The following is a 283,753-nucleotide window of genomic DNA, read 5'->3' as shown; positions in this document are numbered from 1 at the left end:
ATCCCGGCTCTGTCCCGGCTCTGTCCCCGGCTCTGTCCCCGGCTCTGTCCCGGCGCTGTCCCGGCTCTGTCCCGGCTCTGTCCCCGGATCTGTCCCGGCTCTATCCCGGCTCTGTCCCGGCTCTGTCCCCGGCTCTGTCCCCGGCTCTGTCCCGGCTCTGTCCCCGGCTCTCTCCCGGCTCTCTCCCGGCTCTGTTCCCGTGGGATGGAGGCGCCGTCCTCAGCCTTCCCTGGGGACAGAGCCGCGGGGTGGGCGTGCAGCGGGGACGGGACTGGGACAGCGCCTGGGACAGAGCCGGGGACAGCTCAGCCCTGGGGCAGAGCTTGGGACCGATCCCGGGGCAGCTGGGGCCGTGCAGTTAATCCGGGAAGGGAAGGGAAGGGAAGGGAAGGGAAGGGAAGGGAAGGGAAGGGAAGGGAAGGGAAGGGAAGGGAAGGGAAGGGAAGGGGCACAGCAGCGGTCCCACGCTGGAAGGAAGGGCAGGTTTGGGGGCTCCGTCCTGCCGGGCAGCTCCTGAGAGCGCAGGGGAACGCAGAGCATCGCGGGGAGGAGGCGGCCGGGGCAGGGCCGGGACGGGCGCGGCGCCGGGGCGGGTCCAGTGCCAGTCCCGGGCCGCGCCGGGCCAGGGTAGTGTGGCCGAGCGGTCTAAGGCGCTGGATTAAGGCTCCAGTCCCTGCGGGGGCGTGGGTTCGAATCCCACCGCTGCCAGCTCTGTTTTGGCACCCCAGGGACCCGGGCCAGCTTCACCAGCGGCCCCGGGAATCTCGGGATGTCATCCAGGTGCTGGGGCTGCCCCTGGGCAGGGCAGGGAGGGGATCCACTCGGGATGGGAGCTTGCAAAGGAATTCCTGGCTGGGAGGGAGGTGAGGCCCTGGCACAGGTGCCCAGAGCAGCTGGGGCTGCCCCCGGATCCTGGCAGTGCCCAGGCCAGGCTGGACACTGGGGCTGGAGCTCCTGGGACAGTGGGAGGTGTCCCTGCCATGGCAGGGGTGCGATGGGTGGCTCTGAGGTCCCTCCCAATCCGAACCTGCCCATTTTATGAAAAGCCACAAACAAGTCGCTGATAATTCCCCCTGGGCTCAGGTGGGGTTGTCCCATGTGTGCCCCACTGGTGACTGTTCTGGGGGCTGAAACACAGCATTAATTCCCTAAAATCGGCTTTGCAGAGATGAGCAGGGCCGAGCTGGAGCTGCTGCTGCTCCTGACGGAGCTGTCTCTGCTAAGGCAGGGCTGCCCTGGGCACCAGCCAGGACGTGGTGGGAAGGGGCAGAGGTGAACAAAAGCAGCCTGGCCTAAAACCAGGAGGTCACGGCAAGAAAAGATTAATTTTGTGGTTTGAGAGGAGGAGGAGGAGGATGAACACATCTAACACTGAGCCCTGGGGCTGGAACTGGGCAGTTTTCATTGCATCATCTCCACAGGCCCTGCACATGAAAGGAAATTATTTGCAAATTATGGAATGGTTAGGGGAGGATCATCTTGTTCTTTAAGGTCCTCCCAACCCACACCATTCGGCGGCTTTACGGCATTCCATGGCTCCCTGTTATTTGCTGCTGGATCCGAACCAAAAAGGGAGTTTTGTTCTGAGTAACGGGGATCCTGTTTCACTGCCTGCTGCTGCTGCAACCAGAACCTGGGGTGGTTCTGCTCCAAACCCTGTCCTGGCCTCGGCAGCTGCTCCAAGGGCAGGGAAGGGGACCGAGGGCACAACCAGGGCTGAAAGTCCTTGTGCAGCCCCGGCCGAGCCCCTCTGCCGCGGGCAGGAATGCTGGATTCCCTGGATTTCATTCTGGGCGAGCACAGAGCTCCTTGCGGAGTAAACGGAACCCCTGACCTTCGGCGTGTCAAGGAGCGCTTTGTTAATGAGCCGTGCCCCGTTAATGAGCCGTGCCCCGTTAATGAGCCGTGCCCGGAGCTGCGGGAGGGCCACCAGCGCTGGTGTGACACGGTGTCCCCAGGACGGAGCTCTGGGAATGCCCCAGGAGGATGCACGTTTTATCCCGGGGTTTTATCGGCGCTTCCTCCTCATTCCCTCCTTGGCCCCGGCCCCAGGACCCCCAGGCCCCTCTCCTGCCCGGGCCGGGGGGCAGAGGAGCCGCTGGGTGCAGCCCCTGCCCTTCCTTCTCCCATCCCGTCCGTGCCCCCCGTGGGACCCTCCCAGCCCTGTGGGACCCAGCACCTCCCCGTGGGACCCAGCACCTCCCCGTGGGACCCAGCACCTCCCCGTGGGACCCAGCACAGCCCCGTGGGACCCTTCCAGCCCTGTGGGACCCTTCCAGCCCTGTGGGACCCAGCACAGCCCCGTGGGACCCTCCCAGCCCCGTGGGACCCTTCCAGCCCCGTGGGACCCTTCCAGCCCCGTGGGACCCAGCACAGCCCCGTGGGACCCAGCACATCCCTGTGGGACCCTCCCAGCCCTGTGGGACCCAGCACAGCCCCGTGGGACCCAGCACAGCCCCGTGGGACCCTCCCAGCCCTGTGGGACCCAGCACAGCCCCGTGGGACCCAGCACAGCCCCGTGGGACCCTTCCAGCCCTGTGGGACCCAGCACAGCCCCGTGGGACCCAGCACCTCCCTGTGGGACCCAGCACATCCCTCTGGCTGCCCTGGCTGCTCAGACCCTGCAGGGGCTCAGGGACCCTGGCACAAAGTCACAAACACCTGTGGCTGAGATTTTAGCCTGTGGAAAAAGCTGCCAACTCTGGATGAGGAATTACAAACTACAAGGGTTTGAGTGTTGTGGGAGTTGGATTAACATGGGGTGAAAAAGTAGAATTTTGGAGTTTTTAGAATGGGGTTCAAGGGGACAAGATGAAGAGATTTGGGTGTGTCCTGCCCTTCTTCTCCTTCTTGCCCTCCATGTCCTGCTGTGCTGGTGACACTTTTCTGTTGGTTTAAGGACAGACACACTGCCCAACAGAAATGACAGACATTGGCACGTTATTGCAAACATGGCACAGGCAGTTTTTGGTATAAAATGCAAACACCCCTGAGGGCAGACAGAAGCCATGGCCGAGCTGCTGGCCAGAGCTCAGCAGGGCAGAGAGAGAATGTTCTGGATAAAGGAAATAAACACCCTTGAGAAGCCGACCCTGCACATTCAGACTCCTTTGGCTGGGAAATGAGGATTTTACACTCCTGGGGTCACCCCAACACCCAGACCCTGAGGTTCCCCAGTGGGAGAAAACGCTGCTCCTTCTTTCCAGAGTCTCTGAAGAGCAAGAAGCTTATTTTTAGCCCAGCTCGCAGAAAAGATATTAAATATCAACATTAATGAGATCAGCCTGGCTCAGGGCAATATTGCTATTAATTGGATTTGGTCGAGTTGAAGAGGAAACCATGTTTAACTTAATGCCTGTAATAAATGAGGAGGAAGGGAGGGGAGGGAAGTTTTCCTCTGCTATTAAAAAAGCCAGAGCAGTTCATAAATAACATGTGAGAGATGCCATCGCAGGGGAGGGGCTGCAGGGACCTGCACGGGGACCTTTGAGGTCCCTTCCACCCAAACCACCCCTGATGCTGCCACATGTGGCCAGGAGGAAAGTGTCACCTTGTCCCAGCCACATCCACAGTGCCACAGCCCTGGCGCAGAGATCCCAGCAGGAATCGTGCTTGTTTGGGACCCGTGGCTTTTATTGACTCCTAGACTGCACTTAAAGAAAACTTTTTCATTTCAGTGGGATTTTTATGCCAGGTCAAGTCTGTGGTCTGAACAGAGAGATTTAATCCCTCAAATAAATGTGTAGGGCCACAACTAATGAGGCCATAATCATGTCCTGTTTAATGACATTATTATCTCATAATAGTGCAAACAGGATGTTCCTGCTCCCCTGGGCAGATTTGCGACAGGAGAATGATTTCACTCTGCTTTTCTGCATCTTTTCTCTGTCAAAAACCTCCCAGGGTAATTTATGCAAGTGTAATTGGAGCACCCTGGGCTGTGGAAGGCGGCCCTGGATGCCCACCTGGATGCCCAAACCCGTCCCTATGGGTGCCAAACCCGTCCATGTGGGTGCCAGACCTGTCCCTGTGGGTGCCCAAACCCGTCCCTGTGGGTGCCAAACCCGTCCCTGTGGGTGCCAGACCTGTCCCTGTGGGTGCCAAACCCGTCCCTGTGGGTGCCCAAACCCGTCCCTGTGGGTGCCAAACTCGTCCCTGTGGGTGCCAAACCTGCCCATGTGCTATTGGAAATGCAGGTGAACCCGGTGGGCAGAAATGCTGATTTCTGACTGCAGCTCAGAAGGCTGAATGATTTCTTTATTGTAACTATTCTGTAATACATTAATATACTGTTTAAAGGAGATACTAAATCGACAAACCTATTTTTTCTAACTACTCTAACTCACAGCTCATGACCTCCTCTGAGAGTCCCCAGGTGGGTTGGATTTGCCATAGGTTCAAACAATCCTCACCAGAACCCAACCAAGCATCACCCCAGGGAAACAATTCCCCACAGGAAAACAAGGAGCAGAAATAGAAATTGTTTTCTCTCCTCTCTGTGCTGCTCTATGAAAAATCCTGAGAGAGAGAAGAATGTCCCTGTGACAACGTGGGTCCCCAAACCTGCCCCAGATGGTCCCTGCTCTGCTGAGGTCCGGGTGGGATTTGGGATCACGGGTGTCCTGCTCTGCTTTCAGCAGGCTCGTTTGGGGGCAGAGGAGGAGCGGGGATGAGGCTCCTGACCACCCAAATCCACGGGGACCCAGCTGCCCAGGCAGCCGCCACGCTGAGCCGTGCTGGCAGCTCATTCCTCTGCTTTCCAACAGCAGCTCCCACCTCTGGGGGATCCTGGAGAGCAGAGAAGGATAAAAGAGGTGGAATGAGGGGAGAGAAATTCCTGCCGTGCCCCGAATAATTCCCCTGCTCCTCCTGCTGAAGGCCACGTGCATTTTCCTGCAGGCATTGCTGTTTGCCATGGAGCAAGAATGGAGAGAGAAAACACAGAAAACACATTGCTGTTTGCCATGGAGCAAGAATGGAGAGAGAAAACACAGAAAACACATTGCTGTTTGCCACGGAGCAAGAATGGAGACAGAAAACACATTTCTGTTTGCCACGGAGCAAGAATGGAGAGAGAAAACACAGAAAACACATTTCTGTTTGCCACGGAGCAAGAATGGAGAGAGAAAACACAGAAAACACATTGCTGTTTGCCACGGAGCAAGAATGGGTGTTTCTGGGCTGCCCACTTGTGCTCACGTCTTCCAGCCGAGATGACGCCGCCCGTTTGGGACGGCGTGTGCCCCAAAACCTGGGAAGAGCTCAGGAATTCTGGGCTCCCGGGGCCAACGAGGCAAAGCCATGGATCAAATCCCACCTTGGCTCGGGGGGAGGGATGAGAGGACGAGGTTTGAGGGGTCCCCTGCACTGGGGGATGCTGTGGCTCAGGCTGTTGTAGCACAGGCTCCTGGGGTGCCCTGATGGAAGGGACCCCCAGGACCCCTGACCCAACTCTGCCCTGCACAGACACCCCAGAGCCCCCCTGGGCCTGGCAGGGATTTGTGCCGTGTTTGTCCCGTTCCTCATCCCCCACTGCACCTCCCCTGGACAGGAAAGAATTTCCTCTACCCTGAATTCCTGCTGTTCCACTGCTCCAAGGAGCTGTTACTCATCAGATTCCCTGCTTATAATTTATATCATTTCCATTCCTCTGAAAAACACTCCTTAAAGCTCATCCCAATCCCCTTGGCAGGGACACCTCCCACTGCCCCAGGAGCTCCAGCCCCAGTGTCCAGCCTGGCCTTGGGCAGTGCCAGGGATCCAGGGGCAGCCACAGCTGCTCTGGGAATTCCATCCCAGGGAACAATTCCCAATTCCCAATCTCCCATCCATCCCTGCCTCTGGCAGTGAAGCCATTCCCTGTGTCCTGTCCCTCCATCCTTGTCCCCAGCCCCTCTCCAGCTCTCCTGGAGCCCCTCCAGGCCCTGCCAGGGGCTCTGAGCTCTCCCTGGATCCTTCTCCTCTCCAGGGGAACATTCCCAGGGGCTCTGAGCTCTCCCTGGATCCTTCTCCTCTCCAGGGGAACATTCCCAGGGGCTCTGAGCTCTCCCTGGATCCTTCTCCTCTCCAGGGGAACATTCCCAGGGGCTCTGAGCTCTCCCTGGATCCTTCTCCTCTCCAGGGGAACATTCCCAGGGGCTCTGAGCTCTCCCTGGATCCTTCTCCTCTCCAGGGGAACATTCCCAGGGGCTCTGAGCTCTCCCTGGATCCTTCTCCTCTCCAGAGGAACATTCCCAGGGGCTCTGAGCTCTCCTGGATCCTTCTCCTCTCCAGGGGAACATTCCCAGGGGCTCTGAGCTCTCCCTGGATCCTTCTCCTCTCCAGGGGAACATTCCCAGGGGCTCTGAGCTCTCCCTGGATCCTTCTCCTCTCCAGGGAGCCCCCCCAACTCTCCCAGCCTGGCTCCAGAGCCTCCTCTGGACTGATTTAGGAGGGTTTTTTAGAATTCAATCATGTCCACAAAGCACTCCCACTAAGGCACTGTCCACTTCAGGGTGTTTATTTTATCAATATTGCTGTGGGAATCGGGCTCTGGATCGGGTGCTGGCTGCTGGGAAGGGCTGGAGCTTGGGCTCACCTTGGCTTGCAAAATCCCAAACACCCCTGGGACCACAGGGCGAGGGGCAGGGGGACAACACAAAATCCAGGGGCCTTGGGAGTTCTCCAAACATCCCCCAGAGGAGGTGGCAGGAGTAGGACATACCCTGATGTTGGAACTCAAAATGTCCCTCAGACACTTTTGGAGGTTCCAGGCCTTGGTCAGAAGCATTTTAGACCCCGGCAGGCAGCTGGAAACAGCTGTGATTTTGGGTTTGAGCCATGGGATGAGTTACCAACTTTGAAGGTGGAACAAGTCACAAAGGGTTAGATAGTACAGTAAAAGTAGTTACAAAACAGAGGGGAATTTTTTTAGTATTGTACAGGGGGGTTTTAGCACCTGTCCAGGGGGTTTTCACTTTGTACATGGGGGTCAGTGTTCTAAGATGGAGGAAAGTGGGCTGATCCTGTTCTTCCTCCTTCTTCTTCCTTGCCTCCATGTCCTTGGTGATGTTGGCACTCACAGATTTGTTTAGAGTAGAAAATCACCATTTAATATAGGTAATAGGCATTGGGGAAAACTGTAAACATGTAACACGTAATGTACCATATAAAAGATAGAAAATCACCATTTAATATAGGTAATAGGCATTGGGGAGAAACTATAAACATGTAACACGTAATGTACCATATAAAAGATAGAAAATCACCATTTAATATAGGTAATAGGCATTGGGGAGAAACTATAAACATGTAATACATAATATATCATATAAAAGATAGCAGCCCTGGGCAGGGAGAGAAGAAGAAGAAGACACCAGACAGAGAGGGTGTCAGGGTGTGTGTGTGCCTCTGCCTGGGCTGCTGAGCAAACCACAGCAGCTCAAGGAGAAAATCTTTTAGGTAACTCACAAGAAACTGCCTTGAGACCAAACAGCAAGAGCCTGTGGAGTTTTTCTTTGGAATCACAGGTTGGAGGAGGAATTTCACCACCACATGGGACCCCAGAGCAAGGCCGGGGTTCCACACCCTGAGACCCTGGAGGGGGCTGCAGCTCCAGCCCCCCCAGCACTGGGAATGTTTTATCCCAGGATTTCTGACACTTCCCAGGGCTCCCACTCAGAGCTGCAGGCTGGACACGAGGGACACTGCTGTCCCCGTGCTTGGAGACCAGGCTGGGGAGGTCCTGGGCAGCCCAGAGCTCCCTGCTCACGGCGGCTGGAGGCCTCCTGAGGTCCCTTCCAGCACGGAAGAACCTGAACATCCAGGGTTTCAATTTTCCCTGAGGGTATTAAACTGTCTCTAATCCATCCTCAGTTCTTGGTTCCCAAAGGCGTCTTCTGCAGAATTTATGCTTCTCAGGATCTGGACTCAGGGGAGACGGAACAGCTGATTCATTAAAAATAAAAACAAAATTTAAAAAAGCTCTTTACGTGTGTCCTCTAATAAAAGTCAAAGTTGTTTTGAAAGCTTTCCTCTGTGAAATACAATGGCAGAGAGAAGTGACACATGGTAACAAATCCCTGTCTTTTTTATCTGGAAAACTTGTGCACATGGAAATTCCTTCTCCAGGCCCAGGGGTGTGTTTTTCCTCACTGGTCTGTGGTGAAGGGAATTCATCTCCGTGGCTGTCCCGGGTTTGGGAGCTGCAGGGGGATGGGGATGAGCTCAGCCTTGGCTGGAGATGTCACCTCAGCTGGGGACACTGTGGGGACGCTGGGGATGCCCAGGGACACTCCTGGGGATGTCCAGGTGTGGGAATCCAGGGAATCCCTCTGGCAGGTCTGGGACCCTGGCAGGGCTCAGGAACCCCCTGGACAGAGCCCCCAGAGACACTGGCTGTGATCTCTGGCCATGGAAAAGAGTTTTCAATCTTACAGGATCAATTACCAGCTCTGAGTGTTTGATATCAGTAATAATTAAGTGTGGCACAGGTGCAAAAGTAAAATTTTAGGATTCTAGATGAGGGGTCCAAAGGGGACAAGCTGGAGGAAATTGGGTGTGCCTTGTCCTTTTTCTCCTTCTTCATGCCCTCCATGTCTCACTGTGGTGTTGGCATTTTTCTGTTGGTTCAGGCTGGGGACACACTGTCCAACGTAGGTGACAGATATTGGCACGTTCTTGTAAATCCAGCCCAGGGAGTTTCTGGTATTTAATGTTTGTCACATCCCACTGAGGGCAGAGCCCCACACGCTGCCCTGCAGGACAGAGCTGGGCAGGGCAGCAGAACATGTGAGAGATCAACAGAATAAACAACCTGGAAACCAGCACAGACCAATGATGGCTTCTGCTTTGGCAGCTCAGAGACTTTGTACAACCTCGGGGACATTTAAATATCAGAGATTCCCACAGCAGGGACGCTCCTGGGTTGGGCAGCCACAGCTCCCCTCGTTCCTCAGCCTGGGCGAGTTCAGCCTTTCCTGGCTGCTGGGGGCTGCGGAGCTGCCTCAGTTTCCCCGTGCTGAGCCCCAGGAAAAGCCTCCCACCCTGCCAGCCCCGTTTGCCACCTGGTCCCTGCCACCAAGCTCAGCAAAACCCGTCCCCTTTCACTCCCAGGCTGGATTTGATGGTCCTGGAGGTTTTTCCAGCCTCACTCCCCGGCCTGGGGCTCCTCAGGGGCTCCTGTCCAGAGCAGCTTTGTGGGAGGACGTCGCATTTGCCCCCAACACGTTCAGCTTGAACCTCCTGGGTCTCATGTGCTGAACCCCCTGGAAGGAGCTGGGAATGGAAAATCTGCTGGAAAATCTGTGCCCTGCAGAGGAAAATTGGCACAGGGACTCCAGATGGGAGCTGCTAAATAAACGGAGTTACAGAAATAAACGGAGAGCAGCCAGGAGGGCTCGTGTCCCACCGCTGCTGTCCCCTGCCCTGGGGACCTCCAGCCCCTCTTGTGCCCTCCTGCTGGGGCCAGCGTGGGCAGGGAGGGCACGGGGACGTGCCAGGAGCCGGGCTGGTGTCCCCTCTGTGTGTGGGGACAGCCAAGCCTGGCTCCCCCGGTGTGCCAGGGGTGACCTGGGCTCCCCCGGTGTCCCAGGGGTGTCCCCGGCTCCCCCGGTGTGCCAGGGGTGACCTGGGCTCCCCCGGTGTCCCAGGGGTGTCCCCGGCTCCCCCGGTGTGCCAGGGGTGACCTGGGCTCCCCCGGTGTCCCAGGGGTGCCACTGGCACCTCAGAGCCCCCAGCCTCAATTCCTGCTCCCCCCAGGGCTGTGCCAGCCCCGTGCTCAGCCAGCACAGCCCCTCTGCACTGAGAATTGTCCTCAGGACAGGGCCAGGGCACAGCTGTGACACCTTCAGTGCCAGGGCTGAGGGGCAGGGGACAAAAGGAGACCCTGGCACAGGTGCCCAGAGCAGCCGGGGCTGCCCTGGATCCTGGCAGTGCCCAGGCCAGGCTGGACACTGGGGCTGGAGCTCCTGGGACATGGGAGGTGTTCCTGCCATGGCAGGGTGGCACTGGGTGGGATTTGAGGTCTCTCCCAACCCAACCATCATTCTATAATCCTAAAATAACTTGGGAAAGGGCTGCACCTGTTGCTAGGGATTGCTTGATTTATCTATTTGTTTATCTCTCTATTTTTTATTGCATTTCCAGCCAGCCTCTCGCTGAGCAGACCCAGCCCAGGCCCATCAGGATCCCTCGAGCTGGAACAGGAAAGGGCAGAGCTCCAAGGCTGGGAGCCCTGGGGCTGCCCTGGTGCCCTGCAGAGCCTGGCAGGGCTGCCCTGGTGCCCTGCAGAGCCTGGCAGGGCTGCCTGGGCAGGGCTGGGCTCTGAGCTCAGCCTGGCAGCAGCTCCCAGCCCCGGCTCTGTGCCGAGGGGCTGCTGCAGATCCAGCCCCAGATTCACCTTCTGCCTTCTCCCCGAGCTCCTGGCACTCTGCAGATGCTCCCAGGCTGTGCCCGGATCCCTGGAGCTCCCAGCCTGGCACAGGGGGAGGTGCCCCTGCCACGGGATGCTCTCCAATGCCCCTCCCAGTCCAAACCAGTCTGGGGTTCCCTGTTTCTGGGGAATCCCCTCTTTCTGAAAACTGCCAGAAGCTGTTGCCAGCTTTGCTGCTTCAGCTCCACTTGCAGCCCTGCTCCCTCCCCACTCTCCCAGCTCCCTGCCCGTGCCCCCGGCAGCCTGCAGCAGCTCCTGGCCCCGGATCCTGCCGGGCATCCCGGCCCTGGGCTGGCCCCACGCCGAGTGGATGGGAATAAAGGAGCTTCAAAAGGCAAATCCTGATCAGAAAGCAAAGAATGTCCCGTGGAGAGAAAATGGGAGAGAAACGGGACGGGGTTATGCAGTGAAGAGCCCTGAGCTGCTCTGCCATAATTGGCTTTGGGAGCCAGGGGAGAGCACTGGCACGGCTGGTGTTCAGTGCCACGGCTGCTGCCAGGGGATCGATAAAGAAAGAAATGCAGAGGAATAAACAGCAGCAAAGGCAGGATGTGGGGGAGCAGGGCCCGCTCCTGCTGTCCCAGGTTCGAGTGCTGCTGAGCAGAGAGAGGAATAAACTGCTGGGAGCCAAAGCGCAGCTGGGGCAGGGGGCTGGAATTGCCTCCATCTGTTTATTTTCCATCCCTGGCGGAGCTGCAGGGGTGGAGGCCAGGCTGGCACAGCCACAGCCCCCCTCAGCAGCTGCTTCTGGGGGTCAGCATTCCAAATTCTGAGCTTGCAGCCAGGAGCAGGAGCAGCCCCCGGCGCCACGAGTGCTGCCTGTCACCTCTGCTCCAGGAGCTTTCACTTCAGGGGGAAGGAAGTGGCCTGAGGGTTGTATTTATTCAAAGAACTGCGGCTATTTTGAATGGGGGAAGTTGTCCTGTTCGAAAGCACTCTGAGTCAGGGCTTTTTGCAAGAAAAAACGTAGTTTAAAGAATAAGTTAATGACAGACAAGCCACATGCTTCTCTTCTGGGAAAGCAAAACCAACCTCTACCCTCTTTTGATCTATTTTGGGGTGTGGATTAGAGGAACCCCAAAGGTCCCTTCCAACCCAAACTGTTCTGTGATTTTACAGCCCTGTGGAAGGTTAAAAAAAGCCTGACAGATGGAACATTGCTTTTTTTGTGTTGTTCTTTGAGGATGCTGCTGTGCATGCTCTGGTTTAACAATCCAGCCTGGGAGAAAACAGGAATTGCAGAATGACAGAATATCCCCAGCTGGAAAGGAGCCACAGGGAGCACCCAGCCCAGTCTTCAGTACTCACAGGGGAGTGTGGAAATGCACAGAAGTGTCACAGGTGAAATCCAGCTGGGAACAGCAATGGGGCACTGGCCGTGGCACTCAGGGAGGGGCTGGCTCAGAGGTTGGGTTTGGTGCTTTTCCAGCCTTATTAATTCTGTGAATTCACAGGTCCTTCCTTTCCTGTGGCTTGTTCTAAACACAATGAAGATTTCTCTGCTGCTCCCCATCTGCACCCCAGCTGCTGGGAAGAGAAATTGTCCTTTCAGAGCTGAATTCCTGCTGAGGGGGCACCAAGCCACCCGGAGCTCCCTGGAGGGGAGGCTCGAGGTCTCCTCCTTCTCTTGCTGCCCAGCTGTGAACCCAGCACAGGAACCCGGTGGGTTTGGGCTCTGGGAGGAGCCTGGCTGGGCTGAGCTCAGCCAGGGCTGCCCAACTTTAAACCCAGCACAATAACTGAGCGGGTTTGGGCTCTGGGAGGAGCCTGGCTGGGCTGAGCTCAGCCAGGGCTGCCCAGCTGTGAACCCAGCACAGGAACCAGGCAGGTTTGGGCTCAGCCAGGAGCTCTGGTCCTGGCGGAGGTGTGGGCTCAGCCCCGAGCTCAGGGGGTTTGTGGGGTCAGTCCCCACGTGGGGCTGACCCCAAGGAGTGGCTGTGTCCCCCTCAAAGCCAGGCTCCAGCAGCTCAGCCTCAGCAGAGGCACGAGGCCACCAAGGAAGGAGGATGTGAGGAGGCAGGAGAGCAGCTCCGGGCAAATCCGGCTGCTGGGGGGTGTTTCCATGCAGGGTCACTGCTCAGGGTCTGCTCCACTGCTCTGATTAATGCAGGGTTTCATTGAGGCCGTCAGAGCTCCCGTGGAGGCAGTTTGGTTCTGCCCCCACAGGAAATGAATTGATGTGCTTGGTAAAACATCCCGCAGTTAATATTTAATGCCATGGTTGAAAGGGAAAATGGAAACAAAAATAAATTACCTTTCCTCAGTGCTTACAGCAGTTTAATTTCACTCTGCAAACACTTAGAATAAAAGAAACACCTTTCAGACTCCAGCCAGTGGGATTATTAATGTTCTTCTGGGGGTGAATGCTGTTTGTGTTCCCCAGGCTGCAGGAAGCAGCCCATGGAATAATTCAGCGGAGCAGGGGCTGGGTTTCCCTTCCTGCTGGGAAATGGGAACATTCCAGCCCCTCTCCCCTCCGGGGCCGCCTGCCCTGGCTCCCGGAGCCGGGCCTGGAGGAGCAGGGACGGGTCCCGCGGGCCCAGCCCGGTGCCCGTGCCAGCGCGGGCGGGAGCGGGCACCAGCCGGGCTGCGGCTCCAGCGCTGCCCGGGACGGGCTTTTCCCAAAGGCCTGGCCAGAGATCCCTGGGGAGAAACCTCCGAGAAAGAGCAGGAGAACACGGGACAGACATCGAGTGTCAGTGACTGGGTCGTGCCCCAAGATCCAGGGAATGCTCGGATCCAGCACGGGAACCAAACCCAGCTGGAGATGAAACCCAACTGGAGATGAAACCCAACTGGAAATAAACCCAACTGGACACCAACCCAACTGGAAATAAACCCAACTGGAGATGAAACCCAACTGGAAATAAACCCAGCTGGAGATGAAACCCAAGTGGAAATAAACCCAACTGGAGATGAAACCCAACTGGAAATAAACCCAACTGGACACCAACCCAACTGGAGATGAAACCCAACTGGAGATGAAACCCAACTGGAAATAAACCCAACCGGAGATGAAACCCAACTGGAAACCAACCCCAACTGGTGATGAAACCTAATTGGAGATGAAACCCAACTGGAAACCAAAACCAACTGGAGATAAAACCCAACTGGAGATGAAACCCAACTGGAAACCAACCCCAACTGGAAATAAACCCAACTGGAATCCAAACCCAACTGGAGATGAAACCCAACTGGAGATAAAACCCAACTGGAGATAAAACCCAACTGGACACCAACCCCAACTGGAAACCAACCCCAACTGGAAACCAGCCTCAACTGGAGATAAAACCCAACTGGAAGCCAAACCCAGCTGGAATCCAAACCCCACAGGGTGTTGGGAAGAGGTGCTGGAGGGAGCACCTGCTTTCCAAGTGGGCAGGTGCTGAAGGCAAAGGCTGCAGTGGCCATTGCCATTGAATCACTGTGACATCACTGTGACATCACTGTGACATCACCGTGCCATCACTGTGACACCACCGAGATTCACCCTCTGCCATGGAATCTGGGTCACCCTCCTCTTCCCTGGAAAACGCCCCTCCAGGGATCAGTGATCCCCCTTTTCCCATGACTGGGTGGATTTAAAACTTGGAACTGGATGTAGGGTTGGAAGTTGGACAACGCTGTGACAGAAGTCCATTTTCTGCTTTTTTATATTTTATGTTTATTTTAAAAGCTTTTCCCCTCCTTTTTCAGGCTGGGCTCATCCTTCCTCCCCTCAGCTGAGCTCCGCAGCCGGCTGAGGTCCTGACACGAGGAGCCAGCCCTGATTTGGTGGCCCTGAGCCTCAGCCAGGTCAGGCTCTTCCCAAGGAACTTGAGCTGCCCTTTCATCGAGCCTCTGGAGCCGTGGCTTTGGGTGCTGTGGAAGGGAGGGAATTCTGCTGCTGCTCCCAGGGAATGGCTGCAGCTCCCAGCAGTGCCACGGGGAACAAGCTCGCCCAGCTCTCAGCAGCCACTTGAGACTGAGGGGAAAAAGGAAAAAACAGGTGAGACTGGGACAAAACCATCCTTTTGCAGAGTTTTTTTCAGCGTGGCCACAGAATATGGCAGGGAAGGGCATTTTGTGGCTGTTAATCCAGCTGGGAACCACTGGGCTGCTCGGCCTTGGAGAGCCTCACTGGGAGCTCAAGGAAATTAAATGCACGTGGGTATTGAGTAACATTAGAAAAGTTAATTAAAAACCCCCATAAATAGTGAGCAAAACAGAAATAAAATCTCTGCTGCCTCGGGCTCAGCCCTCGCGGGCTGGGTTCCCCTCTGCCTCCGGAGGGGGAGGATTTGCAGCGGGGATGTTTTGGAGGAGACATAAAAGCTTCCCAAAAAAGGAATAAATTGTGGCTCTTGTGCTTAATTTACAGTGCTCCATGATCCTGCTGGGCCAGGCAAGGTGCAGCCTGGGGCTGGGCTGTCCCCGTGTCCCTGCCAGGAGCAGCTTCCAGGACTCCCAGCTTGGGGAGGGCGCTGGAGCTGCACGAAAATGGGAATTGCTGCTGAAGTCACGCCTTAAAACGTGACAGGGACAGGCAGGGATTGCACCCTGCCCCCCCAGCCCATTCCCAGGGCACTTTCCGGGGTGTTGGGGTCCCCAGAGCTCAGTGGGGTCGGGACCAGGGGAAGCTGCCCAAGGGGGCTCTGGGGGCCCAGCCTCGCACCCTCCCTGCCCTGTGCATGGTCCTGCTCCAGCCCCAGAGATCCCAGAGATCCCGGTGATCCCAACCCTGCAAATCCATCACAAACCCCCACTCCAGAGCCAGCAGGGACCCCAGGCAGCCTCAGCCCCCCTCGGGACCCCAGCCATGGCAGGGGTGTGGAAACCCTGGGAATGAGAAGGGAAATCAAAGGGTGGAAGATCACGGAATCCCGGAATGCCAGCCTGGTTTGGGCTGGCTTGGGAGCACGTGGTGACAGCTGGGCACGGAAAAACCCAGAGGGTTCGGGAATGGAGCTGGGCTGTGCTGCTGCAGGGCAGTGACAGTGACAGTGACAGCCCCTGGCTGGGGCTTGGTGGCACCTCACTGCTGCCTGTGTCACACCAGCCCCTGGAGCAGCAGCCCTTGGAATGCCAGCCCCTGGAACACCAATCCTGGAATGCCAGCCCCTGGATCACCAACCCTTGGAATGCCAGCCCCTGGAACAGCAACCCTTGGAATGCCAGCCCTTGGAACATGAATCCTGGAATGCCAGCCCCTGGCACAGCAGCCCTTGGAATGCCAGCCCTTGGATCACCAACCCTTGGAATGCCAGCCCCTGGCACAGCAGCCCCTGGCACAGCAGCCTTTGCCCTCTCACCACCTTTCCCAACAGGGGCAGCTCCCATTCCGGGAAAGGTCCTGCCTGGGGTGGATCCAGGACGAGCCTCCTGAGAGGCAGTGCTGGGAACAGACTGGGAACGTCCCGTGGGCACCCCGTGTCTGCTGCCCCCGAGAAATCCAGGGTCATGCTTGCACAAACCCCTCTGATGTGGGGGAACAGCTTTCATTTTTGGGGTGGTGCTCACCCCGGGTGTTTTGGGAAGGAAAAGGCCACCAGGGTGCCAGGCGTTGCTAAATGCTTGTTTTGTCAGGAGAGAGCAGCTGGTGTTGCAGGGGCCGTGGAGCTCCTGCCGTGTTCTTCCCTCAAAGCCAACAGAGCTCTGAATTCCCAGCACTGAGGGGCAGCTCTGGCTGTGACCTGCCTGGGCACCCCAGGGACACCCCGAGACACCCCGGGACACCCCGAGACACCCAGGGACACCCCGAGACACCCCGGGGACGCTCCCTGGGGATCTCAGGTTGGGAGTTTAGGGACAGGAGAAGGCCACTGTAAATGCAGCTGAAGGCAGGTGACAGGGTGATGTCAAGACATTTATTTTAATATGCCAATTAAAATTCTCTGTGTACAAATGAGGGGGATTTGGTGCCTGGTGTTTCTAAACAGAACCGGAGAAGGTCACGGAGTCACAGCACGAGATCAGCCAGCAGCACTGGGTGATTTAATCCCAGACTTGCACTCCAGGGTGGCAGAAGGCAAGGATAACTGATGCCCAGGTGGGATGGGCGCCTTTGGATCAAATGGAAAATGGGAATTAAAATGCCCTCCTGGCTGGGGCGAGCCTGGTGGCTGCAGGGCCTGGCACAGAGCAGGGGGGACACGTGGGGACACCGACCCTTCCCGATGGGCACCTTGTGCCCAGCAGCAGGCAGTGCCACTGGGAAACTCCTGCCAGCATTCCCAGGGCACTGCCGAGCTTCCTGAGCTCACCTGCACCTGCCCTGAGCTGTGCCAGTGCCCAGCAGGCCCTGGGGACACCGGGGACACTGGGGACACTGGGGACAGCAGGGACAGAGGGGACACCAGGGAGACTGGGACACCGGGGACACCGGGGACACTGGGGACTGTAGGACACTGGAGACAGCAGGACAGAGGGGACACCGGGGGGACAGTGGGACAGCGGGACACTGGGAACAGTGGGGACACTGGGGATTGCAGGACACTGGAGACAGCGGGACACAGGGGACAGTGGGGACACAGGAGACAGTGGGGACACAGGGGACACTGGGGACACAGGGGACAGCGGGGACACTGGGGGGACAGCAGGGACACAGGGGACAGCGGGACACTGGGGACACAGTGGGGACAGCAGGGACACAGTGGGGACACTGGGGACACAGTGGGGACAGCAGGGACACAGTGGGGACACTGGGGACACAGGGGACAGCGGGACACTGGGGGGACAGCAGGGACACTGGGGACACAGTGGGGACAGCAGGGACACAGGGGACAGCAGGGACACAGGGGACAGTGGGGACACAGGGGACACTGGGGACACAGGGGACAGCGGGGACACTGGGGGGACAGCAGGGACACTGGGGACACAGGGGACAGCAGGGACACTGGGGACACACTGGGGACAGCAGGGACACAGGGGACAGCGGGACACCCCGCGACACGGCGCTGGCCCGGCTCGGCTCTGCCACAGAGCAGCGAGCGTGGACCGGCGGGAGGCACCGCACCGACACGGGTGTGCAGCCCTGGGAGACCTGGGAGACCCTGTTAAAAACCTGCTAAAAACCTTGTGAAACCCTGCTAAACCCTGTGAGACCCTGCGAGACCCTGCTAAACCCTGTGAGACCCTGTGAGACCTTGTGAAACCCTGCTAAACCCTGTGAGACCCTGCTAAACCCTGTGAGACCCTGTTAAAAACCCTGTGAGACCCTGTGAGACCTTGTGAAACCCTGCTAAACCCTGTGAGACCCTGCTAAACCCTGTGAGACCCTGTGAGACCCTGTTAAAAACCCTGTGAGAGCCTGTGAAACCCTGTTAAACCATGTTAAACCCTGTGAAACATTGGTAAACCCTGTTAAAAACCCTGTTAAACCTTGTGGAATCCTGTTAAAAACCCTGTCAAACCCTGTGGAACCCTGTCCTGCAGAGGTGTCCTGCAGAGAGTGGCCTTGCCCTGCCACTGGCAATGTGTGCCAGGGCTGGTGTGTGCCAGGGCTGGTGTGTGCCACAGCTGGTGTGTGCCAGGGCTGGTGTGTGCCAGGGCTGGTGTGTGCCACAGCTGGTGTGTGCCAGGGCTGGTGTGTGCCAGGGCTGGTGTGTGCCAGGGCTGGTGTGTGCCACGAGAGCCACAGAATCAGAGTTCTGGGCTGGAAAACAGCAGCAGCATCACCGAGCCCAGGCTTCGGCTGATCCCACCTTGTCCCCAGGCCCTTCCTTTGGTTTAATGTTTAAAGCTGTGCCATTTACAGGTACCCAAATCCTTCCTTTGGTTTTAGTGTTTAAAGTTGTGCCATTTACAGGTACCCAAATCCTTCCTTTGGTTTAATGTTTAAAGTTGTGCCATTTACAGGTACCCAAATCCTTCCTTTGGTTTTAGTGTTTAAAGTTGTGCCATTTACAGGTACCCAAATCCTTCCTTTGGTTTTAGTGTTTAAAGTTGTGCCATTTACAGGTCCCTAAACCCTTCCTTTGGTTTGCATGTTTAAAGCTGTGCCATTTACAGGTCCCCAGGCCCTTCCTTTGGTTTGAATGTTTAAAGGTGTGATATTTACAGGTCCCCATACACTTCCTTTGGTTTTAGTGTTTAAAGCTGTGCCATGTACAGGTCCCCATACACTTCCTTTGGTTTGAATGTTTAAAGTTGTGCCATGTACAGGTCCCCATACACTTCCTTTGGTTTTAGTGTTTAAAGCTGTGCCATGTACAGGTCCCCAGGCCCTTCCTTTGGTTTCAGTGTTTAAAGCTGTGCCATTTACAGGTACCCAAATCCTTCCTTTGGGTTGAATGTTTAAAGCTGTGCCATGTACAGGTCCCCAGACCCTTCCTTTGGTTTTAGTGTTTAAAGTTGTGCCATGTACAGGTCCCCAGGCCCTTCCTTTGGTTTCAGTGTTTAAAGCTGTGCCATGTACAGGTCCCCAGACCCTTCCTTTGGTTTTAGTATTTAAATCTGTGCCATGTACAGGTCCCCATACACTTCCTTTGGTTTTAGTGTTTAAAGCTGTGCCATGTACAGGTCCCCAGGCCCTTCCTTTGGTTTCAGTGTTTAAAGCTGTGGCCTTTAGAGGTTGCAGGTCTCTCCCAGTCCAGGAGCAGAGGCCCCATGCCTGAACCGGGCAGGGGTGGGAGGGAGGTGGCATCCAGGCAGGTTTGGGGCATTCCCCTCCCGGGGTGATGCCCGGGGCTGGCTGGGCTCTGTGCCAGGGCACTTCCAGCCCCAAGCCCTGCGGGAGCAGCCCCTGGCTCTGCGAGCTGTCTGGGCTGGGCTCAGCCCTGGGTGCCGGCGAGAGCTGCAGCTCCCCGGGGTGGGGCTGGCGCAGCTCTCTGGTGGCACTGCCAGGCTCTGAGCTGCCAAAGCCGTGCCCAAGTGTGGGCAGAGGGCTTCCAGGCCTGTGTCTGTCTCTGTTCCTTGAGGCCTGCTCAGAGCCAGGGAACCACAAACACACCAAGCAGTCCAGCCTGCCACGTAAACCACGAAGTGCTGGGGAGGAAGGACGGCCCCGCTGGAAGCCTCTCCAAGCAGGGATGGACAGTTCCTTTCCTCTGCTGCCCCGGGGCTGGCAGAAATGCTGAATTCACGTGTCCTGATGGGTGCCTGCAAGAGCTGTGGCTCCCTGAGCAAACAGCCTGTGTGGGGAGGGGGGCAAGCTCTGTCCAGCCAGTGTTTACAGAACCCAAAATAACTGGGGCTGCTATCCCCGGCCACGGCGGATTCTTCAAACAAAGCAGCCCCAAACATAAATACATTGTCTTTTACAAAATGCACTGGGGCATATTTGACACGTTTCCTATTGAGAGCAGCTCTTTCATGTTGTGCCTGGAGTGCAGGGGGGCTCAGCTCCTGCTCCCCCACTGCTGGGGCTGCTCGGTCTTGCTGGCAAGCCTGGCCGAGCCCAGATTAATTCTGCTTTTGGCTTCATCCCTGAAAAACCCGGAGTGCTCCGAGGGAAGGCAGAGCTGGGGGAGCCAGGGAGGGCTCAGATGGGCAGGGCTGGCTCGGGGGGAGCTGAGCTGGGGAGACCAGGGTGCTGGGAGGGGAGCAGGGTGCTCCTGGGGGACCCTGTAAAACCCTGTCAGCCCCTTTAAACCCTGCCAGCCCCTTTAAACCCTGCCAGCCCCATAAAACCCTCTCAGCCCCCTTTAAACCCTCTCACCCCTTTAAACCATGCCAGCCCCTGTTAAACCCTGCCAGTCCCCTTTAAACCCTGCCAGCCCCATTAAACCCTGCCAGCCCCATTAAACCCTGCCAGCCCCCTTTAAACCCTGCCTTCACAGCTCTCCTGTGTTCTGCTCATTTTCAAACCCGAATCCTGTGTTGCCTTTTGTTGCCTTTTTTTTTTTTTTTTTTTAAATGAGATCAAATTGATAAAGGGAAACTCAAACCCAGCAGTTCAGTGGGGGTTGGGCTGGCTCTGAGGTGTTCCTGCCATCACCTGGGAAATGTAATGTGGGATTCTGTGGAGTTCCCATCCCTGGAGGTGTCCAGGGAAGGTCTGGATGTGGCACTCGGTGCTCTGGGCTGGGGACAAGGTGGAGATTGGACACTGGTTGGACTCAGTGGTCTGGGAGGGCTTTTCCAAGCTCAGGGATCCCGGGATTTGCCTGTCTGGAACTCGTGTGTCAGTTCAGACCCCGTGCAACCAGGGATTTCCCACTCTGCTGGGCTGGCCTGGGCTGCCCATCCCAGTGCTGCTGCCCTGTGTCAGCCTGCCTGAGGAGCTCAGAAAGTTCCTGTTAAAAACCCAAAACACAAAAAACCAGTAAAATAATAGGAATAATGGGATAAAACCATGGGAGCAGCCTTGGCAGCAAGGGCTGCAGATGATTCACCTCTGCTGGGATACTGCAGAGCCTGGGCTGGTTTAGGGTTGGGGTGCAGGAGCTGTGCTCCCCAATGGATCCCTGGGCTGGTTTGGGATTGGGGTGCAGGAGCTGTGCCCCTAAATGGATCCCTGGGCTGGTTTGGGATTGGGGTGCAGGAGCTGTGCCCCTAAATGGATCCCTGGGCTGGTTTAGGGTTGGGGTGCAGGAGCTGTGCCCCTAAATGGATCCCTGGGCTGGTTTAGGGTTGGGGTGCAGGAGCTGTGCTCCCCAATGGATCCCTGGGCTGGTTTGGGATTGGGGTGCAGGAGCTGTGCCCCTAAATAGATCCCTGGACTGGTTTGGGATTGGGGTGCAGAAGCTGTGCTCCCCAATGGATCCCTGGGCTGGTTTGGGATTGGGGTGCAGGAGCTGTGCCCCTAAATAGATCCCTGGGCTGGTTTGGGATTGGGGTGCAGGAGCTGTGCTCCCCAATGGATCCCTGGGCTGGTTTGGGATTGGGGTGCAGGAGCTGTGCCCCTAAATAGATCCCTGGACTGGTTTGGGGTTGGGGTGCAGGAGCTGTGCTCCCCAATGGATCCCCGGGCTGGTTTGGGGTGCAGGAGCTGTGCCCCTAAATGGATCCCCGGGCTGGTTTGGGGTGCAGGAGCTGTGCTCCCCAGACATCCCCGGGCTGGAATTCCCAGCAGAGCAGCTCCCACAGTAGTTCCTGGATCAGCTGGCAGATAAGATCTGCTCTGGCCCCACCTCCAGCAGCTCCTGCAAACCCCAGCCAGGGTCACTCCGGCTTTTATTCTCACTGACCCAACACGCTCGGCTTTGGGACACACAGGAGCAGCTTTGGGACACACAGGAGTGGCTTTGGGACACACAGGAGTGGCTTTGGGACACACAGGAGTGGCTTTGGGACCCACAGGAGCAGCTTTGGGACACACAGGAGTGGCTTTGGGACACACAGGAGTGGCTTTGGGACACACAGGAGCAGCTTTGGGACACACAGGAGCAGCTTTGGGACACACAGGAGTGGCTTTGGGACACACAGGAGCAGCTTTGGGACACACAGGAGTGGCTTGCAGGCAAACCATCATCTCCAGGTGGATCTTCTGTAGGTGCCTCAGGCAGAGGAACAGCACAGAGAGAGCAGGCTGAAAAGACATCCTTACAGAAACGCCACCAACCCAGCTTCCCATGCCAGGAACCTGGGAATGGAAGCTCCCAGGTGCACTTCAGCTCCTGGGATCACGTTCAGGAAGGGCAGCCCCTCAAAAGCCATGGCTGGAGGGCAGAGCTCCCACTCCTCCTGTCCTGTAAGCAAACGGGGAGCTCCCATCCCTCCCCATTTGGGTAAAGCTCCCATCCCTTCCCATTTCTGTAAAGCTCCCATCCCTTCCCATTTGGATAAAGCTCCCATCCCTTCCCATTTGGATAAAGCTCCCATCCCTTCCCATTTCTGTAAAGCTTCCATCCCTTCCCATTTGGATAAAGCTTCCATCCCTTCCCATTTGGATAAAGCTCCCATCCCTTCCCATTTCTGTAAAGCTTCCATCCCTTTCCATTTGGACAAGGTTCCCATCCCTTCCCATTTTGATGAAATTCCCATCCCTTCCCATTTTGATGAAGTAGCTTCCTCATTTTACCCCAGCACCGAGGGACAGAAGTTCCCCTCCCAAACCCTGTGAATATTCATGACAAAAGGCATTGTTTTGTGTGAACTGGAGTGAAACCACCCCGATATTAAGAATCAGCTGCCCTGAATCTGCTGGAGGACCCTTCCAATGTCACATTCCTGGTTTTCCAAGGAGACACAGCGCCCTGCTGCTCCTATAAAGGAGCGGATCACAGGCGTGGATCCCTGTTCCTCCCAGAGCTCCTCTCCATCCCAGGCTGATCCCAACCATCCCGGAGCCAGGAATGTGCTGGCCAGGGCTGCTGCAGGCAGCTGAGGTCATCCTGACATATTTCACAAGTGAGCGGCTCTGCGGAGCCCTTTCCCAAAGGAAAAGTACACAGAGGGAACAACAGGGATCCTCTGCACACCACAGGCTTTTTCCACCCCAAATCATTCCAACAAAACAGCCTGACTCCAGCAAGGCACTTTTTTTAGGCAGAAAGAGTCCGAGTTTTCCCTCAAAGCACCACCCAGAAACTGAAGCACTGATGATCCCGCAGCTGTTACACCCAGGAGTAGCTCAGCACAGAGAAAGTCCAGCAACTCTAACTAAAAAAGACATTTAATCCATTGGTTTTAGGCTGGGTCTTCAATTAAAGCTAGACCTTGGCTTATAGACTGGACTCAGACATCACCCAGATAAAATCAGATTTACATGGACAAGAATCAGACAATGCAGAACAAAAGTGAAGGCACAGATTCTTTGCTGAGGAGTTACTTTCATAAACAAATTAAATAGAGTAAAAGTAAAGGTTTTATGCAAGAAATTCCTCACAGATGCAGGACTTCATTTGCCTGTAAGACCCCTGAATTCCACAGTACCTGGCACATGGAATATCAAGTATATTTTACTGTATTTGCATTTAACTTCACCCCGAAGGCCACAGAACAGGAGACACGGGAGGCTGTCAGCTCCAGAAGGGTGAAGAAAACGCGTTAAGACACAACTTTTTAAAAAACAAGCCTCAGATGTGGCACAAATGGACTGGAACTGCTAATCCTCCTCAAGCTCCCTTCAGCTACCACGTGGACGAGTGTTTATCAGGACACTCGCGCTGCCTCAGTTCTTGGAGGGGATGGGTGTTCCATCACTGCTGCAACCCTGCTCAGTTTTAAGACACTTAAATCCAATCAAATTTCTTTTTTTTTTCTCCCTTATTCCTGTGGTTTCTCTCCCTGTCTCCCCTTGCCCTTCCAGAAAAAAGGAGGAAGGGCTCTCTGAAGGAGACAAAGTTAGTATTAAACATTCTTAGGAGTGAGTCCCTTCAGTAATTCCATCTGTAGAATCTGCTGTAATTTTCTCCACCTTAAAGCAAAAGAAGCCCCTCAGGCTCTACTGCAGGCCCACAAGACCTCCCACTGTTCATCTCAGCCCCGAGTGGCAGTGACCATGGAACGTCCTCATCCCGTTCTGCAGTGACCATGGAACGTCCTCATCCCGTTCTGCAGTGACCATGGAATCTCCTCATCCCGTTCTGCAGTGACCATGGAATGTTCTTATTTCGTTCTGCAGCTCAGCCACGAGTGGCAGTGACCATGGAAAGTCCTCATCCCGTTCTGCAGTGACCATGGAATGTCCTTATCTCGTTCTGCAGGGACCATGAGTGCCCTCATGCCAGCTCGGCCACCGTGACCATGGAGTGTCCCATCCTGCTGGATCCCAGTGCTTCTGGCACCCTGCAGGGAGAATTTAGCACTCTGGGTCCAAGCAGTGACACCGTGAGGGGGTGCCAGCATGGAGCAGATTCCCAGCAGGGTTTCCAGGTGCTGGGAGCTGTGGGATGTCCCCTCAGGCCACTGTGGGATGTCCCCTCATGCCCATGGTGGATGTCCCTTCAGAGGCCATTGCGGATGTCCCTCCAGGCCATGGTGGCTGTCCCCTCAGGTGGTGGTGATGTTCCCTCAGGCCACGGTGGCTGTCCCCTCAGGCCATGGTGGATGTCCCCTCAGGCTTTGGTGGCTGTCCCCCAGGCCTTGGTGGCTGTCCCCTCAGGCCATGGTGATGTCCCCCAGGCCATGGTGGCTGTCCCTCAGGCCGTGGTGATGTCCCTCAGGCCATGGTGATGTCCCCCAGGCCTTGGTGGCTGTCCCCTCAGGCCATGGTGATGTCCCCCAGGCCATGGTGATGTCCCCCAGGCCATGGTGGCTGTCCCTCAGGCCGTGGTGATGTCCCTCAGGCCATGGTGATGTCCCCCAGGCCATGGTGGATATCCCTTCAGAGGCCACGGTGATGTCCCTCAGGCCATGGTGGCTGTCCCTCAGGCCATGGTGGTGTCCCCCAGGCCTTGGTGGTGTCCCCAGGCCTTGGTGGTGTCCCCCAGGCCCTGGTGGTGTCCCCTCACACCGCGGTGCGGCGGATCTCGTGGGACAGGCCGAGGGCAGCGTCGCCGTGGCCGCAGCCGGCGCTGGGGCAGCGGGACACGGCGCCGGCGGCCTGGCGGCAGCGGCGCAGCAGCATGCGGCGCAGCAGCAGGTACACCCAGGGGTCCAGGATCTGGTTGAGCGAGGCCAGGCGCACGGCCGCCAGCGGCAGGGTGCACTCCCGGCGCGGCGCCCAGCCCTGCCCGCCCCGGCAGCGCCCGCCCGCCGGCTGCCACGCCATCCTCAGCATGGTCACCTGCGGGGACACGGACACGGACACGGTCAGCGGCCGCCGCGGCCCAGCACGGTGTCCCCAGAGTGTCCCAGGCACGGCTGGGAGCAGCCGGCGGCGCTGGAAGGGCTCCTGCCCCTGGAACTGGATGGGTTTAGGGTTCCTCCCGACCCCAGCCTGGGTGGGATTCTGTGGGAGGGCTCCTCAACACCCCATTTTCCTCAACATCTCATTTTCCTGAACACCTCATTTTCCTGAACACCTCATTTTCCTCAACACCTCATTTTCCTGAACACCTCGTTTTCCTGAACACCTCATTTTCCTCAACACCTCATTTTCCTCAACACCTCGTTTTCCTGAACACCTTGTTTTCCTGAACGGGGATGCTGGAAGGGCTCCCTGCCACTGGAACTGGAAGGGTTTAAGGTTCCTCCCGACCCCAGCCTGTATGGGATTCTGTGGGAGGGCTCCTCAACACCCCATTTTCCTCAACATCTCATTTTCCTGAATACCTCATTTTCCTGAATACCTCATTTTCCTGAACACCTCCTTTTCCTGAACACCTCGTTTTCCTCAACACCTCGTTTTCCTCAACACCTCATTTTCCTGAACACCTCATTTTCCTCAACACCTCGTTTTCCTCAACACCTCATTTTCCTGAACACCTTGTTTTCCTGAACGGGGATGATGGAAGGGCTCCTGCCACTGGAACTGGAAGGGTTTAAGGTTCCTCCTGACCCCAGTCTGTATGGGATTCTGTGGGAGGGCTCCTCAACACCTCATTTTCCTCAACATCTCATTTTCCTGAATACCTCATTTTCCTGAACACCTCCTTTTCCTGAACACCTCGTTTTCCTCAACACCTCGTTTTCCTCAACACCTCATTTTCCTCAACACCTCATTTTCCTCAACATCTCGTTTTCCTGAGCAGCTCATTTTCCTCAACACCTTGTTTTCCTGAACATCTTGTTTTCCTGAACGGGGATGCTGGAAGGGGTCCCTGCCCCTGGAACTGGATGGGTTTAGGGTTCCTCCCGACCCCAGCCTGGGTGGGATTCTGTGGGAGGGCTCCTCAACACCCCATTTTCCTCAACATCTCATTTTCCTGAACACCTCATTTTCCTGAACACCTCATTTTCCTGAATGGGGATGCTGGAAGGGGTCCCTGCCCCTGGAACTGGAAGGGTTTAAGGTTCCTCCGACCCCAGCCTGTATGGGATTCTGTGGGAGGGCTCCTCAACACCCCATTTTCCTCAACACCTCCTTTTCCTGAACACCTCGTTTTCCTCAACACCTCGTTTTCCTCAACACCTCGTTTTCCTCAACACCTCCTTTTCCTGAACACCTCGTTTTCCTCAACACCTCGTTTTCCTCAGCACCTTGTTTTCCTGAACACCTGATCCTTCTCCTGCTCCCAGATCTTTCCTGGACAGATCCTTTTCCTGCTCTCAGATCTTTCATGCACAGACCCTTTTTCTTCTCTCAGATCTTTCCTGGACAGACCCTTTTCCTGCTCTCAGATCTTTCCTGGACAGACCCTTTTTCTTCTCTCAGATCTTTCCTGCACAGACCCTTCTCCTGCTCTCAGATATCTCCTAGGCATGGTTTGGAGGCCGCAGCTGTCCAAGCCTGGGACCCCTGTGGAACAGGCTGTCCATCATGCCATGTGTGCTCTGGTGCCACGGAGATGGAGGCACCCAGCGCTGCCCCGGGGCACCTCCAGCTCTGCCCAGCTCTGCCCAGCTTCCAGCCCCAGATAAACTGGCAGCCAGGCCCAGAAGGGCTGGGAACAGCCCCAGGAGCGGCCCCGGGAATCGCTGCCTGACCTGCAATCCCACGGGAAGCCTCCCCGGAGCTGTGTCACCCCAAAGGTCCCAGCTGGGCTCTGCTGTCCCCCCAGGCCAGGACAGCTGGAGCCACAGAGGCTCCAGGGAGCATTTTTCCACTCCAAGGGATATTCTGGGTGCCAGATCAATTAACCATTGTTGACCTTGGAAAGCCTGGGCTGAGGCTGGAGGGCAGGGCAGCATGGACAGCACAGGAGAACTGTTTTTGTTTCTTTAAACAGAAGCAGCTGAGGATTCCACCCACGACATTTCATTGACAGAAGTGGCCATGGATGGAGCCTTGGGAAAACGGGGATGCAGAGCTTTGTAAAAACATGGATACAGACCCAGAGCACATCAGGAGCCACTAGGGCACCACGATTCCAGAGCCTGACCACTTCCCTGGCTCTTCACACGCCGACCCTGTCCAGACTCTGCCATCTCTTTTTCAGATGGAGCTCCAAAACCACCAGGCTAATAAAAATACATTTCCCAAGCACAAAACTGCTGCTCATTTGTGGTTTTATTACGTAAGAGCCCTTTATGGGAGTAGTTGTTGGGCCAACAGATGCTCTACTGGAAATTTTGTTTGTTTGATATCATTAGAGATTGTTTATCATGGCCTGTATTGGTCTTCTAAATGGATTAAAAGCCTGCACAAGGCAGAGGAACAACATCAGGTGGAATAAAGTCAACATAATTCATGTCATTAAAAATCTGGCTCAAAATGCTGATGATTGGATTTATTCCACAAGAACGGCTAAAACTTTACAGTTATCATGAGTGTGGTTTTATACGTCTGTAATTTCTGTCTGCCAGGAGGGATAAGGAGCAGAAATATTTTAACAGGAAGAGCAGCAGAACTTCTGAGCATTTTGGCTTTAAATAACTTGGGAACAACTCTGGGAAGGAATAGCCTGGGACTCTGAAATTATTGTAATTCCAGGTTGTGCTGCAGCGGCGTTTCGGTGAAATCAAGGAACAGCTTGCTCCGTTTCACCTCAGCTTCATTTGTCTGCTTCCCTGCAGCTCAGGGGTTATCCCGGAATTCCAGACTGGTTTGGGACCTCAAATCCCACCCAGTGCCAGCCCTGCCCTGGCAGGGACACCTCCCAGTATCCCAGAAGGAAACAATTCCTGCACTGCTGTCTGCTCTCCTCCCTCCTTCCCAAGCCAGCACACAGCCAGACGTGCAGGACACTCCAAGGAGCCCTTCAGAGCACAGCCACAATGTCAGAGCTTTCCCTCTGCTGATAAATCACATTTGATTTTGTCGTTTACATCAACAGATCAGCCCTAAAAATACCGTGTGTGGCGAGGGCGTTGTTTACCTCACAGCAGCAGCTGCCAGGATCCATTAGCTCTGTTACAAAACTCAGATGTCTTTAAAAAAAACACAGAAACAAAAAAAAACTCCTCTATAAAGCAGCAGATTTCCATTGCAGCTCCGTTTCTTACAACTGCTGAGTGCTGCAGCTACGGGTTAAGTGATTGCTACGAGCTGGCTTTCACTGAAAAGGCATTTGCATTCTCTGTGGTCACTTCTCCAAAAATCTGGTCTCTAATTCCTGACCTGCACTTCAGAGGTGCACAGAACAAACTGGGGAGCGTGTCAATGGAGGTTTATGTATAAAAATGGAGGTGTATTTATAAAAAAATCCCTTCAGCCATGAGTCTGGTTTGTGAGAACTCCACAGAAGAACTTCCACACCTCCAAGTGTTGCTGGCACCGAGGGAAGGGAAGTGCTGCTGAATTCCCTTGTGCCTGTGGGAATTCACTGTGCTGAATTCACTCCTGCCTCTGGAACCACAGAAATGCCCAGGGCACCAAACCACCAAGCAGAATCCCTGCTTCCTTCCTCATTTACCTGGTTATGAGGGAGGAGGAAATGCTTCCCCATCTCAGGGCTCTCCTCTCATGCTGCAAGGCTGGTGGAACCCTCAGGGGTGACAGGACAAGAGGAAAACTCCTTCTCCAGCCAGCAAGAACCTTTCACACAACTTCAGCATGTCCTCAGCCAGCTTCAGCCCACCCTGCTCAGAGAGCCCAAGAACCAATTCTCCTAAAATCCTACTAAATTCTACTAAATCCTACTAATTCTACTAAAATCCTTGATAGAATAACCCAGCCTTTTGGGATTCCAGACCCGCGGGTGTGCCCCGGTCCCACAGAGCAAAGATGTGGATTCTGCCTCCCCCCCTCCAGCACAGGAGGAGCGGTTCTCAAGGAAGGAATAATAAAATAGTGAAAGCAATGCAAAGATCCTTAAGGAGCCGGCTGGCCAAGCCCGGAACTGCTGTAAATCAAGCACAGCCGGCTGCCAGCCACCCGGCACTCAGAGTCACGGCCTGTGCGTTTTCTCAAAAAACACTGTTTGAAGTTTTGCTGCAAGGTGGGAGCAAAGAAAAGCCCCTAAACCCCACCTGGCTGCAGCGTCCTGCTCCCAGAGCCTCCCCTGACATCCCCCTTTTCTCCTCTAACGAGAACCTTTAACCTCCGGTTCCCGCAGCTCCTTTCCCTGCACTCGGCTCTGCTCTGGGAGCTCTCCCAGCTCCTCTCCTGCCCCCGTCCCACCCTCTGCACCCCCGGCTGTGTCCTTGTCCCTGTCCCATCCCTGTCCCTGTCCCCGTCCCTGTCCCCATCCCTGTCCCCATCCCTGTCCCTGTCCCTGTCCCTATCCCTCTCCCCATCCCTGTCCCTGTCCCCGTCCCGAGGGCTGTCCATGGACGTCCCAGGACCCGACCCGTGGCCCTGCAGCTTCCCCCGTCCCACCCCCTACACTCCCGGTTCTGTCCCTGTCCCGCTGTCCTCCCAAGGGATGTCCCTGGATGTCCCCAGAAGCGGTGAGACCTGGAGCTTCCCCCGTCCCACCCTCCACACCCCCGGCTGTGTCCCCATCCCTGTCCCTGTCCCCGTCCCTGTCTCTGTCCCTGTCCCCATCCCTGTCCCTGTCCCTGTCCCCATCCCTGTCCCCGTCCCTGGATGCCCCTGTCTCTTTCCCCATCCCTGTCCCTGTCCCTGTCCCTGTCCCCGTCCCTGGATGTCCCTGTCCCTGTCCCCATCCCTGTCCCTGTCCCCATCCCTGTCCCTGGATGTTCCTGTCCCTGTCCCTGTCCCTGTCCCCATCCCTGTCCCTGTCCCCATCCCTGTCCCTGGATGTTCCTGTCCCTGTCCCTGTCCCTGTCCCTGTCCCTGTCCCTGTCCCTGTCCCCATTCCTGTCCCCGTCCCTGTCCCTGTCCCCGTCCCTGTCCCCATCCCTGTCCCCGGATGTCCCTGTCTCTGTCCCCATCCCTGTCCCTGCCCCTGTTCCCTGTCCCTGTCTATGTCCCCATCCCCGTCCCCGTCCCTGTCCCCATCCCTGTCCCCGGATGTCCCCGGAGCGGTGGCCCCGCAGCCTCCCCCGTCCCACTCCCTGCAGCCCCGGCTGTGTCCCTGTCCCTGTCCCCGTCCCTGTCCCTGGATGTCCCTGTCTCTGTCCCCATCCCTGTCCCCGGATGTCCCCGGAGCGGTGGCCCCGCAGCCTCCCCCGTCCCACTCCCTGCAGCCCCGGCTGTGTCCCTGTCCCTGTCCCCGTCCCTGTCCCTGTCCCTGTCCCCGTCCCTGTCCCCGTCCCCGTCCCTGTCCCCGTCCCTGTCCCTGTCCCTGTCCCTGTCCCTGTCCCCGTCCCTGTCCCTGTCCCATCCCTGTCCCTGTCCCATCCCTGTCCCCGTCCCCATCCCTGTCCCCGGATGCCCCCGGAGCGGTGTCCCCGCAGCCTCCCCGCCGGCTCTGTGCCCCGGAGGCTGCGGGCAGCCCGGCGGGCCGCACCTACCAGCAGCGGAGCCCAGCAGGCGGCCAGCACGCACATGATGCCCAGCAGCTGCAGCAGCGTCTCGGTGGCGATGCGGCCCCAGCGGGAGCCGGGCCGCGGCGCGCCGGGCCGGGCGCGGCAGCGGGACAGCAGCGCCCCGATGGTGGCCAGGTTCCCGGCGGCGGTGGCCGCCAGCGACAGCAGCCCCAGCGCGGCGAAGGCGGCGGCGAAGGCGCTGCCGCCGGCCGCGCTGATGAAGCACCAGGTGCCGGGCCACTGCAGCGCGTAGCGGCCCAGCCCGGCCAGCGGCAGCAGCGCGAAGGCGGCGCCGGCCGCCCAGATGGCCGCCAGCCCGCGCCGGGCGGCCCGCGGGCTCATGTGGCTCGCGTACCAGTGCGGGGCGCGGATGGCCAGCGCCCGCTCCACCGCCATGGCGCTGGCGATCAGCAGCGGGCACAGCCCGAACAGCGTCATGCTGAAGCCGAAGAAGTCGCAGAGGCGGCCCGAGGGGTCCATGGCCGCCCAGGGCCGGCCCGACAGGTACACGGAGATGACGACGGGGCTGGTGAGCAGCTGGCCCAGCATGTCGGTGAGCGCCAGGGAGCCGATGCACAGCAGGAACGAGCGCTTCCTGCGGCTGCCCTTGGCGCGGTAGCTGCGCGACACGAGCACCATGGCCAGGGCATTGCCCGCCACGCCCGTCAGCATCATGGTCAGCGGGATGGCCACGGACACGGCGCCGCCGCGCTCCGCCGCCCGGCCCGTGCCGTTCCCCCGCGGGCCCGGCCCGGCCGCGCTGCCGTTGGGCGGCCGCTGCTGCCAGGGGCTCATCCCGGAGCGGCGGGTCCCGCAGCAGCGGGCACGGAGCGGGCACGGAGCGGGCACGGAGCCGGCAGCAGCGCGGCCGCTTTATGCGAGCGACGGGCGGGACCGCCCCGGGGCCGGGAGAGGCGGAGCGGGAGCGGGCAGAGCGAGGGAACGGAGCGGGGACCGGGCTGGGGAGGGAACGGGGCAGCGGAGGGGGCCGGAGAATCCCTGAGGAGCTGAGGGGGCTCAGCCTGGAGCAAAGGAGGCTCAGGGCCCTTGTGGCTCTCACAGCTCCTGCCAGGAGGGGACAGCCGGGGGGTCGGGCTCTGCTCCAGGAACAGGGACAGGAGCAGAGCCAGCAATGTGCTTTGGTGGCCAGGAAGGCCAATGGCTCCTGGCCTGGATCAGGAGTGGTGCAGCCAGCCGGAGCAGGGAGTTCATTCCTCCCCTGTACTCAGCGCTGGTGAGGGCACACCTCGAGGGCTGTGTCCAGCTCTGGCCCCCCAGTTTGGGAAGGACATTGAGACACTCGAGAGCATCCAGAGGAGGCAACGAGGCTGGAGAGGGGCTGGGAACACAAACCCTGTGAGGAGCATCTGAAGGAGCTGGGGCTGTTCAGCCTGTTCAGCCCTGTGAGCAGTTTGAAGGAGCTGGGGCTGTTCAGGCTGGAGGAGGCTCAGAGGTGCCCTCATTGCTCTCCACAGCTCCTAAAGGGAGTTGCAGACAGGTCGGTCTCTTCCACCTGCAGCACTGACAGAGCCAGAGGACACAGCCTCAGCTACAGCAGGGAAGGTAGAGGTTGGAGATTAGGAAATTTTTTTCACTGAAAGAATAATAAAGTGCTGGAATTGTCTCCCCAGGGAGGTGGTGGAATCACCATCCCTGGATGTGTTTAGAGACTGGCCATGGCACTCGGTGCTGCAGTCTGGTGAGGTGTCAGGGCATGGGCTGGATTGATGACCTTGGAGGTCTCTTCCAGCCTCATCATTCTGGGATTCTGTGAGAGGAGCAGCCCCAGGCTGGGCCAGGGGGGTTTGGGTTGGATTTTGGGACAGGCTCTTCCCCAGAGGGTGCTGGCACTGCCCAGATCCCCAGGGAACAGGCACAGTGGCTGCCAGAGCTCTGAAGAGTTTGGATGCTGCCAGGGATGCCCAGGGTAGGATTTTGGGGTATCTGCATCAATGATCCCTGTGGGTCACATCCAGCCCAAGATATTCCATGAGTCTGTGGGAACACCTGGAAGTTGTAAAAGCTCATTTGCTGCTGAAATTAAAAATAATTTTTAAGACTTAAAGGACTGCAACGATGTGAACACGGAAGAGCCATGGGCCAGGCGAGCTGATGAGGATCTGGGTCAGCACAGGTGACAGGGTGGGTGTAGGTGACAGGGATCAGGGTGGGTGCAGGTGACAGGGAATCTGAGTGTCCCCAGGACAAAGCACTCAAGCACAGCTGGCTGACAGGTTTTATTTACACTTGTCTACAGCATCATTTTGCCTTACACGTTCTCTAAGCCAAACGGACCATCCTCCTCCTCCTCTGCCTGTGGCCTATCAGTTGCTAAATTTAAAACCTCCCATCTGTTAAGTACAGCAACAATTGGAATACAAAGCACAAGAAAACCCAAGGCTAACAACAGAGCGTCTACTTGATCTGGTTTTACAGTTTAGTTGAAGTCAGAGGCACAGTTACAGACTAACCTGCTCTTGTGCAACCTACACACATTTAGCATGGAAATTAGAGAGAAAAGAAAGCATTAAAGAAGGAACTGCATTTTTTCTGCAAAGAGATTTATCAAAATACCTCTACACCAAAAACATTTTGCTTCTAGACCAGTCCATAAGACGTGGCTCAAAAAAAAGAAGAAAAAAAAGAGAAAAAAAAAGCCAAATGGAGTTTTTCATTTTTGCTCCGTTTGTTTCTGTGCAGTTTATCAAAACAAGCAGCAAATCTGGCAGTTTTATTACTGAAATAAATGAAGGTATATTGCTCTTTGCTTGCTTACAAATAAGTTTTCCTTACCATACTTACCTTGTGATGGCACTGAAGAAACTTAAACCTTTCTTAACCAAACGGAGCTCAAGAGAGACCAAGTTTTATATTCAAAATGGATTCCATAAAGCATTTTAAGCCATAAATTATGTTGAAGGGAAAAAGAATGATGGATGAAGAAGACGTTGAAGATGCCAGGACCTTCTACACAGTTTATTCATTCTCATTTTTAAAGAAAAATAAGATTAAGATACCTTGCAAATTTTAGTCAGCCCCAAAGGGAATTTTACAGGCGGCCTGCGGAAGCTTGCCTTGATTCCAAGGAGCAGTTCCACACTGCTCCGGCCCGAGCAGATCCCACCTGATCCGTGTGGCAGGAGGGAACCCGGAGTCCGGGCTCTGGAAAGCACCACAGCCACAGCACTGTCCTCCCTCGCCAGGAACGAGGCCAATTCCCTCTGCAATCATGATGGGCTGGGGGTTTGCTGCTAGAGAGGGGCGTCCATCTGCTCTGGCACTGCTACGTGGCAAAACAAAAACTGCTCAGCCCACGGCCCCGCTGCTGGCCCCGGGTGCCCCCAGCCCTGCCCTGCTGTGGTCCCACGGGAGCTCCGTCCTGCTCTGGAAAACCCACGGCTTCTTCCTTGCACAAAGAGCTGTGCCAGGACATTCCCAACCTGCTCCTCCAGCTGAGGGAGCCAGGAGTGGGGGAACTGATCTGGAAAAATAATAACCCCCCCCCCCACACCACAGAACTTCCCCCTGTGCCGGGGAGTTTATGGCTTAAAATGCTACTGCGGGTTTGGGTGATGGATGAACAAAGCTGCAGTTTGCCAGAAAGCCAGGACAGACATGCACCTCTACTAGCAGATTGAGCACTTCTGACCAAGTAAGACACCAACTTCTTAAAAATGTCTCATGCACTGACTGGAATTTTGGTGGGTTTTTGTAAGTGTGAGCTTTTACACATTATTTCTTTTTAGAACTCGTACGGGAACCAGAATGGGAGGATCCGGAGGAAGATCTGCGGCGTCTGCAAGATACAAATGGAGAAAGCATGCACAGAAATGAGCTCAGATTCATCCTGGCACCCACTTTGAGCAGCATCCTACCATAGCTGGAAGCCAAGTATATCTCATGGGGGCCTTACAAGAATATACAAGTAATTCTAAGCCACTAAATAAACACTAAAAGTCTAAGTTTAATAGTGAGAGTGGAATACAGTTTCTATTTCAATGCACTATTTACTAAGGAAAATAATTCAATAATGAACACATTAACACTGTCACAAACTGAAAGAAGGGTGAGCCAGGTCTTTATACAGAACGTGCTCCTACCAGAAGGAATTTCATTGGAGTGGGGGGGGGAAATTATTTAAAAAAAGCAATTACAGAGGGGTTAACAAAAGTAAGAGTAGGGCAAGTGAGGAAACTGCTTTTACTATGAGAATAACTGCTCAGATTGAATTGCTTCCCAGTGAATCTCATCCTTGGATAACTACAGTAAACCATCACACATGTCAATACAGCCATTCTTATGCTACATAAACCCAAACCTTTCGGGCGACCGTGATCTCGAGCGCCTTTTTTTGCGATCACCAGAGGAAGAGGATCTAGAGCGGCTTCGCTTCTTGCCTCTCTCCGGGGAAGATGAGGAGCGAGAGCTGGAGCAAGATCTTTTCCTTGGGGTGGAAGACCCCCTGTAGGACCTGGAGCTGGATCTTTATTGATTGAGAAATAAACCACATTTAATTCTGGGATCATGGAGAAGGCACAAAGACACAACAAGCAGAGACAGTTTTCATCAGCATTCACTACTCTGTTTTCTCCAGGGGTGTGGAAAACAAACACGAGGGGCTTCCATACTTACTCTGCCAAGAACCCTGCTGCTGCCAGGGCAGCTTGCCTAAGAAATTCTGCTCAGCAGTGTTTCCTGATAAATGGACCACCAGTGGTTTGGAAAGCTCTCCCCAGCATTCACCAAAATGAGCCGTTTTGGCAAAAAGCACTGGGCGACTGCTGGGAAGCTGCCTCTGTAAGGACCTTCCTCAGCAGTTAAATTCCCACATCAGAATAACCTGGAAACCAGAGATCTGAAGCTGATTTACCATGGTGCACTTTACCCTGAAGGACATTTCACACTGCATGGTCAACAGGAACAAATACAGCTGTTGCATTTACAGATCTCAAACTACATTTGTGACGAGACTAAAAAACCACCTTCAACCAAAATACTGCAAAAAGCCTCTCAGAACGGAGTCAGAAGATTTAAAAATGTCTCTTGGAACACAGTGCCCCTCTGGTGGGGCACAGGGGCACCTCTCCTCTTCCCAAAAGCATGGATTCCATCCTGTGCTGACCCTCACGGGATAATCCACAGCACGTGCCTGCCCCCAGGGGGTGGTGGCAGCATTTGTGAGTGTTCTTCCCAACCCAAGCTTCCTCATTTGGAAGTTTGGGATTCTCTGAATGCACGGAGAAGGGACAGCCCTTCATTCCACCACAGAGGGAATGTTCTGCCAATGGAATGCCTGTGCAAGGACACCTCAAATGTGCTTTTGTTCCTGTGCCCTGCCCAGCTCAGTGATGCTCTACACAAATCACTCTGACTGCTCTCAGCCTCTCCCACCATCTCCTGCCAACATTTCCCTACGCTCCCCCAGGTCTGTACAGGAATGGCTGCCCCGTCTCGTGGGAGACACAGAATTCTCACTGAACACAAAACCAGAAGGGCAGCGGCATTCCTAACGTTCCTCCAGCTCAAGCAGCCCCAGTGGAAACAGGAAAAGCACCCAAATGCCTGCAGCAGGGAACCATGCACTCAAATCCTTCTTCCTCCACTGCAGCTCGGTGGCGTCCGCTCGTCCGGCTTAGGCCAGACTTAGCTCTTGCACCAAAACTCTGCTTCTCAGTGAACACAGCTGTGGTGGAACACCCGGTGCAGAGCCAGCAAGTCTGACTTCCAAGATAAAAAGCAGTTAATGTTTGTCTGAGCAGCACAGCCTCGGTGGCAGCAGAGCAGCTGCAGCCTGTGCCCTGTGTCTGTGCAGGGACAGGCTGGTACCTCATTCACCTGGATTTGGACCCACGGGACCGCGACTGTTCCCTGGAGCTGGAGCGGGACCTCGATCTGGAGCTGGAAGAACTCCTGGAATGGGACCTGCAACAACACGGGAGATCTTTTCCAGTGCCTGACTGGCCCGTAGCAGTCACTGCTCCTGAGAGCAGCAGGCAGGAGGCAGCAGCACCGTGTGAGTGCTAAACCACCACTGCCCTCCTGCCCCAGCATCACCACGGCACGCTTTAACCAGACACTTCTACACAGCAACATCACAAAGTCAGCTCTAGCTTATGGTTCCTAAAACAAAGCACAACAATTAAACAGGATTGCAGTCCCCTGCCAAAAAGAAATAACTTCCTATCTACTCATTATTTCATGAAATCAATGCTTTAATTTGTGCCTTAACTGGAAACCCATCAGCTTTCTTGAAAGGCAGAGCAGATGAGAGCATCAGGGTTGGTCTGCTAAATTTCCCCCAGCCACTTCTCACGAGCACTTTGTCATCACCTTCAAACTTTCATAAAGATTTCCCCCTGCATTATAAATTAAGTGGTTAATTTGGGGCTAAAATACTGCCATATCCAACACAACTTGCAAGTGGCCACAATTATTTCCCAATTTTTCACTGATGGATTTTCTCTAAAGCACAAACCACATGAGAAATTTATAACGGCAGCAGGTTTCAGCAACCCCTGGAAACAGAAGCATTTTAAACAAATTCTAATAATATTTTCAGGTAAAATGTATTCTACTTGCTCTCAAACCTCTGAGTTTATACTGTTACCACAACTTTCTCATTTTACTGGGCAGGACACATTAGTGTGAACATTTCCTAGCTAAGAATACATTTAAACATTTTTAAAACCCACAAAAAAAGCATCCAGAAATGCTAACTGGTATTTCAAATGATCTGTAGCTAAAAGCAAAGAGTTCCAAGAGAAAGTTGAAATCTCAGTTAGGACAAGTTACTTTTTACTTCACTGATAATATTTGTGAATGTCAATATTTATCACTGTTAATGACCGAAGTTATGGGCAGGTGAGGTTTTGAGTGTCCTTGGAGCCCCCCAGGCAAGCACTGCACTCCAAGTGCTCCGAGCAGTGGGAAGCAGGGGAGGCTGAGGAACAGAAGAGGCAGCAGGAGCAAGAGCCAACCTGGGGAGAAGCCAAGCCAGAGGCTGGGGCCTGCCCCTGGTCACAAGGGGCTGCAGAATCTGGGCAGTGACAGCACTGAGAGCACAGAGGGGCAATGATGAAGCTGGGAAGATCAGAAGAAACTTGAACTTTCACTGTTTATTCACAGATGTGAAATAACTGACCCTGGGAGCTGGTTCTGAATTATCAGGATCCTCCTTGCATGAGCTGTAAGGCAGCTCAGAAGCTCCAATACTGACATCACCCAATTTCAAAGCACTGACTGAATCGTTCATTTATTACTGAATTGGAATGGCAATGAGAAAGCTTAAGCCTGCCCAGCAGATCTTTGTGAGGTCCCCTACAAACCTTCAGTGTTATTAGAGAATTCCAGAGTGGTTTGGGTTGGGAGGGAGCTTAAAGCTCATCTCATTTCACTGTTCCATGGGCAGGGACACCTTCCACCAGATCAGGCTGTTCCAAGTCCTGTCCAGCCTGGCCTTGGACAGTTCCAGGGATGGCAAGGTGCTGACAGCACTGGCACTGCATTTAGAGCTTTGTCACTTGCCATTAACCTGAGTTCAAGTTTCTTGTCTTTATTCCCAGGATATTCCCCCTGTGTCCTTTCCCTGAATCTGCCCGGGCTGCATTGCCGCTGCCTCTTCTGCCACCTCCTCCCACTGCAGCAGTGCCACCCTCTGTCCAACAACAGAACCATGCACGGCCGACGAGCCTGAAAACCTGAAAATAAATTACATTATTCCATTTCTTGGGAGGATTTCACCAAACATCAACTGAAATCACTACAACAAGGCACAAGCCCCACGGAGCCTCCCCGCTGCACTCAGGCAGAGCATCAGCACCTCTGTAAATGGAGAGTTATTCACACATCACACAAGTGTAAGGCAATCAATAGAGTAAAGAAGGAAGTCAGATACTGACATTTTGCCTGGCGTTACCCTGGACCTGTACCCGTTTACCTGGACCTAGACCTCGAGCTCGAGTGAGAGGATGAGCGCGAGGACGAGCGGGAGGAGCGGGACTTGGAGCGGCTGCGCCTCGGCGGCTTCTTCTTCTTGTTGGTGTCCTCCTCCTCGCTGGCATCCAGGTTGTACTTGGACAGGTCAGCATCATCTTCATCCTCATCCTGCCACAGGCACAGCACAGCAAACTCAGGCACTGCTTTCAGCTTCCCTGCAGTTTTTACTGGTTCCAGCCCTTACCTCCTGCTCTTTCCCGGCCTTTGAAAACTGAACGGAATTTAACCAGACCCCACAATTTTAAGCGGTGAACAGTGACTGAAAATTGGTTTTGAACCAAAGTAATAAAAACCCTGCAACAACCCCCTGCCTCCCCGTTATTTAATGAAGTTAATGACCACACAGACACCTTTTTACCACTTACTTTAAATGAATCTTCACCCTCAGAATCTCTAAGCAAAGCCCAACTCTGCAGAGACAGATCTCATATGCAAAGTTGGGTGACTGCTGTGTAAAACACGACCACCTGCACTTGTCTCTGCAGGGCTGCTGCCCAAAGATGTGGAAAATCCAATAAGTGATACTCATATCTCAGAAAAGATGGGAAAAACCCTCAGAATATTTTATTTTGTTTTATAAAAAATAAATCTGATGTGGTTTTAAAAGGCTAGGAAGAAAACTCAAGAGCACTGGCTATACATGGTAACCACACATCCGGGTTCCAAATAAAGATCTTGGAGTTCTGGGTTCTCATCTCTTGTCATTTCTGCTTTCAGAAACTGCCCATTTTTAAGTGCAGGTGTTCAGAACAAAGCAGAGCTTGTGCACATCTCCTCCAGCAGCTCTGGGCACCGTTATTGCCACAGCTCTGCTCTAAAGGCAGCTGAAAACACTGACCAGCCCCTCCCCTGCTCCTGGGCAGCACTGAAATCACGATTAAAAACTGCTTCAAGACAGCAAACCATCCTACCTCATCCAATTTATACTTGGAGAGATCTTCATCCTCATCCTCCTCATCCTCCCCCTCAGATTCCTTATCTTCCACTTCCTTCAGGATGGAGGCAGGACCCACCGGCTTCCCCCGGTACTTTTTCTTTTTGCGCCCAAACTGAGGAATTTCATGCCAGGGTTAGAACAGGATTTAACCAAAAACAATCACCAACTGTATTTTTGATAACACTTCTATAGGAAAATAAACAATCATCGATTTAAAGAGCTTGCCCCAAGGGAAAATGGAGCACTGTGGAACACCAATTAGCAACAAGGAACTTTCAAAGAGACGCTCGTCTTGGGCACAGTGAGACTCCAGAGAGGTGAACGGGAATCTGAGCATTTTGTATTTCAATTTTATGGGATATCCTTAAAAAACACAACAAGAGTCTCCCCAGAGCAGAGCAATCCCTGCCCCTCCTTACCTCATCATACTCCCCATCAGACTCCTCCCGCTCTATGTATTCCACGTTCTCCCGTTCATTGAAGCCTCCTCCGTAGCCTTGGAAAAGGGGCAAAACAACACAAAGCCTTCAGCTGCTGCAGCACAGAAACCCCACAGGGGCTCTGGAAACCCTCATGGAATTACAAATCTGCCACAAGGACGGAACAGGATCTCAGGAGGAACATGAATTGTTCCCACGCATGTTTATTAAATGCAGTTTCTCACAAATCCAATTAAAATAATGGATTAGGACCACTAAAAGTATTTATCAACTTAATTAAGTACTTACTTAATAAAGTAGAGTACTTCAATAAGTTATTTAAATAATAAATACATGGATATATTATTTGCAATTATAATAATTATATGAAATATGATTGTATTATTTAATTTCCTTTACTATATCCACAATACTCAATACTGAAATATTGTTTTTCCTTTCAAATAATGAGCTCTGTGCTCTTCTCTAGGCTCCTTTATTTCTGTGCCTTTGTGCCTGGGCTCTAAGTTCCTTGCCCTGCTCCATCCCTGCGGTGAATTCCCTGGCTGATCCCAGGTACAGAGGGGAGTGTGCAGGAGCTGTAAGGAGATCCTGCCCCAGTTCCCTCAGGAGAGCTGAAACTGAGCCCCAGCCCTCCTGAGCAGATAACAGCCTTATCTGCTCGTGGCCAGCCCACAGGAGGCCTCTGCAGATTAATTAAACATTGCCTCCAAAGCCCTGACATCAAAATCCAACTCGGGGGCAGCTCAGGCAGAATGTTCCCCACCAAAATCCAACTCGGAGCCAGCACTTCCCACAGCACCGAAACTCCTGCACCTTGTAGGAACCAGGAAAAGAAGGAATGCCCCCTCTGACCCCCAAGCCCTTCTGGCAGCAGGGCCAGCAGCCAGGACCCCCAGCTCACCCGTCCTCTCCTCCAGCTTGGCGTACTTGGGGGTGTTGCACATGTTGCACTCCGAGCGCCGCGCCCAGTTCACGTTCCCACAGCTGCAGGGAGACAGGGGGATGGGAATGAAACTCAGCCTTCAGTGGGAATGGAACCTTAGCATTCCCATGGGAATAAAGCATCCTTCAGTGGAGAAAAAACACCCTTCAGTGGGAATGCAACCTTAGCATTCCCATGGGAATAAAGCATCCTTCAGTGGAGAAAAAACACCCTTCAATGGGAATGAAACACCCTCCAACGGGAATGAAACATACTTCAGATGGGAATGAAACCTTATCTTTATGGGAATAAAACATACTTCAATGGGAATAAAACATCCTTCAGTGGGAATGAAACATCCTTCAGTGGGAATGAAACATCCTTCAGATGGGAATGAAACCTTATCCTTCAATGGGAATAAAACATCCTTCAGTGGGAATGAAACATCTTTCACATAGGAATGAAGCCTTATCCTTGAAATGGGAATAAAACCTTATCCTTCGGATAGGAATAAAACCTTTTCCTTCAAATGGCAATAAAACATCCTCCAGATTGAGAGTAAAACTTTATCTTCCCAGATGGAAATGAAACCTTATCCTCCAGATGAGAACAGAAGCTTATCCTTCGCATGGGAATAAAACATCCTCCAGATTGAGGATAAACCTTATCCTTCAGATGGGAACAAACCTCCCCTGCAGCCCGGGAACACAAGGGTGGGGACAGAGCACTGGGGAAGGTGTCAGCCCTGCACAGTCTGGGGAAGGTGTCAGCTCCAGGGGCAGGAGCAGGGAGAGGAGCACAGAAGGGCTCTTCCCCAGCTTCCCCAGCCTCTCCTGGGGCTCCAGCCCCTTCCCAGCTCCGTTCCTGCCCTGCCAGGGCTCACTGCAACTGCCACTGCCACATCCAAGAACCTCAGAGTCACAGCTGGTCAGGGTGTGAAAGGACACTAAATCCCACCCAGTGCCACCCTGCCCTGGCAGGGACACCTCCCTCTGCCCCAGGCTGCTCCAGCACTGTCCAGCCTGGCCTTGGCACTGCCAGGGATCAGGGGCAGCCCCAGCTGCTCTGGGAATTCCATCCCAGGGCCCGGAGGGATCGCTGCTGCCCCAGCCTCAGGGAATTCCGGGGAGGAGCAGCCGCGTGTCCCAGCCTACGTTTTGCACTGCCAGTCGTTGGCGCTGAACAGCCCCCGGCTCTTCTCCGCCAGCGTCTTCCCGATCTCCGTGCCCCCAGCCTTCATCATCTTGGCCTCCGTCGTCTTCTCTGCGGGGACAGACAGAGAGCGATGGAACAGCGGCCGCGGGACGCGCCCGAGCCACTTCGGGGTGCTTTAAACAGAACCACAGGGATTCCCCAACTCCCTGGGGCTGCACGGCGATTTCGGGGTGTTTTAAAGAGAACCACAGGGATTCCCCAACTCCCTGGGGCTGCACGGCGATTTCGGGGTGTTTTAAAGAGAACCACAGGGATTCCCCAACTCCCTGGGGCTGCACGGCGATTTCACACCGGGATTCCCCAACTCCCTGGGGGTGCACAGCGATTTCGGGGTGTTTTAAACAACCCCACAGGAGCTCCCGAGCAGCCCAGGGCTGCACAGTGGTTTCGGGGTGTTTTAAACAACCCCACAGGGATTCCCGAACTCCCTGGGGCTGCACAGCGATTTCGGGGTGTTTTAAACAACCCCACAGGAGCTCCCGAGCAGCCCAGGGCTGCACAGTGTTTTCACGCAGGGATTCCCGAAGACCCTGAGGGTGCACAGCGATTTCAGAGTGTTTTAAACAACCCCACAGGAGCTCCCGAACACCCTGGGGCTGCACGGCGGTTTCAGCGCTGGTCAGGGGCAGAGCCGCGGTGCAGGGCGCGTGTGGGATCTCTCACCTCTGCCGCATCGGTTGCAGCTCGTCCTCCTGGCGAAGTTCACGTTGCCGCACCTGGGCACGGAGCAGAGCACAGGGCCGCGGGTGAGGGAGGCGGAACCCGCGGGGCTCCCCCGCCGTTCACCCGCGGCACCAGCCGCCTCCCCGCGCAGCCCCCCGCGCCCCGCCGCGCCCCGCGGCCCCGCTGCCCTCACTTCTTGTCGGGGCAGATCCAATCGCCGTCGCTGACGCGGAAGTTCTTGGCCGCCATCTCGGGCCGGGCCGGGCCGCGCCGCCACGCGCAGGACCCGGGCCCTGCGCCGCGCGGGCTGCCCCGCGCCGCGCCTGAGCGCCGCCCCGCCGCCGCGCCCGCCGCGCTCAGGCAGCGCCGCGGACGCCTCAGCCCGGGGAGGGAGGGGGAGGGAGCGCCCCCTGGCGGCGGGGAGGGCGGCGTGAGGGGAGCGCGGGGCGGGAAAGGGAAAAGGGGAAAAGGAAAAAGGGAAAAAGGGGAACAAAAGGGAAAAGAGGGAAAAGGGGAAAGGGAAAAAGGGAAAAGGGAAAAAAGGGGAACAAAAGGGAAAAAAGGGAAAAAAGGGAAAGGGAAAAAGGGGAACAAAAGAGAAAGGGAAAAAGGGGTAAAAAGAGAAAAAGGGGAACAAAAGCAAAAAGGGAAAAGGAAAAAGGGAAAAAAGGGAAAAGAGGGAACAAAAGGGAAAGGGAAAAAGGGGAAAAGAGGGAACAAAAGGGAAAGGGAAAAAGGAAAAAGGGAAATAAAGGAAAGGAAAAAAAGGGGTAAAAAAGGGAAAGTGAAAGGGAAAGGGAAAAAATGGAAACGGAACAGGAATGGGAAAAAAGGGAGAGGGAAAAGGGAAAAAAGGGAGAGGGAAAGGGGAAAAAGGCAAATGGGAATGGGAAAAGGGAAATGAGAATGGGAAAAGGGAAAAATGGGAAGGGAAAAAGAGAAAGGGAAAAGGGAAATGGAAGAAGTGAAAAACGCCAGTCACTTGTTTTAAATTTTTTAAAAGTTTAATAGCATAAAAACAGTAATAAAAATTAGAGCAATAAGAATTTGGACAATCAGAGTTAGGATCATAAAGGACAATAAAACAAAGAACGATGGACGTCCATTGCTCTGACACTAAGTCACGAAAACCAGGCCTTGTGAACAAAGGAATAACTTTAAAAGCAACAGCCTGTTTGTATATTCATACATTCATACATGATGCATAAATTCCTTGCAAATTAGGAATTTTTCTGGTTTTTGTCAACTTCTTCCCCTTAATCCTGGTGGTTCCATAAAGACGGAGAGAAGGTGGAGGAATGTTTGTCTTTTCTGATAAGGAGGCTGTAACTCTTCAGGTTTCATGTAGCTTTATCTCTGTGTGAAGAATTTATTGATTATCTTATCACTTTCTTGAGCTAGTAAAAAATATCTTACATTGCAGAGTTTCTATTTTAACATTATGTTGTAACCCAAAACTACTTATATTTAACACACTACTTTAAAAGGATTAACACAGTATTCCAAAATAACCCTCAATAATACATATAGCATTCAGTTTAATATTTGCAAAGAGCCAATGACAAAATACACATTTTCACACCACTTTTTTGGGGGGGCTAGAAAAGGGAAATCTGCCAAGATCTGCAGTGCTTAGGTGGCCCAGCATTCCCAAAGCACATCCATGCTACGTGTTTGTCCACAGCAAATGTTCCCGTCCTGGCATTTTCTGTTCTCTCTCCTTCCTGTGGCCACATCCCGTGGCAAAATCACCTGGGATTGCTTCTGGAGCAAAATCACCTGGGATTGCTTCTGGAGGAAAATCATCTGGGATCTGCTCCCGGAGCAAAATCATCTGGGATTGCTTCTGGAGCAAAATCATCTGGAATCCTCCTCCTGGAGCAAAATCATCTGGGATCTGTTCATGGAGCAAAATCACCTGGGATTGCTTCTGGAGCAAAATCATCTGGGATCTGGTCATGGAAGAAAATCATCTGGGATTGCTTCTGGAGCAACATCTGAGATCTCCTCCTGGAACAAAATCATCTGGGGTCTGCTCCTGGAGCAAAAGCATCTGGGGTCTGCTCATGGAGCAATATCATCTGAGATTGCTTCTGGAGCAAAACCATCTGGGATCTGCTCCCGGAGCAAAATCATCTGGGATGTGCTCCTGGAACAAAACCATCTGGGGTTGCTCCTGGTTTTTATCCCTCCCTCTCAGGTGATGGGGAGGTGGCAGTGCCATTGCTGTTTATTTCCAGAAGCTAAAGCAGCGCAGGGGTGCCTGCTCTGCGCAGGGGCTGTGCAAATTCCCACTTCGGGAATGTCCCCAGCAATCAGGAAGGACAAAGCTGCGTTTTCCTGCTGCCGGGAAGGGCTGGGCTGGAATTTGGAATTTGGCAGTGAGAGGCTCCTGGAAGGATTCCCCGCTGCCGTGTCCTGCTGCGGTCGGTGCAGCAGGTGGCACTTGAGGAACGCGTGTTTTCCATGGAAAACCACCCGCTTTTCCATGGGATGTTTTAAATATCAGCGTCAAAATAAGAAACAGCACCAGTGTCACCGTGTGGGACTGAGCATGGATTCACTTCGGCTGCTCCTGGCACAGGACACGGATCTGTGAGCAGCAAAACTATTAATTTTATTCTGCAAAAGTATTGGTTTTATTCTACAAAATGATTAATTTTGCTCATGCAATGCAGCTGAAAATCCTAAGTAATTAAAAAAGAGTCTACAGAAGAGGAGCTGCCTCACAGTTGGCTAAAATCCGTCTCAGTTCAAGCCAACTAGACAAACTGGGTTTTTTACCACACCATTGATCCATTTTAATCACCTCTTCTTATTTAAAGCTCTTTCCCATGAAAGAAACGTGACAAAATGTCACCTCCAGCCGGTGGGATATTCCCTGTATTCCCTGCCTGCTCCTGACCAGCAGGCACCACCCAGCAGCTCCTGAGGCTTCCAGGGAGGAACAGCCTGGACCTGATCCATTCCCGGGTGCCTTTAGGGAAAAACCTTCCATAAAAGTGGGAATATCCACCAGGAAGTGCCGTGCCAGGGAGAGCAAACCAGCGGGGCCGGGGAGTAAATGAATGAGGGATGGAAGGGATTCTTCTGCTGCTGTGCCCTTCTCTGTATCAAAAAATGTCTGAGCAGGAACGTCGGAAGGAAATCTGTGTGCTAAACTCTGCTCATCTAATATTTAGGAAATGGAATGGAATTCCAGAGCAGTCCGGGTTGGGAAGGACATTAAATCCCACCCAGTGCCACCCCTGCCCTGGCAGGGACACCTCCCACTGTCCCAGGAGCTCCAGCCCCAGTGCCCAACCTGGCCTGGGGCACTCCAGGGATCCAGGGGCAGCCCCAGCTCTGATTAAAAACTCAAAAGCCAACTGAGAACTGAAAAACCCTTTTAATTTATGACTAAAGCAAAGCCCAGGTGGGCAAGGGGGGACCTGGAGCTCCCAGGCACAGTCCAGCACCCACTCCTGTGGCTGTCCAGGACATTCCCTTTGCTGAATGAGCAGCTTTGCTCTCGGATTTCTGTTGTGCTGCTCCTCTTTCCCCGTGTTCCTCCCACAGAGCTCCATTTAAATAATCTTCCCCCCGTATCCCAATAGCTTGTGAACACTTTTATTGGATTCCTGTTTCTATCACAGCACATTTGGCCTTCAGACGAGGCCGAGGAATTGATAATAACCCGGTAAATGAGAAATACATCAGCCATCATTTTACCATAATGAAAGCGAGCAGTGGAGAATGAATCAATGTGCAGAAAACTGTTTAATTGGCCCAGCTCTAGACAGCCAATTCCTACCAAGGAGCCCTGAAAATCAGTTTCCCGAAGAAAAACTGAATGGTACAAAGGCCAGGAAGATCAAAGGCAGGTAATGAAAGGAAGGCTGTGCCTGCAGCCCTGCCCAGCCCTTCCCGGGCTGCTGCCTTCGTGCCACGCTCTTCACTCAGCAGCTCAGGGCTCCCGGGATTTTAAGCATCACTTTAAAGCACTTAATACGTTGTTGGTGCCTTCCAAGACACAATAACAACAATCATTTCAGCCGTGGGAGGTGAAGCAGCGCAGTGCTTCCAGCAGGGCGAGCTGCCTGCTCTGAGCTGCTGGAATTGCACCGGGCAGGGGCTCGCTGCTCCTGGGGTAACGGGGCTGTGGGGTGTGGGGCTGTGCCACCAACCCCCGAGACACATCCACGGCTCTAGGGTGCCCACTGTGAAAAACGCCAGTCGCTTGTTTGAAATTTTTTAAAAGTTTAATAGCATAAAAATAGGAATAAAAATTACAGCAATAAGAATTTGGACAGAGTTAGGACCGTAAAGGACAATAAAACAAAGAGTTATGGATGTCTGGATGCTCTCTAAGGCACGAAAAGCACGCCTTGTGAACAAAGAATTAACCCTTAAAAGCAGTAGTCTGTTGCACATTCATATATCTCATACATGATGCATAAATTCTGTCGAAACAAAGAACTCTGATCAGTGGCAATGTCTACTTCTTAATCCTGTGGCATCCTCAGGGCCGAGTGAGGCAGGGAGAAGTTCGTTTCTTCTGGTAAGGGAGCCATAAGTTCTTTTTCTCTGGAAGATTTCGGTGTCCTGTGGCTGCTATCTCGATGCAAGTACCTCATTTCTTTCTTCCCACGTAGACAGTTTCTACAAAAGCTCCATTGTAACTACAAAACTACATTTACTGTGCTATTAAAATGTTAATACAGCACTTTGGATCAATATAACATAATACATATAGTAAATATCTGTGTAGAGCCATAAAATAAGCACTTTTACACCATGGGCAGTTGGTCAGCTATGGTTTGTTCCAGTGCCACGTTTGGTTCTGGAGCTGTTCAAGCAAGTGAGAGGTCTAGATTTAGAGCAGAGACTGGGCAGGAATTGTTCCCTGGCTGGGTGGGATGGGACACTGGGAATTAGGAATTGTTCCCTGGCAGGGTGGGATGGGGTATTGGGCAGGAATTGTTCCCTGGCAGGTTGGGATGGGATATTGGGAATTAGGAATTGTTCCCTGGCAGGGTGGGATGGGACACTGGGAATTAGGAATTGCTCCCTGGCAGGGTGGGATGGGGTATTGGGCAGGAATTGTTCCCTGGCAGGTTGGGATGGGATATTGGGAATTAGGAATTGCTCCCTGGCAGGGTGGGATGGGATATTAGGAATTAGGAATTGTTCCCTGGCAGGGTGGGATGGGATATTGGGAATTAGGAATTGCTCCCTGGCAGGGTGGGATGGGATATTGGGGATTAGGAATTGTTCCCTGGCAGGGTGGGATGGGACACTGGGAATTAGGAATTGCTCCCTGGCAGGGTGGGATGGGATATTGGGGATTAGGAATTGTTCCCTGGCAGGGTGGGATGGGGTATTGGGCAGGAATTTTTCCCTGGCAGGGTGGGATGGGACATTGGGGATTAGGAATTGTTCCCTGGCAGGGTGGGATGGGGTATTGGGCAGGAATTGTTCCCTGGCAGGGTGGTTAACGGGATTTCAGCGGGAAGGGATCACCTCTCATCAAATCCCTGCTCCCAAGCAGCAGCAGCACGTCCTCCTCCTGCCTCCATCCCTGCCAGAGCCTTTCCTGCAGCCTCAGCTGGGTGGAGGTGTGGGATTTTCCCCAGCAAACCCCTCGTGGCAGGGGCTGCTGCAGGGCTCAGGGCTCTCAGGATGCTCCTTCTCCTCTGACAGGGGCATCCAAACCGGGCTTGGCCCCAATTCCCTCGCTGCTGGCAGCTCAGCCTGGGAGTCTCTTGGAGCCACAGGTACTGGACATGCAGGTGAACCCAGTGGGAAGAAATGATGATGTTTTACTTTAATTCAGAAGGTTGAATGATTTCTTTATTGTAACTATGCTATAATACATTAATACACTATTTAAAGGAGATACTAAAACTACAGGCCCATTTTTTCTAACTCCCATATCTAACTCCTCACAACTGGTGACCCTCTCTGAGAGTCCCCAGGTAGGTTGGATTTGCCATAGGCTCAAACAATCCTCACCAGAACCCAACCAAGCATCACCCCAGGGAAACAATTCTCCAAACACATTCCACCTGGGAAAACAAGGAGCAGAAATAGAAGTTGTTTTCTCTTTCTTTCTTTCTTTTGTGCTCCTCTATGAAAAATCCTGAGAGAGAGAAGAATGTGCCTGCCCCAACAGGGTTTAGGTTTTTAAGCTCAGTGTTCAAAGCAGGTGTGAAATGAAGGCAAGTTTTCCTCAGGCCTCCCCTGACCAGCCTGTGCACCCCAGCTCCCTCGGGAGCTGCTCCTCGCTGCCTTCCACCTGTCCTGCTCCCCTCCTCTGGGATGCCTGTCAGGAAGGGACTGCAGGATCCCCCTCTGGAGCCAGAGGAGGCTGTCAGACAGCAGAAACACCACAAAGCCTCGTCACTTGTTCCTTTTGCAGCACGGTGCAGGTCATTCCGTGAGGACAGCAAAGCCTGCTCCCGTATTCCAGGGTCCCTGGAGAGCTCCAGGGGCTTTCCCAGCATCGCAGCCCGGCGGTGCAGCTGAGCAGGGACCAGCTCCAGCACCTGAGGGATGCTGGGGTGGTGCTGATGGGCTCTGTGCTCTCGAGTCACTGCAGGAAAAGCAGGAAAAGCAGGAATCCTCTTCCCTGAACCTGCTCCTTGAAGGGAGGTGGTGTGTTCCAGAAAAACAGACAGAAAAGCCAATATTTACACATTTCAAAGGTGTGTTTGGACCCCAGAGGTGAGATGAGAATAAATAATGCCCCCACTAACAGCATTAATTACTGTGCTTCAAAAACCTGATTTTGATCACAAGTTTCTTGGAGCAAAATCATTTAGTGGGCAAGTGCAGGTGAGGCAGGTAAAGAGATCTAATCTATATATCTGAAAGGCAGGCTGGAACAGGTTCATCACTTAGGAAGTGGTTGTCAAGGAAAACAAGCATGATTAACCTCTGCTGGGTTGACCAGAGCAGGGCTCCTCACACCACCACAAGCAGGATTTCCTGGAATTCCTGCCCCAGGAATGCCCATCCCGGGCAGCTGAGCACGCGGTGCCCCTCGCTGGAGGCTGCAGCCCTTCCCGGGAGGATTTTGTGTTTTCCTTCCTCACCTTTGGCTTTCTTCTCCTGCCATGGCAGCACCAGCAGCGCTCCCCGCAAGGCTCTGCAGATCCAGTCACTCTGCAAAGTTCAAGTTCACTCCTTGGAATTTGGTGCCAAGTGACCGAAGCCTAACCCGGGCTGAGGAATCATAAACCCGATTTGACCACAGTTTTCTGCTTTGTTCTTGTAACTGCGGTGTGTTTGCCAAAGCATCTCTTCCTCTGGCAGTCTGCCTGCACAAACAAGCGCTGCGCTCTGTTCACGGCATCCCGGCCCACGGGAATGTGCCAGCGAGCGTTTAAAGGCTGAGGAGCAATCCCAGGAGGAACTGCACCCACACGTTTTGCACTAATTTTAACTGAAATATTATTGCTCTGAGCCCTGTTCTCGTCGGAGGCTCTGAACTGCACCAAACTCCGGGCTCAGGATTTGGCTCCTGTGGGCGCTGAAGTGACTCCTCACCCCTGGAGGAGTCTGCTCTCTGCTTTTTGCATCTCGCCGACGGGAAATATTTGGCTTCTCCTCCAAATTGTGTTCTAACAAAACAAAACAACCACCAGCCAGCCGAGGAGGAGTTTGGCTGAAGGAGCTGAACAGCCCCGAGGGGGGAACGGCCCCCAGGGCCACTGCTGGGGCTGCATCCGCCCCTCTGGGTGTCCGAGGGGATCCCGAGTGTTCCCGGGAATTCGGGAATTTGGGAATGCCACCAAGGCTGTTTGCCACCAGCAGCAGAGCCAGAGCCTGCTCTGGGGAGCCTCAGCTCAGGGGGGTTTGGGGGCAGCTCCGAATTCTCCCCAAACCCTCCTGAGATGGGCCAGAGGCTGGGCCAGACCCCGAGCCCAGCCTGGGGCAAGGGGACAGTGCGGACACGGGAGGTGCCAGTGGGACAGAGGGATCCCAGGTGGGACAGAGGGATCCCAGGAGGTGCCAGGTGGGGCAGAGCGATCCTGGGAGGTGCCAGGGGGGACAGAGGGATGCCAAAGGTGCCAGGTGGAACAGAGGGATCCCAGAGGTGCCAGGTGGGACAGAAGGATCCCAGGTGGGACAGAGGGATCCCAGGAGAGCCCAGGTGGGACAGAGGGATCCCAGAGGTGCCAGTGGGACAGAGGGATCCCAGGAGGTGCCAGGGGGGACAGAGGGATCCCAGAGGTGCCAGTGGGGCAGAGGGATCCCAGGTGGAACAGAGGGATCCCGGAGGTGCCAGGTGGGACAGAGCGATCCCGGGAGGTGCCAGTGGGGCAGAGAGATCCCAAAGGTGCCAGGAGCTCTGTCCCAGTGCGGGGTCAGTCACCACGGCTCTGTCTGACCCCACCCAGGTCCCTCCCAGCCCGGCAGGGTGATGCTGCCTCCTCCCGGTGCCGCAGCTCCGCTTTCGGCGCCAGCAGGGATCGGAGCACGCTCTCCTCGTTGCCATGGTTATGGCAGAGCCCCTGCAGCAGGAGGCGAGCCCAGGGACAACCGGAGCATCCCCAGGAGCAGGGCGGTCCGCAGGGAAGGGAAACGCTGGCAGCAGGGAGCTCCTCCAGCCAAACCAGCTCCCGGCAGGGCTCCAGCCCCGCAGGCTCCGGCACTGCTCCCCATCGGGCTGGAGCTGTCCACGGAGCAGGGATCGTGGGCTGGTTGGGCTGCAAGGGACCTTAAAGCTCCTCTGGTTCCATGGCAGGGACACCTGCCCCAGCCCAGGGCGCTGCCAGCCCCACCCAGCCTTCCTCTCCTCTCCTCTCCTCTCCTCTCCTCTCCTCTCCTCTCCTCTCCTCTCCTCTCCTCTCCTCTCCTCTCCTCTCCTCTCCTCTCCTCTCCTCTCCTCTCCTCTCCTCTCCTCTCCTCTCCTCTCCTCTCCTCTCCTCTCCTCTCCTCTCCTCTCCTCTCCTCTCCTCTCCTCTCCTCTCCTCTCCTCTCCTCTCCTCTCCTCTCCTCTCCTCTCCTCTCCTCTCCTCTCCTCTCCTCTCCTCTCCTCTCCTCTCCTCTCCTCTCCTCTCCTCTCCTCTCCTCTCCTCTCCTCTCCTCTCCTCTCCTCTCCTCTCCTCTCCTCTCCTCTCACTAATTGCTGTGCAGATGATGCAGAGTGACAATTCCATCTCCCAGCCCCGTCAGGTGTCACAGGGACATGACAACCCTTGTCAGAGAAGCAGCAGAGCCCTGACAGCCTCTCCATTGAACCCTCACCCAGCACTCCAGCACTAGCACTGCCTTAAAAAACTCCATTCATTATTCACCAAAGGGAAAAAAAAACCACCAAAAAAACCCCAGTGAGATTCTGACAAAATATATCATTATTTTGAATCCTAAAAATCCACCTGATTTTGCTTCTCCCGTGCCTTCAGAACAACCTGTCTGGGCTCATTAAGCACTGCTTTATTTGTTGTCAGTGAAAAGCCAAGCTTGGGTCATTCTGCCAACTAGTGGGAGTCACTTGTTGGCCATGAATGATTCATAGCTCTGATTTTTAATAAAACACTTGTGTTAAAATTCTACATATGCTCAGAAGGAAGAAATAAAACCTCCTGTCTCTGTTTGCATTAGAATTTGTAATAAATGACCACGTGGAGATTTATTCTTGTGTCAGGCTCCCAGCAGAGGCAGCACTCCTGGACAGGGCTGGCCCAGGGTCCCTGGATCCTTTGGGTCCCTGGATCCTTTGGGTCCCTGGATCCTCTGGGTCATTGGATCCCTCTGAATCCCTGGATCCTCTGAATCCCTGAATCCCTTTGGGTCCCTGGATCCTTTGGGTCCCTGAATCTCTCTGGGTCCCTGAATCCCTCTGAATCAGTCCCTGGATTCTGTGTCTCCCTGGATTCTCTGGGTCCCTGAAACTCTCTGGGTCCCTGAGGCCCTCTGAGTCCCTGGATCCTCTGGGTTCCTGGATTCTGTGTCTCCCTGGATCCTCTGGGTCCCTGAATCTCTCTGGGTTCCTGGATCCTCTGAGTCCCTGGATCCTCTGGGTCATTGGATCCTGTGTCTCCCTGGATTCTGTGTCTCCCTAGGTCCCTCAGGCTTCCTGGATCCCTCAGAAGAATTCCAAGTGAAGGCCAAGGAGGTGGAGTTCATAAAATCAGAGTCACAGCTGGTTTGGGTGTGAAGGATCCCAAATCCCACCCAGTGCCACCCTGCCCTGGCAGGGACACCTCCCATGTCCCAGGAGCTCCAGCCCCAGTGTCCAGCCTGGCCTGGGCACTGCCAGGATCCAGGGCAGCCCCGGCTGCTCTGGGAATTCTGTTCCAGGGCCTCTCCTGCCCCAGGGAGGGATTCCCCTCTGCTGGCCATGGCCCCTGGGGCTGAGCGGTGGGAGCAGCCGGGGCTGGGTGGGATGGGGGGAGCCCAGCCTGGGACACCCCCCAGCCCCTCCTCCAGGCTGCACCATGAATATTCAGAGTACAAAGCAGCAGGTGCAGCCAGGCTCTGCTGAGGACCTGTTCAATGGGAGAGGGACTCAAACAACTCCCCATGAAAACTCCATCTGTAGCTTTTCGTGGGGCGTTGAGGGGTTTTTTAAATTAAAAGCACTATTTGTTTTAAAAAGTACAGATACTCTTGTAAAGGATAGCTTTATACAATTAAATGGCAAAGTGTATTAAGGCCACTGATAAAACTGTAAAGGTTTGAGTAATTTTAGGTTTCATCTCTTGTTCAGAACAAAAACCTTGTCCTGCGCAGTTCTTGGTGTTCCATTTCCGACGGGAATATTCTCACTCACAATTACCCTCTTTCTTTTGGCCTGTTCTTCCTCTGTTCCACCTCCCCTCTCTCTTCCCCCAGCTCCTCCCTGTGCTCCCCCAGCAGCTCCTGGAGTTCCAGGGACTCACTGCCCACCTGCCCAGAGCCATGGGCACAGCCTGAGCCCCAGCAGGGCAGGCCACTGGAAAGCAATGCCTGCTATTTCCATTTATTTCCCCAAAATGCCTTTACAACCCCCCCGTGCTCATCTTGTCTTTCATTAATTGCTGTTTGTAGAGTCCTGACATTTACATAGGAAAATCCCAATATTTGGATCAATTTGTACTCCACAGATCTGATTCATTTACTGAGGAAATCAATGCATGTCCTGACTTGTGCCAGACACTTCCAGCTGACCAGAGCTTCCTCCAAAGGAATCTTCCATGGGAGCTGGGGCTGCCCCGGGACCCCAGGGCCAGGCTGGACACGGGCTGGAGCAGCTGGGACATGGGAGGTGTCCCTGCCAGGGCAGGGGTGGCACTGGGTGGCTTTGAGGTCCTTCCCAACCCAAACCAGACTGGGAATCTGATTCCATGGGGTAAGCTGGCCTGTACTTAGGAATTATTTTAGTAGCAGTGGTGTTACACTCACTTCCATCAATAACTAGAGTATGTCCCTGTTGTGGAAGCAACAAATTCCTCCCAACGTGTCCCAGGCTGTCCTTCAGAAAGGACAAGGAGCGTGTCCAGGGAAGGGAATGGAGCTGAGAAGGGGCTGGAGAATCCCCGAGGAGCTGAGGGGGCTGGAGAATCCCTGAAGGAGCCGGGAAGGGTCTGGAGAATCCCTGAGGAGCTGAGGGGGCTCAGCCTGGAGCAAAGGAGGCTCAGGGCCCTTGTGGCTCTCACAGCTCCTGCCAGGAGGGGACAGCCGGGGGGTCGGGCTCTGCTCCAGGAACAGGGACAGGAGCAGAGGGAATGGCCAGGGATGCACAACCCTTTCCAGGAAGGAATTTTCCCAAATTCCCTGGCACAGCTGCCCTGGCAGGGCTGGCTCCCCATCCCTGGAAGGATTTAGAGCCCTGGGGATGTGGCACCGGGGGACACGGGGCAGGGGTGGCCTTGGCAGTGCTGAGGATGGTCGGGCTGGATGGGCTCAGGGAATTTTCCAGCCTGGATGGTTCTGTGATTCTGTAAGGATCAGCTGATCTCCAATCCAGGAGCTGTGGGGCTGAAGTTCCTTGCTGCAGCAGAAGTTTTGCCCCACACTCCGTAATTAGCAGTTGTTCCATACACTAACACACACTGCTAATTACTCTTTAGGATGAGCTCACAATCAAAGCCTTGATTTAAACCCACATCTCCTTCTCCCTGACCTCTGATCCTCCAAAGCATGAAGATATTGATGTTCCAGTAATTAGCTGTTCCTGCCCTGCTAATCCATTAACTCCGTGATTCTGGGCAGGACAGGGATGGGCTGAGTCAGGGCTGGGAACAGGGAAATAAATTCCATGTACTAAAGCAGAAGGGTTGAACTCTGCCTCCTCACTTACAGCTGGTGGCGTTAACTTTGGGAAATGTTATATTGCCGAGAAACTGCTAGAAAATGAAAATAAATGTTGTTTCCAGGAGGTCCCCAGCATCACTGGTGGGAATGAATAAAGAAATAAATAAATGGTGAGGTTTATGGGCTGTGTGGCTGATGAAGGATCCGTGGGGAGAGCTGTAGCACCGTGTGTGTGGGAATGCACAGAGCAGCAGAGACGCGCACAGCTGAGGCTCCTGCATTCCCTAAACCTGGCAAATCCCTCGTGCCCAGCCCTGCCCCAGCACAGCCCAGAGAATTCCCTTTTTCTGTGTGAGCTGCTGGCACCAGGCTTTGTGCTGTGGGTGAGCTCCAGTGCAAGCAAACTGCACCTGCACAGGGAGAGCAGCCCAGGAACTCAGGAATTCCTGGCTGGCAGGGTGGGCAGGGCTGGGATGGAATTCCCAGAGCAGCTGGGGCTGCCCCTGGATCCCTGGCAGTGCCCAGGACCAGGATGGGCACTGGGGCTGGAGCTCCTGGGGCAGTGGAGGTGTCCCTGCCAGGGAAGGAGTGGGATGGGATGGGATTTATGGTCCCTCCCAGCTCACACTGCTCTGGGATTCTGGGTTTCTGAGATCTCACCAGCTGAACCAGCTCTGGAGCAAACAATCAGCCCTAAATCTGCTCTCCAGACTGAACCCTGTGCTTTGGGTGTGCCTCAGAATGTCCATTAACTCCCTTTACATGCACTGTATTCCTGCTGTTTGATTTTATCTGTGCTTGCCCATTGAAATGCACACATCCACATCCCCTCCACTCCAGGATCAGCTGTTTTTATTTCCCCTGCCCAGGGGATGGGTGTCAGCTGCATTTCAGCAGCTCCAGCCAGGCTGCACTGTCCACACAGCTGCCTGGCTATCTGGGGAGTGAAACAGGAATGTTTTCCAGTGAAACCCAGAGATTTCTGCTGGGCAGAAATCCGTGAGAATGGTTTTCTGGGGACTTTTCTGGCACTTCTCCATGAGAAAGGTTTTCTGGGAAGTGCTTCATGTTCTTCGCACAAAATATTGAAGTTAAAAATCATTTCTCCTCGAGAAACTGTAGGTATTATTCTTCAGGTCTTAGTTAAACTCACATAAATCCTGTTCTGAAGAAATCGCTGTATTTCAAGCTTCATTCTCAGCGACGTCAGGAGAGTGAATCTGAAAACTGGAGATCCAGAGGAAACAAAAAAATCCTGCTCAGAGGCAGGAACGCCTTAAGCAGCTCAGAGCTGGGAGAGCAGGGATGGATGAGAGGAAAAAGGGATTATTGTCAGTGTGTTTTGATTTCTGAGCCACTGCTCTGTGTTAGGGCTGATACCTGCAGGTGATGGACTCTGTGTGGAGACTCCTGGAGATTAATATCCACGTCAGCTGGAACAGGAAAGGCTCAGTGATTTCTCTTTTCCTGGAAGAGATGGAGCTTGGGTAGAAATCTGTGCAAAGCAGCACAAAATCCTCCTCTGAAAGCCTCAGCGAGGGGATGAGCCCCGGCAGCCCCGGGGAAATGGTGACAAACAGGGCTGGAGGTGGCCAGCTGGGACCCTAAAGGGCTCAGGCTGGGCCAGGGAGGGTCAGGCTGGATTTGGGGAAATTCCTTCTGGAAAGGGCTGCCCAGGGCAGGGCTGGAGTCCTCGGCCCTGGGAAGATTTAAAGGCTCTGTGGATGGGGCCTGGGGACACGGGGCAGCGCTGGGGGTGACTGGACTGGTGTGAGAGGGTTTTCCCACCACATGCTGCGCTCTGTGATCCCGTGGTTCATCTGAGGGCTGCCAGCAGAAGGAAAGGGAAACTGAGTCTGCAACGTTTGACCTGCCCAGCCTGTGAGCCAGCAGCCCTCAGAGGCCACCGAGTCCTGTCCTGAGTGTGACACGTCACTACTGGACACCAAATGAGCACACAGAAGCTTGGTTCAAAAGAGAAAAAGAGCAAATTTTATTGCTGACCTCGCAATATATAAAGTTCCAAAAGTGACCGTGGACTGGAGGATGGAATTGTTACTTTTCCAACCACACTGGTCAAACCAGCAGCCCATCAATTCTCTCCTCCCACAATGAAAAATGCAAAACAATCATTATTTACATGAACAGTGAGTGAGAACTCCAGTAGGTATATGTAAACATCAGAACACATAGGAAACTTTCAAAGGAACTTTAAAACTTTCAAAAGAACTACCAAAGAAAACTTAACACTTTTAAAAATCAGGGCAACATTGCACCAGGGAGCTGCCACCACCCCCCAGGCTGGCTCCAAAGCAGGACGGGTTTGAAGATCCTAGACAGACAATTCCAAGTCAGGAGGTGCCTCGGTCTGAACAGCCAGGTGTCTGCTGAGGAGGGCAGGAGCCTCCCCTGAAATGGAAAATGGAAACCCCTCCCTCTGAATTGTTATAATTTTGAAATTAAGGGTCTCTCAGGCAAAGATATGGGAGCAGGAATAACAGTTCCTTACTAGGGAAAAAATAAAAATAAAATAAAATAAAATAAAAATGCAGTAATACAAAACCCCACTACCAGGGTCAGAGCAGCCCTGTCCCCTGTGGGTCAGGGAGTGGCTCAGCCCCATCCCAGGGGGCTCAGCCCTCCTGCAGTGCCAGCTGTGCTTCTGCTGGAGCAGGATCTGCACAAGGGGGGAGTTTTCCTTGGAGCTCCAGGGCTGGGGGAGATGGGCCTGGGCTCCTCTGGGAATGCAGGGGGAAGGAAGCTGCTCCTCTGGGAATGCAGGGGGAAGGAAGCTGCTCCTCTGGGAATGCAGGGGGAAGGAAGCTGCTCCTCTGGGAATGCAGGGGGAAGGAAGCTGCTCCTCTGGGAATGCAGGGGGATAAAGCTGCTCCTCTGGGAATGCAGGGGAAGAAAGCTGCTCCTCTGGGAATGCAGTGGGCAAAGGCTGCTGTGATATCCCAAAATCTCAGATTGTATCCAGGTAGGAATGTTTGCCTCCTCCCCTGGGCAGAGCATCTCCCCATGGGATGCTGGAATTTTCTCAGCCATGCAGGGACACTCACTGGGCACGAACAGAAGATAATTAATAATTAATGGCCCATGAACAGAAGATAATTAATAATTAATGGCCCATGAACAGCAGAGATCTCCTGGAGGGAGGATTGGCTGTGGCAGAGATCAAGAAAACTGCCCAATGAACAGGAGATAACTGCCCCAGCTCTGACAGGGGTGACAGAACACACAGCCCAGCCACATCCTGCATTTCCAGCCTCAGGCAGGACGTGTGGGTTTAATCCCAAAGCGAGCAGGATGTGCTGAGCCCACGTTGTTCCCACTGGGAGCGTGTGGATCCGCTGCTCTGGTGCTGCTGGAGCCTCCCGGGAGGATTTGGGTCACAAACAGAGCTGCCAGCTCTCAGCCCATTGATGTTTAACCCATGGAACGGATTTCCAGCCAGGCAGGAGCTGTGGGAAAGCGCTGGCATCAATGCAGTGCTTGTGTGTTGCCAAGGCTTCAAAGCTGAGTGCGGAGAATAAAAATCTCCTTAGGCCAGTCAGCTCCCAAAATATTCCCAGCCAAGTGGGCAGGCTGGCGTTTCTATAGACACTGGGATGGGCCAGGACAATTATGCCTGTTTGATTGGCATTCCCAGCCATCCCAGGAAGGGACATCTCCCTCCCTGCTTCCCTGTGTGGCAGGGACATCCTTCTCTCTCTCTGGATTTTTCATAGAGCAGCACAGAGAGAAGAAAGAGAAAACAATTTCTATTCCTGCTCCTTGTTTTCCCATGTGGAATGTGTTTGGAGAATTGTTTCCCTGGGGTGTTGCTTGGTTGGGTTCTGGTGAGGATTGTTTGAGCCTGGTGGCCAATCCAATGCAATCCAATCCAATCCAATCCAATCCAATCCAATCCAATCCAATCCAATCCAATCCAATCCAATCCAATCCAACCCACCTGGGGCTGGGCTCTCAGAGAGGGTCATGAGCTGTGAGGAGTTAGATATGGGGGTTAGGAAAGTAGGTTTGCAGTTTTAGTATCTCCTTAAATAGCATATGCATGTATTACAGTGTAGTTACAATAAAGAAATCATTCAGCCTTCTGAGCTGAGTCAGACATCATTTCTGCCCGTGGGTTCACCTGATTTCCAATATCCCTGGCTGAGGGAATCCCTGCCCAGTGCCCTGCAGCCTCCCCACGCCATTCCCTGAGCTCCTGCTCCAGGGATGCCAGTGCAGGGGGGCACCCATGGGACCCCGGCGTGCTGCCAGGGCTCAGGGGAGGCTCTGCTCCCTCTCCCAGCAGCAGGGATGGACATCCCAGAGCCACCCACACCACGTGTGCCACACAGCCACCAGGCCTCCTGGTGGGGCTCCAGGGCTCAGGGCTCCGCTGCTCTCTCCACATATTTGGGCTACATTGTGATTCTTAAATAATTCCCTTTATAATCCGGTGAGTGGGTTGGAATTGAAGACAATCTTACGCCATTCCCCCTCGCTTCTGTTTAGTTCTAACTATTCGAGGCCATTCCCAAATATTTCATTAATTAATTTAGTCTCAGGAGTTGCTGTTTTTCAGCATCCAAATCCAATTGTTCGGTGGGTTTCAGTAAATCATCCCTGAAAGCTTTTTTTTTCCCTACTTAGATACTGGTTTTGCACAGCATCAATCATTCTGCCCGTTGACAGGAAAAAATGTTTTCTAAATCTGGCCTGCTTTATTGTTCTCCCTTACATAAACAAAATGATTTATGAAGTAAGAGAAGGCAAGGAGGAAAAGTTGGATGATCTTTTTAGCACTATTTCTTCTTCATCTGCAGTTTCATGCTTTTATTTTTTTCTCCTGGGCTCACGTTGCTGCTGGAGAATTTCCACTTTGCAGTGACCTCTGTGCTGCTGCTCCTGCCCTGTGCCCGGAGATGGGGAAAACCTGAACTGTGAGGCTGCTCCAGGAGCTGCTGGTGGCTTTTACTGGGGCACTTTGGGCTCCTCAGGATGAGAGATCTGGAGGGGCTGGAGCGAGCCCAGGGCAGGGAACGGAGATGGAAGGGGCTGGAGAATCCCTGAGGGGGCTGAGGGGGCTGGAGAATCCCTGAGGGAGCCGGGAAGGGGCTGGAGAATCCCTGAGGAGCTGAGGGGGCTGGAGAATCCCTGAGGAGCTGAGGGGGCTGGAGAATCCCTGAGGAGCCGGGAAGGGGCTGGAGAATCCCTGAGGGAGCTGAAGGGGCTGGAGAATCCCTGAGGGAGCTGGGAAGGGGCTGGAGAATCCCTGAGGAGCTGAGGGGGCTCAGCCTGGAGCAAAGGAGGCTCAGGGCCCTTGTGGCTCTCACAGCTCCTGCCAGGAGGGGACAGCCGGGGGGTCGGGCTCTGCTCCAGGAACAGGGACAGGAGGAGAGGGAACGGCCCCGGGCTGGGCCAGGGCAGCTCAGGGGGACTCCAGCAGGAATTTCCCCATGGAAAGGGGCTCAGGGGTTGGCACTGCCCAGGGAGGTTGGATGCCCATCCTGGAGGTGGCACTTGGAGCTGGGCTGGGCACAGGGGGGTCAGGCCCAGCTGGGCTTGGTGACCCTGGAGGATTTTCCAGCCCCGATGGTTTGGTGCCCCTGGGGCTCTGCCCGGGGTGGGCAGGACAGGGCTGCAGCCTCTCCCCAGGGACAGGAGATCCTCTCCCTGCTGCTGCCAGGGACGGGCACCAGCACCAGGCAACGCCAGCCCTGGAACCAAAATTCACCTCCGGCTCCTAATCCTGAATTGTGTTTCGAAGCTGGGATGGCACAAAGGGCAGAAGCCACAGCTCTTATTTCCAGCTGCCTTCTGTGTTCCTTTGGAGATGGAAGAGTTCAACCTTTAAGCTTCCCCACACCTCTGTGGTTCCGTCTCCTTCTCTAAGGATTGTTCAATAGTAACAAATCCGATTTCTCCTCGGCAGCCGGCGACGTTCTGCTTCTCAGAAATACTTAAGAAGAAAGGAATGGTAAAATATTGAACATATCACACAAGAGCTGCATGTAGGACTCCAGTCACTCTGAAATAGACTTAATTTTTTTTCTCCTGAACAGAAGCTCATAGTAAGGAACAAGAACATAAAAGGAGCAATAACAGATAACACAGAGCTGAAAAATTGTTTCTCTGAATATTAGAGGGATGTACTTATGATAAATTATCCTTCCCTGGTATTGTCTGGCCCAGAAAAATCTGCCAAGGGCTGGTAAGTTAAATCCCAGCGTTTTCTGGCCCAGCTTTTGGTGTGGAGCAGAGCTGGCTGGGGGCACTGGGCAGGGGCTCTGGGCGCTGCTGGTGCCTCCGGGGCAGAGGCTGGATGGGAATGCAGCACCAGGAGCTGTGTGACCCCAGAGCCGGGCACAGCCACAGGACAGCTGGGAGGGTGTGACAGTGACACCTGTGCCAGGCAGGGCAGGACAGCACAGGGACACCCAGCAATGCACGGAATCCAGGAGTGCAACACACAGAACACGGAATTGTTGGGGTTGGAGGAGCCCTCCAGGATTACTGAGCCCAGCCATCCCCAGCACTGCCCAGGCCACCCCTGACCGTGTCCCCCGGTGCCACATCCACAGGGATTTGAAATCCCTCCAGGGATGGGGACTCCGCCCTGTCCTGGGCAGCTCTGCCAGGGCTGGAGAACCTTTCCATGAAGGAATTTTCCCAAATATCAACCCTGAGCTGCCCTGGCCCAGCCTGGGGCCGTTCCCTCTCCTCCTGTCCCTGTTCCTGGAGCAGAGCCCGACCCCCCGGCTGTCCCCTCCTGGCAGGAGCTGTGAGAGCCACAAGGGCCCTGAGCCTCCTTTGCTCCAGGCTGAGCCCCCTCAGCTCCTCAGGGATTCTCCAGCCCCCTCAGCTCCTCAGGGATTCTCCGGCTCCCTCAGGGATTCTCCAGCCCCTTCCCGGCTCCCTCGGGGATTCTCCAGCTCCTTCCCAACTCCGTACCCTGCCCTGGACTCACTCCAGCCCCTCAGGGTCCCCCTTTTCCTGGGATCCCAACCCTGCCCAGCCCTGGGGCTCTCAGCTGTGCCAGCAGTGCCAGCAGTGCCCTGCTCAGGGAATCCCTCAGCAGTGGATAAACCCATGGATCACCCAGCTCCAGTGGCTCCTCTGAAGCCAGCCCTCCCAAGTTTTGGAAGAAGTTCCCCGCTCCGTCCCCAGCCCGAGGCAGCCCAGGAGGGTCCCGTCCCCTCTCCCAGGGCAGATGATGTGGCTGGGAGAGTGACGGGAGGGCTCCCATCCCCTGGAACCTTTTGGCATCTCAGGAAAACAATCACTGATGGGAATTCCCAGCCTGGCAGCTGAGGCACCACGAGATGCAGGGCATTGAAACCAGGGGGAGTTTTATTAGGGCTCAGCAGGGACAATAACGAGGGGCAGAAAGTGCCAGTGAGCGACTGGGCACCTGAGATAAATGCCACAGAGCCAGCCTGGAATTCATTTGCTCCTGGCTTGTCCTGACACGTCACATTCTGGATGCAATGTGCCTTCCGTGGCATTTCCAGCTCCAGCCCCAGCCTGGGAATCCTCGGAGCCTCTCCTGGCTCTTTATAATATTTTTGACTGGAAGCTGCATTTGTTTAGCTTTAAGCACTACACCACAGGTCCCCTGCAATTTGCATTTCAAACTTGGCAGAAAGTGAAGAATAAAACTCCAGAAGGCAAATTTTGCCATTATCTCCGGGTTTCCGTGGGTTTATCGCTTCCACTCCGAACCCAGCACGTCTCAGCAAGGCTGCCTTGGACTGATAAAAATAGGAGTTTCACATTGCCAAAGCAATCCAGCCTGAAATTCGGGAAAACCGCCTGGATCCTACAAAAATGACAACGGGGGAGAGGCAGGGGAGCTGCCTGCGCCCAGAAATTACAGAGAGGTGTTCAGGGAGCTCCTGGAGGGACTCCTGGAGGGTTTGGACAAGGCTCCCAGCACAGGCTGGGATCGCTGGGGTCTGTGCAGGGCCAGGAGATGGATCCATGGTCCCCGTGGGTCCCTCCAGCTCGGGAAGGCAGCGGGGATCCCGGGAACAGCAGAACCATTCCCACCCGGTGCTGCCTTTGCCCCGCTCCCCTGGGATCCATCCTGTATTTATGGCTGCAAGCAGTGACGCCCCAGTGCCATAAAGAGCTCTGCATCCACAAGTGGGACTTTGTTTTATGGATTAAATGATTAAATCACATTTCCCTGGATATAACTTTCACAGGGGAGGGACACGCTCATGGAGAAAGAGCTGCCTGGGTGACCTTGGCTTCAGCTTTGGGCTTTGGGCAAAAAAGGCTTTATGAAAGGTAAGGAAGAGCATAAAGGAAGTTCAGGGAGGGTAGGAGACGGTTGCAGCCAACATGAGGATGCATTTCCTTCTTCTGTGTGTTTACAGAGGCATGGAATGGTTCTGGGCTCCCCCAGCACTCCAAATGTCACTGGCTTTTCCTTTTCCTATGCAAAAGGCAGCAAATAAAGATAAAGGTTTGGGGTTTTTTTGTTTGGTTTTTTTTTTTTTTTTTTTTTTTTTTTTTGTGTGTGTGTGTTGTTTTGGTCCCTTTTCTTAAAGTGTAGAAAACAATCTCTGCTCAGAACCTTGGAAAAAATGATCCTCTCTGCCAACAAAAGGAGGGTGGGGAGCGTGAGGCAGCGGCAGCAGCGATTTCATTCTGGGAAGAAAGGCCAGGAAAGCGGCGTGGCAGCAAGATTTGTGCTTATTAAAGACAGCACAGGCCTCCAGGCAACATTTATTAGACACAGTCACAAAAGTCTGGTGTGGGATTTACCACTGCCTATCGCCGGGAAAAATAACAACTAATGAAGGCTGCATTTGTTCAAGCAAGTCAAATATCCCATTAAAATTCCTGTCGGCATTTGCAGGTGGGAAAAGCGAGGAAATGCATTTTCCAGAGGGGCTGTTTGTCAGCAGCAAAGGGAAGCTGGGCCCTGTGGCCCAGCCAGGAGGGGCTGGGGTGTGAAGGACCCCCCGGCTGTCCCCTCCTGGAGGAGCTGTGAGAGCCACAAGGGCCCTGAGCCTCCTTTGCTCCAGGCTGAGCCCCCTCAGCTCCTCAGGGATTCTCCAGCCCCCTCAGCTCCCTCAGGGATTCTCCAGACCCTTCCCGGCTCCCTCAGGGATTCTCCAGCCCCCTCAGCTCCTCAGGGATTCTCCAGCCCCTTCCCAGCTCCATTCCCCACTCTCTGCAAGGGAAGAGCTGCTGGTGCTCGCTGGAATTGCCATATGCAAGAAGCAAAAACGCCTAGAAGAACATATCTTGCAGCAAAATTCTATTTAAAATATTATATATATATGTGCACAATATTTATATATGATCCCCGTTAAACTCCCTCCAGACCAAGCTACTCAAACATTTTCCACATCCCCACTGAGACCCTCAGAGCAGCCAACCCCACCCGTCTCCTTTTGAATTCCATTTGCAAAGATCTATGGCGGGAGAAATTGGGCAATAAATTTAATTCTGGGTCTGTTTAACCCTAAGTAAGTATTTAAATCTGAGTAAGAATAATTACTAGAGAGGATCCTCTGGTAAAGGTGGTGATTAAAGCGTTCTCGGGCACTTTGCACACACATTCAGAATTTAATGTGCAAAGTGCCTTTTTCTTGGGGTGCACGAACTCACAGTTGAAGATCCTGTATGGGAGGCAGATGGTTAAACGTGTGTGGGACAGAAAAATGAATTTTAAAAAAAATAACCACAAGGAATTCTTTAATCTCTCTTTAAGGCAGCGTTCTTTGCTCTCCATGTATTAATTAAAGCGTGACCCGTCTGCTGAGCTTATCTGTACAAAGTCAGAACTGTTCATATTCTTCTTTTCCGTGCTCCCTTTTATTGGCTTTGCAGCCCGGGCACAGCGGCACCGCTGAACCAATTAAGTGGCCGGAGTACCGGGGTTATTTCACATGCTCAGAAATTAAATTCCCCAACACGCACTAATGAGGCACCTTGCAGTGCAAGAGAGTGGGCAGGCGCCATCCATCAGGAGAAGTCCAGTGGTGCTCTCTGGTTTAGGGGAGCCGTACAGCCGGAGCGCAGCAGCGGTGATCAGAACACAAACCTCTGATCAAAACCCACCCGGCCCTCCCCGGCGGGCAGGGGAGGCAATTCGGGCTGCACCCCGGGAAAGCAAAGGGACATTCCTGGGGTATTCCCGGGATAGTCACAGCCCAACACCCCCTCCAGCAGTGCAGGGAACGGGATATTCCCGGGGATTCCCGATCCCAGCTCCTGCTCCAGCAGCGCAGGCACCAGGATATTCCCAGGATATTCCCAGGGTATCCTCAAGATATTCCCGATCCCAGATCCCGCTCCAACAGTGCAGGTACCAGGATATTCCTGGGATATTCCCAGGATATTCCCGGGATATTCCCAGGATATCCTCAAGATATTCCCGATCCCAGCTCCCACTGGGAGTACCACTGCAGGTACTGAGATATTCCTGGGATATTCCCGGGGTATTCCCGATCCCAGATCCCGCTCCAACAGTGCAGGTACCAGGATATTCCTGGGATATTCCCAGGATATTCCCAGGATATTCCCAGGATATCCTCAAGATATTCCCGATCCCAGCTCCCACACTGCAGGTACTGAGATATTCCTGGGATATTCCCGGGACATTCCCAATCCCAGCTCCTGCTCCAACAGTGCAGGTACCAGGATATTCCTGGGATATTCCCGGGATATTCCTGGGATATCCTCAGGATATTCCCGATCCCAGCTCCCGCTCCAGCACTGCAGGTACCGGGCTATTCCCAGGCTAATCTTGGGATATTCCCGGGCTAATCTCAGGCTATTCCCGGGCTAATCTCGGGCTATTCCCGGGCTAATCTCGGGCTATTCCCGGGCTAATCTCAGGCTATTCCCGGGCTAATCTCGGGCTATTCCCGGGCTAATCTCAGGCTATTCCCGGGCTAATCTCAGGCTATTCCCGGGCTAATCTCGGGCTATTCCCGGGCTAATCTCAGGCTATTCCCGGGCTAATCTCGGGCTATTCCCAGGCTGTTCCCAATCCCGGCTCCCAGCCGCAGGCAGCCGTGGTTCAGCGGCCGGCCCGGCGGTTCGGGAGCGGGCAAATGTCCCGAGGTGTTTGCAGGCCCCTTGGAGGTGGAAGGGCTTTCCGAGCCCCGTTTTCCCGTCATGGCTCTCCTGGCACAGGAACGCTCCGGGCCGAGCTTTGTCCCGGCGGAGTTGCCGTGGAAACGCGGCGGATGCTGCGGGTGCTGCGGGTACCGCGGATACCGCGGATGCTGCGGGTGCTGTGGGTGCTGCGGGTGCTGTGGGTGCTGTGGGTGCTGTGGGTGCCGCGGGTGCTGCGGGTACCGCAGATGCTGTGGGTGCTGTGGGTGCTGCGGGTACCGCGGATGCTGTGGGTGCTGTGGGTGCTGCGGGTACCGCGGATGCTGTGGGTGCTGTGGGTGCTGCGGGTACCGCGGATGCTGTGGGTACCGCAGATGCTGTGGGTGCTGTGGGTGCTGCAGGTGCTGCGGGTGCTGTGGGTGCTGCGGGTGCTGTGGGTGCTGTGGGTGCTGCGGGTGCTGTGGGTGCCGTGGATGCTGTGGGTGCTGTGGGTGCTGTGGGTGCTGTGGGTGCTGCGGGTGCTGCGGGTGCTGCGGATGTCGAGGATGCCACAGATGCTGCCCAGGGCGGCTCTGTGCCAGCTCTGGGCCCGGGCAGAGCCCTCAGCAGCTCGGTGTCCTTCCACAGCGGCTCCGTCCTGCCGGGAGTGCCTTCCCCGCCTCCCGGAGCCGTCCTCCTGGGATTTCTGGGTTTCTGGATGACCAGGACACCCCGGGGCAGCTGCGTTTCCTCGGAGCTTTTCCAGGCCAGGTTTGCTCGTGCCACATCCTGTGCCAGCAGAACTGCTGGGCTCGGGAGGGTCCCAGAACCCCAGACTGGGCTGGGCTGGGCTGGGAGGGACCTCAAATCCCACCCAGAGCCACCTCCCACCATCCAGGCTGCTCCCAGCCCCAGGGTCCAGCCTGGCCTTGGGCACGGCCAGGGATCCAGGGGCAGCCACAGCTGCCCTGGGAATTCCATCCCAGACCCTTCCCACCTTGCCAGGGAACAAATCCTGCCCAATATCCCATCCATCATCCATCCATCATCCATCCATCCATCCATCCATCCATCCATCCATCCATCCATCCATCATCCATCCATCCATCCATCCATCCATCCATCCATCATCCATCCATCATCCATCCATCCATCATCCATCCATCATCCATCCATCCATCCATCCATCCATCCCTCCATCATCCATCCATCCCTCCATCATCCATCCATCCATCCATCCGTCCATCCATCCATCCATCCATCCATCATCCATCCACCATCCATCCATCCATCCATCATCCATCCATCCATCCATCCATCCATGCATCATCCATCCATCCATCCATCCATCCATCCATCCATCCATCCATCATCCATCCATCCATCCATCCATCCATATCCATCCATCCATCCATCATCCATCCATCCATATCCATCCATCCATCCATCCATCCATCCATCCATCATCCATCCATCCATCCAATATCCCAGTTCCCAGTGGGAATTGTCTCCCATTTGTCCTCAGGCTGAAATGCCACCATCCCCGGGGATGTCACCGCTCAGCCCCGCAGGGTTCCCCTCTCAGAGCCCTCCAGGATCTCCCCGAGCCCTGCCTGAGCTGAAGAATTGTTCTTTTCCCACCCAGGAATTCACTGTAGGAGCTGCCACGTTTGCTCAGGGCAGCTGGTAATTCACTGTGGAAAATTTGGTCATTCTTCTTTCGCTTTCCCCGAACAAAGTCAATTACTGTGAAATAAATACACTTCCCCCCTTAAAAAGGAAAGGTAAGAGTTAGGAACAATACAGCCAAAATGTTTTATTTGGGCAATACAAATACAATCAAATCAAAAATATCACAGATTTTCATACATTAGTAAGAAGTTACTGTACACTTGAACAGTTGCCATTTTTTACAGCTAAACAAAGCTTTACCTTTATTAAAATGTAATTTCCTCTCACATAAAATATACACTTTGCACTGACGTATTTTACATGGGACACCTCTCTGGGGAAGAACAGCTCACGAACAACACGACAGGGCCACCTTCTCTACCCCACACAAGAGCACATCGAAGCGACACGCGGCTGCTGCCAGGGCCGTGCCCGCGGGGCGGCTGCAGCCTCGGCCGGGCTGCTGGGCTCCCTCATCTCTGGGGCGGGTTGAATTCTGGGGTCACTGCATTTTGGGGGGCGTTGGTGGATTTCTGGGCCTGGCGGATTCTAGGGTTGGTGCATTTTGGGGGCTGGTGGAATTTTGGAGTTGGTGGATTATTGTGGTCGGTGGATTTTAGGGATGGTTGATTTTTGGAGTTGGTGGATTATTGTGGTCGGTGGATTTTAGGGATGGTTGATTTTTGGAGTTGGTGGATTTTTGGAGTTGGTTGAATTTTGGAGTTGGTGGATTTTTGGAGTTGGTGGATTTTAGGGTTGGTGGATTTTTGGAGTTGGTGGATTTTTGGAGTTGGTGGATTTTAGGGTCGGTTGATTTTTGGAGTTGGTGGATTTTTGGAGTTGGTGGATTTTAGGGTTGGTTGATTTTTGGAGTTGGTGGATTTTTGGGTCAGTGGCTTTTTTGGGGCTGGTGGATTTTTGGGTCAGTGGTTTTTGGGGCTGGTGGCTTTTTGGGCCGGGCGGATTTTAGGGTTGGTGCATTTTGGGGGCTGGATTTTTGGGGTCAGTGGATTTTTGAGGCTGGTCAATTTTTGGGGTCAGTGCATTTTTGGGGTCGGTGGATTTCAGGCTTGGTGGATTTTTGGGATCGGTGGATTTTTGGAGTTGCTGGATTTTTAATGTTGGTGGATTTTTAGGGTTAGTGCATTTTGCGGTCAGTGAATTTTTGGGGTTGGTAGATTTTTAGGTCAGAAGAAGGGACATTGGGGCAGGGTTGAGCATGGCTCTGGCAGCTCTTCCTGGGGTTCAGCTGCCAGGAAATCCCTCCCAGGATATTCCTTGTCACCCTGTTCTTTTAAAAGTTTTAAAGTTCTTTTAAAAGTTTTAAAGTTCTTTTAAAAGTTTTCATGCCTTCTGATAATGTTTACATATCTCTACTGGAGTTCTCACGCATTGTCATGTAAATAATGATTGTTTTGCATTCTCCTCTGTGGGAGGAGAGAATTGATGGGCTGCTGGTTTGACCAGGATGGTTGGAGAGGTGGCAATCCCATCCTCCAATCCACTGCCACTTTTGGAACTCTATATTGCAAGATCAGAAATAAAAGTTACTTCCTTTTGCTCTTTTAAGCTCGGTGTGAGTGCGTGAGTTATTTTGTGCAGCAGTACAACAGTTCCTGGTGCCAGGGCAGGGTTTGGGGTCCCTCCAAACACCCAATCCGGGTGGGATTCTGCATCCACGGAGCCAGGGGAACTCCTGGCAGCAGAGCAGGGGGAGCCCTGCCGTGGTGCTGGACAAAGGCCAGGAGGGGTGAAAGGGGTGTGGGAACAACTCTGGGTCACGGGAGGCTCCGTGGGAGCCCCACAGGAACCGCTGGATGGTTTTGGGACTGGATTTGGAGAAGAGCTGCAGCAAGAAATGCACTCATCCCTACGGGCTGGAGTGAAACCTGGGGTGAACTCGGGGCTCTGCCAACCTCAGGTGAAACGGATTAAAGAAAGGGGGAAAGGAAATGTCACCGTGGTTTAATCCTGGAGAGGAGAAGTTCTGCTCTTAGCCAAAGGAAAAACTTCTGGAAAAGGGATTCTCCTCCCTGCCCCTTGTACAGCAGTGAGGGGAGGGGAAGTCAGCGAGTGGCTTTGGAAAAATCTCCGTGTATTTTAAAGAGGATTTTGATGGAATTGCAGGGAGGGAGATCTGTGGGGCGTGGACACAGATGCTCTGTGTGCTGCAGCATTGGGCCTGCAGGGATCTGCCTGGGCTTGAGACCCCCACAAAGGCACCAGCCACTTCCGAGGGCTTGGAGGGCTCAGGCAGCCCTGGATCTGGGAATGGCAGCCCCAGCCTGGGGTCTCAAGGCTCCTCTCAGACCCAGCTCCTCCTCCTGCTCCCATCCTGCTGCCCTGTTGCCTTTCCACAGAAACCCTTGCTGCCTCAGGCATCCCTGCCTGCCAGGACCTGGGAACAGGGGCTTGCTCCTCTTCCAAAAACTCCTGCCATCTTCAGGAATAAGGCATCTGTTGAGTTTAGTTACTGTAAACCACTTGTGAAAAATGAAAATCCTCACCGTGTCCTGGCACCCCCAGGGGTTTTATTTAGACATGAATAAAAAAGAGTAAAATATATATTTATATATATATATATAATTATCCTTTGCTAATCGTAACACAATGTACAATCTGAACCTGATTTGGGAATAAAATACAATCCTGGACAGAAGCAGAGGGGATGGAGGGAAAAGGGACTCACCACCTCCTGTTCTTTGTGCATTTTCTGGGTTCAATGGCTTTGTCCTTTCTGGGGCTCGGGGTCCCTCAGGGACCTCAGGGCAGCTCAGGGGTTCTGCACCCCCAGGTTCCTCCCACAGAGCCAAATCCTTACTGGGAGTGAGGATCAAATCCTCACTGGGAGCAAGGTCAGACCCTCACTGGGAGTGAGGATCAAATCCTCCCTGTGAGCAAGGATGAGATCCTCACTGGGAGCAAGGTCAGATCCTTACTGGGAGTGAGGATCAAATCCTCACTGTGAGCAAGGATCAGATCCTCACTGGGAATGAGAATTAATCCCTCCCTGGAACGAGGGTGAATCCCTCCCTGGAATGAGGCTGCAGCCCCCTGGCACAAGGGAGCCCCAGTGCTGGCTTGCCGGGCTGACAGAGGGATGGGCACCCACGGAAGGAGCTCCTGGCCCGGCTGGATGAGGAATTCCCGGCGCCGGGCGCCTCTGGAGCCCGGTGGGAGCTGGCCCTGCTCCGCCAGCCCTGCCAGGAGCTCCGGGGATGTTTCTGCACGGCTGCTGCCGACTGATGGGGTTCAAGTGGGACTTGATGCCCTTGGAGCAGCCCCAGCCGAGGGAAAGGATTTCGGAGCAGGGCAGGGGTGAGCGGGGCACTGCCAGGGTTTGATTTCCTTGGATCCGCTCGGCTGCTGCTGCTGTCAGCTGGAAACAAGCCAGGAGACAAATACAGGAGCTGACCCCTCCAAACAGACGCTGCACGTCGGGCTGGAAGAGGGATTTTGGCAGGTGAAATGATGGCTCTGGAATTGTGAGAGTTGCACATTTTACAGAAACACTTCCAGGCTGATTATCCAGAGCAGCTGGGGCTGCCCCTGGATCCCTGGCAGTGCCCAAGGCCAGGCTGGATGAGGCTGGGAGCACCTGGGATGGTGGGAGGAGCAGGGAAGAGGAACTGGCTGGTATCAGGTCCCTCCCAGTCCAAAACATTCCATGATTTTATGCTTTCTCTTGGATTTATTATGAATTCACCACGAGGAAGCTGCCCAGGGCTGGGACTCGGCTTTGCTGCTCCCTGGTGCTGTGGGGTTGCCTGGGACAAAGGCAGGGCTGTTTGTGGCTCCCCCCGTAGCTCCTTCAGAGTCGGCTCTCGTGGCCGAGTTCCTTCAGCCCCATCATTCATAAAATCAGAATTAATTTACTTAACTAAGCTGAGGTTTGGGAAATCCAATAAAAATGGTTTTCTTTACAGTTAAGGTGCGTGTGTGGGATATTCCTCAGAATATCTGAAGTTTTTTATATTTGGGACTGAGTATTCCACATGTCTCTCCTTTCCTTGGATCACTGGTGTGGCTCTGGCTCAGCTTTGGAGACATTCTGGAATTGTTGAGGATTACCTGGCTTTTTTCACTGTGGATTCCAGTGAAACCCCTCCATTTGCAGGTTGATTTTATTCTTTCCCATATTTCATTTAATGGTTCTGCCTCACTTTCTGTAGGAAATGAGAAGGGAAGGCCAATATTTGCCATGAATGAAAATGGAAATTCTTAAGTCAACAGCCAGGGCCAGCCCTCCCTCTCTGTTACACAAACCCAGCGGGGTTTGCTTTGTTTAAACCCGAGGTCTGACCCTCCCTGGTTCTGTGCTTATTTTAATAAGAGCATTTGGTGGCTGTGGGAGGCTGCTTCTCACAGCACACGGGTCAGACCTGGCACGTTTGTTTTCCAGAGAGCTCCTCTGGGCTGGATTCACCTCAGCCCTTCATTCTGCAGGAAAAGGAGCGCTGGGCTTCTGCCAGAGGGCTTTTTTGGCACTAAGGGATGGAAGCGAATGGGAAATGTGGGTTTTCATTCAGCAGCTGCTGCGGAATGGGCCCCGAGGAGCTTTCCCAGGGCAGCACCGTGCAATGGTTGGGGCTGCTGGTACTGGAGGCCCTTGCCAGCATTTTTGGTTCTGATTCTTTGTGGTTCTGTGGATCACAGGAAAGCCCCGGGGCCAGGCTGAGCTGTCCCACAGGGAATGCTCGCTCTTCTTCTAGGCTGCTTTTCCAAACCAACCCTGCTTAAATGCCATTTGGCACGCCCTGGCCTGGGAAGCTCCAGGCTGTGCTGCACTCAGGGATGTGGAGAGGAGATTCCCTGTCAGGAACTGGCCCTTGCCTGCAGGGAGCACTGGGGACAGGGGCGACCCTGGGGGCTGCCTGGGTGGGCTCCTTAAAAACGAATTCTTCACTTTCTCTTCCACCAGATGCACCATTTGTCTGACTACAAATCCAGTTTTCAAGTGAGGTTGATTTTTCCCCTAGATGCTTTGGATTTTGGGAAGGAGGAGGGCTGGCAAGGCTTCCTCAGGGTGCCACAGGAATTCCACAGAGCCCCAGAAACCTGAATCCTTCAGGGGGGCAGCTGCTGCAGCCCCCTGGAAGGTCACTGGCATGGTCACATTTTGCTGGGCAGCCCTCCTCTGTCTTGGAGGGAGAGATTTCTAAAGTTAATTACCAAATCTTTGCCATTAAATATTCAACAACACTTATTTTTGAGTACCTCAGGTTTAATTTAGGTTCCTTGAAAATTTAATATCCGACTTTAATATTTAATACTGCCCTGAGATGGGTGTAAGAATTTAAAGTCTATGCTTTGAAGGAAAGGGATCCTGGATTTCTTTATGGAAAAGGCTGAGGTGGAGGGCTGAGGAAAGGGTCTGCCTTGAAAGGATCCAACTCTTCCTTTTTCCATCCTGCACAAGTGTCTTTTATGTGCAGGGCACTGTAGGGCTCACTCTACTCTAATTAAGGCCTCTAATTTATTAAAATATCTTTAACATGTTTGCAGCACAGCACCAAAAATGGGAAGCATTATGATAATTTTTAAGGTTGTTTTCTTCTTTCTGGGAGGGGGATCAGCTGCCCAATTAACACACACCATTAATTTGTGAGCTGCACTTGAAGTGAAATGAGCAGCACAGGGTTTGTGGAATTGTTTAAGAATCAGAATTCGAGTCAGAAAGCACAAAAGCACTTGGAAAAGTCCTGTGAGCCTGGATTAGAAGGGTTCCTGGTAAGGATGGGCTGTGAGGCTTGCCTGGAGAGCTCTGCCTCCAGCAGGGGGAAAGGAAAAGCCCCACTCAGGAAAAACCCCACTGCAGCGTGTGGGGCAAAGATCTGCTCAGGAAAAACCCCATAAGAGAGTGAGGGGCAAAGATCTGCTCAGGAAAAACCCCACTGCAGGGTGTGGGGCCAGGCTGGTGCCAAAGAGGCAGAGGATGAGGGTGAACATGGAACAGCAGCAGGACAGGGATGTGTTGCCCTGATTTTTAAGTGTTATGTTTTCTTTTATAGCTCTTTTGAAAGTTTTAAAGTTCTCATAAAACTCCTTCAGCCTTCTGCTGATGGTTACAGATTTCTACTGAAGTTCTCAGGCACTGTTGATGTAAATAATGATTGTTTTGCATTCTTGTCTGTGAGAGGAGAATTGATGGGCTGTTGATTTGACCAGTGTGCATGGAGAGGTGGCAATCCCATCCTCCAGTCCACTGCCACTTTTGGAACTCTTTATATTGCGAGGTCAGAAATAAAATTTGCTCTTTTTCTCTCTTCAGCTCACCGAGCTCCTGTGTGCTCATTTCGTGCCCAAGAGCGACAGGCATGGGCACAGAGGCTGTGGGATGAAGGCTGGGAAGAGCAGCTTGGGCCAGTCCTGCTGCTTTGGCACTTTCCTGGTGCCAGAGCTCCTCCTGGCCACGTTTGGTGCCCTCAGATGTTCCCTGCAGCTGCTGCTGCCCCAGGGGTGTCCCTCCCTCGTGGCTCGGCCAGGGAGGTTCATTGTCAGAGCTGGGAATCGCTGGGGCCCTCGCAAAGCCCTGCCAGAGGCTGCAGCAGCACCCAGAGGGGCCCTGGGGCTGGAGAGGGTGGGAATGGGGCTCTGGGGGATGGAGAGGGTGGGAATGGGGCTCTGGGGGATGGAGAGAGTGGAAATGGGGCTCTGGGGGATGGAGAGGGTGGAAATGGGGCTCTGGGTGGGAATGGGGATCTGGGGGGCTGGAGAGGGTGGGAATGGGGATCTGGGGGGCTGGAGCTGGGTGGGAATGGGGCTCTGCTCCCAGGGATCGGGAGCAGGACAGGAGCCATTGGCTGAGGCTGTGCCAGGGAAGTTCTCATGGAAAATGAGAGTGCTGGAGCAGCTCCCAGGGCAGGGCTGAGCCCCCACCCCGGGGGTTTACCAGCCCTGGGCATGTGGCACTTGGGGGCACAGGGCAGTGCTGGGCATGGCTGGATTTGGGACTCTCAGAGGGCTTTTCCAACCCGAATGATTCCAGCATTCCATGGGATTGTCCCATGCTTTGCAAAGGAGAGGAGGCTGCTTCCCAGCTCTGATGGCAGTGGTGCTGCTTAAGTCCTGCAGCTCTTGTAGATCCCTTCCAGGGAAATATCCTGTTCCATCCCATCCCATCCCATCCCATCCCATCCCATCCCACCCCATCCCATCCCATCCCATCCCATCCCATCCCGAGGATGCCCATCCTGCATTCTCTCCATCTTGCTGCTCTCCAGGGGTTGTGGATGCTCCTGCACAGCAGGCTCGAGGGGGGAGAAGGGCGAGCCTGGCTTTGAAAGCTCAGAAAATGTGATTTTGTGGCAGAACTGGAGGCAAATCCTGCCCTTTCCCCTGTCCAGCCCTGCCCAATCTCCGGGGATTGTCCCTGTGGGAAGTGCAGCTCGGAGGGGAAGCTGGGGAGTGGGAGCAATCCAGGCTTGAGGAGGTGACAAAGCAGGGAAGAGTGCGAGGTCTGGGAGGGAAATTCATCAGCTCCCGGCTGAACAAGGAGCTGTGAATCTCTTTGAGTGCAACAGCTCTGCCAGCTTGCAAAGGAGCAGATGTGCTCACAAGATGGATAGTTGCAAATAGTCAAAATACTGTTTTTTGGGCGTTTTTGTGCTTTAGTGATTATCTTTTTTCATCTAAAATAAATCCAGATTGTGCATAGGCTGGAAAACAAAATAACAATATTTGGAGAGTGGGAGTGTTTATTTAACAGGTGGCCTATTTAGCAAATGGTTTACTCCTACAGAAATAATATTCCTGCAGGATCCTGCAGCAGTGATTGGGAACATCTGAGAGCAGGAAGGCGTTCTGGGGGGTGATTGCTTCGTGTGGGCTCGGGGTGGGCTGGTTTAATTAAGAACATCTGCAGGAGCGCTTTGCTGAGTGCATTTGCATCTCTAATTGACCGGGGGGGTGCTGGGCCGTGGAGCCCCCCTTTCCCTGGGACCCCAAGGACGGGTTTGTAAGGGACGTAGGGAAATTCCTAAAATTCCCAGGAGTTTATCCCGTGGAGGGAACAAGCAGGAAGCTGCTCTGGCAGAAAAGGACAAGGGCGGGCGCTGAGCTGATCCCAGCATTTTCCCTCAGGCTGCTTTTTGGTGCCACTTGCTCTTTGCCCTTCAGTCACCAACTCCAGCCTTGGAGCTTGCCGAAAATGTTGAGGGATTTTGGGAACTGGAGGATGATGGTGTCCCATGTGGGGCCAGGTACCTGCCCAGCTCCCCCCAGAGCACAGCTGTGTTTGGCTGTTCCCTGCACGGCTGTGATCCCTGCGCTGGAGCCGGGGCTGGGAGCTGTTCAGGAATGGGATTTTGGGTGGCCAGGGCGTGATTACACACAGGCTGGCTCCCTGCAAGGCCTGCCTTTTGTTTTCAGCTGGTGCCTCTTGACTTCAGCAAATGCTGGTGGCTCCATGCTGTGGGGTTTTCTCACCGAAGCCATAAATAACCCCTCCAGAGGCACTGTCCATCCCCACTGGATGATCCCAAAGGCCCCTTCCAGCCCAAACCACTCCGTGACTCCATGATAAAGTCGCCGGTACTGAGCAGCGCCTGCTTTGGTGGGCTGTGCCTTGGTTTTGCTTTCCTGCCTCAGCTTGAGGAAAGAATTCTTTCCCAAAATATTTGTAATCTTTTGGAATATTAAAGCACTTGTCTGAATTCCTAGGTTTTTCCAGGGGCCTGAACATTAAATTCAGGTAAAGTGCCTTTGATGACAGACGTAATGAACACAATGAAGTGATTATTAAATTAGAGCAGCCCTAATTCTTGACATTCATTTGAGGTCTCCCCCAGTGTTTATCTGATTTGTCGTTTACAGCAGTGATGCCATGATTTTGGGTGGGGGAGGATTAGAAATGGAGGCAGTTTTGAACTGGGGAAAGGAAAGGCTGGGCTGTTTTCTGCTGGCTTGGCCAGCCCTTCTGGAGGAGATCCTGGGGAAGACCTGGCAGCAATCCTGGCACCTTCCCCCACGTGGCAAAAGGATCCTTTGCCCCAGCACCAGCCGGATGAGGAAGCAAGGACAGGAATTGAATTCAAGGAAAGGAATTAAATTAAATTCAAGATCGCGGCTCTCAGAGAGAGGAACACACTGGGAACGCTCAGAGCGAGGTCCGTGTGCTCCGTGGGGATCTCAGCTGAGAACAAAGGCAGGCCTGCAGTGAATCCCTGCTCCTCCATCCTCTGGGGAATCCTCCTCTCCCTTCTCTCCTCTCCTGGGAGGCTGTGCTGGCGGCCTGGGAGCAGCTCCTGCTGCCGGAGCAGCCCTGGGCTGAGCATCCCTCTCCGAAGCCTTCCGTGCAAAACGCTGCCTGCTCGTGCTCATTAACCTTTCCTGGAGTGCTGATTCCGTTCTCCAGCGGAAGGTCAAAGCCCTCAGCAGCGTTTTTCTGGGAATGAAGTGTGTGATCTGCATCTCCTGGAGAGAAATGGCACAGCAGGAGCGCTCTCAGGGCTGCCTGGCTCTCAGCCCTGCTCTGCTCTCAGCCCTGCTCTGCTCCCACAGAGTGCGAGAGGAGAGAGCCCGGGTGATTAATGCTGGGAAATTAATTAATTCCCAAATGGCTCACACAGCCAGTGAGGCCTCGGCAGGGGCTGCAGAGAGCGAGGCTCAGTACCCAGCACTCACTGAGCGCTCACTCAGCACTCAGCACTCACTCAGCACTCTGCACTCACTCAGCACTCACTCAGCACTCACTCAGCACTCTGCACTCACTCAGAGCTCACTCAGCACTCACTCAGAGCTCACTCAGCACTCACTCAGCACTCACTCAGCACTCTGCACTCACTCAGCACTCACTCAGAGCTCACTCTGCACTCAGCACTCACTCAGCACTCACTCAACACTCACTCAGCACTCTCAGCACTCACTCAGCACTCAACACTCACTCAGCACTCACTCTGCACTCACTCTGCACTCACTCTGCACTCACTCTGCACTCACTCAGCACTCACTCAGCACTCAACACTCACTCAACACTCACTCAGAGCTCACTGTCAGCCTGGGGAGGGAAGCTGGGCTGAGCCCAGGGGACACCCTGGAGCTCTGGGGTCTGTTCGGGCTGAGCTGGGAGCCAGGGAAGGTGGGAGCCCCCCGAGCACCAGGGGGCCTCTGCCAGTGTCTTGGTCCGATGCCTTTTGTAGGGTCCAGGGAATGGGGTGGGAGCTGAGCCTGGGCTGCAGCCTCCTCCTGCTCCTGCTCCTGCTCCCTGCCTGCCCCTTCTGCCCTCGGGGAGAGATGGGGACCAAGAGATGGGGAAGGAGAGAAGGGGACCAAGAGATGGGGACAAAGAGATGGGGAAGGAGAGAAGGGAGACAATGGGGACAAAGAGATGGGGACCAAGAGATGGGGACAAAGAGATGGGGACCAGGAAATGGGAGTGGAGAGACAGGGCCCAACAAATAGGGACCAAGAGATGGGAGCCAAGAGATGGGGACCAAGAGATGGGGAAGGAGAGAAGGGGACCAAGAGATGGGGACAAAGAGATGGGGAAGGAGAGAAGGGGACCAAGAATAGGAGGACCAAGAGATGGGAACCAAGGGACAGGGATCAAAACCACAGGGACCAAGACCCAGAGTCCAAGGCTGCAGGAGCAGCACACAGGAGCGTGTCCCATCCTTTGTCTTTCAAAGTACAGGGGAGGTTCCGTGCACCTGTCCTGCTAAAAGTCATTTCTAAATGAGTCACAGGGATTTAGGATCCATACATTTTGGCAAACAGACATTAAATCCTCTTTATACAGAAAGCAGTGGCAACTGAGAGCCATTGCCTCCATCCCAGCCTCCCAGGCTCTGTTTTTAAACGTTTTTGGGGAGGGATTTGCAGTAATTTACTCCAAAGTTAATTTCTTTCCCACTTACGGTAAGAAAAAATGTGAAAAGGTCAAAGATAATGAAAAAGCAGTGAATTTGAAATCCTGTGGAAGAACAACTCGATGCTTTTAGCAGCTCACTTAAAGGGGGAGGAAAAGCAGCTCCTTCAAGGTTTGAAAGCTTTGCCAGCCTAATGAGCCTGGTGCCTCCTGCAGAGCCCAAATTCCTGCCAGGACCGGGCTCATTCCTGGGGTGGAGCAGCTCCTGCCCGGCCCCAGCTGAAGGGACACATCACAAACGCTGGGCTCCTCTCAAAGGCTGCCCCTCCATGCACAGCTCCGAAGAGGAGAGGCAGTTTTATATTAAAAAAGCTACAACACAGAGGGAGGGCAGCCTGGCCCTGCCATCCCACCCTCAGGCACCCACTGGAAAATGAGGCTGCTGCTGCTCCATCTCGGCCTGGAGGGTTGTTCTCACCTGGGGCTCAAGTGGGGATTAATGGGACCCGTGTGCCTCTGACTCTAATGGGGCTGGAAGGGGGACAAGCTGATGGTGCTGCACAGAAATCCCACAGAAATGCCAGCTGGCTTTGGGCTGAGAAATCCGAAAAGAGAGAGCCGATTTCCCCCTCTGGATACCGACTGGAATAAATCATCGCTGCAGGCAGCTCGTGAGCTGGGGAAGAGGAGGATGGGGATAATGGGTACCCCAGCAGCTGGCTGTGCTTCCCCTGGGGCTGCTGCAGAAGGGGCATTCCTGCTGTCCCTGCTGTCCCTGCACTGCCTGGGGTCACTCTGGGCTGGGCTGGCTGTCCCTGCTGCTCCTGGAGGGCTCCAGTTCCCTGTGGGACAGCCCAGGCCCTGCTCTGCCCAGCTCTGTGCAGGGAGGGAGGGAGCCGAGGTGCCACCCCCGGGGTGGCCGTGGGACAAACTGGGGATGCCCTGGGGATGGCTCTGGCAGCGGGGCTGATGGAGCAGCACCTGGCACTGAGCTGCACCCCCTGAACGCCCAGGCAGAGACCCCAGGGCCTCTCCCAGCTGATCCCAGCCAAGGGCAGAGCAGCTGGGGCGGGTGGGAGCTGCTCCTCCCCATCCCATAATGCGGATTTTCATCCTGCCGACGACGGGAGCGCCTCGTACGCCCTGAAATGTGAATGACTGAGAGCTCAGCTGATGAGAGGTGGCAAATGTGCTGATCCCCGCATTTTTTAACATGAGAATTTTCTAATAAAAAGGAGCCTTGGAGCTCCTCATGAATTAGGCATCGGGAGCCGGAACAAACAGCACTGAAGGTGCCCCAGTAAAGCCCTTGCTCACACACAGCGCCAAGAGCAGGATTTGCTGAGAATCCCTTCCCCATCAGCCCGAGACCTCGGTGCCACTGGCCTGCCCTGCCTGTTTCCAGGTGGATTATGGAATTTCCTGGCTGCAGAACAAATCCCTGCCCTGCCCTCGGAGCCCAGGGGAGGAACACAACCAAGGAACCAAGCCCAGCACAGCCCAGTACGGCCAAGTCCCTGCCCCACCACATCCCCCTTGTTCTTGGCCAAATCCAGAGCCAGCTCCTCCCTGCCCTGCCAGCACCGATTCCTCTGCTCTCAACTAAGGCAGAACGGAGCATTTTTAATTCCAGTTTTCTAAATTCCCTTTTTTTTGTCAACACTTCCTCATTTCCCAGGATCTTGCAGCATGGCAGGAGGCTGTGGGTCGGTGGCCCCATTCCCACAGCCCTGTGGGGCTGAGGAACACCAGACCCCTCGCTGTGCCCCAGCTCCAAGGAGTTTGGGTGTGTGGGGGGACATGGGAGAGGATGTGGCGGTTTTTGGTGGTACCACAGCACTGCCAGCTCCACAGCGAACCCCACACCGCCTGTGCTGGAGTGCCAGGCCCAACTTCATCCTCTCCCCACTCCTTCTCACACATGGCAGTTCATGCAAGGATTTTAAAACTATTGAGGATTCTTTTAAAAGAAATGCTTCCCCCCACTCCCCCCCCTTGTTTTTTCCTCCAAAGAAACACCCCCCTCCATGGCAGCTGTGAAATATGGATTATTTACCTCCAGACTGGGCACGAGGCTGATCCAGCCTTAGAAGTAAATGCATATTTAGTCTTTAAGGCATATTTATCCATGTAAATACATATTTTGGTATACACATTCTTCACAACACAGTTCTGTGGGCTCTGTGGAGGTTTTGGTAGCAGAACATTTGCCATTGTCTGTTTTGAACACTTGCTCAGAAAATGTGCAAAAAAAGCAGCTGTCACCGGGATGGGTTTAACACTCCTGGATCTTAAAAACAGCATCGACTCTAAAAAAAGCCTATTGAAAAGTTTAAAAAAAGCTGTCTGGCTCTGAAGGATCCTGCCAAGATACAAACCCTCGAGAAGCTGCATTTGTTGCTGAGCTGTGAGACGTGTCTCAGCTGAGCGTCAGCTCCAGGGCAGCAGCGTGTGCCAGCAGTGTCACCTCTGTGTGGGGACACAGCCCTGAGCTCCTGCCCAGCAGCCCCTCCCAGGCTGGCGGCTCCAGCAGGGGCTGGAAATACTCACTGAACCTTTTCTGTTCCTCCTGGGAAGTGGGAACCCACAGAGCCAGACCGGCCCGGCAGCCACCAACAGGGAACCCAGAACAAACCTTCCAACAGCTGCCCCAGAAATGAAGGGCTGGAACCAGCCCCAAACCCCCCCCGTCCTGCAGCCCCGGGAGTGGCTGTGCTCAGCCTGGTGCTCTGGGGGCACAGAGCCTGTCCCAGCCCAGCTCCCCAAGCCAGGAGTCCCCGCTGCCCCCCAGCCCTGCCCAAACCCGGCTGCAGAGCCCCGAGCCCCTCGGCCCCTGCCCCTCGCACACTCCTGCTCCCAAAAACACCCCTGGCACCCACACACGGCTCCCACTCCTGCTGCTCTTGTGGGTTTGGGGTTTTCTTTCTGGGTGTCCCCCAGGTGAAAGCAAACGCGGGGCAGGACCTCTCCTCCGTGCCACCCAGCGGGGTTGGCAGTGCAGACATTCAACGCTTCGCTGTATATTCCTTTTTGCATGTCTAATAAAGCTGCTGTTCATTCTATCCTGTTGCTGGAAAGATCAGGTTCCAAATGTCAGGAGTCACTGGAATGCAATGTATCACTGGAATGCAGGGTTGGATCCAGCCACAGCATAGAACCCTCTCCCAGTCTTACGTGCGTGGGTTGGGTCATCCATATCCTCATTTTTCCCTTCATAAAACTGCACTGACACAAGACTTCCTGCAGCACCACTGTTTCTAGTGAATGGATTATAAAATAGAGCACTTTAAAGCTGCAATACAAGAGAGATTGGGATATCAGGACTGATAAACTCATTTGAGACGAGTTTGTGCCCTTTCCTTCCAGAATGGGTTTGTTCATGTTATTCCAGGTTTTAAAAAATGCCACATTTCTGAAAGCAGCACCTGCTTGGCACATGGCAGTAAAAAATAGGAGAAGTAATCCAGTCTGTCACTGACCACGTGCAGAGTGACCCAGGAGGTTTTATTGCCAGCTTTTGGAGTGAACATCTCTGTTTTCTCAGCAGGGACGGCAGAGGCACTGCACCTCCTGGCTGGGACAGCTCAGACCAAGCCCAGGAAACTCCGAGTCCTCCTTGCTGAAAAAACAGGATTTGGGGACTGCTGAGCATTCCCAGGGCTCGGCTGGGGCTGCTCACTGCAGCCATGAGGACAAAAAGTGGGGACCTGGGCAATTGGTGTCACCTCCTGGAGCTCACACAGGACCTGGCAGTGATCACAGTGGAAGTGCTGCTGTCCCACCCAAGGCCAGGCTGGACGGGGCTTGGAGCAGCCTGGGCTGCTGGAGGTGTCCCTGTCCCTGTCCCTGTCCCTGTCCCTGTCCCTGTCCCTGTCCCTGTCCCTGTCCCCCTGTCCCTGTCCCTGTCCCTGTCCCTGTCCCCCTGTCCCCCTGTCCCCCTGTCCCTGTCCTTATCCCTGTCCCTGTCCCCCTGTCCCTGTCCCTGTCCCTGTCCCTGTCCCTGTCCCCCTGTCCCTGTCCTCCTGTCCCTGTCCCTGTCCCTGTCCCTGTCCCTGTCCCTGGCAGGGGTGGGATGCTCTGGGCTCTGAGGTCCCTCCCAGCCCGGGATTCTGTTATTCAGGATTTTGTTATTCCTGCTGTCAGTGGCTGTTGGTGAGCAGGTCAGGAGCTCTTGGGGCCACCAGGGGATGTGGTGGCCCAGGGCTGCTGGCCAGGGCCACCGCAGCGAGTGACACGGGTGGCAGTTCCCAGCCAGGTGGGAGCTGTGAGCAGCGCTGCGCGCCAGCAGCGGCCAGGCTGCGAAGGACACAGCACCATTACCCACGAGTTTGGTTTCTGGGCTGGTCCTGCAGCGTGTGCCAGCAGGGTCCCCTCTTCAGGGGCTGCAGCAGGGCTGGGGGGACAGCCTGCCCAGGGCAGCAGGTCCCCCAAGCCCAGGTGGCTCTCCCAAGCACGGCCACGTGCCCTCAGCAGGAGCAGCCTCGCTGCTGCCACGGGGACATGTGGAGATAGAAAATTCTGCTTGATACTCCAGGGATTTGCAGGTGTCTCATGGTTCAAAGCATCCTTTATCATTGCTAAATCAGCCAAACCAGTACAAAATTGAGTGCAAGAAAAATACCAATTCGAGTCGGCTTTGCCAGCGATACAAAAGGGAGGGTCCTGACCTTTACAGCCAGGTGGGAATTTGGCTTCAGGGGAACATTCCGACATTCAAAAGGTGCCACAAAATCATTTGAGTTCTGCTTTCTAGAGGGAAATGTCGTTTTTACAGAGGTCGCCTACTGCTCAGTGGTGGTGGAGGGAGGGACAAAAAGGGTTGTGCTGCCCTTGAGCTGAGCCCTGCCCCGGGGAGCTCCCCTTTCCTGGCAGCCCGTGGCACCTCTGGCTCTCCCAGAGATCCCCTACGCTCCAAAGGATGCTCCAGTATTTCCCAGAACACATTCCAGACCGCTTGGAGAGGAAGAGGAAAGTCGTGTTTCATGAAGGCACAACCATGCTGAATTGGCAGGAAAGAGGGAAGAGAACAAAAGCAGTACTGCACAACGCAGTTATAGTACAAGGCTCATTCTTGAAACCTGAATATCATGCTAGAAGAAAATCTAGATATGTGTAATATTTTGAAGAAATATTTTGAAGGCAATATTATTTGATTTTTTTTTTTGACTCAAAAAGAACAAATGTTTTTCGTGTAAGTTTGGAGAGAATGCTAGTTGAGAAGGGAACTGAATGTTTGTATTGCAGCCTTAAAGAAGCACATTTTTACTGCAATATCCTTGTTTTGTAAACTACAGTCTGCGACTCAGCAGACCATGACTGAATGCTTCTGAAAACTTGTCGATTACAAACATGAAATCACAATTAATATCCTCTAAAAGTAATTTCAGAGTTCTCACGTCTTAAAAAAGGACAATGTGTACTGCTCCACAAGGTAATGCAGCTAATCAAAAAAAAGGAGTCGAATTAAAGTATTTACATAATGAGCAATTCTACAGAAGGCGATCATCCCCATGTAAGCACTGATTATATCCCACGCCGCTTTTAACAAACTCTACCAGATTGGATCCAGTCATCAGCACTTCCAGAGAATCCTTAAAAGCCTTTTATGGTCTTTGCATTTAGTGCAGAAGGATGTTCTTCAGGTAGAATATGCTGCTGAGCGAGGACAGCGTCAGCACCAGGGACCAGCAGGAGAAGAGCACCTCGGCGTGCCCGGTGATCCCGTACTGGGCTGTGCTGGGAGCTGCAAGGCAAGGACAGGGGTCAGTGGCAGTCCCCCCTCATCCCCACCTCCTCCTTCTCCAGTCCTTCCCAGCAGGGTTCCCCTGGGGAGCAGAGAGCCAGCACAGCCAGCCCGCAGCCCGGGACAGCCCCTGCTCCAGCAGCAGAAATCCGTGTCCAGGCCAGCACTCAGCAACGGAGCGCTCCATTTTTAACCAGCTGAATAATCGATGCATTCCTGACTTACTGAGCGTGAAGAGCTGCAGTGCAATCAATGACAGGGGACTGGATTAAGCCCTGCTGGAAAACAGCTCATTTTCTGCCCAGCTCCAGAAGCCAGAGTTTGACAATTGTGCTCAGCTAAAGACATTAATATTTATTTTGAAGTAATTTTATTTATTTGTTTACCACGAAGCCTTTCTCGAATTCCTGGGTAAATGCACACAAAGTGCAAAGAGGGGAAATACAAGAAATCGGTGCTGAGGAGCAAGGGAGGAGCTGGTCCCTGGGATGGGGATGTCCCAGCTGTGCCTCAGGGATGGACCCGGCAGAAATTTGTCCTTGACAGGGACGGGGAACGGCCTGAAGCTGGATGAGAGTTGATTTAGATGGGAGACTGGGCAGGAATTGTTCCCTGGCAGGGTGGGCAGGGCTGGGCTGGAATTCCCAGAGCAGCTGGAGCTGCCCTGGATCCCTGGCAGTGCCCAGGCCAGGCTGGACACTGGGGCTGGAGCAGCCTGGGACAGTGGGAGGTGTCCCTGCCATGGCAGGGTGGCACTGGGTGGGATTTAAGGTCCTTCCAACCCAAACCATGCCAGGATTCTATGAAAGCCATGGGTTTGCTCTGGAGCTGAAGGAGCTGTTCCCTCACCCCACACCAAATCCTGCCTGCTTTCCCCGTCCCAAGGCTTCTTCAGCCCAAATCCTGATCAAATCCGAATCACCAGCACCCTTTGGTTTCCCTACAGACCCCTGCAGCTCCGCTGGCAGCCTGTGACATTTTACTTGGCGCAGAAATTGTGACACAACCCAAAATCCTCTGCTTTCCCCCCGTGCAGAAAGGCTCAGGTAATAACCCAAAACACAACGAGATTTAACTTGGTTGTGAAGCTTGGTTTAGTGACTGATGACTGTGACTAACTGCAGGCCAGGGCACTTCCTTTCCTCTCATTAAAAAAGGGCTTTCTGTGCTAAGTTAGGATGACAAATCAACCTTTAATTTATCACGGGGGCCGGGCGAGGAAGCTGAAGCATAACACAGGTGCTGTTTCATTTTATGGTATGAAGAGAGCTTCCCCAACTTAAGGATAATTTGAACTGCAGCAGCTATAAAAGCGAGTGGAAAATTATGTAAATCTGATTTCCTGCATATGAACCAGCTCTGTCTTTCCAAGGCTTATTAAATCATACCTGGATTGTTTCTGCACAAAGGCAAGAGGGAGTTAATGGGGGGAAAATGCTCTGACTTGGGAGATGATAGAAAAGTTAAAGTTCCCAGAGCTGCCTAAGCAGGAGAATTGGATGGAAAAGAAACCTGAAGGAGAAGCAAACCCGGAGAAGCTTAATTATCAATTATGATGTCACACGAGGCCTACTGCATGACACATAGTTTAAAATATTGGGCTAGACTCTTAAAAGTTCTTAAAAATTAATAATCTCCTGCAGACTTTTTCTTCCCCCCCCCCCCCCCCCCTCAGAATTTTGATTAAATTTTCCTGTGGCTCCCTGAATTCTTTGCTGGCCAAGCAAAACGCTGTTGCTGGATATTAATAAAATTCCATAGCTTTGTGCTGATATATACACTTTAAAAATAAACACACCTTTAAAATTTAAAGACTCTTAGCATGGTCTGCTCAGCCCTTGATCTACTCTGAGTAATTATTTTGGTAAGGACTGAGCAGTCCTTGCTTTCCTGTGCAAGGCCATGCAAGGTCACGTTGTTCTTGGACTTGGTAATTTCAAAGCACTTTTGGATGGTTCTCTGTGTCAGACTAAGCCCTCAGTTTAGGGAAAAATGAAAAGGTTTAAATTCTTGAGAGCAGCATAAACCAGCTGCCTTGCTTTCCCCCACTGAAATATTACCATTCCATTGTTTCACACACACACACACACACACGAGCTCCCAGTCTTAATATTTATGCAGGGAGGTAATGGTGGGGGAATGTGTGATTAGGCTTTAAATAAAAGCTGGAATTATTGGAGTCTGTGATTACACCTGCAGCCATCCTGGGCATTTCCCTGAGCCCCATCCCCAGCATGACACAGAGCTGAATTTAGAGGGTTTGGCAGAGCTTTGGCTGCCTGGAGGGGGGAAGAGCTGTGTCAGGATGGACTGCAGGAGTTTCTCCACGGGAAGGGCTGCCCAGCCCTGGCACAGCTGCCCAGGGAGGTTGGCTCCCCATCCCCAGGGGGATCCCAAAGCCCTGGGGATGTGGCACTCGGGGACGTGGCTCAGGGGTGGCCCTGGCAGTGCTGGGGATGGTTGGACGCCGTGGTCTGGGAGGGTTTTTCCAACCTAAACGATTCCATGACTTTATGATCTGGTGCTGCAAATTCACTTCAGAGCCCGGGGAGTGATACCTTGAAATGGCTGAAAAGAAAGTGAATTTCCATCTAGAAGAAGATTAAAAGGAGCTCCACGCACAGCCTGATGTCTGAAATAGCAAATGACCCAGGATTTAGAAGACACAGGGAGTTTAAAATGTCAGCTCCAGCCACTGAGGAGTAATAATTTACTTTCATGTTCCTCGGTAAGTCAAATTTTGCTCAGAGCCAGAGTGGCTGCATCATTCTGGGAAAGGGAAAGGGAAAGGGACACACACACACACAGAGCATCAGCAGGGGCTGGGAAGGGACCCACAGGGGCTGGGGGTGGAAACTGAGGTTGTAGGGGACCTTAAATGTCCCCTCGGGGCAAGGAGAAATCCCTGCCTGGGCCACAGCACCACCCCGGTGTGGGGTGCCTTTGTAAACTCGCCTTTCTTCCAATTTAGGGATTATTGGACCTAATCCTAATGTTTTACACCAGCCAGCACTTGTGGAAATATTTAAGACACCCTTAGCACAGATAGGATTATATTCAGACATCTCTCCTGGTGCTGAATAGAAAGGAACAAAGTAATATTATATCAGTATCTCTAATTAATACAAGAGATTAGGGGAAGTGCTATGCTGGAACACACAAACCAGCATTTCCTAGCACCAAGGGCTGCATTAACCAGAAATAATTATAAGCTTTAATGCTGATGCTGTGTAGACAAAAGCACAGACCCCTTTAGGTTGTCTGAATAAGCAAGACTAATTCTGTTAAATGGATTATGCAGGGAGATGTTAATAAGCATTTCATTTAACCATATTCAGGTTAATAATTTACTAAAGGAAAGCCTTAATAAATTGGATTTTTTGGTGCAACGTTTAAAACATACAGAGAAGGAAGGAATAAACTAACTCAAGGTCAGAGCACTAAGTCGAAAAAGAAGGATGAAAAAGGCTGGGCTGTCAAATAACATTCTTTTAAAAGAAAAGATGGGGAGATAATGGGCCTCAGAAGGCTTGGGCGAGGCCCAGGGATAACATCTCTAAATTTTGTTCCACTTGAAGCTGCTGGAGGATTTATGGCTGTGAGGAGGAGGTCAGCACTCTATAAAAGCCTCTGCTAGGGAGCAGCAGTGGTGATGGGTGCCTGCAGAGCTCTGAACCAGCTCCTCTGGCCAGGAGAAGAGGAGGAACCTCCTTGGAGGCCAGGGAGGGCTGGGCGAAGCTTGGCCTTGGGAGAACAAAACCCGAAAGTCCTGTCTGAAAAGGAACCCGTGAGGAAGGGATTGTCTGGGCTGAAGCAAATGCAATCCTGCTGAAGGCTGAGCGGGCCAGGAGCTGCTCTGTGAGCGAGAGGCAGGAGGGAGGCACATGGAGCACCCCGAAGGGGCTGCCAGGGGAGGCTGTGACTAAACAGCTTTGGCCTCGATGGCAGCACCTGGAGAAGCAATTTCAGAAACGTGGAAATGCCTTTGGAGCATTTCCTGGAGGTTCTCTCCAGCCCTGGGTTCCTCTGTCCCTGGCCTGGCTCACAGCATCCCTCCCGTGCTGGGGCACCCTGGGGTCAGCTCTGGTTTAGTTCTGGGTCAGCTCTGGGTCAGTTCTGAGACCAGTTCTGGGTCAGTGCTGGGACCAGTTCTGGGTCAGTGCTGGGACCAGTTCTGGGTCAGTGCTGGGATCAGTTCTGGTTTAGTTCTGCCTCAGTTCTGGGTCACTTCTGGATCAGTTCTGGATCAATTCTGAGTCAGCTCTGCATCAGTTCTGGGTCAGTTCTGGATCAGTTCTGGATCAATTCTGGGATCAGTTCTGGTTTAGTTCTGGGGTTAATTCTGGGGTCAGTTCTGGGTCAGTGCTGGGGTCAGTTCTGGCTTAGTTTTGGGGTCAGTTCTGGGACCCTCAGGACAAGAAGGACATTGAGGGCCTGGAGCACGTCCAGGGCAGGGAATGGAGCTGGGAAGGCTCTGGAGCCCCAGGAGAGGCTGAGGGAGCCGGGAAGGGGCTGGAGAATCCCTGAGGGAGCCGGGAAGGGGCTGGAGAATCCCTGAGGGAGCCGGGAAGGGGCTGGAGAATCCCTGAGGGAGCTGAGGGGGCTGGAGAATCCCTGAGGGAGCTGAGGGGGCTCAGCCTGGAGCAAAGGAGGCTCAGGGCCCTTGTGGCTCTCACAGCTCCTGCCAGGAGGGGACAGCCGGGGGGTCGGGCTCTGCTCCAGGAACAGGGACAGGAGGAGAGGGAATGGCCCCAGGCTGGGCCAGGGCAGCCCAGGGTGGATATTTGGGAAAATTCCTTCCTGGAAAGGTTCTCCAGCCCTGGCACAGCTGCCCAGGGCAGGGCTGGGAGCTGCAGGGACGAGGACAGGGCATGTCCTGTGAGCCTGCCCCTCTCCAGGACTGTCCCAGCTCTGGCCCAGCCCATCCCTGGCTCGTGGGGCTCCAGGCTGGATCTTGCTGTCGTGAATTATCTGTCAAGAAGAGCTCAGCACTGCTCAGACAAATCTCTGAGAAAATCCTTGAGGAAGGACACGGAATATTGCAGGAGCTGTCCAAGAGCTGACTCTGCCCGTGGATAAGCCAGAGCTGGGAGGATAAAGCTGGGAAGTGCCAGGTGCTTAACAGAGGGCCTTTATCATCCTCTGGGATGGGAGTGCTGGCAGGAAGATTCAGGAGATGAGCCCCAGAAGAGTGATGGGGCTGATAAGAGAGGGGTGTTATCAGGTCCTGTCCATCAGCACTCACACAGGGCTGCTGGCAGGGCAGGAACTAGGAAATGAAATGCTGATTTGTCCTTATTTAGAATTTAAATGAATAAAAAAGCATTTTATGAGTCTTAAAATGGGAAAACAGGGACTAAAATATGATTGTTAGAACTGGAGAAGCAAAAAATCAGCTGTTTGTTGTGCTAAAATCTGAAAGTTTAGTATTTTAAACACTTGAGACATGCCACCAGCAATGTCTTAAGCAAAATATTATCCCAGCCTGTGTTTGTGCACGCACAGAAAATGAGACAGAAGCATTTCTTGTTCCAGTCATGAAGACCCCAATTGGGATGTGCCCTGTGTTTAATGCAAAACTGATCCCGATGCTGCTTTTGACTGAGGTAAAATATAAAATATGATATTTACAGGTTGCAAAGAGAGTCAAGCGATGAACACACGGTAACCATGGCCACCAGCTGTGCAATCCTGAATTGTGGGGATCTCTGCCTGGGCTCTGGGGCCCAAGGAGGCAGGAGGAGACATTTTACATTTTACACCTTCCCTGCCTGCCCTCCACAGCAGTCACCTTTCCCTGACAAATAACTCATGCTAAATACTGTAAACAGCCACAGACTCATTTCACACTGCTAAAAATACACCCATTGCTGGGGATTTAAAGTCGGATCACTTTGCTTTGTGGCTCAAAGCAGAGCTGCTCCCCCAGGGCTGCCAGCCCGGCTCAGCGGGCACAGAGGGACAGAGGGGTTGGGGCTCAGGGGGCAAAGGGGGCTCCCAAAGAACCCTGGAACAAAGCATTTCCCATGTCAGCAACTGCTCAAGAGCACTGAGTGGTTCCTTATCCATGGTATCTAAAAATCCCTGCAGTTCCTGTGGGTCCTGCTGGGGTTCCTGCTCTGCCATGGGGAGGAGAAGGATCCAGGGTGAGCTCAGAGCCCCTGGCAGGGGCTGGAGAGGGACTGGGGACAAGGCAGGGAGGGACAGGACACAGGGAATGGCTGGGAGCTGAAAGAAGGTAAATTTAGATGGGAGATTGGGAACTGGGAATTGTTCCCTGGGATGGAATTCCCAGAGCAGCTGTGGCTGCCCCTGGATCCCTGGCAGTGCCCAGGCCAGGCTGGACACTGGGGCTGGAGCTCCTGGGGCAGTGGGAGGTGTCCCTGCCAGGGCAGGGGTGGCACTGGGTGATGTCCACAGCCCAGCCCAGCCCAAACCATTCTGGGATCCTGTGGAGGTCCCTGGGTGTCCCAGGATCAGAGCAGTGACAAGCTTTAGTGGCAGCTCCAGGAACTAAACAGCTCCAGCCCCCGTTTTCAGCCTTCTCGCACTGCTCAGGTGTGGCTTCAGTGCAGTTTCATTCACACAGGGATAAACCTGGAGGTATCTAACACAAGCACCTTCCCTGAAATCCTGCAGGGGAACAGAGGCCCTGTGATGCCTGGGTGGGATGAATGAGGCACGGAGAGCTCCATTGAACAGGATGAAATAGCACAGTCCCGATGGACTCGGACTCTGCTGCAAGCAACACTTCACAATCCCAAGAAGTATTTATGAGGAAAATGACTGTGAGGGAACAGAATGAAATTTGGCTTTATATATCATCCTTTATCTTGGAGTCGTGTCCCCTTTCTTTGTGCGGCTGAGGAGTGCGGTCGTGTTGGAAAATCGAAACATCTCTGAGCAGCTCTGGAGTGACAGCTCTGGATGGGAACAGCCCTGAGCACTGGGCTGGGTGGGACACGCAGAGGAGATCCGGGCCCCAGCCCTGGGGTGGACGGGACCACCACCTCACCCCCTCAGCCAGCAAAGGAGACGGCAGGAATCAGCCAAGGGAGCAGGGACTCGATGGCTCTGGCAGCAGGAGCCACCCACGGTCCCAAACCGTGGCCCCTGGGCCCTCCAGCACTGTCCAAACGCTCCTGGAGCAGCTCTGGAGGTTTGGGAATGAGCCCGTTCCCTGGGAGGCCGGGCAGTGCCAGCCCCTCTGGGGGAAGCACCCCTCCTGCCCTGCAGCCCTGAGGGATGAGGTGCTGAGCAGGGCTCAGCCCCTCCCTGCCCTTGCAGGGATCCTCCAGATTTCCTGCGCTAAGAATCCTCCACATTCACTGCTCCTGGCACACCCAGGGCAAACCACACCATGCCACACATCCAGCTGGGATTGCTGAGTCTAACCCCGTGGTCTTGTCTGGAAGAAGTGGAATTGCAACAACTGTTGAGGGGAACAGCCCCTGGAAGGGATCCTGGAAGGGAACAGGCCAGTCCTGTGTTATTTCAGGGATCCTGGAAGGGAACAGGCCAGTCCTGTGTTATTTCAGGGATCCTGGAAGGGAACAGGCCAGTCCTGTGTCATTTCAGGGATCCTGGAAGGGAACAGGCCAGTCCTGTGTCATTTCAGGGATCCTGGAAGGGAACAGGCCAGTCCTGTGTCATTTCAGGGATCCTGGAAGGGAACAGGCCAGTCCTGTGTCATTTCAGGGATCCTGGAAGGGAACAGGCCAGTCCTGTGTCATTTCAGGGATCCTGGAAGGGAACAGGCCAGTCCTGTGTTATTTCAGGGCTCTGGAAAGGATCCTGGAAGGGAACAGGCCAGTCCTGTGTCATTTCAGGGCTCTGTGCAGCCCTTTGGTCACACAACTGGCTTGGGATGGGATGTGCTCAAGGCTGGGACTCCATCCTCCCTCACATCTGCCCTGATTTTGGGTTCATCTACAACAAACCCAACCTTGTTTAGCCTGAAGTTAAAGAGAAACCAAGCCTGACGCTGGGTCCTGCCTGGGAATCCAAAATTAAACAGGAGAATGGCCCAGGATCCTCCACTGGACATGGCAAACACAGCTTTGGTTAAGGGGACATTGGAAATAAACCATGAAAGGGCCAGAGAAAGCACTGGGAGAAGCAAACTGCTCATCCCCATCCCCATCCCCATTCCCATTCCCAATCCCAATCCCATTCCCCCATCCCTGTGTGCCGGACCAGGAGGTCTGGAGAGGTTCCTCAGGGAAGGAGAACCAGGAAGAGCCAAGCACTGAGGCCTTCCATGAGGGACATTCCCACACCAAGGGATGGGGAAACTTTGGAGCCACCTGCTCCTGGAATCCAGGATTCCAGCTGGATGAATTCCCCACTCCCACGTGGGGTGAGCAGGGAAAACATCGACTGCTGGGAAGCTCAGGCTCCTCAGGCATCATTCTGGCAGCCTACAATAACTGCTTCCGTGACAATGTGGCTCTTATTTGTAAGTGTCACACTGGAGACAAGGAAAAGCATTTTAATGTGACAGAAAAATTTGACTTGGGAGCTAATTACTTTAATTTGAGAGAATTTTTGGCTCATCTGCATACTTGACAATTATTTACAGCTTACATTGGTAATTAGAGGTTGGGTCTCGTGCTGAAATATTGCAAATGGCTTTGGAGACATTTGCTGATCCTCCTAACTTTGAGAGGAAATGAATTTATTAGTAGTTAATATGTAAAATATTTGTACTTCTGACCTTTTGTTAAACATTCTTCCTATATTTTAAATGATTGGTTGTCAGAGCCATTTTTCTCCAAGTGACGTGTGACATTGTAAATAAGCTCTTGAATTAAGCAGCACATTAAATCTCCGTGTTCAGTGGCAATCTTTGATAGTTCTCATATATCAGGAAGACTTTGTTGGTTCTGCTGTGTTGAGGCAATGTCATACAGCAGCGTGAATGATAATTTTTTACACTGAGCTTTCCAGTTTCTGCACGGTTTCCACATCATTCTTGTGCTCTTGACAAAGGATGTGGAGCGGAGCAGGTTGGAACATGATTTCTCTCCTTTTTTGGGTGTATTAGGAAGGAGTTTTTCAGCTGGAAGTGCTGGTAGCCTTTCAGCAAACCTTCCACTGAGGTGGCTGGCAGATGATTTCTAAAATGTAGGGATTATTCAGATTTCTGTTGATTTTCTTAAGCATTTCTGCTGGGCTCCTCTTGGTCACATTTCTGCATAGTGCATGTATTCCTCTCTTTTTATAGGAATCTTAAAAACCCCATAAGCCAGGGAAATTTACTCCCAAACTGCCAATATAGCCAAGGAATTAATCACCAATAGAGTTTTGATTAGAAGAAGCTGGTGGACAAAATAAACAACCAAGCCCAACTGTTTGCTAATTCCAGAAGCAACAGTGGCACCTTGCACCTAACAGCCCCGGGGGGACAGCAGCAGGAATTTCCCCGTGGAGAGGGGGGTCAGGGGATGCCCAGGGGGGTTGGAGTGCCCATCCCTGGAGGTGGCACTCAGAGCCGGGCAGTGCCCACCCTCCTGGCTGCAGCTGAGCCCCTCGTGAGGGACGATTGCCATTTCCACGGGCTGTGTGCGCCAGGAACCAACATAGCTCACGGCAGCCGGAGCCATTTGCTCTCCGGAGCCAGCAGCGTTCGTCTGCAGCCCCTGACGTGCCATGAACTATTCATGGAGCTCCAGAGTGTTCAAACACTGCCCCGCTGAAATTGCTGCTACTTTTCAACTTGATGGACATCTTCCCCCGACTGGGCTGCAGCCAGCACCGGCCTCGCCTGACGTGTGCATCAGGAGAGTGCAGGAATGCAGGGGTGTGCAGGAATTCAGGGGTGTGCAGGAATGCAGGGGTGTGCAGGGATGCAGGGGTGTGCTGTGAGAACCCCAGCCTTGCTCTGGGGTCTCATATGGTGGTGAAATTCCTCCTCCAACCCGTGCTTCCAAATTTGAGTTCCCACAGTGTGCAGGAATGCAGGGGTGTGCAGGAATGCAGGGGTGTGCAGGAATGCAGGGGTGTGCAGGGATGCAGGGGTGTGCAGGAATGCAGGGGTGTGCAGGAATGCAGGGGTGTGCAGGGATGCAGGGGTGTGCAAGAATGCAGGGGTGTGCAGGAATGCAGGGGTGTGCAGGAATGCAGGGGTGTGCAGAGGCTCAGCAGTGCAGGGGTGTTCAGCAGTGCAGGGGTGTTCAGCAGTGCAGGGGTGTGCAGCAGTGCAGGGGTGTGCAGCAGTGCAGGGGTGTGCAGGGAGGACTCTGAGCTCTTGCAGCCACCTGTGGGTGAGAGGGAATGATCCCCCCACTTCCAGAGCCATTTGGGGTGGGATTTCTGCTGGGGGTCCCATTCCAGAGCCCCTCACCCTTTCCTGCCTGCTGCTGCTCTGCAGCTTTTCCTGCTGCTGGAGGATTTTGCATCAGGAAGCTTTCCATGCCCCAGCCTTCCCCACTCGCTTTTCAGCTTAATCCTGAGGATTTTGAAGACATTATGGCTCAGCTTTGCATATGTTTTGCACAGAAGAGAGGAAAAAAACCCAGCAGCTGAGATTTTTCAAAGCTGACTGGGAGCTTTAGGCATGCAGGTTCTGCTAAGATCCATGCCATTGAAAACCCCTAGTAATTAGTACAGTATTTTGGTGCTTTTGGGACAGAGATAGATGCCTTAAAACTGACTCTGAGACACATGCAGAACGACATATTCTGCCTGAAAACCAATCTAAACCAATCTTTTTTTCCTAGTTTGTACCATGTATAGCCCCTAAGCACTGAAATCCTTTGGGTTTCTCCAGCACCTGACTGGGAATTGGACAGTGATGACCTGCATCGAGCAGGGTGGGATTTCCACCTCTTTGTAAACCACAGCTCCTTCTGTTGGGAGCTGGACTGGGCCCTTCTGGGTCCCTTCCAGCTCAGGATATTCTGTGGTTCTGGGAAAATGGAGCACAAAGTGGGGCTGTGCAGCGTGGGAGGGCAGGGCACAGCAGGCTGCAGGTTTGGGATCCTCACAGCAGCACGGCAGGCACTGCTCATTCCTGCTGGGGCTCTCTGAGCAGAGCTCTCTGCCCTGGCAGTTTCCTGGGGGTTATTCACATCACTCCCTGCTTGCCCAGTCCAAAATCCACGGCCTGTTTGTTTGTGAGCATCCTTGGAGCTTCCCAGAGCCAGCTGTCCTCCGAGCTGCCTGGCTGTGCAGAGAGCTCACCCCAGGGGGACACAAACCCTGCAGAGCCACCAGGGCAGAGGAAGGTGATGACAATCCTCCTGCACAAACAGGCGGCACCTGGGGATGATGGGGAGGCACGCAGAGCTGAGCCCGTGCCCCGAAGCGAGGGGGCCCAAAGGGGCCCAGGTCCATCATTCCACCCCAGTGTCTGCAGTGGCAGGCGCTGCTGGTGTCACCCAGCATCACCCCAGGCCCTGCCTCGCTGGGGAGCAGGCTGCCACCCACCCCCTGGGCTCATCTTCCACTGCCTCCTGCCAACAGCGTTTTCTTAGGGAGCTGTCTGACTCAGCAGCTGAAAACGGGAAGGCATTTTGCACATCTTCCATCTTAATGAAAAGCATCTTTAAAATTTTAATCAGATGGCTCCACGCTGTTCCGTGGATTCAGAGGCTCGGTTAAAATCTGGCTTCCTGAAAACCATGAACAGGAGCAGGTGCCAGTGCTAAAAGAGCACAATTCAATTTATTTAATTGTTCAGAGCTGCTGCTTGAGCCTGTTACCACCCTGTTCCTGGAAGGATGCAGCCTGGCTCAGCTGTCATGTTCCTGCCTACAAATTTTGGTGCTGCTTTCTTTAACCCAGAAGGCCTCTTAGAAAAACCCACACTCAGCCTTTCAGGGGTTGCCTGCATGTTAAGAGCTCATCTGGAAAGTTTAAAGGAGGACAAAACCCAGCTTAAAATCCACCTCAGTGGACTGGGCCTTGCACCTGTTTGTCGTGAGGGAAAGGAAAAGATGCAGCGATGCAGCTTTTATGCATCAGGTTCAGAGTGAGGAAATGGCTGATCCTGTGTCATCCTGGGATGTTGTTTTCCATCCTGGCTGGAAATATTGTTGGCAACTCCATCAAAATGTCCATGTTGCACAGATACTCTAAATGCAGCTGGCATGGAACTGAAATTTCCATTTGGTGCGAAATTCAGACAGGGAAAAGACAAAAAAAGAAGTGTTGCCTGGAATGAGATGGGGAGCCTGGAAGGAAGCCAACATATTTTTTTTCCCACTCAAAACTCAACAGGCCTTTATTTGAATTTCTTTAAAACTGACATATTCATGGAGTTTTCAAACAGGCTTTTTCTGACAAATCCCCTAATCCCCCAAGCCTTCCCTCCCTCCACATCCCAAGTTTGTCAGATCCTTCCCTGCCAGCTGTAGCTGCAGGCTCCTCGTATTCCACGCAGAGCTGGGCCCTCCCTGAAGCTCTGGATACACAGCTCTATATACATTTTAAATCTCTGCACATGGGCACCCATCTCATCTAGATGGATATATGCATATTTATTCCTGTACAATTCCTCTAGTCAGCCAGTTCTGGCTGATCAAACCTTCACTTAAAACATATCCTTCTGTGATAAATAAAAACACGGACTGCTCTCTTCCTGCTGGTGAATCACATTCTGGAATCTCCTGCTTGTCTTCTCTCAGTCAGAACTGGGACTTGTCTCAGGGAAGGGGTAAATAGGTTGTGTAAAGAGGAAGGGAACAGCTGGAGCTGGCCCAGGAGGGGTTCAGGTTGGATTTTGGGATGGGCTCTTCCCCCATAGGGTGCAGGCACTGCCCATATCCCCAGGGAATGGGCACGGCCCCAAGGCTGCAGAGCTCCAGGAGGGTTTGGATGCTGCCAGGTATGCCCAGGGTGGGATTTTGGGGGGTCTGGGCAGGGCCTGGGGCTGGATCAATGATCCTTGGGCCCCTTCTAGCTCAGGATATTCCCTGATTCTGTGAGTATCTGTGTTCTAAACCCCACTAACTGTGGGAAGTTAGAGCTGCACTGGAAGAGCCCTCCCCGTGTTCCCAGGTTCCCACGCTGGAGTTCTACACAAGGCACACACCTGACAAACACTGAGCCCATCTACAAAAACACAAACTGACCTGGCACTGATGCACACCAGGGAACACAAACTGACCTGGCACTGATGCACACCCAGCCAGGGAACACAAACTGACCTGGCACTGATGCACACCCAGCACCAGGGAACACAAACTGACCTGGCACTGATGCACACCCAGGGAACACAAACTGACCTGGCACTGATGCACACCCAGCACCAGGGAACACAAACTGACCTGGCACTGATGCACACCCAGGGAACACAAACTGACCTGGCACTGATGCACACCCAGCACCAGGGAACACAAACTGACCTGACACTGATGCACACCCAGAGAACACAAACTGACCTGGCACTGATGCACACCCAGCCAGGGAACACAAACTGACCTGGCACTGATGCACACCCAGCACTGGGGAACACAAACTGACCTGGCACTGATGCACACCAGGGAACACAAACTGACCTGGCACTGATGCACACCCAGCCAGGGAACACAAACTGACCTGGCACTGATGCACACCCAGCACTGGGGAACACAAACTGACCTGGCACTGATGCACACCCAGCCAGGGACAGAGATCCCTGGCTGCTGAGAACCTCCCTCAGAGATGGGAGGAACCTCCTGGCTCACCCCCTCTGAATTTTCGGGCCCCAAGCTGGGCAACACCCTGGGGCTCCCCTGACAGGGGAGACCCTCCTGGAGCAGTTCTGTGTCAGGAGAGGCAGACACACATTGGACTTTTTCAGTCTTCAGCCTCTGTTTATTGTTACCTGATCAAAACTTCAGCACACTGCACCCAGACCTTGCAGGTGTGAAAACAGCACAAAAATATCCAACAACCTCGTGCTGCAAGGCCTTTTTAGCCTAATCAAAAACTAACTGCCCAATTAAGAAGTGACACCTAGATTATTTTCTTTCTAACCCAATAACTGACCCCTAAAGACAAGCAATGCAGATTTTCCCACCTAATTACAAGATACCACCCAAACCCAAGAAGAAAGATGAAGAAGAAGAAAGAAGGGAACTTGAGACAACACCCTGTACTCTCCATCTTGAACCCATCTCTAACACTCCAAAAATCCTAAATTTCTCACCCATGTGACATACTCCACTACTTTCTACAATCTATTTCACACTTTTGTGGTTTCTAGTTTACCTTGAGTCTTTGGGAGTTTTCTCCATGACTGAGGGTCAAGGTCAGAGCTGCCCTGGGGGTCAGGACACCCCAGAGCAGACACAGAAATATCCCCGGTGCCCTGCGTTCCCACAGCCCCCGGCATCAGCCACACACGGGCTGGAGAAAGCAGCAACAGGAGGTTGAGCATCTCCCCACCCTCCACATCCTCCACCCTTCTCACAGCCTCCAGAAGCCATTTCACACCTGGCCCTGCTCTGCTTTCCTGGCATCTCTCAAAAGCACTCCTTGGTTAAAATGTGAAATTCCAGCCAACTGATCGATGTGTGATATTGTAAAATATTCAGGATTCTCAGAGCAGCTTCTTCTCCTAAGTGGGCTTCTCATATTCGTGGGAAAACTCATTAATATTGAAATCCCCACTGACAGAAGGCTTGTAGGCAATACAGTATCAGGAAAAAAACATCCTTGTATTTTACATGCCGGCTTAGAGAGTGGGAATCAATGGACTAAAAACGACCTAGTTCTAGTCCTATTTTTCAGCTGATAGAAAGCAGCTCTCTTGATATTAAATAATGCATCTCTTCAGCAAGCAGTGAATAATATGATTTAGTGTGTTCAAACATTCTCTGGAATGGTGATGCAGGCTCTGAACACGCTGAATGTCACTGAGCACGCCCTGAGACGCTCGTTCAGCTCAAGCAGGAATGTTTGCCTGATTCCACACGCTCACTCGGAGGGTGTGCCTTCACGGCATGATTTACCAGCACAGAGTCCACCTGCCTGAAGCAGCAGGTGACTGCAGCACTGGAAGCAGCAATTTCCCCCAGGATATAATTCCCAGCGTGGCTCGGCCGCGGGTTCCCACAGAAACAAACCCAGAATTAGCGGTGCAGGTGCAGGGAGCTGGCTGCACACAGGCACCAGCTTTTCCTGGAGCCACGCTGGAATTTCACCCCTGCCCGGGCTCTGGAACGCAGCAGCAGTGCCCTCCATGTGCCCGGAACATAAAGCTCCTAGCTGATTAACAAGGAGCTTTAATACATTGATATTCTCGAGATGTTCACCTGTTTGATGCCAACGTACCCACAGCAAGCCGTGAAGCCCTGTACCTGTGCTGGGACAGAAGAAGCTCGGGTGTTCTGGGGCTGGGTGCTGGAGGGTGATTCCCACCAGCTGATGGAGCTGGGAGACTCTGCCTTCCCTTCCAGGTGGGGGATTTGGGAGGCAACAAAGCAGCCAAAGACTCTTGGAACAAACACACATCTGCTCCCAACAGGATGTAGAAGCTAAATTTGCCGTGATCCAGGATCGGCTACTGAAATCTGGATCACCTTTTCACAGCCCTTTAGAGTTCTGGCAGGAATTGCAGAAGGAAGAGCTGCTGGGCTTTGGCTGGAGGAGCACAGCTGGCCCTGCCTCTTGCCCCAGGGCTCTTCCCTGCTCCAGGGCTGCTGCACCAGCCTCTCCTGCTGCCAAGCAGAGTCCCCAGCTGCAGGAACACGCTGCTTTCCTCACCAACAGACAGAACTAATGGCAAGAAAGACCACTGTAAATCCCAAAATTCAGAGTCCAGCCCTGCAGACTTTCCTTACACAAAATCACTGATTGATTTAAATGGGATTTGCAACTGCATTAAGAGGAGAAAACTGGAGGGGTTGGCAGGTTTCCCATGAAACAAACAGAGCCTGCTTGAAATTAGGTATTATTGAGTATTCTGGCATATTAAATTTGTTAGATATGCAGAAAGGCAGAGCAGGGAGAAGCAACTGGAGTTCAAGGAGTTGTCCAACCTGCCCAAGTGCTCATTTAAACACATGCTTTTGTTCCTGAGAAAATTAAATAACTTAAGGTCCTTCTCTCTCCCACTCCAATTTTTATAAAAGTGCCTCATAAGATGTGAAATCATTAATTAAAAAAGATTCCTCAATTATTCTCTCTGACCTGTCACAGTTACTTGTTTAGTCAGCGTTAAGAATTCAGCAACATCTTCAAAGGCTTTCCAAGACACCACCTGTGAACTAATTATGCTGAAGGAGGAAAGATTTGTAAGGAGCTCCAGCTCCTGGCGCTGGCTGACAACACAGATACCAACCGTGGCCCCAATTTTGTAACTTTCTGCAGCTAATTCTACATGCTTGAAGCAGTGTCACTTCAAATTAGGAGAGCAAATCCCCAAATGTGGGAAAAGGGCTCCGGCAGAGAAATGCACAAATGTGCCACCAGGGCTCTCGAACACGGCGTTGCTTTGCATGAATTAAAAATGTCCTAAAAGCTTTGTCTCCTGTTGGGAACCGGGGCGGATCCTGAAAGTTCTCCAGGCTGCTACAGACTCCTCACGTCCTACAGAGAATCACTTCCAAGCCTGGTCTTTTGTCGGAGTCCAGCACATCCCTCTGGCTGCCCTGGCTGCTCCAGACCCTGGCAGGGGCTCAGAGACCCTGGCACGAAGTCACAAACACCTGTGGCCAAGATTTTAGCCAGTGGAAAAAGCTGCCAGCTCTGGATGAGGAATTACAAACCACAAGGGTTTGAGTGGTGTGGGAGCTGGATTAACACAGGTGAAAAAGTAGAATTTTGGGCTTTTGGAATGAGGTTCAGGGCATGAAGATGGAGGTTGGGCATGCCCTGGCCTTCTTCTCCTTTGTCTTGCCCTCCATGTCTTGGTGTGATGGTGGCACTTTTCTATTGGTTTAAGGTAGAGATTCACAGTCTAACATGGGTGATGGGAATTGGTGAAGAAATTGTAAACATAGACGTGTAGTTTTGGGTATATAATGTGGGAGCTGCCCAAGGCTCGGGCCAGAGTGCCACGGGCTCCTTGCTAGGCAGAGCTTGGCAGGTCAGAGAAAGAATGTTTAGATAAGAAGAAATAAACAGCCTGGAGAACACAATTGGAGACATTCCAGGCTCCTTCTCTGGCTGCCGGGCCAGGGAAGCAAAGACTCTTTTTGATCTCTCGGGGTCATCCTGACCCCCAGAACCCCAAGAGAAACTGAGAGTCTTTGAGGAAGACCCTCGGGTCTTTGGGATGACCCGGGTCCCTTGAGGAAGACTGGGAAGACCCTTCCCAGTCCTTGGGAAGACCGAGCAGTGGTGATGGGACTCCGACCATGCTGTCAGGCGTTTCCCTGCATTTCTGGGGAGCCTGGCCCCAGCTCCCTCAGCCAGCTGCAGGCAGTGTCGGCCTCCCTCTGGGGAGTTCTCACACCTCTGGCTCAGCGCTGAAACCCTGCCAAGGATCTGTGTCCTCCCAGCAGCAAAACCTTCTCGGGGAGCAGAACACGCCCCCCGAAGCTGCGCTGAAGCGCTGAAGGATGGCGGTAATTAGCTAATTAGCTGCAGAGCCTTGATTGAGCAGGAAGGAGGCCGATGCTCTGTTTTCTGACTGATGTGAGACACGAGGCCAAAATGAGCTCCTAGAGATTATCCATGCTTTGTATTCCTGCACGAGGGAAGCGGGGCAGGCAGGCAGACCCAAAGGACTCTTGGCCAGAACCTCCTGGGAGGACCTGAACAAAGCCAGAAACGTTGGCCCTGCTCCTGGCAGGGGGTGAACGAGATGATTTTAAGGCCCCTTCCAGCCCAAACCATCCTGTGGTTTATGATAAATTTTACTGTCATAAGCAGCTGTGGACAGATAACCCAGCTTCTCTGCCACCATCAGCCCAACCTGCTGCCTTCACTGCTGCTGCTGCAGCACACCGGGGACTCAGTTCCCAGCACTCTGGGAAGGTTTTCATTGCCTCTGCAGCTGAATGACTTGGTAACAATAGTGCTGGCATTTCCCAGCTATTTACCAGGCTAAAATTAGCCAAGTAGAGGGACTATCACAGTGTTATTTAATTATGGAAGGCAAACAGAACAGTTCATTGCAATGTCACTGCTGGTACCAGGGCTCATTTCCAGGAGGAAAGACTCAATAATAAATTTTCAACCATTTTGAGAACTGTCTTTAAACCCTCCTCCCCTTTTCTGTTGTCTTTCAGCAGAACAGATGTTGGTTTTCAACTGCAAACTGAGCTCAGTGCTTTCCTTGGTAATTTAAAGTTGGATTTGCTCACGTAGTTTCATAACTATTGCAACTTTAATGACTCCCAAATTTTTCTACTATTGTGTTCAGAGGTTTTCATGTTCTCAATTTCATGTTTGGAAAAATCCCTCTCTATTTAGCACCGTGCTTTCAGAATTAAGAGAGGGATCATTATTAAAGGACTCTATTGCTTTCTACTCCCCCATCTCCATGCTGCTCCCAAAAATACACATAATTTTGCTCATTTGGTGCAAATCTCTGCAGACAAGAATGCAAACACATCTCAAAGCTGCGTTACTTGAAGAGCAGTTTTTGAAAGTGAGGAACCACCGTGACTCTGTTGGAGCACTCACTTCTGGGGATTGAACCCAGAAATGTTACTGGAGTCCACTCCAGCTGCAACCACCCGGCATTTCCCTCCTTCCCTGGGCAGAGCTTGGAAGAGGACCAGGCTGAGGGCACTTTTTCAGGAATTCCAAACCCCAGTGTTCAACACCACCAGGGTGAGGTTCTCCCATCGCTGCTTTGCACGACCGACACAGCAGCGACCCGACCCTTCTTCTCAGCTTCTCTTAATCCAAAAATAATTCCCCAGCTTATGTCCAACTGCTTGCTAGTCCAAAGCAACTGTGGAAAATCCCCAGGATGGGGACTTTCACTGCAGGCACCATCAGCTTTTTGCAGTCCAGTCCCCCCTCCCATGCCGTGGCTTTGGATGGAGGCATCATGCAGAGGTTTTGCTGCAGCTCTGGCTGCAGGCACAGGACAATCTCTGTCCTAGAGGAGATGGAGACAGGGACAGTCTCTGCCCTAGAGGAGATGGAGACAGGGACAGACTCTGCCCTAGAGGAGATGGAGAGCTTTGGGATGCTCCCTGGAGCCCGGGGAAAGCAGGGAGGCAGCACCTCTGCCCCCTGAGTGACACCAGAGCTGCCCTCCCTAAGCTCTTTAATTAAAGCACTGCAGATTTAAACACTCAGCTTGCTGCTCCTGTAGGTCTGGGGTGTTGGAATCACCTGTGCCTGCTTTTCCTTCTGCAGCCCTTGGTTTAACCTGCCTCACTTGGTTTAATCACCTCAATTTCTGTGGCTTTCTGGTGCAGTCCTTCCAATCTTTAGTTAGGAAATAAAAGTACTCATCTGGTGAAGGCTTTGCCAGAGGAAAATTCTGCCTGCTATCCTGGATGGGATATTGGGAAAGAATTATTCTCTGTGAGAGAGGCATGGTCCTGGCACTGGTGCCCAGAGCAGCTGTGGCTGCCTCTGGATCCTTGGCAGTGCCCAAGGTTGGACGCTGGGGCTGGAGCACCTGGGACAGTGGGAGGTGTCCCTGCCATGGCGCTGGAGGGGCTTTGAGGTTCCTCCCAACCCAAACCATTCCAAGATTCTGTGAGCAGCCCCACTGAGGGGTCCTGCTGGGGAGCAGTAACAGGAATCCCCAAGAAAAGGGGGATGCAGCAGGAGCACCAGGAGCTGTGGGTGCCCTCCAGGCCCACGGAGAAGCGTTCAGCCCCCACCAAGCCCTCCCAACAGCTCCTGCTCCATCCCACAGGCAGCCAGAGACGAGGCAGCGAGAGATCTGCACATCCTCCAACCAAGACCCACATTTGCAACAACACCAGCAAGGGTTCGGAGGGGGAGGTGGTTCCAGAGCAGGGAGGTGCCCGCAGGGAGCAGTGCCCTGCACAGCCCCACCGCAGAGACCCGTGGCAGGGAGGGGATGGGGGACAGGCTGCTCGAAACAGGGAGAAAGAGGACGAGACACGAAGCCTGCAGGGAAGACACACCAATGGAAGCACAAAGACAGGGACAGTCCAGCACTACCACGACACAGCAGCCCGGGTCAGCCCCGGGCACGGATGGCAATGAGGCCCGGCAGGCACCGACCTCCTGCGGGGGATACTGACCTGGGCTCGAGACACGACTAGAGGTAGTAGGCTCAATAATTTCTACAAAAAGGGAAAAGGAAAAAAAAAAAAAAAAAAGAAAAAGAGAACATTTGGGAGTTAATCACACATGGAAGACAAGTACAGAATGAGACAGCAAACAGTCATGCAAGAGACAGCACAGTTCAATCTCGAGTGGGGCTGGGCAGAGCTCTGTGCTGGAGCTCACCCAGCACTGCTCTTACCCACACTTTGTGCACACCATCAGCACCATCACACCCCCTCCGGGCCGGGCTTTTTGCCCCTGGGGTTCTGGAGCTCCAAGGCTTTTCTCCCGGGAGCCACTGAAACCTGGCTAAGGGAAGGGCTTTGTTCTCTCCATTGAAGGCAATTTCCTCCCATGAAGATCAGTCAAGGTAACAGTTTTGAACAAAGAATGTTTTAAAGCAATTGTTTTGTGCTTCGGTGAACTTTTAAGAAGGCACATCTTTTTAATTATTGAAGTCTTTCCAGAAGAGAACATTTCTCAGAAACATCAAACCCATTTGGAAGTTGTTTACTTCCCCCAGGGCAACCAATACAAACAGGCAAAGTTAAGAGAAGACACAGTTCTCCTGCATCCAGCCTAATGAAACAATCACCTGTGGCTTTTCATTATAATTTGACTTTAAAATTCATTATTCTGGGCCTTTTTATTAGCTTTGAATAGTGCTATGCAAAATGAAATACCGGTCCCAATTAATCTTGCACGGAAGCAAGCTCCCGTCTCAATGCAGCAATTCAATACTGCTCATAAAAAAGGTTTAACAAAATTACCAAGCTCAAAAGATCATTGACCATATCTTGACTATAACAAGAAACTAATGAAAAAAAATGGGAGCGAGTTGACAAGCAGGGATGTGCAGGGAATGGCTGAGCACACACCAGCTCCTGGCCAATTTTGAGGGTTTTTTTCCTCCTACAATTGCTTTTCAGGTTAATACTGTGCAAACACGAGTTCAAGAGAAATAGCAGACAAATATTTCCCCAAATAAAAAGTTATGAAGGTTCTTTACCCAACTGCTAAACTTCTGCTAATGCAGATGAATGTTTCCAACCTTAAAACCAATTATTCAACACCTTGACAAACACACTGTGGGTGCTGATGAACCCAAATCACGTTTTGAAAGCGAAATGGAATTTGAGCTGTGTTAAACTTTTAATTGGCATTAAAATCCATGAAGTTGGTGACACCTTCAGCATAAAAAGGGTTTTGGGTACGAGGTTTCCCAGCCCTGTGCAGGGGCAGGGGCAGATGGGTCTGTCCCTGGTACCCCACCTCACTCCCCAGCATGGCATGGCAAGGGAGAGGGGGAGATGCTGCTCTCCATGCAGGAGCATCCCAGGCACGTGCAGCTGGCTCCAGCGAGGAAGAGGAGGGATGGGGAGGGTGCTCATTGTGCCTTAAAACTCTGCTCAGCCAGCCAGGGCACAAACAGGGCTTTTCCCCAGAATATTTAACTGAGAGAAAGCAAAATTGCCCAGAAATGCAGAAATCTGTGAGATGCCAAATTCATGGCAGCGATGCCCAAGTTTCAAGAAACTGAAGAAACTTGGACTTTGTGACACAGGTGTGGATGGGGAAAGGGGGAAAGAGCCACAAAGGTGCATTTGTGGGGTTTGGATCTGAAAATCCCAAAGGTGCTTTCTCAGGCAGGGGCACAGGGAGGGCCTGGGTGCCACTGCACCACGCAGGGGACATCAGGGACAGCCCCAGCAAGAGCAGCTGCTGGAGCTCCAGGCGAGGAAAAGGGAAATTCAGCCTGAAGGAAGGGGAATTCAGCATGAGGGAAAGGGAAATTCAGCATGAGGGAAGGGGAAATTCAATTCAAGGGAAAGGGAAATTCAGCCTGAGGGAAGGGGAATTCAGCATGAGGGAAAGGGAAATTCAGCATGGGGGAAGGGGAAATTCAGCATGAGGGAAGGGGAAATTCAGCATGAGGGAAAGGGAAATTCAGCATGAGGGAAAGGGAAATTCAACCTGAGAGAAGGGGAAATTCAGCATGAGGGAAAGGGAAATTCAACCTGAGAGAAGGGGAAATTCAGCATGGGGGAAAGGAAAATTCAGCCTGAGGGAAAAAGGAAAATTCAACATGAAGAAAAGAAAAACAACACAAGGAAGAAAAGGAAACTCAACCCAAAAGAAAAAGGGAAATTCAACATGAGGGAAAAGGGAAATTCAACATAAGGGAAAAGGGAAACTCAACATGAGGGAAAAGGGAAATTCAACATGAGGGAAAAGGGAAACTCAACATAAGGGAAAAGGGAAACTCAACATGAGGGAAAAGGGAAACTCAGCACAGGGAAATAGGGAAACTCAGCACAGCAAATGCTCCCACCCCAAAATGTTCCCCTGGCAAAGGAGGCTGTGCCCCTGCACGGAGCAACCCTGACTTCAGCAGGAGAAACAGGAGCTGGGGTCCAACAAGAGGCTCAGACAAAACAAAAGCCTATCAAGATTTCCTGGGTTTTGTATTTTAAAGGCTGTTTTAAAAGTGTGACAATAATTTGATTTAGTGTTCCTTAACTTCTCCCAAGCCTTAATGTTCTGAGCAATTACAGCCTTCTCCTCATGGATAATTCTCAAACTGGCTCAAATGTGTTGTGCAATGATGACAAACGTTATTTTTCTGGCTACCTTAAGTTAACAGCATCTTTTTCTTGGGAATTTAGGACTCAATCCTCGTGACTGTGGCTTCCTGGGAAAGTTCCTCTTGCTGCAGATGAACACCATTCTCTCCAACAATCAGGCAAATTAACACACTCAGTCAGTACAATATTTCATTAAAAAGCAAAATACCCTACCCAAACCAGCAGGGGTTGTGCTGGGATCGTGTCTCCCTGGGAAACATCATATCTAGACTTAATTATAGGTGCTTAAGGTAGCATAAAGTCACAGATTCCTGGCAGCATTGAGGCTGGAAGCGAGGGCGGTGATTTAATGTATTATTCTTGCAAAAAATCTCATTTTTAAATACATTATTAGACCAAGGCATTGGAGAGACGGATCTATTTCTAGTTTCAAGTTCTGAAACTCTTTGCAAATCTTTATTCATGAAAATGTTCAGGTCTGTAGAGAGAAAACAAAACCAGCTGGTTCTGGAGAAGCACGCTAGGCTGGTTCATTCAAATTAAAATTTGTTAATGACTCCTTAGGAGCCCTGGGAGGCAGGGAAGCGTGGGCAAGAGTGGCACGATCTGCACTGCACCTCCCTGGGACCCAGTCCTGCACTATCAGGGCTGCTCACATTTCCAAGGGTGCTTGTGGAAAAGGAATCTGCAAGTCTAATGGAAACCCACCGTGTCTAGGGCTGCAGTGGGGAATTCTCCCCAGCTGGACCGTGGGGCTTTGGAAGAGCAGGGAGTGCCCAGCAGCTGCTGCTGTGCCCGTGGCAGAGCTGGGCTGCGTGTGCAGGACCTGTGTGAGGTCCCTGCAGAGCCACCTCCTCGGGGACACCAAACCCGGCTCGCTGGTTTAAAGCAGAGCTTGGCGTCAGGCTGGGCTCAAAAACATAAACCAGGAATGTTCTGGGCATGGGGATACTGGCACAACATCCTGGCTGCCAAACGCACCTGGAGAAGTGGGGATGCAGTTCCTGCCCAGCTCTAAATGCCCCAAGCCCCAAGCCCCTGACTGACTCACCAGGGAAGGAATTTTCCCTCCTATCCAAACCAGACCTGCCCTGGTGCACCAGGAAAGGCTCAGGCAGTGCTGGTGTGGCAGCCCAGCTCTGCTGGGATATGTGGGCACAGGAATCCCCAGCAGGTTGTCATGGGAAGAGGTAAATCCTGCTGTTCTCCTCAAAATCAGTTCTGGCTGGGGGTGGTGAGCCGCATCTAACGCTGGAAATGACCCAGACAGTCAGCAGCTGAGAGGGTTCAAATGGAGTGGGAGAATAAACCCCAGGGATTTGTAGCTGCAGCTCTAATCCTCAAAAGGGAAACCTCTGCAGAATGTAAGCACTAAAGGCAGCTGGGCCAAGGAGGTGAGGTTAAATGCCAAGGACGTTTAGTAGCTGCCTTTTACCAAAAGCACAGAGATTGTATCTAGAAATTCCTTTCTGATCCCAGCAGAAAAGAGCTGGCAGAGAAAACCTCTTATCAGAATGGGAAAGCATCCCATGAAAGGGGAGCACAAGGAGGCAAATTACAGGGAGCAAAAGGAATTGGCTGCAAAAAGGCCCTGGCTGGGAAAGCCAGAACAGGAAGGGAACCGCCAAAGCAAAGCTGACCCCAGAGACTGCAGAATCATTAAGGCTGGAAGAGACCTCAGAGATCATCAAGTCCAAGTTAAACCCCACCATTTCCACTCAAGAACACAGTGAAGGAATGAGGCACCCTGAGCAAAACGAGAGCCCCTCTGCTCACACAGAAATTCAGCACGGACCCAAACCTATTTTTGTCTCAGTTTTATCACAAGCAGAAACCCTGGCATTCTGCATAAAAACATGAAAATGGAAATTGCCAGACCAAAGTTAAAACAAAATTCAATCAGCTCAGGAGGCTGAGGTCAGAGGGATTTAAATATGTTTGCACATAAAATTGTCAAAACAACAGTCAATTCCCAGGCAGGGGAGGACAGCGGGGCTGAGAATTACAGACGTGCTCGAGGAGGGCAGGACCCACAGCTGCAGCTTCCTGACATCCAAGGCTTGGGAAAAATATGAGCTGGAAGGAGCTATTAGAGGATACAGGCAGGTGAAAACAAGCAAGTAAATAAACCCTGACTTTTAGTTTACCAGAGGCCAATTACTGGTAATTATTTGCCTAGCAAATCTCCTGCATGTGGTTAGGAAGGCAGCGATTCATCAGCCCCTGTTTGCCTGAGCAAAGGGAACAAACTGGGGGCAGATTCCTCCAGAGTTCCAGGGGGACGTGCACCTCTCCAGCCTGCCTGTGCTCACGCTGCTCCTCCTCGGAGCTCCCCAAACAAACCAGGCTCCTGTGAGGAGGAAACTCGGGTGATTTGGGCAGGGATGACCCGAGGGAGCAGAGCACCGACCCTGGCTCCTGTCCACGGCAAAGCCCAAACTTCATCCCCCAGAGAGCAGGGGGAGCTCAGCAGAGGGCAGAGCAGTGATCTCAGCCCGTGCCCCCAGAGACATCCATCCCAGGAGCAGCTCCGGCAGAGCCAGCCGCAGCCTGGGCACTGCCCAGGGCGTCCCAGCTCTTCCCATCCCATTCCTGTCTGGCCGTTCCTGTTCCATTCCATTGTATTCCTGTTCCATTCCATTGTATTCCATTCCATTGTATTCCATTCCTGTTCCATTCCATTGTATTCCATTCCATTGTATTCCATTCCATTCCATTCCATTCCATTCCATTCCATCCCATCCCATCCCATCCCATCCCATCCTATTCCCATTCCAAAGGCCAGTGCCCTTTTCCAGTCCTCCGGAGCCCCCTCCCTGCACAAGCTCAGCACCAGCCCATCCCTGGGACCAGGTCTAGAGTTGAAGCTACCAATCCCACTTTTTGTTACAGTGGTACTTGGATATTCTCGTTCAGTCAGAGAGAGGAGAGAGGTTTCTGCCAGGCTAAGCCTGGGAAGAAGTCCAGGAGGAATGTAAACAATCGATTATCTCTCTTTCTGTTCATTTTGTTCATAGATATGTGATATGTTCTGCCACACTGACCTGAGTCCAGTGCACCGACCAGGTGAAATGGTTTTACTCTAATGGAATTCATGTTCACAATGTTCTCTATTAAAAAAAAAGTGTTTTTATATAAGCACTCAGTCTACCTTCTAAAATGGTATGACCCATTTTGCCCGTCCCTGGCTCAGCAGCGTCAGTGGTACCTGATTTTATTGCTCTGCAGCTGGTCCAAAAGCAAACGGTTGTGCTGGAGCAATTACAGCTGCGAGGGGGATACCAGGCTTTAAAAGTGAAAAATGTGCTTTGCTGTGAGTAAAGCCACGCCTAATTTCTGGTTTGGGGAATAAAAAAGCAATGCTATAATGAATTCGCAGTGTCCTTCACTGTTCCAGTGGCAGAAAACCCAACCTGTTTTCAAGGAACACAAACTCTGGAATGTTCCATTGCTTTCTGCAGCCCCTCACTCGTGACGTTGGTGGCTGCCACCCCTCAGGAATTCCTCAGGGCAGGTTTAGGGTGGATCTCAGGAGAGGTTCTTCTCCATGGGGTGCTCCCCAGGGAACGGGCACGTTCCCAAACCTGCCAGAGCTCTCAGGGATGCACAGGGTGGGATGGCTGGGATGGTCCCAAGGAGAACATTCCCAGCTGGAGAATGCAAAAAGCTCCTTTCAGTTCCATCTGCACCAGTACGATTGTTTGACTTTGATATTTCAACGCGGAGGAATCAATAACTGGACCAAAACACAACTGGCAGTTAAATACCATCTCATTAGTTAATTAAAAAAATGCTCATAACTGCTTCAATTTATGACCTTTGATAATTAACTGGGTTTATTTAAGCTAATCTCCCCCAGGCTTCATCAGCTTTGTTAAAGATTAATGATTTATTGTGAAATCGAGGTCTTTAAGCCTAGGGAAGCTAGAGCCTGTTTCAGTACCAGGAAAAATGGAAAAACACTTCATAATAAATCTTTTGGATGGAAACTCTGAGTGGATGGGGCAGAGACGTGACCTTAATTTATTCCGTGTCTTTCTCTCACCCTTAATATTTTGCAATTACAATTAGAGCTTTTCTGCAGGTTTGAGTTATTACACCTTAATTGCCTCGTAATGGTTTATTTTATTTAAATGGTTTATTCTTTTATTACAGGATGATAAATATTTAATAGCTCTACACCGGTGAGACGTTAAAAAAATAATAATTGTGAACTTGAAGTCTGAGGCCTGAAATTGCCAAGGAGTTTTCTCACTCCATCCTCCGGCAGCTCTACACCTCCAGCTGATTGCTTTGCTTGATAACAAGGGCTTCTCAATAAATATTCAAATGTTTTTAAGGCGGTAGAAAACCACATTATTGACAGCTTTTCGTGCCCTGTTGTACAAGAAGTCCAACAAAAGGTAATTTTTAAGAGCCTCCAGGTTTGTGCCAGAACCTCCAGCCCCGGGTCCCAGACTTGTTCTCAGCTGGCAGCACAATGGGATGAATTTCAAATTTTACTTAAATTCAGATGGAATTTGCTTTCCAAATGGAAAGGCAGAGAAAGGTACTAAACACATTGCTTTACTGCCCCGGTCTACTAAAAGCTTTTTTATTTATTTATTTTTTAATAAGCTCCAGAGTGAGCCATCATGTTTTATGCAGGATTAACAATTTCATAGTGTGAAAAAAATTAATTTAATTTAATTTAATTTAGTTAAATTCAATTTAATTTAATTTAAATGTGAGGGGCCGTGTTGTGTGTGTGTGTGAACCAGCAACAGACAAATTTATATTTTAATTAAAAACATTCAAAATAATGTATTAATTAAAGGTCACACATTTGATTCTCTTGGCAGTAAAAATATGCATTTTCCATCCTCACTCTCACAACAATTTCACATCTATAAGACACTGTATATGCTCAAGGCTTTACCTTTCGCAGGACTGCCTGTATTTTGCATAAATGAATAAATCAGGGAACTTTGTCCCCAGCAAATGGGTGTTGGCAAAAGCAGCCATTCATTTGCAGGCCACTTTTTGAGGATCATGAAATTATATACCCACTAACGTGAGGGCACGTCTTTGCATCGGCATTTGCAGCACCAAACCATTCAAAATGGAAAGGTGCAACACAGGAAGAAAAAAATCGACTAAATTAATCATGGATTTGATCAGATTTGAGAAATAAATGTGAGCACTGACATCCTCACAGGTTTCAGAAGGACCCCCAGCACTTGCACCCCACCGAGGTGTGCCTGGAGAAGCTCCTGCCAAGAAAACTCAGAGGAAAACCCAAACCAGAGCAGGCCAGGAAGGGAGAAAGCCACAAATTTCACACACTGGGATATGTCCAGGTCACCAAAGGGACATGAAAGCTTTGATTTAGTTATTCATGCTTTGATTTAGTTATTCAAAGTACACTGTTCTAAAGGACAAACAATATTTGCTCACGAGTCCTCATCCCCCATTTCGGATTTTTCCAGGGAAAACTGCTGCTTTAATAGTTTTTACAGCTGTTGACACCGCAACAAAATGAAGAAAAAGTGCCAGAGTTGGCTGTGTCCTTTGAGCTTGGTCTTCCATTCATATGGATAAATGGGAGCTCATGAATAATGCAGAGCTGGAAATCTGTTAGCATTTTGCTGCTCAGAAACATATGATTAGCACTGCCCTGGCTCCCAGCATCGATATTCCTGTTCTCACAGGTCACTTTTTAAATCTGCACAACTGTCAGTGCACTTCTGGGGATAAACATGGCCCAACAGCCCCTGGAGATGCTGGCCAGTGCCCAGCCTGGCCTTGGACATTCCAGGGATCAGGGGCAGCCCAGCTGCTCTGGGCACCTGTGCCAGGGCTGCCCACCCTGCCAGGGAATAATTCTGTCAAAAGTGGGGAAACTGAAACTGAGAAACTGAAAACCTTGGGGTTTATGTTGTTCTGCTCCGTATTGGTGTGCAGCTTTTAGCTTTATATTATTCAGTGTTACTGGGATCTTTTCCCAGCGTGGGGAGGACAAAACAATCCTGCTCTAGCTGGAGACTCAAGGACAATCTCTTCAAACCTCAGGCCCAAAGCACAAACAACGTGACAAGGGAGAGAGGGAAAGCAAGCAAGGAGGATGAAACTTTATCATTTGAAGCTGTTAATTAGGCAGTTATCTCCTGTATGCAAATGGAGCAGAACTTATAGAAATGTCAGATCTCCTGACCAAGCCCTCTTTTGCTCCCATCTTGGAGCCCTCCCGGCAGAGCCAGGGCTGTGGCTCCAGGGTGTGGCCTTTGAAGGCCCTGCCATAAATATTCTCTTTCTTGCTCTTAACTACACCTAGCTTCTGCTCCAGCTCCTCAAGGCACCACTTCCAATGTCCCACCCAGCCCTGCCCGCTGCAGGGGCAGCCCGTCACCACATTTCCCAGGAAACCAGCAGAAGGAACCTGAGGGATCTGCCTGCGTCGCACGGGAGCAGCAGCCCGGACATGGGAGCTGATGGGGAGGGTCCACACGGATCCAGGCGCCCACACGGATCCAGGTGTCCACATGGATCCAGGTGCCCACACTTCCCAGCATTTGGGGTCCACTTGTGGTCCGAGAGATGGTCCCTGTAGGACTGGCCTCATTGTGCCCTGGATTCCAGCAGCTCTCCCTCATGCTCCATGGATTCCAGCAGCCCCTGTCCCTCACACTCCATGGATTCCAGCCCCTGTCCCTCATGCTCCATGGATTCCAGCAGCTCTCCCTCATGCTCCATGGATTCCAGCAGCCCCTGTCCCTCATGCTCCATGGATTCCAGCAGCTCTCCCTCATACTCCATGGATTCCAGTCCCTGTCCCTCATCCTCCATGGATTCCAGCAGCTCTCCCTCATACTCCATGGATTCCAGCCCTTTTCCCTCATCCTCCATGGATTCCAGCAGCTCTCCCTCATGCTCCATGGATTCCCAGCCCCGCACTCCCCACACGGGTCGAACACGTGCCCAGAACTGGAAACTCTTCAAGTGCTCTGCTATTTGCTTTCACTGGCATAGCAATTTGTGAATAACTTATTTAGTAATTACAGTGTAATTATAGCTCTGCTGATCCCTGACGAGCCGAAATCCACAGACAATGCCTATCAAATGAATCATTACAATCTCTATAAATTACACAGGAGATGTGCCCATGTCATGATGAGATTCCTGAAATGACTACAATTTCTGTGAAAGGAGATTAATTAAGATGGAGGTAAAGTTAAGAAGGAGCAGATTATCCTGCCCCTGTGCCCGGCCCTGGAGTGCTGTGTCCAGCTGTGGCTCCTCAGCACAGCAGGGCCAGGAGCTCCTGGAGCTGAGAAGGGCCTGGAGCATCTCGGTGCCCAGGAGGGGCTGAGGGAGCTGGGGCTGCTCAGCCTGGAGAGAGCCCAGTGAGAGCGCTCAGCCCTGGGTATCTCTAAGTGTGTCCCTGTGTGTCCCTGGCTCTCCCTGTCCCTGTCTGTCTGTCCCTGGGTGTCTCTGTCCATCCCAGTCTGTCCCTGTCTGTCCCTGGGTATCTCTGTCTGTCCCTGGGTATCTCTGTCTGTCCCTGTGTGTCCCTGCCTGTCCCTGTCTGTCCCTGGGTATCTCTGTCTGTCCCTGCCTGTTCCTGGGTGTCCCCTGTGTCCCTGCCTGTTCCTGTCTGTCCCTGGGTATCTCTGTCTGTCCCTGGGTATCTCTGTCTGTCCCTGTGTGTCCCTGTGTGTCCCTGCCTGTCCCTGTCTGTCCCTGGGTGTCCCTGTGTGTCCCTGCCTGTTCCCATCTGTCCCTGGGTATCTCTGTCTGTCCCTGTGTGTCCCTGTGTGTCCCTGTCTGTCCCTGGGTATCTCTGTCTGTCCCTGTCTGTCCCTGTGTGTCCCTGCCTGTTCCCATCTGTCCCTGGGTATCTCTGTCTGTCCCTGGGTGTCCCTGTCCCTGTCTGTCTGTCCCTGGGTATCTCTGTCTGTCCCTGGGTATCTCTGTCTGTCCCTGTGTGTCCCTGTGTGTCCCTGCCTGTCCCTGTCTGTCCCTGTCTGTCCCTGTGTGTCCCTGCCTGTCCCAGTCTGTCCCTGGGTGTCAGAGCAGCCCCAGGCTCTGCTCCAGGCCCAGCGATGGCCCCAGAGCCACGGGCAGGGACTGAGCCCAGCAATTCCCCCTGCACAGGAGGCCCTTCTGCCCCGGGCAGTGCCAGCCCTGAGCAGATTGTGCAGAGAGGCTGTGGGCTCTCCCCTCTGGGGATATTCCAGAACCATTGGGACACAATCCTGTGCTCTGGGATGTCCCTGCTGGAGCAGGGAGGTGGCTCCAGAGGAGCCGCTGTGGTCCCTTCAGCCTGGGCCAGTCTGGGAGTGAAGAGTGAATCTGAAATTTGCAGGTGCAGCAGGGCAGGGAGAAAGGAGAGGAGCAGATGAATAAACCCTGGTGTGATCATGGCAGGGAGAAAGGAGCAGGTGAATAAACCCTGGTGTGATCATGGCAGGGAGAAAGGAGCAGGTGAATAAACCCTGGTGTGATCATGGCAGGGAGAAAGGAGCAGGTGAATAAACCCTGGTGTGATCATGGCAGGGAGAAAGGAGCAGGTGAACAAACCCTGGTGTGATCATTGCAGGGAGAAAGGAGAGGAGCAGGTGAATAAACCCTGGTGTGATCATTGCAGGCCAGGCCAGGGAAGCACAGCTGCCTCCTTTGTGCAGCTGTGCCCTGGAAAACACAGCAGGGATGGGCAGCACTGCCTCAGAACCAGGCTGGGGACAGCCCGGAGCAGGGCAGTGCTTCTGCAAAAGCACTTTCAAAAGCACTTTTTGGAACCACACATCCTGCATGCAACATTCTGGGACCAGCAGGAGCTGATTTTTCAAAGTCTGCGCTTGATTAAGATGAATAAATTGAATTAACTTGATGGAGAAGCTGAATAAATGCACAGAACTACCACTGGCTGTAAAATTACATTTAAAAAAAAAAAAAACTAAAACCCCCCAAACCTAACAAAACCCACATTTTTGTGGTTTGATTTTTATCCACATTTTTATCCTTTGAGCCAGATAAGCCCCAGTTCTATTCTGACTCTGATTTCCCATTCCTGCAGGCATTTCCTGAGTATTTGCAGCCCCCTGGACAGCTCAGCACCAGCCTCAGAAAAAGGGCTGGCAAAAGATGGACGATTTATTGACTAAATTAAAGCTGCTACATCGTCAGAGCGTGCAGCCCCTCCATGAGATTTGCTCCTTCCTTCCTCACATCCTCAGCCTTTAAAAATCTCTCTTCTTTTCCTTGGAATATAATTTTAACTGAATAAATTAACAGAATTTAAATGATTCAGCTCTCATGCCTGTGTTTTATTTTTGAATATAGTTAGTAAATCTAAATATTGCCAAGCCTAAAATTCTGAATATCAATTTAAAGAAATGGTCTCTAAAGGAACAGCGCTTTCCCCCACAGTAAAATTCAGGTTATTTCTCCAGGTGCTTCATGGCAGGACATTTAAAAGTCAAGAAATCAGCTTTGTTACTTTAGATATGTGGGGGAAAAAAGGAAGTTTCTGAAAAATTCATTACAGGCCCTTTTCTGTGAATAGTTCTGATATCACAAATCAAAGCCTCTGATGCCAGAGTGTTGCACCCGAGGCTTGGAAGAGCCCTGAGAAGAGAAAAGCTTTTATGCTCAATTTATTATTGCAAATCCAGTCCAAATCTCCACACAGAAACCTGGAGGGGGAATTAAGGGTAGCAGTAATTGAGCTCTTGATTTTCGAGGCTCGTTGAGGCACCTCAGCATTTTGTTACCTCTGTGGTTCAGCACAGAGGTTAATTAGTGCTTCCGGTGTGGGCTCACTGAAAACCTCTTGTTTCTGAATCTCTGAAGTTATTTTTAGCTTTCTTGCAGAAAGAAAAAAAAAAAAAAAAGATTAATTTTTTCCCCTTCCTCTTTTCCTTCAGCTCACTGGGGCCCAGACACTCAGGAACTCAGAGCAGGAAGATGCAGTGAAGCTGTGGAATCACCAAGTCTCTATTTTCTGGCAATCCCTAAATTACAAACACTTGACTCGGTAGAAGCACACAAACTTTGCAGGTAAATGTTTGGGTTTAAGCAAATGCTTTTGTCAATTAACCCAGAATTTGTCTGGGAAATTATTTCAGTTTTGGCATTTTCCAGCCTGTTAGACTATTTGCTTAAATACCAAAGTCTTGGGTTTGAAATCTATTTTCTGATCTCTCTGAAAACTCAGGATATCCTCGATCAATATCTAATTCCTTTGTAAAGCCCCCTGAGCTTTGCTCAACAACTCGATATGAAAATGAGTTCTGCACTTAATAACCTTCTAATGAAGAAGTGCTTTGCATTGGGTTTAGAATTGGTCACTGATCAGCCTAAGTGACTCTCTCCTGGGCCTGTGTTATGAGAAAACTTCCTAATGCACCTTTGCCAATATTCCAATAACCCACTTTTCCTGCCCAGGAGAGACAGTAATTGTCTCCAGTCCCTTCACCTGGGGATTGTTCCATCCTCTGCTTCCTTTCTGAGCCTCCTCCCTCCCTCCCTCCCTCCCCAAGTTTTGAGGCCAGGCTGAAGTTTGTGTTCCAGCCTGAGCTGTAAAATAAATCTAAATCATTATTTATGGGGCTATTCATAGCACTTTGTGTCTTCATCCCATTTGTATTCTTTGGATTTTCCATTTTTTTAAATTTACTTGGAGGTTTTTGTACTCTGAGAAGAAACTCGAGGTACAGTGAGCTCTGCCCATGGGTGCTGCTCCCCCTGAGGGGGCACAGACAGGGAATTTAATATTCCATGGAATGTTTTAATTAGTGTTTGGACACAATCAGGGGCAGGGGGGATTGAGGGGTGTCTGCAGGGCCAGGAGCTGGATCAGTGATCACTGTGGGCCCCTCCCCACCCAGGACATTCCAGGATTTTATGATAATTGGTACCTAAAATGAAGATTTGGCCTCGCTTCAACCCCTCTGATTTAATCAGGTGGGAAAGAAGAGGAGTCTGAACCCCGTGGGTAACTGCAAAATTTCTGCACATAAACACAAATGGAACAAACCAGAGCATTGGGGCAACTCAGCAAGAACCCACAGAAAGACCCCGGGGCTTTTGTTTGATTTCTGCTTGATTTTTCCCTGAGCCACTCTCAGGCCTTTACATTTCTGCTAAATGTCAAGGAGAAACTTGTGTTCCTGGCCTTGCACAAACGGGTTATTTCTGCCTCATCCCATCTCAGTCACTTATTGTCACATAATTCATAATAAAGCTCAAGCTGGAAAATGGATTTAGAGAAAATTCCTTCATAACTCTCGGTAATTGTTACCTGGAGCAGCAGTTGGCATCCATATGGAAGGAGCTCAAACCCAACATTTAACAGAATTATTATGGCTTAGGCAAATGGGGGATTTGGCCATTTATCCATTCTCTGCAGCGGATGAATCCGGGGTGCCGAGCTCCCAGCGATGAGCTCTGGGAGGGCTCCCCAGCCCTGCCAGGGCACAGGGCAGGGCAGGAAGGGATTCCCTGGCTGGAGTGCCCTGGGCTCCGGGGAGCTCTCTGAGCTGTTTGCCCTGGGGAGCAGCATCTCTGTGCATTTGCAGCCCTGCTGCTGCCAGCTCTCCCCAGCCCTGAGCAGCTGGGACCTGCTGCACCCCAAGAGCATCCACCCATGGGATGGATGCCCTCAGAAAGGCAGGGGACAGAAATCTCCACAAACATCCACCTGGAGGGCACTGGGGGCAGGTCCAGCAGCTGCAGCTGGACCTGGGACACTCCTGGTGGAAGCTGCAGGAACCAGGGACACCAAGGGAGCTGTAGGAACCAGGGACACCAAGTGAGCTGTGGGAACAGGGGACACCAAGGGAGCTGTAGGAACCACAGACACCAAGTGAGCTGCAGGAACCGGGGACACCAAGTGAGCTGTGGGAACAGGGGACACCAAGTGAGCTGTAGGAACTACAGTCACCAAGTGAGCTGCAGGAACCACAGACACCAAGTGAGCTGTAGGAACCACAGACACCAAGTGAGCTGTAGGAAGCAGGGACACCAAGGGAGCTGTAGGAACCAGGGACACCAAGGGAGCTGTAGGAACCACAGACACCAAGTCAGCTGTAGGAAGCAGAGAGATCAGCCACGGTCACCAAGAAGCACCCAGAACACCCAGGAGCAGAAATAAAAACCCCCAAACTGTGGATTTGTGCTCAGTCCTGCTCTGAGTTGCAGGAGCTGGGTCCGTGTCCAGGATGGACCATTCCCAGGCTGGACCAGACTTCTCCTGCAGCAGCCGGTGCTGTGTGCCCAAGGGGCTGGATCCAAGCCTTGCTGAATCAATAACTGTCCTCTGACTCATGCTGCAGCCTTCCAGCAGGCTGCTAATGAGAACAGCAATTTTCATTTAAGCTTATAAATAAATATATATACCTGCAGACACTTTTTCTGTTCATTTTCTGATGCAGACCAGCCCGCCTGGCTGAGACAGAACTATGCAAATTGAAATTTGATTTGCTTTCCAGGCCGGTATTTGAGAGATAAAATAGCAAAATCTTTCTCAGGTAATTGGACAACAGCAGAAACTGTGGACACAAAGGGAATTTCCCTGGAGAATGTATTTCTTTCCAGAAATGTCAGGTTTGGTGGGCCAGGCAAAGCTGTGGAGCTAAACCTGAGCAGAAACCTGACACAGGCCCAAAAATGTTATTGGACATGAAATGAGTATACAGAAGTTTGGTAAGCTTAGAAGACAAAAGGAGTACATTTTACTTTTGACTTCATAATATATAGAGTTCTAAAAATGACGGGAATTGGAGGATGAAATTGTTGCTTTTCTAACTACACTGGTTAAACTAACAGTCTATTAATTTTTTTCTTCTTAGAAAGAAGAATGTAGAACGATTATTATTTACATGAACAGTGTATGAGAACTCTAGTGGAAATATGTAAACATTATCAAAAGGTTAAAGAAGTTTTATGAGAACTTTAAAACTTTTAAAAGAATTATAAAAGAAAACACTTTTAAAAACTAGGGTAACACAAAGGCACTGAGATGTGATTTCTCAGTCAGTAAAATGGAACTGCTGCGTGTGAGGATGAACTTTGTGGTGCCAGTTAATTAATGAAGGTGCCAGTTAATGAATGAAGTCAGGGTAAACTCCTGACGAGCCTGGCACGCCTGTGGCACTACAACACGAAATAACTCACACATGCAGGCTAGATGCAAAAGAGGGGAAAAAGAGGAAGTTTATTTCTGATTCTGCAATATACAGAAGTCTAAAGGTGACAGTGGATTGGAGGGTGAAATTGCTACTTCTCTAACTGCATTGGTTAAAATAACTAATTAATTCTCTCCTCTCACGAAGGAGAATGTAAAGCAATCATTGTTTATACGAACAGTATGTGAGAAACTGCAGCAGAAATAGGTAAACATCAGAAGGCATAGAAAACTTTCAGAAGAAGTTTAAACTTCTGAAAGAACAGGGTGGACACGCCCAGCCCGGGATGCAGGGCCAGATCCCAGATGAGGGGTGGGGTCGGGGCTGGCAGAGGAGCCCACCCTGCTGCAGCAGGGCCAGCTCAGGGCACTGCCCTGCCCTTCCCCGTGCCCCTGGGATGGGGACCCCAGGCTCCCCAGGCCATGGGACAGGGTCACACTGGGATTTGGGAACCCCCCGTGTCCCTGCACAGCCTGGGGGCTTCCCATGGGATGGGGATCCCAGGTCACAGCACAGGGTCACACTGGGGATTTGGGATTACCCCCGTGTCCCTGCATTCCTCAGGGGTTTCCCATGGGATGGGGATCCCAGGTCACAGCACAGGGTCACACTGGGGATTTGGGATCCCCCCGTGTCCCTGCATTCCTCAGGGGCTTCCCATGGGATGGAGATCCCAGGTCACAGAACAGGGTCACACTGGGGATTTGGTATCCCCCTCCATGTCCCTGCATTCCTCAGGGGTTTCCCATGGGATGGGGATCCCAGGTCACAGCACAGGGTCACACTGGGATTTGGGATACCCCCGTGTCCCTGCACTCCCCAGGGTTTCCCTGGGATGGAGGATCCCAAACTCCCCCAGGTCACAGCACAGGGTCACACTGGGGATTTGGGATTCCCCCCTGTCCCTGCATTCCCCAGGGGTTTCCCATGGGATGGGGATCCCAGGTCACAGAACAGGGTCACACTGGGATTTGGGAACCCCCTGTGTCCCTGCATTCCTCAGGGGCTTCCCATGGGATGGGGATCCCAGGTCACAGCACGGGGTCACACTGGGGATTTGGGATCCCCCCGTGTCCCTGCATTCCCCAGGGTTCCCTGGGATGGAGGATCCCAGGTCACAGCACAGGGTCACACTGGGGATTTGGGATTACCCCCGTGTCCCTGCATTCCTCAGGGGTTTCCCATGGGATGGAGGATCCCAGGTCACAGCACAGGGTCACACTGGGGATTTGGGATCCCCCCGTGTCCCTGCACTCCCCAGGGTTCCCTGGGCTGGAGCTCCCGAGTCGCCGCCGTCCCTCCGCCCGTGTCTCCCCGTGCAGCCCCAGCCTGCCCGCCCTGGAAGAAGTGGAAGAAGGCAGCAGCTCCATTCCAGCTCTGCTCAGTCACGGAGGGGCTCTGCCGAGCTCTGCCTTTGGCTTCTGAGCTGCAGGCAGGCAGAGCCCGCAGCCCTCACACACACCTGAGCCAGCACACACCTGAGCCAGCACACACCTGAACCAGCACACACCTGAACCAGCACACGTGGGCCACTCACTGCCAGCAAAACTAAAGGCAAGAGCTCCACAGGAGGAGATTCTTGCTGAAGGATTAAGGACTCCACACTTAACGAGTTGCTACCCTGAGAATTATTGTTACTTTTTAGTTTGTTTGGTTTTTTTAAAGGGATAATGCTTCTAGATAATATTAATGTAAATTATAAGCGAAGGAAAAGCTTCACCAAATGATCCTCACACCCAACCAAAATCCAGATCACCACCTTTAGGGCAGCTGTCTTGTTTGGAGAGCTGGATTCAAAAAATCACAGTATAAAATAAGACATTTCATCTTGGTCTTTGAGTTAAACCTCTGAGCCAACATCCCCCATTTCCCTCCTGAGGTCAGGAGCAGACCCAGATTTCCATATTTTGTCTCAGACCACTCTGCTTCCCACCTCCCCTTTCCTTCATGGTGGAGAACATCTATTTTTATGGTTTGTACCAATGCACTTGGTACTTCTATGACATTTTCAACCTCTGCCTCTCAAAGTGCTTTCAAGGGTGGCTACAAGGCACCGCACAATTTAAGATGGAAAAAATCCTGGCAGCAGCTCAGAGACAGGTTCAGCTCTGCTCTGTTCAAATGAAGCCAGACCTTCCTTCTACCTGCTCTGAATTGCAAATACACCAAATTCCAGCTCCTTCTGGCTTAATATTCCCTTGTTTTCACTTGCATTTTCTGTTTAAAATAAGTGTAACGTCGTTCCCGCTTTGGTAATGATCCCTCAAATATTAAATAAATGGCAGCAAAGGCTCTCTGTTATTTTGTGCCTGTTCCATCGCTCCTTCAGGAATTTAGAACCTCCTGACAACACTCATCATATGGGGAGTACGTTCGGGAGGAAATTTCACAGAAGGAAGGTAACAGTTGTGGGATTCAAGCAACAGAAACTCGGCATTTCCAGGCAGTGAGGAATATCTTTACGTGTAGGGTACACCCGGAGTTTTGTCTCTCTTTCATCACCATCAGAACAGAGCAGCACCAAAGCTCACCACGAACGCCTGTGGATCCCCCAGCACACAGCTGAACAGCCCAGAGCAGTGAGAGCCACCAAGGCACAGCTAGAAACTCCTCCCCAGCAGCTCCTGGGTCCCTTTTGGGAGGCTCCACGCTGAGCACCCACACTTGCTCCTCGAGTGTCCTGCAGGAGATTCCCCTGCTCTGCACGGCAAGGGGCAGCCCCAGCTGGGACGGAGCCGTGGCACATCCCAGGTCTGCAGCTCAGGCTGCTCCTGGGACTGTGCTGGGCATCTCTGCCAGGCTGGCAGTGCCCCGGGCAGGGAGCTGGGACTGCCCTGGAGCAGGGAGCTGGGGCTGCCCTGGGAAAAGGGAGCTGGGACTGCCCTGGGAACAGGGAGATGGGACTGCCCTGGAGCAGGGAGATGGGGCTGCCCTGGGAAAAGGGAGATGGGGCTGCCCTGGAGCAGGGAGCTGGGACTGCCCTGGGAAAAGGGAGCTGGGACTGCCCTGGGAACAGGGAGATGGGACTGCCCTGGGGCAGGGAGCTGGGACTGCCCTGGAGCAGGGAGCTGGGACTGCCCTGGAACAGGGAGATGGGACTGCCCTGGAGCAGGGAGATGGGACTGCCCTGGAGCAGGGAGATGGGGCTGCCCTGGAACAGGGAGCTGGGACTGCCCTGGAACAGGGAGATGGGACTGCCCTGGAACAAGGAGATGGGGCTGCCCTGGAGCAGGGAGATGGGGCTGCCCTGGAACAGGGAGATGGGGCTGCCCTGGGAACAGGGAGCTGGGACTGCCCTGGGAAAAGGGAGATGGGACTGCCCTGGAGCAGGGAGATGGGGCTGCCCTGGGAAAAGGGAGATGGGACTGCCCTGGGAAAAGGGAGATGGGACTGCCCTGGGGCAGGGAGATGGGGCTGCCCTGGAACAGGGAGATGGGACTGCCCTGGGGCAGGGAGATGGGACTGCCCTGGGGCAGGGAGATGGGGCTGTCCTGGGAAAAGGGAGATGGGGCTGTGCACGTTGTGCCTCCATACCAGGGTGGGGTCAGCTGGCATTTCTGGCAGAGCCACAGCCCCTGGTCCCCCTAGAACACAGCACAGAGCCCAAATCAGAGCCCAGCTCAGAGCCCAGCTCAGAGCCCAGCTCAGAGCCCAATTCAGAGCCCAGCTCAGAGCCCAGCTCGGAGCCCAATTCAGAGCCCAGCTCAGAGCCCAGCTCAGAGCCCAAATCAGAGCCCAGCTCGGAGCCCAGCTCGGAGCCCAAATCAGAGCCCAGCTCGGAGCCCAAATCAGAGCCCAATTCAGAGCCCAACTCAGAGCCCAATTCAGAGCCCAAATCAGAGCCCAACTCAGAGTCCAAATCAGAGCCCAATTCAGAGCCCAGCTCAGAGCCCAAATCAGAGCCCAATTCAGAGCCCAACTCGGAGCCCAGCTCAGAGCCCAACTCAGAGCCCAACTCAGAGCCCAGCTCAGAGCCCAACTCAGAGCCCAGCTCAGAGCCCAGCTCAGAGCCCAACTCAGAGCCCAGCTCGGAGCCCAAATCAGAGCCCAACTCAGAGTCCAAATCAGAGCCCAATTCAGAGCCCAGCTCAGAGCCCAAATCAGAGCCCAACTCAGAGCCCAACTCAGAGCCCAGCTCAGAGCCCAAATCAGAGCCCAGCTCAGAGCCCAGCTCAGAGCCCAGCTCAGAGCCCAACTCAGAGTCCAAATCAGAGCCCAATTCAGAGCCCAGCTCAGAGCCCAAATCAGAGCCCAATTCAGAGCCCAGCTCGGAGCCCAAACCCTTCCCAGCTCGGAGCAGCCCCGGCGGGCACGAGGGCACCTCCAGGGGTTCAGGGGCACGGGCACGCTGCCCCTCTGGGGCCGTGCCCCCCTCGGGGCTGCAGGAACCCCCTGGGCACGGCCACACGTCCCCGTACTTACGGTTGAGAGGCAGGCTGGCATTGGTCGTCCCTAGCCTGTTGGCAGCGACACAAGTATAGTTGCCAAAGTGCTCTTCTGTCACATTGGTAACAGTAAGAAGGGATCTTGTACTATAATTTTTAATAGTGATTCCTTGTTGCCCATTGATCAGTCTAGAAAGCAAAAAGAAAATGTCTATAACTCATATACCACAACCAAGGTTTGTATTTATTTATTTTTCCCACAGCTCTCTTTTGTTTCCTGGCTGTACAGACAGCCCCGGGAGCACGGCGAGCTCTTTGCAAGGTGCCAGTCCTGTGCTGAGCACAATTCCTGGCACTGAGCAGGGCACGGGCAGCCCTGGGGCTGGGGGTGATGGTGCTGCCTGCGTGTCCCGCAGCTGAGAGAGAAGGAGCACCCACAGCCCTGCCTGCCTGGAGGAGAAACTCCTGGGTGCAGAGCTCGGATTTTAAACTGGGCAAAGCCAGCTGGGAATTGAAACTCCCTCCCTGCAGCAGGAAGGGGTCCTGGCAAGCCTTTCTAAGAGGGTTTTTTCAGCCCCGGGAGTTTGTTGTGTGCTCTCACAGCTCTGGCTGGTGGCAGGTGAGGATTAGGAGCCAGGACTGTGACCATGGTTTCATTTATGGGGCTCTACAGCCGCAAATGAGCATTGCAATTAGGGACAAAATGCTCCAGCAGCACTGCTGAGGCAGCAGCCTGGGCAGGATCAGGTAATGAAGCACAGAAAAAAGCAAATCAGGACTCCTCTCACCCAGCTTTGAGCTTCCCACCCCAGATTCATAGGAAAAGTGCAGGTGTGTGGATACTGCTCCCAGAGCCATGCCAGGAGCATTGCTGGGCTCCAGGACAAAGCAGGAGAACCAACTTTAATGATGTTGTCGTAGGCAAACCACGTCTGATCAAACAAGGAGACGAGAAGGGGAACCGGGTTATTAAAAACTCGCTAGAGTTATTACTCATAATTCCTTCTATTTCCCATAAGGAGCAGAGTTTTGGATTAAGAATGCAATTTTTGTCTGCTATATTGAAGGATGGAATCATCTGTCCTGGGAATTGATGCCATCTCGCAGCGTTGTGTGTGAAAACCTTGGCAGATCCGTCATGACTGCAGGTTGTGGACCGAGCATTGCTCGCTGCCAGGGGCTGCCTCTCTTCCCACCAGGGCCCTGCAGGTGCTGCCCACACGGGGATTTCTCCTCCCTGGGCAGGCTGTGCTGCTGCAAAGGACTCTGCTCTTCCAGCCCAGGGCTGGGGAGGGGACGTGTAACACCCCATGGGCATGAAAACGTGGGAAAGAGGGATTGGGGTGAGCGCTGCTCTTGGGAGATCCACCTTTTGTCCAGAAAGAGAAAATTTCTGTGCCGGGTGGAAATTTGTCCCTTCAGCCTTTGCACGTGGATTGTCTCCTCTAAACCCACCAAGGGCTGTCCCTCCGCTGCAGAATTCCAAAGGAATTCTTCACTCCCAAACCTCCCCTGCTGTGCTGCTCCCGTGCACGGGTGCCCAGAGCAGCTGGGGCTGTCCCTGGATCCTGGCAGTGCCCAGGCCAGGCTGGACACTGGGATGGAGCTCCTGGGGCAGTGGAGGTGTCCCTGCCATGCAGGGTGGCACTGGGTGGGATTTGAGGTCCTCTCCACCCCAACCCAGCCTGGGATCCCGTGGTCTGCCCCAGCTGTTCGCCAGCCCGTGACCAAGGTGTGAGCTCCACCATCTCCATCTCAGCTGTAAGTTCAGCTGGTTTTCCCCAAAGAAAAGGAGTGCTGGGATCTTTGCTGTCACCTTGCCCCGTCCCAGGTGCCATCTCTCACGTGAGAGTGCCCTGCCCGTGTGCCCGCTGCCCCAGGCTGCCAGGGCTGCCTCTCGGGGCCCTGCCTCCCTCTGCCCTGCTGGGAGGGGCTGGCACGGAGCTGGGGCTGGGGTCTGCGGCAGACGGGGCTGCCAGGGGCACAGCTGGGTGGGCACCATTGCCAGGGCAGCAGCTGGGCACAGCTGGGTGGGCACCATTGCCAGGGCAGCATCTGGGCACAGCTGAGTGGGCACCATTGCCAGGGCAGCAGCTGGGCACAGCTGGCAGGGCTGGCTGTGTGCAGCTGAGGAGGGCAGCTCCTCCTGGGGCATTGCTGCCCTGTGCACGGCCCGGCGGGTGCAGCTCTGAGCTGGCATTTAGCATTTATTATAGAGTGGTTTATTGTGTGATTTTTTAATTGTGTAATCGTTTATTGTATAGTTGTTTATTATATAATCATTTATTGTATAACCATTTATCGTATAATAGTTTCTTGTATAATTGTTTATTGTATAATCGTTTATTGTATAATCGTTTATTGTATAATAATTTATTGTATAATCATTCATTGTATAATTGTTTATTGTATAATCGTTTATTGTATAATCGTTTATTGCTGGGCCTCACCCAGTGACTGCCAGGCTGCAACAGAGTTCTGGGTGTGCACAGCAGGGTCTGGGTGTGCACAGCAGGGTCTGGGTGTGCACAGCAGAGTTCTGGGTGTGTACAGCAGCACTCTGGGTGTGCAACAGCACTGTGGGTGTGCACAGCAGGGTCTGGGTGTGCAAACATCGCTCTGGGTGTGCCCAGCTGCCCTGGGTGTGTACAGCACACTCTGGGTGTGCAGAGCATACTCGGGGTGTGCAAACATCACTCTGGGTGTGCCCAGCACACTCTGGGTGTGCCCAGCAGTGCTGTGGGTGTGCAAACATCACTCTGGGTGTGCCCAGCACACTCTGGGTGTGCCCAGCAGTGCTGTGGGTGTGCAAACATCGCTCTGGGTGTGCCCAGCTGCCCTGGGTGTGCCCAGCACACTCTGGGTGTGCAGAGCATACTCTGGGTGTGTAACATCACTCCGGGTGTGCCCAGCACACTCCGGGTGTGCCCAGCTGCCCTGCACGCCCTCCCCTTGGCCCTGTGCGTGTCCCACAGGCTGAAGGAGCTGCTCCTGTCTCGGGTGCCTCCCTGGCATCCCCAGCCCGGTGCCAGCCCGGTGCCAGCCTGGTGCCAGCCGCCCTCATCCTGCCCCCTGCTAGAATGGATGAAGCCATGACAATGAGCTTTGTCATTTCAAACGTAAGTCTCGTTTGCTTTGGGAAGGAAAAGGCAATTAATACTTCAATATTTCATTTAGGTGACCTTTGGGCTTCTTGCCTGTGGCTGTTTCATGTCTGAGCTCGAATTTGTGCATGCCCAGAACCCAGCCTGAGAGCAGGCTGGCTTCAGAGCTGGCACAGCCCTGCCCTGCTCAGGGAATGCCAACAGCCCTCCCGGGCACAGATTCCTGCCACGCCATCCCTGGGTGCCCCTGGATCCTGGGCAGCCTTGGAGCAGCCTGGTGCCCCTGCCCGTGGCAGGGCGATGGAGCGGGGTCAACTCTCAGATCCCTTCCAGGCCAGCCCTGTGCTGTTTCCAGGACAATTGTGAGATGCTTTTAGTAACTCGCCCCCAGATTTTCTCCAGCTCTCCCCAGGCTGTGCAGCAGCAGCTGGGGGAGTTCCTGAGCAGTGACCAGCAGAGCCTCTGCCCAAGGAGCAATGGCTTTGCCTCCGTGCAGCCTGCTGCTGCCTCCGTGCTCAGCTTTAATGGGGATTTTATGATGAGCTGGTCCCTGGAGGCTGGCAGCGGTGTGCTTGGGTTTACAGCAATCTCAGCAACAACGAGGCCGTTTCCAGCCCAAAAGTCTTGTTTCACACACTGCTCACACAGGTGTGAGAATTTATTGAATTTATTGAACAGCCCATCCCGATTTCTGAGAAAGAGAGTCCCAGCCCAAGAGTATCTGACAAACATGAGATCCTCTCAGTTGGGTTAGCCCAGAGTCCAGCAGGGTGTGCGCACCCAGGGAGCAAATTCAGCCGTGGAGCACGGCTGCAAATTATCTGCAGGGTAGTGGGGATGCTCCTGTGAGAGGGCTGAACCTGCTCAGCTCTGCACCAGAGCAGTGCCTGAGCTGACAGGGACCATCCTGAGCTGGCCAAGGACCATCCTGAGCTGGCCAAGGACCATCCTGAGCTGACAGGGACCATCCTGAGCTGACCAAGGACCATCCTGAGCTGGCCAGGGACCATCCTGAGCTGGCCAGGGACCATCCTGAGCTGACCAAGGACCATCCTGAGCTGGCCAGGGACCATCCTGAGCTGACAGGGACCATCCTGAGCTGACAGGGACCATCCTGAGCTGACCAAGGACCATCCTGAGCTGGCCAAGGACCATCCTGAGCTGACAGGGACCATCCTGAGCTGACAGGGCTCATCCTGAGCTGACAGGGCTCATCCTGAGCTGACAGGGACCATCCTGAGCTGGCCAAGGACCATCCTGAGCTGACCAAGGACCATCCTGAGCTGGCCAAGGACCATCCTGAGCTGGCCAGGGACCATCCTGAGCTGACCAAGGACCATCCTGAGCTGGCTGCCCATCATCCAGAGGCAGAGGGGAGACACTGGGTCCAAAACCAGCCCAAAAAAAAACCAAAAAAACCCTCTGGGTACTTTCCCCTTTCCTGCAAGGGTTGGAGCTCAGAGATCCCCAGCACCAGCAAGGCTCACAGGATCCCCTGAGCTGGAAGGGACCCCCAAGGATCAGCAGAGCCCAGCTCCTGAAAGGATGGAGCATTAGATTTAACCCAATATTTGAGCTTCAAGACCCAGCAGGACAGAGTTTTTCCTGCTGAGGCCCAGCAGAGCAGGAGCAGGAGCACACTTGGGTGTCCTGAGCTGCTCTGCTTCACCTCTCCTGCTGCTGCCCCAGCACTGAACCTGCTCAGCAGGGAGGGCTTTGGGCAGAGTTACAAGCAGAAAGGTGATCAGCGTGCTGGGAGCTGCTAATTGATCCCGGAGTGCCAAAACCTGCTCTGAACCATCCCCACAGAAAGGCTGTGCTGCAGTGGCCCCAGGATGGGCACCACACGACCCAGCAGCCAGGGAAATGGGATGCAGATGGGTTTCGCCATCAGGGGAAATATTCCTGGTCCACAGAGGCAAGATGAGTGGAAGAGAAGCTCTAGGAGATGGTGGAGGCCACGGCTCAGCAAAGAGGGAGGAGGCCAGCAGCTCGTGCTGCAGCAGGGGAGCAGCTGAGGAAGGAGCTGCCAGATGGCTTTCTGTGAAAAAGGGCCATTAATATTCTCCTGCCAGCTCCCAGGTTTAATGGGACGTGGGAGCTGACAAACCCAGCACTTGGAAGCCGGGAAATTCCCAAAGCTTCCCAGCCCCAGGGGACAGCTCCACCTGCTCGTGCAGCAGCGTGAGAGCCCAGGAGAAAGGAGCTCCTGCAAGGGCCCAGAGCTGGAACCCAAAATGTCCTGTCAAAGGCAAAGCCCCTGCTGTCTGCTGAGCTGCTTTGGAACAGGGGACTCCGAGAGAAGCTGCTGCTGACCAGGAGAGCCCACACAGGGCCAGAACACAGGGCCAGCTGCCAGGGCTCAGCGCTGCCCCGGCCCCTTCTCACCCAGGGAGCAGAACCACCCACAGGGCCCCAAGCCCCACTCTCAAGGGCGAGGGAGACAAATTCAACAGAAATCCTTCCTGCAGGCTTTTCCCAGCGCCTTGCTGGCTGTCTCCCTCCAAGGGCTGCAGCTCCTCGGGTGCCAGGCGTTGGCATCTCCTCTCTGGCAGGGCAGGAGGCGCGGGCAGCCCCAGCCTGGCAGCAGCCCTGGCACTCGAGGGTGGGCGGGCAGCGCTACTTACTTCCTCTCTCCTCTGTACCACTCAAAGACCGGGGCAGGCACTCCTGCACCTTCGCAGCGGATCAGGCCGTTCCCTCCGAGCATCACGCCGCTGGATTTGAGCTCCTGAATTGTGGGGACGACTGCAAAACAAGAATCGTGAAACAAAGGCACGTTGGCATCTGGACAGGCAGTCACCCAGCGCCGCCGCTCCTCTCGGCCCCGCCGAGGGCTCGTCTCAGCTGGGGCTCCAGCAGGGGAAAACGTCCCACCCTGCCCATCCTGCCGTGGGCCTGCTCTGGAAACCCAGCTGGGACGTGGGGACAGCAGTGCAGCCCTGGAGAAAGCTGCTTTCACTGCCCAGCACAGGCAGGGCTGGCACATTCCCGAATTAGCGATCCGAGTTCAAGCCCTGAGCACTGGAAAGGCGCAGGAGCCCCAGCACGGGGGACCCTGGCACTGAGGGGGTCCTTATCCCCTGCACTTATCTCCTTCCCCCAAACCTCTGACACCTCACACTAACACTGCAAACCTCCGGAACGATGAGCCAGCCACAAATCCCAGGGAAAAGTGGCTTTCCCACCGTTCCACCGCATATGGAGTTGTTTCAGTAAGTGCATTTTGTCTTTTTAAATAGTAAACATTGTAAATAGTAATAAACTTTTTGAGCTTAGAACTACAGACACCAATAAAGATGAAAAGCAATTGTCAGGTTTTCCAGTTGCCAGCAGAAGGAACCGCCAGCTGAAAATAAAACACAGCAAATTCCTCAGGAAGGAGATTATCAAAGGCAGCAACTGCCTCCTCCTGCAACTTTTTACGCTCTCTATTTTAAACAATAATTTATGTGCATCATCAAAACGCTGTAAAACCAAACCACATAACTTATAAATAAAAATCTGTTTGTTTTTTCCCCAGCAGCTCTCCAGATGTTGCTTTAAGGTGTTTATGGGCAGGGGGAGCTCAGCCTGCCTCGCTCTGCTCCCCCAGCCCAGCCCCAGGAGCCGCTCAGGAGCCCCGGCTGCAGCACCCCACTGCTGGAGGGTCCTGGGACCAGCCCAGCCGAGCCTGGCCATGCCAGCAGCTCTGGAAAAGCTGGGAAGAAAGCACAGAGCTGCTGGCTTGGGCTGTGGCCGGGATGGGAGCTGGTGGTGGCCCCGGGAGCATCTCCAGCCCCAGAGCAGCAGCGCCGAGTGAGCCCCGGCCGTGTCCGGGTGCAAACCCCTCCCTGGGGGAAGGCAGAGGGATGGATGGATGGGAATATCTCACCGAAGCACAGGGAGCCTTGCACAGCCCATTTCCACACCTGGAAACGGGGGCACGCGTGGTTTTAGCTGGGTGTGAGTCGATCGTGGCTGGGCGCAGCTATCTCAGCTCTGTGGCTGAGCCTTGCTGCAATTACAGTCAAACCCCAGCAAATGGCTTTGTAAATGTGAAATTCTCCACGGCTGAGCACTGCCAAACCTTGTGCAGCCTTCTCTCTGCCTCCCTGTCCTTTGCTCTGCCTCTTGCACGCCCCTGCCCTGTGTGGATCATCCCAGACCCTTCCCTTGTGTGCTTGGCCCGGCAGCGCCCCAGACCAGCTCTGCGAAGCCCCACATCCCCAGCCCCAGCACCCGCTGCCTCTGCCAGCCCTGGGAGGTGTTTCCTTGGCAAAACCCTCCCTGTGGCACAGGCTGGCATGTTTTCTGGGAGCTGCAGGCAGTGGCAGCCTCATCCCAGGCGCAGGCAGGGAATGTGCCGTGCCAGGGCCAGCCAGCAGCCCCAGCACGAGCCTGGTGTGGCTGCACTGGGACAGGAGTTCCACCTTCTCCCTGTGCCATCAGCCCGGCAGGCTCAGCCCCTGCCTCCAGCCTCCTCATCCAATGAGTACAGCAAAAAAAAATCCATAATTCCATTCACATTACCGACCAAAGGGCAGAATACACATACAAGCAATTTGCATGGCTTCCCCACTGCTATGTGTAGTAAATATAATGTGTGCCATCCCTTGTATGAAATATGTAATATTAGATACTTGTTAGATTATGCCTGTTGTATTAGTCCCCCCCACCCCTTGCAGGCGAGACTGGATGTATATTAGAAACTGATTTACAAGTAAAAGGATGTGGCTTGGCCAGGAGATGGGCCATGGCTGGGCTCCAGGTGTTGATCATCACTATCATCAGTGCTGATCGTCCAAGATGGATATCATGGAAATCCTCAGACAGATCCATGTGAATGCAGCCTTCCCGTAAACTCTCATCAAGAATTCAACTACTCCGGACATTGAATTATTTCTCCTCATCACCAAAAAAGAAATTCTTACTAACCTATAGACTCCGAATAGAAGAAAGGACTGATTGCTGAAATCTTGGCCTCAGGAGGAATTTTCCCTATAAAAACCGCTCGTGCCAGGATGGAGGTGTGTGGGCATAGGAGAAAACCTCTGCTGAGGCTGACTCCTTGTTGCACACTAAGGGCTGACTCAAGGCTCGGCTCTGTCCTTTCCGTGTGGCTGGTTAGATAGAATTTGACCACTAATAAAATGATTTTTATTTTTAATCTGGCTGAATAAATTCTCATTTATAACACCCACCATCTGCGTAAGAGAACGTACAGATTGTTTCTGCTCCTCCCTGAAAACCACGGGGACACTGGAACATTCCCCTCCTTCCCCCAGGCTCTGTGAGAGGTGCAGCACTGGAAGAGCTCAGCCCAAGCTGCTGTTCCTAAGAGGCACCAGCCTGCTGCTTCCCCCTGGGCCTGCCCACCTTTCCCGGCTGTTTTGGGGGGATTTTTGTCTTGCCTGGCTGGCTGTTTTTCACACAAAAGCAGAACATCCCTGACACTGGGGATGAGCTGGTGCATAAAATCCTGCGGCTTCCTGCTGCTCCTGGGCCAGCTGGGGAGGGGCTGCCAGCTGCACCCCAGCTCCAAGTAACAATCCCAGGCCCTGCTGCTGGCTTGGGCACCGCTGGAAAACTTCTGAGGAGGGAATCTCCTCAGATGTCCCTTTGAGCAGGATTTCAGCTGCTGCTTGTTCGGAGCAAGCACTGAAACCAATGTTCCCTGCTCCAGGAAATCCCTGGTTACTCCAGGCGTGGAAACACAAAGCAGAGAGAGCTGGAGCCACCCCCAGCACCCTCCCAGGTGCCACCCAGGGCTTGGTGTCACCACCAGGACCCTCTCAGGTGTTACCCAGGGCTCAGTGACACCCCCAGGACCCTCCCAGGTGCCACCCAAAGCTCAGTGACACCCCCAGGACCCTCCCAGGTGCCACCCAGACCTCAGTGCCACCCCCAGAACCCTCCCATGTGCCATCCAGGGCTCGGTGTCACCACCAGGACCCTCCCATGTATTACCCAGACCTCAGTGCCACCACCAGGACCCTCCCAGGTGCCACCCAGGGCTTGGTGTCACCACCAGGACCCTCCCAGGTGTCACCCAGGGCTCGGTGTCACCACCAGGACCCTCCCAGGTGCCACCCAGGGCTTGGTGTCACCACCAGGACCCTCCCAGGTGTCACCCAGGGCTCGGTGTCACCACCAGGACCCTCCCATGTATTACCCAGACCTCAGTGCCACCACCAGGACCCTCCCAGGTGTCACCCAGGGCTCAGTGACACCCCCAGGACCTTCCCAGGTGCCACCCAAAGCTCAGTGACACCCCCAGGACCCTCCCAGGTGCCACCCAGACCTCGGTGCCACCCCAGCACCCTCCCAGGTGTCACCAGACCTCGGTGCCACCCCAGCACCCTCCCAGGTGTCACCAGACCTCGGTGCCACCCCAGGACCCTCCCAGGTGCCACCACGGGCTCAGTGACACCCTCAGCACCCTCCCAGGTGTCACCAGACCTCGGTGCCACCCCAGCACCCTCCCAGGTGCCACCCAGACCTCGGTGCCACCCCAGCACCCTCCCAGGTGTCCAGAGGCAGAGCCAGACCCGAGGCATTCCCAGCACCAGGAGTGCTCAGCCCAGCCCCAGCTCTGCTCCAGCCCTTTCCTCCTTCAACATTTTAATGAGCTTCGGGACTTTTAGGCACATTAGTTATGTTGCCCTAATTACTCATTATAATTCTAATGTGCATTTTATATTTAATTACAATGCTTATAAAGATTTGGTATGGACAGTAAATTATTATAACTAGCATGTGCATAATGATTACGAACTGAATTTATTAACTTTTACACGAGCATTCAGGGCTGGAAACTTCCAATTTCACCTTTGTGAGCCCCCATATTGTCTGATTAAACCAACATTTCTGTGGCATTAATTGTAAATGTCAAGGAAAAAAAAAGATCTTTTATTTTCCCTGTTTTCATCAGCTTTTCATTTGGCATCCTAATGCCACCTTTTGTTAGTGAAATTGCTTTCCAGGGCGTTAAGATAAAAAATTCCAGGTAGGAGAACGGGTTTTCTGAGATGTGTTTTGTGCTCAGAGGAACAGATATCAGCGATATTCAAATATATTCTTTTCTGTGTATGCACCCTCCGAGTGTTTTACCAACGCACTAACGAGTCAGACAGTGCTACTTGTACTTTAAATAATTAAGATGGGCTTTCGACACTCTGGATTATTTAATTTCTCTAATTTATTCAGCGCGGCGGCCCTCCTCTCCCCGGATGGATGGAGGGGTTTAAGAATGGCTCCTCGTGTCAGAGCCTTCTCTGCCGGGAGGAACTCCTGAGAGAGCCTGGAACAGCCCCGGGGCTCGGCCAGGAGCAGCTGATTTATCCCAGCCTTTCCCCAGGACTCCCAGCCTTTCCCCAGGACTCCCAGCACCCTGGGCTCACCGCCACCCCGACACGCACGTTTCCATGAATTCCACAGGCAAGCTCAGGAGATGTGGCAGGAATTCAGCTCTGGATGGAGCACAGCTCTCCTTGGAGCTTTCCACTGAATCCAGACTGGTTTGGGCTGGGGGGGCCCCAAAGCCCACCCAGTGCCACCCTGCCCCGGCAGGGACGCTCCACTGTGCCAGGAGCTCCAGCCCCAGTGCCCAGCCTTGGGCACTGCCAGGGAATTCCAGCTGCCCAGGGAATTCCAGCTGCCCTGGGAATTCCAGCCCAGCCAGGATTCCCTTCCCAATGTCCCGTCTGGAGGAGTCTCCCTTCAGCCTCCCCTTTCCCAGCGCGGTGCTTCAAGGCGGAGGAAGGTGCCAGCCCCCCAGGCATTCCCTGCCTGGCATCTGGGGTGCCACGGGGCCCCCAAACCCTGCTCCTCCCGGGCTCCAGCCCACGGATTGCCCTGGATCCCCAGAGCCCTGCCCGCTGTGCCCTCAGGGGTTTGGGCAGAGCCCTCCCTGTGCTGAGCACAAAGCTCCTAACCCACGGGGGATGGGGATGTGGGGGCAAAACACCAAAATCAGCAGCACAGAATGACACTTAATCAATAGTGGGCCACCAGACAAAAAGCTGGACAATCTGTTTCACAGGTAGCCCAGGGATTAAAAAAACCCAAAAACAAACAAGAGGAAAAAGTTAATGAAGGCTCCCCAAAAGCAGCAGAGCAAAGAAGGAGCTGGAGGAGCTGCAGAAGGAGAGGCAGGTTGGAAGCACGGCTTTGTTTCTCTGCCCATGGGGCTTATCTCTGCTGCAGCTCTCTGATCCCTTTCCTTTCCAGCAAAGCTTTTCCAGCTGCTCCTGGGGACACAGACCCTTCCCTGAGCAGCACCCAGGGGTGCAGCCACAGGGATGCCCTGAATCCCACCCAGGAGGGGCCTGGCTGTGCCCCCACTCAGCGTGACCCCGTCATGGGTAATACAGGCAATTCCTGCCTATAAAGTGATATAACAATGAGATATGTCATATTGCCAAGAAATATTTGTATACAGGTTGAAGCAAATGAATGAAAGCCAAGGGGCTCAGTTAATTTGTACCTGTGACACCCCAAAGCCAGCACAGCCACCCCCTAACACACCCCCTAACCCTGAGCCCTGCCTCACCCTGCAGCTCTCGGGTGAATTCGCTGCCCCACTGGGATCTCGGGAGCTCCCAGAGGTGCTGCTCACCCACAGCAGAGCCCTGCACAGGGCCAGGCACCCTGGAGCACCCCAGGCTCAGGGACAGGAGGAACTCGGGCCAGCAGGGCTGCAGGAGGGGATTTTTGGGGTGCACTGCAGCAGGGAGGAGGAACCAGCTCCAGCCCGGCTCTGTCACGGGCCAGGCTGGCAATAATCAGCCAGACCTGCAGCAGCAGATTTGGGGATGGTGAGGCAGGGCTGGAAGCCTTTTCCTGAGGGACATGTCAAGGTGCTCCTGCTCTTTTTTCATTTGAAATTTTGGCAGTGTGAGCGCTGACACCGGGACAGCAGCAGCCTGAGCCCTCAGTCCTTCCCGCCCCGGATGGGAGCTCTGTGCTCTCGAGCTGCTGGGATAATTAAGCACCAGCCCAAACTCCTGCAGTCATTTCTGTGGATAAACTCCTTTGGTGTGTTTAAACCGAAATCCATTATTCACCAGAAAGGGAAAATCAGAGCTGACGCTCTCCCTGGCTCCCAGCAGCCCTGAAATCCCAGCTCAGAGCGATGGAAGCGAGCGGAGGCTGGCACTGGAGCTGGGAGCAGAGCTCAGAAGGAGAGAGAACCTTCCTGCAGCGAGGGACCCCACCCAGCTCAGGTGTGACCCGCTGTCCTGGCAGCCAGGTGAGCTGAAAGTGCTGCCCTGGCACCCAGGTGAGCCCAAACCACTGTCCTGGCAGCCAGGTGAGCCCAAACCTCTGCCCAGCAGCCAGGTGAGCCCAAACCAATGTCCTGGCAGCCAGGTGAGCCCAAAGTGCTGCCCTGGCACCCAGGTGAGCCCAAACCTCTGCCCAGCAGCCAGGTGAGCCCAAAGTGCTGCCCTGGCAGCCAGGTGAGCCCAAACCTCTGTCCTGGCAGCCAGGTGAGCCCAACCTCTGCCCTGCCCTGCCCTGCCCTGATTGCTGCTGCACAATCAGTGCGAGCACGGGCGCAGCTCGCAGCCAGCAGATTGTTTGGGGTTGCAGACAGCAGCTGTCAGGCTCTGACAGCTTTCCTGGGAGTCAATCAGCTTTCCTGACAGGCTCTTTGACTGAGAGGCCTGTTCCCTGGCAGCGTGTCGGAGCTGGTGCAGCTCCTGAAGGGTGAGGGAGCCACGCACGGGCTCGGAGCCCTCGCCCTGAGCTAGAGAAGGGCACTTTGCACAAGGGGAGGGCGTGTGGCTCTCCCCAGGGCCTGGCAGCTCTGGGAGATGGGAAGGGCTCAGCCTGGCTGGGCACGCCAGTGGCACACCAGAGCCACGGAAATGCCAGCTGCGCTCCCGGAGGAGCCCGGGCTGTGGAAACAAAGCTGCAGTTAAAAAGGGCACTGAGCAGCTCCCGGGCTGGCTCTGGCAGGGCTTGCCCAGGTCCCCAGCCCAGAGCAGGGGCCGTGCCGGGCACTGCCAGGCTGGATTCCTGTCCGGGGACACGCCGTCCCTGCCAGGGCTGTCCCACGCTCAGAAGGGATGGCAGATCCCGGGCAGCGCCTGGCACACCCCGGCTGCACCTGGAGCTGCCCTCAGCAGCTGCTGCCCCGACACAATTCCTGACCTGTCCCCCTCCCTCGGCCACTGGCCCCAGCGGCTGCAGGGGCAGCGCACACGTGGGTGGGGACACGTCTGAATTTTCACAGGATTTGTTCCAAGGGCACTGGAGACGGAGCATTTGGAGGGAGTTTTTCCTAGTGAACTGAACTCCCAGGCACGGGCTCTGTCCCTGGGGCAGCACCTCCCAGCACGGAGCCCCCGCTCGCCCCACGGCTCCGAGGTGCACAGAGGGTCCCTCCAGCCTCACACCAGCTGGGTTTCATTCCAGGAGGGCAAAAAGAAGCAGCTTCACGGATTCTGATGCCCGAGGAGTGCTGCTGGAAGCTTTTCCTCTCTTTGGCACCCACAGCACAGCTTTGTTTGAAACCATGGAAGCAAAAGAGGACTTCCCAAAGCTCCTGTAGCTGCCACCTGCCACCTCCAGCACACCTTTGCCACCACAGCAGGTAAAAATCAGGTTGTAATAATATCCTTACAGCACATCCCTAGTGCAGAACCGTTTCAAACTGCAATTACTGGCATAAAAAACATGGGGAAAAAGAGAAATCAAGGGGTGGAGAGTTGCACGAGGCTGACACTGCTCAGCCCTGGCTTTTTGTGGCTCCAGCTGCTGTCGGCAGCTGCACTCAGGCCCCTCTGGCCATCAGCTCAAAGGCTCTGCAAGGGACAGGGAGGGCTCAGCCCCGGCCCCGCAGCAGCACGAGCGATGCAATTACAGGGAGAAATATTGCTTTGAGGTCTCTTGGCTATTAGGAAATATTTTAAGTAATTGTTTTTTGCTGAAGAGTGATCTGGGCAGGGGAACACTCCTGGAAGCTCGAGAGCTCTCCATTAATTTTGGCTCTAGCCCGGAGTCCAACACAGCTCTGCTCCAAATTGCTGCTTGAAAGGCAGCAGCCCTTTAGGGGAACCCGTTCCCATCACAGCTCCATCTCCCCATTCTCTCCATCTCCCCAGCTGTGTTTCCACTGGAGTTTAAGGTGGCATCACCTGGAGCCGGGGGGGTCACCCTGTCCTGGCAGAGCACAATGACAGCAGAGCAGAGCCCTGGATAAAACCCCCTGGAAACCCTTCCATGGAAAACCTTTCCATGGATTTTCCTGCCCGCAGACCCAGGGGCCGGTGCCACACCTTCAGCAGCAGCAGCCTGAAAGCTTCTCAGGGTGGCTGTAAAAACCAGCAGCAATACAGCAATTCCTGCACTTCCCACCAATTCTGGGCCTGCCTGCTGCATCCTCCCACAGAACCAGGCTGGGAAAGGTCCCCAGAGCCATGGAGTGCCAGAGCATCCCTGTGGGACCCAGCACCTCCCTGTGGGACCCAGCACAGCCCCGTGGGACCCAGCACCTCCCTGTGGGACCCAGCACCTCCCTGTGGGACCCAGCACAGCCCCGTGGGACCCAGCACAGCCCCGTGGGACCCAGCACAGCCCCGTGGGACCCAGCACATCCCTGTGGGACCCAGCACCTCCCTGTGGGACCCAGCACAGCCCCGTGGGACCCAGCACAGCCCCGTGGGACCCAGCACCTCCCTGTGGGACCCAGCACAGCCCTGTGGGACCCTCCCAGCCCCGTGGGACCCTCCCCATCCCTGTGGGACCCTCCCAGCCCTGTGGGACCCAGCACCTCCCTGTGGGACCCAGCACAGCCCTGTGGGACCCTCCCAGCCCCGTGGGACCCTCCCCATCCCTGTGGGACCCAGCACATCCCCGTGAGACCCAGCACATCCCTGTGGGACCCAGCACCTCCCTGTGGGACCCAGCACAGCCCCGTGGGACCCAGCACATCCCTCTGGCTGCCCTGGCTGCTCAGACCCTGCAGGGGCTCAGGGACCCTGGCACAAAGTCACAAACACCTGTGGCTGAGATTTTAGCCTGTGGAAAAAGCTGCCAACTCTGTGTGAGGAGTTACAAACCACAAGGGTTTGAGTGGTGTGATATTTGAATTAACACAGGGCGAAAAAGTAGAATTTTGGAGTTTTTAGAATGGGTTTCAAGGTGGTACAAGATGGAGGGATTTGGGTGTGTCCTGCCCTTCTCCTTCTTCTTGCCCTCCATGTCCTGCTGCGATGGTGGCACTTTTCTGTTTGTTTAAGGTACAGACACACTGTCCAACACAGACGTTAGATATTGGTGCATTGTTATAAACAGACTATAGGTAACTTTTGATATAAAAGGAAAATACCACCCTGAGGGCAGACAGAACACCGTGGGCTCCTTGCTAGGCAAGCAGAACTCACTGTCCTGGCACCCTGGGGACAGCAGCACTTGCTGTCCTGGCACACCTGCCCCACCCTGGCACCGCTGGCTCCTGACCAACACGTCCTGGCAGACCGAGCAGAGGTTTCTCTGGAAGGTGCAGACCATCTCCTCATGTCTGGGAGGTGGGGAGCTGACGCTGCAGCTCCCTGGGCACTGCCCAGCCGGTGAGGAGCTGGCACACCGTGCCACCCCCTGAGCAGGGCTGGCAGCAGCCACGCTCCCACAGGAGCCAGCTGGGCAGGGATCTGCAGGGATCAGCTCCCAGGAGCTCTGCACAAAGCATCCCCCCAAGGAAATCCACAGGAACCCACGAGCCAAACTGCACTCGAGTCTCCAACGCCAGCCACATTGTTTAATCTGCACCTGAATGTTAATAAAAGCACCTGAAGGACATCAAGTGAGAACCACTGCTCCACAGGAGGTTCCCTTCCCCAGCAGAGAAGGGAAATATTTCCTTCAGAGCAGCAGCATCCTTCCCTCACCGAGCAGCTGAGGTGGCTCTAATTGCCCGAGCAGCTCCTATGGAAGGGTGGAAGCTGGTTCTCACTGTGTTGCTATGAGATAGCACAGCACATCACTCACATGGGCTCTCAGCGATGAGAGCAGCTTGCAAATCAGCTAAATAACAACTTGGTCCTCATGGAGACCAAAAATAGCCAGACAAAACCCAAAAAGCAAAAAAAAAAAAACCCAACTGATGCCATTGTGCATGAACAAAACCTCCCATCTATAGGATTACAGGAATTCCCCAAAGACCTTTATCTTATGTATAAAAAAAAAAAAAAAAAACAAAAACCAAAAACCAAAAACCAAAAAAAACCAACCCAAAGCTGTTATTTGCACTGGTTTCATCTGTAATGTTTTGCTGGCAGCTCCAAACCCAGCACTGACTGAAAGCACCACCCAAATCTCCAGCAGGGCTGTGCTGCCCCTCACCTGCCTCAGCCCAGTGGCAGCTCTGTTCCCTCTCACTCCTGGCCATTCTCTGCTGCCAGCTGGGTGGGACGTGCTGCAGGAAACGTGTCCCTGCACCCCTGCCCTCCCAGCCTGGCCATGGCACTGCTGGCCCGGGCAGCACTGACAGAGCCAGAGGACACAGCCTCAGCTACAGCAGGGAAGGTAGAGGTTGGAGATTAGGAATAAAATTTCACCAAAAGAATAATAAAGCTCTGGAATTGTCTCCCCAGGGAGGTGGTGGAATCACCATCTCTGGATGTGTTTAGAGACTGGCCATGGCACTCGGTGCTGGAGTCTGGTGAGGTGTCAGGGCATGGGCTGGGTTGATGACCTTGGAGGTCTCTTCCAGCCTCATCATTCCGGGATCCTGTGATCCTGAGCCTGTCCCCAGCAGGGTGTCAGGGCCACTGTCCCCACTCGAGCAGCAGCAGAGCTCCAGCTGTGCCCTCTTGCAGATGTTTTTGGGTGGGAAGGTGAAGGGAGGATGCTGCGGCAGCGGGGAGGAATCCCAGACCAAGGGGAGCAGGGCAGGGCACAGGGCACAGGGCAGGCTGCAGCCTGAGCAAGCAGCAAAACCCCTGGCAGCGAAGCTTGGCACCTAAAGCCAACGCTGACCTGAACCCCAAACCCCAAACTTAGGGATAAAAAGATGGAGCTGCAAATCAGGAGCTATTAAAAACAGAAAAAAAAAAGAATCAGAGTTCTTGATTTCTACTTCGAGATAAACCCCCTCCTACCCTCTCTTTTATTAGAGGAAATTAGAATTAAATTGCTCTGAGCAATTTTTCACTTGGTGCCAAAGCAGAGGAGGACTGAGACCTCCAGAAAATATGTGTGCTTTGCCTTCATATTTAATAATTTAACCGAGGCAACTTTCCTTCTTGAACCCGAACTCAAAAGCTTGCCAAGGAAATGCTGATCCCGGGTGGGGAACGGGTGACAATTCCCGGGCAGAGTCTCGGTGACAGGTCCCAGGGACTGGCAGCCCCAAGCCCCGGAGCCCCGCGGCTTCTCCCCAGGAGAATTGAGGTTACAGATTTAATTAGGCCGGCGTGGCTTGTACAGGATGTCTGATTTCAAAGTAAAATCGCAGCGTTATCCATAATGTTATGCAAAGCACCATAGCAACAGCGAGGAGCCTTCGAAGAAATGCTAATGAGGGGAGAAATGCTAATGAGGGGAGAAATGCTAATGAGGGGAGCTGTTCTGCACAGCCCGGCCTGGCCAAGCGAAAACAAACACCCCACTTAAAATTCCTAGCAAGAACTCACACATTCCTGCACCAGAAAAACCCCACTGCCAAAAATTCCTGATTGAAGCATCTTGGAGAAATTCCTGATGGAAGCATCCCGGAGAAATTCCTGATCGAAGCATCCCAGAGAAATTCCTGTTCAAAGCATCCCAGAGAAATTCGTGATGGAAGCATCCCAAGGAAATTCCTGATCAAGGAATCCCGGAGAAATTCCTGCTGGAAGCATCCTGGAGAAATTCCTGCTGGAAGCATCCTGGAGAAATTCCTGATCAAGGAATCCCAGAGAAATTCCTGATTGAAGCATCCCAGAGAAATTCCTGATGGAAGCATCCCGGAGAAATTCCTGATCGAGGCATCCCAGAGAAATTCCTGGTCAAAGCATCCTGGAGAAATTCCTGATCAAGGAATCTGGAGAAATTTGTGATCGAAGCATCCCAGAGAAATTCGTGATTGAAGCATCCCAGAGAAATTCCTGATCAAGGAATCCTGGAGAAATTCCTGATTGAAGCATCCTGGAGAAATTCCTGTTCAAAGCATCCCAGAGAAATTCCTGATGGAAGCATCCCGAAGAAATTCCTGATCAAGGCATCCCAGAGAAATTCCTGATCACAGAATCCCAGAGAAATTACTTATCAAGGCATCCTAGAGAAATTCCTGATTGAAGCATCCCGGAGAAATTCCTGATGGAAGCATCATGGAGAAATTCCTGATTGAAGCATCCCAGAGAAATTCCTGATTGAAGCATCCCAGAGAAATTCCTGATCGAGGCATCCCGGAGAAATTACTGATGGAAGCATCCTGGAGAAATTCCTGATTGAAGCATCCCGGAGAAATTCCTGATGGAAGCATCATGGAGAAATTCCTGTTCAAAGCATCCCAGAGAAATTCCTGATTGAAGAATCCCAGAGAAATTCCTGATTGAAGAATCCCAGAGAAATTCCTGATCGAGGCATCCCGGAGAAATTACTGATGGAAGCATCCTGGAGAAATTCCTGATTGAAGCATCCCGGAGAAATTCCTGATGGAAGCATCATGGAGAAATTCCTGATTGAAGCATCCCAGAGAAATTCCTGATTGAAGAATCCCAGAGAAATTCCTGATTGAAGCATCCTGGAGAAATTCCTGATGGAAGCATCCCGGAGAAATTCCTGATCGAGGCATCCCAGAGAAATTCCTGGTCAAAGCATCCTGGAGAAATTCCTGTTCAAAGCATCCCAGAGAAATTCCTGATCAAGGAATCCAGAGAAATTTGTGATCGAAGCATGCCAGAGAAATTCCTGATCAAGGAATCCTGGAGAAATTACTTATCAAGGCATCCTGGAGAAATTCCTGATTGAAGCATCCCGGAGAAATTCCTGATGGAAGCATCATGGAGAAATTCCTGATTGAAGCATCCCAGAGAAATTCCTGATGGAAGCATCCTGGAGAAATTCCTGATGGATGCATCCCAGGGAAGGGCACAGCCTGCCCTGGGGACCCTCCCCAGCCCCCCCGGGCTGGCTGAGGAGCCCTGGAGGGGCCGGGGTGTCCCCCAGGTCCCAGGGAATGTGGAACTGCTCCCAGCACTCACCCCAGGCTCCAGAGGCACAGGAAAACCTGAGGAAGTTGGGAATCAGCCCCAAGCCCAGACTGAGGGATGGGCGAAGGACACAAAGCGGGGCCGTGAAGAGGAAAGGGTTAGAGCCCGGAATCTGCTGAGCTGGGGGGCTCCGTGGGGATCGGGGGCTGCAAAGGGAGCCCTGCTCAGGACACCCCCGGGTGCCCCTCGTCCTGAGAGCGTTTCCAGGCTCTGGAGCCCTCAGCTTTGGGCAGAACCATTCCACAGGCAGGATTCCACAGCTCACAGAGCCCAGTCCTTCGCTTCGCATCCCGGGGTGCGACAGGGAGAGAGCGGTGCAGCGAACAAACTTGGATAAACCAAAGTGATTGGAACCGAATCAGCCTAATGAGCTGAGAAGCTCATTAAAAGGCTGAATTAGGCAGCCCTGAGCGGGCAGCACAGGCGGGAGCAGCGTGCCCCGGCAGCAGTGCCTGTGCCAGCCTCCAGGAGCACAAATAATCACAGGATATCCTCATCTTCAGCGCTTTTATTGAGAGCTCTGGGATCAGGCTACAGACCCAAATCTGACCCCAGCACGGCTCTCGAGCTGAACGTATTTTATATTCTCTCTTATATAACTTACATATTCATTATTGAACTTATATTGTTCTATTGTATACATTGACTTTATTCAAGCATGAGTTTCTCGTGATCTTTCTCAGGCCCCTGACCACAGTTTCTTGTGATTATTCTTATGATTAAACAGTAATTATATTTAATTACTAAACAATCATCACATCTAACAATTATATCATTTATCATGCACTAGATACACAGGTGCAGTTCTAGCAAGGTGCAAGGCCTACATGTACCCAAGGTATTTTTTTTTTTCAGGGCCTACTAAGATTAATTTTCCTTTTAACCCTAAATCCCCATGATTTTAAAACCCTTTTACTCTAATCTGCCCTCGGGGGGCACAGGGTTCTGCCAACCCTGCTCACCTGGACACCACTCCCGGGCTGCTGCTGGGGAGTGACACAAAACCAGGGCCGAGCACCCCGAAATCACCCAGGGAAATGGAAGAAGCAGCCTGAAAACTGGGCAAAACCACCCAGGAGCGAGTTCAAAAATGTCTTTTCCCTCCCCAAAGCCGCCAGATCTTGATTCAGTCACGTCTGAAAGCTCCAGCTGTAGCAGAGCTGTCCAAGGTACAATTACAGGCAAACTGACCCTTAGCATGGATTATCCTCAGGAAAGGGAATTCCGCAATGCCACTCCACTTTAAATCCACGCTTTCTATTTATTTAGACAGCTGACACTTTGAAATAAAAGCAAATAAATTCCAGTTTCCTAAGGCACACATCCCATTCCTCATCCTCTCGCCATGGCCTCAGCTCTACTGGAAATTCCAGGATTTAGCAGCTGCCTTTAATATTTTCCAGGCACGGCAGTAATGGAGCAGGAGAGAAGGAGCAAAGTGACAGTAGCACCTGGAGAGCTTCAGACCAGCTTCCAGATGACACATTAAATCCAGACACTGGTTCATTCAAAGCAGGGTTCAATATTATAATCTATCAATCTGTATTTGCTTTGCAAAATGTAATGGAAAATGCTAATAGGATTTACTTGTGAAATGAAATTGGATTACATCTTATCTATTTTAACTTGATTTGGTGGAGCATTCCTTCAGCACCAGCCAGCAGCTTCAGTGGCTCCTCTCCCTCCGTGTCCCCACATCCTTTTGGAGCCCAGGCAGCTTCTCAGGCCACCCTTTTCCACAGGGAAACGAGGGAGGACAGACATAAATTAAGTAGAGCCAGGGAATGGCACCAGGAATGGAGTCACGGAATGGCACCAGGAATACAATCATGGAATGGCACCGGGAATGGAGTCAGGGAATGGCACCGGGAATGGAGTCAGGGAATGGCACAGGAATACAGCCAGGGAATGGCACCAGGAATACAATCATGGAATGGCACTGGGAGTGGAGTCAGGGAATGGCACCGGGAATGGAGTCAGGGAATGGCACAGGAATACAGCCAGGGAATGGCACCAGGAATACAATCATGGAATGGCACTGGGAGTGGAGTCAGGGAATGGCACCGGGAATGGAGTCAGGGAATGGCACCAGGAATGGTGCCAGGAAATGGCACAGGAGAGGAGCCAGGGAATGGCACCAGGAATACAATCATGGAATGGCACCAGGAGAGGAGTACAGGGAATGGCACCAGGAACATCATCATGGAATAGCACAGGAATACAGCCAGGGAATGGCACAGGAGAGGAGTCAGGGAATGGCACCAGGAATACAAGAATGGAATGGCACTGGGAGTGGAGTCAGGGAATGGCACCAGGAATGGAATCAGAGAATCAGAGAATGGCACCAGGAGTGGGGTACAGGGAATGGCACCAGGAGCACAGCCAGGGAATAGCACCAGGAATACAGGCAGGGAATGGCACCGGGAATTGAGTCAGGGAATGGCACCAGGAGCACAGCCAGGGAATGGCACCAGGAATACAATAATGGAATGGCACCAGGAGCACAGCCAGGGAATGGCACTAGGAAAACACCCAGGAGAACAGCAGCAAAGGAAAAGAACTCACAGAAACATTCAGGTTGGAAAAGCCCCCCAGGACACCAAGTCCAGCCTTCCCCCAGCACTGCCAAAGCCACCACCGAGCCAGGTCCACAGGCACCAAGCGAAAGGATGGAATTTCTGGGGAGGAAGCCTTGCTCTTGTCAGTTTGGAATGGAAATGGAGTGCCACTGCACTGTCCCTGTGCCCTGGTGCCCCTGAAGAGAGCAGCCTGGGCAGGGAATGCCCAGCGGCCCCAAGGGGCTCTGCTGCCCACTCACTGGGACAGGGCCTCTGGGGGAGACACAACACTGCCATCCCATATTTGTGACCACTAAAGCTGCCACAGCAACTCCAAAACCAGGAACAAATCACACGCTGGGTAACTGAGCTTACATAAAGAAAACTTAGCATGAACAAGAGAAATTATTCACATTGTCCTGCCTGTGTTTTCTCACATGTTGGAGGGAAAAAGAACATTTCGCATCACACTGAGTGCTAAATCAGGCTCAGACCCAAGCTGAGAGCACTTCCTGGGTGTGGAGATCCCAGCACGTCAGAGCTGCTGGTGCCACCAGCACCCAGCAGGTCCCACAGCAGCAGCGGGGCTGCAGGAGCACCCAGCTGCTCCTCTGGGAGCAGCTCACACTCCCATGGGGTCAGGCCCTGTCCAAGGACCCAGGCAGACGTTCTCATCTCCTCACATAATTTCCAGCACCACCATGATCAGAGAAACCAGGGAGGGCTCAGCCCAGCAGCCGCCAGAACCTGCTCAGACCATCACCCAAAAACGAGAGCCCGCACCCCGAGCTCGCTGTGGCCGCCTTGGTGCCAGCCAGGTGCCACCCTGAGCACAGCACCCCCAGCCACTGAGACAAAGCCAGCAGCTGCTCTTTGCTGCTCCAGACTCCTTCTGCAAACCAGGACAGGAGGGAAGAGCAAATGAGAGCACTCACAGTTTACTGTGACTTTGACTTTTTTAACGTCTGGGACCGAGACGTCGTTCTCTGCGCTGCACTCGTACTCCCCAGCCTGGTCTCTGGTGATCCCGTAGATGTCCAGGTACTGCCCGCTCTCGAAGGGCTTGGCTGAAATGAAACCATCAGAACAGAAATTACTGCTGAGCACACAGCTCCTGAAATCCACACCTGCAGCAGCCAGAGTTCAACAGCTCAGCCTCGGCAGCTCCCGGAGCAACCCCAGCTCCACGGGGAGCTGAAACCCCAAATTCCCAGAGCAACCCCAGCTCCACAGGGAGCTGAAACCCCAAAAACTCCCAGGGCAACCCCAGCTCCACGGGGAGCTGAAACCCCAAAAACTCCCAGAGCAACCCCAGCTCCACAGGGAGCTGAAACCCCAAATTCCCAGAGCAACCCCAGCTCCACAGGGAGCTGAAACCCCAAAAACTCCCAGAGCAACCCCAGCTCCATGGGGAGCTGAAACCCCAAAAACTCCCAGGGCTGACCAGAAGGTCTCACCTGATCCAGCTCCACACAGAAACTCAACAGCCCCGAGACACAGCAGCCTAATTTGTCCCCGATGGGTGTCACAGAACACAGCAGTGCCCCTGGCAGTGCCCCTGGCAGTGCCCAGGGCCAGGCTGGGCAGGGCTGGGAGCAGCCTGGGCTAGGGGAATTTGTCCCTGCCATGGCACGGTGGACAAGACGAGCTTCAGATCCCCTCCAAGCCAGCCCAGCCCAGCCCTGCAGTGTTGCTGCCTCAGAGCTGCTGCATCCCCCAGTGCTGATGGTTTTTGGGCAGGCTGAGCCCAGCCTGCCACTACTGGACACCAAATGAGCACACAGGAGTTTGCTGAGCTCAAGAGAGAAAGACTCAATTTTCTTTTTGACCTCGCAATATAGAGAATTCCAGGATGGAATTGCCACCTCTCCATGCACACTGGTCAAACCAGCAGCCCATCAATTCTCTCCTCCCACAGAGAAGAAAGAAAAACAATCATTATTTACATCAACAGTGCATGAGAACTCTGGTAGAAATATGTTACCATTATCAGAAGGCTGAAGGAGTTTTATGAGAACTTTAAAACTTTCAAAAGAACTATAAAAGAAACTTAACACTTCTAAAAATCAAGGTAACACCAGCCTGCCCTGCAGGATGGAGCAAAGCCAGCTCAGAGCCAGCTACAGGGACCAAAGCAGCAGATCCCAGCCAGCTGATCCAATAATTAACATTTCTCTTTGGCCACAGGACCGGGAGGAATGGGAATCTGGGTTTCACAGGAACAAGGACAGTCTGTGAGAGATTCCCAGGACAGGCAGAGATCTCCTGCTGGGAAACGACAGAGAACCAAACAGAAACATTGGTGTCCGTGCTGCTCTGTGCCCTGGAACCCATCAGGAATTGTTCCAGAACACTGACCCAGCTCTGTTGGAACACATCAGGCATTCTCACAGCCAAGAACAGCTGGAACCCATCAGGAATTGTTCCGGAACACTGACCCAGCTCTGTTGGAACACATCAGGCATTCTCACAGCCAAGAACAGCTGGAACCCATCAGGAATTGTTCCAGAACACTGACCCAGCTCTGTTGGAACACATCAGGAATTCTCACAGCCAAGAACAGCTGGAACCCATCAGGAATTGTTCCAGGAACACTGACCCAGCTCTGTTGGAACACATCAGGAATTGTCTCAGCTGGAACCCATCAATCAGGAATTCTCACAGCCCAGGAACACGATTTTGATTATTCCCCCCCTGACACGGGGCACAGACGCTTCCCCAGCTCCCAAAATCCCAGCCCCTGCCAGCCCTCCCCTCCTGTCCCACCTGGCAGGGGGTGTTTGGTGTCCCTCACCTGGAGCTGCTCCCTGCTCCCAGCTCTGCTCCCAGCCTCTCCAGGGCCAGCTTACAGCTCTGGGTTCCTCACAAGACACCGCAGCACAAACCCCAAAGAGTTCAGTGCATTATTTCTGCAGCACAGCCTCCCACAGCAGCCCCCACCACAGATGCTGGAAATTAGACATCTGAGGGTTTAACAGCCTTGCTGGAAGTGTTTCCCCAGCCTGAAAGCCTTGAATTGGCTGTTAATAACTGTGGCTGTGGGCAGGGGGGACACTGCCGTGTCTGGCCATCAAGGGGTGAATGAATTATTGGTGTATAATAAGTGACCAGGGCTTGGCTGGCTCTGCAAAGAGGAGGAAACGTTGGTTCTGAACACTGAGGCTCTGACATATCTCCTGGGAGCCACACACTGCTCATTCACACCGCAACGCTTCTCAGGTAAAAATGATAGCTGGTGTCTGTGGGAATAAGCTCAGCCTGCGTTAAAACTCTCATTTTCATTGCATTCTACGAGTTATTAATGAGTTCATCTACTTTCATTGAAAAGCAAGAAATGTTTCCCATTTATCATAGAATTGTCAAAAAGGAAAAGACCCTGCTCATTTCTGTGCCACGCTTTTGGGCAGTTTTAGTTTGTATCTCTCTAAGATTTTGATCTCACTCTTGTTCCTCAGTTCCTTCACAAAGCCCCAGTTATTTGACCATCTTAGCTGGAGTATTCTTCTCCTGACAAGTGTATTTTAAAGGGAATTTTTTAAAGGATTTTAGAAGGCCTGAAGGTTTCTAGGAATGCCTTTAATTGTTCCTGAAGGGATGCTGAACCTCCTGGAATGGCCCTGATAGCAATGGCCCTTTCCTGAGGAGTGTCCCTGGGAGGGCCGGGCTGCAGGGCAGTGTCACCTCACCCAGCAGCGGCTCCTGGCACGGAATGTCCTTAACTGGAGCCAGCAGCAAACCTCCCTGCAAATCCTGGTAAAAAGAAAAGGCCAAAATCCCCGTGAGTGAGCCCAGAGGCTCTGGGACAGCTGCTGGCCAGGAGGGATGGATGCAAAACCCTGAGAACAAGGAAATAGAACAGGGAGGAGCTGGAAAACATGAAACTGGAAGTAACCAGAGTCCTGGAATGGTTTGGGTTGGAAGTAATCTTAAATCCCATCTCACTCCTCTGTTCCAAGGGCAGGGACACCTCCCACTGTCCCAGGAGCTCCAGCCCCAGTGTCCAGCCTGGCCCTGGGCACTGCCAGGGCTCCAGGGCAGCCCCAGCTGCTCTGGGCACTCAGGGCCTTGCAGGGAAGAATTCCATCCCAAAGTGACCCTCCTTCACCTGTGTTGTCCCTGCCTCCTGGGCATCCTCTTCCTTCCCCTGGGGAAGCTCCCTTGGGGAACTTCTGCCAAAAGCAAAGCGGAAAGGGTTTTGGTGCACGGCACCTGGATTTTGGTGAAGAGGAAGCTTTATCGGGAGATTTCTGAGTGCAGAGCTTTGCCCAGGCATTGGTGGGACACGGCGAAGCTGAAGCTGGAGCGGGGTCCCCGGCAGAACTTCATCCTTTAACATTCCGCCTTCATTCCCAAATATCGATGCTGAGCTTTGCCGGGAAATGTCAGAACAAAATAAGTAATACCTGCAATTTATTCGGGTGACATTTCAACAATACAGATTTGGAGATTACAGCCCGCAGCCCGACGCTGTTACGCTGAGTGGGGAGATTTGCTGGATTTACATAATGGGGCTGCGTAATGAATATTTATAGAACGCGAGCATTTACATAATGACTGCAAGTTAAACATGCACAATAAAGATTCCAGGCCAATAATTTACGGACTAAGTTTAAAAATCACCTTGAAATGCATTTTATTTTTATTCCTACGAAAGGTTCAATTTATCTCTTGTTCAGAAAAATTGAATCCGACCTCATGCGAGTCGAGGCTGTGTTGATGTAAATCATGATCATATCCTGGAATTAGTCTACATTGAGTCATTTGTATTCAGAGATTTCAGTTCCTTATCTTTTAGCAGCAGCTTTGACAAACAATTTGAGAATATTCTAAATATGCTTGGTTAATATAATTTAGTGCTGGATGGGAGATGCGCTGCCTGCCTGGGAGGCTCATTAGTGCCGCTGGGAATTACAGCGGGAGCGGGCAGGAATTAGCGAGTGCGGCTGAAGCTGAGCGGGAGGAGGCGAGGTGCTGCAGACAGAATGCCAACCACGAGGAGCTGGTGGAGCCAGGCTGGGACTGCTGGCAGGGCTGGGGTACCCTGGGCACGGAGCTGCTGCCCTGGCACGGAGCATCCGCTGCTCCTGGGGCACAGAAATGGGGCACAGAACTGGGGTTCAGAACTGGGGTTCAGAACTGCCCCTGGGGCACAGAACTGGGGTACAGAACTGGGGTACAGAACTGCCCCTGGGACACAGAACTTCCCCTGGGGCACAGAACTGGGGCACAGAACTGGGGTACAGAACTGCCCCTGGGGCACAGAACTGGGGAACAGAACTGCCTCTGGGGCACAGAACTGGGGAACAGAACTGCCCCTGGGGCACAGAACTGGGGTACAGAACTGCCCCTGGGGCACAGAACTGGGGTACAGAACTGGGGAACAGAACTGCCCCTGGGGCACAGAACTGGGGCACAAACTGCCCCTGGGGCACAGAACTGGGGAACAGAACTGCCCCTGGGGAACAGAACTGGGGAACAGAACTGCCCCTGGGGAACAGAACTGGGGAACAGAACTGCCCCTGGGGCACAGAACTGCCCCTGCCCTCCTGGGCTTGCTCCCACCACATCTGACAGCATTCCTGAGCAAGGAGGAGGCTGAGCTCTGCCTCTGCAGACCCAGCTGTGCCTGTGAACCCCAGATCCCTGGGGATGGGAGTGTCCAAGGTGGGCTCGGAGCAAGGAGCACATCCAGGGGGGCACTGCAAGCCCCTCTGCATTAATTTCCACAGATTCATTTGGGTCGGAAAGTCCCTCTGGGCCCCTGGGGACAGCCCTGACCACGTCCCCAGGTGCCTGAGCTCCAGAGGAGGATGCTCTGCCTCCCCCCCAGCCCCTGCTGCTGCCTGAGTGCAATAATTCTCCTTTTCTCCCTCTCCAGAAACATCACCCCAGCTCCTTTCTGCAGCCACTCAAACACTTTAAGCCATTAATCCAAAGTATCACCAGGGCTTCCAATAAAATTTTATTTGACATTTAGTTAAAATCCATTTTCTGCTACAACTGAATTTTTCCTCCAGTCCCTTGATGGACACTTCATCGTCATTGTTTTAAAGGTCAAAAGTGAGGGTTTTTTCCCAGATCTTGCTTTGTAAAGCCAACTGTTCCTCAGGATGATGAGAGGCTGTGGCAGCCCACGGAGCCCTTCTTGCCTGAAATTACAGGGATTTTGTGCAGGCTGGGGGAGCAGAGCAATCCCTCCCTGCAGAGCCCCAAGGCAGAGGCAGCTCCAGTCCTGCCTGGGACACAGCTGGGGAGCACAAAATCCTCATTTCCAGAGCAGGCATCTCCCCAGAGCCCTGCTTTGCTCACAGGGAGCAGCTCCAGTGGCCCCGACACAAAACCTTTCCTCTCAACGTGCTGCGAGGAACCACGGGGGTACATGCAAATACCAAACAGCATTCCTTCCCTCGCCCTTCTGCTCACAGTTTTTCATACACATCATTTAATTCATTCAGCAAAACCGTTCTGATAAGCTGTACCACGGAATAATGGTTCAGTATCCTGGAATATCCTGAGGGACCCACCAGGAGTGTAAGTCCCAACCCTGACACCCCAAAAATCCCACCCTGTAGCAGTAGATGACAGTAAACTGAACCTACTGCATGACCCCTTCCTGTGTTTAACTCTCACGTTTCCCAGTTCCAGAGAGCCCCTGTGCTCCTCATCTCATCCTAACTTGGGTTTTTACTGGAATTGTTTGATCCACGACTGGGATTACAACACATGTAAGGACATATATTCATTTTTAGGTGCTCTGTCCTCATTCCTGTGTTACGGTGATGCCTGACGTTTGAGCTTCCCTATTTTCCAGACTCTGCATTGGTGTGTGACTCTGAACTCAAGTGCCAGCAGCTCTCCCCACAGCTCAGCCAGACAGAGCAATCCTTTTCCAGCCCAGAGCCAAGGACACCACGGCAGCTTTGGAGCTGCTGAGCCAGGGACAGCAAAACGACTTGTACAGTTTCAGAAGGCAAATGAGCATTTATCCAAAAGCACCTCTCTCTTTTATAGAGAACATTGTGAACATGAATTCCATTGGTCTTAGAGTAAAACCATTTCACCTGGTCGTTGCACTGGACTCAGGTCAGTGTGGCAGAACATATCACATCTCTATGAACAATATGAATGGAAAGAGAGATAATCGATTGTTTACATTCCTCCTGGACTTTTCCCCAGGCTTAGCCTGGCTGAAATCTTTCTCTTTTTCTCACTGACTGAACTGAGGATATCCACACAGCTTCAGCCCCAAAAAGTGCAAACAGCAGGGAATGGAGGAGAGCAGGCTGGCAGGATGGGGCTGCATCACCTGGAGCTGGAATTGAACAGTTGACCCAAATAAATGGACCAAAACTTATAAAAGTGTGAAACTCCTGACTCAGAGTCCATCTGTAAATATTCATAAATATTCCTGTAGCTCTGCCCAGCCCCTGCTCCAGGCAGCCTCCCAAGGTGTCACCTGCCAGCTCTGACCCTGTTGTGTTGTTATTGGGCACAAAATGAGTACACAGAAGTTTGGTGAGTTCAAAAGAGAAAAAGACCCGGTTTTATTCAACCACCTGGTATTTATAGAATTCCAGAGGTGACCGTGGACTGGAGGATGGCATTGCCACCTCTCCGACCACACTGGTCAAAGATCAATCAATCATTTCTCTCCACCCACAGAGAAATACGTAAACTATTCTATTTATACACGAAATTGTGGGGGAACTCTGGCTCTCAAATACATAACCGTTATCAGCAGGCTGAAGGAGTTTTATGAGAACCTTAAAACTTTCAGAAGAACTATCAAAGAAACCTCACACCATTAACAGTCAGGGCAGCGGCCGCTGGTTGCCCAGGCTGAGGGTGGCACAGGGCGGACACGCGTGCCCGGGCACTCACCCGAGGGGGAGATGTGTCTCCAGGAGATGGAGGGCTCTGGCTTCCCCGTGGCCAGGCACACCAGGGTGACGTTGCTGCCCTCGTTCACCACGATGTCGCCGGAGATGCGGAATATCTTGGGAGCGACTGCAACGAGACAGGGACAGGGCTCAGGGCGGCCGGGGTCACCCAGCAGACACAATCCACGCCATTCCCAGTATGGTGTCTGGGACATTGAATATCTGCTGGGATATTGAATATCACACGTTTGCTTTAGGAGTCCCCCCACCCTCGCAGGCGAAACCTGGTGTGTGTTGGAATCCAATTTACAAGTAAAAGGATGTGGCTCTCCGGAGGCATCTGAAGGGATACGGGGCCTGATCTGAGCTGGATGTCATGGACATCCTTGGGCAGATACATGTGAATGCAGCGTTCCCTTAGATTTCATCAGGGGATTCACCTGTCCCTCCCTGCCTTGTCCCCAGCCCCTCTCCAGCTCTCCTGGAGCCCCTCCAGGCCCTGCCAGGGGCTCTGAGCTCTCCCTGGATCCTTCTCCTCTCCAGGGGAACATTCCCAGGGGCTCTGAGCTCTCCCTGGATCCTTCTCCTCTCCAGGGGAACATTCCCAGGGGCTCTGAGCTCTCCCTGGATCCTTCTCCTCTCCAGGGGAACATTCCCAGGGGCTCTGAGCTCTCCCTGGATCCTTCTCCTCTCCAGGAGAACATTCCCAGGGGCTCTGAGCTCTCCCTGGATCCTTCTCCTCTCCAGGGGAACATTCCCAGGGGCTCTGAGCTCTCCCTGGATCCTTCTCCTCTCCAGGAGAGCCCCCCAGCTCTCCCAGCCTGGCTCCAGAGGGGCTCCAGCCCAGCCCAGGCTGCCAGACAGGCACAAACCCTCCCCAGGTTTGGCTGAAGCCACCAAGATCTGACCCACGAGAAATGTGCAGGCTTTTGTGGCATCTTGGGACTTCCCAGCAGGAACTTTCCAGTCTTTCTGAGGCAAGATTGGAGCTGTGACATGGTAGAAGGTGGAGAATTTTCCAGACTTAGAGGGTGCAGATTAAGTGATTTCCTTTTAAGTACGAGCTTTGTTCCATTCCTAATTGACTGGGCTCTTCTTTAATCTGGGCTTTACAGTGAGGAAATTAAATCAAACCTCGTTGAGGATGTCTGTAAGCCTCGTTACAATGACACTGAGCAGGTCACACCATTGATGCGTTTCCAAAATAGAATTAGAAAAGAAATGAATCGGAGAGGTCCATTAATTAAAATAACCCCCAAATAAGCAGAGAGCCGCAGCCCAGGCTGCTCTGGGGCTGATGGCACGCCGTGGACGTTATTACTGCCACTGATTTCCCAGGAACATCCCGGGACAGAAATTGGCTCCCACAGCATTTCTGGAGCCTGGCAGCCTGAGACAAATCAGGATTTCTGCCCTATCAGTCTGCTGCTAATTCTTCTCCTATTTACTGCCTGATAGGGATCATTGCATTCAGATCACTAAAATCTGTGGAATTTATTAATTAGGTCTTGAGTATACGTGCAGCATCACAATGGAATGTTAATATTTATTAGGAATTAAAAAATGTTTGTTTTGCATCCGTATTTCTTCCCACACCTCTGAAGAGACTGATCTCGGAGCAGATTTGGCATTTAAAATCTGCTCTGCTGAGCTTGGAGCCCACATTAAACCCATCACTGAGCTGCTCCCCACTTCAGCAGCTCCTGCCTCCCACCCAGACCACGTGGAGCTGTGAAGGTCAGGGAAAAAAATTAAATACAGCAGCAAATAAACATTTATTCAGAAAACGGATTAACGGAAGGCCAAGGAAATGAGATAATAAACAAGGATGAAAGAGGAATTAAACTCCCAAGTAAATTTGGTGCGGGGGTCCAACATGGAAAGCGCTTTGCAGTCATCTGGCTTTTTCTTTTTTAAGTTAATTTAAACCATTAATTTAATGTTAATGTTTTAACGTAAACCCTTCCCTTTTTGCACAATGCCTTTAATTTAAACTTTCCTTTTTGGAGAGGGTGTGTGCCCAAAGCCTGGGAGCTGCTGCAGGAGGAGCAGAGAGAGCCAGGGGTGCTGAGGGTGGGGGAAGAGGCTCAGGGGAGGCCAGAGCTCCCCTTGTGCCAGGATTTACAGGATGAAGCAGGAGGGACCCCGGCCTGGAGCCAGGGAAGGGACCGGGGAGGGCCTGGCGGGCTGGCAGCCCCCACGAGTCCACAAGCAATTCCACAATCAATTCTGCAATTCCACAATTCCACAATCAATTCTGCAATTCCAAATTCCACAATCAATTCTGCAATTCCACAATTCCACAATCAATTCTGCAATTCCACAAGCAATTCTGCAATTCTGCAATTCCACAATTCCACAATCAATTCTGCAATTCCACAATCAATTCTGCAATTCCACAATTCCACAATTCCATGATTCCACAATCAATTCTGCAATTCCACAATCAATTTTGCAATTCCACAATTCCACAATTCCACAATCAATTCTGCAATTCTGCAATTCCACAATCAATTCTACAATTCCACAGGTTCACATTTCCACAATGAATTCCACAATTCCACAATCAATTCCACAATTCCACAAACAATTCCACAATTTAACAATTCTACAATGAATTCCACAATCAATTCCAGAATGAATACCACAATTCCACAATGAATTCCACAATGAACTCCACAATGAATTCCACAATTCCACAATGAATTCTGCAATTCCACAATTAATTTCACAATTCCACAATGAATTCCACAATGAATTCCATAATGAATTCCACAATGAATTCCACAATGAATTCCACAATGAATTCCACAATTCTACAATTAATTCAGAATTCCACAACGAATTCCACAATGAATTCCACAATGAATTCTGCAATTCCACAATTAATTTCACAATTGCACAATGAATTCCACAATGAATTCCACAATGAATTCCACAATGAATTCCACAATTCTACAATTAATTCAGAATTCCACAACAAATTCCACAATGAATTCCACAATGAATTCAACAAAGAATTCCACAAAGAATTCCACAATTTCACAATGAATTCCACAGTGATCTCCCCAGTTCCCTCCAGCAGTGCACCCGTGGCAGCAGCAGGAGCTGCCCAGGCCTGGGGTGGCTGTCCCCTCCCTGGCTGTCCCCTCCTCTGAGGGACAGCATCAAATTGATTTCATCAGCATGGGGAATAGCTGGAAATCACTGCCAGGCACAGGAAACTGATTCTTGCTCTTCTTTTTATGGCTTGGGCGTAATAATTGGTTTTAATGAGAAATCCATAGAAAAATTAAAACGTGCTTATGAGGGTGATTAAGCTCCATTCCCACTAACTGAGAATCCTCAGTCTTCCCTGCCACACACCCCCTCCCTGCCTCATGGGCTCGGGAATTTCAGCGTGGCAGGAAATCCCTAAATTCCCTTCTTTCCTTCTCCTGTTCTTTCCTTCTCCTGTTCTTTCCTTCTCCTGTTCTTCCCGCTGTAAGCAGAAGGACAAAGCAGCTTGTACCTGGAAAACCACACACAGCCAGAAGAGTCAAATCATGGAATGCTGGAACCCTTCAGGCTGGAAAGGAGCTCTAAGAACATCCTGTCTGACCATCACTTTCAGGGGGAAAATGGGGGAAACACAATAGGGAATTAAAGGAAAGGTTCAAGGAAAAAACAACAAACCTGATGCAGGTTGCAATGGAATAGTTCAATATTGCTAAAATGGTTCAAATGTCAGGAGTGCAGAGAACCCCCCCAAAGCAGGACTGTGCAATGCCCACTCTGCCAGGTGAAAGTTCTGTGCTGCAAAACCCAGAATTGCCATCCAGGAGCTGCTTGGGAGGCTCCCAGAAACGGGGGGGAAACTGCCTGGATTTCACCAAGGTTCCCAAATTATTTGTGTGATGAAATCCCAGAATTCTGGAATGGTTTGGGTTCACAGGGACCTCAAATCCCATCCTGCCCTGGCAGGGACACCTCCCACTGCCCCAGGAGCTCCAGCCCCAGTGTCCAGCCTGGCCTTGGGCACTGCCAGGATCCAGGGGCAGCCCCAGCTGCTCTGGGAATTCCATCCCAGGGAGCAATTCCCAATTCCCAATGTCCCATCCATCCCTGCCCTCTGTCAGTGAAGCCATTCCCTTGTCCTGTCCCTCCATCCCTGGTAAAATAAATCCTCCACCTCCCTGGCAAGCCCAGGCACCGTTTTCCTCCTCAGCCCTGGAAACAACACTGATCCCTAAACACTGGCTGCCACACCCCAAATCCCTGACTTTAAACTAAAACCAACCCTAAGCCTCTCCAAGGATTATTTCCAACAAACTCCTCTGTGTAGTTGAACATCTTGCATCCTAAGTATCAATCATAAAAAAAGATAACTGTGCTTTTTTGGCGTAGTAAAATTTTTTATCAATGCTCACTGAAAATTGCTCTGTTTTTTATAGTTCTTACATTTCTTCATTTCATACTCAGATGAGCTCAATATTTACAGAGCAGTGAAATGCCCCCAGCACAAGCACCATTTCCAGAGAGTCTTGAGCCCAGATTTTAAATGAGGAGAGCTTTTCCAGCAGAGCCCCAGCCCTCCCCTCTGACAGCCAGCCAGCAGCCCTTTGCTTTTGCATGCCCATGATTAGTTCCTCCAGGCACTTTGATTGAAGAGCCTTGCCTAAAGGTCTCCACCCCCTCCTAATTAAACACAATTTGTCTCAAACACAGCAGCTTTGGCAAAGTGGGGCTGAGGACACGAATGATGGGTGGGCTGGGAAGAGAAATGCTTGGATCTCGAGCCTTCATTTATTTCCCATTCCTGTCAGCGCCGAGGCGTGACAAAGTGGCACCAGAGTGGCCCTTCCCTAAGTTTGGGATGGATCTTTTCCCTCTTTGATATCCATGGATCTCTGCAAATTCGTGATGTTCAGAACTCTATCTTCACCTGCTTTGTGTGCTCAGCTTTTCTGAGACCAGTCTGAGGGCAGTGCCAGGGCAGGGGTGGAAAAGGAACGCTCCTGTTGGGAATTCTGTGCCCCGGGCCAGATCTGTGCCTGTGGCTGTGCCTCTCCACCCTTCCTCCTGCCAGGGCAGCTCAGCTGGCCCAGCGGGACACTCCTGGCCCCCAGACACGGGGAGCAGGAGGTGCAGCTCATTCCCCACGCCCTGGAAAAGCTTTGGGACGCTCCACAAGCTCCTTTCAGCGAGCAGCACTCTGCAATCAAAGCTCTGTCAACTGTTTCATCATGGAAATGGAGCCAAAAAGTTGTAAAGGGCAAAAATAACGATAAAAAAATCAAGCTCCTGGAGGCTGGAGCCAAAGGCCTCCCAGCTGGGCGCTGATTCTGGCTGAGCAGGGCCCACATTAACAGCAGGGCTCTGGAAAAGCAGGGATGCTTTCCATCAGCACCAGGGGACAGGGGAGCCCGTGAATTCTTCCCTGGGCACTGGCACAGGCTGCCCGGAGAAGCTGTGGCTGCCCCTGGAATGCCCACGGCCAGGCTGGATGGGGCTGAAGAAGAATGATTGTAACTATGAAAGTAGTCAAAGGTTGAAATAACACAAGTTTTTATCTGGTTAAACCAGTGCTCCCCTGGAGTCTTTTATAAGTCAAGAAGACTTCTAAAGCAAGACCAGAAGAGTTTACCCAGGGGAAGAAAAGGACAACTGGGTGGGACAGGATGAACATTTGTCAGCCTAACAGAGCCTGGATAAATCTGAATAAACCAGTCTGAACATCCCTAGAAGCTCCTGGTCCCGGGAAGCTCCTGAAGGTCTCTGTGATTGAGAAGCTGCAGAGTGAAGGAGGCCAATGAAACACAGCAAAGCCCCATCAATATCCCAGCACATGGATCCCAAAAACACCTCCACCTTCCTCAAAAGCAGCCCCATCCTCCCCTCCTCCTGGGCCATCACCCATGGGCTCCTCTGCTGCTCCAGAGGTGTCAGAAAGCTGCTGCTGCTACCTAAGGACACACACATTATCCCCTTAAAACCCCACTGCTCCCCTTTCCAGACCACAGCCTAAATCCTACAAGGCTCGAGTTCCAACCAGCAGCCAGAGCACCATTGTTTGCTCAGCCAGAAAAGCAATAAAATGTAATAATTCAAAATAAACTCGGATTTCCTTTCTTTATCCTCGCAGACAAAGGAAGAGTTGCACCCAGGGGGTGCAGGCTGCTGGGAAAGCCACGGAATTTTGGAATATCCTGGGTTGGAGGGGCCCCCAGCATCACCAGTCCCACCCCTGGCCCTGCACAGACAGCCCAACAATCCCACCCTGTGCTCCTGGAGCTCTGGCAGTGCCCAGCACCCTCTGGGGGAAGAACCTTTCCCTAAAATCCAACCTCAACCTCCCCTGGCCCAGCCCCAGCCACCCCCGTCCCTGTCCCCAAGGTTGGAATTTGTGCACTCAAACAGGGATATCCATCTTTTAAACACAAATTCCAACGTGCTCGGGCAAAGGGATGTTCACTGAAGGATTCCTGCCACACAAGAAGTGCCAAGAAGAGAGTTCTAGATTGGAAAATTAGAGGTAAAACCTCATCACTGCTCCTTACAGGCAAAATGAGAATATTAGAGGGTTGTGACAGGTAAACAGTGATATACCTGTTGCTGCTCATGCTGTCACAGGAACTAAATAAAAGAGCTGTAATGATTTGAGATGATTTCTTGTAACTCTGCATTTTTCCTTTTGGAGAATTGTACAGGTTCAGTCTCTCTTCAGCAAGCCTGAATGACAGATTTACATCGTATTCCCAAGATAGTTATTAAAATAATTTCCCTTGACAGTTCTCTGGCTGCATCACTCCCCCTTCCCTGTATCCCAACCATATGGCTCTGCTTAGTTCCCATTTTAAGCGTTTTGCTCTGATGTGAAAAGCAATTCCTGGTCCTTTCCTCTCAGCCCCAGCTCTCTCCCACCCATGCTAGAGCACAGCCCCACAGGATACTGGGGGCTGGAAGGGACCCCCAAGGACCACTGACTCCAGGGAATTCCACCCCGAGCTGCTGCAGGGCTGGAGCCCCTCTGGAGCCAGGCTGGGAGAGCTGGGGGGGCTCCCTGGAGAGGAGAAGGATCCAGGGAGAGCTCAGAGCCCCTGGGAATGTTCCCCTGGAGAGGAGAAGGATCCAGGGAGAGCTCAGAGCCCCTGGGAATGTTCCCCTGGAGAGGAGAAGGATCCAGGGAGAGCTCAGAGCCCCTGGGAATGTTCCCCTGGAGAGGAGAAGGATCCAGGGAGAGCTCAGAGCCCCTGGGAATGTTCCCCTGGAGAGGAGAAGGATCCAGGGAGAGCTCAGAGCCCCTGGGAATGTTCCCCTGGAGAGGAGAAGGATCCAGGGAGAGCTCAGAGCCCCTGGCAGGGCCTGGAGGGGCTCCAGGAGAGCTGGAGAGGGGCTGGGGACAAGGATGGAGGGACAGGACAAGGGAATGGCTTCACTGCCAGAGGGCAGGGATGGATGGGAGATTGGGAATTGGGAATTGTTCCCTGGCAGGGTGGGCAGGGCTGGGATGGGAAGGTTTAGGAGATTATGGTCTCTGCTCGTCCTGAACACAAATTTATCCTGAGCAAGTTTCCAGTGCTTCCACTCAGTCCAAGGGAGGACAGGCTTCTTCCCTGGATTAACTCAGTGACTACAAATTTATTCAGTATTTATTTTTGTTCTCACCACAAAGCCTAGAAATTAGTAGTGATTATCTAACACTGAAACCTGGAATTGCTTTCCACATTATTAATTCCTCCTCTTGAGCTGCTGCAGAGCTGCCCCCATCCCACGGAAATGCGTGGGGAGTGGTGTGATTTAATCTTCCTGACATTCCAATGGCATGGGGACTGCTGGGATTAATGGGGATTAATGGCGTAATTAATATTCATATTCTACAGACAGTTAGCACCCAATTAACATCGGGCCGTTGCCTGCCCAGCACTTTGGGATGCCTGGCCAGAGGCAGCACAGAATTCTGCCCTGGTTTCCCTGCAGGAAAACGAGGTGGGCTCCGGGTTCTCCCCCAAGGGGCCCAGCCCAGCCCTGAGATGCGAATCACACAGGATCACAGAATCCCAGAATGATGAGGCTGGAAGAGACCTCCAAGGTCATCAATCCAGCCCATGCCCTGACACCTCACCAGACTCCAGCACCGAGTGCCATGGCCAGTCTCTAAACACATCCAGGGATGGTGATTCCACCACCTCCCTGGGGAGACAATTCCAGAGCTTTATTATTCTTTCGGTGAAAATTTTTCCCTAATCTCCAACCTCTACCTTCCCTGCCGTAGCTGAGGCTGTGTCCTCTGGCTCTGCCAGTGCTGCAGGTGGAAGACACCGACCCCACCTGTCTGCAACTCCCTTCAGGAGCTGTGGAGAGCAATGAGGGCACCTCTGAGCCTCCTCCAGCCTGAACAGCCCCAGCTCCTTCAAACTGCTCACAGGGCTGAACAGGCTGAACAGCCCAGCCTGAACAGCCCCAGCTCCTTCAGATGCTCCTCACAGGGTTTGTGTTCCCAGCCCCTCTCCAGCCTCGTTGCCTCCTCTGGATGCACTCGAGCATCTCAATGTCCTTCCCGAACTGAGCCACCAGAGCTGGACACAGCCCTCGAGGTGTGCCCTCACCAGCGATGGGATGCTCTGCCCTTCACAGGGGAAGTGGTGCTGTGCAGGGATCGTGCCGGTGAATCCCGCTCAGGCAGGATTGTGCCGGTGAATCCCGTTCAGTTGGGATTGTGCCGGTGAATCCCATTCGGTTGGGATTGTGCCCGTTCTGTCGGAATCATGCCCGTTCTGTCAGGATCGTGCCGGTGAATCCCGTTCTGTCGGGATCGTGCCGGTGAATCCCGTTCGTTTGGGATCGTGCCGGTGAATCCCGTTCAGTCGGGATTGTGCCGGTAAATCCCGTTCAATTGGGATTGTGCTGGTGAATCCCGTTCAGTCGGGATTGTGCCAGTGAATCCCATTCGGTTGGGATTGTGCCCATAAATCCCGTTCTGTCGGGATCGTGCCGGTGAATCCCGTTCTGTCGGGATCGTGCCGGTGAATCCCATTCGGTTGGGATTGTGCCCATAAATCCCGTATGGTCGGGATCGTGCCGGTGAATCCCGTTCTGTCGGGATCGTGCCGGTGAATCCCGTTCTGTCGGGATCGCAGAGCCGCCGCTGGCACGGGGCAGCTGGAGAGCACCCAGAGCCCCGTGCAGGGCGCTCCGCTGGGCCAGCGCTGCCCAGGAAAGTCACCCTGCTTACACCGGAGCTGCAGCGTGGGCTGCGGCTCCTCTGCCCGGTCCGGTGCAGATCCGGCCCCACGGGCCCCGGGAACGGCCCCACTGGGATCGGCGCGGGCAGAACGGGCACGAGCCCGCGTGCCACCCTGGGAGTCACCGGTACGGGAACTGTGCCACCGAGAAACCGGAGCTGCGGGACCTGCACCGGCAGCCCGGGCAGCAGGGCTGAGCCCCCAAACCCTGCTTAATTGGGGCAGCTAATCACCCTGCTTAATTGGGGCAGCTAATGACCCTGCTCAACTGGGGGCTAGGTGCCCGGATAATAACCCTGCTTAATTAGGGGCTCGGTGCCCAGCTAACGACCCTGCCTTGGTCCTGCAGTGCAGCTCTGTCCATCGGAGGGGAGAGCCACACCAGGGGCTTCTGTGTGCCAGGGCACCACGGCCTGGGCACCCAGAAATTAATAAATGAATAGAAAAGTAAATAAATAAAATATCAATTATCTGTGCCGGGGCACCCAGAAATTGAGAAATGAATAAATAAATAAATAAATAAATAAATAAATAAATAAATCTCAATTCTCTGTGCCAGGGCACCATAGCCTGGGCACCCAGAAGCTAATAAATGAATAAATGAACAAATAAATAAATAAATAAATAAATAAATAAATAAATAAAATATCAATTGTCTGTGCTGGGACAACATGGCCTTGGCACCCAGAAATGAATGAATAAATAAATAAATAGATAAAGAAATAAATCTCAGTTCTCCCTGCCAGGGCATCACAGCCTGGGCACTGAAAAACTAATAAATAAATAAATAAATAGAATCTCTATTCTCTGTGCTGGGACATCACAGCCTCAGCACCCAGAAATGAATAAATGAATGAAAAAATAAATAAAATCTCAGTTCTCTGTGCTGGGGCATCATGGCCTGGGCACCGAAAAACTAATAAATAAATAAATAAATAAATAAATAAATAGAGTCTCTATTCTCTGTGCTGGGACATCACAGCCTCAGCACCCAGAAATGGATAAATGAATGAATAAATAAATAAAATCTCAGTTCTCTGTGCTGGGACATCACAGCCTCAGCACCCAGAAATGGATAAATGAATGAATAAATAAATAAAATCTCAGTTCTCTGTGCTGGGACATCGCAGCCTCAGCACCCAGAAAGGCATAAGTGAATAAATGAACAAATAAGATCTCCATCAGCTGATGGTAACTGGCGGTTCAAAGCCCCCAGCACACCCTGTTGGCACAGCAGTGGGGCCAGGATGGCCCGGGACACAGCAGGGGACTGGCAGAGCCCCAGAGGAGCTGGTTCATCTGTGCCTGGTGCCCTGTCCCCTCTGCTCACGGCTCCGGAGGGACCTCGCTGTGACCCGCGGGGCAGAGCCACAGCCCCCAGAGCCCCCGGCGTGCCCAAAGGGAGCTCCAGCTCCCTGGGAATCCCAGGATCACGGGATTCAGACTGGTTTGGGCTGGGAGGGAGCTTAAATCCCACCCAGTGCCACCCTGCCCTGGCAGGAACACCTCCCACTGTCCCAGGAGCTCCAGCCCCAGTGTCCAACCTGGCCCTGGGCACTGCCAGGGATCCAGGGGCAGCCACAGCTGCTCTGGGAATTCCATCCCAGCCCTGCCCACCCTGCCAGGGAAGGGGTGTCACCACCACATTCCTCCCAAAAAATCCCCCAGATACAAGAAAGGCAGTGAAACAGGCCTGTGAGGAAGTGACATCCACGCAGCACAGAAATAATCACCTGCCCGGGATCCCAGGGTGCCAGGATGTGTGCTGGGCATTGTTTGTGGGTGGGCACGAGCGCTTGTTGCCATAAATCCAAGGCAGCTTAGCACCAGGAGCGATTTCCTGCTCCTAAAGGGCTCTGGGTATCTGTGCTGAGCAGAGTTTTGACAGAAATGATTTGCCATAGCTTTCAAACCCCAAAGCTGGGCTGGGGAAAGTTCACTCGGAGATTGCTGCCATCACATCCAGCGATTTGGGAATATTTATGGGCAAAATATTTGGGCGTGCTAACTACATCCAATTCAGTGGGAGCACAAAACAAAGCCTCTGCTTTGAAGTGTTTGGAACAGAAAGACTTTAAACCAAGCCTTTCACTGTGTAATGGAACGCTTGTGTTAATTATAATTCCTTTTGCCAGGATCTGCTTTACATAACAAAGCTAATCTGCCAACTATTAAGGAAATTTCCCCATTTTCTCTTACAGATGATAGAAGGGGAAATAATATCATATTTTAAATGCAAAGTGGGGATGATTAAAATTTCAGTCTAAATAAAATAAGAACATTTCTGAATCTTAGAGACAACAAAACAAGTAATCCACGGGGGTCAACAGAAAAACTGACTTACAATTCTCTACTTGAGCCTTTGGTATTACAAAGCTTTTTATAAGTAAGCAATTTTTAGCTGTTTATTCTGCTCCCTGTAATGTCTTCAGCACCGCTGGCCTTGAGGCAGGTTTGGAATCAGAGGCTTAGGAACGCTCTGGTTTTATCCAGCTCCTGAAGTGCCTCTTTATCCATTCAAATCTGCACACTCACATTCAAGTTCACGTCTCCCTCGTGAGATTTTTGTTTAATCCTTTCCTTATAAATGAACATATTAACCTGAGGGGAGAAATGTTCAAAACATCAGGTAGGGGGGAAAAAAAAAAAAAAAAGAGGATGCCAAAACCAGCAGTAAAAGGAGAGATTCTGTGCATGCATCTCCTTGAGCACAGCATTCAGAATTCACCCATGGGGCTGTGCCGTGCTGCCTGCACAAATTCCCGAGCTTTTATCTGAATAGCTGGGATAAAAGACCTGTGATAAGTGGGTATAATAGGAGCTGGAGTCACATTATGGGATTGCATTATGAATCAGTGCTGTGTGGTTTGATTTTGCTGTCGTTTCCTCGTCTGCAGCTAAAGACCTTGTATATTTATGATCCCGTTCCTGCCTCACAAACGACACCGCGCAGGAAAGGAGCCCCCGTAATTTCAGTCCCAGGGTTTGCATTGTGTGGATCCTGTGAGGAAACTCCCAGAACATCCCCTGCGAGATCTGCTCCCAGAGAGGAGCACGGAGCGTTACAGGGCTGGATTAAAGGAAACACCATCAGCCTCAGGCACCCGCAGAAAGGCAGAGAAAATCAGGGAATCAGCGTCCTTCAGGCTGGAAAAGCCTCCCAGCCTGGAGTCCAACTGCTCCCAGCACTGCCAAGGCCACCCCAGCCATGTCCCCAGGTGCCACAAGCTCTGAAACTGCTCCACGGGGACTCAGCCCTGCCCTGGGCAGCCGTGCCAGGGCTGGACAGCCCTGTCCAGGCAGAACTTCTCCTGTCTCCAGCTGCCTGAGGCTGGAAATGCAGGATGTGGCTGGGCTGTGTGTTCTGTCACCCCCTGTCAGAGCTGGGGCAGTTATCTCCTGTTCATTGGGCAGTTTTCTTGATCTCTGCCACAGCCAATCCTCCCTCCAGATCTCTGCTGTTCATGGGCCATTCATTATTAATTATCTTCTGTTCATGGGCCATTAATTATTAATTATCTTCTGTTCGTGGCTACTGGGTGTCTCTGCATGGCTGAGAAAATTCCAGCATCCCATGGGGAGATGCTCTGCCCAGGGGAGGAGCCAAACATTCCTACCTGGATACAATCTGACCTGGGAACAGCACAGCAGCCTTTGCCCCCTGCATTCCCAGAGGAGCAGCTTCCTTCCCCTGCATTCCCAGAGGAGCAGCTTCCTTCCCCCTGCATTCCCAGAGGAGCAGCTTCCTTCCCCCTGCATTCCCAGAGGAGCAGCTTTCTCCCCCTGCATTCCCAGAGGAGCCCAGGCCCATCTCCCCCAGCCCTGGAGCTCCAAGGAAAACTCCCCCCTTGTGCAGGATCCTGCTCCAGCAGAAGCACAGCTGGCACTGCAGGAGGGCTGAGCCCCCCTGGGATGGGGCTGAGCCACCTCCCTGACCCACAGGGGACAGGGCTGCTCTGACCCTGGCACTGCTTTGTTTTCTTTTTTGTACTATTGCATTTGTATTTTTAATTTTCTTTCTGTTCTTCCTGCTCCCATATCTTTGCCCAAGAGCCCCTTAATTTCAAAATTATAATAATTTGGAGGGAGGGGATTGCATTTTCCATTTCAGGGGAGGCTCCTGCCCTCCTCAGCAGACACCTGGCTGTTCAAGCCCAGACACCAACTCAAAGCTCCCCTGGCACAGCCTTTCCCCTGTCCCATCCCTGGGCCCAGAGCCTGTCCCCAAAGCTGTCCCCTCCTGTCCCTGCACCCCTGCCAGGGAAGGGAACCACGGGATTTGCTGCCCCAGAATCTTTGGATGGACAACTGAAAAGTTTTCTTCACACCTTTAGGAAAGCTGTACAATCAAAGATCCACTCCTTCAAATGGAGGTTTTCCAGGCAGGAAACATTCAATCCCAACCCTTTAAAGCTGCCTGTCAAATCCCTCACAATCCAGTCCTACAGGATGAATCTGCCACTTTACTTCTCAGTTGTTTTTTCAGTCATCTCCAGAAATTTTCCTAAATTAGCTCCCTACATTCTTTTTAAAGACAGGCATTTGGTTCTGCTCCTTCCAACTGGTGGATTTGGCTGCTTGCAAATATCAGATTTTGTCATCATCCTCCCTTTACCCTTTCTTAGGCTACGGAGCCGAAATGAAAACGAGGGGTTTGGAGTAGGGAGTGTGTGCAGAACACGAGGAGATGCTGCTCGTGTGAGCAGCGTGAGGAGGAGCTGCTGGACCAGGGCCATCCCACCCTGTGGCTCTCCCAGAGACACCAACCCCACACAGCTCAGGGCTCTGAACGTTTTCCTTCTCCGAGTTCCCAGCTCGGAAATCCAAGCCAAGATGTGCCATGGAATAAATCCCAATGGAAGAATAGCGTCCTCGCACTCTGAGGTGGGGTTTAGAGAGAAAATGCACTGCTATTATTTCCAGTTTCAGAAATCACCTTTGCAATGAAAAGCTCTGTCCCCAGCCCCTCTTTCCCAGCTGGCAAATCCTGAGGAGCTGGACTGAGGCTCCTGTGCATTCCCAGAGCCTTTCCAGGACACTGCTCCTGTTTTCCAGCACAGCCTCAGGCCCAGGGAGCTCCTCCTTCATTTTGCCCAGGTTGTTCAAGTGCTTCAGGCGTGTGCATTTCTCCTCTTGCCCCTGCATTTCCCTGCGAGCTCCTTGCCCCCCTGCAGTTTCTGGTTTGTGAATGGGCAGCGCAGCAGAGGTGGGACATTCAGGCAGCCCTGGAGGGAGGCTGGCACACCAGGAGCTCCTGCAGGAGCGTGTGCTGGGCCACAGCTGCCACCAGGAACGTAAATCAGGGCAACAACCCCATCTCCCAGGCTGACAGGGGTTTAAAAGCAGGAGTAGACAAACTCCCTCTGGTCCCTTCCCTTGTGCCTCGGAGAGGAGCAGCAGCGCAGGCTGCAGGTGCCAGGGGTCTGCCCCACCAGAGGAAGGCACGGCCAAAGCAAAGAGCCCTCTGAGATCATGGAAACGCCATGGAAAGGGAGCTGAAGCGTGCAGCTCCTCTCACTGCAGACATCCCACCCATCCCTGCCCTCTGGCAGTGGAGCCATTCCCTTGTCCTGCCCCAGCCCCTCTCCAGCTCTCCTGGAGCCCCTTCAGGGGCTCCGAGCTCTCCCTGGGTCCTTCTCCTCTCCATGACCTCACACAACAAGCTTTGATGCTGCTGCTTTTAACTGCAAATACAGTAAAATTGTGAATCCCCGGGGCCCTGGAGCCTGGAATAAGGATTTGTTCCTTTAAAGAAGTGCTGGACTCTGGAATTGCTCACAGACCTCGTTCCGAGGAGCAGGGTGGCTGCAGGGCAGCTCTCACTCCTCAGGAAACCTGGGAATTCAGCCCAATTTCCATTTGTTTCACTTTTTCAACGCTGACTGGACTTGACAAATGTTTTTTATCCAATTCTGGTGTCTCCTGTTTAGTGTGTCAGGAGCCATTAGCTGCAGTCAGGCTAACAGGGACACCAGAGGATGTTCCAGGAGTCCTTTTGGTTCATCCCCTTTCCTTCCCAGGATTTGTAGGAATGGTTCTGGCACATGGACCCCTTTAATTCCTAAAAGTCCTGCCTGGCCACAGCTGGACTCTAAAATGCTTTTGCAGCGTCTTCTCCTCAGTTTTATAGGAACAGAAGAGAGGGATGCTTGGAGATTTTGGAACCTCATTTGGGGGAAATCAGTGGGTTTGCTCCTCCTTAGCAAGCCTTCATTAATTTAGATTTAAATCCAGGATATTCCAGGCCATCAGGTGTGACAGTTTTCAGATTCTCTTTCCAGTCTGGGGTGAAGAAGAGGATGCTCTGAGAAAGAGCTGCAGAGGTCATGTCCGGTGCTCTCCAGAGCTGTTTGATTTCCTTTGGTATCAACTCTCCAAGCCAAAGCTGCACTTTCAAACAGGGGCTGCCTTTACCTCCCCTGACAACTGATGGGCTGGAGCTGCGGAAGAGGAACTAGCAGAAATCCAGTGGGAAAACTGGGAAAAATCCCAGCAGCCCCAGAGTTCAGGGACAGGCAGCACAGAGCTCAGGGTTCTCCCACTGCTGGCTCAGGGTGGGCAGCTCCAGCAGCTCTGGGTGAGGAGATGATGGCAGTGATCCTGAAAATTACTGCCTCGTTTGCCCAGGGCAGCCCAGTCCAGGGAAAGGGACATTCCCAGAGGGGTGGAGGACACTGGGTACCTCCATGGAACCAGCCTGGAGAGAGCCATTAACCAAATGTCACAGCTTTCATTCTCCTGCAGTCCATTCCAACATAAAGTTCTGTGGAAGCATTCAAATGAGACTGCCCCTGCATGGAGCAACTATCCTTTGAAAAGGGGGAGAACAATTTAAAACAACCAAACAGGTTTTGGGGGCACCAACCCCTGCTGAAGGTTCCAATGTGACGTGGTCCTAGAGCAATTCCTTCATTGCACAGCCAAGATTTCACCAATCCCCTTCATTTCAAAGCTCAGATTTCACCAATTCCCTCATTTTCAAAGCCCAGATTTCACCAATTCCCCCCATTTCAAAGCCCAGATTTCACCAATTCCCTCATTTTCAAAGCCCAGATTTCACCCCTGTTTGCCTCAATCCCATCAAAGCCCAGGGCACAGGGCAGCTCCACCACCAGCTCCTGGCTCATCCCCACTCTTTCCAAAATCTCCATAACCCCTGTGCTTCAGAATGGTCTGGGATCCTTCCCAGCTGGGTGGGATTTTTTCACTGAGGGAGGCGGATTATTCTTTTCTTTCACCTAAGCATTTTTTTGGGAGGTGGTTTATTTTTTCACTTTATGCCATATTTTTTCCTCCTCCTGCGCCTGGCATGGCCATGTAACACAAGGAGCTCCTGAAAGGCCCTTGGGACCCTGCTGCAGGCACCTTTAGCAGGACTCCAACCAACCATCCCACTCCACTCAATTCCCTGGAACAGAACCAACACTCTTCAGGCCAGAGAGGAAATGATCATGTTGTGCCCATTGTCCTCTGCCTGCAGATTCCAGAAGATGGAGATTTCAGGCTGGCAATGGAAATTCGGTGGCAGCCGTGACCAAAGCAGCTCGCACATGGCAGAATTATGGGTTTAGACGAGAGCAGCCCCGCTCCACTCCAGATACAACCCCGATTTCCATCCCTGTAAGCGAGATCCCCTCCCAGCGCCGCCGTTCCTGTGCCTGGAGCCCGGCCGAGCGGGGAAGAGCCACCCGGAGTTGTTTTAGAGCGAGAGGTCCTGGGAGGGCCACGGGTGGAGGAACTGAGAGCAGGGATGAGCAGCACGAGAGCGCCGGGATCAGCCGCTGCTGGCGCGGCGATGGCACGGGAGCCAGGCCACGGCCAGGCAAGGATGCTGCTCGTGGGGCGGGACAGAGACCCGCTGGGGCTCTGCATCACCAGCAACCCTCCGTGCCTGCCTCCCCCCACCCCAGAAATGTTTCTCCAAGTCTTTTTCTCCCCGTGCTGAGCGGGGACAAGATGATAACGGCGGCTGGCACCAGCAAGTTGATTTTATAAAGAAAACTGACACCCTGCTCGAGTGCTGGCAATTTAAAAGAGTAATGGATTGTCAGTTTTAGCTGGGAAGTGGTTGTTAGATGATTTTAAAGTCTTTTGCATATTTATTTTGTCCCACTTTAAATAAATTTGGGGAAGATTTATCTCGTTAGCTTCAAATGCAAGTCCCTCTTGGCCTGGCTGAGGAAACAAATTAGACTTTGCAAACATTGCAAAGACTAAATCAATACATTAATATTTAGGGGACATTAAGGGGGTTTATTAAACAGAAAAAGGGCCTAGAGTATTACTTGGGGAACATTAAACATGCTTAAATAAAAACCCGAGGTTGTGGTTCCTGACTGAATCTATAAAAGGCATTTCCAAGGATAACTGAATTATTTACAGCTCCCGTGTCGGGAGCAGGTTCCTGCAGGGTGAGGTGGGGCTGGGAGGGCAGCAGGGGCCGTGTCCCTGGGCTGGGCGTGTGGGGCTGGCACAGAGGGGGCAGCAGGCACTGGGGACACCTGGGGACAGGGCTGGGACCGGGCTCTGCACCTGAATGGCAAAACAGTGACCTGTGCCAGCTCTGCACCCCCAGCAGCCAAACCCAGCCCCAAAACCCCTGGGATGAGTGCAGGGCTGGGTCCTCTGAGCCCCTGCCCTGTGTACCCATGTCCCTTTTGGGGCTGGGGTCCCTCTGAACCTTGACTTGTGACCCTGTGTCCCTTTTGGGGCTGGGGTCCTTTGCCCCCTGCCCTGTGTCCCCATGTCCCTTTTGGGGCTGGGGTCCCTCTGAGCCCTGCCCTGTGTCCCTTTTGGGACTGGGGTCCTTTGCCCCCTGCCCTGTGTCCCCATGTCCTTTTGGGGCTGGGGTCCCTCTGAGCCCTGCCCTGTGTCCCTTTTGGGACTGGGGTCCTCTGCCCCTGGCCCTGCTGTTCCCAGTGGAACACAAGGGGTGTCAGGGGGTCCCTGCACAGAGCAGGCACTGAGGGGCTGCAGGACCCCCCTGTCCCCACCCAGAGCACCCAGTGCCACCTCCAGAATTCCTGGGACACCTCCAGGGATGGGCACTCCAAGCTCCCTGGGCAGTGCCATTCCCTGACCCCTTTCCACGGGGAAATTCCTGCTGGTGCCCACCCTGGGGCCGTTCCCTCTCCTCCTGTCCCTGTCCCCGAGCCCCAGGCCGAGCCCGAGGGTCACAGAAATGCCTGCAGGGTGTTTTGGGTCACAGAAATGCCTGCAGGGTGTTTTTAATAAAACACTCACTGAGCTCCGAGTGCAGCCCAGCGTTCCTGCAGGATCCCCGTGGGTGTGGACAGTTGGTGTGGGGGTGGCTCACCCCGTTATTTCTAAGGGATTTCCACGTGCCACACGGATTAATAGGGATTGCCAGTTCAATTCTCCTCCTCTATATTCATTGCCTTATTACTCATAAAAATGCAAAAGAAAATGTTAATGATGATTGCACCAAAGACTAATAAGTTAAAGCCTTAGGTTATACTTTGCATTTCTGAAGATATAAATGCAATTGCTTAATAATTATGCATATTTTTAACTATTGAGTTATTATTTCTCTATATGCTTGTAGTTAGCCTAATTAATTTTAAGCTCCTGTTGATGTATTTTATACACGCAATTAATTTCCAACTTGTTTTTTTAGCCCTTGCATGAGGGCATTAATTATTAGGAAGACAATCAAAACCAAGAATTGTTCACCCTGGAACAATGCAATAAATATTAAATCCGTGTGAAAGCTGACACCAGAGCTCAGGAAGGGAGGGAGAGAGGACTCCAGGAAGGAAGGAAGGAAGGAAGGAAGGAAGGACTCCAGGAAGGAAGGAAGGAAGGACTCCAGGAAGGAAGGACTCCAGGAAGGAAGGAAGGAAGGAAGGAAGGAAGGAAGGAAGGACTCCAGGAAGGAAGGAAGGAAGGAAGGAAGGAAGGAAGGAAGGAAGGAAGGAAGGAAGGAAGGAAGGAAAGAAAGAAAGAAAGAAAGAAAGAAAGAAAGAAAGAAAGAAAGAAAGAAAGAAAGAAAGAAAGAAAGAAAGAAAGAAAGAAAGAAGAGAGAGAGAGAGAAAAAGAGAGAGAGAGAAAGAGAGAGAGAGAAAGAGAGAGATAAAGAAGAGAAAGAGAAAAAAAGAGAGAGAGACAGAGAGAAAGAGAAAGAACTCCAGGAAGGAAGGAAAGAAAGACAGAGAGAAAGAGTGAGAGAGAGAAAGAAAGAGAAAGCAAGAAAGAGAAAGCAAGAGAACTCCAGGAAGGAAGGAAGGAAGGAAAGAAGGAAGGAAGGACTCCAGGAAGGAAGGAAAGAAAGAGAGAGAGAGAGAGAGAAAGGAAAGAGTGAGAGAGAAAGAAGAAAGAAGAGAGAGAGAAAGAAGAGGAAGAAGAGAAAGGAGAAAAAGAAGAGAAAGGGGAGAAAGAAGAGAAAAAAGAGGAAGAAGAGGAAGAAGAGGGAGAAAGAAGAGGAAAAACTCCAGGAAGGAAGGAAGGAAGGAAGGAAGGAAGGAAGGAAGGAAGGAAGGAAGGAAGGAAGGAAGGAAGGAAGAAGGAAGGAAGGAAGGATTCTGGGATGGAAGGAAGGACTCCAGGAAGGAAGGAAGGATTCTGGGATGGAAGGAAGGACTCCAGGAAGGAAGGAAGGATTCTGGGATGGAAGGAAGGACTCCAGGAAGGAAGGAAGGAAAGAAGAAAGAAGGACTCCCAGAAGGACTCCAGGAAGGAAGGAAGGAAGGATTCCAGGAAGGAAGGAAGGACTCTAGAAAGGAAGGAAGGACTCTGGAAGGGAAGGAAGGACTCTGGAAAGGAAGGAAGGGCTCCAGGAAGGAAGGAAGGACTCCAGGAAGGAAGGAAGGACTCTGGAAGGGAAGGGAAGGAAGGACTCTAGAAAGGAAGGAAGGACTCTGGAAGGGAAGGAAGGACCCTGGAAAGGAAGGAAGGGGCTCTGAGGGGGCTGCAGTTCCCTGTCCCAGCGCTCTCGCAGCCCTACCTTGCACGGTCAGGTGCACCTGCATGGTCCTGGGCGTGTGCTGGGTCTGCACGGAGCAGGTGTAGGGGCCGTCGTCGGTCACGTCCACGTCCTGGATCTGCAGGCTGTACTCCCTGCGGTTGGCCGTGGCGATGGACACGCGCGGATCCACCGACCACTTGTCGCTGCCCGCGAAGATGATGCTGGAGCGGTTCAGCCAGGCCCCTTTGGAGGCTCCATCTTCCAGGTAGCACCTGGGGAGAAGGGAAACCCTGAGCACGGAGCCGCGGGAGCCGCTCGATGCCCCCGCTGCCGCCTTTAGGCTGAGCACAGCTGGGGTTTATCAGGGCCGAACCCTCACAGGAGTCACTCGTGAGCTCGGAGCCAGCCCAAGCCCAAGCCAGCTTCCAGCACAGCCAGCACAGGCTGCTCTGTCCTTCCTGCCCCTTCTCCTGCCGGAGAGGCTGCTGGAGCGCTGGGAGGAAAGCCTCAGTTATTATTGCTATCCTGCCTGGGAATAGAATTATTTCTATTCCAGCCTCAGCAGCGACGCGCGCTCCATGGAAAATTCCTGCCCTGCTCCTGGGGCACAGCCCCCTTCTGCTGCTGAGCTCAGGAACCAAGAGACGTTTCCAGGAAAAGCTACCTGGGCACCAGAGAGCCCAGAGCAGCTTCTTTTCAGGGGGTTCATAGAACCCCAGAACCCCCGCCGTGGTTTGGGTGGGAAGGGAGCTGACAGCCCACGCCACGCCACGCCATGCCATGCCATGCCATGCCATGCCATGCCATGCCATGCCGTGCCACGCCACGCCACGCCACGCCATGCCATGCCATGCCATGCCATGCCATGCCATGCCATGCCATGCCATGCCATGCCATGCCATGCCATGCCATGCCATGCCACCCCATCCCACCCCATCCCATCCATCCCATCCCACCCCATCCCATCCCAGGAGCTGGTGGAGGAGCCTGGGCCTGCCTGGGGGGAGGAGGATGTCTAAGCCTGGCTCAAACACCTCCGTGCTCCACTGCCCACGGGCAGCACCGTGGAACCAGGAAAAGCTGCACGGGCTCAGGAGGCTGCAGAGCCCGGAGCCATCGGGCAGGGATGCTGTGGCACCGGGAAATCTGCATTTCTCTCCATCACTTAATGACTCTTCAGGAAACGTGGCGAATGAATTAGGCAAATTTTAGACTCACCCCCATGCCCACCTTGGAATTTAAGGCTTTGAAACCATTTTAAAAGCTGAAGGAAGGTAAGAAGGAGGATAATACAAAGGGCAACAGACTAATGGGACATTTTTATTTCATAAAGAGCTTTCTACATGAAGGAAATCCAAGAGAAGAAGGGAACGCAGTAGAGCTCGTCCCTTTGATGAAACATTAAAATAGCACAGCCATAGAAAGTGGAGGCAGAAAATGGTGATTTGGTGGCTTAAGCATCTGGCAGTATTGTTTAAGTGGAAAATGACATTCCATTCAGGAATAAGGAACTGGAAATATCAGGCTGAAATGGTTCAGAAACAAAGCATGAGAATAACCAGTCATTTAATTAATGATCTCGGCACTAAATCTGAAAGGGCTCTGAGGGGAGCTGCGACGTGGGATAAAAAATCCCCATTTACAGAGCAGAGAATTGGGATGCCACAGGGAAGTGGCACTTTGAGGCTGGGATCCCTGCAGGAGGAGTTCTGCAGGGCCTGGTCCCATCCAGGGAAGGCAAGGAGCCTCCTTCAAAGTCCTGTCGGTGCTTTGAACTTGATTCTAGTGAGCAGCGGGGTGGGAGAGGCAGAGGAAGCTCCAGTTCACTGAGATTTTTCCAGCAGCACACGCTTCTTTCCCCCCAATCCCTGCAGCAGAGGGTCCAGCCCATCCCAGCAGAGCTGAGCAGCCTGGCCTGAGGGAGCTGTGCCTGCCCTGCTGGGCTGGACTCAGGTGGGATTTGAGGTCCCTCCCAGCCCAGACCACTCTGGGACTCCAGGAATTACAAAGCAGCATTTTTGCAGGCAGCCTGTAGCTCAGTGAGCATTTACCACTTCAGTAATTCCACTCTATTCACGCTCACACGTCCCAAGACATGCAGCCTCCTCCTCCTCTCCCAGCACAAAAACCCAAAAACCCAGCTCCACCAACTCCCTGCTCGCCAGAAAAAAACCCAAAAACCCAAATCAGAAAAGAATTCACAGAATCACTGAGGCTGGAAAAGACCTCCAGGATCACAGGGTGGGATGGGCTGGGCTTGGAGGTCCTTCCCAAGGCCACCAGCTCCAGACGAGCTCCTGGAGCACCCACAGCTCCTGGGGCACCCCCAGACGAGCTCCTGGGCACCCACAGCTTCTGGGGCACCCCCAACTCCTGGAGCACCCACAGCTTCTGGGGCACCCCCAGCTCCTGGGACACCCCCAGATGAGCTCCTGGGCACCCCCAGATGAGATCCTGGGGCACCCCCAGCTCCTGGATTACCCCCAGCTCATGGAGCAGCAGCCAGCATCCTGTGCTTTCCCACCAGCCACGTGGGATGGGATGGATAAATGCATATTTACCCCATGGAAGCAGCAGTCCAATGATTCATCTCAGAAATGTTTTCTGATCTCCCGAATTTAATCTCTGCTTGCAAATCCCCTCCCAGCCCTGGAGCCCCAGTTGCTGCCTGCAGCTCTCTGCAGGACCTCAGAGCTCGCTCACCTCCTCCCACGCCAGAGGCTCTGAGTTTTTGCAGGGAACAGAAATAAGGAAAATCCAGGGTTTTTCACTGTTTACAGGAAGGTTTGGCCTTTCCCCCCCAAACCTTCACAGTTTCCTGAGGAGGAGCAGCCTCTCCACGCAGGGTCTGTGTGCCACTGTGTGCCCAGGGCAGGGATTCCAGCAGAGCACCGTGGGTTTAACAAAATAATAACAACAAAACCTTTCCTCCAGCAGCCTCTGGGAAATCACTCACTGAAAGGATGGCCACCAGGAAAAATTGCAAATATCAGAGGCCTCTTTTCCTTCTTCCTCTCTTTCCCTAAATTCTGTTTATATCAAACTCCCTGCACATCCCAGCAGCATTTCCTGCAATGTATTTTTTAAATCTATGCATAGAACCAATTATTTTTAGCAATTAATAATAACACTGCAGCACAACTAAAGTAAGCGTAACAGTCATTAAATAAAAGTGACTTTTGCTCTTTTTACCTTGCCATGGCTTGGAAAAGTATTGATGAAACCATAGCTGAACTCAGCAGAGAATTCTTCTATATTTAAATTTGGAAGATTGGAAAAAAGCGCAGTTTCTTTTTTAACTGATGATTGCAATCAGAAATTCCCCACACAACAAGCATAAAAAATAGATTTTAATGTTAACTGTCATACATGGCTGAGGGCACTTTATTATTTTTCCAATCATTATTAATGGGAATGATCTTCTGTAATTTGTAAGTACGGAAAAATATAGTCTCACCCAGCTTCCCTCAAGTTTTTAATCCTCTTTTTTTTAATGCCTCCCACTTTCCCAGCTCTCCAGTCTATTATTCCACCATAATTAAAACAGAGATCCATTAATCTTTGTAAAAAACAGTTCTTCCACTTGCTTAATTAAAACTGCACAGGGGCTCTGCTCCAGGAGCCTCCACAGGCTGGGATCCCACCTGGCTGCCCCGAAGGACAGGAATTGCCTGGAATTGTCTGGAATTGCCTGGAATTGCTTGGAATGGCCTGGAATGGCCTGGAATTGTCTGGAATTGTCTGGAATTGTCTGGAATGGCCTGGAATGCTGCCCAGCCTTGCCCTGCTCCAGAAGCCCCAGGAGTGGGGCACACCCTGGGCTCTCCCTGGGCTGCAGCTGGAAGGTGCCTGGGCAGCGCTTGAGAGGAAAAAAGTCTCCGAATTCTGCAATGGTTTGGGCTGGGAGGGACATTAAAGAAATCCCACCCAGTGCCACCCCTGCCCTGGCAGGGACACCTCCCACTGCCCCAGGGTCCAGCCTGGCCTGGGCACTGCCAGGGACCCCGGGGCAGCCCCAGCTGCTCTGGCACCTGTGCCAGGGAGGGATCCATCCCTAATCTCCAGTCTAACCCTGCCTCCCTTCAGTGTAAAGCCATTTGGGTCATTGATCCTTTTGCTTTTGTGCTCAGAATGAATTCGCTGTAGCTCCCAGCCCATAACTGGTTCAGACTCCCGTGGGTGGGACACCAGGACAGCAGCAGGGACCCTGTGCTGCTGGGCTCCTAATCCCATCTGCCTCGGGATGCTCCAGAGATCTCTCTGCAGATAACCAGGGATTAACCCCTGCATCTGGACCTCTGCAGGCAGAAAACCAGCCCAATATCAGTAATTAAGAGCAAAAGCGTTTGTTCCTCTGCAGGATTTGAAATGCAATTTTCCCTGCAGCTGATGCCATGTGACCTTTAATCTCTGTGGGTTCCACCCTCAGCACCTGCCAGCCCGTCCCAGCCAGGAGAAAGGGCATTTCCAGAGCTTTCCAGGTCCCAGGGGTTTCAATCTCCCAGGGCTTTCCATTTCCCAGGGGTTCCATTTCCCAGGGGTTCCCATTTCCCAGGGATTTCCATGTCCCAGGGGTTCCCATTTCCCAAAGGTTCCTATTTCCCAGGGGTTCCCATTTCCCAGGGGTTCCCATGTCCCAGGGGTTCCCATTTCCCAAAGGTTCCCATTTCCCAAAGGTTCCCATTTCCCAAAGGTTCCCATTTCCCAGGGGTTCCCATTTCCCAAAGGTTCCCATTTCCCAGGGATTTCCATGTCCCAGGGGTTCCCATTTCCCAAAGGTTCCCATTTCCCCAGGGGTTCCCATTTCCCAAAGGTTCCCATTTCCCCAGGGGTTCCCATGTCCCAGGGGTTCCCATTCCCAGGATTTCCTGGCACACAACCCCAGCCATGCCCTCAGTGGCCATTTCCCTCCTGCCACCAGGAAATGGATTTTTCCCCATGGCAAGGACAGAGAAACTGCTGCTGCCACGACTGCAATAAATTCATTTGGTTTTAATTATACAAAAATATTCCCCCCGCCACCCTTTCACAGATGTATTTTCATACGAAAATGGACAAAACACTGCAGTGTAAAGCTCAGAATTTTTAGTCATTCATCATTTCCTTCATGGGAGCCCATATTATTTTCTCTTTGAAGGCTCAGAAATAATATCCCACAGCAGTGTTGGTGTGAGAGCCTTGGTTTCAGCTTCAGAGAGCAATTCCCAAATTCATCACATTATTTGAAATATTAAAAATATTGAAATATTAAAAAGGGTCTGTCTGCTGCATTTGATATTTATTAATTCCTGGAGATTTATGATAGACAAACACTGACTTCCAGAAATGACAAAGAAGACATTACCAATGCTGAAAAGTAAGGAAACAATTCAAGACATGGCTTTGCCTTTTGGTTTTGCACTACTCCTCAAAGGGGAGGGAAAGGGGTCTTGGAAAATTTGGGAGATTATTGTGTTTATTTTAAAGGATTGCCAGAGTCAGAGGTTTTTTCTGACTCTTTTACCACAAAACACTGAAACACAAATTAAAGGAGTAAAAAGCACCATGAGCTCTGAGACCAAAGCAAGGCAAAGGTCTGGAGAATGACAAAACATTTCCTGTTACTTCCCAAATTTCCAATATCCCAGCGTGGTGCTGAGGGGTTTCAGCATCCCGAAATATCCAGCTGGGTTAGAGCAGTCAGCAAGTGCCTTCATTCCAGTTTTGGGACACATACATTGGTCCTGTGTCATTATTGGACATGAAAGGAGCACACAGAATCTTGCTAAGTTCAAAAGAGAAAAATTGCTCCTTTTCTTTCTGACCTCGCAATATACAGAGTTCCAAAAGTGATGTAGACTGGAGGATGGGATTGCCACCTCTCCGACCACGCTGGTCAAACCAGCAGCCCATCAATTCTCTCCTCCCACAATGAAGAAAGCAAAACAATCATTATTTACGTGAACAGTGCGTGAGAACTCCAGTAGAAATATGCAAACATCAGAAGGCTAAAGCAGTTTTTGTATGAGAACTTTAAAACTTTCAAAAGAACTATAAAAGAAAACACTTTTAAAAATCAGGGCAACATCCTGATTTTTCATTCTGGAAGGAGGGCCAGGTGTGCTCCTTGGCAGTGGCTGTGACCAGGACCCCAGGGCTGGCAGGGAGCAGGGATGGCCAGTGTGCCCCAAGCCCTGGGAGTGCCCTGGCACTGCCCACACCTGCCCAGGAGGGACTGAACCTGTCCTTGGGCACTGCTGCACCTGGGCTGGGCTCTGTGGGAGATTGTCACAGGCACATGCTTCTCTCTCTCAGGATTTTTCATAGAGCAGCACAGAGAGAAGAAAGAGAAAACAATTTCTATTCCTGCTCCTTGTTTTCCCATGTGGAATGTGTTTGGAGAATAGTTTCCCTGGGGTGATTGCTTGGTTGGGTTCTGGTGAGGATTGTTTGAGCCTATGGCAAATCCAACCCACCTGGGGCTGGGCTCAGAGAGAGTCAAGAGCTGGAGTGAGATATGGGAGTTAGGAAAAGCAGGACAGGGGCAGGAGGAGCTGCAGGCAGAGCTGAGGCTGCTCCTGCTCCTCAGCAGAGCTCTTGGAGCCTCTTCTCTCCCAGGCTCCAGGGATTTCTCAACATCCCTGTTCTTCCCCATGTTCTCCCTGAAAAGGCTTTTATTGCAATCAAAGCCCAATGAAAAAAGGACCTTTCCAGGTGCCCACAGGTTGGGTTTCCAGTCTCCTCATCATAATACCTGCAGGGTGAGTGGGGAGGGCAGACAGGAGGGAGATAATTGTGTGCTGGGCCACGTCCTTTGTCAGAACAGCCTTGACCTGGGACCCTTCCTCGAGCAGGGGATGCCAACCCTGCCCCACAGCTCCTCCGGGCCGGTTTAAATAAAATAATAGAGTTAATGACAGAAACAAAACTACCTGGAGAGGTGTAATTCATCACGGCGTGTTCCACGCCATTATCTTAAAAACATCCAGTGTGGTAATCACTTGAAGGAGTGATAACACATAATTGTGTGTTCTCCAAAATTATAGGTGAATAGGAGTTGCAACTAATGAGAGCCAAATAGCAGCTCAGGAGCTGCAGTGATTACAGCAGATGTGGTGATGAATGCATTTATTATTGGGCTATTGCAAAGCTTTTTATAACAGAGACAGCAGGTTTATAAATAAATAACCAGCCCCAGAGGTACCACACGTCTGACCAAGCAGCTCCTGGTGCAGAAAGCTCCAAAGCTGGCTGAAAACAGCCCAGAGGAGCCCAAATCCCACCCAAACACTCCCAGGCACAGGGCCCACGCGCTGCTGCGTCAGCACTCAGCCAGGAGCAGGGAGGAGAGGTTCTGGAGCTGCGTGCTGCTTCCAAACCCCAGCGCCCTGTGGGGTTTGTGCTCAAAATCCTGAGCACCTAAACAGTCACTGAACACCCAAATAAACACAGAACACCTGTGGGACCCCTCTGCTGCCCCTCCTGCAGGTGGAAACCAGCCCTGGGGCAGAGCAGGGGTAGCTCCAGCCCCAGGGCTCTGACACCACCCCGAGAGCCTGCTTCTGCACAGGGTAACCCACAGGAGAACCCACAGGGTATCCCACAGGATAACCCACAGGATAACCCACAGGGTAACCCACAGGAGAACCCACAGGATAACCCACAGGGTAACCCACAGGATAACCCACAGGGTATCCCACAGGATAACCCACAGGAGAACCCACAGGAGAACCCACAGGAGAACCCACAGGGTATCCCACAGGATAACCCACAGGATAACCCACAGGGTAACCCACAGGAGAACCCACAGGGTAACCCACAGGAGAACCCACAGGATAACCCACAGGATAACCCACAGGGTATCCCACAGGATAACCCACAGGGTATCCCACAGGGTATCCCACAGGATAACCCACAGGATAACCTACAGGATAACCCACAGGGTATCCCACAGGATAACCCACAGGATAACCCACAGGAGAACCCACAGGGTATCCCACAGGGTATCCCACAGGATAACCCACAGGAGAACCCACAGGAGAACCCACAGGAGAACCCACAGGAGAACCCACAGGATACCCCCCTGCAGGTCTTTGCTCCCGGCAGGCACAGCTCATCCCCAGCAGTGTCCCCCCTGCAGGTCACCAGATAACGACCTGTGGCACACACGCCGTCCCTGCAATTCCATTTTTGCCAGAACACTTCAACCTCCAACCCCTGGCAGAATGAAAACAAAGCTTCAGAATACCAAAGGCTCTCTCATGAAATAGAATTCCTGCCCAAACTCATGACTGAATGACTCCATTTGTCTCCCTTCTACCAGGGCTGATCCATGATTCCATCTGGGCTTATCTCCTGGAACATTTACTTTGTTGATATACCACCGGTTGGAATATTAGTGATAAATAATAAAAGAAGGCAGATTTAATTGTGCTGCAGTCTCTCACCACAATGAATCTTTCAGGAGGATCACAATGATCTCCTGATTTACAAGAGCAGGAACTGGTTGTGGAGGGATGATGTAAATACAGGCCTTGGCACAGATGGCTCGGGCTGTGTTTGCCAGCAAGTCGGATTTTTGGATGAACCTCCCAGCTGCTTGCTCCAGACTAATGCATTATTAACAACACTATTGAACAGCCCGGGGGGAAGATCCTGGCAGGAAGGAGGGGGGGAGACCCCCGGACCAGCCAGCAGGGCAGCACTGGGGAGGGGTCCCAGGGATGGATGGGGAAGGGTCCCGGGGACAGACGGGGAAGGGTCTCGGGGACAGACGGGGAAGGGTCCCGGGATGGCACTGCCATCCCCTGCCATGGCTGCTCCTCACAGGGTGCAGCGAGGACAGGAGCTGTCCCGGGAGGAGAGCACGGCGGGGACCCGGGGCAGGGGTCCAGCTCGGAGCTGCAGAGCCGTGCCCGCAGGAGGGGAGCAGCTCCCCGGGCTCAGGGCTGGGTGCCTCCGTGTCCCAGCACTGCCCTCGGACACAAACCTGAGCCCCGCCGAGCAGAAACCTCAGCTCCGAGCAGCCTCCAGACCAGCCCAGCCTGCTGAGGAGAAGCGATCCCAGCGGATTTGAGTTTCCTCTGCCGTGAAGCAGCCCCACTGCTGCCACAGCGATCCCCGGCCCGGGGATGGCGCCCAGGAGGAACGACCTGCCCAAGAAACATTCCACCCACAAACAAACAAACAAACACACAAACACCGACTGGACAAGACAAACAGACATCCCTGGACTGCCCAAACATCCCTGGACTGCCCAAACAGACATCCCTGGACTGCCCAAACAGACATCCCTGGACTGCCCAAACATCCCTGGACTGCCCAAACAGACATCCCTGGACTGCCCAAACAAACATTCCTGGACTACCCAAACAACACGGATTGCACAGCCCAAACAAACATTCCTGGACTACTCAAACTAACGCTCCTGGACTTCCCAAAGAAACCTTCACCAATTGCTTTTCTAAAGGAACAGTCCAGACCACCCAAACAAACACTGACCACCTAAACAGTCACTTAAGCAATCCTTAAACACCCAAACAAACACTGACCACCTAAACAGTCACTTAATCCTTAAACACCCAAACAAACACTGACCACCTAAACAGTCACTTAAACAATCCTTAAACACCCAAATAAACACTGACCACTTAAACACAGAGCACTTAAACAATTACTGAGCACTTAAACGATCACTGAACACCCAAACTAACCTTGGGCACTTAAACACTGAACACCCAAACACTGAGCACCTAAACAAACACTGAGCACCTAAAAAAAATAATTGAACACTTAAACAGAAGCACCCAAACTTTCAGCACTTAAACACAGAATACCTAAACAAGCACTGAGCACCTACACAAACACTGAGCATTAAAACAATGTTTAACACCCAAACAGTGAGCACCTAAACAGTGAGCACTTATATAAACACTGAGCACTTACATATGGAGCACTTAAACATTGAGCACTTAAACAATCACCTAAAGAAACATTGAGCACTTAAACAATCAATGAGCACCTAAACATTCAATACTTAAACACAGAACACCTAAATAAACATTGAGCACTTAAATATTGAGCATTAAACAAACATTGAGCACTTAAAAAATCCTTGAGCACTTAAACAAACATTGAGCACACAAACATTGAGCACCTAAAAAATCCTTGAGCACCTAAACAATCACTGAGCATCTAAACAAACACTGAGCATTAAACAAACATTGAGCACCTAAACATTGAGCACCTAAAAAATCCTTGAGCACCTAAACAATCACTGAGCATCTAAACAAACACTGAGCATTAAACAAACATTGAGCACATAAACATTGAGCACCTAAAAAATCCTTGAGCACCTAAACAAACATTGAGCATTAAACAAACACTGAGCACATAAACATGGAGTACTTAAACCCTGAGCACCTAAACATTGAGTATTAAACCCTGAGCTCCTAAAGGATCACTGAGCACCCAACAATCGCTCCCTGAGCACCCCAAACCCCTCAGTGCCTGCCCAAATTCCCTCTGCCTGTGGGTAACTGGTTTTATATCCTGGGAAAGGCCCTGGAGTCCCTCCACATTTGCACAAGCCTGTGCACCAAGGCTGCTCTGAGCACTTCACCTATAAACAGCTTTTTAATAGCAACAGCCAGTGGGAATTCCATTTCCTCTTTGTGTTTTCCCTTTGAAGAAAGCAGACCCAGTCTCCCTATCCATGTTCAAAGTACCCTGGCTTTCATTTCACTTGCAGAAGAACGGGGAAGATAGAATCACATCCTTTGAAATGCAGCAATTTCCCATCAGAACAGGCTTTTATAAACTGCATTGATTGCTGATTATTGATAACCTCTGGTGAGGTGTGGTGGGATGCTGGGTGTGTTAACAGGTGGGAACCATGCACTGGAAAACCCACAGCAACAGACATGAAAAGTCATGTTTACATTAAATATCTGCAAACTTTGAATCATTTTAGATTAAATCATGGGATATTTGGGGTTGAAAAGGACCTTAAAGCTCATCCCATTCCCATGGCAGGAATTCCCATGGCAGGGAATGGGATGTCCCAGGAGCTCCAGCCCCAGTGTCCAGCCTGGCCCTGGGCACTGCCAGGGATCCAGGGGCAGCCCCAGCTGCTCTGGGCACCTGTGCCAGTCCTGATATTTTACTTTTATGCAAGAATAAAAGACCCTCCTGCAACAATTGGAGAAGAGGAGCTGCAGGGTGACACAACTGTGGCCTTCCAGGACCTGAAGGAGCTACAGGAAAGGTGGGAAGAGGCTGCTCACAAGGGACAAGGGGGGATGGATCCAGAGGGCAGGAATAGGTGGGATTTTGGGAAGGAATTCCTGGCTGGCAGGGTGGGCAGGGCTGGGCTGGGATTCCCAGAGCAGCTGGGGCTGCCCCTGGATCCCTGGCAGTGCCCAAGGCCAGGCTGGACACTGGGGCTGGAGCTCCTGGGGCAGTGGAGGTGTCCCTGCCAGGGCTGGGGTGGGATGGGTGGCTCTGAGACCCCTCCCAGCCCAAACCAGTCTGGGATTCTGTGAAAATGGCACAAAATCAGCCCCAGAGCTCAAAGCCCGAGAATTCCCGCACAAATATTCCCCACATTTTCTCATGTAGCCTTGTCTTAATTGTGCTCATATTTCCTGTCTAGAAATTTAATTTCATGTAGTTCTTTAGTCGTGTGTCAACACATCTCCAATTGCTGTAATATTTGTTCTCCTGCTCTGGATAACCTTGTCAATCTTAATTAGAGCTGAGGGGAGGCAAACAGAATTGGCTGCGAGGCTCCAGATGAGATTCCCATTGTTCAATATGCTGCTGGAACATATTCCAGCCTCCTAATGCTCCCAAGCATTTGAAGTGCTGCTGCCCACTGTGCAGACACTCATTTGAGCTCTCAGCCCCATTTATTTATTTCCATTGCAGCCTACGAAACGTGAAGTGACACATTTCTGAGATTCTGCCTGCCCTTGACAAATAATTAAACCTGGCAGAGACCAGTTCTCAGAGAGCAGCAGCACAGCCCAAAGTTTCCTCTGCAGAAAAACCAGGAAAGTCACAGGACAGGACGGGACAGGGAGGAGGAGGAAATCAGAGAAGCCATTTCCCAGCCTCTGCAGTGCTGTGTAGTGCTTAACCATTGCCTGGGGTTTGTGCTTCTGCCGGTGTTTGTGTCCCTTCTTTCATTTAAAGGACACTCAGAATCCAGAACTAAATTCAAATGCAGGAGTGCCACACTGAGAATCCTTATTTGAACCCTTCTCAAGCTCTGCAACACACAGCCCCAGTGCTGCTCGTCCCTCCCTGCCATTCCCTGCTGGACCTGGGGCTTCCTGCAGCTCTCCAGGCCCTGCTGGCACCATTCCCCTCTGGAAGCCCAGAAAAAGACCTAAAATCCCTGGTTTGAGCCACCAGACCCTTCTCCGTGCAGCAGCCTGATGTAAAATCTGGTTTTAGTCACCAAACCCTTCTCCTTGCAGCAGCCTGGCCTAAAATCTGGTTTTAACCACCAGATCTTTCCTCTATGCAGCAGCCTGACCTAAAATCTGGTTTTAGCCACCAGACCCTTCTTCTTGCAGCAGCCTGAGCTAAAATCTGGTTTTAGCCACCAAACCCTTCCTCCTTGCATCATCCTAAGCTAAAATCTGGTTTTAGCCACCAGACCCTTCTCTGTGCATCAGCCTGACCTAAAATCTGGTTTTAGCCACCAAACCCTTCCTCCTTGCATCAGCCTGACCTAAAACCTCCTGTTTTAGCCACCAGCCCCTTCTCCGTGGAGCAGCCCCCAGACCCCCCAGAATTCCCCCACCCAGGGTGCTCCAGCCCAGCTGGGGAGGCTCCCCGGAGCAGGGCAGCTCACCCCGTGAATATCGAGCAGGTTTTGGAGCGCTCTGAATTTGCAGCAAGTATTTTGCAGCTGCAAACAAATTTTGTGGAGGTAAATCAAGGGAATTAGTGAGACACTGAGAGGCTCCTGCCGTGGCAGGATGCAGCCACCAGGTGATGAGGCAGGGCTGCAAAAGCCGGGGAAGTTTCTGCACTTTCAAGGTTTACAGACCCGGTCCCGAAGGGAATGGCTGTGTACAAATCAGATTTGCATTGTGCAGCCCGGGCAGTGTGGCTGCAGAGCTTCCATCTCATTTCCATCAGGATGTTTCAGAAAAATTAGGGAAAAAACTGTCTTAGTTCAGGCTTCCCTAAGGCAGTTCAAGTGGAGGAATCTGGACTGATTTAGCAGATGATGAAAGGTTGAATTTCACATTCAGATATTGTGGTACTGGTAATTATCAAGGATTTGCTCAGAGGCCAGGCTCTCCCTTCAAACCCCAGGACATGAAAGGGGAGGAAAGCACATTTCCTCAGCAATTAACCTTTTCCCACAGGGATCAGGACTGGATGAGCTGCTGTCCTGTGATTCCCAGCCCTCTGCTCAAACCCACTGGGAAAACCTCACTCTGCAGTGAGTTCTGCTGTTTGTGCAGCTCCAACTGTCCCATGGGAAAGCCAAAATCACAAACCCAGAGTGGTGTGGCCCCAAAGCCACAGGCAGGGACGCTGCCAGCATCCCAGCCACTTTCATCCCTCTGGAGCAGATCCCCAGGGTGTCCCAGCCCCTCTCTATCTTTAGGAGCAGAATTCCAGGGTGTCCCAGCCCCTCTCTGTCTTTAGGAGCAGAATTCCAGGGTGTGCCAGCCCCTCTCACCCATCCTGGAGCACATCCCCAGGGTGTCCAGCCCGAGCCCGTGCCCGTCTGGGGATGGCACAGTGCCACAGCAGCAGGATCAGCTGCTCTGGGATTTCTCTCCTGGCTGCCCTCGGCTCCCTGGCCATGGGGGAGTCCCAGAACCTCCCGAGAGGGAAGGCTCCTCTCAGCTGCATTTTCAATAAATAATCCCTTGCCACAGCAGCCCCACAGAGCTGCAGGCAAAACCACATTTTGGTTTTGTTTCCTGTGAAAAATGCAGATTTTATGATTGGCTTTTTGCAAATATTACAGTCAATATTATACGTGTAATGTTAGAAAGTTGTGCTGTATTAATTCTCTTAAGTAGTGTGTTAAATATAGTTTAACATAATGTTAAAATAGAGACTATGGATGTGGGGAAAGTTGTTTGTTTTTAGGAATGAGATACTCACTTCGAGGAACACCTAAATCTTCCAAAGAAAAGGAATTTATGGCTTTTTATCAGAAGAAACTAATTTCTTCAGGCCTTGCTCAGACTCGAAGCCACCAGGGGATTAAAGGAAACAGCTGACATACAACAAACAGAGTTTCTTGTTTAGAACAGAATGTACGCATAACCATGAAGGATGTATGAATATACAACAAGTGTGTTGGTTTAAGGGTGATTCCTTTGTTCTCAAGGGATGCTTTTCCCAACTTAGTGTCCGAGAGCTTCTGGACATCTGTAATTCTTTGTTTTTTATTGTCTTGTAATTGTCCTAACTCTAACTGTATTGTTATTTTTATAACCATTTTATTATTATTAAACATTTAAAAACCAAGTGATTGGCATTTTTCACATTTCCTCACAGCAGGCACCCCCAGATCAGCAAACACTGAACAGCTGAGTGCAGGGAGGTGTGAGGCTCAGGCACTCCCCCGTGCTTTTCCTTGCCTTGCTGGCTTTAGGCACATTAAACTCCTTAAACTTTTCCTGACCTGGCACTTGAGATGCAAAAAGCTGTGGAATGCCAGATTCTGGAGACTTCCAGTGATTTTTCATTAAGCCACAGAATTAAGCAGATTTTCTCTGTTTTTTTCTTCAGAAAAGACAACAAAACCTGCCTGGTGAAGCCCGGCTGCCTTGCCGGGGCTCAGATTGCTCCAGGCCCCCTCCTCCAGAATTCCCTTGCCTGAAGACTGACTCTGGAACTTTCTAATTTTCTTTTAAAAATAATTTTCATGTGCCAAAAATGATGTGACTTAAGAGCTCTGAAAGAGAAGCCCGGCAGCCTGCCAACATGAACAGAAAAAGCTCCTTTTTTAGAAGCAAGCACACCTCAGCCAGGTGTGCCATTATTAGCTCTGCCATTAATTATGCCATTTTTAAAATTTAAACCTTTTCCCAACTACCTCACACATATCTGAGATAAAATATTCAAATGCATTCAGTGTCTCTAAAAGGATAAATTCAGCTGTGAAACAGATTTCCATTTTCCTAATGCTTTCTGGCACTTGCTGCTGTCCAGTTACATTAGTCTGAAAAATGTTTCCAGATTTATCAGCCCCAAGTCCGTGCCAAACCAAATGTGAATTTGTAATTCTGGGTAAATAAGTCCCGCACGAAAACTGATTCAAGGACTAATAATTTGTAAATAGGAACTGCAACAGGAACGCCTGCAATCACAGCACTGCCGCCAAAAACGGGATGGATCAGGGAAAACCAAATGTTTTCAGGTAAATTCTCACCAAGACTAAGGGCTCGCATTTGCTCCGTCCTGCTCAGGATCCCGACAGGAGCGAGGACATTTCACACTCAGGATGCATTGTGACACTGAGGAACTGGCAATTAGCTGAAGTGCATAATTGCACCCTAATGCAGCAGAGGAGAAAATAACAAAAACGCCTGGGAAGAGGGTTCTAGAACCGAGGGGCTGGTGACAGCTCCAGCCTACAACAAACCCAAACACAATCTGGAGAAGATGCAGGGGGAAAACACGGCCCTGGGCCCTGGGCTGGCTGATGCCAGGCTGGGGGAGTGGGTGCAGCACCCTCATCCTGCTCTGCAGCACCCACGTCCTGCTCTGCAGCACCCTCATCCTGCTCTGCAGCACCTCATCCTGCTCTGCAGCACCCTCGTCCTGCTCTGCAGCACCCTCGTCCTGCTCTGCAGCACCTCATCCTGCTCTGCATCACCCTCATCCTGCTCTGCAGCACCTCATCCTGCTCTGCAGCACCTCATCCTGCTCTGCAGCACCTCGTCCTGCTCTGGCCAGGGCCCAGGAGAGGCTCCCGGGGGTGCCCATGCCCACCCCAGCTCCTCTCCCGGAGCTGCAGTTCTGGGCACTCGTACAGCCACAAACACAGCTGGGCTGCCCCGGCGCCCTGCAGTGCCCAGCCGGGCGGGAGCACCCGGACAGGGGAGGTGTCCCTGCCAGGGCAGGGTGGCACCGGGGGGCTCCGAGGGCCCTCCCAGCCCAAACCAGCCTGGGGCTGTGGGATTTGGGGAAATCAGATTGGGAAGCACAGCGCTGGCCAGGCCTGGCAGCTGTGCAGCCACCCCAGCCAGGGCAGGGCTGTGAATGCTCTGCCTCAGATGGTCGGGGGAGAGAGATTTGGGAAATAACCTCTGCATCCTGCTGGGAATCCATGGATTTGGGAAATAACCTCTGCATCCTGCTGGGAATCCATGGATTTGGGAAATAACCTCTGAGCCCTGTCTGCTGGGAACCCATGGATTTGGGAAATAACCTCTGAGCCCTGTTTGCTGGGAATCCATGGATTTGGGAAATAACCTCTGCATCCTGCTGGGAATCCATGGATTTGGGAAATAACCTCTGCATCCTCCTGGGAATCCATGGATTTGGGAAATAACCTCTGCATCCTCCTGGGAATCCATGTATTTGGGAAATAACCTCTGCATCCTGCTGGGAACCCATGGATTTGGGAAATAACCTCTGCATCCTGCTGGGAACCCATGGATTTGGGAAATAACCTCTGAGCCCTGTCTGCTGGGAATCCCTTGATTTGGGAAATAATCTCTGCATCCTCGTGGGAATCCATGGATTTGGGAAATAACCTGTGAACTCTCTGTTTGCTGGGAATCCATGGATTTGGGAAATAACCTCTGAACCCTCTGTTTGCTGGGAATCCAGGGCTCCTGCTGCCAGCTCTGCCAGGCTCTGGAATGGGGAGGATGGCACAGGGATGTCCCTGCCAGGCACAGACTCTGCTGAGCCACAGGCACCCCTGCGGGCAGGACTGGCACCTGGGGAGCAGAAACAAGTGTGCACTGAGCTCCTCTGCGTCCTCCCAGCGCTGCCTGCAGAGGCAGCTGCTGCTTGGTACTGAGATCCAAACTAGAGTAACGTTTGTAATTGTAAAAGTGATAAAGACAATGAATTATAAATGCTTTTAAAGGAATATATTAATGAATGTGGGGTATGATATAAAATTTAATTAGAATTTTAAGCCTTTAAGGATAAAGTGAATTAACTAAAAGGCTTTATAATGAACTAATATAATACACAAACCAGAATTTAAATAGATTTTGAAGGTCTTTTAGACAGTTCTTGTATGGAAAAGCAGCCATACATGTGTCTAACTTTTTAATTGGTTTGGAATGCTGGGAAGGAATCGTCGCTGGCTTCATTTTATTTGAACATAACTTTTATTTATGCATATTTAGTCTCTTATTCTAATGCAAATAGAACACTGGAAATTAGGTAGTTATGCAAATAACTTGATTGGATTAGGAAGAATCATGGAATTTCCTGAAGGCTCCCACAGGGATGCTGGGGCCCGACCCCTGGCCCTGCACAGAGCCCAGCCCGTGGTGACCAAAGTGACCCCCAAGGTGCCACCCTGTGCCCAGCCCCTCGAGGGGCTCTCCCAGCCCCAGGGAGGGAACCTCGCTTTTCACTTCTCCCAAACCTCGGAGGGAAGGGGCTGCAATGGTTTTCTCCTCTGCAGCGACAATAAAGTCACTCTCAAATGCCCAGAGCAGCTTTCCTGGTGCAAAAGCACTCATTAACAGGGACAGTGGCAATTCCAGGATCCCAGAGGAACGGGGGATGAGGGAAAATCCTGTTCCTGTGAAAGCTGTGAGAGGGGATCCCGAGCCCCCAGAACTCTGAGAGAGACCCTGAGCCCCCCCGAGCTGTGAGAGGGACCCTGAGCCCCCCAAAGCTCTGAGAGGGGACCCTGAGCCCCCCAGAGCTGGGTGAGAGGGACCCTGAGCCCCCCAGAACTCTGAGAGGGGACCCTGAGCCCCCCAAAGCTCTGAGAGGGGACCCTGAGGCCCCCGAGCTGTGAGAGGGACCCTGAGCAGAGGCAGAGGAGCCCTGAGCCCCCCAAAGCTCTGAGATGGGACCCTGAGCCCCCCAAAGCTCTGAGAGGGGACCCTGAGGCCCCGAGCTGTGAGAGGGACCCTGAGCAGAGGCAGAGGGACCCTGAGCCTCCTTTCCCCAGTACCCAGCTGGGTTCCAGCACAGCCGGGGTGCAGCACCCCGGGGGCTCCCTGGTAAAGCAAGGAGAGGCTCTGTGGGTTCTGGGGTGACCTTGGCCCTGCTGGGGCCTCAGCAGGCTCAGGAGAGCAAATTCAACCAAACCCAGCCCAATCCAAAGCTACCAGCGTGCACAGAGCTCACCACGTTAAAAAGGGAGCTGCGTTTCAGAACAGAACCATCAAGAAACACTCCACATTCCTCGTGCTGGATGTCTGAGGGGTGTGCAGATCCCCGGCGGCCGGGCTTTGGCACTCCTGGTGCCACCCTGAGCCACGGGAACGGCGCTCAGCCAGGGCTGCATCTCTGCCATCCTGGCTCAGAAAGGACCATGGGGCCTAAAGAAGGTGTGGGAAATGTGATGAGAATGGTGCAGTGGTGGGATCCCGGGATCCCAGCATGGTGTGGCGGGGAGGGATCCTAAATCCCATCCCACCCCTGCCATGGCAGGGACACCTCCCATGTCCCAGGAGCTCCAGCCCCAGTGCCCAGCCTGGCCTGGGCACTGCCAGGGATCCAGGGCAGCCCCGGCTGCTCTGGGCACCTGTGCCAGCTCTCCCAGCCCAGGGAAGAGCAGGTTCTGATCAGAGCAATGCCAAAGCCAGCTCTGCTCAGGGAGGAGAGCCGAGGAGCACTGAGAAAACCACGGTGGCAGCACAAGTGTGAAGTGGCCAACAATTATTTGTTGTTTCTGTAAACGCGAGAACAAAGGGTTGTCAGAAAATAATTAGAGAGTGGGTGCAAAACAAAGAAAAGAAAGTAATTTTTCACATAGTGCATAATTAAAGTGTGGAACTCATTACCGCAGGATGCCGTGGGAGCCAGACGCATAAATGGATTTGAAAGGCAATTAGACAAATTAATGGCAGAAAAGTCCATCAAAGCCTATTAGACACAAAGCCGTGGATGGGAGACTATTGACAAACCCACAGCAGCAGCAGCACCTCTCTGCTCCCCTGCTTATCTGGGAAATGCCATTTCCTGAGCCACAGCGTGGGCAGTGCCAGCCAGGACGGGCAGGGATGGGATGGGATGGACAGGGATGGGCAGGGATGGGATGGGATGGGATGGGATGGACAGGGATGGGCAGGGATGGGCAGGGATGGACAGGGATGGAGAGGGATGGACAGGGATGGACAGGGATGGGCAGGGATGGACAGGGATGGACAGGGATGGACAGGGATGGCTGGGAATGGGCAGGGATGGGGATCCCAGCCTTTCCAAAAGGAGTTTTCCCAGTGCCCAGCTGTGCTTCCCCTCTCCTGTTTGCTGTTCCGTGGCAGAAGGAGCAGGAGCAGAGGTCCCTGCAGGGCTCCTCAGCCACAGGAACGGCCACCCCAGCAGCTGGACATTTCCACCTCCATCCCAGGGGGAAACATCTCCTGGGGCTGCCTACTGCTGGTTTTATGAGGCAACCATAAATGCCCTTTCTGCTCCTTATTACAGAAACGAGAGAAAAGGGAATTTTGCAAAGTTTTGGATCTTTCCTGGTGGCAGTGAGCGATCCCACACAGCCCACTGCACTCTGCTATTGTGCTGATGGGTTTTCACTTGGGGGAAAAAACTACAGCTTGGGCTGTTCTGTCACATTTAAAGAGTGACGCTGAATTCTAAAGAGTTTTCCTCGTAATCCAGAATTTAGACAGGAATAAAGCAACGGTGAGTACCAGGGCTGGGTTCCTGCACCGTGCTGTGCCCAGCTGAGGAGAGCTGAATGCAAACCCTTCTACAGGACCCGTGAGGAACAGGGCAGGAAACTCCAGCTGCACAGCCCTGCCTGTGCACGAGAGCATTTCTCACTCAGCACGCTGGCACTGGGGCGCTTTTACCCCAATTTCTCAATTCCAGCAGGAGCAGCTGGCTCTGAGACATGCTGAGCTGAAAAATGAAGATGTGGATCCAAAACACTGCTCCTGGCAAACCTCCTGCTTCCACAGGCACCTCCCAAACTCTGCCTTCCCACCATCCCCAGCCCCCATCCCATTTCCAGTTCTGCAAGCCATGGCAGGAAAAGGGTGCCTAAAATACAAATGCAAACACCAGCCCACCAGCTGTATTCTCTAAGCAAAAGGTTTTTCTTTTTCAGGTTTTCTTTAAACTTAACAAAAGGTTTTATTTCTGATTAGTTTTTGTTCCCACAACGGTACCTCTGGTTTTCTAAACAGTTCCATTAATTTTGTATTATATACAGTTATAACTTAATTTTGTAAAGCTTTTCACAGGTCTGCCAGGTAAAAGGTTTTGACAGGTTTTTTCTAACATTGCTGCAATGCTGATTAGGAATAAATAAATAAAAAACGCTCCCACTAAGATCTGTGTATTTGGGTTTATACACAACAAGTGTGGATTTCATTTTTGGCTTCAATAATTGCTTTTTTTTTTTTAATTAATCTGCAGGCCTGCACAAGTTGGGTCATCTCCTGATTTGAAGCAGAACTTCAATGCATAAAATATAAATATCCCAGTTTGTAGAATTTCCACTTCAGGGACGGATATGAGCACATGGTAATTACAGCCAGCATTACACAGGTAAAATCCAGGTTTGTGTGGCTCTGTACCAATTGTGCCTGATGATGGACAGAGGGTTGCAGCCATTACACGGAATTGGAGCCTCATGCAGCTTTGCAATAACTTTCTAATTACAGCTTAACACTGCTTTCTAGCCCTGGCAAAATCGAAATTTCCCTTGCAATGGCTGTGTTCCATATTGCAGCTTCCCTTGTTCCCAGGGTGCTCCCCAAGGAGCTGCAGCTGCGACTGGAGCAGGGGAGCTTTGGGGTAAAATGAGGCTTTTCTGCCTGCCCTGCCAGGTGCTGCTGGGCTGGGGTGTGCCCAGGGCTGGGGCTGCTGCAGGGGTGCCAGGCTGCGGGGAGCCCCTGGTAGTGACCTGGGGACAGCCAGAGCTGTCCTTGGCACCCCACAGCTCTGAGAGGTGCCCGTGCCCAGGGCTGGGGCTGCTGCAGGGGTGCCAGGCTGCAGGAAACCCCTGGCAGGGACCTGGGGACAGCCAGAGCTGTCCTTGGCACCCCACAGCTCTGAAAGGTGCCCGTGCCCAGGGCTGGGGCTGCTGCAGGGGTGCCAGGCTGCGGGGAGCCCCTGGCAGGGACCTGAGGACAGCCAGAGCTGTCCTTGGCACCCCACAGCTCTGAAAGGTGCCCGTGCCCAGCTGGGGCTGGGCTCTGTCCCCAGGAACTGACAGAACAGAGCACACAGCCTCGAGCTGTGCCCAGGGAAATACAGGCTGGAGAGCAGGAAGAAGTTCTTTACAGAAAGGTGATAAAGTTCTGGGATGGCTGCCCGGGGAGGTGGGGGAGTCACCATCCCTGGGTGTGTTTAAAAAGCCTGGATGTGGCACTGGGTGCCAGGGGCTGGCTGAGGTGTTGGGATGGGTTGGACTCGATGGGCTTGGAGGTCTCTTCCAACCCAGGGATCCTGTGAATTCTGTAATTCTGGGGTTCTGTGATTCTGTAATTCTGGGATTCCGTAATTCAGTGATTCTGGGATTCTTTAATTCAGTGATTCTGTGTAGAGCCCTGGCCCAGGTGCCCAGAGCAGCTGGGGCTGCCCCTGGGTCCCTGGCAGTGCCCAGGGCCAGGCTGGACAGGGCTTGGAGCAGCCTGGCACAGGGGAGGTGTCCCTGCCAGGGCAGGGTGGCACTGGGTGGCTCCGAGGTCCCTCCCAGCCCAAACCATTCCAGGATTCTGTGATTTCCTCACGCTGGGGCTGGAGCTCTCCTTGCTCAGCGCTCCCTGCCCGGGCACTGCAGCAGAGTGGCTCAGCCACACTCCTCGTGCCACTCACAAATCAATAATTTACAATGCCCATAATGCCCAGGACCCGCTCCCAGACTGAAGGAATTAATCCTGATTGTAATTACCAGGACATCAAATGAAATATTAATTCAGCCCTTTCACGTTTCCTCCCTGGGTCCGGCCCGAGAGCACAAAGGGTGACATTTAGGGGAGACAATATACAATGTTCCATGGCAAAATTCTGATGTGCAGCAACTTTCTGGCTCTGAAGGCTTGTACTGGCTGTATTACAAGCTCACAATATAGGGCTTTAAAAGATATAAAAGATGACATTTCCTTCTTGTTCCCTAGAACATTTCTGTTTGAATGGAATTCTTTCCTAAAGAAAATATCAAAAAAGAGGCGATTCGAATGACATTTCCAGCACTGCAGAGCTTTGATTCCAAAGGCACAGATCCCAGCCCCTGAGCTTCAGAGCCTGGGGGGCTGATTCCAGCCAGACCTGCAAGATCTGGGGTGAATTATCATCCCCTTTGGGAATGACCCTGGCGCAATTTGACCTGGTCACAGCACTAGGGATCAGCTAGCCAGGGAGAAATTAGCAAACCAAAAGACTGGCAAAAGTCTTTCCAGGTTGTGACCCAAAGTTTCAGGCAGTCAATAAAAGCTGAAATATTCTTCAGGTGTGGAATGTGAGGCCCACACCTGAGCGCTTGTTCTGGGGGAGTCCCTGGAAGAACCCGGGTGAGTTCTGCTGGGAGCCACCATGGCAGGAAGGAAAGTTGGCTTGATGCTGTAATTCCAGCACAGAGCTTTGCTTCCAGTGCTCTGCTGGAGCAGTGAGCATCCTGCTGGGTTCGGGAAAGAGAGCAGGACACGCTCTTCCCCAGAGGGGCTGGCACTGCCCACATCCCCTGGAATGGGCACGGCCTGAGGCTGCAGAGCTCCAGGAGGTCTGGATGCTGCCAGGGGTGCCCAGGGTGGGATTTGGGGTGTCTGGGCAGGGCCAGGAGCTGGGCAATACCCCTGGGTCCTGTCAGCTCAGGAGATCCAGGATTGAAGGGCTGACAGGACTCAGGCAAGGCAGGGGAGGATGAGATCCCTGAGCTGAGCTGGGCCCAGGGGGACAACAAAGGCTCCTTCTGGAATTCAGGTGCTCTCAGCCAGGCCTGAGCCCCCTTTAGCCCTGGGCTGGTCCAGGTAAGGAGGTGCCACGCCGTGCCAGCTCCCTCAGGCGCTTTATGGGATGGAATTGCACAGGCTGCTGGAAAGGGAAACCCAGCGTGAGCAGTTTCTGTCTGCCTGATGGCCTGAAGGAATTGGTCCTTTGTGCACTTCTGCAGTTGCAATTGTTAGCAGAAAACCAAATACAATCCTAACAACCCAAGGAATGCAGCAGGGCTCCAGGAGGGCTGCAGTGCCAGTCCTGGCTGCTCCTCACTGCCCAGGTCACACCGAGCCCCACGCACTTCCCCCAGCTAAACCCGAGCCCAGCTTTCCCTGCTGGGGCTGCAGCCCGAGTGAGTGAGCACTGCACACAGAGGTTTTCATCCCTGCCCTGACGAGCAAGGGCCACGCTCCTGCATTTCCCATTTCCCTGTTCCCTGGGCACTGAGCTGCCCTGTCCTGGCACAGGAAAGCTCCTGCAGTGCCCTCTGCCCCGAGGCACCAGCGACTCCTCTCCTTTGCAGAGGGAATCGATGGCACCAACAAAGGCTGCGTGACAAGGGAACGTTCCTTTCACATCCCCAGAAAACAGAAATCACCATGGCAAACCCAAAAAACATCCTCCTGCTCAGCAAAACCGTGTGGGCTGTGAGCACACACCTTGTGAGTAATTAAAGGTGGGATCCCTGCACGGAAAATTAACATTTGCATGGTCCAGAGCAAGCAATTTCCAGTTTCCAGGCACTGACCAAAGTTCTGTTCTTTCCCCTGGCCATTCCCCCCGGACAGGACCTGGCTCAGGTCCCGTCCCTGGTAAGTTCTGTTCTTTCCCTGGTAAGTTCTGTTCTTTCCCCAGGTAAGTTCTGTTCTTTTCCTGTAATTTCTGTTTTTTTCCCTGGTAATTACTGCTCTTTCCCTGGCCATTCCCACCCGACAGGACCCAGCTCAGCCCCGTCCCTGGGAAGGAGCAGTGGGCAGGGCTCGGGCTGGGGCTGGCAGCTCTTTGCAGTCCCCTGTAGAACCTCGTCCCCTTCCCACCGAGGGCATTTCCACAGACCTTTATCTCCCTCCAATCACCCCAAAGCTGCTGGGGACATGGCCCTAACTCATTCCTGACAGAGTCCAGGATCCCAAGGGGACCCAAATTCTTCCTTCCACAAGGCTAATTTACCTCGGCAGCAAAATGATGGAGAAGGAATGAAACGGGAGCTTGAGGGAAATCTTATGGCCAATAATACATTATTTATGCTTGAAATTAGTTTCTCACATCCCTCATTAGCATAATTGCCCCGGTCTGGGCCAGGTCTGAGCACGTTCCCTGACGGAAATGGATCCGAGGCAATCACAGGAGCTCACCTGGCTGGGAATGAATCCCGCAGTGCTTCCAGGAGCTGGGGTGTGAGGGAAATCTCTGCACAGCCCCCCCAGAAACCTCCCAGTACCACACATCTGCTGGCTCTGCTTCCCTACTGCACCTTCTCCTGCTGCCCTGGCTTGGTTTTATCCTTTTTCTCCCTGGAAAGGGTAGTCCTCACATAATATTTAATGTAAAAAATGTCTCCCCTCTGTTTTCCAGCTGCCCTGAGCTCTCGGGGGGTCCCACACACCCCCTGTGCCAGGACCTGGCTGTCACATTTCCATCTCTTCCCACTGCAGCCCTGGGCTCTCCCTGTCCCACGGATTTCTGCCCTCCACCAACAATCCCTCCATGTGTTTCCACCTTTGAGGCTGAGGGCAGGATTTGTGTAAAATCAAACGCGGTGTTTGCCTTCCCAAAGACCTGTGCACGTCCATGAGAAGCTCATTTCTTCCTGCCCTTCTCCTTTCTTTGAGGTTTGCTCCCCAAACTGCGACCCTCGTGCCACTGGCTGCCCCTCTGCAAGGTGGGAAGGGCATTTCCAAAGGGATCAGATGAGGACATCAAATGCTAAAAGCCTTTGTAGGGAAGAGATTTCCGCTCCTTTTTAAGCATCAGATCTCTCTAAAAGCACTTCAAAGACAAAAGGGAAGGAGCTGGCCCCGCTTTGAGCAGAGGACGTGGAGATGGAGTTGTGAAGTGATCTCCCTGCAGCACCAGGAGCTCCCCACATCAGAGCTCAGCCTTTGGGACACAGGGACACTTTTGTCCTCGAATGCCAGAGCCGTGAATTCCAGAAGGGACGGCTTTGATGACTCCTAACTGTGCTTCCCACTAGTCACACGCAGTTTCTCGCTGTTTTAGTGTAAAAAAAGGGTGTATTTTCAATCAAGAGTAATTAAGTTAAAAATCAGCACTTTGAAACACTTCACGCAGCATTTGACCCCATGCAACACTGAAGAAAAGCCATTTAGCCAATTATATTGAAAGCTAGCCTGGCAAAATAAATGCCATTTTGCATATTTGGATTAAACCTTTAATTCTTCCATGTGGTTTCATCTGAAATACCAAACTAACTTCAGTGTCCCCGTGGCGTTCCAGCAGATTTGCCTCCCACCTTGGAGTGCACGTGGACCTTCCCTCAGCCAGGCCCGTGGCAGGGCTCTGGGCTGGGGACAGGCTGGGATCAGCCCCAGCTCCGACCCCGTGCCCTGGGAGGGCTTTTCCAGCCTCAGGGATCCTGTGACTTCACCCATTCACATCCGGTTTTATCTGGAGGATAGGGTGGCCTAACCCAAACCCACCTCCAAAACACCCGCGGAAATCCTGCTGTGGTTTCTGGAAGCAATTCCTGCGTGGTGTGATACCTCCAGCAGGGAACAACAGCAGCTCCAGCAGCGCTTGGCCCTGCTCCCAGAATGAGCTCAGCCCTGGTTCTGGGCAGGGCACAGCGTGCCCAGCGGGGATTTCTGTGGCAATTAAACATCCCTCGGGGCAGCCCTGGCCTGCAGTGCCCTGTGCCCATCAAGTCAATGCCAGCACTCCCTGTCCCGTGTCACACAGGTGTCACCCGCAGGGCTGGCTGCGAGCCCTCAGCATCCACCCACCTTTACTGCAGGGCTGCCCTCAGCCAGGCGAGTCAAACCCTCCTCAAACGCTCTGCTCCTTCTTGAGGAGTGCTTGCCTTGCTTCCAGAGCTGTTGCGTGTTTTTCCAGAGGCCTTTGATGCAGGATGAACTGTCTTTTTATTATAAACACTGTCAAAGGCTTGAGTTGCTGCTCTGCATCCCACCATTTATCATCTCCCGAATCCACACCCATCACCGAGCTGGCAGCTCTGCCCTCTGTTCATTCCTGCCCTGCACAACAACAGCCTCATCTAGCTTGAAATCCTTCGTGGAGCTGTCTGAAAGAGAGATCCCAGCCTGCACGTTCCCCACTGCTGCCAAACCAGCACCTGCCAAAACAGCCCCGAGCAGACGCTCCAGGACCTCCAGTCCAGGGGTAAATAAATTAGCAAGCTCACTTCCCTTCCAAAGGTGTTGGCATCCTTTGTGATTCAGCCCGGGGAGCAGAGATGCTCTGCCCAGGGCTGCAGTGCCAGCCAGCAGAGCTGGGGAGCAGGGCTGGCTCTTGGGGAGCACCCCAGGAGGGGCCAGGGCTGCCCAGCACCCCGCTCCGGGGGGAGGCACCTTCCCTGCCTGGGGAGCACAGCTGGGGCTGTGTGCAGGAATGGGAGGGGGTCCTGAGCCCAGCACTCCTGAAACCAGCCCCTCCTGAAACCAGCATCAGCTGAAACCAGCTCCTCCTGAAACCAGCTCCTCCTGAAAGCAGCCCCTCCTGAAACCAGCTCCTCCTGAGCCCAGCACTCCTGAAACCAGCATCAGCTGAAACCAGCTCCTCCTGAAACCAGCTCCTCCTGAAACCAGCATCAGCTGAAACCAGCTCCTCCTGAAACCAGCTCCTCCTGAGCCCAGCACTCCTGAAACCAGCATCAGCTGAAACCAGCTCCTCCTGAAACCAGCATCAGCTGAAACCAGCTCCTCCTGAAACAAGCTCCTCCTGAAACAAGCTCCTCCTGAAACCAGCCCTTCCCAGCCCCAGCATCTCCTGATCCCAGCCCCTCCTGATTCCAGCATTCCCAGACTGAAGCATCTCTTCCCAATGGGAAAACCTGATGGAAAAGAGGGTGAGAATGATCACAAGGAGGAAGCTGAGAATGTTCCAACGGGAGGAAAAGGAGCAAGGACACAGGACCCCAGCTGGCTGGGAATGAGCCTTTCCTGTGCAGTGCATCCCTGGCACGGGGTGGGGTGGCCAGGTCCCGTTGGCTGCTCACTACAACCCCCTCAGGAAATGACTCCTCACCCCAGCAGCAGCTGAGGCAGCGATGCTGGGCACAGTGGAAGCCCAGCCCTGCACAGGAGAGGCTCCCCACGGGGAGGAAGGATGCCTCTCCAAGTCCCTGAGACCACCAGCAGAATTCCCAAAAATATGGAGAGCTCCATGAAACCTATTTAAGCCACGAGCCAACTACTCTGACTCCTGCAAGGTCTGCACCTGTTTGTTGTTCCTTTAAAATGCCACGAAAATTGGCAGCAATGTGAAGTGAATGTGCTGAAATTGTTCCTTAATAGGAGTGAAGTGAGAATTAGAACAAAAATAACACAAATACTGTGTTTGCAGCTGAGAGAACAAAGTGTTCACACTTCCAAGCTGATGTCTGAATGTTCTTATTTTTTCAGTGGTAGTTTACTGCCAATTTCAAAGGAAAAGAGGCAGCGGAAGGGGTATGCTTGGGTTGAATAGGAAACAGATTAGGACAGGCAATGGTAAAGGTGAAAAACAAAATAATCTGCGAGCAGACCCTTCGGGGTGAGGGTGACCCCGGGGCTAATGCACCTCCCAGACACAGAAATCAAGGTCCAAGGGCGAGCATCCATCACTGCGCTGCCAAACCAGGCACGGCAGCTCAGCCCCGGCTGCAGGAGCACTCCGTACCCAGGAGAGCAGGATGGCCCCGTGCCCAGCACAGGATTGCCCCGTGCCCAGGAGAGCAGGTTGGCCCCGTGCCCAGCACAGGATTGCCCCGTGCCCAGGAGAGCAGGATGGCCCCGTGCCCAGCACAGGATTGCCCCGTGCCCAGCACAGCTGGATTGCCCCATTCCCAGCACAGCTGGATTGTTCCGTGCCCAGTACAGGATTGCCCCGTGCCCAGGAGAGCAGGATGGCCCATGCCCAGCACAGGATTGCCCCGTGCCCAGGACAGGATTGCCCCGTGCCCAGCACAGCTGGATTGCCCCATGCCCAGCACAGGATTGCCCCATGCCCAGCACAGGATTGCCCCGTGCCCAGCACAGCTGGATTGCCCCATCCAGCTGTGCCCGGGAGGAAGGGCAGTCTCAGCCCATGCCAGCGTGGCCGGGCAGGGACCCTGCTGTGTTCCTGCCCCGGTGCCCATCCCTCATTCCCCCTCTGCTCTGCTGGGCCACCCAAAGCTCCCCCAGCACGGACAGGCAGAGCTGATTTCAGTCTCCTTCTCCAAAGGCTGGAGCTGCTAACCAGAAGCTCAGAAGTGACTCGCAAAGGTCAAAGAACAGAGAATTGCTGAGGTTGATGGAGACCAAGCACGGGCGCCATGGCACACTCTGGGTTTAGGGACTTGGAATCCCTCCTCAGCTTTTCTCCAAGATTTCACACTAAATGTTATCCATTTGACTAAAACCTGCCTTTGTCCATGACCTGAGTGCATCACAGGAAAGATCCATCTCTCCTGTAGGCTCCCTGCTGGCACTGGAGCTCAGGGGGGTCACCTGAGCTGGTTCCCAGTGCTTCCCTCACCACCACAGACTGCTTCTAATGGCAAATTCTTCTTTCTCTGCCACAAACATTTGTGAAAAATACTTGTTCTTGGGACAGTCCCTTCGACACCAGGCCACTGCTCCTCTCCCCAGGGCTCCTGTGGCCAGTAAAAACCAGAGCCGAGCCAATTCTCAGTGCAGTAAATTCTGAGGAGAGCTAGAGAGGATTACACGAGCAGCTGAGCGGGCATATGGCATTCCATCCAAACTGACAGTCCAAACTGTTCTGCAACAGTTATTGGGAACTGCTTTATCTACATTTGTGTGGGTCTTGGAAAAAAAAATCTTAAAAATTCAAGAATGAATAAACCACCACCATTCACAGTTAACAAACCCCTTCTTCAATAGTTAATTAGTTCCAACTGCTGAAATATTTTGCTGTGCCTGACAACTCCTACCAGCTATTCTGAAGGCCCACAGAGCTCTAGAGAACCCCAGGCAGAAAGCTGATGGGCTACAATCAGTGCTTGATACCCGTGCAAAGCAGCAGAGAGAGCACCCAGGGAAGCAGGAAATACAATTTGTGCATTTGTTTCTGTACACACGTGTGCATACACACACAATTTCCACAACCTCTGCATGGAGTTTGTAATCAAATCCTTCTGTGAAAACCTATCAGGGAATATGGAATTTAGATTGACTGCTGTCCTAAAGCTCCCCTCTGAGCCTCCTCACCACTGGCTCCGACACTGCACTGCTGAGCTCCAGCCATTGATTTGTCTGGAGACCTTTAGAAATTGACATTTTACCAAATATTTAATCCTTTTTTTTCTTCTGTCTCCTATGAAAATAATTGTTTTAACATTTTAGGTAAAGTCTTTTGTCACGGACTGGGTTGTTGGTGGATGTTTTCTGGGGCTGGGATGAGATCTGGCATTTGAGACCATTACCAGGGATGGAGGGACAGGGCACAGGGAAGGGATCCCACGGCCAGAGGGCAGGGCTGGGTGGGAGCTTGGGCAGCAATTCCTGGCTGGGAGGGTGGGCAGGCCTGGAATAGAATTCCCAGAGCAGCTGGGGCTGCCCCTGGATCCCTGGAGTGTCCAAGGCCAGGCTGGAGCAGCCTGGGACAGGGGGAGGTGTCCCTGCCGTGGCACTGGGTGGGCTCTGAGGTCCCTGCCCACCCAAACCAGGCTGGGATTCTCTGGTTCTGCCAGCACAAGGCAGGCAGGCCTTCCCCCAGTTCACGTATTTCATTAAAACTTTTCAGATCATTATCATTCAGAGGTGCCAGTGCAATTCTCTTCACTTTCAGGTTGCATGAGGACTGAAACCATTCACTGAAAAGCTTTTGTTTTCTCTCTCCCACACTCAAACCTACACAACCCCTCCGATCTATCCCACCCTTCAAACACCCAACACCCAAACACCCCACCTCCCAAACACCCAACACCCAAACACCCAACACTCCAAACACCCATTCCTTCAAACACCCAACCCCTCAAACAGCCACTCTTTCAAACACCCAAACTCCCAAACACCCAACCCTCTAAACACCCAGTCTTTCAAACACCCAACCCCTCAAACAGCCACTCTTTCAAACACCCAACCTCCTTAACAGCAAACCTCCCAAACACCAAACCCAAACACCCAGCCCCCCAAACACCCAGTCCCCAGACATCCCCCTCTCAAACACGCCAGCCCTGGGGTCTGTTGTGAATTGTAGGACAGATCACGATAGGAACAGGGTGACTGGGACACCACGATAGGAACAGGGTGACTGGGAGGAAGGCAGGAGAGCAGAGTCTGTCTTTGGGCTGATGGGAATTTGGACATTCATGGCTGCAGGAGCTGCTGGCCCTGGCCAGGCTGGCAGAGCAGACCCCTGGCTCCTGCTGGCCCTGGCCAGGCTGGCAGAGCAGACCCCTGGCTCCTGCTGCCTGGCACACCCAGCAGCCAGGGCAGGGCAGGGCTCGCTGGCCCTGCAGCAGAATTCCCTGCAGCAGAATTCCTGCAGCACTCCTGCCTGCCTGCCTTCTCCCCGGGAGGCTGCAGGGTCCCCAGGACGCTGCAGGGAGGGTCCCCAGGACCTGCAGGGTCCCCAGGATGCTGCATGGAGAGTCCCCAGGACACTGCAGGGTCCCCAGGACACTGCAGGGAGAGTCCCCAGGACACTGCAGGGAGGGTCCCCAGGACACTGCAGGGTCCCCAGGATGCTGCATGGAGAGTCCCCAGGACGCTGCATGGAGAGTCCCCAGGATGCTGCAGGGTCCCCAGGACACTGCAGGGAGGGTCCCCAGGTCACTGCAGGGTCCCCAGGACACTGCAGTCCTGCAAGGTGACACACAAACAAAGCCTCCTGGCCAGAGAAGCTGCCTGCTTGCATTACCACTGAGCTAACCTCACATCAGGCCTGTATTTCTGGGAGCACTGTCACAGCAATTAGAGGTTTTAAGGAAACCCAAGTCACAGATAATGTATTGAAATAATAAAGTGACATTTTGATATGCAACCAGCAGACATTAAGGAAATGACAACTAACTCCAAAACGTCCAGAAAGATATTTAAATCAGCAATGCTGAATAAATTAAATGAGCAATTACTGGTATGTTTGACAAAGCATGATACAACAATATATTAGGCATATATTAGCTCAGCCTCTACTCACTGATCTTTATCTGCTTTTAATTAATGAATTTAATTGACTGTAAGGGAGATTTGAGAATGGCTTGTTACAAGTCAAGGAGGAAAACCATTTCATATTTGGAGAGGAGAAGCAAAGGGAGTCTGCAGTGGGAAACATTGGGGAGGAGCCACTCCAGGTCTGTGTCTGTGCCCAGAGCTGGGAAGGGACAGGAGAGCCTCCAATAATTGTGATTTTCCTTGTCATTATCTTGTGTGTTCTCTACGCTCTCCTGTGTGCTTCTCTGTTTGCACTTTTCTATGTCAGCCCAAGACATGTGTGATTCCAAAAAAACATCAATGATATTAAATCAGGAAATAAGAGCAAACTCTCTCAAATTGAAGATTTATTGTGCTATTATGCACATAATCCTTACAAAGTCTGAACCTTATTATCATTATTATTTTAGCTTCCTTTTCAATTGCATTTTAAATAACAACCGTGTTTAGTTTTCTATCTTTGCCATACCTGGGGATTAAAATAGATGCTTAAACTATTTGAAATCAGTTGAAATTAGTTCTATTTTCCATATCTGGGGAATAGAATATAGGCTTAAACTGTTTGAGATGAGTTAAGCCTGGAACTGTCAGATGGAGCTGACTCCTGGAGTTTCTCCCAGTAAATGATATTTAAATGCCTCGTGGCTGTGCCACTTCCAGAAGGGAAGATTTTTGTCTCCACCCAGCACGAAACAATGGGGCCAGAAATGTGCTCTAAGTCCTGGAGGTGCTGTTTTAAACCAGCCTGGCACAGCAGGAAGGATCCCCCACAACTGCCCGAGCCCCCGAGCACGGAGCAGGAGGACGGGAGCAGGGGCCAGGGCAGCAGCCAGGACAGGAGCTCAGGGAGATCTTCTGGGTGTGAAAAATGCAGATTTTATGATTGGCTTTTCACAAATATTAGAGTGAATGTTATATGTGTGATGTTAGAAAGTTATGCTGTATTAATTCTCTTAAGTAGCGTGTTAAATATAGCTTTAGGTTCCAACATAATGTTAAAATAGAGACTATGTATGTGGGGAGAGTTTTTTTTTTTGAATGAGATACTCGCCTCAAGGACGTCCATAATTCTTTGCTTTTTATTGTCTTATAATTGTCCTAACTCTAAACTTTATTACTCTAATTGTATTACTATTTTTATAACCATTTTATTAGTAGTAAACTGTTAAAATTTTAAAAGCCAAGTGATTGGCGTTTTTCACACGAGAAAGGGCTGAAAAAGCCAGGAGTGCATAGGGGGATGCATTTCTTGGGTGCATAATTCCTGTCACCCCTGAGCGTGCAGCACAAAATCCTGCAGCTCCTCCGAGCCAGGAGCCCTCGGGCAGCAGCGCAGCCCAGACTGCACAAAGCCTGAGAGGGAAACCTGGCCAGGGACACTGAGAACTCCATCTCTGTCCCAGAGCTGGTGAGAACTCCATCTCTGTCCCAGAGCTGGTGAGAACTCCATCTCTGTCCCAGAGCTGGTGAGAACTCCATCTCTGTCCCAGAGCTGGTGAGAATTCCATCTCTGTCCCAGAGCTGGTGAGAACTCCATCACTGTCCCAGAGCTGGTGAGAATTCCATCTCTGTCCCAGAGCTGGTGAGAACTCCATCTCTGTCCCAGAGCTGGTGAGAACTCCATCTCTGTCCCAGAGCTGGTGAGAATTCCATCTCTGTCCCAGAGCTGGTGCTCTGCTGGAGAGCCTCGGGCTTGTCCGAGGAGGAGGAGCTGGCAGAGCTCCATGTGCCTCCTCTCCTGAGGAACCCAGCTAAGGAAACCCTGGGAGAACAGGTCCTGATCCTTCCTGCCAGGCTGGATGGAGACTGGGAATGGGGAACAGTTCCCTGGCAGGCTGGGATGGAATTCCCAGAGCAGCTGGGGCTGCCCCTGATCCCTGGCAGTGCCCAGGGCCAGGCTGGGCACTGGGGCTGGAGCTCCTGGGGCAGTGGAGGTGTCCCTGCCAGGGCTGGGGTGGGATGGGTGGCTCTGAGACCCCTTCCCACCCAAAGCAGTGTGGGATTCCCTGGTTTCCCAGACACAATATCCCCCACACCCCTGCAGTTTCCCAGGAACGCTGGAGGAGGCTGTTTTCAGTGACTTTGATAAGGCAGGGCAGGACAGCCCGTTTTTGTCTACAGCTTTTGTCACAGCCCAGAGCTGTGGAGGGAGGCTGAGGAGGAACTTTGGGGGGCTGGAGCAGCCCCTGCGGGCCCGGCCCCGCTGTGCCCCCCGACAGCTCCATCAGTCCCAGCCCAACATCAGCCCATCAAGCATCCTAACCATGCCATTAGTGGGCAGCTGCTCAGCACAGCACCGGAGGGGCCAGCAGAATGAGCTGCAGCAACAGCTCCACTTGTATTAAATATTAAAGTATTGTTAAATATTAAAACTAAACTTCTAAAAGATAAAAGCTGAGCAAAAGTCACCACCCATGCTAATGTTTTACGTAGTTCTGTCTCGAAGCATTTTGTAACAGGAACGGCCTGGGCTCTTGGGAAAAACCAAAGGACAAGAGCAGCACTTAATTACAGTGCTAAAGCATCGAGTTCCTGTTGACTGAGAGAACACAGAACCCAGGAATTCAGATTTGCTTGACAAATTCATCTTCCTTTCCTCTGTTCCTGACTACGCACAGGAGGAAGAGGAGGAGTCACCAAAGGGAGCAGCTCCTTTGAAATCCTGCCCCTAACCTGCTCCTATACAATGAATTTAATTTTTTTCTCTTTCAGAAGAAAAAGCTCCTTTTATTTCTCTCTCTGCAGTGACCCTGATCAAACTCATTCTATTGAACATGGGTGCAAGACAAGAGGAGGGTAAATTCTGTGAAGCCTTTGCCCAAACTGAAGTCTCTGTGTTCCGTGGCAAAGTCAGCCAGGAGGGTTTTCATGGATCATTGCACCCCTGAGCCTCTCTCAGCACAGCCAGGGGCACCCAGAGCTGGCTCTGCCCTTCCCCAGGAGCTCCAGGCTGGTCTGAATGGCCCTGGAATGGGAAGGGGAGGGAGAACAGGGAGGGAGAGGCAGACAGGAGAGAGGAGGAACTCCAGGCTGGCACTGAGCTGGAGGTGCGAGCAACAGGAATCTGCTCCTCCAGAAGACGCCAGGCACAAAAAGGGAGCCCTCAAACACAGCTGCTGCTGCTGGGGGCTCCAAACCTCAGAACAATCGAGAAAGAGTCCAAGAACAAGCCCGGAATCATGCAGCATTGCCAGCCCTGCCATGTCCCTGCTCTCCTGGCTGTAAAGGTGTTTTGTCCCAGGCAGCTCATCCAAGCATTCCCTGCCAAAACTCCCCAAGTCCCCCCAGTCCAAAATACCCAGAGCTTTGCTGGGGAGCCAACCTGTGCAGCCCAGCAGGAGAATACAGCTGGGACACAGGATCTGGGCATCCCCGGGCTGGTGGGACACACGGGAGCAGAGCACAGCTCCTGCAGCCTGGAGCTGGGCAGCACGGGGATTTTCCATGCCAGCCACCTTTCACCCCTGGCACCCCTCACCCCTGGCACCCCTCACCCCTGGCACCCCTGGCACCCCTCACCCCCGCCCAGGCCAGCAGCAAACTCTTAATTACGAACACTGGGCTCTAAAATTGGATAAATGCACCGAACTGGCTTTTTGGTTGTTTGCACAAAGGAGTGGGAAAAGCACTTCTGAGGACGGCAAAGCAAGCAGGATCTCCAGCTCCTCTCGGAATAATTGTCCCTTCATTCAGGGCCGGGGTAACCATGGCAAATAACTGCTCTGTGCTCAGCCTCCTCCTGCTCAGGCTGAATTACCTCTTCACTAACAGCCACTTGGAGAACAATTAAACCCGCCTAAAAATCGGGGTTTTTCTCCTCAGAAAGCTCAGGGATGTCCACTGATGATAATTTTAATTTCTTTTCCAGGAATCTTTGCTTGTGCAGCAAATACCAGCGGCCACCACCACTGACACAAAGCTGTATTTATTAACATCCCCCGTTAACAGAGAGGAAATGCTGGCAGACACAAGGAGGAGTGACTGTCAGACGGGGAGTGGGTTTAGCCAGGATTTTGGGAAGGAATTCTTGCTGTGAGGGAGGCGAGGCCCTGGCACAGGGTGCCCAGAGAGACAGACACTGCCCTGCCTGCAGCAAGGGGCACTCCTGGCTATTCCCTGATCTGCTGACCTGAGGTTTGGGAAGGAGCTGTGCTGTACATCAGCTTTTGCAGGCGGCAAGAAAGGCACAGATAAATCCAATAACTGCTTTAGAGCAGCACTGCAAGTATCTCAGCCTGGAGAAACCAAGTTAAAGGAAACCAGTGTGAGTACCTGTTTCAAACTGGAATGGTTTGGGAAGCCTGTCCTGTTTTGGGTGGTTATTGCTGATCCTCTGAGCATCCTCCCAGCCCTTGCTCACTGTGGCCACAAAATGAATAGTAACCTGAACATTCAAAAACTTATGGACAGCAACACCTGCAGGACACAAATTTCTGTTAATCTTTCTTTCTTTCTTTCCTTCTTTCTTTCTTTCTTCCTTTTTCTTTCTTTCTCTCTCTCTCTCTCTCTTTTATTCTCTCTTTTTTTCCATGTCTCCCCCATTTTAATATCTCTCAGTGCACATCAGCTGTAGCCTCATTAATAGCTAACTGCAGCACTGAGATTTGGTAAATTTGGTTACAAACTGGGCATTTGATAACCATTATAACTACGGACATAAACTGGCATCGCACACTTTGGTGAGTTGTGGGCAGTGCCTCCCCTCCTTGGCAGTGGGCAGCAGCTCTCCCAGCCTGGGGTGCTGCACTGTGCCCGTGGCTGCTGTTTTGCAGTCCTGAGCTGAATTCCAATGCAGAGGGCATGTCGGTGTTTCCCTGAGCCCCGTGCCAGCCTTGCTGGCTCAGCTGCTCCAGGAATTCCCATTCAGCTCACACCATCCCTCACAGATCCACATCCGTATTCCAGCCTCGCTGCGTGGCTGCGAGATCAAGGACACATTTAACTCCATGGCACTTGTTTCCCAAGCCTGGAAAGAGGAATTTTCTTGGAATTTCCTTGTGCATGCATCATTTCCCTCATTTTCTGCTTTCCCTTCCCCGCTGCACACGGAGCCCTTTGCCTCCCAGCCTGCCTTTGCCCACCAGCCCAGCCCAGGGTCAGCAGTTTGCCTCCAGTTAAACCCAGTTTGGGGTCCCATTTCCCAAGGGTATCCTTTGGGATAGTGCTGTGCCCTGTGCTGCCTGAGTCTGTGCAGGGTGCTCTGCTGCTGTGCAGTGAGGGTCCAGATGAGCCTAATTTGAATTTCCACAGCCAGCCCATCCCCTGCCAGCCCCTCTTGGAGAGAGGACAGGCAGGAGCAGGAGGGGGCTGCAGCCCCTCCTGCTGACAACACACCTGGGAGCCTTTTTCTCTCCATCTCTCTGCCTTTATTTCTTGTTTGTTTGGTGGGTTTGATATTGGTTGGTTGTTTCTCTGTTTGTTGACTTTTGCTGGGGTTTTTTGTGCGTTTGTGGGGTTTTTTGGTATATCTGTGTTGGGGTTTTTATGTAATAACAAGGGACCTGCTTTGTCTCCCAGGGAACAACTGTTCTACAGACCAACATCTCTGGAGCTCTGCCAGCCCCAAACAGTCCTGGGTGCAGAAGGGCAGGAGGAGAGCAAAATCCTGATCTCCAGCACTTTCTCTGCAGTCAGGGAGAGGCTGGTGCTGTGCATTCCTTGGGCACCTCCTGCAGCTGCCAGCAGCCCCGGGAGAAGCGTTTCAGAATCCAGAACCACGGAGTTCCTGCAAAGCCAGGGCACATCACCCCCAGCCTGTGCCTGTTCCTGCCCAGCTCCAGGAGCTCCTCTCTGCCCAGCCTCGGCAAGGAAGCAGGAATCAAGGACTCTCCCTGCATGGTGCCACACTTGGCACCCAGCTGCTCTCAGACATCACACAAATTTACCAGAACAGGTCGAATTCAGCCGCTCCCGGCCAAGGGAAGCGAGCTGTCACCCCTGCAGCAGAGCCCTCACCAGAACTCCCAGTGAGAATTCCCAGCTCGGGGAACACACGCTCCCTCCATCCCAAGCTGAGATCCCTGGGATGCTGTTTTTGGGGAAGAGCCCCGCAGGCACTCCCAGAGCCTCACCCCTGCAGCAGAGCCCTCACCAGAATTCCCAGCTCGGGGAACACACGCTCCCTCCATCCCAAGCTGAGATCCCTGGGATGCTCTATTCGGGGAAGAGCCCCGCAGGCACTCCCAGAGCCTCATCCCTGCAGCAGAGCTCTCACCAGAATTCCCAGTGAGAATTCCCAGCTCGGGGAACACACACTCCCTCCATCCCAAGCTGAGATCCCTGGGATGCTCTATTCGGGGAAGAGCCCCGCAGGCACTCCCAGAGCCCACCCCAGCAGAGGTGCTCCCAGTCCCGCTCCCAGCTCTGGACAAACCTGCTGCTCATTCACAAAAACACCTTTGCAGAGCTGGCTTACCCGGGGAACGGCCGTGCTTGCCCTGCCAGGGGTCACAGCCCCTGCTCAGCTACGCCCCATGTACCAACCCAGAGGAGCTGCTGCACCAGCACAGAGTGACAGCCCGGCCTTTGTGCAATTAAAGCCCAGAAAGGCTCCTCTTACAAGTTTAATACACCAGTCGCTTCCAATCTGCTGTAACAAGATTGTTTCCACATGATCCTGCTCTCTCCTCCTTTGAGATGAAAAAGAATCCCTCACTTAGGAGATTTGGGGCAGTACCCTGAGCTGGTGTTAAGCACTGGATCACCAAAGCCAGGGATTCACACCAGACTCGAGTTTGTACCTGAAATTAAATTGAATGAAGCAATATATTGCTTTTAAATTTATTTAATATTATGTGCATTACTGCATTATTATTGTACATGTATGTACACATATATCTAAAATAATAAGTACTATAATTTCTATTAGTGGGATATGGAGATGAACTAAGAAATCAGAGATAGGGAGAGGAATTTCCCTCTAATCTCCAGATTTACTGGAAGCCCTCACACATATTGGAGACCTTCCTGCTGACGTCCCGTGCCAGCACCACCCGCATCCTGCATCGAGAGAAGCAGCTCGAGCCCTGCCCCTGGCGTGCCAGTGCCAGCGTCATTAACGCCATCGCTAATTGCCTGCAAGCAGAGGGAGCTCTGACTCTGCCGAGAGCAGCCTCGGCTCCTCGGGCCGGGCCGATGCTCCGCGCTTTGTCCCCAAAATCCGCCCCGGCAGCGCTCAGGAATTCCTTTGTAGGAATCACACCTGGCACTGGAAACCATCCTAAAGGAAACACCTGGCCATAGAAACCATCCTAAAGGAAACACCTGGCCATAGAAACCATCCATCCTAAAGGAAACACCTGGCACTGGAAACCATCCTAAAGGAAACATCTGGCCATAGAAACGATCCTAAAGGAAACACCTGGCACTGGAAACCATCCTAAAGGAAACATCTGGCCATAGAAACCATCCTAAAGGAAACACCTGGCACTGGAAACCATCCTAAAGGAAACACCTGGCACTGCAAACCATCCTAAAGGAAACACCTGGCCATAGAAACAATCCTAAAGGAAACACCTGGCCATAGAAACCATCCTAAAGGAAACACCTGGCCATAGAAACCATCCTAAAGGAAACACCTGGCCATAGAAACAATCCTAAAGGAAACACCTGGCACTGGAAATGAACCTAAAGGAAATACCTGACCACAAAAAGGGAACTTCACCCCTCGCCTGCAGGAAACCCCCTTGTTATACACAGAATGCTGTCCCCCAAAAGGGACCAAATGCCATTTACTGCCCAGTTGAAAATGCAATTTATGGTGCAAATTTCCAGCAGAAATGGGCCCAAAATCTGTGTTTGAGCCCATTTCCCCAAATGTGAGTGAAGCACTGCCCCAGGGCCAAACCCTGCTGAGAAGGGCTGAGGCTCGGCCCAAATCCCTCCCCACAGCCCGACCCCATGTCCAGGATGGGACCCCACAAAAATGAATCCCAAAGTGGAGCAGCCCCTGCCCAGCCCCAGTGCTGCACAGAAGACACCAGACTTGCTGGAAATCCTCTGCTCTTTTACAGAGTGTGTGGTTGAAAATCATGAACATCACTGTTACACAGTTGGGAAGGGAGAACTTCTCCCAGATCACAGAATGAAGGCTTGGCACCTTAAGGATCATCTTGTCCCAGTCCTTCCATTCTCCCCGGAGCCCAAACACCAAAACCCCAGCAGGGTTACTGCAGCCTGGGACGTTGGAGAGTCCTCACTGCAAAGCAGAGCCTTGCTCCTGCTGCAGGCAGTGCCTGTCCTGAACCCCACCCTGGCACCCCAGGGACAAACACAGAGAGCCCCTGGAGGAACTCAGTCAGCTTTCCATCAGCGTGGCAGGAACCCTGGCATTGCCACGTTTGATGCCACGTGTTCACTGAAGGCACAAACTTGGCACTTCGGCCGTGCCTGACCTAATGCAATCAGAATTATGCAACGCTTTGAGAGGGAAGGAAATCTTCCTGTTGTGGAGAGTTTCCTTCAAGGTGTCCCAGGCTGAATTAGGATGAACAACCAGACACGGTGCAGCTTTTGAATTTTACCCCAAATGCAGTGAACAAATCTCCCCAGGTGGGTTTAAGGCCCCTCCAGCCCAGCCCAGCCCAGCCTGGGGTTCCCTGATCCTGCAGTGCCACTGCTCACTGGTTCCTGCACACTTTAGTGCTCTTGATTTTGACCTCTGAGCTACCTGGGCTTCAACTGGAGTTGCTTTTATGGCCCAGCTGAGCAGAGCAGGCAGCATTTGCAATTTGCTGTGGGTTGCACACACATCAGAACAAAGGAGATTACCAGTGATGATTACAGAGCCCCGTGTCATCAGTGGGATTACAGAGAGGAATTGCATTAGAGCTTCACCAGCACAGCTCCAACCCTCCCAAAGTGAGACACGTGCTCCAATAACAGCTGGGGAACAGGTGGAGGCTCAAGACAAAAAAAGTCTGGGAGCACAGCAATAAATCATGGAACCTGCCCGTGTGACGCCCTGGCTGCATCAGGCAAAATGAATTGCTGAGCACAAAGTGTAATAAAGAGAGATGCCAAGGCATGGCCGTGTCTGCCAGTAGTAATTTGAAGTTGAAATATAATCACACACAATATATATGATAAATAACACCAGACAAGGTCTCCAGCGACAAAGGTAAATAATAAATTTGTGTGGAAGGATTTACACTGAAGCTGTGAAATGGAAGCAGAGGAATACTGTAAATATTGTCCTTTCCAGGTGATGACTTTAATTTCTCAGACAACCACCTCTGAAGTTTTCCCAAGGATTTCCTGGACCTGGAACCCACTCCTGCCAGGGACAATGTCCACTCCTGTCAGGGACAATCCCCACTCCTGTCAGGGACAATCCCCACCCACAACCCCACCACTGTCCCTGGACACCACCGCAGGCTCTGACGTCCCACGGCACTCTGCCCAAGCAGCAGAGCCCCGGGCTGGCAGAGGGCAGACCCCGGGGGAAGGGGAGCAGCTCTGCCAGGAGGGAGCGGGCTCAGCCCCAGGGATGCAGCTTCAAAGGAGCCTCATTAAACCCGGCTGATTGAGATCGGACTAATTGGGCCTGCTGTAAACAGGCAGAGACTGCAGAGGAGAATATTTAGGGTAAGCAGGTGGCCTAGAAAAACCCAGAGCTCCAGCAAAAAATGAACTCGGGTGCGTGTTCCAGAAATGGATTTTTTGTCCACCGTGGATGGGAACTGGCAGTTCTGGGTGTGGGTGAAGCTTCCTGGGGAGCCCAGGGAGGGAGCCAGTGTCACGGCTGCAGGAAAGCTGCCCTTGCTGGAAATACGATATTCCTGCATCATCCCTACAAGGCAGGACTTTGACATCATCACGCTGCTCTTCGCACTTCATTCTTTGCAGGGACCGATTCCGTTGGAGGGATTAGCTCTGCTGCCTCGCTCTGTTCAAAGCAATAAATGGCTGCCAACTTTGGTTAATGGCCAAGAGGAACCTCAGGCATTTAATCTATTTCAAAGCTCTTTATTGCAAATATTCTACCAAGAGCTGATTCCCATTACAAACAATGGAGTGAAAATAGAGAGAACTGTTCTCCCCTCCCCTGGGAAATTGCAATCCAGCACAGCCCTGCATTTCCAAGGGACGGGAGATTCTGCCGGTCTCGAGGCACACAGAGATCAGCGTGTGGAAAAAAGGCATTAAAATAAATAAATGAGCGGCACGTGTGGAAACGGTGAGCGCTCCGCACCTGAGGCCCGGGTTGCAGAATCACCCATGCAAAACCCCGCAATTGCACGCTGCCAACTAATTACCTGATTTGCATACCCAATGTAAACCGAGGACGGCAGGGTCATTCCGAGGGATGGGAGCAGCCCCTTCCAATGGAAGCAGCAATAACTTTATTTTTATTTATTTCTAAACCTTTGGGATTAGTCATGCTTGAGTCCTGTTGAGCTTCCAAGGAACCACAGCAACCCCCTTGGGGAGATCAGATTTTCTATTCCATTAGATTTCGCTTGATTTAATTTTGTCTCACTAAACAGTGATAAACACGTGCACAAAGTCCATTCCATAAGATTTTTTTTTTCCCTTTATAATTAATTCACTGTACGACATATGAAAGATCACCAGCACTGAGAAGGGAGCGGTGTTGACCAGACACAAATCAAGAGTTACGCCTAAAAAATGCAACTAAAAATACATCAGGAAAAGCTAAACAGGTCACTCGGGGAGCGCTGTGCGAAATGACTATTTGCAGATTGATCTCTTCTGGAGAAGAGCAGCAGGAGTTCCTGCCCAGTGGAATATTCTGCTGCCAGCCCCACGGGAAGCTGGAGCTGCCGTGTGGGCACAGGCACCTTGCAGAGCCTGGCAGGGCAGGGAGCGCTCCTGGCACTTGCTGTTGATTATTTATGGTGTCGGGGTGCTAACCCTGAGCTGTGGATTTGCAGGTGCCCGGGGCTTCCACAGAGCAAATCCCTGCCCTGCCCCAGGCTCCCTTCCCCAGCGTTCCTGGTGAAGAGCAGGGAAACGCTGGCAAGGAAGAGCCGGGCTGCAATCGATGCAGGCCAGCTGTCAATAAATTCATTTTCTGTAAGCAAGAGCAGGCTGTCCCCAGCACCGGGCTGCCATGACAAAGCTCTGGCCCTGCCTGGCTCCCGGGGTCAGTGATGGATGAGGGCTCCAGCCTCCAGCCCCGTCTGCGCCCGCGCTCACGGATGCACTTATTGATCCGGAAAAATTACTCAGCCTAAATTTTCCTGTGCTGCTCTCCAATCCTGAATTTTATAGCACAAACTACCACAGCACTCCAACACGAGTAAATCTTTACAACCGATAATCTGACAACTGCAGCTTCTCCCAGGCACACTGGGGCAATAATTAAAAATTCACAACAAAAAAAATAAAAGGGTGGATATGAGCATGCCTCCCCTGGCACAATATGAGGCTGTTTCCTCTCATCAAACAGGAGAGGCCGATATTGGTAAAATAATTTAGCCGTGGAAAGTAGCAACAACAAGTGAGTGATAATGACAGAAATTCCATTTCCTGCACTGAACTACCGGTGCCTGCAGTGCCTGGGAGCTCTGTCTGTCCAGGTGGGCTCTGAAACGCTTTGTCTGCTCTGGGCCTGTCAGAGGGATCTGCTCCTTCCCCTCACAATGCTCCAAATCCCCCAGTCATTTGCCTACCTTGCAATTCATATTTTAGTGCATTAAAAGTCTGCACCCGAATGTCTCGGGCTGAGCAGATTTTCAAGATTTCCTCTGCCATTCATTTGTTGTCCTTCAATATTAATTTGCATCCCCAGTGAAGCTGACAGCTGTCAGGAGGAACAAACCTTTCCACCTGCAGCAATCCCATGAATTTGGAACTGACACACTTGGACTCGGGAAGAAAAAGCTCTTTACTTGAGGGTTTGGGGTTTGTTATTTTAAGGAAGGCATAATGAGAAAAGAGTTCTGGCCGAGCTTTCTCCATTAATGCCAGAGGGGTAAGTGACTGGAACAGGAAATTTTGCACTAGCCAGGTTTGTGGGAATTGCAGAGAACGGGACCTGGAGTCAAAGGACAACGTTTTCTAAGTCCCTATCAGGAAGACTTTAGGTCACATTTGAGTGAGGTTCTCAGCAGGGTGAGCAGCCTCTCCACACACATTTTCCCTTTGGCTGCAGGTCCCTGGGCTGCTGTGATCACCACAGAACTGATCCATACTGATTATGTCTCAATAAAATAGGGAGATTTTCCACCACAGTGCAATCACAGCCCATTTCTCACACTTTGTTTCTCAAACTAACATTTAGTTTGTACCAGTGTTTTATTTTTTAATGGAGTAGGAATAAAACATCTCAATCTTCTCAGAGCAAGCTATAAAAGCTGGAGTGAAAAGCAACAGAAGAGGAATGAGGCATCACCCTAATGAGGAAAAATCTCTTTGGTTACGTTTGCCCACATCAGTCTGTCAGAGTGGATCAGGGGGTGGAGGGGAGAGCACAAAGCTGCAGAGCCATGGAGGGCAGTGTTTAACTGCACTGGGCTGGCAGGGGCTGCCCTGGTGAGCCAGGATGGCAAAGAGCTGGGCTTGGAACTGGGGCCGTTGGAGCTGGAAGCAAAAACCCACCAGGAGCTGCCTGGCCAGAGCCCAGGGACGGACAGCCTCGAGTCCAGCCCCTGTGCCAGCCACACAACCAGAGAATCCCAGGCTGGGCTGGGCTGGGAGGGACCTCCGAGCCCACCCAGTGCCACCCTGCCATGGCAGGGAACCTCCACTGTCCCAGGCTGCTCCAGCCTGGCCTGGGCACTGCCAGGGATCCAGGGGCAGCCACAGCTGCTCTGGGAATTCTATTCCAGGGCCTGCCCACCCTGCCAGGGAACAATTCCCAATCCCCAATCTCCCATCCATCCCTGCCCTGTGGCAGTGGGAGCCATTCCCTGTGTCCTGTCCCTCCATCCTTGTCCCCAGTCCCTCCCCGGCCCCGCTGCCAGGCTGAGGGGCCAGCCCCGGACACAGAACCATCACAAAACCATCTCCTTGAGCCTCACCAGGACACAGAACCATCTCCTTGAGCCTCACCAGGACACAGAACCATCTCCTTACAGCTTCACCCCCAGGACACAGAACCATCTCCTTGAGCCTCACCAGGACACAGAACCATCTCCTTGAGCCTCACCAGGACACAGAACCACCTCCTTGCAGCCTCACCCAGGACACAGAACCACCTCCTTGCAGCCTCACCAGGACACAGAACCATCTCCTTACAGCTTCACCCCCAGGACACAGAACCATCTCCTCGAGCCTCACCCAGGACACAGAACCATCTCCTTGCAGCATCTCACTCCATTCACAGCACAGAAACTCCCCACTGGAGCCTGCAGATAAAAGCAGGGGCTTTGCTTCTCCCAGGCTTCCAGAGGAGCCTGTCCAGCCTGGAATGGCCCTGGGAGCTGCCCCGGGGCCGGGCGGGCTGAGCCAGAGCAGCAGGGAGGGAAGGGGCACGGAACGGGAATGGAACTGGGACTCCATCAAGGTTTCATTTCTGCTGCCAGCCCCAGCAGCTGCTCCCCTCCTGCAGAGGCAGGTGCTGCTGCAGGAACGATATTGCTGCTAAGGGCACAGGCCATTTGCTGATAACCCTGCTTGCTACCACACCGCATCAAAAATGCTTTTAAATTTCCCAAAGTGCTCAGCTGGGAAACAATGTTAAAAAAAAAAAAAATAGTATCTGGAGAAGAATAGGAGAGAAAGAAATCTTTTTCTTGCTTGCCTTCATTCCACAACCCACAATCTTTTTCTTTAAAAAACAAAATCATGCTTCAAGTAAAGGTGACAATAAAAGATATTTAACTTCTTCTAAAATATAGAGAAATATTTCTTAATTGAGACAAAACAATTCCAGAGAGTTGATCAAGGACACTTTGTAATCCTGAATTGCAGTGCATTAAAACTCACTAATCCAACACACCCCTGCAGCCAGGTATCTGCACAGCTCCTCCCCGGGCCAGTGATCTGAAGAAAAAGCTGATTTTGGTGCGTGCTGGAAAGCAGATGCAGCTGCTGATGTAGAAACCCTTGTGGGGTTCGCAGTGTCCTGCCAGGCACGCAGATGATCCACGGCGAGCTACGGGAAGGGTCGGAGGAAGTGCTGCACACACTGAAACTATCAGTGACCAGTCCTGCAAATGGACCAAAGCACGCGGATCCCCAGGAACGCTTCCCCACCCCAGGGCTTCATCCCCCCTTCCCAGCCCGGCAAGCCCCGGGGCCGGGCCGGGCTCTGGCCGATGGTTCTGTGCCTCTCCAGGACATTGTTGTGCCTCCACAAGGTGGTTTGTGCCTCTCTAAGATGGTTTTGTGCCCCTCTAAGATGGTTTTGTGCCTCTCTAAGGTGGTTTTGTGCCCCTCTAAGGTGGTTTTGTGCCTCTCTAAGATGGTTTTGTGCCTCTCTAAGATGGTTTTGCGCCTCTCTGGAGCTCCCACCGCCGGCACCGCCCCAGGTCAGGGAGGCTCCCCGAGCCCCGGGAGTCGCTCCCGGAGCTGCTCCGGGGCTGCGGCCCGAAGCAGCGGCAGGAACGAGTCCGAGCTCGGGTTTTGCCGCACAAGTGCCCGTCTCCCATGGAAACGGGAGCCGGCAGGAGCCGCGGCAATCTCAGGATGCGCGCCCGGCTGGAAGCGCGGCGCTCCGGCTGCTTCCCCCCGCTGCCCGCAGCCCGGGGATGGATTTAACCCTCTGCAGGGCAGATCCCGCTGCCCGCACCCCAGGGATGGATTTAATCTCTGCAGGGCAGATTCCTCTGCCCGCACCCCAGGGATGGATTTAATCTCTGCAGGGCAGATTCCTCTGCCCGCACCCCGGGGATGGATTTAACCCTCTGCAGGGCAGATTCCTCTGCCCGCAGCCCAGGGATGGATTTAACCCTCTGCAGGGCAGATTCCTCTGCCCGCACACAGGGATGGATTTAACCCTCTGCAGGGCAGATTCCTCTGCCCGCAGCCCGGGGATGGATTTAACCCTCTGCAGGGCAGATTCCTCTGCCCGCAGCCCAGGGATGGATTTAATCTCTGCAGGGCAGATTCCTCTGCCCGCACCCCGGGGATGGATTTAACCCTCTGCAGGGCAGATTCCTCTGCCCGCACCCCGGGATGGATTCACCCTCTGCAGGGCAGATTCCTCTGCCCGCAGCCCAGGGATGGATTTAACCCTCTGCAGGGCAGATTCCTCTGCCCGCAGCCCGGGGATGGATTTAACCCTCTGCAGGGCAGATTCCTCTGCCCGCAGCCCAGGGATGGATTTAATCTCTGCAGGGCAGATTCCTCTGCCCGCACACAGGGATGGATTTAACCCTCTGCAGGGCAGATTCCTCTGCCCGCACCCCGGGGTGGATTCACCCTCTGCAGGGCAGATTCCTCTGCCCGCAGCCCAGGGATGGATTTAACCCTCTGCAGGGCAGATTCCTCTGCCCGCACACAGGGATGGATTTAATCTCTGCAGGGCAGATTCCTCTGCCCGCAGCCCGGGGATGGATTTAACCCTCTGCAGGGCAGATTCCTCTGCCCGCACCCCGGGATGGATTTAACCCTCTGCAGGGCAGATTCCTCTGCCCGCAGCCCGGGATGGATTTAACCCTCTGCAGGGCAGATTCCTCTGCCCGCAGCCCGGGGATGGATTTAACCCTCTGCAGGGCAGATTCCTCTGCCCGCACCCCGGGATGGATTTAACCCTCTGCAGGGCAGATTCCTCTGCCCGCAGCCCGGGGATGGATTTAACCCTCTGCAGGGCAGATCCCGCTGCCCGCACCCCGGGATGGATTTAACCCTCTGCAGGGCAGATTCCTCTGCCCGCACTCCGGGATGGATTTAATCTCTGCAGGGCAGATTCCTCTGCCCGCACCCCGGGGTGGATTCACCCTCTGCAGGGCAGATTCCTCTGCCCGCACTCCGGGATGGATTTAACCCTCTGCAGGGCAGATTCCTCTGCCCGCACCCCGGGGATGGATTTAACCCTCTGCAGGGCAGATTCCTCTGCCCGCACCCCGGGGATGGATTTAACCCTCTGCAGGGCAGATCCCGCTGCCCGCACCCCAGGGATGGATTTAATCCTCTGCAGGGCAGATTCCTCTGCCCGCACACAGGGATGGATTTAACCCTCTGCAGGGCAGATTCCTCTGCCCGCAGTCCAGGGATGGATTTAATCCTCTGCAGGGCAGATTCCTCTGCCCGCACCCCGGGATGGACTTAACCCTCTGCAGGGCAGATTCCGGCCGTGCTCCGGCCCGGCCAGCGGTGCCGCCGCTGGAACACCGGGGATGGCGGCTGGAGCCGCTCTTTGTACCCAGCGCGGTTCCCGACCTCTCCTGCATCCCAGCCCTGCTATTCCCAGCGCTTCCCTGCCGTGTCCTGCCGTGTCCTGCAGCTCGGAACGCTGCACCGCGCAGCGCGACAGGCGGGGCCCGAGCCCTGGGACCCCCCCCAGCTCCCCTTCCCCCTCTGCCCCGTCCCGGAGCTTCTCCTCCAGGGAATCGCCGATTCCTGCAGTTTGGAAAAGCCCACGGAGCCCCAGCTGTGCCCGGTGCCCACCTTGTCCCCAGCCCAGAGCGCTGAGTGCCACCTCCGGGGATGGGGACCCAACAGCTGCCGAGCAAATCTTATTAACAGGAAAAAAAGTCTCCCATAAAGGAAAGATTCCCAATTACAAACTTAGTTTTGCTGGAATGGTTCAAAGCTAAAGAGAGCTGCTGCTGAGAGCAGGGAGATAACACACGGGATTTGTCGTCATCTCTTAATCATGATCAGGCACTGAGGAAAAGCCGGGATCAAAGTGGGACATAGGGAAAATTATACTGGCAATCAGAAAGGAAAAACAATACCGACCGTGCTGATAATCTGAAAGGCTCTACGAAATGTTCTTATGAAGAAAAGGAAACGGAGGCAACGGTGGAGTGGGAAAAGAGAAACTCGAGCTGGGAGAGGCGAAGGTGGAGGGAAAGCTGTATTCCCAAAAGCAGAAATGCCATCCCGAGCGCTGTTTGTGATGAATGCGATTCGCGCCAGTGTAACATGACATGTGCAATATGTGATTTTGTTGCAAGCACACACGGCAGCACTGGGAGCTGCCCCACATACCCGAAAGCGGTTTCTGACCAAAGCTCATTTGCAAGCTAATCCCCGTGGTTCCCCGGAGATGGGCCGCTCCTCCAGGTGACACGGAACACCCCGGCGCTGCTCATCCCGTAATGGCCCGAGGCTGGGAACCTGAATGCTGCTCCCTTAGCTCCATCGGGGAGATTCAGCACCACCGGAGCCCAACTGCTCCACCCCAGCACAGAGAAAAGAGACTTTAGCAATATGTGGCACTTTGAATGGAAAGAAAAGGCTGAGTGCCGAAATCCCGGCCTCGGGCAGGATATTTCCTATAAAAACCGCTTGTGCCCAGAGGATGTGTGTGGCAGAGGAGACTGCTGGAGTGATCAAACCTGTGACCACCAGCGCCGGTCCCGGGCTCGGCACTGTCCTTTTCTTTGTGGCTGGCTCAGAGAGAATTCGATCGCTGTAATAAATGTTTTATTTTTTCCTTTTTAAATTGGCTGGATCCATTTTTATCCAGAGCACAGAGCATCACAGAATGGCCGGGCTTGGTGCAAACCCTTCAGGTTTCAGACAGGCAGGTACCCTCCCGGCCCCTGTGCTCCGATTCCATCCTCATCCCGGCCAGAGTTGCAGCAGCAAAAGTTTCCTCATTAACACTCATTATCAGCCTTTGCTGGTCACAAGTGTTAGTGACAGGGAGGGAGGAATGAAAGGGAAAGCAAAGGGGAGACCCCCGCAGCCCTGGGGGAGGCTCGGTGCAGAAGAGCAGAGCTGCAGCGCTCCCAGAGGGGTTGGCTTGCTCCCTGGGGGCTCCTCACCCAAAGGAGCGCTCCTGCTCCTCCCGAGCCCTTCGGGCAATGCCAGCTGAGAGCCTGGGTGCTGGAGGAACCGTGGCACTCTCCTTCCCCTGGCATCCCGCTGAGGGAGGAGCTGGCTGGGCAGGGCAGGGGGCAGGAGGGGATCCCCCAGCACTCGCAGGCAGGAGCTGTGCCCAGGGGAGAGGGGCAGCAGCCCAGAGAGCCAGGGCACTGCGGAGCCTGTCAGAGGCACAGGGAAAGGCCCAGGGCTCCTCAGGGCTCTCCGATAAACTCAGAGAACCTCAACTATTAAAGCCATAAACTCCTCTCCAGATTCAATCGGAGGCGCAGAAGGTGACAGGAGCGCCTGGTGCTGCCTGGCTGATAAATTCCCAGTCCAGCCCCGGAGCCCAGCCCGGGATGGAGCTGCCGGGCCACTGCTGCCAGGAGCAGCCCGAGGAGCTCAGCAGCAGGATGGGGGTGCTGGCAGCTGGGCACGGCTGGGGCGGCACTGCCAGGGAGCAGGGTGCCTCTGGCAGCCAGCACCTCCTCCTCCTCCTCCTCCGGGCTGAAGTGCTCTGCCAAGCTCTCAGAGCCCAGGAAGGCTCCTCTCAGGACAGGAAGGTTTTGCCAGCCGTGGAGAGCTGTTCTCATTGCAAGGGGAGCTGGAGCAGGCTCTGACAGGCACCGTGCAATCCCGAGGGGGAATCAACCTCCTTTTCCTGCATCCCATGGGTCTATTCACGACGAGAGGAATAACTGATTTCCAAAGCAGCTGAGAGCAGGGGGGTGAGGTTCTCTCAGCCCCAGGGTGGCAGCTCCCCGTGACTCCCTGCCCGCAGCGAGGCTGAAGCCAAAGCAGGCACCAACACCCGGGGTTCCAGCCACAAGGACACGGGCAGTGCCCGGTGGGCAGGGCTGGATGGGAGACTGGAATCGGGAATTGCTCCACCTGGAGCAGCCTGGCACACCCAGAGCTGTCCCTGCCCTGGCAGGGGTGGCAATGGAGGGGCTTCAAGGTCCCTCCCAACCCAAACCAGGCTGGGATTCTGTGACACTATCAGGAATAATAAATCTGTCTCTTTTCAGATCCACAAACATCTCGGAGGACTCTCAGCCACAACCCAGGCATTTCTATGCAGATAATGCAGTTCGAAACGAAGGCAGATTCAAATGGTGGTATTAAAAACACATTATATGAAAATAAATGAGCGTGTGGGTGGAGAATTTGGGATGCCAGAGCCCCGAGCTCAGCACATATCCACCTCTGCCTGCAGCCTGTCCCACGCTGGCAGCACAGCCTCCATCTCCTATTTTACACTTATTCTCCTTCTAAAGCACTGAACTTGCCCTCTGCATTGACAGCAGTGGGGCTTTATGAAGTTGCCTCAAAATCTTGCTGTTCGTATTTATTCCCTGCCTGTTCCTCACACAAAGCAATCACCAGGCTGGGTGAGAGCTTTGGGGAGTGTTTCTGGGCATGTCAGCAGTGTCCACCTTAAATAAAAACACACTGACTCCAGATTGCTGAGATTGCCTGGGAAATTAATGCAGGAAAGTGGGAACTCAGATGTACAGAGCCTGCTTTTGGGCTTAGATGAAAAGAATCAGGTGAATCTATTCTCTAATTCTGATAGAAGTCAAAACTCCCACTTGTGTTACCAAACTTCAGTCTCATTCGTAGGAAGGAAATGGAAAATTCAGGTGGCAAGGAAAACACAGACACGTTCCAGGGCCAGTCTCACTGCTGGCATTTTTTTTTACACAGAAAACATTCGTGGCCAGACTCAAAATGACTCCTGAAGGGCCCAAGGAAACAAATAAAAGGATTTAAGACGTGGCTTCTCAGCAATATTGACTAATTTATCACTGAAATAGCAGAAATGAGTCACTCGGACTGCTCTGAGGAAGAGGAAAGGTGTCTGTCCTCCTCTGGAAGCAGCCCTGGGGTAAAGCACAGGGAGGAAAGTCAGGGGCCAGGCTGGCTGCAGCTCCAGGGCTGGAAGAGCAGTCCCAGGGGATGGAAGGTCCCTCCCAGCACAGGCACCCACCAGGTCTCCTTTTCCTAGCAATGCACTGGGCGAGTGAGGTCTCAGCAGAAAAGGAAAGAGGGACCTCAGATCTGCTTTCCCATCCAGATCAAACCAAGATGAAGCCGCCTGAAAAGCTGGACCAGCTCTCTGAAGCCTTGCAGGAGTGAACTTCCAGTCTCCCAAATCATTTATTGCCCTGTTCTGGCCCTGGCTACAAAAGAAGCTCTCCTTCCAGCTCTTTCCCATTTCCACTGCAGTGGCAGGAGCAGCAGATCCTGCCTCTGCTGGCACCAGCTGCAGCTCTGCCCTGCCCGGGGCAAGGTCTGGCCCTTTCCAGCAAGGCTGCAGCACTTGGTTCTTGTTTTTTCTGCAGAAAGCAGGAGGCAGTTCCAGGATCCTGCCCAGCCCAGGAGATGGGATGCCTCTGTGCTTCCAGGTCTGGCATTTCTGCTGTGTCCTGTCCACACACGAGGTAGATCCAGCTCCTGGGCATTCCCAGATGGCAAGGGGAGGGAAACATTTCCTCTTTTCCTTTAAAGACTGAAAGCCCTTGGACTTCTAATCTGAGGAACAAGATTTCCACTGTTTCTAAAATCTGAGGGCACAGTCCCGTGCCCGTGGGTTTCTGTGGCACCAGGATCCCACCATCGCAGAGTCCAGAAAGGGGAAGGACTGACCATGGAGCACTGACTTCATATCGCTGTGAGAGAAATTAATTCATTCATGACCACAAACACATCCAAGGGTATTTGATTTACAGCAAGAGAACCATTTCAGATCAGGAAAAGATGAGCCCTGCAATGGTTCTGTGAGCTGTACAAATCTGAATTACCAAATGAGTGTCCAAAGGGACAGCTCCCAAGAGCTGGAAATTCCCTGCAAAGGGACAGGGACAGCTCCCAAGAGCTGGAAATTCCCTTCCCTACAGTGCCTCAGCTCCTGACTGCCAGAACACCAGCTCTGCTCCCCTTCCTTTCCAACAACTCCTAGGGAAGAGATTTTTTTCAAATGACAGTTGTTCTACACTAAGTGGATTTCTCATACTGAGAAGAAGCCCAGGTGTTTCCCAGAACTTTTATGATCAAGGTTAGGAAATTATTTTCCAATCCACTAGCCAGCAAAATAATTCAGTTACTCAGAATCCTTGGAGGAGCAACCTCAAACAAGGAAGAGAAGTTTTCAAAAGAGGCAAGAGAAGACAAATTGCACAGAGATGCTTTGAAGATGTATTTCATTTAGTGTGGCCTTAATTACTCACACCCATCATCTCTTTTAATCAAGCGTCACCTGCTTTATTTGTCAAGAATAGAGGTTTAAATCATTTTCAATGCAAGATGCAATAATTACACTTTCTGCTAATGAGTCCTTGTGCAGATTATTTGTCATTGCCTCTAACGAGGAAACTTCACTTTTTTGTTCAAACGCTGTAAAACCCCACACAGGCTGCTGGAGGAGGGTCCCAGCATCTCCCCTGGCACAGGGACAGGACACCCAGAGGTGCCAATTCCCCTGGAGCCCCACACTGGGCAGAGCGGGGTGTGGGTCTGGATCAGAGCTGGATTTGGGTCTGGCTCAGGGTGTTTCAGAGCTGGATTTGGGTCTGGCTCAGGATGTTCCAGAGCTGGGTTTGGGTCTGGCTCCAGGGATGGATTTGGGTCTGGCTCAGGCTGTTTCAGAGCTGGATTTGGGTCTGGCTCAGGATGTTCCAGAGCTGGGTTTGGGTCTGGCTCCAGGGATGGATTTGGGTCTGGCTCAGGCTGTTCCAGAGCTGGGTTTGGGTCTGGCTCAGGCTGTTCCAGAGCTATCTGGAGTGCTGAGCACAGAGGTCACTGCTGAACACCCTCTCCCTGAGCTGCACCAGCCCTGGGCTCAGCTCTGGATCCCTGCTGCTGTTGAGGCTTTGTCGAAGCCGTGCTTGGTTCAAACGGGGCCCTTATCTTCCCATCGTGGCTCTGCCAGGAGTGCAGGAACCTCGCTGCAGACACCAGCAGGCTGGGAGTGGCAGGGATCAGTTATTCAGGAAACAATTGCTGTGCCTGCCAGGAACATTGCACCTCAGCATTCATTTGCATTATCATTTTGAACCCTTTTTATAGAGCTGATATTGATTTGCAGAGGTTGCTTGCATGTTAAATCACAGCTATGTGTGTTTCAGCCCCATCTCAATTCACTCTATTCGAAAGGCACAGTGTTAGTATTTCCCAGTTTCCACAGGAAAGCTGTTCCAGCAGGTTTTCCCAGGGCTTCTCACCCTCCTCACACCCATCTGGGCTGGGCTCAGGGGGCTCTGCTGCTCCGATTTCTCTGGGAGATAATTTCTTGAATAAGATAAAGTGCTTGGAGTAATTTTGTCTGAGCATTTAGCTGCAATTTGTACATTGAAAATAATCATTAAAAGTCTATTTTTGTCCCTCTCCATGTCCCCACACAGATCTCTGGACATCTCATTCCCAACCAGCAGAAAACACATTTAAACGTGTTGCAACATCACAAATTTCAGCGCAGGGAACAAGCCAGACAACACAAACCACAGAAAGGCAATTTTCTCTACTCTGCACACAGCATTCAGTCCCTGCATCTCACGCTGTAGAAGCAAACAGCAGATACACAAATCCCTACCATGCAAAGCTGTGTTTTTCATTCCCTAAGGGCCATGCCCCTGAGCACATGGCACAGCCAGGCCTGGCACAGGTGACAAGGACTGGCTGTAACCTGTAAAACATGGCACGGTGCAGAGGTGGTGCTATAGCAGTGCATTTATCCATAAAAGTGTCAGTAAAACCCACACTGATGTATAGATCTGTTCTTTTTCTATTTCATAAAAAAGCGAAACATTGCACTATTTCCCATCTCCACATGTTTGGAGACCACGAAGGACTCATGTTGGTGCCACAGGAGCTTCCTGCTCCTCACAGGATCCCCGAGGCTGGAAAAGCTCTCCCGGCCCATCGAGTGCCAGCTGTGCCCAACCCAGCTCTGAGTGCCACCTCCAGGGATTGGCACTCCAACCTCCCTGGGCAGTGCCAATCCCTGACGCCCTTTCCATGGGGAAATTCCTGCTGGAGTCCCCCTGAGCTGCCCTGGCCAGCCCGGGGCCGTTCCCTCTCCTGTCCCTGTCCCCTCCTGGCAGGGGCTGTGCACTGATCCAGTGCTGCTGGAACAAGTGTGAATTCCCAGCGCTCCCTGCCCTCTGTGAAAACCAACAATAAAACTTCCTGCTCCTACAGGAGCCTCTGCATTGTTGGAGGACTTGTCTCGCATCTCATTAGCAGCTTCCCTTCATCCTGCAAGTTTAATTAGCAGCTCCAGTGTGGGATTTACCTGCACTGCCACGGGTGAGGAGTGCAAGCTAATGAATTATTCAAAGTAAATTCAGGGACCGAGGGAGTTCTCTCCCGTCTCACACTAATACACAGTTCATTAGCAGAGATTTTCACCTGTGACAGTCACAGGTACCTCACAGGCTGAATTTCCTGCTCACCTGAAATGGATTCTGTCTCTGTCCGTGGGAGTGTCAAACCCGGGTTTTGCTCGGAGAAATTTCATTAACAGTGACAGTCAGTAAATTGGATCCCCAAGATGTGGGATACCTTCATGAGAGCTGGCCAGGCAGGTTCCCATCGCCCCGGGAGCACCCACTGAGCCTGGCAGGACCACGGGATCTGTCACCCACCCAGAGCCCTTGGGACATCGTGTGGAACTCCTGAAAGCTTCAGGAGTGAGAAATGTGGAGAAAGTTCCCCCAGATCCAGCAGCTCCCACTGTCCCGGGAGCTGCAGCCGAGTGCCCAGCCTGGCCTTGGCACTGCCAGGGATCGGGGGCAGCCCAGCTGCATGCAGCTCTGTCACGCCATTCGTGTGTGAACTCTGTTTTCTCTGTGGATCTTTCCTGTTTCCAGCGAGTGCTGCGTGAGCTTGGGGCCCTCAGTGCTTTGGGAAGGAAGCAAATGGATCCTCCCGGTGTGGGCTGCATCCCGGTGGGATCAGCTCCGGGGGGCTGCCAGGAGACAGGGAGTGCTCCAGGACATCAACCTGCCCCCTGCTCTGCCCCCTGACTGCCACCAGTGCAGCCCCCTGCCCCTGCTCTGCCCCCTGACTGCCACCAGTGCAGCCCCCTGCCCCTGCTCTGCCCCCTAATTACCACCAGTGCAGCCCCTGCAATTAGCAGGGACCTGCCCCCCCGCCCTCCCTGCTAATTGCCACCAGTGCAGCCCCCCTGCAGGTCCGGGGGCATCCCCCACGCCTCCCCCAGGGGAACTCAGGCAGCGTTTTCCTGCTGCTGACAGAAATCACTGCTGCTCAGAAGTCCTGACGTCCACAATCTGCAGATAAAATTGACTATTAAATTGAACTGCTTGCTTATAGCACAGATTTATGGGTTTATGAGCAGAGGACACGGGAGCAAATTGTTTCCTAAATAACTGTGGGGAAAGGCACAGCAGTGCCTGAGCTGGCTGCCTGGCTCCTGGAGGAGCTGGAATCAGCCCAGCTGCCCTCTGCAGCCCTGTGCCACGGGGTGGCAATGACAAGGCAGAGGTCAAGCATCCCTTGAACAGGTTTTGCATTTTTTTCCACACCCGCAGCCTACATTAGAATATTCTCGATCCCATCCCTACACACAACAGCTTCCATTTGGGTCACTAAAGAAATCAGATCTTTAGCATTAAACTCAAAGAACAATTTAATGAGTTTTAAAGACCAGCATTAATTGCACACTGACACCCACTAACACTCAGAAACAAAGCTGTGGCTGCAGGAAATCCTCAAAAGACCCCATGGTTGTTCTCTGCTGTGACACCAGTGGTGCCAGGGGGAGCTGGGCTTCAGGAGAGCCCTGCAGCCCTTGGCCTGGGTGTCATGGTTTGACATGTCAAACCACAACACTGGGAAAACAGGAATTTCTCCCTTGCCCCTGCCCAAGAAAGCCCTTCCTGCCATCATCCAGCTCAGCAGAGGGCCTCAGGTGCCTCCAGCAGAGGCAGAGAGATGTGGAGCCCTGCACTGCTGAGAGCTGGTTCCAGCAGCTAATTGCCTCTAAAGCCCTCGCTTCACAGTTAGGTTGGAATTGTTCCGTTTCAGCTTTTAGCCATTCGTTTGCATGATGGGTTTTTTGCCAAGATTGGATTTTCAGAGTTTTCTGACATTAAACCATTCTCCAGCACAATGAGGGTGCCTAATGCCGTTCTGCCAAGCTAATTAGCCGGAGTTCCTGAAGCTTCTCCCCACAAACATTTTTGATTTCCTGTACAATATTTCTCTCCCTCCTCTGCCCCTTTCTGCCCTGCCAGCAGCTTTGGGAAAACAGATCCAGCATGTTTCCACATCAGCCAAGCCTTGGGATCCTCCTCCACGCCCAGCTGTGCACACCTCGGGATCCTGGGCTTTGCTGTGGTGTTGAGTCAGGCCCAGCATAAATTCTGGTTTTAAACTGGACCCAGCTTGTTGGGCTGTCCCTTTGAGCAGCTTCCCTCTTCCTCATCTCCACTGCTCTCACCCCAGTGTCAGCAGGAATTTCCCCATGGAAAGGGGCTCAGACCTTGGCACAGCTGCCCCGGGGGGTGTCCAAGGATGAGTCCCTTCCCTGGGGCCTGGCAGAAATGACACAGGAGGGATTTTATTCTCTTTTAGTGGAATGCTTGAGCTCCTTGGAAGGCATCTACAAGGACACTTCAGCAGATAAAATGAACATTTCAGTTTGCAAACCTGAAATAGAAAAACATCTCTGTGCCATCCTCATGGAGACTGCAAGTTGAGTTTCCAAGAGCAGAGAGAGAGGAAACGAGGGAGGGGATCCAGAAGGATCCAGAACCTGCCTGCAGGGCAAAAGTGTGGGATAACAGGAATATTCAAAAGGGAACCAAAAAAAAAAAAAAAAAAAAAGAAAGGAGGAATTTCAGGAGCTTTACCTAAAAACTGCATTCACAGCCATATTCATGAAACCATCCTTTGAGAACAGATGGTTGATAACCTAAATAATTTTTAGTTTAGGCTCCAGTTTTGCAAGAAATCTGAAATATTCTGTTTCTGTACAAGTCTTGCCCTGGCAAGAGAAGCTGATTAAATTAGTGCAGAAATAAGTTTTAGGGGGTCTTGCCTGGACCCTTTTCTGCAGGGCTGGGCAGCAGCGTGAGGCACCCCAGCCCCAGCCCCGTGGAGAGCAAAGAGCCGTGGCCCATTTCTGTGACAGATCCGCTGCAAGGGGGAAGCATCTGAGCATCTGAGACTCCGTGTTCCCAAAAATATCACTTCCTGGGGAAGCACCTGGGGAAGCTGCACCCTTAAACATTGCTTTTTTGGCTCCCCAAACCCACACACTCAGAATAGACATCGCAACACGGAGCCACGTTTGCAGCCCAAGTTCTGCTGAAGTCAAAGATGATCACTAAACCACCTAAATCTGCATTTCCTTCTGCATCACTAAACCACCTAAATCTGCATTTCCTTCTGCATCACACCACCAGGTCCAGCAGATCCTTATGTGGAGCAAAGGCTTGTGTTATTTATAACTGCTTTCAGGCCATTTTTCAGTATGGATTTGAACTTACACCAACGAAGATGACAAAATTACCTTCCTTCTTAAATAATCAAGCCAGTCTACTAATGCAAAATTAATGGCGTGGAATGAAAACGTTGGGCAGTTTCAAAATAAATTAAGTGTGGAAGCAGGTTACCTTTAATCAAGCTGTCATGCAAATTAGCAGCCTCACTCGGTGAGGACTATTTAAAGAATTTCTTAGCTGGTGAAAATGTTTTTGGAAGCACTACAGGAACAGTCTCTGTTTTGTTCAGGCTCAGGAATGTTAAAAAGCTCCCCCAGAACAGGGTCGGAATGTCGAGCTCACAGAGCTTTGCCGAGAGGGAAGCACCACACCAGGGGCTGGGGGCAGCCTCAGCCACATTCCCAGAAAATCATGGAATCTGGGATCTGCACACAGCTGCCAGAACAAAACCCGCAACCGAAAACATAACAAAAGGAAAGAGAAAAATAAAAGCAAACAAAGCATGAAAAATACCAGACCAAAACAAAACCAACCCAAACAAACAAAACAGTTCCATAAACACAGAATTCTTACCCAGACTGTCTGGGGCTGGCAGGGACTTTAAATCTCTCCTCCTTCCAAACCCAAGCCCTGGCAGGGACCCCTCCCTCTGCCCAGGAGCTGCCAGCCCAGCCCTGGTGCCCAGCCTGGCCTGGGCACTGCCAGGGATCGGGGGCAGCCCCAGCTGCTCTGGGAATCCCAGCCCAGCTCCTCCCAGCAGAAATGCCTTGTGTGCCCTGTCCCCAGCATGTCCCCAGCACTGTCCCTGTCCCCAGCAGTGTCCCCTGCCCTCCCTGCATCCCTCCCAGTCCGAGGTGCCCCAGGGAGGCTCTCCCTGCCCAGGGAAACCATTCCAGCCATTCCAGCCATTCCAACCATTCCAGCCATTCCAGCCATTCCAACCATTCCAGCCATTCCAACCATTCCAACCATTCCAACCATTCCAGCCATTCCAACCATTCCAGCCATTCCAACCATTCCAGCCATTCCAGCCATTCCAACCATTCCAGCCATTCCAGCCATTCCAACCATTCCAACCATTCCAGCTGGGAGCTCTCCCGGCGCTGCCGAGCCTTCCCTGCAGGCTCTGCTGCCTCCTGCCCCGTTGTTACACCGAGGGAACGGCAGGGGAGAGCATTTCCTGGAAGCAAATTTATTTTTAATTCCAGCTTGATGGTTCTGGGCTGGCTGCCTCGAAAAGCTTGATTGCCGTGACTTTTCATGTTTTATACATGTCCAAATCCATTTTCCTTTTACAAGACTAGCTGAGGGGGGGCTCCGAAGGAATATTGTTTGCAGGTATTAATGCAAATGAAAAAGTGGAATAGGAGGTTAAGGATGACTCAGTGCATTGCTCTGCCTCTGTGGGTTGGGGTGGTTGTGACTCAGGGCAGAGCCAGGCCAGGAGCCAAGAACCCAGAAGTGCCTGTGGGGAGGGGGCACTCAGGAGGTGTCCATGGACCCCAGAGGTGTTTGGGGAGGCGATCTGGTCAGCACGGCTCCAAGAAACCCTGAGGAGACTCCAGCACCCCCCCGAGAACAGCTCAGGGAAATATCCTGGGGCGATGCTTGGAGCTGCAGGCGCAGGAACCAAACCCACGCCAAAGAAAGCAAAGCTGGAGGAGGTCAGCAAACCTGAGTCTGAGTGAAACCCAGAGGATCAGAGACTGGCTCTTCTCTGGGTTGAAGAATTCCTTCCCAATATCCATGGCACGCCCGCCCTCCTTCGCCAGGCCGTGCCCTGTTCCTGGAGGATGCCCTGGGACCTGTGCCCCAGCCCAGCCCAGGCTCTCCCCTCTCTCTGGGATCAGTCCCTGTGCCCAGCCCAGCCCAGGCTCTCCCCTCTCTCTGGGATCAGTCCCTGTGCCCATGCCCATCTCTCTGGGATCAGTCCCTGTGCCCATGCCCATCTCTCTGGGATCAGTCCTTGTGCCCATGCCCATCTCTCTGGGATCAGTCCCTGTGCCCATGCCCATCTCTCTGGGATCAGTCCCTGTGCCCATGCCCATCTCTCTGGGATCAGTCCTTGTGCCCATGCCCATCTCCCCTCCGCTGGGCTGCAGGAGGCATCTCCCTGCTGGCTGCCAGGGAGGCCCAGCCCGAGGTGTGCCCAGCCTGGGGCACCCCGCTGCCGTGCCCCAAATGCCCTCATCCCCCACGCTTCATCTGCTGCCTGTGCTGTGTGCTCAGCCCTCGCACCTTCATGCTGCCAGAAACCTAACACCAAGGGGTTTATGCGGGCTAAAAAACAATCACAAACTAAATACGATAATTGAATTAATTTGAAACTGATTTCTCGCCACGTGCAAGACTCCACACCAAAACAACAAAGAAATAAAAAGAGCTGTGACAAAAGCTATATGTTGTTCTCTCTTCCTCTGCTCTTTAATAGTCTCTGAGTGAAAAGTCTAGTACAATTTTCTAGTCCACTTGTTCCAGCCAGGGGGAAAACTGCTCGTTATAATTAGGCCACTTTCATAACAGATTTCCTGTGCCCCTCCTCCCGTGGATGTGGCCAAGGCTCTGCACCTGGGAACGGGTGCCCACTTCCCTCAGCTGTCCCTGCCCAGCCCTTCCCTCCCCTGGCCCAGCTCACGGACACAGCAGCAGAGCCTGCAGAGAGCTCAGAGAGACAAGTGTCCCCAGGAGAGGTTTGGGGAGTAAAGAGCTCTGGGCACCCACCACCACCGAGCTGAGCCCAGCGTGGGACCCAGCACATCCCTGTGGGACCCAGCACAGCCCCGTGGGACCCAGCACATCCCTGTGGGACCCAGCACCTCCCTGTGGGACCCAGCACATCCCTCTGGCTGCCCTGGCTGCTCAGACCCTGCAGGGGCTCAGGGACCCTGGCACAAAGTCACAAACACCTGTGGCTGAGATTTTAGCCTGTGGAAAAAGCTGCCAAGTTTGTATGAGGAGTTACAAACCACAAGGGTTTGAGTGGTGTGGGAGTTGGATTAACATGGGGTGAAAAAGTAGAATTTTCGAGTTTTTAAAATGGGGTTCAAGGGGACAAGATGAAGAGATTTGGGCATGTCCTGCCCTTCTTCTCCTCCTTCTTGCCCTCCATGTCCTGCTGTGCTGGTGACACTTTTCTGTTGGTTTAAGGACAGACACACTGCCCAACACAAATGACAGATATTGGCACGTTATTGCAAACATGGCACAGGCAGTTTTTGGTATAAAATGCAAACACCCCCTGAGGGCAGACAGAAGCCATGGCCGAGCTGCTGGCCAGAGCTCAGCAGGGCAGAGAGAGAATGTTCTGGATAAAGGAAATAAACACCCTTGAGAAGCCGACCCTGCACATTCAGAATTCTTCCTTGGCTGCAGGGCTGGGAAATGAGGATTTTACACTCCTGGGATCACCTCAACCAACAGACCCCAAGGGCCCAGTACAGCCCAGTAACAGGGAGGGCACGCTCTGCTTCCCCCCACCTTTCTGGAGCCACCTGAGCCTGTGAGCACAGCTCAGCTCAGCTCAGCTCAGCACAACTCAGCACGGCTCAGCACAGCTCAGCTCAGCTCAGCTCAGCTCAGCTCAGCTCAGCTCAGCTCAGCATGGCTCAGCTCAGCTCAGCACAGCTCAGCACAGCTCAGCTCAGCTCAGCTCAGCTCAGCACAGCTCAGCTCAGCTCAGCTCAGCTCAGCTCAGCTCAGCATGGCTCAGCTCAGCTCTGCTCAGCTCAGCTCAGCACAGCTCAGCACAACTCAGCACAGCTCAGCACGGCTCGGCTCAGCTCAGCACAGCTCAGCTCAGCACGGCACAGCTCAGCTCAGCTCAGCACAGCTCAGCACAGCTCAGCACCGCTCAGCACAGCTCAGCTCAGCTCAGCACGGCTCAGCACGGCTCGGCTCAGCTCAGCTCAGCTCAGCACGGCTCGGCACGGCTCGGCATGGCTCAGCTCAGCTCAGCTCAGCTCAGCTCAGCACAGCCCTGCCCCAGCAGCGCCGGCAGCCTCTGCCCACGGGGGTCTGGCCGGGGAGGCTCTGGTCCGATGGCAGATGGCAGCAGGGATGAGGGGCAGCTTGTGCTGAACTCTGCCACCAGCCCCATCCCCTGTGCCAGCTGCCAAAGCCAGCACTCAGCCTGGCCGCCCTGCGCCTCCAGCTGCCCTGGAATGCAGGAGACACCAGGATTACTGCAGGCCCAGGGGGGCAAACGTTCCTGGGCCAGCAGCAGCCAGGGACAGGGAGAAGAGACCGAGCTCAGCCCCACATCCCCCCTGCACGTCCCTGAGGGTCTGAACCAGCTCATTCCCACTGGGATCAGGGCCAGCTCCCACAGCCCTGCTCCTGCCCTGGCTCACACCCCACACACCTGGGGCAGGGCTCCAGCTCCTGGGGAGAGCCCACGGGGATCACTGGGGTCACTCTGGGCTCACTCAGGGCTCACTTTGGGGTCCCTCCGGGCTCCCAGGAGCTCCCCAGCAGAGCAGCAGCAGCAGCCCCATTCCAGCACCTCTGTTCAGCTCCGGGGGCTGCCTGGCCCGGGGCAGCAGTGCCCGAACCCCGAGATCCTTCCCCTGGGACATCGGCTGCACTCACTCACACACGGTGACAAGGAGAAAGTCATTAAGTCCCTGTTTTCTCCTCAGCAAAACAGCCCTTTGGAACAAATCCCAGTTTTCATCCCTTACTGACTCCTTGTTTTGTTAGCTCCTCTGCAGAGCAGCTGAAACATTCACCATCATTTAAAATGATAAATTATTTTAATTTGCGCTGGATTTATTTATTATTGCCGCGCAGACAAGAGGCAAGTGCCATAATGTGCTTGTTTAATAATTGGCAGGGACTGGGAAGAGGAAATTCTTGTGCAAACAACAACTTCATTTACTGGGGGTGTGCGCGGGAGCCCACACGTCCCACAGCCACATTTCAGGAATGAAACCCCACGGAGCCAAAGGATTTATGACCCCAAATTGCACCAGAATATCAAGAGTATGGAATGAAGAAATTGATGTTTTGAAATTATAAAGGAAAGAAGGGGACTTTTGTATTTATTACTCTCTGCACAGAGAGCAGCGCCTGTGCTCACAGCCACACCCCACCCCGGGCAGGCTCTGGGATGTTGGGATGCACAGAGTAGCCCAAAATTCCAATCACTGCATTAACTCATTGTCCACTGCTCTCCTCCCGCTGCACAACTCCTTTCCAAATGCTCAGCTCTCACTAACACAAATGACAATGGGAGGACAGACATCCTAAAAGCTGGGACAGATGTGTCACAGCTTTCCAGGACACCATCACTCCTTAGGCAAAGGCTCTCAGCTATAAAGGATGGATCTCTTGGAAAAGAAGGCAAAACTGGTAGATCCCAATCTCCAAAGGTTACTGGCCCCTCAGTAATTTAAATATTAATTAGGCACCCACATGCTCCTGAGGAGCTGACCAGTTTGGGATGCAAAGTTTGCTGGACAGAGGCTCCCCAGTCATTCCCACCCCAGAACTGGGTGTTCCCAGGAGCTGGGACCCGTGGGGTTCACAGCTCAGGAGGGACGGGTGGCTTTGGCTGCTGCTGCCCCAGCTTTGGCCAGAGTGGGGACACAGGGGGGACACAGGGTCACACTGCGTGGGGACACAGGGTCACACTGCCTGGGGACACAGGGGGGACACAGGGTCACACTGCCTGGGGACACAGGGTCACACTCCCTGCATGGACACAGGGTCACACTGCATGGGGACACAGGGGGGACACAGGGTCACACTGCCTGGGGACACAGGGGGGACACAGGGTCACACTGCGTGGGGACACAGGGTCACACTCCCTACACAGGGACACAGGGTCACACTGCCTGGGGACACAGGGTCACACTCCCTACACAGGTACACAGGGTCACTGCCTGCATGGTCCCTCTCTGCGGGCACACCAAGTCACACTCCCCACGTTTGGGGCAGTGGTGCTCCCAGACACCAGGAGCTGCTGCTCCCGTTCCTCAGATGAGAACTTTTCCCATAAGCAGAAGAACTTGGCAACAGAAGAAGTTGAGAAAATCAAAGAGCAGGCACCAAAGGAGGCAGGGAATTTTGGATCAGCCGTTTCCCACATGCCCAAACTGTGCAGAGCAGTAAAAGCAGCCATGGGCAGTGCTGGCCTGCAGGCACAGCCCGTCCAGCTCGGCCCGGGTGTTTGGTGGCAGCCCCAGGTGTGCTGGGCAGGGGACAGTGCCACTGCCCAGCACACGGACCTGGAACTCTCCAAGGGGCAGAAAAGCAGCCAGGCTGCACATGAAGTATTTCCAGTTCAGCAAACAAACCAAAGAGCCCCAAAGCTCCTGATCTATGACCAAAAAAGGCATTTTCCTACAATCACCCCTCAGGTGAGCCTGGCTGCCCCAGCCCCGGCCAGCACTCGGCCCAGGTGGCCAGAGGGAGCACGGTGGTAGCCACACGTGGCTGCATCTCGCTGACCCACTGGCCCAGAGCTGAGCCCGGGACTTCCCAGCCAGGTGAGCCGAGAGCCCAGTGATCCTGCTCCAGCTTGAACTGGGCACGAGGAGCCCTCAGTGCTGCACAGACTGCACCACACACCTGCCCCAAACTCCTCGGGAACCACACACCGCTAAAAAGACCTGCTTTCTTCAAAACCACAACTTCTACAGCCCAGTCTGCTGCGCTGACACAAGGTAAAGGCACTACAAAGGCACCCTCACTTAGACTCGGTTTTGTTACACGTGAGCTTTGAGGAAACAAAACACACAATCAAACTTTTACTCGCTAGAAAACCCCTTTTGATCATCCTCAGCTCTGCACGTTCCGATCTCCGAGGGGATCTGGGCTCCGAGCTGCAGGTGAGCTCTGCTGGCACCGCTGGTCCTGGCTGGGGTAAAGCCCCGAGAGCCCCAGGCACGAAGCTGCTGGAGCAGGGAAAAGGGGAGTTCTTGCTTTCCCCGCAGCAGCAGCAGCAATGCCCCGTGCTGCCGACCCCAGGTGAGCTCCTCCCTGCCCTCCCCGCATCCCCTTCCACCGCCCGGGAAGAGGGCAGCAGCCTCTCCCAGCTGGAGGCAGCCTCTGTTTCCCCGGGTATCCAGCCCTGCTCCCGGGCAGGGAGGGAGGTGACACGGAGGTGGCACAGGAGGTGACACGGGAGGTGACACGGGCTGTCCCCGCTGGCTCCCCACCAAGGGCTCTGCATTTGTCACCTCTCCCGAAATTCCATTTCTGCTGTCAGCGAGAGGGATGTGCTGCAGCACAGGGCGATCCCCCCGTGGATTGTGCACAGGGTCACGGCACAAGATGAGCCCCTGGTTCCGAGCACACAGCCTGGTTCCTGAGCTCCTACCCGTGCACAACGCAGCAATTTATTCTTTTAATAAAACCATGGCTTTAGAACTCGCTCTCCCCTTCTCCGTGTGTTCTCATAAAATCTTAACTGCCTGCCTGGGAAGAATACAGAAAGGATGCAGGATGGAATTCCACTGCTGAAAAACAGCGGCTTCCCAAATTTTTTCTGCCACGCAAAACAGCTGCGTTACTGACAGAATTTCTGCTAACTCCAACAAACACAAACAGTTGGGACTGCGGGGATCCATCACCCATTGAAACCAAACAAAAGGGAGCAGGCTTTAATTACTGAGGCTGCAGAAATAACTCATCACAGGCGGAGCTCCACAGCCAAGGAGGGATTTTCCTTAAAATCCCCGTGCTGAGGAGCTTCTGTACCAAAACAGGTGCCCAGCGACATCCTTGGCAAACCTTCTCTTCCGTCAGCCCCTCGGGGAGGGACACGTGGGCACTGTGACCCTGCTGCTGTTGGGGAGTGATGGTTTGAGGGGACAGTCCCAGCTCCCAGTGCCACCAGGGGACAATCCCAGCTCCCTGTGCCACCAGGGGACAATCCCAGCTCCCTGTGCCACCTGGGGACAGTCCCTGCACCCTGTGCCACCTGGGGACAATCCCAGCTCCCTGTGCCACCAGGGGACAATCCCAGCTCCCTGTGCCACCTGGGGACAATCCCAGCTCCCAGTGCCACCAGGGCAGCAGGGGACAGTCCCAGCTCCCAGTGCCACCAGGGGACAATCCCAGCTCCCTGTGCCACCAGGGGACAGTCCCAGCTCCCTGTGCCACCAGGGCAGCAGCAAAGCACCATCCGGCCCCACCGCGGGCCTGGCACAGGGTGGGGAGCCCACCCACCCTCCGGGCCGTGGGGGTGAGGGGTGGGGGTCCGGCTGGGCAGGAGCAGCTGCAGGGAGCCGTGCTCCACCGGGACAGGGAGGGAACGATCCTCCCGGGGCTGCTTCTGTAGAAAATACAGAAAATTCTGTGTGCTCGACCCAAAATCGGCGGATTACACTGAGATACGAATTAACCATTTAAATGAGGGAGCTGAACTTTGTTATTGTGTTAGCACACAGAGGCTGCTCCCGGAAAAGCCCAGCAGCCCAAGGAGCCTTTACTGCCCGTCTTCAGGCAGGCAATGAAACCTTGGGAGGAGGGCTGGGGCCGGGACCCAGCTCGGCCTGGCCCCGGACTCATCGGGAGGGGCTCTGCGCCTTCTCCCCTGGCACATGGGCACAAAACGACTCGTGAGTGGCAGCGTGTCCTCGGTGCCAGCGGCAGCCCGAGCCCGGGGCTGTGTGCCCAGCGAGGGCAGCCCAGGCCGGGCTCGGGATGGCTCCGGCTCAGCCCCAGCCCGGAGATCTCGCTCAGCTCCCGCAGGCTCGGAGCCGCCCGCTGCAGCGGCATTTCGGAGCCCTGGCTGGCACGGGGAGGCCGAACCCAGGGCGGAGAGGGGCGATCAAGACGTGCTGGCCGCGGGGAGCCACGGACACCCTGCCCGGAGCCACGGACACCCTGCCCGGAGCCACGGACACCCTGGCGGGGAGCCACGGACACCCTGCCCGGGAACCACGGACACCCTGCCGGGGAGCCACGGACACCCTGCCCGGGAGCCACGAACACCCTGCCGGGGAGCCACGGACACCCTGGCGGGGAGCCACGGACACCCTGCCGGGGAGCCACGGACACCCTGCCCGGAGCCACGGACACCCTGGCGGGGAACCACGGACACCCTGGCGGGGAGCCACGGACACCCTGCCCGGGAGCCACGGACACCCTGGCGGGGAGCCACGGACACCCTGGCGGGGAACCACGGACACCCTGCCCGGGAGCCACGGACACCCTGCCCGGGAGCCGGAGCTGGAGCTGGAGCCCGGCCGGCTCCGGGCGCTGCCAGGCGCGGCCGTGCAGGGCTGAGCCCGGCCGGCTCCGGAGCTGGGGGAGCAATCTCCTCCTTCAGCACCCCCGTGGCCTTCGCAGCCCGCTGGGGTTCGCAGAGCCGATCCCAGCGCTTCCAGAGCCGGAGCAGCCCCTCTAACGCGTGCCGAGGTGTGTTGCGCGGCCTGCAGCCAGCGCCAGCCAGAGGAGCAGCGAGAGCTCGGGGTGAAGCCTGCGGCTGCTGCTCCCGCTGTGATCCCGCTGTCATTCCCCTTTCAAGGCACCAGCTTAAAGCAGGACACCCCCGGTTAAAGCGAGCCTGCCGGGGGCACGGGACGCGAGAGGAGCTGAGCGGAGGCACGAGGGGCAGCCCCAGCTCCCGCACTCGGCATCCCGCATCCCACCGCTCCGCCGAGGTTCCCCGGGGCAGCATCTCTGCACAAAGCGCCCCGGCCCTCCCCAGCCTGAGCCCGGCGTGTCCCCAGCCCGCAGCCCATCCCCGTTCTACAGCCCGGGCTGCAGCTCAGGCCTGGCTGGACGGGCTCCAGCCCAGCCCCGGCCGGAGCTCGCCCGGCAGCAGCCGCACCGTTCCTTCGTGAGGCGCTTGGGAACGTATTGAGCTACTAACGGTGCTCCATAGGGCTGAGTATGTCTGAAGAGCCCGCGAACCCACCCTGCAACAGTACAAATAAACCACGTTTTAATTATTATTTCCTTTGATTCTCCATTTGTGCCTCGGAAAGCACGAGGACCTGAGCACGTCTCAAAATACAGAGGATAATTGAGGTACACATAAAAACCACTTGTCAGCTGCCCTACATAGACATCTACTGTATTTTCAGGAGCTACTACAACAGGAGCAGCCTAAAAACGCTTCCAAATCCCCATCGAAAATGCCTCACGCAGCATTTTACAGCAGACTGTTGGATCATTAAAAATGTGGCTTGTGGATAAAATGCATTGCAACCCGGAGATTTCCGTGACAGCCCAACAAAAAACAATACAGCCAGAGACTTCGTAGCTGAGAAGTGCTGCTGATTAAATCGGAGATTTCTCACCAGCCAGGAGCTTCAACCAACTGCAACCGTATTCCAGAGAAGGAGAAAATGGGGGGCTTGAACTACAGTAGGATCAAGCAGAAGTACAGCACACGGATAGAAAGTTAGAGTGGGGGCTGGGGGATAATTAAATCAAGGCAGAGGATTGCCCAACACAAACCAGAAGGAAAGGTCCGAGTAGATTGTGGTGTCTGAGTGCTGGTAAACAAATTCTGCTCCAGTCAAGAGACGAGGCGATCCGGGAGCACAGGGTCCATTAGGAGAGGCGGGAACAGAGCCACGGGAAGCACAAAATCTCATCGTGGCATGGAGCCAGTGCTCCAATCGTTGGGAAATATAGAACTACGTATCAAAATAACTATTACCGATGGTAACGCTCCTGGCAGGGTTTAATCGTCCTCTCCCAGCCACAGCCCCGCGCTGCTCGCTCTGCAGAGCCCCAAACCGCTGCCGGAAGCCAAAACCGCATCATTTCACCCCAACAACCATTTCTAAACTTCCAGCACCAGCCAGGGCTTCTCAAATAGAGGGAAAAAAGGGCAAAGCGCGTTAGAAAAGCACGCCGGGAGCCGGCGAGCGGCCCGGAGCTGCGGGGCTGCGGGTGCCCGCTGCCCCTGGGGACGAGTTCCGCATCCCCGGGACACCCCCGGGGCACCCCCGGGGCGCCCCCGGGGCCGGGCGCCGCCGCAGCCTCCCCGCCGGAGCCCCGGGCGGCTCGGGCACGCTGCGGCAGCGCGGCGCTCCGTCCTCGCCTCCCCGCGGCGCCTCCTACCTCAGCACGGCCGTGTCCCCCTTCCTGACCACCAGGCTGTCCACGGCAGAGCCCGGGAAGTCTCCGCCCGGCGCGGCCAATCTCCCGGGAGGCAGGAGCCAGCAAAGGCCGAGGAGAAGGACGGCCAGCCACCGGTGGGAGCCCCCGCTGCCCCGCACCAGCGGCACCATCTCCGCTCCGCGCCGGCCCCGGCGGCGGAGAGCGGCGGAGCGCGGCGGCTGCCGGCGGCGGCGGCCCCGGGCGGGCGGGCGGCGAGCGGCGGAGCGCGGCTGCAGGCGGGCGGCCGCCGCAGCATCCAGCGCGGAGGGCAGCGCGCCCGCTCCGCTCCGCTCCGCTCGCTCCGCGCGGCTCCGCGCGGCTCCGCTCGCTCTGCGCGGCGGCGGGCGGTCCCCGCTGCCAGCCCGTTGCCACGCAGCCGTCGCCTTGGCAACCGGCCCGGCGGCGGAGGGATGCTCGGCCCTCTTCTGCCGCGCTGCCCGCTCCGCCCTCCGGCCCCCCGCGCCCCCGGCCCGCCCCGCGGAGCGCGGCTGAGGACGGACCGCTCTGCCAAAAGGCAGCACGCAGCCGGCGGCGCCGGGAACGGCACCGGCCGCTCCGGCCACGGGCCCCTGGGACCTGCTGGAAGCTCCAGACCTTTCTGGAACGGAGGGTCGCCCACTCTGGTGCTTCCATTTCCTAATATTCTGCCTAGAATAAAAAGACTGTGGGCTAGAGACCTTCACCAAAGAGTAAACAAACCACTGACAGATGGTTTCCCCAGATTCTACCAGGGAAGCCAGAGACCTTTACCGACGAGAGAGAAAAATCACCAACAGATTATTTCCTAAAATTGTCCTAAGACATTCAGAGATATTGACCAAGGAGCTACAACCCACTGCTCTGTTGTTTCCCAGAATTCTAGCAGGGCACTTAGAGACCTTTGCCAAGGATCTAAAATCCACTGAAGGATTCTTCCAGGATATTTAGAAGCTTTCACCAAGGAGCAAAAATCCACTGACAGATTATTTCCCCAAATTCTACCGGGACAGCCAGAGACCTTCACAGCAAAGAGGGATAAACCACCCACATTTTCCCCCAAGATCCCAGCAGGGCATCTGGAGACCCTGCCTGACAGATTCTACGAGGCCATCAAGAGCCTTTCACCAAGGAACATAAATCCACTGGCAGATTATTTCCAAAATTCTACTGGGACACTTAGAGACCTTCAAAAAAGCAAGAAATCCCCTGGCAGCCGAGCCTGCTGTAGACAGCCAGGAATGAGCAGCCTCTTTTCCCCTGGGGCTCTCTGAACATCCCAGGCTGGGCCCAGACCCAGCAGCCACACCACAGCCCCGGCTGCACCTCGCTGGGCTCAGCCCGGCTCCCTGCAGGAGCTCCTCTCCTCTGGAGCTCCAGAGAAGTTGCATAAAGGCCGCTGTGGAACGGGAATTGGAGGAACGCTGCACTGGGGCTGTTCCCAGGGTGATTCAGGCACATCTGGCCCGCACAATGTCCCAATTGTCCCTCCCGCAGCCCCGGCCCGCGCGTGTCCCCTTTCATCCCCTGCCAGGGCGTGCATTGCTCCGTGTGCCCTCCTCCCCTGCCCGCGGCTTGCAGCACAAGGATCTGGGAGTAGAAGGTTCCAATTGAAGAAGATCTGTGATAATCAGGATGCTTCTGCCGCCACTCTTTCGGGAAAGCCAGACCCCGTTCCTGGAAGCTTCTCCCTTCATTACCACATCTCCCATTAGATGCTTCCAGCTGCCAGAAGAAATTCGAGTGTACACAAAAGGGAATTCTTCCCGTTCTCCTGCAGCAGCGAGGCTGCAGAGTTCCCTCGGTAAGGAAGGAGAGGGGGAGAGCGGGGCTGGCTGCCCCGGGGTGCCTGGGGGCACAGAGCTCCTTTCAGCGGGGAACACCAGTGCCAGTGACACAGCCCGTGCCACGCGGGCAGCTGCCCAGCTCACAGCGCTGGCCCTCGTGGCAGCAGGAGCTTCTCGCAGCACTGAAGTGCCAGAAGCATTGTTGGGAACACTTCCATGCAGCTGGGAGCTGGCTGGGCACTGGATGTGGGCTCTCTCACCCACACCGAGCAGTTCACAGAGGTGCAGCTGTCCCACCCCTCACCCTGCCACCACCACCCACTCAGAGATTCACAATCACCTCCCCCAGCGCCTCTCCAGAGCCGGGAGCTTCTCGAGGGACCAGCCAAACACGTCACACACCAGGCAGCTGGAAAGGGAAGGGTCCTGAAGGGCCTCAAGAACCCTCAAGAACTCAAGACAAGAACTGTGACAAGGAGAGCAGCAAAACCCCCACAGCTGCTCCTCAAGGCCTTCTGCTCCTCCTTCCATCCCACTGTGGGGTGCACCCAAACGGGATAATTCCATTTGCACAACAACTCTTTCACAAAAAGGGAGGTGAGGTGCACCCCGGGAGAGCGCTGATCCCTCCGAGCAGACTCTGCCCTGGCAGAGCTGCCATCCCCGGTGAAACACGGCCCCTCCTGTGCCACACCTGCACAGCTGGAGCAGCTCACGGGCAATGCCAAACTCCTGAGGCACAGTGGTCGTGCTGCCAGTGCTCGTGCACAGCTTTGGGAGCACGCTCTGAGCTCGGGCAGCCCCTGCAGACTCCATCCAGAGCAGGGCCCGTATCGGGGGCATCGGGGGCTCGGATGTGCCAAACTGCACCCAGCTGCCACCTGTGAGGAGCCCTTGGGGTGCTCTGGTGCGCTCAGTGCTCAGATCACCCAGGATGTGACAGCAACTCACAGCTCATTTCAGAGAGCTCTGTAACCTTTAATGAGTCCAGTGATGTTCCTTTTGCTTGACCTTAACGAACAATCAAACAATTTGCTCCTCTTTGAATGAGCGGGACAAAAGGCATCTCCCCAGCACTGTTTATTCATTTATTCACATTGCAAAAGATCCTATAAATCTCAATCAATAATAGCAAAGACGAAGCTTTTTGTCTTGTTCATTTTTAGATTCATATCTTGCCTTTCATGTATTTGCAGATCAATGGAAAAACGAGCAGGTCAGGGGGCAAGAGCAGTAGTCCCAATCAGGGCTGGTCTGGAGACTGAATTCTTTCATCTGAATCTGCCCCACCTCCTCCCCAAGCCCAAGAGGAATTTTAGGGAGGGGAAAAAAAGAATAAAAGAGGAGAAATCTCACACCAGACACGTGCACACAGAAAAAGTATTTCACAGAATGGCTGAGGTTGGAAAAGCCCTCCCAGCCCACCGAGTCCAGCCTGTGCCCAACGCACTGGAGGTGCCCCAGCAGTGCCAGCACAGGGGGACAGTCCCAGTGCCACACACCAGGCTGTCGCTGGCCTTTGGCCATCTGGGCCCAGGGCTGGCAAGTGAACATCCCCAGCAGGCACCTTCAGCTCACTCTGACTGCGTGTGGCTGGTTTAGCACCAGGTCCCTCAAACCCAGCCCTGCTAACGCCATGTGATAATTCCTTGTAATTCAGCTGCATATTTTTGTTTAGAACCATTTCAAAAAGCTAAATTTAGTTGTTGTTTGCAAGTATTCCTTCAACAGTTTGCACAAATACTCAAGACTGATTCCCAGACTTCACACTTGGCTTTTTGCTTCAATTCCTTCTGTGTGTTTAACTCTCCTGCACCCGTTCCCTCCCGCTGGCGACACAAGATGGGAGTTGGATGACTGAAATAGGCTGCAGGAGAAGCAGTGCTCTGTGTCTGCATCCCAGAGGCAGCAACGGGAACAGATCACGGGCAAGGGGGCAGCTGCCCTTGGGCTGGCACCTGCCTGGGAGCAGTGCTCACAGAGCCCTTCCTGCCAGGGCACAGCACCGAGCACTGGGACAGTGTCCATCCTGCCAGGACAGTGTCCATCCCACCAGGACACAGCACTGGGACAGTGTCCATCCTGCCAGGACAGTGTCCATCCCCCAGGACACAGTGTCCATCCTGCCAGGACAGTGTCCATCCCACCAGGACACAGCACTCGGACAGTGTCCATCCCACCAGGACAGTGTCCATCCTGCCAGGACAGTGTTTATCCTGCCAGGACAGTGTCCATCCCCAGGACAATGTCCATCCCACCAGGACAGTGTCCATCCTACCAGGACAGTGTTCATCCTGCCAGGACAGTGTCCATCCCCAGGACAGTGTCCATCCCCCAGGACACAGTGTCCATCCCCAGGACAGTGTCCATCCCCCAGGACAGTGTCCATCCCCAGGACAGTGTCCATCCCCCAGGACACAGTGTCCATCCCCAGGACAGTGTCCATCCCCAGGACAGTGTCCATCCCCAGGACAGTGTCCATCCCTGTGGACCAGCAGCTGCCCCTGGATCCCTGCAGTGTCCCAGGCCAGGTTGGACACTGGGGCTCAGAGCTCCTGGGACAGCAGGAGCTGTCCCTGTCCCTGGCTGGGCTCTGAGTCCCTCCCAGGACAGATGAGGTGACAGAGCACGGAGGGGACACAGCAGAACAAAAAGTCCAAAAAACCCACCCACACTACACAGCATTTTAAGAGTCATGGTTTATGTCCAAATTCACAGAAACTTTGGGAGGTTTAAATGTTTCCACAATGACCAAAGGACAGTAGAATCATAAAAGAAATCAATAAAGTGCTCCTGGAGGTAAAACTAGTTTTTAAATATTATTTTCATATCTTTGAGGAAGAAAAAAGGTAATAATTCCAACTGGCCTAGGAATTCTCAGGTAATAATCTCGACTACAGCTGCATTTTGTTTTTTCTCCTGGAGCAGAAATACCACAGAAATGAGGACAACACTTTCCTCCTGTGCTGCAGCACAAACCTTTCCAAGGAGCACCCGGTCATTGCTCAGTGTTCTTCAAAAAGTCTCAAGCTGCCTGAAATGTACACAAACAACCCGGGGCACCCTAATAATTTGTCCGTTTAGTTCTCAAAGAGCAGTTCCTGATGGTTCTGCAGAAGTTATGGGAAGAGCCCACCCGGAGCAAACCCACCAGAGCATCAGTCAGAGCCTGACAAGGCTTTGCAAAAGGCACTCCCTGAAAATCCCATTTGGAAAAGGGCTGGAAGGTGCAGATAATTCAAAGGATGAGCCTCAGAGAACACAGACCCAGCACCCTGACATTTTAAAAGGAAAGTTTTTCCTGTCTACTTCTGATTATTCCTTATTATTATTTAAATCTCTTACAGGTGAAAAATGAAAATAGTGATTTTGTCAAGCATTGGAGTTAACAGAAATTTCCTTTTAAGCGTCTCTGTCACCAATGACTTCAGCATTCCTGACACAAAGGTGGGGTTTTTTGCTAATAGGATTGAAAGCAAATGCCAGAATCTCCATAAGATGCATTTTCCATTTCCTGCATAACCCACGTACAGAAGCGTGCAGTAAAACACAGAATTATTTCCCGTACTCCCAAGCCCAGGAGAATCCCGCTGTGCTCCCATCCAAGCGGGCAGCTCCTGCTGTAAGCCAGGAATTCTCCCGGCACAGAAGCAGCTCCTCGCTTGCGGAGCTCCGAGTCCGGGTTTCAGACTGACAGAACAAGGCTGCAGAGCAGCTCAGCCCGCGCAGGCACGGAACGCGCAGGCCACAGGGATCGCTCCAAGCAGGAGCAAAGCCGGGGTGCCTCTTTAGAACAGGGGCTCTAATCACCGTGCCCTCAGCACTGGCAACGTCACCGTGCTGCCGTCTGCCCTGCCCGAGAGGATTTCACTGAAAACCGGGAGGCAGAGCTGCTCCCACTCGTGCCAATCACTCTCATCCTCCGGCTGGAAAAGCCCCGAGCCCACGGATCCACGGATCCCACCATCCCAGCACTGCCCCTGCCCCACTGCCCCACGCACAGGGCTTGAATCCCTCTGGGTGGGGAGCCAGCCCTGCCCTGGGACAGCTCCTTTTGAGCACGAAGGCTCAACACCTCAGGAGAAACCAAAATGCACAGAAGCACTGAGGCTGCAAAGGAGCTCCAGAGCACCAGGTCCAGCCCGGGGCTGTTCCCCCACCATCACCAGCCCAGAGTGCCACATCCAGGCTTCTGGGACACCCCCAGGACAGCACTGCCCAAGCACCCTTTCCATGGAGAAACGCTGAACAATTCCCTCCTTAGCCTTGGCCCGGCACCTCCCAGGGCAGCTTTTGTCGCCCAGGAAAGGCTGCACTCCCACAGAGCATCCCTGGCAGCCAGACCAGCTGCCTGGAGGAGCAGACCAGCACCCTTGGCCGCAGCAGCCCGGGCAGGGCACCCGCAGCAGAACTGAAACACTCTCCTCAGCACACGGAGCAGGATGAAAATAATCACCAAACAGCAGCAGCTCGCTCATACCGGTGCCAAAGGCAGGAGGCTGCTGCCAGCCCCTCAGCCCTGCTCCCTATTTTAAGAGGTGTGAGGGAGTGCGGATTGAAAACATCCAGAGGGAGTTCTGGGCTGGGAGCTCGGCACCGCCACGGATCCCTGCGTGGGGATCCGTGGCAGTGAAATCCCCCCAATCTCCCTGCGTGGGGATCCGTGACAGTGAAATCCCCCCAATCTCCCTGCGTGGGGATCCGTGACAGTGAAATCCCCCCAATCTCCCTGCGTGGGGATCCCTGGTAGTGAAATCCCCCCAATCTCCCTGCGTGGGGATCCGTGGCAGTGAAATCCCCCCAATCTCCCTGCGTGGGGATCCGTGACAGTGAAATCCCCCCAATCTCCCTGTGTGGGGATCCGTGGCAGTGAAATCCCCCCAGTCTCCCTGCGTGGGGATCCGTGACAGTGAAATCCCCCCAATCTCCCTGTGTGGGGATCTGTGGCAGTGAAATCCCCCCAATCTCCCTGCGTGGGGATCCCTGGTAGTGAAATCCCCCCAATCTCCCTGTGTGGGGATCTGTGGCTCCCATTCCCAGTTCCTCAGGGATTCTCCAGCCCCTTCCCGGCTCCCTCAGGGATTCTCCAACCCCTTCCTGGCTCCCTCAGGGATTCTCCAGCCCCTTCCAGCTCCTTCAGGGATTCTCCAGCCCATTCCCAGCTCCCTCAGGGATTCTCCAGCCCCTCAGGGTCTGTCTCGGCACGAAGGGCTCAGAACTGGCCCCAGCACTGGAGGTGCCCCAGCACAGGGGGACAATCCCTGCCCTGGCTTTCAGCAAAGCCAGGGAAGGAAGACGGGAGACGAGCACCCTGCTGCCCCAGAGGGATGTCCTGGGCTCCCACAGGGACAGGGCTGGCTGAGCCCGGCCCAGCTCCTTCTCCTGAGAGTGGGGAAAGCCTCCCCTGCCCTCGGCACTGCCACAGGGACCCGTCCCCATGGCACAGCCAAGGACACAGGTGACAGCAGGCAGGGTTTTCTGTCCTAGGCCTTTGGGACAGGGTCATCTCCACACATTGTCACAGCACCCCGTGCTGTTTCCCTTTGAAGCACCCTGAAGAGAACACGAGTTTCCTGGGGCACTGAGACCTCGCCCCAGTCGAACCCCAGAATCCCAGGAGGGGTGAGGCTGGAAGTGCCCACAGCAGCCCCAGCTCATCCCAGAGCAAGGATCACGGCCAGATGGTTCTGGAATATCTGCATGGTGTGAAGGGAGTTTTTAAAGTGGAGGTGAGGGATTTTTGCTCTTTATTTTTGGTATGCGGCACAGTGGTTGGAGGATACAAAGATTGCTGATCACAGCACATCAAACAAACCCAACTGATAAATTGATTAATGTGCTGACTTCATATTATCCCGTTCTGTTTTCTGTTTGATTTACATGTATAATTTACTTACTCATTTAATCTCATTAATAAAATATCTGATGGGGAGGCTGTGTGGACTGCATGTTTTCTCCTAGGGTGCTGAGATTAAAAACCTGAGGAATCTCCAGACAGTGCTTTTGTAACTCTCGGAGCGATGCTGCAAAGCCGTGCCTTATAGCACTTCCATAATTGATGCTGGAATCACAGCCCTGCTGGAGTTTATAGGAAACAGCATTTGCATATCAGTCACTTCTCCTGACTAGCAACAGGGGCTGGGGAAGCAGTGAGTGCTGGGCAGAGAGCAGCAGCAGGAAGGTTCATCCTGCTCCCAGAAATCCATCTCTGCCTCTCACAGGGCTGGGAAGCCAAAAGGCACCTGCACTTCAGGAGCCAAAAATGAGAATGGAGTCAGAACCCAGAGCAGTGAGGCTGGAAAAGCCCTCCAGGACCATTGACACCAGGCTGTGCCCAATCCCCACCCTGGCCCCAGCCCAGAGCTCCGAGTGCCACCTCCAGACCTTTCTTGGACACTTCCAGGGATGGGCATCCAACCTCCCTGGGCAGTGCCAACCCCTGACCCCCTTTCCACGGGGAAATTCCTGCTGGAGTCCCCCTGAGCTGCCCTGGCCCAGCCTGGGGCCGTTCCCTCTCCTCCTGTCCCTGTTCCTGGAGCAGAGCCCGACCCCCCGGCTGTCCCCTCCTGGCAGGAGCTGTGCAGAGCCAGAAGGGCCCCCCAAGCCTGGCCATTATTAGTGAAAATGGGTGAATAAATGAAAATAAAGTCAACTTTAGCCATGCTCTTGGTCAAGGAAAGAAATGGATTTTTACAATCACATTATCAGAGACCAATTATCCTTCCAGACACAGAAAGGTTTGTGCAGGAGGAGATGAAACAGCACAAACTAACCACTTCAGAATGTGATTTATCTCCCCCATCTCACAGCAACACCACGCAGCTCAGGGTTTGAATATTCCCACTCCATCCTCAGAGTAGCATTTGAAAAAGAGCCTGTACCTGTCAAATAAATGGAATAACTGCACGAGATGACCCTCAGTCTGCTGGGAGATGATAGACTTCTAAAATAAGCTCAGCTGCTCATGGAGCGCCCCTGGCTGCTGCACACACTGGTGATTTCTGGGAGGTGCACAGTGCTGCACACACAAACACAAACACTGTGCACACACAAACACAAACTCAAACACTCTTGCACACACAAACACAAACTCAAACACTCTGTGCACACACAAACACTGTGCACACACAAACACAAACTCAAACACTCTTGCACACACAAACACAAACCTTGTGTGTGCACACACTCGAGCCCCAGCCCGAACAAATCTCCTGCCCGTGCAGCAGAGACAAAGTGACCTGATTCAAAGGCTACATTTGGAAGAGAAACCTTCCAACATCCACTTAAAATTCTGATTTTTAGGTATTCCTACACCTGCTCGAAGACCAGCTCTAAGACCTGCCCGTGAAACACTCATTTGCACTTTTTAAAAAAATAAACACTAAACCAAATCAGAGCAACATTAAGCAAGTCAATCAGATATTACTGCCCCAAAAGCAAACATCTGGTGACTTACCTAGAATTTTTTTAATTACTATTTTTTCAAACTGAAATATCAATAAAAGGCCTGATCTTAGCCTGAAAATATGTTTTACATCAAGCACGAGTCTATTTACTACACTTCAGCAGGTTTTTATCCCTGGTTTTTTTAAGCCAGTGAGGCTGATGGGCCCAGCCCTGAAGATGGGAGCAGCTCCCTGACTGATTCCAACCAGGCTGGACACAAAGACAAAGCTCTAAATGAGAATTTGCTGCTATCAACAGGATGAAATTAAGGAACCAGAGGCACTCCATTAGAGCCCCACTGGAGAGAAATCATGCACCACAAGCTTGTCCTTTATCAGCCACCAGGAATTCAGTCCTGAAATGCTGAGTCACAGGAGGTGGGCAACAACAAAATTAAATCTGCATTTAAAATCATTTAAAAGCAGCTGTGTCTGAGCAGCTAAGATGTCCCTGGGTAGGTTTGACGTGCCCAAAACTCTCTGGGTTGTCTGCTGGCCTGCTCCTGTCATGCCTTTCCACCAGGAGCTGTGATGCCCACAGGAATCTTCCCACAGAGGTCCTGGTGGGCAATAATCAACACTCCACCTTCCCCTTTAAGCCTGCAATTGCAAAGGCAGGTTTTTCAGCATTTGCACCAGCCCATGTCATCATCATTTATGTTTTTCCAGCTTTTGGTGTCCATTTTCAGCCCAAGCCCCCATGCCATGGCCCAGCACTCAGAGCTGCGGCCACCAGCTCGACACTGCTGCCCCACCCTTGGGTGCCCCAAGGTCCCACCTGCACAGGCACAGACTGGAGGGCTTCAGGCACCAAAGCAGCAGCACCTTGGGGTTTTTAACCAGAGACTCACAGATTTAAATGGGAAGGGATACTCAGATCCAGCATTCACTTCACCTCTTTGGCTCTCAGAAAGAGCTCCTGGCTTTCAGGGCCAGAGATTTTGGAAAGCATCAGGACAGAATTTCCAGCACCAAGAGTCAGCTCTGATATACAGCGTGCTGAGTCCAGAATCCAGTCTACACTAAGTCTAATCAAGAATAAGGCAATAAAAACAATCAAGCAAATAATAAAGCAATAAAACAAGCTATCTTGATGCACTTGAAGCAGCAATGTGGTTTTTGGGTGTATAGGCAGAGATGTTCTACTGGTGCACATGCACAAGGCTGAAATGTTTGCCACATCAACAATTAAAAAACACTTTAAACAATGCAAAAATATGATTTAAGATAATCTGGGATGTAATTTCAATCCTTAATTGAAACCCAGGACCAGTTGTGGTTTATCTGTGCACAGGAATGAACAACTGCTCATTCAAGGATTGCCGGCAGCATTTGACCCCTGCAGGAAACAAACACAGCAGAGTGCTGGGAAGTGGCTTCGCCCAGAGCAAGGGCTGGGAACTGATGTTCACATTCCCATCATTTGCTAGTAATTAGTCACAGCAGTTGGGAACAGCACGTCCCCTGCCAGAGCGGTGAGGTGGCACTTGGCAGAGGTCCCGGGGCACCCAGGCAGGAACCCAGGGGTGCTCGCTGACGAGGGGCAGCACCAGGGCCCTGGCAGAGCCCAGACCCTCTCCTTGGCAAGGAGAGCCGTGGCAGGCATGGAGGGGACGTGCCCACCTGGTTCCAGTGCCAGAGCTGCCACGCCAGGGCAGTGCCAAAGCCTGGTCCCCTCCAGAGCGCCCGGGGAGGGCAGGAGCACCCAGAGGTGCCCTGGGGACACAGCCCAGCCGGGCACTGCCCTGCAGCCCCCTCCGAGGGGCTTCTGTCCCCCAGCAGAGCCCTGCCCAGTGCCAGCACCCCAGCAGGGAGGAGGTGCTCCATGGGACCCTCTGCTGACAGAGCCCAGCTGGGAGGCTCAGATTCAGAAACTGGGATTTTGGAAAGGCAGGATTGCTGGGCTCTGGCTTTTCCCCCCACAGGTGCCGTGAGCACCAAAGGGACACCTTGGGGTGGCTGTCCCTGCAGGAGCCCGTGCACCTTCCTGCCCTGCCTCTCCTCACAGACAGCAAACAGAGAGAGAGTAACATTTGCCATTTGCATTCTGCTAACAACTCACTCAAAATAAGCAGATCAATCACATATAATTAAGTTGTCAACCCTTAATATAGGGTGCTGCACTACTTTAAAAAAGGCAAATATAAATACCAAAGCAAAGCAACAGGAAACGAGAAGAAAAGCTCTCATGGATGTTTATGGCCAGCAAAAACCCAGGCCTCTGATTTTCCCCATTATTCCAGTTAAAAACTGAAATTTAGCTGTTTAATATTTCAGCTGGATAAATCTCAGCCACGTTTGAGACATTTAAATCTGCCATTTGTGGATATGTAGCTGACCCTTAGCACAATATAATCTCTGCAGTATATTTATGAAATATAAACCCAGCCACGCTGCCCAGCAGTCGGGGATACAGAGACTCAAAAACTAAAATCTCTTTTCCAAGGAGCGCAGAGGGTAAATCAATGGGAACGATTTACATGAGCACAAGGCAGCTCCAACATAAAATAGAGGTGGCTTGCCCTTTTAGGGAAAATGATTTCTAACATAAACTGACATTTTGATGAAGACTGTTACAAATTTTTATGGCACGTACAGAAAAAAAGTAATAATTTAAATTAAAAACGAGTCTGGAGCAGTTGGGAGGGTGAGGCCACAGGGCCTGTGTGCCACCCTGGGGTCACAGTGGCCTCCACCACAGGGACTGGGGCTGGCCAGAGCCCCAGCGTGGTCAGTGCAGTGCAATCCCTCTGCCCAGCTCCACTTGCTGCAGGTTATCAGCTCCCAGCACAAGCACTGCTTTATTTATTTCATTTTGTTCAGCACCTGAATGAGGGTTTTCTGGCTGCAATCTCATTTACAGGGCTGCATTATGAACATGTGAATAGGGTTTTCTTCCACACAGCCAACATTATCTTCTGCTGGCTTTATGCTCCAGCTGTCCTTTTCTCATGTTGCATGAGGTGCCTAGAGAGGAAAAAAGCCCCACTTAAAAAACAATTATTGCTGGAATGATCCTCTCCCTTTGCTTAGGTGGGGTTGGCATCGAGGGAATGTTTTCCTGTGCTGTTTCCTGCCCAAGAGCCAGCAATCACCCCCTCAGTGCTCAGGAGCTCAGCCTGCAGGGATCAGCACCCAAACTCCCCCAGCCTCTCCCAGGTGCCACTCAGCTGAGCATCAAATTAACATTTCAGAAGCCTCCCAGGTCCCACAAGGTAGGAGTGTTTGACAGGTGAAGCTCAAAATGGATTATTTTCCCTCCTCAAACTCCAGCAAGATTTTGATCTTTGACATCGACTTGTACTTCAAACATGATTAAGTGGCAAAAAATAAATCCATCCTTTATTAAACTAAATGACAAGTTAGTTCCTTTCTTTCAGTGGAGAACTTGACACAGGAAAAAAGTTTCACAAAGAAAAAAAGTAATAAAGAGTCTGATCCAGTGATTTTGGTTATTCCAGGAAAAGCTAGGGAAGGATGGAATGCCTCTTCAGTAAAGCTGTGAACCATCTTACTCAGGAAGGATCCCAATAAGGGAAAACTAAAACCAGGGAATTAAGCCCAAATCCATATTCAGTTCAGCACTTTGATTGATGGTATTTTTATTGCAGGAATAGCCAATAAATAAAGTGAAGGAACTGCCTTTTTTTTTTTTTTTTTTGTAATTACATCTGAAATACAGACCTGTAATTTTATCTCTGACCCCACAAATAACCCCTGGGGACCAGGGATCCCTCCTGGCTGCAGTCCAACACAAATCTTGGCTGCCTTGGGCAAACCCCTCCCTGTATTTGAGCATTTTCACCAGTGACAGGAGAGCCCTTCCCAGGAACAGCACAGGGATCACATTCCTTTGGGGAAGGCAGAGAATCTTTGCAGAAACCACACAAACAGAGAAAATCTGCAGCTACACCAGGGAAAAGAACCTAGAGAAGAAGAGATTAGAAAGAGCCATTAATAGCATCCAGATAAATAAAAGCAGATCACTGTCACAGCCTGCCTCGCACAGGAGCAGCCCCAGCAGGCGGGCTGGGAGCTGAGCTGGTGGCACGTCAGGAGCAGCTGCTGGGAATTCATTCCAGCAGGGTCCAGGCTGGTTTATGGACCAGCACCTTGCCAGGTGGAGCTGGGGCCAGGAGATGGGAGCTGGCCAGCACTCCCATCCCTCAGAAGGCAGCAAACACCTCCTCGCCTGTCCCAGAGCCCTGGGCACAGAGCTGTGCCCACATGGCACTGCCCTGCGCTGGCAGCGGCACCCTGAGCTGGGAATGGGTGCTCTGAGCTCCTGGGACAGAGCTGAGCTGGGAATGGGTGCTCTAATCTGAGCTCCTGGGACAGAGCTGAGCTGGGAATGGGTGCTTTAATCCAAGTTCCTGGGACAGATCTGAGCTGGGAATGGGTGCTTTAATCCAAGTTCCTGGGACAGAGCTGAACTGGGAATGGGTGCTGTAATCTGAGCTCCTGGGACAGAGCTGAACTGGGAATGGGTGCTCTAATCCGAGCTCCTGGGACAGAGCTGAGATGGGAATGGGTGCTCTAATCCGAGTTCCCTGGGACAGACCCTGAACTGGGAATGGGTGCTTTAATCAGAGTTCCCTGGGACAGAAGGGAATTTCTGCTTTAATCAGAGTTCCCCGGGACAGAAGGGAATTTCTGCTTTAATCAGAATTCCCTGGGACAGAGGGGTGGCAGTGCCCTTGGTGACACCCAGAGCACAGAGCCGAGGGGTTTGGGGTGGAAGGGACCCACCCATGGCCCCAGGGGTGGAACAAGAGGGGCTCCAAGGTCCCCCCCAGCCCAGACCACTCCGGGGCTCTGTGAAAGCCCTCGGGCAGGGCTGGTTTTGGGACCCCTCCAGAGCAGCAGCATTTTTCCCAAGCCCACTCTGGGCATGGCAAAATGCTTACCTTGACCAAATTCAGATGCAGAGTCTGGGTCAGCTGAATCCAAAACTCTTTCCAAACCACAGCTCTGAGTCATCAAATCCATCGCCTTATTAAAAACATATTCAATTGACAGATTTTTTAGCAAGCAGGTGGAGTTCTTTCTAGCAAGCTAGGTTTGATTTTTTTATTGGCAATCACACCGTAAGCTGCTTATTTTTGCTATAGACATCATTTCTTTGTCTGCATGCCTGTTAGTGACTGGCAAGAGGCTTTTCCTTTAAATGATTTTGCTGGAAGTGCACTGTGAATAATTGATTGGCTGTAGCCAGATTGACTCGCAGCCTCGCTCCGTGCTACCTGCTTAAAATATTACAAACCCCAGAAACATTTGCTAGCCAGAGGCAATGCAATATGTGCAGATCCCGTGTTGCCTGCAGCCATAACACTGTAACCAGACAGTTAAAAGACATTTTAGGAAAAAAAAAAAAAACTCCTAATAAGCAGCTGTGTTTCTACCTACTAGATATGGATGATTCTGCTTGTGTCTCCAAAAATCAGCTCTATTTTGTTTTTCCTTCAGGACTGACACAAAGAGTTGTGACACCGCGTCAAGAGTTGACAACAGGCTTTTCCAGGAGCCTTTGATCACTTAAAGCCCTGGGAGTTGTTGCACTTCTCCTGTGACATTTATCTTTCAACTCCATCTCAGCAGATGAACCCTGATCGGAACGAGACTCAGCGGATCAGGACGTGTCCTTTCTCCAGCACTCTTTGTGCATGATCCATTGGAAATAGTTTTTTACACTTGGATGTGCCCATTTCCACGTGTGTCACCTGCCCAGGGCAGCTGGGGCTGCCCCTGGACCCTGGCAGTGCCCAAGGCCAGGTTGGACACTGGGTTTGGAGCAGCCCGGGGCAGTGGGAGGTGTCCCTGCCATGGCAGGGTGGCACTGGGTTGGATTTGAGGTCCCTCCCAACCCATCCCACGACTCTGATTCATGGTGGAAGCAATGGGGAAATCCAATACTGGCTCCATTTCTCAGCCAAATTAAAACACACATCAGCAAACCACAGGAAAGGTCACCAGAGCTCCATCAATAATCCTTTAAATGCAGCTTGGCTGAAGAGGTGCTCCAAGAGCAACAGAAAGCAGCAGCACAGGTGCAGCAAATGTGAAATAACCATCCAAAAACCTGAGCCTTGGGGTCCTGGGGAGTGAACAAGCCACAGTGATTCAGTGCCAGAACTTCTTCAGGAGGAACAGCCAATCAACCAGGGAGATAAAAACCTAGAATTGTCATTTTCCTGCCTCCTGCAAGGAACTTGGACAGACTACATTGAAAATTGTCTTTGTCTCTAACCCCGACTCCATCATTTAAGCTATTCTTAATTCCAGCAGGCTTGCTGGTAGTCCTCAGTTCCTTCTGAGCCTTCAGCAGGTGCTTCAGCCTCATCTTTTCAAAACACAGCATGAGTCCTGAAAAAAACCCTGATCCTCTACAACAGGAGAAAGAACCGTGCATAGAAACACAGGGAGGATTTATTGTTTTCTCCTTTAGCCACACTCCAGCCCAAAAGGCAGCAGCACGTGTGAGGGAGATGGGGACATCCCCAGGGCTGCCTTGGCTCACAGCACTGTCCCCAGCACAGCAGAAAAGGGCAGGGGAACCACGAGGGAGAGAGGTGGGAGCCACTGGAATGCACCAGGATGCCAAAGGACCTTCCTGGGAGCACAGGAGCTCCAGGGTGGGGCAGAGGGGCTGGGGCTGCTCCTCAGCACAGCTGCAGCCAGGACTGGAGCAGACCCAAAATAAAACCCTGCCAGCCGTGGGGTACACCAGTGCCAAAGGTAACCAGTGCCACACACGGGCAGGTTGTGCCATCAGCCCCAGAAAATCACCCAGATTTGCACTCGTCAGGGATCTGCTTCTGCTCAGCAGCCTCGTGGTGCGCACTGAAATCCAGAGCCAGGGCTGCTCCTGCTACGCAAGGTGGAAACAAATGTGATAATCCAAGTAAATCACTTAATGAGATGGAACAAAGCCTCAGATGAAGGCTCACAATTAAATCCATTATTTTAATTAGGGGGGGAAAGAAACCAAATCCCTTGGAAAAGAAATTGCTGTGTCCCATAGTGGTGCCTGGAGCACCTGCAGGGCTGAGCAGGTTTGGTCACAGCGGGGCTGCCACAGCAGCTCTGCCTTTGTGGGAGCTTCACACAGATTTTATCCCCATGTTTAATATTTCCCAGCAGAAAACCACAAAGGGAGCCTGGCACAGACCTCACAAACCCCAGACAGGTCACTCCTGATGGAATCCAGGAGGGGCCACTGACCCAAACCAGCACAGGAATAGCCCAAGAAAAGATCCATAGGAACATAACCCGGGTCTTTGGCCACAGAAAGCTAGCACAGCAGACAAATGAAAGCATTTGAAGACATGAAAGTTTGAACAGCAATTTCAGCTGAGGACAATCTGCTTTCCTGCCACACCCACAGAGCAGAGCAGGAGCACAACTGCTAATTCACACCATTCATGGAGGGGTTTAAACACTGCCCTACAAAACAGTCCTGGGAGGAGATGCTGAAATAAAGCAGGATTTTAACAAGCCTTTGGAAAAAGAAGGCCAAGACTGGCTCGTAAGGACCCGCAGGAGGAAGCAGGGTGAGCTTTTCACCAGTGTGCTCTCAGGATGTAAGGTACAGCCCAAAGAACGGCACAGAGCAGGGAGTCCTGCTCTCCTCAGAGTATTCCTTCAGTGGGGCAGCAACTTGGCTGCACTGCTAACAGCAGCAAGATAAGTACTGGACAGAAAATGTAAGCTACCAAGGGCTTCCCCCCTCCCCGTGCCCTCTAAATCTGGATTTTGAGCAGCAGACATAATATACAGCTACCATTACTTTTTCTTATCAACAGCAAGATTAAAAGCCATTTTTAATAAAACCTGTTCCAAAGAGGAGTAAATGAGTGATTTACTCCCTGATTTATTGCCCTGCATTCCTAGTTGTTTTGTGCTGTCGTTTCTCCCCACGTGGATGAAGAGCACCAGGTTTGTGATGACCTACATTTGTCTGGGCAGGCACAAACCTGCTCTTGTTTTCTCCTGATCCTACCCGGGCTTGCTCCAGGAGCAGCACAGAGCTTCAGAAGGAATCACACGGGCCCCGTGGGAGTCCCTGCGCCAGGCAGCACCTGGCCCAGGTGATGCAGAGTTTCACCAAACACAGAACGATCCCGTGCTCTGGCAGCTCTGCCAGATTTGCCCCTCATCAGCCTCTCCTGGGAGAAGCAGGCTGTCCCTGCAGGGCCAGGAGCACCCGGTGGCTCTGGAGCTGCTGCAGCCGCTGCCGCGTCCCCGCACGGAGGACGGGAAAGGTGCCGAGGGCCAGCCCAGGTTTGCTTCCCAAGGGCCGGCCCAGGTTTGCTTCCCAAGGGCCAGCCCAGGTTTGCTTCCCAAGGGCCGGCCCAGGTTTGCTTCCCAAGGGCCGGCCCAGGTTTGCTTCCCAAGGGCCGGCCCAGGTTTGCTTCCCAAGGGCCGGCCCAGGTTTGCTTCCCAAGGGCCGGCCCAGGTTTGCTTCCCAAGGTCCCAAGGGCCAGCCCAGGTTTGCTTCCCGAGGGCCAGCCCAGGTTTGCTTCCCAAGGTCCCAAGGGCCGGCCCAGGTTTGCTTCCCAAGGGCCAGCCCAGGTTTGCTTCCCAAGGGCCCAGGAGCGCCTCGTGCCCGTGCAGCTCAGCTCCAGGCACTCGGGAAGAGCACAGCTCGCTCCCAGCTGGAAGAGCAGGGCTGGGCCAGGCTGGCACGGCTGCAGCCCATCCTCCAGGAGCCTGCCCAGGGTGGGCACGGGGCAGCCCTGCGTGGGGACACCTCCAGCTGCAGCTCTGGCCAAAGGGACACCAAGCCCAAGTTCAGCTCCTGGTCTGGAATCAAAGCAGCTGAAAAGAAGCAATTCTTCACCAGAATGTATTTCTTCTATTGTTTTGGGGAGTTACACAATTTCAGTGAAATGCAAGATACTCCCCTTTCCCATTACCCTGTTTGCAATATTACCTTCATTTCCACTTTTATACAACCAAAAGCTTTCAACAAGGGTGTTTAACATCAGGAGAATCAGCTGAGCATCCTCCAGAATTTTCAGGGAAAACACAACTAAGAGCAGCAAACTGGGATGTCTGCTTGGGAAAAAAAAAATCACCTAGCTATAGATAAGTATTATTTATTTCCCAAAATTGGTTTAAAGAGAAAAAAGATTTTATCTGGATCACCAAATGTAATTTAGCCTTAGACAGCTAAAGTAGGCTTTTAGCTCACATCAGCTTTGGAGGGAAAAGCTTCAGCAACCTGAAATGGAGTTGAATGAGTGATGAACACATAAGGAAGGGATTGCAATTATCATCCAAGAGATAAAACAAGGATACTCCAGAAGGGATACACAGAATGAGGGGCAATCAGGGAAACCCAGTAAAGTTATCCTGGCACATTTACATCAATTGTTAGAACAATTGGATCATCAATTGTTAAATCCAATCACAGGTACAGGTGGGAACCCACAGGTGAAGACAAATCTGGGGAAACTTGTAAAGCTCTCCACTGCTTCTGGTTTTCCTTGCAATGAAAAACATAACAATTAAACATTTGTTTAAACATGAAGGCTTATGATAAGCACAGATGTGCTACTCCATGAGGAAACAGCTGGAGTTTCATTAGCCAGAAGATGAAATGGAGACTGTGGACACAAATCCTCTCCCCTGCGCACGGGCAGACCCAGCACTCCAGAAGCACTGGAGCAGCACCCTGCCCTGCAATGCTGCTCTCCTGTGCAGGGAAGGCTCCAGGGCTGAAATGCAGCAGGGCTGTTCAAGTCCTGGCCAACTGCAGAAATCCTTTTGCTCAGTGCCGAGCCCAGGCTGCTCAGAGCAGAGGGGAGAGGCAAACTCCCAACCCCAGCGCCTCCAGCCTGCCCTGACACAGAACAGAGGATGGGGGCTGCTGTAAGCCACTGACACGTCCTCGTGCCAGTCTGGGAGCTGAGGGTGTTTGCTGTGTGCTGGAGCACAGGCTGAGCTGCCCCAGGTGCACAGTGCCAGGGGGAATGCAAAGTGCAGGGCCACAGGGAAACCAGCCCTTCCCAGGCTTCCAGCTGAATCCACGGGCCCACAGCCATGAACCACACATTAAAAAGGCACAAATAACAGATATCATGGCACAACTTCGTGCAAATTAAACATGGGGAGATGCACAGGCCATTTCCATCCCTGCAGCTCAACCCTCTGCCCAATATCACTGCCAAGGCTGAGAGACAACATCTCATCACCACGGAGCAAATCCTCCAGCCCTCGCTTGGGCCCTGCTCAGGGACACCATTCCCAGCTCTGGGAGTCACAGGGCCCTGCTCGGGGACACCATTCCCAGGGCCCTGCTCAGGGATACCATTCCCATTCCCAGCTCTGGGATTCCCAGGGCCCTGCTCGGGGACACCATTCCCATTCCCAGCTCTGGGATTCACAGGGCCCTGCTTGGGGACACCATTCCCATTCCCAGCTCTGGGATTCCCAGGGCCCTGCTCAGGGACACCATTCCCATTCCCAGCTCTGGGATTCCCAGGGCCCTGCTCGGGGACACCATTCCCATTCCCAGCTCTGGGATTCACAGGGCCCTGCTTGGGGACACCATTCCCATTCCCAGCTCTGGGATTCCCAGGGCCCTGCTCAGGGACACCATTCCCATTCCCAGCTCTGGGATTCACAGGGCCCTGCTCAGGGACACCATTCCCATTCCCAGCTCTGGGATTCACAGGGCCCTGCTCAGGGACACCATTCCCATTCCCAGCCAGCTCTAGGAGTCACAGCCCATGCTGGCAGCACTCAGAGGCCAGAAAGTTACCAGACATTTTGATTAAAAAAAAAAAAAAATCAAAGCAACATCACAGCAGCAAAGAAAAGCCATTTCAGAGCACCCTGTGGACAGAGTTATCTTTCATGCAGGGACTTGTCAGGGTAGCACAGCCCAGGCGAGTTCCCTGGGTGTTTGCAGCTGCAGAAGGCTCAGGCAGCTCTGCAGCAGCTCCTGGCCTGTTCCAGCCTGATCTACCCCATCACGCCAGGGCAGCACGGGGGTCCTGCTGGTGGGATTTTTCCCCCCCTCTTGTTTTCTGAGCCCCTCCAGTCCCACAAACTCAGGAGAGGGAGGGTTAAGGTCCTTAGGACCATGAGTCCAAAACTGCAGCTGGCCAAGCAATCAATGTCCCCTGCAGAGCTGTGGCCACTTTCCCTTCTGACTTTTCCAAATAGTTCTCTTTGAATTGGGAGTATTTTCCCATAGCCAGGTCACCTCACTTGTGCAAGGGTTTGAGTAACTTTTAGTAGTGCAGAGGGGTGGTAAATTCCAATGACCTCCTTCATTCATCTTAAATTGATTAAGTCATTAACCATTAAATACTTACTCATCAACTACTCCATGCCAAGCTGGACTGGAGGTTTTTTCATGGAAACAAAGTGATTTTACTAGTAAAGAAATGAAGCACTTATGAGTCAGCCTACACAAATCTGAGAGGCTTTTCTGTAATTCATTCACCGAGCTTCCCACGTGCCTTCACTGGGAGAGCATCGCCAGGAGAGACAAAAGCAGTAACCCAATAACCTCATTCCTGAGACGTTTAAAGGCATTAACCAGCATGTTAAAATGTGCATCTCTATTCCACCCAGAAGCCTGGAGCCCAGAAGCCCAAACCTCCTGCCCGAAGTGCTGGCTGGGAGCGGGCAGAAAGGTGGGGAGGAATCTCCGTTCAAAAGCCTTCCATGAAATAAAGCCCACCAGTTTTTTCCTCAAAACCCCACTTTGCATCTCATCTTCATAAAATCTTCAATGCTTCAGTTTGTGGGTGTCACAAAAGGAAGTCAATCACCACCAGGACCCAAATAGTGCTGGGTGTCTTATTTCAGAATATTTTCCCCCCCAGATAAGCATATGAGTGGTATTTGTTGGCTCTTTAAAATAGCACACCTGAGCTCCAGGGAGCTTGTGGTGCCTAAATTCACTCACACTTCAGAGCCATGGACACCTTAGAGGAGAAAGATGCAGCAAACTGAGTGGCCACTCTCTCCTGGGCTGTGGCCCAGAGAGGGTTAAAATAACCTGTAATTTTTAATGTAACTCATCAGAAAAGGATTGAGGTGCATAATGCAAATCATTTAAGTGCAGAGGTCCAGCCCCCAGCCCAGAGCTGGGAAACAAAGAGGTTTTGAGGCACAAGGACCCCTTGAAGTCTGAGAACATCCCCTGCATGTTTCTCTACCCAACGTCAGAGGACGGGGAAGGTGACAAAGGACTGAAAGACAGAAATGCCTGACCAAGGAGTGGAAAAGGGGACTCGAGGAGGCTGAGACAGGCCAGAGCAGCGCTGACCCTGCAGGAGGGCAGAGCTCAGCAGCTCTGGGATCCCTCTGGCTCCTGAGGAGCATCACCAGGGAGCCTCAGCTACCCCGGCACAGGAGCCAAGGCTGCTGAGCTTGTCCCCACACCCAGCAGCCCCAGAAACAGCCAGGAGGGATGGGCACTCCCTGTGCTGGTCTGACCAAGTTCTGTCCTCTTGGCTCCAGCTAAACTCATCAGTGCAATTCCACTCTGCCCTGGAGAAAAGAAACCTCTCTGCTGCAGGCAGGTTCCCTGCAGAGCCCTGGTGGAGCCACCACGCCAGGAACCTTCCAGGAGGGACACGGGCCAGTGGTGGCCTTGGCAGCGCTGGGGAACAGCTGGACTCTGTCTTGGAGAGCTTTTCCAACCTCACTGCTTCTGTGATCCCACTGGAACCTCTCACATCTGCCCTGGGGGCACCACCATGCTCCATGAAAACAGAAAAACCTCAAAGCCAGGCTCACAGCTTGCATCAACAGCCCAAACCAATTAAATCTAATTTCACGAGGTCTTAAAATCGCCACATAAAAAGCGCATTTCACATTTTCCTCTCTCCCACTCTGCAATTTTTGGGTAATGGTTACATCCAGAGCCAGCAGAGCTAGAGCCACAGAGTTCATGGAAAAGCTGTGCCTGGCAGAGCCTTGCACCCAGACAGGGACTGGAAAGGATCAAACCAGCAACAGCACTTGGATCACAGATGCCGTGGAATATTTTTACAATTACAGCTGATTTAATGCAAGATAAATAAGGCTTTAGAGACACTTTTACATCTATTGGTTCATAGGAAAAGGAGCGAACATAAGAAGATTTATTTAATTGCCTTTGCACTTTAAAGCGTAGGTTGCAGCAATTAATCACCGGGCACAGACATGAAAGTGTCCCAGAGGCTGTGGCAGCCGAGGACAGCTCCGAGCAAGGGCACCCTGCAGGGCTGGACACGGAGCAAGGGCACCCTGAGGGGCTGGACACGGAGCAAGGGCACATTGCAGGGCTGGAAAGGGAGCAAGGGCACCACGCGGGGCTGGACACGGAGCAAGGGCACCACACGGGGCTGGACACGGAGCAAGGGCACCCTGAGGGGCTGGACACGGAGCAAGGGCACCACGCGGGGCTGGACACGGAGCAAGGGCACTGCTGCCATCCCCAGGGGCACAGGGCACACAGACACACACCCAGGAGGAGAGGCAGCCCCAGCCCCTCACTCCCTGTCCCTCCCACAGAGCCTGTCCCAGCCCAGCCCCTCACCTGTGCCAGGTGTGCCCTGCATCCCCGTGCCCACCCAAAGCCAGCGCAGGGCTGCAGGCCAGGCTGGGGGTGTCCCTGCCACAGCAGGGCTGGCAGTGGGTGGGCTGTGGGTGCCTTCCCACCCAAACCTGCTCGGGGCTTTATGAAAGCGAAACGGCACCACTCGGATTCACAGAGGGCAAAGCGAGTCCTGCAGCATTTGCTTTTTTATCACCCCTTCTGCTCTGGTGTTCACCAGGATCTCCAGCTGGACAGGACACTGCCCTCCAGAGCAGCTTCTCACAAGCCTCTCCCCTTCTGCCCTCGCTAGGAGGAGAGGCAGCTGCCCCTGCAGAGCCACCAAGCGCTCGGGAGGATTGCTGTATTGCACCAAACAGTTTATTGAGTTGTTGTTTGGGTTCTGACTGTACAGAGGGTGACAAGGAGCAGCCCCACCCTGCACGGGCTCCTTCTCCTGCCAGGCTCAAAGGGACCCTGCTCCCCCTTCCCTCTGCCCCAGTCCCACGAGAACAGCTCGCTGCCTGCCCTCTCAAGTAGTTGGCAAGTACTGATAACTAATTGCAAAAGTACACTCCTTGCAGTTAATTAGTAGCTGAGTAATTGCAGGGCATTTCCAAGTGTCATAACAGCCTGGGATTAAAGCAATTTATCACTTCATGGCCCCATTTGAAGGCAAGGTGCTGGTTACAACAAACACTCTCATGCCAGGGGATGGATATCCCTTTGCTGGAGCCACCCCAAGGTGGGGCTGCCTGGCAGTGCCCAGGCCAGGCTGGACACTGGGGCTGAGCACCTGGGGCAGTGGGAGGTGTCCCTGCCATGGCAGGGGTGGCACTGGGTGGGATTCAAGGTCGTCTCCAACCCAACCCAGTCCAGGATTTTACCCTGACAAGGGTGATCCTGCCAAATGCAGACCACACCTGCCTCATTTCAACCCCAACCCGAGCTGCAAGGGGCACCAGGGAAAGGGGAGCCACAGACACCTCAAGTACACCGCTGAAAACACACCTGGATTTTAAAAAAAATTGTTTTTCAGTCTCATTTCTCTATGCCAAATATGCAAATTATCCTCATTACTACCAAGTCATTAAATTGAAGCTATGTCAAACTTTGCTAGATAACTGAGTGATACTGAACAAGCCCACGCTCTCCCAGTGACACCCCAGGGAGCAGCGGCTGCCTCTGAAAGCACCAGGGCCCCTTGTGCAACAGAGGCACGGGGCTTCAGCCAGCAGCTCCCGGAGCATCCCTGTGCCCAAGGGTTTGTCTGTACCTTTGGCCGTTTCCTGGTCGTGTTTTAAACACTGCAGCGTCTGTTTGGTGGTGCAGATGGAGAAGGGAACTGCCAGCCAGCTCCCACTCCTTGCTTTGGGGTGCACCAGGGGTATTTAAACTGGTGGCCCTGCATCCCTCTGGCAGAGAATCCCACTCCCTGCAGGGCACTGCAGGAGGAGAGGGATGGCGCCGTGCAGCCCCATCTGAGGGGTGGGGGTTGTTTATTCATCATCCTTTAACTGGTAGGTGCAAGAGCCTTTTCTGCCCAGCTGAAGGCCAAGAGGACTAAACCTAAAGAGTGCCAAAGCCCCACCTTACAACATAAGCAATGATGATTGCTGCAATTATTCCCTGGAACTGATTTGAATAAGTTTCTGTTATCACCAGATGGAAAAAAAAAAAAGATAAAAAACATCCTGAGTTGGGAAAACATCCTGAGAAAACCCCCATCCATGAAGATCCATGCAAGGATCATTGATCCAGCCCCTGGCCCTGCCCAGACCCCCCAAAATCCCACCCTGGGCATCCCTGGAGTGGTGTCCAAACCCTCCTGGAGCTCTGGCAGCCTCAGGCCGTGCCCATTCCCTGGGGATCTGGGCAGTGCCAGCACCCTCTGGGGAAGAGCCTGTCCCAAAATCCAACCCAAACCCCCTAGCCAGCTCCCTGCTCTGTCACAGAGCCAGGGATGGGAGCTGCAGCACCCCAAGGTGTCCCCTCAGCCTCCTTTCCTGAGGAGAGGAAGGAGGCAGTGCCCAGCTCAGCCCTGCCAGGGCAGGGTCCCTCAGAGCCCGTTTCCCACCCATTTGGAGGGGGGCAGGTGCCCAGGAATGCTGTTCACCTCCTGATGGGCTGTGCCTGTCCCGGGCAGCCCTGCAGAGCTCCCGAGGGTGCTCTGGGCTCTGCCCCAGCACAGCTCCCGCTGCTTCTGCCTCCAGCCTGGAAACTCTCTCCAAGGGCTCGGCGAGGTGGCTGAGCCAGGGATGGAGTCATAAAAACCTTTTGGAGTAATTTACCTCGGAAAAATCCCCAAATCCATCCTAAGCGATGTCCCTGGTGCATTACACTGCAGCATTCCAGGGTGTTAGCCCCGCTCCTCCTCTGCCACAGGCAGAACAAAATGCATTTACTCGGGCAGAAACTGCTCTCACAAGAGCAGGAGTCAGATACTTCAGCCTTTCAAGTACTTAGAGCTCTCAGCTGTACATATTTATTCTACTTCCATAAAAACATACGGCTGGAAAGACATATACCAAACCATAAACATAAAAACGGGAATTGCAGCCCTCAGCTTCCCACAGCAGTGTGGGAATTACCCCAGCAGAGATGAATAGCAGATATGGATTTACAGAGAACACTGATAATGGGTGCAAATTGTGTTTTATTCCAAAGAAATATTTACAAAAACAGCCCTGAGAGTGCATAAAAGTGTCCAATCACATCCCTGCCTTTGCAAAGTCCCCTGGAACAGCACGAGCGACAAGGATCAGGACTGAAGGGTTTTCCAGAGAGTCTGGAGCTCTTTAAAGAGACATCACAACAGCTTCATTACATCTGTGCCTTAGGGCAAGACCAGATGACTTCAGGCTCATTTTCAGTGTTTATTATGCAAAGTTTATGCAATGCAGTGCCATTCTCTCATTAACATGAGCAGAAATTTAGAGGACTTGACCCGCTCTTGGTCAAGTGCTCAGTTTGCAAGAGGAGGAATCACAGCCACACAGACATTTCATGAAGAGGAAAAACCAGACTCATTACAGGGTCAGACAACTGGTGGGCTCACATCCCTGGCAGTGTCCCAGGCCAGGCTGGACACTGGGTTTGGAGCACCTGGGACAGGGGGAGGTGGCAGGGTGGCACTGGGTGGCTCTGAGGTCCCTCCCAGCCCAGCCTGGGATGCTGTGAGCTCCCCCTGAACGTGCCAATGCCCGGGCAGAGTCTTCCCCGGGTGAGGGGCTGGGCACCAGCTGTGCCTCTGCCTGCCTTGGGCCAGCAGCAGCTCCCTGCCAGGACAGCAGTGGCCACCAGGCCACGGAGAGGGCAACCACAGCATTTATCCCACAGCATTTACCCCATCCCAGCCCCTCCAGGCAGGGACACCTCCCAGCTGAGCAGCTCTGCTCCACAGCAGTGCCCAAACACTGCAAAAAATAATAAAAGGTCAACTGGCTCTGAAGAGAAAGTCTCCTGGAACTCTAAGAAACGCTTCCCTAGATTCCATTCTAGCTTGCAAACCCATCGAGATGAGGAGAAAACCTCTACAAAAAAGAATGAAAATTTCACCATCCAGGAACCAATCAGACTCCCCTGTCTCAATAATTGTGCCCATGGAGAACCAGGAGAAGGATCCACACCTGGCCACCAGCTCAGCTGGTGCCATTTAACTCCTAACACTGTTTTTGTGCCTTCCTGCAGCCGTTCATTCAAGGGCTTTTTGATGGCCATTCCTGCATCAGGGAATTCCTGCACTTGGTGAAGCCACTCATCCCATCCTGGCACCCAGGCTTTTGTTATTGACCTCAACCATGAACCTTCACCTATCTCTCCTTAAGGCAGAGCATTAAGGAATCATTTTCTTCGCCAAAACGATGCCTTGGAAAACACACATTTAATATAGAAAGTGTTTGAGGAAGAGCTCTTTTCCTGTGACACATTCTCATTTCTCAACACAATTTTGACACTCTTATTCCTGAGTGTAACAGTCTGAAGATGTAGATGTGAAGCAGAGTTATAATTAGCACATAATTTGCTCTAAACTTCCTGTTCTAAAATAATGAGATGCTGAGATGAAAAAACTGCTGGACAGAGAGAAAGGACAGCAAGGAGCCCCTGGCTGACCCCGGAGCAGGTCTCCCCCAGCACCCGTGGAGCAGGAATTTGGGAGGTCGGGGTGCCCGGCAGGGGTTTCCCCCAGGGTGCCCAGAGTGGCTGAGTGCCAGCCTGGCAGGACCAGCAGCCCGGTGGCCCAGTGCCAGGCAGGAGCAGCAGCCCAGGGCTGGCTCACAGCACTGCTGCTCCCCTGGTTCCCTGGGATGCAGCAGCAGAGGTCCAGGAGCAGAGCCTGGGCCCTGCACAGAGCCCTGCCAGCCCCCGGGCATCAAACACAGCCCCCTGACCTCACCACCTGCTCTGGCACCACCGGGCTCCTGGGAGCTGCAGGGCACTGCCAGCCAGCACAGCCCCCTGAGAGATGGAGGGACCCACCTCAGTGTGCCGTGTGCCAGGCACATGCTCCTCTCTCTCTCTGGATTTTTCATAGAGGAACACAAAAGGAAGAAAGAAAACCATTTCTGTTTCCCATGTGGAATGTGTTTGGAGAATTGTTTCCCTGGGGTGATGGCTTGGTTGGGTTCTGGTGAGGATTGTTTGAGCCTGGTGACCAATCCAACCCACCTGGAGCTGGGCTCTGAGAGGGTCAGGAGTTGTGAGGAGTTAGATTTGGTAGCTAGAGAAAGTAGGTTTGTATTTTTAGTGTCTCCTGTAAATAGCATATGCATGTATTATAGTGTAGGTACAATAAAGAAATCATTCAGCCTTCTGAACTGAGTCAGACATCAGCATTTCTGCCCACTGGGTTCACCCGATTTCCAATAGTGCCACAAACCTGGCGTGTCCCCTCTCCCTGCCACAGCAGCTGTGCCAGCTCAGTGCCTCTGGGTCACCCTGCGAGCAGAGCCTGAGCTGCCCTCCCCTTGCTGGGGCACACTCAGCCCAAAGCACACAGATTGGGGAGCTGCAGGAAAGCCTTCTCAGCTCAGCCAGCTTTACAAGCACTCTGTGCTGGATAATGGCCTGCTGAAATCCCCAGGCTTTTGACTCAGACCAGTTGTTTACATCTAAATTACTTTTCCTCATTAAGCTCAAACTTTAATTCCCAATATATTAAACTTGCGTTGTTCAAAACAATGACACGTCCTTTTTTATTGGCTTTGTTCCTGCAATTATTAGATTGAGGATGTCATTACAAACTTGTCAGGACCTTTTTGCAGCTGTAGTTTGGTACTTATGAACTGACCAGATTTGCACATCAATTTAGAAAGGGCGGGGGGGAATGCACTCACCATTTGATGGCTCTGTACCAGCTTGCTGCATGATATTAAAATTGCTGCTTTTTCTGGCTGGAGGAGGCTCAGGGGAAGAGCCTGGTGACACACAAGGGCTTTGGGCTCTGCTATCCCTCCCCACTCCTCAGCACAGGGGCACAGCCCCAAACCCACCGGGCAAAGCCCTGATTCTGCTCTGCTCACACCCGTTTGCCATCAAACAAGAGTGGGAAGGGCCCTCAGAGCCACACAGTGCCACCCTGCCCTGGCAGGGACACCCCCACTGTCCCAGGAGCTCCAGCCCAGCCCTGGGCACTGCAGGGATCCAGGGGCAGCCCCAGCTGCTCTGGGAACTCCATCCCAGCCCCTCCCTGGGAATAATTCCCAATCTCCCATCCAGCCCTGCCCTCCGGCAGTGGGAGCCATTCCTCCTTGTCAATGGTGTTTCTGCATCTTCCACAACTGCACGTGCAAAGTTATGCTCAACAACTCGGATAAAACCAAATAAAAGCCCATGTAAGGCAGGATGCAGTAGGAACAGTCTTTTGTTTCATCTCGAAGTGGAGAAATTCTCAATAAATATTTATATTGGAATTCCCAAGTGCCTGAAAAGCTTCAGGGCCGTGATTTTAATGCACACAAACACACAAGATGTACATTAAATAGACACACTTGCAGACTTGAAAGCTGAGTGCCTGCATTGGTTTGTTTGCTGCAGAGTTACGTCTATAAGAAGTTTTCAGGTGCCCGTTTAGAACCAAACTCTCAGAGCCTCTCCCAGGCAGGGCAGGAGCTGCAGGAGCACACTCACACTAAATCCAGGTGCCAGAAAAGTTCCCTTTCTCTCTGAGGTCTCCCAGCCTCTCCTGCAGGTCAGGGCCACAGCACAGCAGGTTTCCACCGAGAAGGGGAAGGAAACCAGGATAAAGCAGCTCCTGCTGCAGCCCAGGGCTGAGAGCCCCGGCCCCAGTGGGACCCTGCAGGGGAGCAGGGATGCCCCAGGCAGCCCACGGCCCGAGGGGCACTGCCAGCCCGGGAGAGCCTTGGGGGAGGAGATGGAGCCCCAAAAGGGGAGAGCCCCAAAAAGAGAGCCCTCAGGGGGGGAGATGGAGCCACTGGGGCATCCCAAAGGCCAGCGAGAGCCTCCCGGGATACAGATCCCATTCCCAGGTGGAAACACAGCGCTCATTTGCGGAGCCACTTGCTGAGGATCAGGGTCCCGGCTTGGTTGGGGTGTTTTCCCACTGGAACGTGTTCATTTTGCTTTTCTTTGCTTGGGGATTGCTGCACCTCCCTGCACTGCCCATCCCAGTGCTGCTGTGGAGCCCTGACACAGCCCCACGGCCAAGCGGGGAGCACTGGGGGAAATCCCTTCAGAGCATCCCGGCGCCCTGAACTCAGCCAAACACGGAAATCCAGAGCATCCCGGCCTCACATGGAAATTCAGAGTATCCCGAGCTCAGCCTCACAGAGAAATTCCCTGGAGAGTTGAGGGAATTTTACTCACATCAATAAGCATTTTTAAAAACCCACAGCAAAACTGTTTTTATCAAAGAATGTAAGTCTAATAGCACTTGAGGCAATGGCAGTGCAAGCACAAAATTGGTCTGTTTTAATCCCCACACCCAGGCCTGCCCTATTTTCCCCGAGCTCCCTCAGCTGCTGCTAACAAAAGGATGAGCTCCCTTTGCACTCTCTGTGTGCTCCACAATCCTTATTTATCCTTTGGGACGCCAGCAGAGGCTGAAATGAGATTACAGCACCACACCACCCAAACTGAAACTGCTCCACCCCCCAGAGGGTTAAACCAGGACAGGAGCACGCCACTGCTTTACAAACTTTCCAGCAAAGAGAACAGCACTGCAGCCAGCACACACAGCCCCACGTGCTTGTAGAACACAATTAGAGTCCAAAACACAACCTCAAGCCTATATAATAGTTTGCATTTTACTGGCATCTTTCATGCACACACAGCAGCAAAGGTTTCTGTTAAGCAAGGAAAGCACAATTCAAACATTATTCAGAATTGTTCTGAACCCCCTGACTAGTCTGGCAAACCACAGATTAATAAATAAGAAAACACAGTACTCACCCTACAGACGCCTGGAACACACCTCGAACCTTTCACTCACCCTGCCACAGAGAACTGCCACCCCAACCCTCCCCAAACCCAATTTATGGCCCCTTCAATCAGCGTTAATGACCCGCAGCTGATTCGAGTTTGGGGCGAAGAGCTGGGGAACAGAAAAAAGCCCGGGCAGGGAGAGCTCCTGCTAATGCAGAACACCTGGGCTGGGGCTGCACCCGGGGCTGGGGGCTCCACCCGGGGCAGGGAGAGCTCCTGCTAATGCAGAACACCTGGGCTGGGGGCTCCTCCCGGGGCTGGGGGCTCCTCCCGGGGCAGGGGGCTCCACCTGGGACAGGGAGAGCTCCCGCTAATGCAGAACACCTGGGCTGGGGCTCCACCCGGGGCAGGGAGAGCTCCCGCTAATGCAGAACACCTGGGCTGGGGGCTCCTCCCGGGGCTGGGGGCTCCTCCCGGGGCTGGGGGCTCCACCTGGGGCAGGGAGTTCCACCCGGGGCAGGGAGGGCTCCCGCTAATGCAGAACACCTGGGCTGGGGGCTCCACCCGGGGCTGGGGCTCCACCCGGGGCTGGGGGCTCCACCTGGGGCAGGGAGGGCTCCTGCTAATGCAGAACACCTGGGCTGGGAGTGCCACCCGGGCTGGGGCTGCTCCTCCCGGGGTGCCACCCAGCGTTTTCTCTGGGGCTGGGGCTTGCCCCTGGCCCTGGGCAGCCCCCAGGTCCCCAGCGAGCCGGGCCAAGGCTGCTGGCCGTGGCAGGGCCAGGGCACAGCCCATGCCCATGTTCTGCTGCCCTTGCCAGCCGGTTGAAAGCCCGTTCGGGCAGCAGCAGCTCAGCACATTTTGGACAGCAGGGCAGGACCAGGAGTGAACCTGAGTGGACAGCCCTGGAAGGGTTAATCAGCATTGGGTCTGGCTCCTTTCCCAAATGTACAGTGCCAAAATAAGTGGTGTTTTGGCTCGGAAGGTGCAGGGTGGTGACACAGCACTTCTGCTTCTCCCTCGTTAGCTGATGGAACCTTACACAGGCGTGTCTCCGGATTAATTGGACTGGTCCCGCTCTCTCAGCTGCCTTTGCCATTTAGATAATTCCCCCAGGAACTCAGTGCTTGCTCGGCCTGCCCGGGCTGTGAGCGCTGTCAGTCCCGGCAGCACTGCGGGGTGCTGACCCTGGCAGCCACCCCACGGGTGACGTGATTCGAGCCCTGACACAGCCCCCGTACCCCCAGTGAGCCTGAGGGGCTCAGGTGCCCTAAGAAACAACCCAGCCCAAAGGGGGAGAGGAATCCTTGCCCACCTGGAAGCGGCTCCACTCCTCCCCAGGGCTGCTCCCGGTCCCTCTGTGGGATGCTGGTGCTGTTCCCCCCCGAGGCACCAGCTCTGTTGTTCCCACAGCAAGGCCCCTCAGTGGTGTGAGTGTCCCCCTGAAATAAAGCTGGCATGGAAATGAAATGCTCGGTCTGCTGTGAACCCCTGGGTTATCCCAAAGAGCTGTAATTCCGACCGGACCCCGGGGATAAGGAAAGGAGCAGTGGGATGGTCTGTAGAGGATTGAGCTCTCCCTGGTGCAGCTGTTTGTGTGTGCCAGGAGAAGAAACCCGGGATTTCGCAGCCGCCGGCCCAGGGCTGCCCGGGCAGCAGGAGGTGGCAGTGGCTGGTCTGTGCCAGGGGTGTCCCCGGGCACTGGGCTGTGCATGGGGGAGCAGCAGCGGCGCTGCAGAAGCAGAGAGCAGGAGCTGCTGTTCCTGGCTGGAATACACCGGGGTTTTCCAGCCTTTCCACTGCTTTTCCATCTGCCATGGCACAGGCAGCTCACGGGAGGGCAGTGCCCACCCTGTGCCCCGGGTGTGCCCGGGGTGGTGCTCCTGGGCCAGGGCAGGGTCCCGGGGCCAGCAGGACCCGGCTGCTCTCCGCTCCCCCATCCCTCACCGCTGCTTCCCGGCCAAATCAAGAGATTGTTCTCCAAAGACAGGCAGCTGCGTAAATGTCAAGAGCTCCGAAAGTAAATTATAGCGCAAACAGGTTTGATATTTCTATGAAATGAAAGTTAAGCACGTTTCTTTTTAAAATACAGATTTTTATTTAAAGCAAGAGAAAACCTTCCACTGTGACCTTTAAGAGATCCCAAACAGTGACAAATTTGGTCATTACAAATAACCTTTACCTACCAATGGGGACTTCTTTGCAGTAATAGATGTAAATTAATTTCCAACCTACAAAACAATAAATAGGAATCTTTTAAGATACCAATTCCACAGTAAAGTATGAATCATAAAAACCCCACCAAAAGGCACCTTGATGGCAGGATTTATTTTGAACGCAGCATTCTGGGAAGCAAACTCTGTCTCTCTTCCACTCTTCCAGCAGTGAATAAATATTCCAGGATTTGCCTTGCTATTTGTCTGTGTGATTAACCCAACGGTGAGGATGAGATCATTAACCTGTGATTACTCCCGTTCTGAACTCTCATCATGCCTGTGGTGCCTCGTTAGGCAAACTAAAAATACCCCCAATTTCTTATTTTTCCTGCATCTTTACACCGACAAACATTGTTCTATAGATGTAAATTAGAGAGCAAAATCAGTGGTCACTGGGTGAAACCTGAGATTCTCAGTAATTGTCCCACAGAGCACAAAGGCTCTCCCAGGTGTGACATGGGACTGACAGTGATTTTGGGGCTGAAGTTCAGCTCTGAGCCCTGGAGCCACTGGTGTTTGGTGTGACATGGGACTGACAGGAGATTTTGGGGCTGATGTTGGGCTCTGAGCGCTGGAGCCGCTGGTGTTTGGTGTGACATGGGACTGACAGGAGATTTTGGGGCTGATGTTGGGCTCTGAGCGCTGGAGCCGCTGGTGTTTGGTGTGACATGGGACTGACAGGAGATTTTGGGGCTGAAGTTCAGCTCTGAGCCCTGGAGCCGCTGGTGTTTGGTGTGACATGGGACTGACAGGAGATTTTGGGGCTGATGTTGGGCTCTGAGCGCTGGAGCCGCTGGTGTTTGGTGTGACATGGGACTGACAGGAGATTTTGGGGCTGATGTTGGGCTCTGAGCGCTGGAGCCGCTGGTGTTTGGTGTGACATGGGACTGACAGGAGATTTTGGGGCTGAAGTTCAGCTCTGAGCCCTGGAGCCGCTGGTGTTTGGTGTGACATGGGACTGACAGGAGATTTTGGGGCTGAAGTTCAGCTCTGAGCCCTGGAGCCACTGGTGTTTGGTGTGACATGGGACTGATGAGGTGATTTTGGGGCTGAAGTTGGGCTCTGGGCCCTGGAGCTGCTGGTGTTTGGTGTTTCCCAGAGCTGCTCTCTGCTGAAACGTGGGACACAGAGCAGAGGATCTCAGGCTGCCTCTCCCCTGCTCTCAGGCACGGCAGGGAGGGCTCCTTCCTTGTCAGAGCAGCCCCTGCGCTTGAGAGGAGCTCGCTGTGAGCTCGGGGCTGGGAAGGACAGGATTCACCCTGTCAGCTCCAGCCCCCAGAGCAGCGGTGCCACAGCCCTCTGCTCCCAAAAAAAGGCACCGCGGCCCCTGTTCCCACTCTGAAATAGCTCCTAGAAGCAAAAATCCCCTTGGAAGAAGCAGCGTGGGAGGAGAACTGAGCTGAGGGCGAGCAAACTGATCAGCAAACTGATTTTAATTCATTGGCATCCCTACAATTCGAGTACCACAATGTCTCTTTGTGGGAACTTGAAACTATTTCTATTATTTAGGATTTAAAAAAAAAATGTCAAAATGTGACAGTGCGTTTAAAACTTTCGATAATAAATTCTTTCATCTTTCACACTGTGTCACAAGCATGGCCTCTGCCTCACGTTCTTGAACAAGGTGCGGCATTTGCTATTTAATTATATCTAGAGAGCAAACACAGTGTCTGCAGCGTGGCTGACAAAACCAGAACGAGGAGCAGCACGTTACAAAATGTCTGTGATGACCACGGGGAAGGGCCCCGGGCATCCCCTGTCCCAGGAGGTGTCCCAGCCCGTGTGGCACTGGGGGATGCTGTGGGACCCGGGTGGCCCAGCTGGTGCTGCTGGGGACAGGAGCCTGCAGCGCCTGGCACAGTTTGCCACCCCTGCAGCTCCATCAGGGGCTCTGTAAACAAGAGCTCCTTCGACAAACAAGATGAAAGAACTAATCAGTGCATAAATCTCCTCACACCGAGACATTAGAGGCAAAATATGTATTAAAGAGTCCTATAGTTTTGTAGCTGGGGATGATGCATGGGGCAGGCGGCCATCACAAATAAACACTGCAGGCTCTGTGCCAGCCCCAGCATCATCACCATCCATCTGCACGAGGGGAGCGAGCTCTGGCCAGCTGCTCCACTGATCACAGCCCTGCTGTGGAGCACGGGCCTCAGAAATGATCACAGCCCTGCCGTGGAGCACAGGCCTCAGAAATGAGCACTGGGACCTGGACCTCTCTGTGCTTCCATCACACGTGTACCTGTCTGTGCTTCCATCACACATGGACCTCTGTGCTTCCATCACACCTGGACCTCTGCTTCCATCACACCTGTACCTGTCTGTGCTTCCATCACACCTGGACCTCTGTGCTTCCATCACACCTGGACCTGTCTGTGCTTCCATCACATCTGTACCTCTGTGCTTCCATCACACCTGGACCTCTGTGCTTCCATCACACCTGTACCTGTCTGTGCTTCCATCACATCTGTACCTCTGTGCTTCCATCACACCTGGACCTCTCTGTGCCTCCAGCACACTTGCTTTGGGCTGGGACAGACCTTCCAGCTCAGCTCGTTCCCGTGGACCTGTGAGATCAGCAGCCCGTGAGCCAAACCCTCCCCACTGCAGGTGCCCTGTTCCCTCTGCGCCCCATCCAGTGCATTTTGGCCCCCCTGAAATAAAGCTCTGCAACAACTCCTTGTCTCTCTGTGTCTGCTGTTACAAAGCTGCCAAGGCAGTAGCTTATCTCATTGTACTTTTACAACTGAACAGAAGAGAATTGTCCCAAAATCTGTGTAAGAACCCTCACTTTTCCTTTTGCAGTCTAGCCATCAGGTGACAAAACATTCAGGACAGAGAAGCCTGAGAGGAAAAGGAACTGAAGCCATGATCAGAGCAAGAAGAAGAAGTAAAATCTGTAGAAGCAGCACAATCCTCGCCTGTGGGGCTGAAGAAGTGGCTGCCCTTGGCCGTGCCTGCCCGGGCTGCCTGCTGTGGGAGCTCCCTGGCCAGGCTGTCCCGGCTCGGAGTGATCCTTCCTCAGACTGTTGCCAGCCCTGGAGTGCAGCCGTGCCCTCGGAGCTGCTCAGAACCACTGAAGGAAATCCTTGCACGGAACTCTGTGGCTCCAGCACTGAGGCAGAGCTGCTCCTGAACTGAGGCGGGCGGGAGGATTAGCCTTGGTTTGCTTTCCTTGCATTATTGCTCCTGTAGCTGTTTTGGTTTGTGTGAAGATTAGGAGAGAGCAGACTTGAATTAAAGCATTGCTCAGGAGAAACAATTTGGAGAGGGAGAGGTTCCCCAGCTGCCCAGCTCCCTTCATTGATCATTTGGTTTCACTTCATCTCTATCATTCTCCAAAAATATCTTTTTCTGTCACTTATTAACTGGTAGAGCTGCATCTCCTCCACCTTTACTTCTTCCCCATTTCTTCTTCTGTTCTTCCCTGAATATTTTCTCCCTTTGTTTATCATTGCCATTGTTACAAATAGAGTTTCACAGACTAAATTGCTTTTCTTGTTAAAATTCCAGTACCATAAAATGTTAATTAGGGTTGCCTATGTTTCAGAAGCTATTTAAATTGTACTGTAAGATCATCCCCTATTCTTCACCTCGGTACACAACTCCCACTGTTGCTGGCTAAAAAATAGTTCTGAAGATTTGAAGACTGGAAATTTTTTTGTTTTCCTCCTTTGTTCTTTTACTGTGGGCATTACAGAAAGGAAACAAAGTTCAGCTCTCCAATGTAGGGTCTGTCAAAGTGCCTCTGAAAATCACAAGCAGAAAAAATCTATCTCTTCCCACAGCTCTGCTGGAAATTTCCATCCCTGATTCTCCACAGGGACTTGTCATCCCCAAGGCTTTGTGGATAAAGGCCGTGGATGCTCTGCAACTGCAGCTTGCCAAAACCTGGATTATTTTCTGGGAAGGAAGGGCTGGCTTTCAGAAACGTCCTCACTCTGAGGAAATGTCCCACACCAGAATAAAACCTTTGATGCCATTTGAAGGAAAGGGAACAGCTGGTTACTTTTTGGGAAAAACAAAACAAAACAAAAAACAAAACAAAACAAAACAAAACAAAACAAAACAAACATTTTCCAGGCTGGGGAGTCTCTGTGTGCTGGGGGAGCTCTGCCCGGCTGGACAAGGATGGATTTGGAGGGATGGATGCTGATCCCAGGGATGGGGGGATGCTGCTTCTGGGGATGGAGGGATGGAGGGATGGAGGGATGGAGGGATGGAGGGATGGAGGGATGGAGGGATGGAGGGATGGAGGGATGCTGCCCCCGGGGATGGAGAGATGCTGGTTTCAGGGATGGGGAAATGCTGATCCCAGAGATGGGGGATGCTGTTCTTAGGGATGGGGGATGCTGATCTCAGGGATGGAGGAATATTGATCCCAGAAATGGAGGGATGCTGCCCCTGGGAAGGAGAGATGCTGATTTCAGGGATGGAGGGATGGCTGCTCCCAGGAATGGGGGGATGCTGTTCCTAGGGATGGGGGGATGTTGATTCCAGGGATGGAGAGATGCTGATTTCAGGGATGGAGGGATGCTGCTCCCAGGGATGGAGAGATGCTGATTTCAGGGATGGAGGGATGCTGCTCCCAGGGATGGAGCATGGATGCTGCCCCCGGGGATGATGTCTGTGCCCTGCCACGACGGGAGCTAGAAGGCGGTTCACGCCCCTGCTGTGCGGGGTTTAACGAGTGACACCGAGGCAATGGGTGTCGACAATCCAGGAAAATCGGCACTAAGGTTTACGGTGCCCTTCCGTGGCCTGGCCGGACGATTCCCGAGGGCTGCAGAGCGGCGCAGGCAGCCCGGGCAGGGGGACGGGAGCGGCGGGTTGTACACAATCCGGCGGAAAGGATAAAATGGCAGGAAGTGAATGACAATTACACCTGGCGGTCTCCATGCGATGGAGCGGGATGTCCGCGGGCCGCGCCCGGCAGCGGGGAGCGCTCGCTGGCATTCCCGGACCGGGAGCGCTCGCCGGCATTCCCGGACCGGGAGCGCTCGCTGGCATTCCCGTTCCCGGACCGGGAGCGCTCGCTGGCATTCCCGTTCCCGGACCGGGAGCGCTCGGTGGCATTCCCGGGCCGGGAGCGCTCGCCGCCGTTCCCGTTCCCGGACCGGGAGCGCTCGCTGCCGTTCCCGGACCGGGAGCGCTCGCTGCCGTTCCCGTTCCCGGACCGGGAGCGCTCGCCGCCGTTCCCGGACCGGGAGCGCTCGCCGCCGTTCCCGTTCCCGGACCGGGAGCGCTCGCCGCCGTTCCCGAGCCCAGCGGCGCAGCCCGGAGCTCCCGGAGGCAGCGCCTGCCGCAGCGCTCCCGCTTCACCCGCCCTGCCACGGGAAATGAAAAGCCTGGCTTGGGGAACTCTCCCGGGGATTGTTCCCATCGAGTGCGAGAGAGGGAAGGAATACTCACCTAGTTCTCTCTCTCTCTTTCCCCCACTATTTTTGCTTTTGTAAGAACACAGATTAAAGTTCTATGGAAAGGATGTTACTAAGACACTGATGAGATGTGCCCCAAAAAAGGACAGACTCATATAAAATATTTATGATTAATGTATTGTACCTCACCAGAGCAATTTAAATAGAGAGATTTCAGTATTTCTTAACACCGTGATGGAGATGTAAAAAAGCATTAGCAGCGAATACCTGCTGCTGATAAGCAGATGGAGCAGGCAGAGGAGCCTTTTGGGTGAGAGGAGGAGGAGAGCAGGGAAGCCAGGGATGCATTGGTGGCTTCCCACGTGTGGCACATCCAGGGCTGTGGGCTCTGCCACCCAGGGATGCTTTCAGCTGCCAAAATTCCGTCTGTGTGCTGCACATGAGCAGCAGAGAGTGCTTGGCTTCCAGCTCAGGGGAAAATGAAAAAAAAAATGCCAAAAGGGTGTTCAACTTTGGGTTAAATTCATTCCAGAAAACTGTGGCCCACTCGGGAATGCTGCCAGCCTCACCAGCACCTGACCCCAGTCACACCCTGGACTTTCCATTTAATCACCGGCGTCGTCAAACTCCATCTTTAAATTTTAATTGCTAAAATTCGTCTTTGAAGAATATTTTTCGGTATCAAGAATGTAAATAGCAATAGGGCTGGCCAGGAATTATATGAATAATTCAGCCTTACAGTATGCAAGTTTTATACTTGGAAATGAGGATTCACTCCTCCTGTATATTCAGTCATCACAGACTGCAGATGTGAAAATAGGGGAAAAATGGGAATAAGCCATAATTATTTATGTTGCCACAGCACTAGAATGTCTTAGATGATATTTAATGATAACATATCTGAGAATGCAAATTCTGTGTCCTGAGTTGGTATCAGCCACAAGCAGGCAGTGCCTGGGGCCAGCTGGCCTGGGGATGGTTGGGTCTGAAGGCAGGGCCCCGAGGGTGACCCTCAGCAGAGGTCCTTGAATGCCCGATTTTTACCGATAAACTTCCCTCTCTACACAAACAAAGCCATGGGCACGGCTGAGCCCCACCCCAGCAGGGGCTCAGGGCAGGTGGGGGGCTGCCAGCCCTGCTCCGCCCCGGCAGGATGAGGACAAACCCTGGGGCACCGCGGTGTGCCCGGCAGGATGAGGACAGACCCTGGGGCACCGCGGTGTGCCCGGCAGGATGAGGACAAACCCTGGGGCACCGCGGTGTGCCCGGCAGATTCGGCATTTCCCGAGCCCAGGAGGAGCCCCTGGTGCCCCACGCTGCTCCTGGGTGTCCCAGCTCAGGGATGGAACACCAGGAATAACAGCCCCACCTCAGGGATGGAATACTGGGAATAGCAGTCCCACCTCGGGGATGTAATACTGGGAATAGCAGTCCCACCTCGGGGATGGAACACTGGAAATAACAGTCCCACCTCAGGGATGGAATACTGGGAATAACAGGGAGCAGCAGCAGCAGGGCCCAGTTCCACCTGCACCACGATTTCAGCATCTGACAGTGGGGAACAATTTCTGATTCCAGCAGGGCAGGAAAAGGATCCCAAATTCCTGCAGAGTAGGGAATGGATCCCTTATTCCATCATGGCACCGAATGGACCCCTAATTCCAGCACAGCACAGAATGGATCCCTAATTCCAGCACAGCACAGAATGGATCCCTAATTCCAGCATGGCACGCAATGGATCCCTAATTCCATCATGGCACAAAATGGATCCCTAATTCCATCATGGCACAAAATGGATCCCTAATTCCAGCACAGCACAGGATGGATCCCTAGTTCCAGTACAGCACAGAATGGATCCCTAATTCCAGCATGGCACAGAATGGATCCCTAATTCCATCATGGCACAAAATGGATCCCTAATTCCAGCACAGCACGGGATGGATCCCTAGTTCCAGTACAGCACAGAATGGATCCCTAATTCCACCATGGCACAGAATGGATCCCTCACCTCTCTGTCAGTGACCCCTGCTCTGGCCGGGTGTAGGTTTCGGGACCCCCCTGCCCACCCATGCCCACAGCCCCATGCTCTGGGGACTGCCATGGGTCTGACCCCTCCCACCGTGCCCCTGGCCAGTGACCACAACCACCTGAGCAAATCCCACCCTAAAAGATGGTCAAAAGCCTCTCAGAAAGAAACTGTTCCCCTCTTAGATAAACAACATGGAAATAATTCCTGCTGGGGCTCCTGACAGCAAGCAGGGACAGGATGGGCAGGTGGCTGAGGGCAAGTTACAATAAATATTCATACCCAGAGTTAATACTAAAACATTTTCTTTACTACTTCCACTTTACTTATTTGTAGCTGCTGGAGAAGCAGGCATATTAGAATATTAATTTTCCGCTTTACTGGAATGATTTCAGAGTCAAGTGCCGTCGGAACACCGAATGCAAATGGGAGCAGAGAGGGTGGGACTCTCACTAATCCCCTTCACCGCCTTGGAAAAAAAAGCTCTGTTTATTTGCATTTTCCTTTTCGGAGTGTTCTTCAGATGTTTCAGACCGCTTTGGAGGAGGTTTAGGCAGCTTTCAGGGCGATGTGCAGCGCGGCTCCCGTGGCGCGGGTGCTGCTCCTGCAGCCGATCCTGCCCCAGGAGGGGCTCCCACCAAGGGGTCCTGGGCTCACCACAGAACGGGCTCAAGGCTGGATTGGGCATTTTCTGCTGAATCCGCACATCATTCCTTGCA

The 283,753-nt window shown here is 53.0% G+C and overlaps 3 protein-coding genes, 1 long non-coding RNA gene and 1 other non-coding gene across 6 annotated transcripts; 1 reads left to right on the top strand and 4 right to left on the bottom strand.

Moving 5' to 3' along the window:
- The first annotated feature begins 626 nt into the window (after positions 1 to 626).
- On the top strand, positions 627 to 708 carry TRNAL-AAG (transfer RNA leucine (anticodon AAG)). Its single transcript has one exon. It is a non-coding gene; the product is annotated as a tRNA-Leu (tRNA).
- Positions 709 to 24,722: 24,014 nt separating this feature from the next.
- Positions 24,723 to 31,426, bottom strand: PTGER3 (prostaglandin E receptor 3). The gene is made up of 2 exons (XM_077785531.1): positions 30,617 to 31,426; positions 24,723 to 25,001 (listed from the first exon to the last, which is right to left on the bottom strand). The coding sequence occupies exons 1-2, from the start codon at positions 31,424 to 31,426 to the stop codon at positions 24,723 to 24,725; spliced, it is 1,089 nt and encodes a 362-aa protein (XP_077641657.1).
- Positions 31,427 to 32,853: 1,427 nt separating this feature from the next.
- On the bottom strand, positions 32,854 to 43,111 carry ZRANB2 (zinc finger RANBP2-type containing 2). Its single transcript, XM_021535605.2, has 10 exons — positions 43,000 to 43,111; positions 42,807 to 42,859; positions 42,083 to 42,191; positions 40,908 to 40,990; positions 39,983 to 40,059; positions 39,538 to 39,675; positions 38,568 to 38,734; positions 36,467 to 36,553; positions 34,950 to 35,114; positions 32,854 to 34,427 (listed from the first exon to the last, which is right to left on the bottom strand). Exons 1-10 carry the CDS (start codon positions 43,053 to 43,055, stop codon positions 34,364 to 34,366), a joined length of 999 nt encoding a protein of 332 aa, XP_021391280.1. The 5' UTR covers positions 43,056 to 43,111; the 3' UTR covers positions 32,854 to 34,363.
- A 24,763-nt stretch (positions 43,112 to 67,874) lies between these two features.
- On the bottom strand, positions 67,875 to 243,464 carry NEGR1 (neuronal growth regulator 1). 2 transcript variants are annotated; one of them, XM_031505577.2, is made up of 8 exons: positions 243,242 to 243,464; positions 174,490 to 174,722; positions 154,304 to 154,429; positions 147,358 to 147,489; positions 130,311 to 130,431; positions 124,617 to 124,768; positions 104,419 to 104,460; positions 67,875 to 84,304 (listed from the first exon to the last, which is right to left on the bottom strand). In XM_031505577.2, the coding sequence occupies exons 1-8, from the start codon at positions 243,409 to 243,411 to the stop codon at positions 84,180 to 84,182; spliced, it is 1,101 nt and encodes a 366-aa protein (XP_031361437.1). In that variant the 5' UTR covers positions 243,412 to 243,464; the 3' UTR covers positions 67,875 to 84,179. The 2 variants fall into 2 exon arrangements, with proteins under 2 accessions (XP_031361437.1, XP_031361438.1); XM_031505578.2 differs by lacking the exon at positions 104,419 to 104,460 and having other exon boundaries at positions 243,242 to 243,462.
- LOC144246734 (uncharacterized) lies at positions 212,001 to 213,368 on the bottom strand. Its single transcript, XR_013340404.1, has 3 exons — positions 213,344 to 213,368; positions 213,282 to 213,312; positions 212,001 to 213,091 (listed from the first exon to the last, which is right to left on the bottom strand). It is a non-coding gene; the product is annotated as an uncharacterized LOC144246734 (long non-coding RNA).
- Positions 243,465 to 283,753: the final 40,289 nt, after the last annotated feature.

This window comes from Lonchura striata, chromosome 9 (genome assembly GCF_046129695.1).
Source record: "Lonchura striata isolate bLonStr1 chromosome 9, bLonStr1.mat, whole genome shotgun sequence".
NCBI classification, from domain to species: domain Eukaryota; kingdom Metazoa; phylum Chordata; class Aves; order Passeriformes; family Estrildidae; genus Lonchura; species Lonchura striata.
This window is presented reverse-complemented; position numbering and strand designations above follow the sequence as displayed.

Bases quoted from the DNA above. Each gene is read 5' to 3' on its own strand.
- PTGER3 (XM_077785531.1), bottom strand. From the start codon at position 31,426: ATGAGCCCCTGGCAGCAGCGGCCGCCCAACGGCAGCGCGGCCGGGCCG. The intron at 25,002-30,616 runs GTAGGTGCGGCC...GTGTCCCCGCAG, and splicing joins CCTGCTGGGCTCCGCTGCTG to GTGACCATGCTGAGGATGGC.
- ZRANB2 (XM_021535605.2), bottom strand. From the start codon at position 43,055: ATGGCGGCCAAGAACTTCCGCGTCAGCGACGGCGATTGGATCTGCCCC. The intron at 40,991-42,082 runs GTAGGCTGGGAC...GTCTCCCTGCAG, and splicing joins AACGACTGGCAGTGCAAAAC to CTGTGGGAACGTGAACTGGG. The intron at 39,676-39,982 runs GTAAGGAGGGGC...GAAATTCCTCAG, and splicing joins CTGATGGGGAGTATGATGAG to TTTGGGCGCAAAAAGAAAAA.
- NEGR1 (XM_031505577.2), bottom strand. From the start codon at position 243,411: ATGGTGCCGCTGGTGCGGGGCAGCGGGGGCTCCCACCGGTGGCTGGCC. The intron at 174,723-243,241 runs GTAGGAGGCGCC...CCTTCTCCCCAG, and splicing joins GGGGACACGGCCGTGCTGAG to GTGCTACCTGGAAGATGGAG. The intron at 130,432-147,357 runs GTGAGTGCTCTC...CTTGTTTTGCAG, and splicing joins AGTCAAAGTCACAGTAAACT to TCGTCCCCACAATTCAGGAG.